At 50.0% G+C, this 278,392-nt stretch overlaps 11 protein-coding genes and 4 long non-coding RNA genes across 36 annotated transcripts; 9 read left to right on the top strand and 6 right to left on the bottom strand.

The window, feature by feature from the left end:
• The first annotated feature begins 13,219 nt into the window (after positions 1–13,219).
• TMEM92 (transmembrane protein 92) lies at positions 13,220–19,131 on the top strand. 2 transcript variants are annotated; one of them, XM_084749002.1, is made up of 5 exons: positions 13,220–13,861; positions 17,078–17,100; positions 17,908–17,991; positions 18,220–18,334; positions 18,461–19,131. In XM_084749002.1, exons 1-5 carry the CDS (start codon positions 13,778–13,780, stop codon positions 18,563–18,565), a joined length of 411 nt encoding a protein of 136 aa, XP_084605128.1. In that variant the 5' UTR covers positions 13,220–13,777; the 3' UTR covers positions 18,566–19,131. The 2 variants fall into 2 exon arrangements, with proteins under 2 accessions (XP_084605128.1, XP_084605127.1); XM_084749001.1 differs by having other exon boundaries at positions 13,227–13,861; positions 18,139–18,334.
• A 7,864-nt stretch (positions 19,132–26,995) lies between these two features.
• LOC311578921 lies at positions 26,996–43,815 on the top strand. 2 transcript variants are annotated; one of them, XR_014773003.1, is made up of 2 exons: positions 26,996–27,084; positions 43,675–43,815. It is a non-coding gene; the product is annotated as an uncharacterized lncRNA (long non-coding RNA). The 2 variants fall into 2 exon arrangements; XR_014773004.1 differs by lacking the exon at positions 26,996–27,084 and adding an exon at positions 37,748–37,836.
• Positions 43,816–67,682: 23,867 nt separating this feature from the next.
• Positions 67,683–87,294, bottom strand: LOC311578918. 3 transcript variants are annotated; one of them, XR_014772998.1, is made up of 5 exons: positions 86,402–87,294; positions 71,596–71,759; positions 70,102–70,169; positions 69,336–69,411; positions 67,683–67,769 (listed from the first exon to the last, which is right to left on the bottom strand). It is a non-coding gene; the product is annotated as an uncharacterized lncRNA (long non-coding RNA). The 3 variants fall into 3 exon arrangements; XR_014772999.1 differs by lacking the exon at positions 67,683–67,769 and having other exon boundaries at positions 69,135–69,411; XR_014773000.1 differs by lacking the exon at positions 67,683–67,769 and having other exon boundaries at positions 69,135–69,411; positions 87,074–87,294.
• Positions 87,295–87,354: 60 nt separating this feature from the next.
• On the top strand, positions 87,355–100,986 carry XYLT2 (xylosyltransferase 2). The gene is made up of 11 exons (XM_084748977.1): positions 87,355–87,586; positions 93,874–94,366; positions 94,596–94,771; positions 95,036–95,238; positions 95,660–95,740; positions 95,926–96,142; positions 96,230–96,406; positions 96,620–96,882; positions 97,165–97,360; positions 97,912–98,245; positions 99,898–100,986. Exons 1-11 carry the CDS (start codon positions 87,452–87,454, stop codon positions 100,218–100,220), a joined length of 2,598 nt encoding a protein of 865 aa, XP_084605103.1. The 5' UTR covers positions 87,355–87,451; the 3' UTR covers positions 100,221–100,986.
• Positions 100,987–105,813: 4,827 nt separating this feature from the next.
• MRPL27 (mitochondrial ribosomal protein L27) lies at positions 105,814–112,104 on the bottom strand. The gene is made up of 4 exons (XM_084749003.1): positions 111,998–112,104; positions 108,923–109,048; positions 108,478–108,545; positions 105,814–106,290 (listed from the first exon to the last, which is right to left on the bottom strand). The coding sequence occupies exons 1-4, from the start codon at positions 112,035–112,037 to the stop codon at positions 106,084–106,086; spliced, it is 441 nt and encodes a 146-aa protein (XP_084605129.1). The 5' UTR covers positions 112,038–112,104; the 3' UTR covers positions 105,814–106,083.
• EME1 (essential meiotic structure-specific endonuclease 1) lies at positions 112,007–122,176 on the top strand. 2 transcript variants are annotated; one of them, XM_084748981.1, is made up of 9 exons: positions 112,007–112,141; positions 115,034–115,843; positions 115,929–116,059; positions 118,670–118,756; positions 118,855–118,973; positions 119,159–119,279; positions 119,509–119,624; positions 121,153–121,342; positions 121,554–122,176. In XM_084748981.1, exons 2-9 carry the CDS (start codon positions 115,063–115,065, stop codon positions 121,728–121,730), a joined length of 1,722 nt encoding a protein of 573 aa, XP_084605107.1. In that variant the 5' UTR covers positions 112,007–112,141; positions 115,034–115,062; the 3' UTR covers positions 121,731–122,176. The 2 variants fall into 2 exon arrangements, with proteins under 2 accessions (XP_084605107.1, XP_084605106.1); XM_084748980.1 differs by having other exon boundaries at positions 118,667–118,756.
• Positions 121,963–137,006, bottom strand: LRRC59 (leucine rich repeat containing 59). The gene is made up of 7 exons (XM_084749000.1): positions 136,628–137,006; positions 134,759–134,818; positions 132,109–132,267; positions 131,761–131,865; positions 128,610–128,682; positions 125,743–125,916; positions 121,963–123,879 (listed from the first exon to the last, which is right to left on the bottom strand). The coding sequence occupies exons 1-7, from the start codon at positions 136,730–136,732 to the stop codon at positions 123,632–123,634; spliced, it is 924 nt and encodes a 307-aa protein (XP_084605126.1). The 5' UTR covers positions 136,733–137,006; the 3' UTR covers positions 121,963–123,631.
• A 6,999-nt stretch (positions 137,007–144,005) lies between these two features.
• On the bottom strand, positions 144,006–150,779 carry LOC311578919. Its single transcript, XR_014773001.1, has 3 exons — positions 149,363–150,779; positions 149,035–149,142; positions 144,006–144,798 (listed from the first exon to the last, which is right to left on the bottom strand). It is a non-coding gene; the product is annotated as an uncharacterized lncRNA (long non-coding RNA).
• Positions 150,780–150,884: 105 nt separating this feature from the next.
• ACSF2 (acyl-CoA synthetase family member 2) lies at positions 150,885–191,216 on the top strand. The gene is made up of 16 exons (XM_084748979.1): positions 150,885–151,073; positions 175,396–175,591; positions 175,929–176,057; positions 176,296–176,349; positions 176,818–176,936; positions 177,047–177,212; positions 177,842–177,937; positions 178,104–178,261; positions 178,524–178,615; positions 179,162–179,238; positions 185,444–185,551; positions 186,707–186,858; positions 188,950–189,091; positions 189,589–189,699; positions 189,890–189,958; positions 190,222–191,216. Exons 1-16 carry the CDS (start codon positions 150,946–150,948, stop codon positions 190,270–190,272), a joined length of 1,848 nt encoding a protein of 615 aa, XP_084605105.1. The 5' UTR covers positions 150,885–150,945; the 3' UTR covers positions 190,273–191,216.
• On the bottom strand, positions 179,429–197,404 carry CHAD (chondroadherin). 3 transcript variants are annotated; one of them, XM_084748996.1, is made up of 6 exons: positions 197,380–197,404; positions 186,272–186,419; positions 182,506–184,497; positions 180,489–180,652; positions 180,094–180,239; positions 179,429–179,950 (listed from the first exon to the last, which is right to left on the bottom strand). In XM_084748996.1, the coding sequence occupies exons 3-5, from the start codon at positions 183,274–183,276 to the stop codon at positions 180,098–180,100; spliced, it is 1,077 nt and encodes a 358-aa protein (XP_084605122.1). In that variant the 5' UTR covers positions 183,277–184,497; positions 186,272–186,419; positions 197,380–197,404; the 3' UTR covers positions 179,429–179,950; positions 180,094–180,097. The 3 variants fall into 3 exon arrangements, with proteins under 3 accessions (XP_084605122.1, XP_084605121.1, XP_084605123.1); XM_084748995.1 differs by lacking the exon at positions 197,380–197,404 and adding an exon at positions 189,763–189,902; XM_084748997.1 differs by lacking the exon at positions 197,380–197,404 and adding an exon at positions 189,763–189,902 and having other exon boundaries at positions 182,506–183,992.
• RSAD1 (radical S-adenosyl methionine domain containing 1) lies at positions 197,385–207,249 on the top strand. 9 transcript variants are annotated; one of them, XR_014772996.1, is made up of 9 exons: positions 197,385–197,764; positions 198,223–198,356; positions 198,462–198,666; positions 201,726–202,091; positions 202,276–202,339; positions 202,778–202,899; positions 203,267–203,321; positions 204,751–204,854; positions 205,105–205,240. XR_014772996.1 is itself a non-coding variant. In XM_084748985.1 (9 exons), exons 1-9 carry the CDS (start codon positions 197,456–197,458, stop codon positions 205,220–205,222), a joined length of 1,503 nt encoding a protein of 500 aa, XP_084605111.1. In that variant the 5' UTR covers positions 197,385–197,455; the 3' UTR covers positions 205,223–207,249. The 9 variants fall into 9 exon arrangements, 7 of the variants coding, with proteins under 7 accessions (XP_084605111.1, XP_084605113.1, XP_084605112.1 ...); XM_084748985.1 differs by having other exon boundaries at positions 202,752–202,899; positions 205,105–207,249; XM_084748990.1 differs by having other exon boundaries at positions 197,386–197,764; positions 201,969–202,091; positions 202,752–202,899; positions 205,105–207,249.
• Positions 207,250–229,026: 21,777 nt separating this feature from the next.
• On the top strand, positions 229,027–250,248 carry MYCBPAP (MYCBP associated protein). Of its 4 annotated transcripts, XM_084749902.1 has the most exons (20): positions 229,211–229,354; positions 236,640–236,767; positions 237,361–237,520; positions 237,649–237,752; positions 238,344–238,530; positions 238,780–238,895; positions 239,391–239,541; positions 240,758–240,873; positions 240,961–241,079; positions 241,277–241,388; positions 242,338–242,527; positions 242,920–243,107; positions 244,851–244,997; positions 245,579–245,644; positions 245,714–245,989; positions 246,404–246,525; positions 247,360–247,475; positions 247,889–248,034; positions 248,260–248,430; positions 250,111–250,248. In XM_084749902.1, exons 1-20 carry the CDS (start codon positions 229,279–229,281, stop codon positions 250,210–250,212), a joined length of 2,793 nt encoding a protein of 930 aa, XP_084606028.1. In that variant the 5' UTR covers positions 229,211–229,278; the 3' UTR covers positions 250,213–250,248. The 4 variants fall into 4 exon arrangements, with proteins under 4 accessions (XP_084606027.1, XP_084606028.1, XP_084606026.1 ...); XM_084749901.1 differs by lacking the exon at positions 229,211–229,354 and adding an exon at positions 229,027–229,126 and having other exon boundaries at positions 245,579–245,989; XM_084749900.1 differs by having other exon boundaries at positions 245,579–245,989.
• On the bottom strand, positions 249,789–253,143 carry LOC311579389. Its single transcript, XR_014773133.1, has 2 exons — positions 252,127–253,143; positions 249,789–250,233 (listed from the first exon to the last, which is right to left on the bottom strand). It is a non-coding gene; the product is annotated as an uncharacterized lncRNA (long non-coding RNA).
• EPN3 (epsin 3) lies at positions 251,712–264,002 on the top strand. 3 transcript variants are annotated; one of them, XM_084749904.1, is made up of 10 exons: positions 251,714–252,004; positions 255,146–255,825; positions 256,770–256,888; positions 257,804–257,884; positions 258,051–258,179; positions 259,184–259,271; positions 259,720–259,989; positions 260,142–260,258; positions 260,364–260,597; positions 260,685–264,002. In XM_084749904.1, the coding sequence occupies exons 2-10, from the start codon at positions 255,285–255,287 to the stop codon at positions 261,014–261,016; spliced, it is 1,911 nt and encodes a 636-aa protein (XP_084606030.1). In that variant the 5' UTR covers positions 251,714–252,004; positions 255,146–255,284; the 3' UTR covers positions 261,017–264,002. The 3 variants fall into 3 exon arrangements, with proteins under 3 accessions (XP_084606032.1, XP_084606030.1, XP_084606031.1); XM_084749905.1 differs by lacking the exon at positions 251,714–252,004 and adding an exon at positions 253,414–253,564; XM_084749906.1 differs by lacking the exon at positions 260,142–260,258 and having other exon boundaries at positions 251,712–252,004.
• Positions 264,003–267,496: 3,494 nt separating this feature from the next.
• Positions 267,497–274,878, top strand: SPATA20 (spermatogenesis associated 20). 2 transcript variants are annotated; one of them, XM_084803089.1, is made up of 17 exons: positions 267,501–267,592; positions 268,282–268,400; positions 268,538–268,717; positions 268,826–268,890; positions 269,009–269,163; positions 269,248–269,391; positions 269,503–269,704; positions 269,953–270,083; positions 270,172–270,276; positions 270,478–270,552; positions 270,649–270,858; positions 270,951–271,143; positions 271,369–271,537; positions 271,780–271,991; positions 273,067–273,266; positions 274,253–274,333; positions 274,516–274,878. In XM_084803089.1, the coding sequence occupies exons 2-17, from the start codon at positions 268,324–268,326 to the stop codon at positions 274,681–274,683; spliced, it is 2,367 nt and encodes a 788-aa protein (XP_084659215.1). In that variant the 5' UTR covers positions 267,501–267,592; positions 268,282–268,323; the 3' UTR covers positions 274,684–274,878. The 2 variants fall into 2 exon arrangements, with proteins under 2 accessions (XP_084659216.1, XP_084659215.1); XM_084803090.1 differs by lacking the exon at positions 268,282–268,400 and having other exon boundaries at positions 267,497–267,592.
• The last annotated feature ends 3,514 nt before the right edge of the window (positions 274,879–278,392 follow it).

Below are 278,392 nucleotides of genomic sequence, written 5' to 3'. Positions count from 1 at the left end.
GCCAGCAGCATGAAAGGATCACAGCACACAGGCCCAGAGGCCACTGGAGGTGCCTTCTGGAGTTCTGCTGCAGTGTCTTGTCTTGCCCCCGGATCTGGTACTGCCTCTAAGTTCATTCAGGTAATCAGAAAGATCTCTGTTGGGTTTCTGTTCTGTGCCTGAGCAAGTGCTGAAGACTATGAGAGACAGACTAGAGTCCCAGAATACCAGGTGTAAGTTACAGTTGGGGGGCGGGAAGGGGCAGATCCTAAAGTTAAAAGCAAATAAAATCTAAAAACTAAAACGATAGGAGGCGGCCTGTGTCTATCTGTCCTATGAGGTGCAGGGAGAATCCCTAAAAACGGAGCCTGTGCCTTCTCCATCAGGCTTGCACAGGGCCTGTGCTTCCTCCATCAGGCTCACACAGGGCCTGTGCTTCCTCCATCAGGCTCACACAGGGCATGTGCTTCCTCCATCAGGCTCGCACAGGGCCTGTGCTTCCTCCATCAGGCTCACACAGGGCCTGTGCTTCCTCCACAAGGCTAACACAGGGCCTGTGCTTCCTCCATCAGGCTCACACAGGGCCTGTGCTTCCTCCATCAGGCTCACACAGGGCCTGTGCTTCCTCCATCAGGCTCACACAGGGCCTGTGCTTCCTCCATCAGGCTCACACAGGGCCTGTGCTTCCTCCATCAGGCTCACACAGGGCCTGTGCTTCCTCCATCAGGCTAACACAGGGCCTGTGCTTCCTCCATCAGGCTCACACAGGGCCTGTGCTTCCTCCATCAGGCTCACACAGGGCCTGTGCTTCCTCCATCAGGCTCACACAGGGCCTGTGCTTCCTCCACCAGGCTCACACAGGGCCTGTGACACCTGCTCCATCAGTTCCATCAGACTGAAGCATTGCTTGTGCTGTGCCTCTTCCTTCAGGCTGCGGCTGAACTTACACCTTCACCATCAGACTCTAGCAGAGCCTGTGCCTCCCCCACTAGGCTGGAAGCACCCGGTGACTCGGGAAGGACATGAAGGAACATCTGAACCAGGAGCCGAGACATCTCAGAACCTTCCAGAACATCCCGGATCACCTCTGGAGTGACTCCATAGCCTCCAGTGCTTCTCTCAGACCCTAGCTACTCCTGTCCCTGGTGGTGAGAAGAGGGCTGAGATGGGAGACCCAAATCCTCACACTTTGGGAAGGACTGCAGATAACTGCCCACTGCTAAGGAGGGGTGCTGGGGGAGGGGCAAGGGTGGGGAGAGGAGACCCTGGAGGTTGCAGAGGTCTTAGGAAGGAACTTCCATTGCCAACCAGCCTGAATGGGAGGGTTTCCCTCTCTTCCTTCCTCAATCCATTAAAACCCTTAAATTAACCTCAGCCCCACCCTGAGCTAGGAGAGAGTGCCCAAAATACATCCTAAATTATACGATGCTTGGGGACAACCACAATTCCTCCTTCCTCTCCAGCAGGCAGCCTACTCTACCCAATGCTGCAGGCCTCCCCCCCTCCCCAAAGGCGTATTTATATAGCTCCAGCTCCCCTTTTTGCTGCCTGGCCCTATTATGTTTGGGTGAGGCCCAAGCAGGCCCCACAGCTCTTCCCAGAGGCTAGGGAAATGGGGGGAGGGGGGTTATGACCTACCCGTCTGCTGGGCTGACGATAATTTATGGCCTAACCAGGCTACACTCTGGGGCACTGTTAATAGTACCATCAGGCCTTGGGATAGATCTGGATATTCCCAGACAGGCACACTGAACACGTGGTGGTCTTCCAGAGACGACGGGGCCAGGCTCCAGATTCCCCGAGTGCTGACATTTCTCACACACACACACACACACACACACACACACACACACACACACACAGACACACACAGAGTGATCTGACTTCAGCCACTGGTCACCAAGGTAGCAGATCTGACTGTATCCCTTCCCACACCATCCGGCAAGGTCAGCAGCATTCTGGCTCCAAGGACCCTAGATGCAGGGGAGCTCTGGGGAGACCTGAGCAAAGGAAAGGCCACGCCGGCAGATCTATTTTGAGATCGTGGATTCGGCCAAGGCCTCTCTGGACAGAGCTTCCTTCCATCCTGGAAACATGGCTCCAATGGTCCTTAGCTTGTAGGGCTGTTGCTCTAGCCAGCTGAGGGAGAGGCGAGAGGGGGAGAAACATGGGAGGGGGAAGATGTCTCCATGTGTGACCTGGGAGAACAGGGTATATAGAGAAAATGAAACCAGCAGGGTACTTCCAGAGGCCCAGTGGCAACAACTCCTCCCTACCCTCATGACACCTATGGGCCTGGATGTCTGTCCACTGCTACTGGTCACTCTCTCCTGCTGCCAGTCAGCCTCACTGGGCTTAGAAGGCCTCTACCTGCAGGCATCCTTAAAGGATGCCTCTCCCCTTAGTCACTTATTGTGTCTCTAGCCTTGGGCAAACTGGCTCAGTACCTGCTCCCATTCCTGGGGCCTGAGGAGTGGTGGAGTCCTTTTACTCTTCCTGAGTAGATCCTCCAGCCTCTGTTGCAGGCAGCCTGAGTCATGGTCCTCTCTCTCCCTGCCGCCCCTCGCAGGCCCGACTCCTCCAGATGCGGCCTTATCTACCCTGTTCTCCCTTAGGAAGATGGGGGTTGGCACACACTCTGGAGGGTAAAGGGGGACACGAGGGACCCCAAAGGCAAGGCAAGCTCAAGAAGCCTCTTCCAGCCCATGTCCCAGGAGAAGGGACAGAGACTGGGGACCGGTGGGAAGGGCTGGTGCCATCACAGGGATCTGGAGAAGCATGCACATACCTCGTAGGGGTGACTCAGGAGATGGGGCTCAACCTCTCTGGGCTTCACCCCCTCACTGGAAAAAGCAGGACCATGGCAGAACATAGCAATTGGCAGAATCTCAGCCACTGATGGGGAAGGATGCTCATAGCACAACTGTGCAATAGTGGAAAAGGAGCTGGGGGCTCAGTGTGTATAATGGTAAGTAGATGACTGTGTGAGAGTACATGGGAGTGTGGGCATTTATTTTATTTTATTTTTTTTTCAAGACAGGGTTTCTCTGTGTGGCCTTGGTTGTCCTGGACTCGCTTTGTAGACCAGGCTGGCCTTGAACTCACAGCGATCCACCGGCCTCTGCCTCCCAAGTGCTGGGATCAAAGGTGTGCGCCACCACCCCCCGGCGAATGGGCATTTATTAAGAGACTAGAGAATTTAACCATGACCTCTGTGAGGAGCCAGGACCCCAACATCAAGGGAGACAGTCACCACAAATCTACCCCTGAGAGGTGACATGTTTTCTTCTTATTCGACTTGATTATCCGTCTGCTTGACAGCCCCCATGCCTCCCCCTCTTAACCAGAAAACACAATGTATGGGCCTGGGGCATCAGACCTGTCATTTGATGAGAGGATGCAGCCCAGCCAGACTGGAGCAGAGCTCTGTATAAAGAATCAGTGCCCAGCCCGCCCGCCCGCCAGGCACCCGCCCAGCCCAGACACTTAGTGCCCTGTTTACCCTGGCCCGGGTGGTTGGCACAGGTGGACCTCTTCAGGGAGCAGCTGGCAACTCTGTCAGCCGACCCACCTGGAAGCCAAGGAGGAGAGCAGGACAGCAACTCTGCAGACGCAGGAGGGCAGGCAGAGCTGCAGCACACCGGCATTGCAGTACATAGTGTGCCAGTCTCAAACTTGGGGCCTCAAGCTACCTGACTGAACTGATTGTCCCACCCAGCACTGTGAACGACACTGCAGGTCTGGGAGGCTGGATGCTGCTTAGCTGCCGGGAGTCTGGGACTTTGGAGCCCTGGTCTAGGGTACCTGGCTACCTCTGTCTGCCTCTCACTCCCCAGGGGAAAGGTCCACCCTCAATGTCTGAAAGTAGAGTTTGGTCTAAGCATGCTTGTTGCAACCCCCCTGCCCATTAAAGCCAGTGACTATTGTCTTCATGTTTTTTTCTTCTGCTCCTCTCCCCTGCCATGCACAATACACACATCATCCCCAGAAGCACAAAGGCTCACAAACCCCCAGCGGACATAAGATGCTCATCCAATATGCTCCCTCCGCTGCAGCCATGAAGGTATTCATGCCCACATATACACACCCAAATATCTACCCATTTGTACCTTCCTCCTAATGCTACAGTTCTGAAACAGGCCCAAGAGAGGCCAACATTTTTCTCTGGGCTTCTCCCAGCCCCCTTCCCGTCTCAATCTTCCTTCCCACCTCCCCTACGGCCCCTTTCCAGTTCACCAGGCACCACCACCCCCTCTCCTCCTCCTCTGTCCCTTGGTGGTGATGTTTCTAGAGGTTTTCTTTTCCATCGCTGAACATGTAGTGGGATCTTCAGGCTGCAGGTAGCTCCGTCTGGACTGGTAGTGGAGTTGGGAGTTGCTCTAGGGGACAGGGAACAAGAGCTGGAAGTGACCTTGGGCCTCATTACCACCCTATCCCACACCCCGACATCGATTGCCCACCCCTCCCCCTCCAGGGTGAGTCATCCCCACATCTGGTGCTGCTGGTCCCATCTGGAGGCACTGCAGCCTAGTCAAGCAGCTCACAGAGGCACCCCTGCTCCCACCCTGTCCTCTACTGGCAGTGGGGTCTTGCCTCTTATGGGCTCCTCCACCCCTGCCAAGAGTGGGCTGGTCGTCCAGCATGCCGGCACCCGGCACCCGGTGCCAGACTGGAGTAAGGGTAAGACATCCAGGCCATGGGGTCTCTCCCCCGTAGCGGTACAGCGCTGATGCTCGGTATCCACAGCTGGGACAGGCTGTACAAGCAGCCTCGGAGGAGTCCAGACCCAGGGCTGAGAGAGGCAAGAGCCTGGCGGTAAGGAGGCAGTGGTTTGGCTCATAAGGCAGGGCCAGGCAGAGAGAGTTTATCCTGGCCCAAGGCCCCAAGCCAAACATCCTCCAGTAACCTAGCAGACACATCAAAGCCTGAAAGGAAGGCGCCCTTCGGTAGAGGAAACCTGCAGTCCTGGCCGCCTGACAACCTGGCTCCGGGCACAGGACCACCCTGTCCCACTCAGTATCAGGCGGCCAGATCAGACTGGAAGCAGCGATCTGGAGGGGACATTTCTAGCTACTCCCACCCTCCACACCCACGCGCGCCTTTAGGACTGTGATGGGGACAAAGACAGCAGCAGGTCCTAACTTTGATTCCTAGAACAGTTTCTTCTCAAATTCCATATGCCTCCCTGGGTTCCCTAGGGTCACTTTGCACCCTACTAGTTCATCCACAGCTTAGAAGAAAAGAACTATTAAACTGTGAGGGGACTGGTTTCACCCCCAGGCATCCTTGCTCTGCAAAGAATCTTTCTATATGGACAAGGCAAAGAATGAGAACGCGGGAGGCTTAGGGGCTGGAAGGAGAGCCCAGCGTCGAAAAATAAAAGCCGAGAGTACAATCAGAAGGCTAGAACTGGGCTGCAAGCCACGGGGCCTCTCTGGGGGCCCGCAGGGGCAGAGGGAGGGAGCCCGGCGGCGAGGCGCTAACACTGGAGCGGGAGGCGTTAACAGGGCCACTGGGGAGAAGAGGGGGGTGGGGGTGGGATCCTGGAGCCAACTTGGAGATAAAGAAGCTGGGCTGGGGTGAGGGGCGCGGCCACGTCAGCACAGACGCTGGCTGGATGCACACAGCACGTGCACACATATGTACTCGGACGCACGCGCCGTCACATGTGTGCGTGCTCTCGACTGGAGCCAAGTCTGTCCTCAACTGGGAGCCAGATGATGTGGCTGCTTTGCGAAGCCAGGATCGCAGGAAGAATGCGCTCTCCACCCACCTCTTTCCTCCGCCCCTTCTCCCCCCCCCCCTTTTTTTTTTTCCTTCCCGGCTTCCTTCCGGGATGTTCTCAGGCCAAACTTAATCCACCGCCCCAGATCATTAAGAGGCTCTCTCTTCAATGTGCCCTGCCCTTAGAGGGGCTACTTTCTTTGAAGGTGGGAGATTCCCGCAAATATAACGGCAAGCCCCAGTCACATCACGGATCCTTGTAAGACAGATGGCGCAGACAGGGTACAGTAGAAGCCTCTTCCAAAGGAGGTAAAAGTACAGCCTTTAATCCCAGCACTCGGGAGGCAGAGGCAGGTGGATCTCTGTGAGTTCGAGGCCAGCCTGGTCTACAAAGCGAGTCCAGGACAGCAAAGGCTACCCAGAGAAACCCTGTCTGGAAAAACCCAAAAAAGTGAGGAACCTAGGAATCACAAATTCCTTGCTTCTTTATGGCTCCAGGTGCCTATCTCAAGGCATAAACGTGGTGGGGCAGAGAAACTCTGTGGGCGGGGAGTGTGGGGGTAGATGGGGCCCCAGATAGAGGAGCCTGACGGGCCTCCAGCCCCCCAAGCCAGTTTTAGCTCAGCCTCTCCAGCCTGTATCTTGGTGGTTCTGTTTCATCTGCCACCCCAGACAGCCAAAGTCCATTAACTCAACAATCTCCTCTCTCCTGCCATCATCACCCCCACTTCCTGGACACCCACCTCAGGTCTAGGCCCCCCGGAAACCTGCACTTTGGGAGTATAATAGTTCCCAAATGCTGGGTTTTTTTTCTTTCTTTCTTTCTTTCTTTCTTTCTTTTTTTTTTTTTTTTTTTTTTTTTTTTTTTTGTCTCTGGTAAGCCTTGGGGAAGGTGAGCATTAGTAGGGGCCCTCCAACCCAGTCATTAGGGTAATAAGCTCCCTGCACCGTTAATTGTCAGGTGGTTCACTCTCCCTCGGTATCTTGGGAGCTCTGACTTGGGGTCAACCCCCATGTCTATCATTCAGGAAGAAGGGTTAGTGGACTTCCATAGTCAAAGGAATGTTGGGAAGAAAACTAAGACCCTGGTCCCACTGGCAGGACCCTGCAGGGTCCCTGCCCCTCCTAGAAGGTGGGCCAATGGCTGTGCCCCTCCCCAAGAGTGGCTCAATTCCTGGGGGTGTTGTCTTGCTAGGAGAAGGGTATATAAATTTCAGCATACTGTTATGGGGCAGGGAGAAGTAGATACCCCCAAACATATAGCAAGTAAGGTCAGCCTGGACACTCCCCCCCCAACCAACCAACCAAAGGCCCTTCACCAATGACTTTGGAAACCAAGTTCTCCTTCGAGAAACCCATCCCTGACCCTGGAGACCCCAACCAGCTTCCTCTCTGACAACACAGCCTCTGTTTACTTGGAACAAAGCACCACGGGGAATGGAGGCTGAATCAGAGCTGGCTGGTTCCCCTCAGCCTGGTGGGACCATGAGGATGGGGCCCACACATCTCTGAGAAGGGAGAGGCCCCTTAGAGGGAGTGGGAAAGGCACTGAAGGACCGCTTTGACCCGGAAGATCCAAGCCTAAGACTTGGCTTTCTGGAGGAGGTGGTAAAAATAAATGTATTGGGCTTGAGAGGGGTGCATGGGCAAGATCTACTCCAGGTGGGAAGTGACCCAGGAAAGAAACAGAGAGAGTGGGGTGAAGGTCTCTAGAGTGTGATGGAGGGTAGGGATAGCATGCTGGATGGTTATGGGGGACCCCTGAATGTCCTTATGCAAGTGGCAGTAGGAGCTCCTGAATATTAGGGAGCAAGAGAGAAACATGTCCCAATGGGGTTGACAAGGAGCCCAGGCTAAAGACCTCATAGAAGATGGCTGTGATGTCCCTAATGAGGAAGGCTGAGTTGCATCTCACAGGAGAGGTGGTAACTGTGGATCTCCAGTCCCTGAGAGATCTCCAAAGACCGATGAAGGAGTGTTGGAAAGGAGTAGCCTGGAAAGAATAGAAATCTCTCTGGCCAGATGTGGTGGCACACACCTTCAATCCCAGCACCCAGGAGGCAGAATTAAAGGAAACTCTACGAGCTCAAGGCTAACCTGGCTAACCTGGTGTGTATAGTGAGTTCCAGGACAGCCCGGACTCTGTAGAGAGACCCTGTCTGTCTGTCTGTCTGTCTGTCTGTCTGTCACACACACACACACACACACACACACACACACACACACACACACACACACACACACACACACACGTGCGGGACAGAAAGAACAGAAATCTCAGGACTCTGTCCCGGTGTCACATCCCACCACACATGGAAGTGGTCAGCACCAGACTACTTTACCTCATCTAATTTGACCTTAGGTGAGGTGCAGAACATGTACTGGACAGTAGAGGGGGCTAATGAGCCATACATTCAGGGGCAACAGTGCTTGTCTCCTGCAACCCAGGTTGCAGTGACATAGCGACAGCTGCTTTGGAAAGAGGCAAGATCCTTAATTCCTGGGTATTTCCTTCTGCCCCAAACAAAACCAGCTCATGTCTATTTGCTGTTGCTATATGCTGGACACTGGGCAACTGAAGTGGGGGAGGGCGACCTTCCTATGCCTGCCCAGCTGGGGAGGAAGAAGTAGGCTCTGTTCAGTTTTGTATAGGATCCCTCAGTATCACTGAACACTTCGTGTCATCCTCTCACAGTCTGTGTTATGTTATTGGTCTTCCTTTTGCAAATGCATCTGCAGAGCGCTAGGGACTGCCTGCCGACCTTAAAAAAGCACATCTGCTAAGATGACTCAATACCGCCCCTACAGACAGAATCCAGCTACAGCCAGGTATTCGGCCTCCTTGGAAGAGGCCATAGCCCCGTGCTACTAGGTGTCATAGGTAGGGAGTAGTTTTAGTAGAATGCGGAGAAGCAAGGTATAGTAGGATGAAATATCAGGGCATGAAAGAGAATACAGCTTTTCCCCTCACGGTCAGCGAGGCAGGTTTTCCGTATCTGTTCCTCCAAGAAAGCTGTTGCCGGCCTGGCTGAGGTGTAGCCACTTGAGCTGTGTGTGAGGTCTCAGAACCTGTATGGTTGTAATGGTGAGTGACTCAGCTCTCATGTCCTCTGTGGATTGGCCTTCCTGGTCTCCGAGCTCCAGCTGCCTTCTCTAAGAAAGCGTGGGTGGCCAGCTGACCTCCAGGACCTTACGGCCAGGCCCTAGGACGGCCCACAGACAATCAACTCATTCTTCAACAAATGGCCTGGAGAAGAGTAACTGCAAAGAAGGCATGGGGACTTCGCCTGCTGCTGGGAAAGCCCAGCTGGAATTTGCTGTGGAACCCCAGAGCATCGCCAGGATTTTCAGAAGGTCTTCTGGGTCTTCCTACCTCTGGTTTCCTGCATGCAAGCAGATATCTCTGCACACACGTGCCACCCTCTCACTGCTGGCTCACTGGGTGGGGGGTGAGGGAGCAGTTCTTGAATGGGACCCTTGTCTCCGTGAACAAGAACAGCTCTCCTGCTGGCCAGTGAAGGCCACACCTTTAATCCCAGCATTCAGGAGGCAGAGGCAGGTGGATCTCTGATCTCAAGGCCAGCCTGGTCTACAGAGTGAGTTCTGGGACAGCCAAGGCTACCCAGAGAAAGGACAGCCCTCCCACTGAGCTCTATCCTAACTTTGCCTGCATGAATGCTGAGCCTCAGTCTTTTTCTTTTTTTCTTTTTTCTTTTCTTTTCTTTCTTTCTTTCTTTTTTTTTTTTTTTTTTCCAAGACAGGGTCTCTCTGTGTTAGCCTTGGCTGTCCTGGACTCGCTTTGTGAACCAGACTGGCCTTGAACTCACAGAGATCCGCCTGCCTCTGCCTCCCGAGTGCTGGGATTAAAGGTGTGCACCACCACGCCTGGCAAGCCTCAGACTTAATGGATGTTGGCAAGGGTCTTGGGCTCTCATCCTGTGCAGGAATCTCCAACTTGCACTTTCATCCTTTCGCTGTCTGCAGAAATGGACACGGAGGGACAATTTGGTGTCGTGGAGGTCACCAAAACTGGGAGGCCAGAGGCAACCTCTAGGGATCCTTTGGATTCTACCTGATGAGTCAAGTCTAGGGACCCCATTTTCTCCTTTCAGAAGATGCAGGGCAAAAGGTAGAGCAGCTGTTCCCCAATGTCTATTCCTGTGGCATTTTAAATGCGAACACAGCCAAATTTACCAAGTAAAATATGAGATATAACATGAAATATGAATTTCACAAAGCAAATATATTTTAGCATTTATTTGTTATGTTAAATGTATTTATTTATCGGGGTGGTGGTGCCCTTTAATCCCAGTACTCAGGAGGCAGAAGCAGGGAGATCTCAGAGATTAAGGCCAGTCTGCTCTACTGAGTGAGATACAGGGCAGTCAGGGCTACACAGAGAAATCCTCCCCGCCTCCTTCTCTCTCACACACACACACACTGACTTTGAATTTCACAGAACAAATAAACTTTAGTATTATCTAAATGCAACTTTAACTTGTCCCCTCCCTTTCCCCCCTTTCTTCTGGCAACAATATATCTGTGTTAGGCGATGCCAGAGACCCGCTTCACTCTGCCCATCGGGGGCCACTGGTACTAAGCTACTTTCTTTCTACAAGTCTGGGCAGGGTGGCAGACAGCAAGGAATAAAGAGGCCTAGAAGCGTATCTCAGGATGCTGAGAGAGCCGGGTTTTGAGGAAAGGCAGGAGGGTCAAAAGTCCAAGATAGCAACAATTTCACTCAAGAGGCAGAAGTGTGAATGTTGTTGGGAAGTTTCAGCCCGGCCGCCCCAAGGAGGGGGCAGGGGGCGCTAGTTAGGCTCCTCTACTAACTACAGAGGGTTGGCAAGAGGCATTCTCCCTCCCTCTGCGGATAGAGAGGGGATTCTCTGGGGCCAGATCCCAATTGCGCTTGGCTTGGTACTGCAAGGTTCTGTTTTTAAGAGCTAGAAAGGGCCAAGGGATAATGAGAAACAGAGACAGAAAGGGGGGCGGGGATGGGGGAGAGACCAGAGGCTGGTTCCCTGGAGGAGAATGAGCCAGCTGGAGGGTCCCTGAGCGACAGAAGGAGTGCGGGACCAAAGCATTCAAGGAAATGCGGGCAAGAACAAAACCAAAACAGTCTCCCTGCACTGACCTACAGTGAGGGAGGAGGAACGGGCCCAAGTGGGTGCCTTTGAAGATGGAAAAAAGCTGAAATCTGTAAACAGAGACTGGGAGAAAAGTCGAGGCTTGGAGATGCAGAAAAAAAAAGGAACTAGAAGTCAGGGAAAGGCTCCAAAAATCCACCTATTTCCCAGCAGCCAATTCAGAGTGGGCAGGTAGCAAGAGATGAGCTAACACCAGAGCCTCCCAGGGCGACCTTCCTGCGTCCCAAGACCAGGCAGCGAACCAGCCACTACACATTGCGCCCCTTCCCCGGGCTTGGCTGCTACATGTCTCTCTTGCACCTTTGACAGTTATCCTGCACCTACCTGTCAGCGGGCTTCCTTGCAAAGCGCTCCAGGGCCTCTCAGGTCAAGTCCCGGGTACCTGAGCTCACCTCGGCGCTGGGCGATGCTGCCACCTGGCGGCCCTACTCTGACTACCTGAGTCCTTTCCTGAATCCCACTAGGCTTGCTTGTCCCTGCTCAGGGCTACTGGTTATTATGCCCCAGTGGACAGGTCCTTAGCTTTAATTTCCTTTTTAAGTCTTTTTGTTTTGTTGTTTTGTTTTTCGAGACAGAGTTTCTCTGTGTTACAGCTCTGGCTGTCTTGAAACTCGCTCTGTAGACCAGGCTGGCCTCGAACTCACAGATATGCGCCTGCCTCTGCATCCCAAGAGCTGGGATTAAAGGGGGTGTGCCACCACTGCCCGGCCCTTTTTAAAGTCTTTACCTGAATTATACTAACAGATTCTCACAAAGTTGCAAAATGGAGGGGACACTAATGACCCATTTCTGTGGAGAGGATGTGCCAGAATTTTCCCTCCCCAACCCAGTGACCTTTTCCTCCCTTCTTGGACAAAACACAAAGTAATGGCACCATTTATGTGCCCCCCCCCCACCATCACCCCATTATTTTCTTGTGTCTTGGCTTCCTTTTCACAAAGTCTGCCTCCCTCCCTTTACATGTCTTTCTCGTGTCTGGGCAGGTTTAGTACCCCTCCAGTCTTGAGCTGATCTCAATTTTTATTTATTTATTTTGATTTCTCGAGACAGAGTTTCTCTGTGTAGCCTTGGTTGTCCTGGAACTCACTCTATAGACAAGGCTGGCCTCAAATCCAGAGATCTGCCTGCCTCTGCCTCCCAAGTGCTGGGATTAAAGGCATGCTTCACCACTGCTCGCCTCAAATTATTTTATTTTAAAGATATTTTATGACAGGCAGTGGTGGCTCAAGGCTTTAATCCTAGCACCCTGGAGGCAGAGGCAGGTGGATCTCTTGAGTTGTAGGCCAGGCTGCTCTATAGAGCCAGTTCCAGGACAGCCAAGACTACACAGAGAACCCCTCTCTTGAAAAACAAAAACAGGAGGCAGAGGCAGGCGGATTGCTATGAGGCTAGCCTGGTCTACAATGTGACTCCAGGACAGCCAAGGCTACACAGAGAAACCCTGTCTTAAAAACCCAACAAAGAAAAAAGAAAAAGAAAAAGAAAATCAAAGCTGGCCGTGGTGGTGCACGCCTTTAATCCCAGCACTTGGGAGGCAGAGGCAGGTGGATGGATGTGAGTTGGAAGCCAATCTGGTCTACAAAGTAAGTCAAAGACGGCTAAGGCTACACAGAAAAAACTTATCTGGGGGGGGGGGGAGGATAATTTAATTGTATTTATTTATTTAGTGTGTGTGTGTGTGTGTGTGTGTGTGTGTGTGTGTGTTTTCAAGGGCAAGTAGACGGAGATCCAAAGACAGCTTTCAGGAATTGATTCTCTCCTTCTACTATGTGGATCCCAGAGATAAAATCCAGATTTTCAAAGCAGGGTGTGGTGGCACACGCCTTTAATTCCAGCACTCAGGAGGCAGAGGCAGGCAGATCTCTGTGAGTTAGAGGTCAGCCTGGTCTATGGAGTGAGTTCTAGGACAACCAGAGCTATGTAGAGAGAGACTCTGTCTAAACAAAAAAAAAAAAAAAAAAAAACCCAGATCCGGACAGTGATGACACACACCTTTAATCTCAGCACTTGGGAGAAAGGCAGATCTCCGTGAGTTCAAGGCCAGCCTGGTCTACAAAACAAATCTAGGACAGTTAAGGCTGTCTCAAAAAACAAAAAGGAAGAAAGAAAAGAAAATTCAGGTTTTCAGGCTTAACTGTTAGCACCTTTACCCACTGAATTATCTGGCTAGCCCTACTGATTTTTGTTTTGGTTTAAGTTTATTTATTTCATCTTTATGTATGTATTTTATTGCATATGCGTATGTGCATCGTGTGCATGCCTGGTGCCCTCGGAGTTCAGAAGAGGGTTATGAGCCCTATCTTGTTTGTAGATGCTGGAAACAGAACCTAGCTCCAAGGACACATAGCCCTGGCTGTCCTGGACTCACTTTGTAGACCAGGCTGGACTCGAACTCACAGTGATCCGCCTGCCTCTGCCTCCTGAGTGCTGGGATTAAAGGTGTGTGCCACCACGCCTTTCTTTCTTTCTTTCTTTCTTTCTTTCTTTCTTTCTTTCTTTCTTTCTTTCTTTCTTTCCCTCTCCCTGGCTGACCTGGATCTCACTGAGTGGATCAAACGGGCTTTGAACTCACAGAAATTTGCATTCTGGGTAATAGGATTAAAGGCTGGTGTCACCACGCCCTGCTCTGACCACTATTTAAGCGTAGTCCAGAGGAGGACTACCCAGAGTGCTCTGACAGAGTTGTTAAAATCTGACTCTTCTAACCACCCTATTCCTTAAACTCAAGCAAGCCTGGCCGGCTCTTCTCCACTTCTGTTCGCTGAGCTCCAGCTGGCTCGAAGCCCTAGTCCGGCCCAATTAAGGTGTTTTAAACTCCGCCCTCAACCCGGGGTTCGGCCCCACAGGTGGAGGGAAGTTGGAAAGGTCGTGCCCGGTCACTCCTTCCTTACACACACGGAAGCTCAAGTGGCCCCCTTGTCAGGATGCCGGATGCCTGGGTCTACAGCCTCGCCTTCACCTTGCTCCTTTGCCTGCAGTCCAGTCTCCAACGAGTAAACGCAAACCAGGTAAGCAAGGCTTCTGAGCCTTCTGGAGAGCCCTACCGAGCAGAGGCTTGCCTCTGAGCAGTCTCGCCTTACCTTGTCAGGAGTTCCGGTAACAATTGGCAACTTCGTTCTTGTTTTGGTTGGGGAAAATGGAGGTGGGGACCTCGGAAGGAGGCCCTGTGGAAACCCGGACCGGGCCCCTAGTCTTGGCAGGGTTGTGTTGGTAGGTTGCAAAGACCTGGCCCCACCCACAGTCCTGAATCGGATCTTTGACCCCCGTTTTAGTCTTGGCTTGTTTTATTAAGCTCTGAGTCAGGCAGAGGAACCTGAGGTCTTGCGTGTCTGGGCTAGGCGGCTCTCCTTCCCGGTTCCTCCGGGCCAGGTGACCTTGGGGTGTAGTAGATAGGCCCTCTGACATCGGTGAACCAGAAGTGGCAGAGTTTTAACACTGTCCCAAGCTCCTGATCTTCATTCATATCCAAACTCTGTCTTGGGTTGGCAGACTTTCCTGAGAGGTGATCAGAACAGGCCTTTTAAACATAACAAACTTTTTGTTTGTTTTGGGTGTTGGAGGCAGGATTCCTCTGTGTAGCCCTGGATATCGTGGAACTCTCTGTAGACCAGACTGGCCTTGGACCTCACAGAGGTCAGCCTGCCTCTGCCTCCTGAGTACTGGGATTGAATTTACAATCTTGATTGAGAATCTTGGTGTGCTGTGGGGAACGTGTGTGGAGTCCCAAAGCCTCTTCTCCAGAACAGTCCACTGGCTGTTTGGAACTTGAAGTTCTCAGTCCAAGGCCTTCTAAGCCAGGTTTAAAGCACTCTTCCCTCTTCCAATCTTGGATCCCAGCTTTTTTTTTTTTTTTTTTTTTTTTGAGACAGAGTTTCTCTGTGTAGCCTTGGCTGTCCTGGACTCACTTTGTAGACCAGGCTGGCCTCGAACTCACAGTGGTCCGCCTGCCTCTGCCTCTGCCTCTGCCTCTGCCTCTGCCTCTGCCTCTGCCTCTGCCTCTGCCTCCTGAGTGCTGAGATTAAAGGTGTGCGCCACCACCGCGCAGCTGATCCCAGCATTCTTTGTTGACCCCTTTCTGCAGCCCCAAACATAGGCTTTGTCAGTCCACCCAATCAGACCCAATAAACCTATGTTAGTTAATATCCTGCTCCATGTTTCCCAAACCTCAGGCTCCAGCCATCCCCAGGTCTGACGACCCCACCCCCACCCCACCCTTAAGATGGGAAGGAGGAAAACTCTGTCCAGTTCATTAGCCATTACTTTTATTTGTTTGTTTATTTATATGTAGAGTCTCACTATGTCTAATAGTCTGTCCTTGAACTCAACAGAAACCCTCCATTGCTGCCTCAGCACTGGAATTAAAGGCGGGTGGTTCAATGCCTAGCCTAGACACTGCTTAAATGTAATTGGTGTAGGAGCCCCTTGGTCGAAGGAACAGCACACACCTTTAATCCCAACAGAGGAGGTGGCGGCAGGGCAGGTAGATCTCTAGAGTTCAAGGCCAGGCCAGTCTGCAGAGTGAGTTCCAGAACAGCCAGGGCTACACGGAGAAACCCTGTCTTGAGAAGAAAAAAAAAAGTGCAGTCCAGGAAGCAGGGTGTGGTGGTGCACACCTTTTACCCCCCCACACTTGGGGGCAGAGGCAGGAGGATCTCTAAGTTTGAGGCCATACTGGTCTACAAAGAGTTCAGGATAACCAGGTCTACACAGAGAAACCCTGTCTTGAAAAACCAACGGCACGCCTTTAATCCCAGCACTGAGTAGGCAGAGGCAGGTGGATCCTGGACTCTCTTTGTATACCAGGCTGGCCTCGAACTCAGAGGTCCCTTTGCCTCCCAAGTGCTGGGTTTAAAGGTGGGCGCCACCACACCCAGCTTCCTGTCAACATTTTAAAAGTAAGGTGGCCAAAGAGGGAGATGCCTTGGCATTGGAAGAACAGAGCTCTAGTTAGGAGCTGGGACACAGCAGGATGGAGTTCTGTATGGAGGCCCTGGGTGCCCAGAGTGCTGAAGGATACAGGGCGGGGAATTGCCAGCAGGGACCTGAGGATGCATAGGCCTTGAGTATGTTTAGCAGAACTCCTGAGAGATGCCTCTACCTGGGACATGGGACCATGGTGGGTGGGTGTGGTGGTGGTGGGGACTTAGGTTGCTTTCTGGGGGTTCTGGATCTAAGAATCCACTCGTGTGTGTGGCAGGGGGAATTACTGGCAGTCTCTGGATTCCAGATTCTAGATCTCTGAATTCCAGTCTAGCCGAGGCTACATAGTGAGACCCTGATTGTCTCAATAAATTAAAAAGGGGGGGGGGGCGGGGAGTAAGGAAAGCTGAGCATGGTGGCTGTGCATGCCTTTAATCCTAGCACTTGGAAGGCAGAGGCAGGTGGATTGCTGAGTTTGAGGCCAGCCTGGTCTACAAAGCAAGTCTAGGACAGCCAAGGCTACAACAGAGAAACCCTGTCTAGAAGAGGGTGATGAAGCAGGCGTGGTGATGCAGGCCTTTAATCCCAGAACTTGAAGAGGCAGGGGTAGGCTCCAAGTATTGACGCTGGGCGTGATAACTGAGAGAGGGAGACTGACACCCACTGTCTGAGATCTCTGAGCAGAGAGCAGCCTCCAGTCCTTTTTGAGACAAGGTCTCTTGTTCCTAATCTGGCCTGAAACTAGCTCCTCAGACTTGAATACTTTCTTTTTCCCTCGAGACAGGGTTTCTCTGTGTAGCCTTGGCCATCCTGGACTCACTTTGTAGACCAGGCTGGCCTCGAACTCACAGTGATCCGCCTGCCTCTGCCTCCCTAGTGCTGGATTAAAGGCGTGCGCCACCACGCCCGGCTGCCAGACTTGAATACTTGATCTTTCTCTTGAGTTCTGAGATGATGAACATGTACCACTATTCCTGGTTTATACACTCCTGATTTTTTATTTATATTTTATTTTTTTATTGTATTTATTTGTTTTGGTTTTTCCAGACAGGGTTTCTCTTTGGCTTCGTCTTTCCTGCAGCTCACTTTGTAGACCAGGCTGGCCTCAAACTCAAGAGATCCACCTGCCTCTGCCTCCTGAGTGCTGAGATTAAAGGTGTGCGCCACCACCTTCCTGTGCTCCTGATCTATTACCATGCTGGAAACCGATCCCAGGCCTTGTGTGTGCTGGGCAAGCACTCTTCACAACCGAATCACAGCTCCAAGGTTTTTGAGCTCTGACCTCTGTTTTTTCTCTCCCACAGGTTCTATCCACATGTGAGTTCTTGTAAGTATGGGACTTTGGCAATTATTATCTATTAAGGAAGGAGGAAGGGCAGGCCAGGCAGGGGTGGCGCACACCTTTAATCCCAGCACTCAGGAGGCAGAGGCAGGGGGATATCTGAGAGTTTGAGGCCAGCCTGGTGTCTACAGAGCAGGCAAGGCTACACACAGAGAAACCTTGTCTTGAAAAAAACGAGAAGAAAAATAAAGAAAGCTGGGCATGGTGGTGCACACCTTTAATCCCAGCACTCTAGAGGCAGGGACAAAGCGAGTCCAGGACAGCCAAGGAAGGCTGACACAGAGAAACCCTGTCTCAAAGAGAAAAAAAGGGGGGGAGAGAAAGGAGCTGTGCTCAGAATCCCCCCCCCCTGGATAAAGTGACAGACACTTCACTCATGTCACTTTTGCTGAAACCATAGCCCCTCTCTTAACACCCAACTGTGGGATCTGCATGATTTGAGCAGGTCTGTAACTGCTATTAACCCCCAGCCTTTCCTAGCTGGGAGGTAAATCAAAGGAGCAATGCCATACCCACGCCTCCCCTGTAAGCTTAGCAGTGCTGATTATTCTAGCTGAGAAGCAATGGCGTTCAGCCACCATGAACCCTGAACTCAGGTCTCAAGTCCAGGCCCCAGTTCCTCCCAGTGAACCCCAGATGGTTCTGTACCTCACCCCCACTAAAGGTGGCTTGTTTGTAACACAACGCGGAGGGTTATAAGGGTCTGGGGAAGCAGGGGGCTCTTCCGGTCTGACACTCTGTGATGCTGGCAATGTCTCCCCTCTCCCCGCCATGCCTGTCTGTCCTGAACAGAAATTGCCCCAAAGGATTCAGATGCTGTGACAATGACTGCTGCCTGGAGAAGACAGTGTGGGATCCCTCGAGTGACCCCTTGAGGTAAGCCGAGGGTCACCGCTTCTTCTGGGCATCATTCATGGAGGACTGGGTCCTCCAAACGGAGTGGGGGTGGCGGTGTGTGTGTGGCAGATGGAGATTTGGCAAGGGAGTGGGGCCTAGGCACTTATGGGGGTATCATCTCCTCAGGATCCTGTTTATCATCTTCCTGGTCATGGTGCCCCTCCTGTGCATCTGTGGCCTGGTGTGGCGCTTCTGTCGCAAATGCAGAGAACCAGAGCAGGACCTCAGAAGGGACCGTCACATCCCTCCAGGACCACCCTCCAGTGCCTCCTTAGAGAGGATCTGGGTCACTTCCTTGGATCCCCCGCCACCCTACAGTCAGGTGGGTCTTTCTGTCCTGATCCTGTCCAACTTGTAGTAATGGATTGGGGAGGGCCCTCCTGAATTTGTCATTCCGTACCCCAAGCCCTAAGCAAAACAGTTAAACCCCCTTTTCCCCTCCCTGCAGGTTGTTCTGAAGCCAACTCCCACAGAACCACCTCCTCCTTACAGCCTCAGGCCTGAGGAGCCTGCTGATCATCAGATGCGAGGCACTGACAACCCAGCCTTTTGAGCTACCTCGCCCACACACCTCTCGGATCAAGCCCAGGATTTCGAAGACTCTGGAATTGCCTCCACCACCCATCCCGCCGGCTCTCTGATGCTTTGATTTAATTTATTGTCCTACCTCTGTCCCTCCTCAGCTGCCTGTGAGGGCTGCTGGGCTGGATCCACAGTCTCCCATGCTAAGGGGTCAGTGAGGAGATTTTTTTTCAAGAACTGGGGATGCCTCAAGTGGGATGAAGAAAGATCATTCGTTGCTGGATGAATGCAGCCCTTGACAGCTCCTCTGCCAGCCTATGGAAGTCCTTCTGTGATGGAGGAGATTGAAGACTGAACTATGGAACCCCGGGCCACCCTCCGACAACTCCCCGGGACTCTGGCTGGGAAGGGGTGACAAGCACTAGTTCAGAGGCTAAGGAAACACTTCCGGCTCCTTCTCTTGGTCACTGACTGCGCTGGCCACCTGTCTGAGAGGATTATACATCCAAGATGTGGATGGTGAATGCTTTGGCCTCCAGTTTCCCCAGGCTTGGGGATACTAAAGCAATGAACTGGAGAGCTATCTCTCCCAACCCTGTTCTAGTTTGTGATCTGCTTTTTTGGGAAACTAGACCCCCAACAAGCATGGGACTATTAGAAGTCTGGAGAGGCGGGTGTGGTTAGACATCTGTGGAGCCAAGCCTACAGACTTGCTTCCTTCCAGATTCCTCTCCAGGAATCCCCTAGAGGGAGAGGGTGGCAGACCCCACCCTGCTCTTCCTAGGGAAGCACTGTAGCTTAGCCCCACCCACAGTTTAACCCCTAAAGGGAAGAAGATTCTTGTAGGGCCTGCAGCAGCAGGTTGGAGTCTCCCATAGATGGGGCAGTGGGGCAGTGAAGACAGATCCTGGTGCCAATGCCTTGGTCTGGGCAGGAGGAGGGGGATACCTCCTTTCCTGTGTGTGCTGCACAGGGTTGAAGGCAAGCCTTTTCGGGTACAACACTCAAATACACCTGCCTAGGTGTGCATGCAGGGTGCTTCCTCCAGGGGCCTCAATACACATTCCCTAGGCTACCACTAAAGATGCCAGGATGAGTATTCCAGGGGGATTCGGGCCCTGAGGGAGAGTGGTGTTATTGAGACGATGGTTCTGGGGGTGACAGGGAAAGGAATGCAACCTTAATCGGGGGAGGGTGGACAGAAGGCTGTTAGCCTGGATGTGGCTGGTTTTCATTAGAACTGGGGTTTTCCCCATAGGAGGAGGTTTAGCAATGGGTCCCAGAAAACTGAAGGAGTTCACTTAAGTTCGCTTCTCACCTACCTGTCATTGAAGGCAGCGCAGGACTTTTAATTCAGCGGTATGGCCTGCAGAAGAGTGGTTTTCCTGAAGCTCAGGGGCTGAAATATTTTTTTTAATATTTTAAAATGGTGCCGGGCGTGGTGGCGCATGCCTTTCTTCCCAGCACTTGGGAGGCAGAGAGAGGCCTGCGATTGCTGTGAGTTCTGAGTTCAGCCTGGTCAACAAAGCATGTCCAGGACAGCCAAGGCTACATAGAGAAGCCCTGTCTTGAAAAACTTAATGTGCATTGGTGTTTTGTGAGGCTGTCAGGTGACCTTTCACTATCCATTCACACCACCAATGTTTATAAAGCCACTACACTACTATGCCTGTCCTGGGTATCCAGGATGACACCAGGTGCAATTCCACAAATAAGGATGAGCCTGCAGAGAGGCCCACACACTGAAGCTCAAGAAGATGTGCATCTTCTGGTGCACTGGACTGGGTGTGAAATGATGGTCCACATCCACTGACCTATGACAGCTTCTTCTGTAAGACTTGCACCCACACCGCACACCTGCCCATCCCCTATGTGCGAAGGATCTGCCATGTCTGTCTTTTGCTGTTGGGAGAAAAGGCAAGTTCAGGGCATCTTTGGTTTGTAAAAATAAACTCAGTTGTTACATTTTTATAAAAGTGTGTTTCCTCTACGTTATCTGTTAAGATCTGGAACAACCAGGTATCTGGATCTGAGGCAGGAGATCTGAGCCCAGCCTGAGTTACAGTGGGTTTAAAGCTGGCCAGAGTGACTTAGTTGAGGTTTTCTCTCAAAATTTAAACGTGGGGAAGACGGACTTTGGGTCATAGCTCAATGGCAGAGAATTTGCCTAGTGTGTACAAGACCCTTGAGTTGAGTGCCCAGTTCCTCCTCCAACAATTCTAGAAGGATCCAGGCTACACGGAAGAGCCCTGGCTGTCCTGGAACTCCCTCTGTAGACCAGGCTGGCTTGGAACTCAGAGATCTGCCTGCTTCTGTGTCCTTAGCTCTGGGATTAAAGGCTACACAGAGAAACCCTGCCTGGAAAAAAAAAGATTTATTTTTAATCTATATTAGTGTGTTGCCTGCATGTGTGTCTATGCACCAGTGTGAGTGCAGTACCCTGGAAGGCTGTATTTAAGGGGGCATCAGATCACCTGGTCCAGTTAAGAGCCACAGGGTGGCTGCTGGGAATTAAGTCCTGAGTCCCATGAAAGAGCGGCCAGTGCTCTGAATGCTGAACCATCTCTCTAGCCCAAACTTTAGATTTTTGAATGCCTTAGCACCACTTGAGGTTTTTTTCCCCCCAATGACCAAACCTTTTGTAGATGTGAGAGATGTTTTTACAGCAATTTCTCTATAGGCAGATGTAGTTTATGAGGGGCTGAGCTCAGGGGTAAAGTGTAACATATACAAGATTCTGAGTTCAGTTATTAGCACTAGAAAAAAAATACTAGGTGAAATTTGATCAATGACAATTTGTATAATTTTCAGCCCTGCCTGTTACGAAGACAGAGGCAGGTAAGACTGACAGGTGGCCCACATGGCATGTATATGGCCCTGAGGAATAGACGACCGGTATGAACGGAAAGGGCTGGGTATCTGTGGGCACAGGAAAAAAAAAACTTCTGACGTCCGTGTGCTCAGCCTCTGAGACCTCACGATGAGCTCTGGGTGGAGATGCTCTGGGAAGAGAAGCACTGAGCTGCAGTCTGGTGAGCTGGAGGCTGGGTGAGCTGTTTGCGGATCACTGAGAAATCACCCCTCATGGAGAATTAGCATCTCAAGCTCGTGAGAGAAGGAGGAAGTGTGCCTCCAAGTGTTGGCACAGAAACGTGCAGCTCGGTAAGCACCTCGAAGCAGTTCTTAGAGCTGGGAACTGGGCCTCCTTATTAGTTCTCTGAGGACGTGGGGAGACACAGAGAAGACCTAAGGGAGCATGCTCCCAGGACGGAGGGAGGACGAACGGCATAAGGGAGGGAGAGATGACAGCAGCAGGAGCGACCTCACCTGCAGCTGAGGACCAGGGCTCTAGTCTTTCACTTTCTGGCTCTAAACATCATCAGGTCTCAGTTTGCACAGGAAAAATCCCCTTCCTGGTAGATTATACCTTTCTTTGTTTCTTTTCTTTTTTTTTTTCTTCCTTCCTTTCTCTCTTTCTTTCTTTTTGTTCCTTTGTTGTTTGTTTTTCAAGACAGGGTCTGTCTGTGTAGCCCTGGCTGCCCTGGAACTCATTCTGTAGACCAGGCTGGCCTTGAACTCAGAGATCCTCCTGCCTCTGCTTCCCGAGTGCTGGGATTAGAGGTGTGCGCCACTGCACCCTGCTCATACTCTCCCTTTTATGTACAGTAAACTTCCTCCTCTACCATACGTAGGAGCAGTCATGTCCTTTTCTTTTTATTTCTTTTAATTTTTTTTTTTTCATTAAGAAAGGAAGGGGCTGGAGAGATGGCTCAGCGGTTGGGAGCACTGACTGTTCTTCCAGAGGACCCGGGTTCAATTCCCAGCACCACCATGGCAGCTCACAACTGTCTGTAACTCCAAAATCTGACACCCGTAGACATACAATGCTCATAAAATAAAAATCAATAAAATTTAAAAAATAAAAAGCCAGGCGGTGGTGGCGCACGCCTTTAATCCCAGCACTCGGGAGGCAGAGGCAGGCGGATCGCTGTCAGTTCAAGGCCAGCCTGGTCTACAAAGTGAGTCCAGGACAGCCAGGGATACACAGAGAAACCCTGCCTTAAAAAAAAAAAAAAGAAAAAGAAAAAAGAAAGAAAGGAAGGAAGGAAGGAAAAAAAAAAGCAGTCTGAGAAAGCCACAAGGAGCACACCAGTAAGCTGCACCCCTCACGGCCTCTGCATCACCTCCTGCCTCCAGGTTCATGCCCCGTTTGGGTCCATCCTTCAGGGATGGACTATGATGTGGAAAGGTAGATCAAATAAACCCCTCTCCTCCCCAGCTGGCCTTCGGTCATGGTGTTTTGTCACTGCAACAGCAGCCCTGACTAGGACGTCCTCCTAAGCCCCCACCTCCCATTCTGAACACTGGTTCACGTATGTGTCAATCCCCCCATACTGGCCGTTCTCCAAGCCCCCCCATACCCATCCCCCATCCCCAACCTTCACCCCGGCGCTCTCACTTGTGCCATTGCAATTATGAGCATCTTACATCTGACGTCTCCCTGACTCTTCATCCATCCTGCTCATCTAGGAAGACTCCAGACTCTGGTTAAATTGGTCTTTTGCCCAAGAGCCGGCACAGCGGTGTGAGTGGATCCACTTTCAGATCCTGTCCACATGTCTCTTGTGGCCCTCACTGGAGGAAACTCACCCTGACCTGCATTCTCAGACCTCTCTCCTATCCCAGCCTCAAGTCCTTATGCTTGAAAGGAAAACAATGGAAGCCATCTGGGCGTGATGGTGAATACCTTTAGTCCCAACACTTAGGAGGCAGAGGTAGGCAGTTCTGTGAGTTCAAGGCCAGCCTGGTCTACATAGAGAGTTCAAGGCCAGTTAGGGGGTCTATGTAAGAAGTCGCTGTCTCAAATAAACAAAAAAGGAAACTATCTCACCAGGGCCATCTAATTTCTGGCCTAGCCCTCCTGCCCTGGAACACAGCTGGAGCCTAGGTGGCCCCTTCTGCTCCCAACTCTACCTCAGGCCTCACTCCGGTGATTTAATTTTCTTATGGAGGCCTGGCCTGTTTATAACACGCCCTGCCACCAACCTCTCTAAAAACCGGAGTCCCCCGTCATCTGCAAGTCCTACTTCCTCTTCCAGTCCTCATTCCTCGCCTTTTGTTCCCGGTATTCCCTTCCATCCGGGTCGTCCGACCTCAGTTGTGCTGAAGCCAAAGTCTGGTTTCTGGTCTCATCCCTCAGCATCAGGTCCACATGGCCAGTGTCCTCGCTCCAACAGTTTCCCCAAGCCTGCCTGACTCCACTCTGCCCAGCTTTCCTCCACGGCACTGGCTGCGTCTTCCCCACCTCTGTCACCTCTGAGTAACAGTGGGCCTGAGGCTCTATCTTTGTCCTTCTCTGTACACACTCCCACCACACTGCTTGTCATGCCGCCTGTGACTGTGATTGTCATAGAACCAATACACAGCTGTAATCCCAGCACTCGGGAGGCAGAGGCAGGCGGATTGCTGTGAGTCCGAGGCCAGCCTGGCCTACAAAGCGAGTCCAGGACAGCCAAGGCTAACACAGACCTTGTCTTGAAAAACAAAAAACAAGCAAACAAACAAAAGAACCAATACACTTTCCTGGTGAGAAGCCACTGAGGGCGCTTAGAGATTAATCAAGGGAAACTATAATAATAGCAGGTGAAGCCGGGTGTGGTGGCGCACGCCTGTAATCCCAGCACTCGGGAGGCAGAGGCAGGTGGATCACTGTGAGTTCGAGGCCAGCTTGGTCTACAATGTGAGTCTAGGACAGCCAAGGCTAACACAGAGAGACCTTGTCTCAAAAAGCAAAAACAAAAACAAAACAAACAAACAAACAAACAAAAAAGCAGGTGACTAGATCTGGCTAATACACAAAAGGGAACCAGCCCTGAACAGAAATTGTGGGTTAATAGCTTTAGGTCATAAGGAATTGAGTCAGGCTGGCCTGGGCAACAGCCATAAAGAATTCCTTGGCCACCGGGCGTGGTGGCCCACGCCTTTAATCCCAGCACTTGGGAGGCAGAGGCAGGTGGATTGCCGTGAGTTCGAGGCCAGCCTGGTCTACAAAGCGAGACCAGGACAGCCAAGGCTAGCACAGAGAGACCATGTCTTGAAAAACAAAAACAAACAAACAAAAAAGAATTCCTTGGCCGGAGTGTGCCCGGACCGCTTCCCCTGTGGAAACAATACCGTGGGGTGTCAGAACAACCCACCCCACCTCCCCACAGTCCTTGCCAGCCACAGTCATGTTTCTTTCTCAACTTTAAGTGTCCCTGGTCACAGCCTCCCTCGGGGCATTTGATCTTCTGCTGACACTTGAACTTACTCCCAATATTCACCTGTCGCTGTCATTATTCAGTGACAGCACCGTCCATGGGTAGGTGTCATACCTCGGTCACTCACTACTCATGGACCACAGCAGTCATCCTGGTTGGCTCAGGAAAAAAGCCAAAAATATCTTGTGGGGGAAATGGCCCTGTAGAAACCTGGTACCATCTGTAGCTTAGCTTTGGTCCCCAGGCAAAAAGAGGGGCTCTGGGTTAGGTTGGGATTGATAAAAAGAAAGGGGAGACAGGCTTCCTCCTTTTTGTTTTGTTTTTCAAGACAGGGTCTCTCTGTGTTAGCCTTGGCTGTCCTGGACTCGCTTTGTAGACCAGGCTGGCCTCGAACTCACAGCAATCTGCCTGCCTCTGCCTCCCGAGTGCTGGGATTAAAGGTGTGCGCCACCACTCCTGGCTTTTTTTTTTTTTTCAAGACAGGGTTTCTCTGTGTAGCCTTGGCTGTCCTGGACTGGTTTTGTAGACCAGGCTGGCCTCTGCCTCTCAAGTGCTGGGATTAAAGGCGTGCACCACCACCGCCCCGGCTCTTGCCTCAGATGTTCTTAACACTATGTTGATATTCTTGTCAGTCAGGGGTGTGTCCAAGGTGAGCCTCTCCAAGCTGAGTCCCTGGGTTTCTGGCTAGCCTGAGGCTTTTTGTTTTAGGTCATCAACCTTTTACTCTGTGTACATACTTTCTCTTTCTTTTTCCTTCCTCGTTTCTTTCCTCAGTCAGAGCTCAGTGGGCTACTCCCAAACACGTGGAGACACTCACCATAGGGAAGCTGTGTGGCTGGAGGGTAGGAGGTACTGCAAACACCGTCCCTGTGTCCAAGGAAAAGACACATAACCCAACGAGGGAGTTCTGTGCTTGTATTGCATGCTGGCTGCTGGGACAAAAAGACCAAACACAGGTGACACTAGAGAACCATGGGGTTGGGGTTGGGGGTGGGGGTGGAGACTGTTCAGATAAGGTGACCGGGCATGTTCTCTCTTGAGGAAGTAACAATGAGCTAATTGTAGAAGAGAAGTAGAACGTGACGTGCGAAGGTCATGGGTCACAAGGCCACCGTGTGCAAAGACCCTGAGGAGACCTGCTTCAGAATCCCAGGATTCGGGCTGGGCGTGGTGGCGCATGCCTTTAATCCCAGCACTCGGGAGGCAGAGGCAGGCGGATCACTGTGAGTTCGAGGCCAGCCTGGTCTACAAAGAGAGTCCAGAACAGCCAAGGCTATACAGAGAAACTCTGTCTCTCAAAGCCAAAAAATAAAAAAAACAAAAAACAAAACAAAACAAACCCAACCCAGAATCCCAGGACTCGTATGGAAGGGCACGTTCATTTCCGGCACTGTTGTAACTAATGGCACCATTTGGGTAGCTTACCCAACAAAAAGCTTGATTCTCTACTCCCAGATGGTGGCTCACAACCCTCTAACTCCCGTTCCAAGGGATCTGATGCCCTCTCCTGCTCTCTAAGGGCACTGCACGTGCAGGCAAAACACCCAACCACATAAAATAAAAATAAGCTAACCTTTACAAAGAAGGGAAGAAGGACCTAAAAGAACACCCAGAACAGCACATCTCAATGTGTATTCTCATCTCACCTCATGCCATTCCCGTAGTACAATGGCAATTCTTGGTTGTCAACTTGACTATATCTGGGATTAACTAAAAAATCCAAGTGACTAGCCGCACCTGGAGGGTTTTGTTTTGCTTTGTTTTTTCCTTGAGTCATTTGAAGTGCTAAGACTCACCTTGAGGTGGGAAAATCCACCTTAAATCTGGGCAAGTTCAGCTGGGCGGTGGGTGGGGCACAACTTTAAGCCCAGCACTCAGGAGGCAGAGGCAGGTGGATCCCTGTGAGTTGGAAGCCAGCCTGGTCTACAATGTGAGTCCAGAACAACCAAGGCTACACAGAGAAACCCTGTCTCGAAAAACAGAAAAAACAAAAAATATGGGCAAGATCATTCCTTCATTGGCATGAGATTCTGCTTGTTTGGGATTTTGGTGTTTACTGAAGACCAGTGGAGACATCCAGCTCTCTCTGGCATGAACCCCACCTTGTCCCTGGGGAATGCTTTCTCATCATGTCACAGAACCGGGAGTGGGTTGGGGGGGAAGGAATGTTGATCTGGTCCAGCCTTGCCTCATTATCATATCAATGAAAAACTGAAGGCTGAAAGACCACACAGCTGGGAGAGCTGGACTTCAGACTCTGCAAGTGATGGAGACGGAGACACATTACTAGGTGAAGACGTGTGGGAGTGGGTGCTACTGGGCGGGGTGCGTGCCAGAGAGAGCTGTGAGGAAATGCAACAGGTTTGCATCTTTTATGAATTTTTTATGCCAGGCAGGTGGCAAATGCCTCTAATCCCAGTATTCTGGGAGGCAGAGGCAGGTGGATCTTTGTGAGTTCAAGGCCTGGTGAACAAAGTGAGTTCAGGACAGCCAAGGCTACACAAAGAAGCCCTGTCTCAAAAAAAAAAAAATCATCATCATCATCATCATCATCATCATCATCATCATCGTCATCGTAGTAGTAGTAGTAATAGTAATAATAATTCAAATAAAAATTCATTGGCCTTTGTTTTTTGTTGGTTTTTTTGTTTTTTTTGTAGGATAAAGTGGAGTTTATCAGGGAAGCATGAGAGCCATTGGTACCCCAAGTGACAGAGAAAAAACTCAGGGCCTGGCTTTGACCTCCCAGAGCAAGAAACTGGTGGGTTAGCAGCAACATTTTATGGCAAGCACACTGCAGGACGCATCAGCCAGGGCGGCCCCACCTCCACACAGGTGCAGAGAAAGACTGTAGACAGAGCCAGTGCAGAGTCCACAGGAGCTGCAGGGAAAGCCTGAGAGAAAGTGATTGAGAGGTGGGGAGGATGCCGGGCATAGTAGCACACGCCTTTAATCCCAGCACTCGGGAGGCGGAGACAGGCGGATCTCTGCGAGTTCAAGGCCAGCCTGGTCTACAAAGTGAGTCCGGGACAGCCAAGGCTACACAGAGAAACCCTGTGTTGAAAAACCAAAAGAAAGGGCGCTAGAGAGATGGCTCAGCAGTTAAGAGCACCAACTGCTCTTCCAGAGGTCCTGAGTTCAATTCCCAGCAACCACATGGTGCCTCACAGCCATCTATAATATGATCTGATGTGCACTGTAGACATAATAAATGAACAAAAAAAAGTTTTAAAAAGAGAGAGGGGGGAGAGGCGGGGGAGGGGGTGGCGAGGACTGTAAAGAGTCTTAACCGTTGCCTCTTAATACCTCAAACCCACTGAAGAGTAGTTCCAAACAATGTTACTGAAAGGGGGAGATGCCTAGTGCTGTTTCCAAGAGGTCCCCTGGACTTCTCCCCTCAAGCCACATCACATCTCAGGTGCACACAGGAGAGCCCAAAGGTCACTTTGGAACAAAGAAAAACAAGAAAAAGCCCCCTTGTTCTATAAGGAAAGAAGGAAGAGCAGGAGGCTGCTGAGCCTGTCCCACGTGGCCAGTGTTCTGTACAGAGACTTCCCAGCAAGGAGCGTGGCTCAGCTCTAGGTGAGTCTCGCCCTTTGTCACCCTGGCCTCAGTGTAGTCTATTCTCCGTTCAGGGGCTGTCAATTTCCCACTTAGCGTTGCGAGTCTTGACCGATGAGACATATCGAAAGAGCTGGGGAAGTCCGAGGTTTTCTTTGCTGCTGGTGATGATCTCAACGTACTCCCAGTTCACCCAGTCCTGGTAAATCTCTCGCTGCACCCGATCCTCTTATCCCACCCACCAGGGCAGCTGCCTGAGGAAGAGTGACACAGTTCTCTTGACTAGCATCCTGAGGGCTGAGATCACAGGGATTTGCCACTATACCCAGCTTTGTGGTGTGTGTGTGTGTGTGTGTGTGTGTGTGTGTGTGTGTGTGTGTGTAGGTCTAAAACTTCAGGTGTGGTTTCTCAGGCACTGCCCATCTTTCTGAGACACTATATGTCCCTGGCCTGGGGCTCTGGACAAATAGATTAGGCAGGCTGGCCAATAAGCTCCAGGGGCCCTGGGATTACAAGTGTATATGCTACTATGCCAGGCCTTTCTTTCTTTCTTTCTTTCTTTCTTTCTTTCTTTCTTTCTTTCTTTCTTTTTCTTTTTGAGACAGGGTTTCTCTGTGTAGCCTTACCTATCCTGGACTTGATTTGTAGACCAGGCTGGCCCTGAACTCACAATGATCCACCTGCCTCTGCCTCCCAAGTGCTGGGATTAATGGCGTGAGCCACCATGTCCGGCCCTATGCCTTGCCTTTTAAGGTGTGTTCTGAGGACTGAACTCAAGTCTACACACTTGAAGGCAAGCCCTTACCAACTGAGAAATCTCCCCAGCCCTGCCACTTAAAAAAAAAAAAAAGAGGGCTGGAGAGATGGCTCAGTGGTTAAGAGCCCAGTCTGCTCTTCCAAAGGTCCTGAGTTCAATTCCCAGGAACCACATGGTGGCTCACAACCAGCTATACTAAGACTGGTGTCCCCTTCTGGCGTGCAAGCTAACATGCAGGCAAAACACTGTATAAATAATAAATAAACCTTTAAAAAAAAGATTTACTTATTTATGTATTATATGTATATGTGTGATGTGCATGTAGCTAGGGACATCAGAAGAGGGCATGAGATCCCCGGAGACTACAGATACAGATGGTTGTGAGTCGGCCATGTGGGTGCTGGGAATTGAACTCAGGACCTCTAGGAAAATCAACCAATGCTCTTAATCTCCGAGTCATCGCTCCAGCCCCAACTTACTCTTTATTAAAGTTGGGGGCGGGGCGTCTCCCAGTGTTGCCCGTGTTAGGGACTTGGGCTCATGTGATCCTCCTGCCTCTACCTCCTGGGTGCTAGGATGACAGGCATGCACTACTTTTCTCCAATGGGATTATATCTTAATCTTTTTCATTTAAGAAAACTCATGTGCTAGCTGGTTTGGGTGAATGCTTGACTCCAAATGCAATTGGTTTCCTGCCATCCTCACAGCGAGAGGCTGTCGAGAGCTTCCTTGGAGACTGGACCCAGCAGCAGCAGAACCCTGCCTTGGCAAGCCAGTCTGGAATTGCTACATGGGCACGTGGTCTTCTCTGGCTTCCACTGCTTCCCTTTGGAATCATGCTCCAGCCTCCTTACGTCATCACTGTGAGACCAAGGGCAGCCACCATTGCAGTGTGGCTCTGCATCTCTGGCCACGGTGGACTGGTTCAGAGTAGGCACTGAGCCCACCTGGGCCACTTATGAACCTTTCTACGCCAGCTCGGGCAGGGTCTGAGGACAATCGATCTCTAGACTGCCTCCGGGAGTAAATCTATCAGATGGAAAATCTAGAGCTGGAGGCAGTGGCTTTATTAGCCTGGATGAGTGAGAAGGAGAAACTTCAGAGGCAAGCGAACATAGGTCAAAATTCAATGGCATTCCTCCATCTGGCTCAGTTCTTTTCCTGGGGCCTAGCTGCCTAACCATAGCCTGGCTACTCTACCTTTCTTTGCTAAGCAGAATAACAGGCCTCCCTTTTGCTTAGGCTAGTTTTGAGTTGGTTTATTGTCATTTGCAACCCAGAGAGTTCAGGCTGGTCAAGTAGACCAGCTCCTTCACTGTGCAGCTGAAGAGCCAGATGCTGAGGAAGCCCCGGCCTCCTTAGGGCTCAGCTCAGTGACGTTAGGCTACACTCCAGTCAGACAGTTCCCAGCACAGCTGCTGCTCCTGTGAGGCTTCATGGTGGTTTTTGTTTTTGTTTTTGTTTTGTTTGTTTTTTGTTTTGTTGCCAAGACAGGGTTTTTCTGTGTAACAGGCCTGGCTGTCCTGGACTCGCTCTGTAGACCAGGCTGGCCTTAAATCCGGAGTACTGGGATTAAAGGTGTGTGCCAGCACTGCCTAGCCTTGCTTTACGGCATTTAAAAAATATGTATATTTATTTGTGTGTGTATACACACACACACACACACACACACACACACACACACACACACACACAGACACACACACACATGTTTTCCTTTTTTCTTTTTTTTCCAGAGCTGAGGACCAAACTCAGGGCCTTGCGCTTGCTAGGCAAGCGCTCTACCACTGAGCTAAATCCTCAACCCGCCCCCCCCCCCACACATTTTTTCAAGACAGGGTTTCTCTATGTAGCCCTGGCTGTCCTGGACTTGCTTTGTAGAGCAGGCTGGCCTCAAACTCATAGTAATCCACCTGCCTCTGCATCCCCAGTACTGAGATTAAAGGTGCACACCACCACGCCCAGCCCTATATTTTTTGTCTGCATGTATATCTGTGTGAGTGCCAGATCCCCAGGAACTGGAGTTACAGACAGTGGCAAGCCACCGTGTCAGTGCTAGGAAATGAACCCAGGTCCTCTAGAAGAGCAGCCAGTCTTCTTTTTTGTTTGTTTTGTTTTTGTTTTTTGGAAACAGGGTTTCTCTGTAGCCTTGGCTATCCTGGAACTCTCTTAGTAGACCAGGCTGGCCTCAAATTCGCAGAGATCTGCCTGCATCTATCTCCCTAAGTCCTGGGATTACAGGTGTGTACCAGTGTGCCTGGCACAGCAAGTGTTCTTAACCATCTCTCCAGCCCAGGTTCATAACATTGTGTTGTTGTTGTTGTTTGTTTTTCGAGACAAGGTTTCTCTGTGTAGCCTTGGCAATCTTGGACTCACTTTGTAGACCAGGCTGGCCTCGAACTCACAGTGATCCACCTGCCTCTGCCTCCCGAGTGCTGGGATTAAAGGCGTGCGCCACCGCACCAGGCCCGATTCATAGCATTTTTAAACCTAAGGGAGATCTCCAAAATTATCAGTTAGAGGGAAATGTGTGGTGGGGTATCCACCATAGAAAACTGCTCAGACATGGGTTTAAGCCAATAGACAGTCTCTATTAGCAGGCCAGCGACTAAACTGGGTGTTTGGGATCCCAGTGTCACAATGAGCCTTTCTCAGGGTAAACTTTTAAGCCACAAAAACCAGGTTCTGGGTTGACGTACTTCAGTTAACAAGAACAGTTAGCTAGAAGTAGAGCCACAGAAGCTAAAAATGCAAGGTTAGTACATTCTGTTGCTTTTCTAGAAGTATATAGACTTCAATAGATGAGGCCTTTGTTTTAGTTTTGGCAGGTGATGCTGTCTAGGTGCTGAGTTATACAGCCTGACTGGTACTTCCATCATGGAGTCTGTTGAGCTAAAGCCCGAGGGCTCTGTGGCAAAGGGAACGGCACTTCCTCCTAGCCACAAAACAAAAGAGAAAAACAAAGCAAAACAAAAAAGGTAACTATGGGAATATAACTGGAGACCCGGGACCTGAAAGTTGGCAATAGAAAATTGAGGATGGAAGACAGCATCCACCTGGTGAGAGGCCGGCGGGGACAGCGCCACACGGCACTCTCAGCCCTGCTCTCACACCGGGAAGACAGCTGGAAAGTCTGTCTTTTATCTCTTTTTGCAAAACAGTCACGCAGGATTCACAGGAAATGGAGCCAGTCAGCGCCTTCCTAAAGACAGCTAAAAAGAGATCAGAGAGCCACGCAGGTGCTGGCTGCCTGTGGCTCCCCAGGCCTAGCTGACCTCAGAGTTCACCACTTCTTTAAACAGAAAGCAGATGGTATATGGAAGAGGCCAGTTGCCCTCTCTGCAGAACGGTGCAGTTCCCTGCATGTGCCCTTAGCTCCCGCACCTGATGTCACCTTTGCATCCAGCTCCTTCACTTGCTAGACTCAGCCCTCCTTCCTGTCCCCACAGTGCCCCAGCACGCCCACAGGACTGCAGAGTGGCTAGTCAACCTGAAAACCCCAGGGCAACAGACAGGTGCAATAGGTCCCTCAGGCACCGGCCAGATGTCACAGCTACTTTTACAGTTAATGATAAAATGTTCTGACAAAAGCAACTCAAAGAAGATTTTTTTTTCCCTCACAGTTTGAGGTTTAGTCCATCAAAGTGGTAGTCAAGGTAGCAGGGGCTTGAAGCTACACTGTATCTGGGTTTAAAACAACAATAAAGGCAGAAACTCCTCTCTCCTCTCTCCTCCTCCTCCTCCTCCTCCTCCTCCTCCTCCTCCTTCTTTTGGTTTTTTGAGACAGGCTTTCTCTGTGTAGCCTTGGTTGTCCTGGACCAGGCTGGCCTCAAACTCACAGCAATCCGCCTGACTCTGCCTCCTGAGTGCTGGGATTACAAGTGTGCGCCACCATGCCTGGCTCTTTTGTGCTTCTTAGACAGCCGAGATCCCAGCCAAGGAGTGGTCCCACCTACCATGGCTGGCCTTCCCACCTCCACAGCCATGGAATGGTGGTCCCCAAGACTTAACTCACTACAGGCAACTTTTGCAACCCCATGAGGAGGAAGTGGCTGAGGGATACACAGGTAGGTGAGCCTCCTCCTCTCAAGGGCCAAATGTTCACCCAGGCCAGGCAGATTCTCATGGCCGCCACCCAGGAATGCAGGGGAACCAGAGGCTCAAGTCCTGGCACTTCCTAGCCAGCCATCAGTGACCAGGATGCAGGGAGCCTGGGGAGGAAGTCTCAAAGCCCGGCCCCAGGAGTATTCAGTCTCATCTCAGAGCATTTGGAGAGGCCCTGGTACCCATCTGCATCTGGGTTCCTCCTCTGTTCCTGTGGGTCCCAGAGCATCCAGTTATCTAGCCTGTAGCCCACTCTGAAGATCCCCTTAACTCAAAATCCCGATTCTGACCAACAAAAGCATGCCATAACCCCTTTTTGTTTTCTTTCTTTTTCTTTTTGATCATGTTCTCACTATGTAGTGCTAGCTGTCTTGGGACTCCCTGTGTAGACCAGGCTGGCCTCAAACTGACAGAGATCCACCTGCCTCTGCCTCCCAAGGGTGATGGGATTAAAGCCATGCCCCAATACAGTGGAACCATTTTGCTGCTGCTGCTGCTGCTGTTGGTTGTTTTTGTTTTTCTGAGATGGGGCTTCTCTGTGTACCCCTTGAATTAAAAATAAATAAATAAATAAATAAATAAATAAATAAATAAATAAATAAATAAAAAGCTGGGCTTGGTGGTGCACGCCTGTAATCCCAGCACTCAGAGTTAGAGCCAGGCAGATCACTGTGAGTTCAAAGACAGCCTGGTCTACAAAGCAAGTTCAGGACAGCCAGGACTACACAGAGAAACCCTGTCCTAAAAAACAAACAGAAGAAGTAGAAGAAGAAGAAGGAGAAAAGGAAAGGATATGACTGTTCCTATGTATACAGGAGAACATTTCTTTTTAAAAAATATTTATTTATTTATTATTTATACGGTATTCTGCCTACATAGATGCCTGCACACCAGAAGAAGGCACTAGATCTCATTACAGATGGTTATAAGCCACCATGTGGTAGCTGGGAATTGAACTAAGGCCCTTCTGAAGAGCAGGCAGTGCTCTTAACCTCTGAGCCATCTCTCCAGCCCCCAAGAACATTTCTTACAGATATCTGGAAGAACACAGGCAGAGGCAGATGCATAAGTGCAGAGTGGTCACAATCTTGAACCATGTAGGGAGATGGGGAGGAGAGGGAAGGGGAGAAAAGAAACCCAAGTACAGCAGCCAGGATGTTAAAGGTACAAAGAGGGTAGTAGGGTAACCAAAATATATGGATTATTTGGGGAAGGGCAGTGTAGCCTCTAGGCTGGAGAGTTCAGGGTAGAGGGTGGGTATGCCAGCCTAACCCTGTAATAGGGACTGAGGGGTGCTGGGAGAGACTGGAGCTCAGGTCCACTTTGATATATTAAATAGGCACCTCAGCCATTTGTCCTGGGCTTAAAAGTTAACAGCCCTCAAACTCAGAGATCTGCCTGCCTCTGCCTCCCAAGTGCTGCCACCACTGCTTACCCATTTTTTCTTTTTTATGACACAGGGTTTCTCTGTGTAGCCTTGGCTGTCCTGGACTCACTTTATAGACCAGGCTGGCCTGGAACTCACAGAGATCTGCCTGCCTCTGCCTCCTGAGTGCTGGGATTAAAGGTGTGCGCCACCACTGCCTGCCTCTCACTGTTTGTTTTTGAGACAGGGTCTTGCTCTGTCAATCAGGCTGCCTTGGAACCCACAGAGATCCACCTGCCACGGTCTCCCAAGTGTTGGGATTAAATGTGTGCATCAGTGTCTTAGTCAGGGTTTCCACTGCTGTGAAGAGATGCCATGGCCACAGCAACCCTTATAAAGAAAGCATGTGACTGGGGCTGCCTTACAGTTTCAGAGGCTCAGACCATTATCATGGCGGGAGGCATGGCAGCGGGCCGGCAGACACGGTGCTGTTCTACATCTTGATCCAAGGGCAGCGAGGAAAGACTGTGTGTCCACTGGGTGTAGCTTGAGCATATATGAGACCTTAAAGCCTGCCTCCACAGTGACTCATTTTCTCTAACAAGGCCACACCTACGCCGACAACGCCATACCTCCTAATAGCCTCACTCCCTATGAGCCAAGCAGTCAAACTCATGGGTCTATGGGAGCCACATCTATTCAAAGCACCATGGTCCCCAGGTGCAGTGGTGGCGCACACCTTTAATCTCAGCACTGGGGAGGCAGAGGCAGGTGGATCCCTGTGGGTTCAAGGCCAGCGTGGCCTACAAAGTGAGTCCAGGACAGCCAAGGCTACACAGAGAAACCCTGTCTGGAAAAACCAAAAGTGCACCATGGTCACCATGCCCAGTTTATTGCCCTTTTTAGACAGGATCTGTATAAAAGCTAAGTGAACTCCCAGGCTCCATGTGCTTGCTAGCCTGGGTTTGGTCACGCAGTACCCTTTTCAGAAAAAGAAATTGCCTTGCTGAGTTACTGCCACTTTGTTCCTGTGTTTCTTTTTGTGATACCAAGAATATTTGCTTTCAACAGACATTCAACATTGTGGTGCCTCACAATGACCTATTTTCAGTTTTGAGCTCAGCCTGTGGCTGGCATCAAGAGCCTAATCAACTTTTTAAAAAAAGTTCTTTTTTGTTTTTCAAGACAGGGTTTCTCTGTGTAGCCCTGGTTGTCGTCTGCCTCCCAAGTGCTGGGATTAAAGGCTTGTGCCACCACCACCCGACGAGAAAACAGCTTCTTTTTTGTATTGTTTTATTTTTCGAGACAAGGTTTCTCTGTGTAGCCTTAGCTGTCCTGGACTCGCTTTGTAGACCAGGCTGGCCTCGAACTCACAGAGATTCACCTGTCTCTGCCTCCCGAGGGCTGTAATTAAAGGCGCGAACCACCATGCCCGGCTTGTAACAGACTGTCTTATTGCCTGGAGTATACAAAGACAAAAGGAGATTCTGATTAAGAAGTTATTCAAGACAGAGTCAGAGTGTCCATTGGAAAGAAAGCAGAGCTGACACTTTTAGGAACAGAAATGGACTGTGTTGAGTACAAACTATCCAGCCAGTTTGTTTTCAGTAACCCCAACATCAAAGGAATGTGCGTCTGTGTTAAGAGCTTAATTTGAAACTTCAGGACTCCAAGCTCCAGGAGAGCCGGGCTCTACCTTGGAGTTTACTGAAGAAATGATGTGACTATCACATGCTCAGCGTTTATAATATGTGGTTGCCTTGTGGGGAAGAATTAAGAGATGCATTTGGAAGTCAAGCCAGCCTATGAAAAATCCCGAAAGCACGGTCCCTGTACTCTCTGTAAGGCACAGAACCTGAGGAGCCATTGGCTTCTTTGAGTCTCTCTTCTGTGCTGTACGGGAAACTCCTACCCTGCTCTTAACGCTGCAGTTGCTTGTGCTGGAACCAGCTCCGTGGCCATTGCTCTGCTGGGGTGGCAGGTGTGCACCCATAGACCATATCGCTTGAGAGTGTGTCTCCTGGGCTTTCTCAGACTTTTGCCAGCTCCCAGCGTTGAGCAGAACACCTGTGGGTAACAGTGTAGTCTCCCACCCCTTTCCCCTCACCTCTGCCGTGGCCTTTTATCCAAAAATGTGATCATCGGGGGCCTCATTTGCCGACCCTTCCAAGTTTGAGTTCTGGCTTATGGCATCAGGAGTGGGAACCACGGGCCTGGCTGGGTTCAGTCTCCCCCGCCCCCCCAGGGCGTGCTTCCCTTCCCCACAGTTTGCTTAGACTTCTCGGTTGGAAGCTCTTGTGACAAGCGGCCAGCTAGCTCACTTAGCCCGGATGTATGGAGACTATGTGTCAGAGCTTTTGTGTCCACTTCTGTGTACACGTTAGAGGAGGAGCTAGGACAGTCTCCAGCTCTCTCTCCCCCGCAGCTTACACCAGCACTGTGTGATGGGCAGTGGCCTGGCCTCCTCGCCTGGTCAGCATTTTGATAAGAGTTTCTTCTTAATTTATGGAGGTTGCGCTATTTATTTATTTATTTATTTATTTATGGTTCTCGGAGACAGGGTTTCTCTGTGTTGCCTTGGCTGTCCCAGACTCACTTTGTAGACCAGGCTGGCCTTGAACTCACAGCGATTCTCCTGCCTCTGCCTCCCGAGTACTGGGATTAAAGGCATGTGCCACCAGGCCTGGCTAGTTTTGTTTTGAACGGAAAAGTCTTATTTAAACCCTTTTGTATGAGTCGCCATCTTGTTTGCTTACAACTTGGAAACAACAGTTTGTTCTTACAGAGAAGATCCTGCCGCAGTGGGATCACTGTCGGAGCGCAGGGCTGTGGAGCAAAGCATGGAGGTTCTTACAGTACAGTTCCCAGTGTGCATAAGCTTTCTGGTTCCTAATGAAACTTCTAAGTTTTTTTTAATGTTTTTATTGCCAGTTTCTTTCTTTTTTTCTTTTTTTTCCTTTTTTTGTTTTTGTTTGTTTTGTTTTGTTTTCAAGATAAGTTTTCTCTGTGTAACAGTCCTGCCTGTCCTGGTCTCACTCTGTAGACCAGGCTGGCCTCAAATTCACATAGATCCACCTGCCTCTGCCTCCTGAGTGCTGGGATTAAAGGCGTGCACCACCACACCTGGCCACTGCCAGTTTCTTGAGCCGTGGTTTTGCTGTATGGTGCAGGCCAGCCTTGAACCCCCAACCCTTCTGCTGCAGCTTCCTGAGCCGTGTGCTGCCATAGCTGATTGACTTGCGTTGGCATCTTAGGTAAGTTGTGAGTTCTTTTGCGGAAGACTGAGTCCTCATGGAGCCGAATTTAACGTTCCCTTACTAAACTATCTACCACCAAAATGCACCAACTAATAGTTTCATATGAATGTTGATGCTTTTGTATCGTAAGTTGAATTGTTGGTCCATCCATCCGTCCTAAATTTGTGCAGTTTTGTATGTAGAGATTGAGTTAGCAATTAAAAACACATATCTTTGTGATCCTTTAAAAAAAAAAAGAAAAGAAAAAAATGAAGCCGGGCTTGGTGGCACACGCCTTTAATCCCAGCACTCCAGAGGCAGAGGCAGAGGCAGGTGGACCTCTGAGTTTGAGGTCAGCCTGGTCTACAAAGCGAGTCCAGGACAGCCAAGGCTACACAGAGAGACCCTGTCTCGAAAAACAAAAACAACAAGGAAAAAATGTGAATTTGGGATGGTGCAATTTGTCTCGTAACCTGTTAAATGAGAACTTACAATGTTTGCAAGTAGCTAGCTATACGTAGTTCATGCGTGGGACCAAGAGCTTGAGAACAGTGTGGACTGCACAGTGAGCCTGTCCCAGGATGAATGTCCCGGGCCTATTGGTACACACACATTCCAGCTTCTAATGAGCCTGAAGCAGAAAATCACAAGTTCAAAACCTGCTGGGGCTACAAAAGTAAGCTCAAGGCCACTCTCAGCAACATAGCGGACTCTGTTTCAAAATTAAAATATTTCTAAAGGATTGGGAAATTGGGAATGTAGTTCAATGATAGAGGTTTTGTCTACCTGTAAGAGACCTTCTTTCTTTCTTTCTTTCTTTTTTCTTTTCTTTTCTTTCTTTCTTTCTTTCTTTCTTTTTCTTTTTCTTTTCTTTTCTTTTCTTTTCTTTTTTTTTTTGAGACAGGGTTTCTCTGTGTAGCCTTGACTGTCCTGGACTCACTTTGTAGACCAGGATGGCCTTGAACTCACAGCAATCCACCTGCCTCTGCCTCCCAAGTGCTGGGGTTAAAAGTGTGCGCCACCACGCCCAGCAAGAGCCTTTATTATCAATCCCTGGTACAAATACACACCACACATACACACACACACACACACACACACACACACACACACACACACACACACTTTGCAAATACTCCCTTGTTGGATTCAGCTTCATCTTCTGGCCTCTGAAGATGGCCTCTACACACACACAAGATGCACAGACCATTCATGCAGGCAAAAACACTCACAAAATAAATGATAACCATAAAATAAGTAACAAATAACCCAGGGAGACTAAGGAATCCATTAGAAGCCTCCCTGTGGGATGCTCCTTGTCCTCTGCTGCCACCTGCTGGTAGTAATAGGAACGACAGAGACACAGCAGAGGAGTGCTGTAAAAACTCAACAGGGGGATAACTCAGGAGAGGTGAGTGTGAGCCTCTGGGGAAGAGCCGTCTAAAGGGCCTTTTTGGCTCAGGGACCAAGGGGATAATTACATATTTTATCCATCCATCTATCTATCTATTTATCTATCTATCTATCATTTGTTGGTTTTTGCAGCCAAGGTTTCTCTGTGTAGCTCTGGCTGTCCTGAAATTTGCTCTGTAGATGAACTCAGACATCTGCCTGTTTCTGCCTCCCGAGTACTGGGATTAAAAGCATGCACAATCACCATCCATATTTATTTTGTTTTTTCAAGACACGATCTCACTATGATAGATCTGGCTGTCCTGAAACTTGCTCTATAGTCCAGGCTGTCCTTAAACACCCGAGTGCTGGGATTAAAAGAGTTCACCACCACATCAGACTTTTATTCTATTTTTAAATGTTGGTTATCTTTCTTTTTTAATTTGTTATTATTTTTAACTTTTTTTTTTTCCGAGACAAGGTTTCTCTGTGTAGCCTTGGCTGTCCTGGACTCACTTTGTAGACCAGGTTGGCCTTGAACTCACAGCGATCTGCCTGCCTCTACCTCCCTGAATGCTGGGATTAAAGGCGTGTGCCACCACTGGCCAGCATTAAAATTTGTTTTTATTTGTAAGTATTATTATTTTATGTGTATAAGTGTTTCTGCCTGCGTGTATGTCTGTGCACCATGTGCATGAAGTGGACAGAAGAGGGCGTGGGATCCCCGAGAACTAGAGTTGAAACTGGAGAGCCATCAGGGGCTGGGAATCCAACTTGGGCCCTTTGGGAAAGCAGCCAGTGCTCTTGACCCGTGAGCCCTCTCTCCATCCCCTAGGGGTCATGACCCTAGGTGTTGGGGACGATAGGCCATATGACCAATGTTCAGCCAACTTGTCCAAGTCTGCACCTTTAAGTCTCCGTATTTCCCAGAGCTTACCTTTCACCAGAAACTAGCTGACCCTGTTGTGAGTCAGCAGCTAAACACAGATAGGGATGGAGCGGCCCTGTTGTGAGTCAGCAGCTAAAGACAGACAGGGATGAAGAGACCCTGTTGTGAGTCAGCAGCTAAAGAGAGATAGGGATGGAGCGACCCTGTCGTGAGTCAGCAGTTAGACTAAAGCTAGATGAAGACAAAGCAAGATACCCTGCGTAGCAGGACGTCATGACCCTGCCTGGAACTCCCTATGTTTTGAGAAAAACCCGCAACTGCGTTGCTATAGCGATATGCTTCCCTGCCTTCTGAATTATAAAAGCTGCTGCCTAACTAATAAAGTTGAGAGCTTGATCAGTCAGACTTGCTCTCCTTCCTTGTGTCTTGCATTTCTCAACAGGTGACCTCCCTCCCGCGTTTTAGTCGAACCCTGCAGGTCAGGAGCGCCTAGGGGTCATCCTAATAGCTCTAGCTCTGTCTCCACACTCTCCAGCCAGCCAGCCAAAATCAAGGTAGATCAGTGTATTTCCCAAGGCTGAGCTGAGCCTTACCTTAGGGACAAAGTCAGAATTCTCTCCCAGAACCCTGAGGTCTAAGTCCAGGCCTGATTTGGACCTTGATCCCAGTGATGCCTCTGGACTAGCAGCCCTTTGGAGCACCTGGAGACTTGGTAGGATTTCAGGGTTTAGGGTCTTGTGGTAGAGTGCCTACCTAGCAGGGGCAAGGCCGTGGCTATGACGCCCTGCATGGCAAAACAATAAAACCATGATGATGATGATGACAAAGAATAAATAAATCACAAGAAAGACAGGGGGCTCAGAATGCACCGGAAATGCACTGAGCCAGCATGTTCTAAGGCCCCAGGCAAAGAATGTAAGAGATTCCTTTTGAATATCTTGCATACAGCTCTCCTCAGAGGCCTGTTGTGATTTTAGAGCAGGTGTGCTGGAGCGGCGTTATAAAGCTGCTACACACTGACTGGCTGGCAATCCAGACAGTGTAGGACAATTTCAAGAAGAAATTGTTTCTGTAGACCAGGCTGGCCTTGCACTCAGAGAACCACCTGCCTCTGCATCCTGAGCTCTGAGATTAAAGGGGTGTGCCACTGTGCCCAGCTTTGTTCTGTTTTTAATTGTTGGGAATCGAACTCAGGGCCTCTTTTAGTTTTTGTTGTTGTTCGGCTTTTTGGGTTTTTGTTTGTTTGTTTGTTTGTTTGTTTGACATAAAGTCTCACATATCCTTATCCTTGGAGGCTGACCTCAAACTTGCTAGGTAGCCCAAGGTGGCTTTTGAACTTCTTTTTTTTTTTTTTTTTTTTTTGGTTTTTTGAGACAAGGTTTCTCTGTGTCGCCTTGACTGTCCTAGACTCGCTTTGTAGACCAGGCTGGCCTCGAACTCACAGCGATCCGCCTGCCTCTGCCTCCCGAGTGCTGGGATTAAAGGCGTGCGCCACCACGCCCGGGCTTTTGAACTTCTGATCTTCCTGCCCCTACCGTGTTGTGGGGTCCACTTAAACCCAACAGAACTCAAATGCCAGCTCAATTTATTGTAATCAAGTCGCTACCGGTGGGTCAGGTCCACAGAACAGACTCGGGAGCTTAACTGTGACCCTGAAGGGACATGCTACAGATTATTTAACGGATGAAACCATAAAGCAAGGAGGAGTGGGGTGGGCTGTTGCATTGTCCAATCACATCTTAACATAAAGGGTTAATCATGGGAGTTTCCACCAATTAAGATAGGAGTAGGGCTGGGGCGTGGTGGTGCACGCCTTTAATCCCAGCACTCCACTCCAGATGCAGAGGCAGGCAGATCGCTGGGAGTTCGAGGCCAGCCTGGTCTACAAAGTGAGTCCAGGACAGCCAAGGCTACACAGAGAAACCCAGTCTCGAAAAACAAAACAAAACAAAGAAAGGAGTAGGCTCCTGGGCCTGAGAATTTGAACTCAGTTTGGCCCTGTCAGCAGCAAGAAAAAGAAGTTGTCCTTGAAATGGCTGGACTCAGACAACTGTGTCCTTACAAGTTGTCCCTGAGACCTCGGGTCTCAGACAACTGTCTCCTTATAACAGAAGCTGTTCAGCTATTGGGAAGTCCCCAGCTGCCCTAGGGCCGGGGATCTTGAACTTAGTTTCTCCCTGTGATTAACTGGAGTCTGAAAAGGAAATGGTAGCATTTAGAATAAATGTCTTCTACTTGTTCCCAACAACATGAGTGCTGAGATTACAGGCATTTGACATCATGTGTGATGCTGGGGGCTGAACCCAGGGCTTCTACATGCTAGGCAAGTATTCCCTTAAGAATCATTTGTAAGGGCTGGAGAGATGGCTCAGCAGTTAAGACCACACTGTCTGCTCTTCCAGAGGTCCTGAGTTCAATTCCCAGCAACTACATTGTGGCTCACAGCCATCTATAATGTGATCTAATGCCCTCTGCTGGCAGACACTGTATACACATAATAAATAAATCAATCTTAAAAAAGAATCATTTGTAGGGGGTTGGAGAGATGGCTCAGCAGTTTAGAGCACTTGTTGCTCTTGCTGAGGTCCCAGGTTCAGTTGTCAGCACCTACATGGTGGCTCACAGCCATCTGTAACTCCAGTTCCAAATGATCTGACAACCTCTTCTGACCTCTGTGGTCACCAGGTACGCACATGGTGCACATTAGCCCCTACAGGCAAAAGCACTCATACATAAAAGATGAAATAGGTCTAAAAAAAAAAAAAAGAATAAAATTTAAATTGTAAATTCCAAAGTGGGGAAATGTATAGGATATAAATTGATTTTTCTTTCTTTCTTTCTCCCCCCCCCCCACCCCGCTCTGTTTTTTTTTTTTTTTTTTTTAACACAGGGTTTCTCTGTGTAGCCTTGGCTGTCCTGGACTCACTTTGTAGACCAGGCTGGACTTGAACTCACAGTGATCCACCTGCCTCTGCCTCCCGAGTGCTGGGATTAAAGGCGTGATTTTTCTTTTACCTTTATTTTATGTGTATGAGTGTTCTGCGTGCACGTATGTCTGTGCAACACATAACCGCTAAGTGTGACATTCCACATGGGTGCTGGGACTCAAACCCCAGATCCTCTGAAAGAGCAGCCAGTGCTCTAATTTCTTCAGCCCCTTATACAGCTTTTGAGACAAGGCCTTACAGTGTAGCCTGGAACTCTCTCTTTCTCTCTGTAGACCAGGCTGCCCTGGAACTCGTAGCGATCCTCCTGCCTCTGTCTTCCAAGTGCTGGGATAAAAGACAAACACCACAACGCCCAGCGGGTATAAAGTGATGTCGTGATTATCGACGTGTGGCAGTTTGAGTAAGAATGGCCGTCGTAGGCTCAGGTATTTGAATGCTTAGTCATTAGGGAGTGCCACCACTTGACGGGGCCTGGAGGTGTGGCTTTGTTGGAGAAAGTGTGTTATTGGGGGCGGGGGGTTCAAATGTTCAAGTAAGGCCAAGAGTCTCTCTTTGCCTGCCTGTCCTTGCCTTGCTAACACATCGACTCCTTCACCGGCCTTACAGCCTACTTCTTTGGGATTCTAGCACATTCTGAAGACCAGCTGAGACGTCCACCCTTGTGGACTGAGCAGCTATTGTATTCGTGGACTTTCCAGCCACAGTCAGCCATTGTTGGACCTGCTGGACAATAGCTTGTAAGCCATCCTAATAAACTCTGTGTATATAGATTCATTCTATCAGCTCTGTTACTCTGGCGAGCCCTGACTAGTACACAATGATTAAATCAGTCTAGTTAATATATCTTAGGAATTTTAAACACAGATCAAAAGTTGGGAGCCGAGATGTCACTCGGTCGCTACGCTGCTTGCGTCATACTCTGGAACCTGTGAGTTTGAGCCCCAGCACCACGCAAACCCAGCAGGATGGTACATAGCCATAATGCCAGCGTTTAGGAAGTAGGTGCGAGTGAGTCAGCAGTTCAATGTCGTAACAGGGATTTTTGAGTCCAGCCTAGACTACGTTAAAATCTTAGCTGTGACTTCTCTTTGGTGGCAGTAGCTGTTCACTTGTTAACTGAAGAACTTAAATTAGGAGATACTTGTAGCTGTATTATCTGTCACTGTGCTACAAGTTGCTACAGAGTTTGGCAATTTAAAGAGAATTATTTATTATTGTGTGTAGTGTTCTGCCTGCATGTACACCTGCTCACCAGAAGAGGGCACCAGATCTCATTATAGATGGTTGTGAGCCTCCATATGGTTGCTGGGAATTGAACTCAGGACCTTTGGAAGAGCAGCCAGTGCTCTTAACTGCTGGGCCACCTCTCCAGCCCAAGTTTGGCAATTTAAAACAAATGTTTGTCATCATGGTTCTGAGGTTGGCATCCTGGCATGGCTTAAGCTGATTGTGCGAGGCTGATTGTGTGACTGAGAATCTCCTAGGATGTCATGGTCTGGCCAACAGGGGAGCCTGCTGCATTAGAAGGCTGGAGGACTCAGTCTAAACTCTGTCATGGCTGCTGGATAGAGAGCTCTGTTTCTTACCATGAGCCTTTCTGGAAGATGCCCAGGTGTCCTGATAGCAGGCTGGCACCCCAGTGGTATGTGATTCAAGAGAAGCAAAAATGGAAGTCCTTCATGACCTTTCATATTGTGAAATATGACTATTTATTACCATATTTTATTGTTATCACAGACGAATCTTGTGCGGAAAGGTTGGGAGTGGTCTTCCCTGTGGGTAACAGCACCAGGCAGTAAGGATTGGTGGGTGCCATCTTGGGGGCTCCATCAATGGACAACTACTCTGAGAAACTGTGGGACTCAAAGGGGGCACTCAAGGAGTAAGCAAACGATGAGTGGTCAGACAGACACTTTGGGAACATATAAAAACGAGCAGGGCTTCCGTGGCCTTTTCAATAAAGAACAAGACCATAATATAATCTCCAATGCCCTGTACAATCTGAGCCCAACCTCAGCTCCCTGTGGGTCTCCCAGCCTCCGTGGGCCTCCCAGTCTCAGCTCTCTGTGAGCCTCCTAACCTCTGAGCCTCCCAGCCTCAGCTCCTGGCCTGACCCCTTACCTCACTCAGCTCAGTGACTCGAGGCACCGAGGCACCGAGGCACTCTCAGAGCTTCTCCCAAGTCCTCTGCCTTCCCAGCATGCTCTTCTGCTTCCACACACCACCCTCCCACTCAGTGACTCCCATTGGCCAGCCATTGGGCTCAGCCTGAAACATTCATCCCCAGGAAGACCCTCCCTGATTACAACCTAGATTAGAGGCTCCCTTGGTATTTCTCTTCCTCCAGTTCCCCGGGGGTCCCCGCTTTGGGTCACATTTAGCACAGTGCACTCGGTTTCCGTTTGAATAAGCATTTGTGCGTGTTCTTCTCATCCATCAAACTCAGCGGTCCACGGAAGTGGGACACAGGCGTCCCTTGGGTCGAGAACTCATTTAAGAGTAGTGCTGAGCGCAAGGGCCCAGCATGTAGCGCACGGTCAATCAATGCTTGCTGACTGAACGGAAGGGATGGGGGATGTTGGGGGTCCTCAAATGCGCACTGGGCAAGGATTTCTCCTCTGTTGTACGGGAAGGTTCTGATTCAGAGCCGCTGAGAAGGTGAAGCTCTCTCTGGGGGCATTGGCAACACTGCTCTGCAGGAAGCTTTTCCAGCAAGGGTGCCAGGGCCAGTTTATTCTGAGCGCTGGCACCCAGTGAGCCCTCAGCCTTATCAGTGACATGGCTGACGTGCAGGACTCTCTCCTGCCCACTCAAGCTGCTAGCACCACAAGTCTTCCTGTGTCTTCTCTTGAGAGAGGCCACATGGAATAGAATTTACCCAGATACAGCCCGGAAGATGATGTTTCAGGGTGATGCAATCATTTTCTTTTCTTTTCTTTCTTTCTTTCAGATTTATTTATTTATTAAATATACAATGTTTTGTCTGCATTTACACCAGAAGAGGGCACCAGATCTCATTATAGATGGTTGTGAGCCACCATGTGGGTGCTGGGAATTGAACTCAGGACCTCTGGAAGGGCAGCCAGTGCTCTTAACCTGTGAGCCATCTCTCCAGCCCCAATGCAGTCATTTTCTAACTCTGGACTTGAGCTAGGTGTGTTGGTGCACACCCATAATCTCAGCACTTGGGAGGCTGAGGTAGGAGGCGGTCACAAGCTTAAGGCCTGCCTGGGCTGCAAGGTGAGGTCCTGTCTCAAAACAAAACCACAAGGTAACTGATGAATGAACGAGCAAACAAAACACAGACTAAGGACTACCAGTGTGCACGGTACTGCGCTCACAGAGGGTCCTCTGAAATAGTGAGGACAGAATGGCTGCCACAAATAGCTCACAGCCTGGAAGAAAGGCGATGAACTGTAAGTTGGTACCAGGAGCTGGGGACCACAGAGACAGTGAGAAAGGACTAATTGTCCCCAAATTAAGAAATGCTGAATGGGACTGGAGAGATGGCTCAGAGGTTAAGAGCACTGACTGCTCTTCCAAAGGTCCTGAGTTCAATTCCCAGTATCTACATGGTGGCTCACAGCCATCTATAATGAGATCTGGTGCCTTCTTCTGGTGTGCAGGCACACATGCAAGCAAAACACAGTATACTTAATAATAAATAAATCTTTAAAAAAAATGCTGAATGCAGACCAGGCAATTCCATCATGTCTAGATCAATACAAAAAAAAAGAAAAAGAAAAAGAAAAAAGAATTAAAAGCAGGTGCTTCCGCCAGGCAGGCGGTTAGGCTTAGGGTTAGGGTGCACACCTTTAATCTGAGTACTCGCAGGTGGATCTCTATAAATTCAAGGCCAGCCTGGTCTACAAAGAGAGTTCCAGGTGCTGGGCTTGGTACAATAGTTAAAATACCTACTTGGAGCTGGACATGTAGCTCCACTGGCAGAGCACTTGCCTAGCATGCACAGAAGCCTGGGTCCCAGCCCTAGCATGGCATAAGGCAGGTGTGGTGGCCCATGTCAGTATTCCCAGCATTCAGGAGCTGAAGACAGGAAGATCAGAAATTCAATGACATCCTCCACTACACAGGAGGTTAAACCCTTCTAAACGTGCTGCTAATGCATCAGAATATAGGACAAAATCAGAATCTTTTTTTAAAGAAATATTTTCTCCCTTCTGTCTCCAAACAAAAAGTTAAAAAAAAAAAAAAAGAGGTCTAGTGTGATGGTTAATTTTATTAATTTGGCAGGAGTTAGAATCACTTTTTTGTTTGTTTTTTGTTTTTCTTTTTTGTTTTTCTTTTTTCTTTTTTCTTTTTTTTTTTTTTTTGAGACAGGGTTTCTCTGTGTAGCCTTGGCTGTCCTGAACTCACTTTGTAGACCAGGCTGGCCTCGAACTCACAGCGATCCGCCCGCCTCTGCCTCCCGAGTGCTGGGATTAAAGGCTTGTTTTTTGTTTTTCAAGACAGGGTTTCTGTGTGGCCTTGGCTATCTTGGACTCTCTCTCTGTAGACCAGGCCGGCCTCAAACTCACAGCTATCCACCTGCCTCTGCCTCCCGAGTGCTGGGATTAAGGGTGTGTGCCACCACCACCCGGCTTAGACTCACTTTAGAAAGACATCTCCGTGGTGCTGGAGAGACTGAGGTTAAGAGCACTGGCCGCTCTTCCAGAGGTCCTGAGTTCAATTCCCAGCACCCACATGGTGCCTCACAACCATCTATAATGAGATCTGGTGCCCTCTTCTGGTGTGCAGGCACACATGGAGGCAGGACACTGTATACATAATAAACAAATCTAAAACTAAGAAAAGAAAGAAAGAAAACACGTCTCTGGCCATGACTGTGCATTTTGTAGATTGGGTTAACTGAGGTAAGAAATTTCACCCTACATTTGGATTTCTCCACGCCATGGGTAAGGGTCCGGGACTGAAGACAAATGAGACCGGCATGCCCGGCTTTCCGCTCCCCTGCAGATGCCATGTGGCCAGCTGCCTCAAGCTCCTGCGAAGCTTAGCCCACCATGATGCACTGTACCCTTGACCTATGACCCACATAAACCCTTCCTTCCTTGGGTTGTTTTTGTTAGATATGTTGTCCCACAAGACAAGTGACTAATACAGCTGGGACACGGTTCAGGGGTCGAGTGGTTGCCCTAGCTGCGACAGTCTAGGCATGCGTCTCAGCCTTCTGAGGTACACAGATGAACAGAGGACCAGCTCAAGCCGCCCTGTTCTCTAGTCCTGCGAGGCACTACGTAGCTCCTGCTAACTTCCTGAGAACCAAAAAGGATATACTGCAATACTGTTTGCCAGGGGTTCACATTGAAACAGGGGCCGTGCCTTGTACGGAGCAAGCATTTTCTTGTGTACAGCCTGCAGTGACAGGTGTGACTCTGGTGACCGCTTTGCCATGAGAATTTGGAGGCCCAGACCTCTGGCCCCAGGTGTCCTGCTTCCAGCACTCAGGGCAGGATGGAATGCCTTGTGGTCTCCCAGACTGTGGTGAAGGGAAAGTGCCCTTGATTGCGCAGTGAGCACAAACGGACAAGGTCAGATCTCCAAGCCTAGCACTTCGGGGGGGGGGGGGGGGGAGAGGAAGAAGGTATCTGGGCCTCAGTTTCCAAACTGGAAGTGACTCTTGGGAATTCAGGATGGGATGTGACTGTGTGATGGGTTCCAACTGCTCGGGCCATTCATCCAGTTTCCTCAGCCCACAGCGTTTCTGGAAGAAGACTGTTGTGTGGCCAGGATAAAAAGCAGGATTAATGCCTAGAGACAGAGCATCAAGACAGCTCCGTGACTGTTAAAGACAAAAGGTCACAGAGAAATAGCTCAGCTATTAAGAGTGCTTACTGCTCTTTATGAGGACCCAAATCCGGCTCTTAGCATGATGTCCGGTGGCTCTCGCAATGTGTCCAACTTCCTCTCTGGTTTCCTTGGACACTGTGTGCACACGCATATACATAAATTTAAAAATCATGAAAACAAATCTTTAAAAAACAAAAAAAACCATGTCACACAGGAGAGAAGCTGATGAGCTTTGGGCCTGTGTGGCAGCCTGCAGCAGAGAAGTGATCTACGGAGGGCACAGGACAAGGTGCCAGGCCAGGCTACAAACGGCACGCCCACCCATCATGGCAAAGCTACAAGAGGGGCTACCTCCCTTTGCCTCAAGCTCCCTGCTGCCAGCTGGTGGAGAGGGCCCTGGAATGTGACCTGGAGAAAGAGGGCCAAGAGAAGGAACTTGAACTGAGATCTGAGGACAGTAGGGGTGGGGGGAGGGGAGATCTGAGGACAGTAGGGGTGGGGGGAGGGGAGATCTGAGGACAGTAGGGGTGGGGGAGGGGAGATCTGAGGACAGTAGGGGTGGGGGGAGGGGAGATCTGAGGACAGTAGGGGTGGGGGGAGGGGAGATCTGAGGACAGTAGGGGTGGGGGGAGGGGAGATCTGAGGACAGTAGGGGTGGGGGAGGGGAGATCTGAGGACAGTAGGGGTGGGGGGAGGGGAGATCTGAGGACAGTAGGGGTGGGGGGAGGGGAGATCTGAGGACAGTAGGGGTGGGGGAGGGGAGATCTGAGGACAGTAGGGGTGGGGGGAGGGGAGATCTGAGGACAGTAGGGGTGGGGGAGGGGAGATCTGAGGACAGTAGGGGTGGGGGGAGGGGAGATCTGAGGACAGTAGGGGTGGGGGGAGGGGAGATCTGAGGACAGTAGGGGTGGGGGGAGGGGAGATCTGAGGACAGTAGGGGTGGGGGAGGGAAGATCTGAGGACAGTAGGGGTGGGGGGAGGGGAGATCTGAGGACAGTAGGGGTGGGGGGAGGGGAGATCTGAGGACAGTAGGGGTGGGGGGAGGGGAGATCTGAGGACAGTAGGGGTGGGGGGAGGGGAGATCTGAGGACAGTAGGGGTGGGGGGAGGGGAGATCTGAGGACAGTAGGGGTGGGGGGAGGGGAGATCTGAGGACAGTAGGGGTGGGGGGAGGGGAGATCTGAGGACAGTAGGGGTGGGGGGAGGGGAGATCTGAGGACAGTAGGGGTGGGGGGAGGGGAGATCTGAGGACAGTAGGGGTGGGGGAGGGGAGATCTGAGGACAGTAGGGGTGGGGGGAGGGGAGATCTGAGGACAGTAGGGGTGGGGGGAGGGGAGATCTGAGGACAGTAGGGGTGGGGGGAGGGGAGATCTGAGGACAGTAGGGGTGGGGGGAGGGGATGGCACACTCTCCTGTCTGTGTGTGAGTTGAATCAAGACTTATTTGGAGAAGAATGTCATCCTCCCTGGGGAAGGAGGCAAGCCAGAGATGGGAACCCTTAAGGAAAGCTGCTCCTCCATATGGCTCTGGCATTTCCCTAAAGTAAATAATTGAATTGTTGGCGCTGTGAAAATGAGGGGAGCATAAACTCTGGAGGATTCTCAGTGTGTGGGACCTGGCTGCGGGTCAGCCAAAGCTTGTGCCTATACAACTATTTCAACAGTGGTGGAAATGTGACTTATATCGTTTGTGCTAAATAGTGAATGGTTTTCTTTGTAGAAAAATATACTTACAGGGCTAGAGAACTGGTTCCTTTCCTTCAAAGGAAAGAAGTGTTCATACACATGCTATGACATGTTTGTGTGTGAACACACAAATAATATTAAATATTAAGAAAGAATAGTATGGGGGCTGGAGAGATGGCTCAGTGGTTAAGAGCACTGCCTGCTCTTCCAGAGGTCCTGAGTTCAATTCCCTGCAACTACATGGTGGTTCACAATCATCTATAATGTAATCTGATACCCTCTTCTGCAATAAAGCACTCATATGCAATAAATAAAATAAATAAATCTTAAAAAAAAAAAGAAATAATACTATGGAGGAGACTAGGAAGACATCTTTGCATGAATAGATTTGTTTTAAATCACTCCACTGACTATATTTAGAGTTGTGTATAAATTACTAGACAGGTTATTTTTAGAGTAGGGTTTAGGTTCACAGAAATATTTAGTGGCAAGAAAAGATAATTCTCCCTACAGCTTAACCTTCACACACATATTCCTCTTTTCATTAACATTTCACTTTTAAAATATATATATGTGTGTATATATACCCATATATTTAGATAGATAGGTAGACAGACAGACAGACAAATAGACACTTCACTGCTGGGAATTGAAGCCAGGGCCTCACACATCCTAGGCAAGGGGTTTCCCAATGTGCTGTGTGTGCAGCCTTTGTTATAGTTGAGCCTGCGTTGATACATTGTTATACCCAAAGGTCAACAGTTTATTCAAAATTCATTCTTCTCACTGTATAGGCTACTGATTTTGACAACAGGCAGGAGTTTACCATTATAGATCAGAATAGTTCACCCTAAAATCCCCTTCATTCCATTATACTTTTTTTTTTCAAGACAAGGTTTCTCTGTGTAGCCCTGGCTGTCCTGGACTCACTTTGTAGACCATGCTGGCCTTGAACTCACAGAGATCAACCTACCTCTGCCTCCTGAGTGTTGGGATTAAAGGTGTGTGCTACCATGCCCCGCAATATACTTTTTTTTTTTTTTTTTTTTTTGCTGTTGTTGTTTTGAAACAGGATTTCTCTGTGTAGCCCTGGTTGTCCTAGAATTCTCTTTGAAGACCAGGCTGGCCTCAAACTCACAGCAATCTGCTTGCCTCCCGAGTGCTGGGATTAAAGGTATGTGCCACCATGCCCAGCATAATACACCTTTTTTTTTTTGGTTTTTCGAGACAGGGTTTCTCTGTGTAGCCTTGGCTGTCCTGGACTCACTTTGTAGACCAGGCTGGCCTCGAACTCACAGCGATCTTCCTGCCTCTGCCTCCCGAGTGCTGGGATTAAAGGCGTGCGCCACCACGCCTGGCTTATAATACACTTTTAAAAGGAAGATTTTAGATTTAAGAGATCTGTCTCAGAATGCTGATGTTATGTGTCCTTCCTGATGACAGGGACAATTTCACTCCCATGTTCAAAGTTTAGGAAGCCACCAAAAGTGATCTCAAACTGACAACTGGAGAGAAGATCAGGGCAAGCACAGTAGCCAATGCCTGTAATCTCAGCACTCAGGATGCAGAGGCAGGAGGATGGACACAACTTCAAGGCTATACTGGTCTACATTACAAGTTCTGGACCAGCCAGGGTTACATAGAGAGATTGTATCTTACAAAAAGGGTGTGTGGGCTGGGGTTGGAGAGATGGTTAAGAGCAATTGTTCTTCCAGAGGACCTGGATTCAAATTTTAACACCCTCATGGCAGCTCACACTAGCTCATAACTAGTTCTGGGAGATCTAACACCCTCTTCCACTGGCACTAAGCATCCATGCGGTGCACAGACACATATGCAGACAAAACACTCATACACATAAAATAAAATAAATAAATCTTAAAGCACATGTAGACAGGGAAAACTAGAGATGACTCAATGGTTAAGAGCAGAGGACCAGCTGGGCGTGGTGGCGCACACCTTTAATCCCAGCACTCGGGAGGCAGAGGCAGGCAGATGGATGGATGTGAGTTCGAGGCCAGCCTGGTCTACAAAGCGAGTCCAGGACAGCCAAGGCTACACAGAGAAACCCTGTCTCAAAAAACCAAAAAATAAAAAATAAGATAAAAAAGAGCAGAGGACCTGAGTTCAGTTCCCAACACTCTGGAGAGGCTGGCAACGGCCTGTAACTCCAGCTCCAGGAGACTTGGTACTTCAGGCCTCTGCCTGCACATGTGCTCAGATGCATACACTCACATGCAGACACATACACACAGTTTAAAATAACAAAAAATAAACCTAGCTGGGCTTGGTGATGGTAGCACACACCTTTAATCCCAACACTCGGGAGGCAAAGGCAGGCAGATTGCTGTGAGTTCGAGGCCAGCCTGGTCTACAAAGTGAGTCCAGGACAGCCAAGGCTACACAGAGAAATCCTGTCTCGAAAAACGGAAGAAAAAAAAAAAAGAGCAAAAAAAAAAAAAAACCAAAAAAATCTTAAATATAAATAGGATGCACTCAGGGAGATGGTTTAGTCCGTAGTGTTTGCTGTGTCCCCAGATCCTACAGAAAAAGCCAAGTACAGCAGACTGTGCCTAGAACACTAGCACTAGAGAGTCAGAGACAGAACCCTAAGGCTCACTGGCCAGCCTCCCTAGCCAACCTGGTTAGCTCCAGTTCAGTGAGAGTTCTTGGCTCAAAAAATAAGGCAGAGAAAAATAGAGAAAAACAGCCAGGAATGGTGGCACAAGCCTTTTATCCCAGCACTCGGGAGACAGGGGCAGGCGGATCTCTGTGAGTTCAAGGCCAGCCTGGTCTACAAAGTGAGTCCAGGACAGCCAGGGCTACACAGAGAAACCCTGCTCGAAAAACCAAAATACTACTACTACTACTACTACTACTAATAATAATAATAATAATAATAATAATAATAATAAATTTTTTTAAAGGATAAAAACATAAATAGTCAACCTGGGGGCCCCCACGTGTTCTGCTGTATACATGTGCAGGCACATATATGAATGCACACACAGAGCGGGGAGGAGAAGGTCATAAAGCTTGGAACTGTGCACATATGCAGTGCCAGTGTGTGATACGCTACTCCTCTGGTGTCTTAGGAGACTGTGGGTGACCACCCCAACACCACACAGGAAGTGGTTTGGTTTCACTATCCTAGCTCAGGGCATTCTGGGTAGATTCCATCCAGCTGGTTCGTACCCAGGTGTTGACCTTGATTATGCATCAACAAAATCCCAAATCACATGTACTAAGCAGCAGAAGATATCTAAACACTCTAAGGGGGACTGTGACTGCCAGAACCATCCCACACAGTGACCTCTTATGTGGCTGGAGGGGGGTGAGGGTGGGGTGGAGTAGGGGGGCCTTGACCCTGTACAGATGAGGAGGAGCCTTCTCCTGCACTGTTGGGGTTTTTGCGCTGGTGCCTTCCATTCTTCCTTGTGTGTGGCGTTTGCCTTCATCTCAGAGCAGCTGTCTTTATCTCTAGGTACACATACAGAAAGGCAGGTTCCCACCTTGCTGCCCTTCCTCTTATACCTTTTCCTGTCGAAGGCATAGTTCCTTTATCAAACCTCTGTTAAGTTGTCCAGTAGGACAGTTGATCTGTCTCATAGGGAGGGTCTGTTCCACTCCGTTATCACCGTGGGCCAAGTAGGTTTTGATCCAATGGCATCACACGTGTTATAGATATAACTGCCTCTCAATCTACCAGGCCAGTTCTCCCAGATCTTGGATGAAAACCCAGGCACACGCTGGTTACTTTTCACTGTCCCTTCAGGTCATAGAATAAGACTAAGGCAGTTGTGAAACAGTTACATTCTGTAAGAAAAGAAGGACCAACTCTCCATCCCGGTGATGGAAGAAGCCTGATGATGCTGCCCATATAGTACACCTTCCCTCGCCACGCCCACTCCCACGCCCAAGCCGAGGGCAAGCCCTCTACCATGGAACTAAAGCCTACCCCTGTAGTATGCCTCTTTGGCCTAAGAGTTATTTTGAGCTGGAGATAATTGAGAGGAAACAAATTCAGACATGCTCAGGAGATATGTGAGTCTATTCCAAGTCACCATTAAAGCAAATAGCAAAATGAGCCACATGAACTTTTTGTTTGTTTGTTTCCTAAACAAAAATTCCTGTTTATGCCATGCTACTGTCAACTAAGTGTGAAATAGCATTTTGTCTATGAAAAACGAACACCAAAGTTCCATGAAAAAAAAATGTTACAGGGATGTTGGCATTTGTGCTGGTTCACTTTTATTTTATTTTATTTATTTATTTTTGGGTTTTCAAGACAGGGTTTCTCTGTGTAGCCTTGGCTGTCCTGGACTCACTTTGCAGACCAGGCTGGCCTCGAACTCACTTCGATCCGCCTGCCTCTGCCTCCCGAGTGCTGGGATTAAAGGCGTGCGCCACCATGCCAGGCTGGAACAAAATATTTTAAGGAACTGCGTGCACACCTGTAATCCTAGTCCTTGAGCAGGTGAATCAGGATGATTCCAAATTTGAGACAAGCCTGTGTTACGTACTGAGCCGCTGCCTCAAAGATTTTTAAATTATCTTAATGTCATTTGAGCATACTCCCAAGCTTCCGGGGTGTGGCAGGGCCGCTGCACGCATGCTCCTAGCTGAAACCTCCCAGCAGCTTCTCCACTGGCTTCCTGCCTCGCCTCACACAGTTCCGTTTGAAGACAGTTTCTTTGTGCTTCAGCCTCACGGAGCGGCTTTTTCGTCTGCAGCTTCCTGACCTCTCCCAGCCATCAGAGGAACCGATGAGAGGAAGGGCTTTGATCTGGAGCAGGCTTGAACACTGAGGGAATGTTCTGGCACGCTTAATCTCCCACCCTGACCACTAAAGCTTTCACCCATCAGCAAGAAGGCTGTCACACTTTCTTATCATCGCCACGTTTACCGGGAAAGCATTCTTAATTTTCCTCAAAACTCTTCCTTTGTGCCCATAACTAGGCTGTTTGCATAAGAGGCCTGGCTTTCGGTGTATCTGAACTGTCAGCGTGCTTTCCTCGCTAAGCCTAATCGCTCCCAGCTTTATATTTGAAGTGACAGACGCGTGGCTTTTCCTTTCCCTTGAGCATTTGGAGGCCACCGTAGGGTTATTAATCGACCTCATTTCAACTTTGTTGTGTCTGGCATAGGGGTTGGGGTGGGGGTGGGGACGGGGAGGCAGCCAGTAGATGGCGCCATCAGAGCCCACACACAGCCATTAGCCATTAACTCCTCCGCCCGATGTGGGCACAGTCCGTAGCACCCCAAAGCAACTATTGTAGCTTCAAATGTCACTGATTACAGATCAGCGGGACAAATATAGCAATAAGGACAAATGTAGCAATAACGGAAAGCTCTGAAACTCTGTGAGAGTCACCAAGACCTGAAGAGAACACCTGGGGTTGGAAAGACGGCATCAGCAGACACCCGTCCAGGGTACTGTTAACCTTCTAATTTGGGGGGGGGCGGAGAAGGGGACAAGACGAAACAGGAAACCACCATAGAACCTGAGAGGTACAATAAGATGAGATGTGCCGGTCCAAGAACTGCTTCCTGCGCCCCTGCGCAGGTTCTCCCCCCCCCCCCCCCCCCCCCCCCCCCCCCCGCCTCCCCACCCCACTCCCTGCCTCCTACCTGGAAAATGGAAGCTGATCATCAGGCATAACTCCAGACCCTTCCAGGCCAGAGGATCTATGCAGAAAGTGTCCCTAAATTCCTTCTCTGCCATCTACTTGCCTTCCCATGAGTTTTGACTCCTTGAGACTCCTGCATTTTTTTTTTCTCTCTCTCTCTTCTGTCCTATCATGTCTCCAAAACTATATGAGCAAGGACCCATCCCAGTTCCTATGAGGGAACTGTCATCTCCTTGAGGGAGCTGTCTCAGCCCAGACCATCTCTCATTTCATGGGGCAAATATCCAAGGACAGAAGGAAGGGTTCTTTTGCAGAGGCGGGGCGGGGGCGGGGGTGGGGGTGGGGGTGGGGGTGGGGGTGGAGGAATGGAGATTGAAGAACTAGACATTTTAGATGTTAAAAAAAAAAAAGCTACTTGGCTGGGCATGGTGGAGCACGCCTTTAATCCCAGCACTCTACTCGGGAGGCAGAGCCAGGTGGATTGCTGTGAGTTCAAGGCTAGCCTGGTCTACAAAGGGAGTCCAGGACAGCCAAGGCTACACAGAGAAACCCTGTCTCGAAAACAAAAAAAAAAAGCCACTTGGAGGAGCGTGTAGCTGCAACACTTACAATGTGTTAGATTCCTACGTCAGCAGACAGAAACTCAATGCAATACAAATGTAAATTTGGCCCATCAGGACACGCCAACTAACTTGTAACTAAGGGATTTTCCACTTAAATCAATCAAATATCTGCTTTGTCTTGTTTCCATAAATCCCTTTTAAAACCTTCCCCTAAAACCCATCTGCTCCAGGGAGCTGTCTGGTGTTGCTTGATTCCTAAGCACTGAATGCTCAAATAAAACCACTGGATTTCAGGTATGTCAAAGTCTACCACATAACGAGACCTGCTCAGAGGCATCCCTCATCACCCTGCCACACGGGAGACCACTCCCCCTGTCTTAGTAAAGTGTTGTGTCAGTTCCCATGGCCCACTCTACCTCGGCACCTTCTTACAAAGGAGTCAACCCTAGATATACACCCAGGCCCTTCACCCAGATGTTCCTGTATAGTCAAGGACAGAGACAGAAGACAGAAAGTATGAAGGCTCTAGAGTGGTGCTCCCTGTCTCTATGCCCCGGTGACTTGGAACACATTTGAAGTTGATTTCATCCCTTGGCACAGGAAATGTTCTGTCTCAGGACCATCCATTCAGCCTTCCAATAAGACGAAGCTCACTGTATTGCCTCCTGCCACCCCCACTTTGCACAACCCGGTAGTATCTCAGAGAGGAAAGCTCAGGATGATAAAAAGAAGGAAGATTGGCTTAGAGCAGGGCGAGGGGGAGCAGAGAAAGCTGGCTGGCTTAAGGCCCTGTAAGGCTCATGATGTAACCATTGAAACTAGTGTGAAAGGTCTCAGGTTCCACCATCAGTAAGGGAGAGAGAGGAGGGAGAGAAGAGACGGGAGGGAGGGAGGGAGGAAGGATGGGAAAGTCTCTACTGCAGCCTATAGAACTAGGGGGGCATGCCTCAAACCCCAAAAGACTAGAACTGAAGAGGGAGACTGAGGACATTTCTCTGCAAACACTGGCGGTGGCCAGGAGCTAGCTCACGTCCACACAAGTCTGTTACAGGGCGGGCAACCCTCTTTATAAGGGCACATTCAAACAAAAGACTCACCTAACAGGACACGTGTCTAGCAATGGCTTAGTTCTCTTCCTGTGACGAGACACCATGACCAAGGTAACCTCATCTTGAACTGGGGACTTGCTTGCAGTTTTCCAGGGCTAGTTCATCATCTTTGTGGCAGGAAGCAGACAGGCACGATGCTGGAGCCATAGCAAAGGTTGTTACATCCTGTCTGCAGGCAGCAGGCAGCCTGGGCCTGGCGTGGGCTTTTGAAACCTTGAAGCCCACCCCTAGTTGCTTTAACAAGGCCACACCTACTCCAACAAGACCATGGCTCCCGAATCCTTCCCGATCCCACAAACTGGGGACCAAGCATTCAAATATATGAGCCTATGGAAGCCGTTATTCACACGAGCACGGTGGGGAGGGGGAGGTTCCTGGGAATAAAGTACACAGATAAAAGAGAATAATTACCCATCTGAGCGAGATCTGGGCAGGCTATGGAAGTTACAATACAGTTAACTAAGGCACATAATGAACTCAGATTGCTCATCTGAGTGGAGTACATGGGGGGATGAAAAGAAATGGTGGGAAAGAAGGGACGAATGCCCCTCCCCTTGCTCTGGAAATGAGAAAAGTGGGTGTGAACAGGAGCCATCCAGGAGTGCCCTGTCTGCTCCACAGATACACAGCCCCAGAGGGAGGGGTGGGGGTGGGGGTGGGGGCTCATCCTGGGGACTTCTCAAGTTGCTTCGTATTTTTAGGGAACTGTAAAGCATGTCAGAGGTGGAAAGGGGCAAAGTGTCATGTTCACTTCCCAAAAAACGAGGCTAAGCTGTTGAGGCCACCAGGCTTGTCGGACAAAGCTCATGACACCTTTGATTTCAGAATGATCTCGAATCCAAAGACCCAAATGGAGCCCGACTTTGTATCCAGCAGGGTGTGAGTCATCCGGCAGATGGTGGGGTGCGTTTAGAGAGACCGGGAGGGAGCAGGAGCGGCCCCTCAGATGGCCCTGTGGGGCCAAGCTGTTCTTCACCCAGAGCTGGCTAGGCAGGGGAGGGGGGAGCTTTGTGGGGTCTGCTGCTTTTTCTGGCTTCAAAAGCAGCTTCAACTTAGCAAATTCAAGTAATGGAGAGAGAGAGAGAGACAGAGACAGAGACAGAGAGATAGAGAGAGACAGAGACAAGGACAGAGACAGAGACAGACAGAGAGACAGAGACACAGAAACAGAGACACAGACAGACAGAGACAGAGAGACAGAGAGAGTCACATGTCATGTTGATTCTGGAACAGAAGCGGGGCAGCAACTGACAGCACCCCCTGGTCGTGGGTAAGCTTGCTCCAAGGGAAAGGGAACTGCTACCAAGAAAGGGCACAGGAAGCCTGGGCTTACCCCTGCCTCAGGAGTCCGTGGACTGGCCATGGGATGCAGGGAAGGAAGAATGCTCTTTCTTACTTTGTAACTAAACAGACATTGTTTGGGTATTTCGATGCCCGCTGCCTTCTATGCTACATTCTCTCGCTTGCAATCAAATAAACCCTGAGTGTTCTCAGAGGAGTGGCAGAGGAAAGCAGGGCTATTTTGCCTTTAACTTTAGCATCCACCCCGTGTGCTTTAGCATGGTATTTTGGTAGAACTTTCAAGTATTTTATTTATTTGTGTGTTTGTTGTTGTTGTTGTTGTGAGACAGGGTTTCTCTGTGTAGCCTTGGCTGTCCTGGACTCACTTTGTAGACCAGGCTGGCCTTGAACTCACAGTGATCCACCTGCCTCTGTTTCCCGAGTGCTGAGATTACAGGCGTGCACCACCGCGCCTGGCCTACTTTAAAGTATTTTAAAAGGTGGTGCTTTATAGCCAGGCATGGTGTCCCAGGCTGGTAACCCCAGCACTCGGGTGGGGGTGGGGGGATGCCAGGGGCAGAGGCAGGTGGATCACTGTGAGTTTGAGGACAGCCTGGTTTACAAAGCGAGTCCAGGACAACTGAGGATACACACAGAAACCATGTCTCGAAAAATCAAACCAAACAAAAAACTAAATCAAAGACAAACCCAAAAGGTGGTGCTTTTGTTCTGTTCTGTTGTTTGTTTGTTTGTTTGTTTTGGTCAAAACTCTGATGTTCTAACTTAAAATGGACCTGGAAAGGTAGGCTCTTGGCAACTAATCATATTTTCTCTTTCTCATATATAAAGCCTTTTAAAAAGTGAATGGCTGCTGGGCATGGTGGTGCACGCCTATAATCCCAGCACGCGGGGAGGCAGAGGCAGGTGGATCTCTGTGAGTTCGAGGCCAGCCTGGTCTACAACACAGAGAAACCCTTTCTCAAAAAAATCACACACACACAAAAAGTTAGCTGGTCTACAGCAGGACAGCCAGGGCTACACAAAGAAACCCTTTCTCAAAAATAAATAAATAAATAAATAAATAAATAAATAAATGGTTAGCCTGGGCTATACAGTAAGATCCTATCTCAAATATAAAATAACATAGCAAAAAACAAAAGGTAAAACTTTTGAATTACTTATTGGTAAATGCCACTTGTTTAAAGAGTCATTTGTGTGTTTTCAGGCGACAAATGAAGTCTGACAATGTGACACCAGAAACATCATCACGGGAAGAACTGGGGTCTTTGCCACTCCGACAAACACAGCCTGCCCTGGTTCCCTCAGGGGAACGTGCCGTTTCATCTGATGAACTTTCTGCTGTGGTTTTATTATAGCCTCAAGCTCTCGTCTGAGCAAGCCTGTTTTGTCATGGGTGGTTGAAACACTTTATGGAATGTTCTACCTCACAAGAGGTGCTGTGTCAAAACCCAAGACATAGCTATAATTAAAATCACACTGTATTTCCTGGTGGTTGCTGAAGCCAATCACAAAAGCCCATCTCTGATAAATAGTACATTTAGGATTTCCTGTCATAGAAAATTCTCTTTAAATGATAGCTCAGAAAAGAGATATGAAAAGCTCTCATGCTATATATTATTAATATGATTTATATCATGCCCCTTGGTAGGATGTTGAAAATATGCCAATAAATTAGTTCAAAAAATTAAATATTAATTTAGCTGATGAAAAATTAAATATTAATGAAGTGCTCAAACACCAATTATTCTGCAGTATGAGCTTGTAAATATTTTCATAAGTAATTCCTGCTCCATATTTATGTAGTGGTATAGGCCAACAAAAGAATCATTAATTTATATGGAAACATTTTTTTCCACCAATAAATTTTTCCAACTTACAGACTGAACTTCTGATTTTTAAAAAGGTCATAAAACTGTTGATGTTATTACTTGGGTTTATAGGTGGTTGGTCCTGATGTTGGAATTGATAGAAATCCCAGCACACAACTTGAACAAGAACTTGCCTATGGGCTTAGCTGTGCATCATAGCTGAGATGCGGCTTCAGGAAAGGTTTCATCCAGCAGCTTGAAGGAGAGCACCAAGAACCTGGTATCTGTCCCTCCTCTGCCTTCTGCTGGGCCAGTCTCTGCCTCTTGTCCATGGTCACTGGTATGCACTACCCACCTCTCTCCCTCCCCTTCTGGACCCTGGTATCCATTCTCAGAGCTACAAGCTTTGAGCTGATAGCTTCTATCTGTAAGGTGAAAGCTCCAGCTCAGCTTGGCTTAGCTGCCAGGGGCTCATAGCTGAGTCTCCTAAACATCATTTCATTTTCATCAATGACTAGGCCTAATTTGTCATTATTGAAATACTCAGGTTGTATGCCTCTCTTAAGACTGGTCATGGTCAGATGTGGTGTGAATTTGTAGCCAACCTGGCCTTATAGCAAGAGCTTGTCTATCACACACACACACACACACACACACACACACACACACACACAGAGAGAGAGAGAGAGAGAGAGAGAGAGAGAGAGAGAGAGAGAGACCTTTGTGCCTCACTGTGTTCCTGAGGGCTGAAGTTGTTTTTAAAGATTTATTTATTTATTACTTATACAGTAGTCTACCTGCATGTGTGCCTGCCCACCGGAAGAGGACACTGGATCTCATTATAGATGGCTGTGAGCCACCATACTGTTTCTGGGAATTGAACTCAGGACCTTTGGAAGAACAGCCAGTGTTCTTATGCTCTGAGCCATCTCTCCAGCCCCAAGGGCTGAAATTTAAATCAGGGATAAAGTGCATGTTTAACAAGCATGAGGGCCTAGGTTTTTTGTCTGTTTGTTTTTGTTGTTGTTGTTTTGGTTTTTCAAGACAGGGTTTCTCTTTGTAGCCTTGGTTGGCCTGGATTTGCTTTGTAGAGCAGGCTGGCATCAAACTCAGATGCTCTGCTTGCCTCTGCCTCCTGAGTGCTGGGATTACAGGGGTGCACCACCGCGCCCGGCCGATGACCTAGGTTTGATATCTACTGTTGCATGTCAAATGGACAAGTTAAGGTTGCTTTAGCTCTTCCATACAGACTTAATGATTACTGGGAAATTAGGCACAAGCCAGTGAATTGTTGGCTTTCTTATAGTTTCAGAGGGTTAGTCAGTAACCGTCATGATGGCACTCAAGGCACTTAAACAGTAGCTGAGAGCTACATCCTGATCTGAAAGTAGAGAGAACACTGGGCTTAGTGCGAGCTTTTGAAACCTCAATGCCCCCAGTCCATGACATACTTCGCCCAACAAGACCAAACCTTGTAATCCTTTTCCAACAGTGCCACTCCCTGATGACTAGGCAGTCAAATAAATTTTAAAAAGTGCCCCCCCCCTTTTTTTTTTGAGACAGGTTTTCTCTGTGTAACAGCTCTAGCTGTCCTGGAACTCACTCTGTAGACCAGGCTGGCCTTGAACGCACATTGATCTGCCTGTCTCTGCCTCCCAAGTGCTGGGATTAAAGGTATGTGCCACCACTGCCCATCTGACCCATTCTTTATTTTTCCCTCCCAGAGCTGAAGATTGAACCCAGGGCCTTGCACTTGCTAGGCAAGTGCTCTACCACTGAGTTAAATCCCCAACCCACCCACCCCCCTGCCTCCCCCCACCATTCTTTTTCTAAACACCACAGTACTCAGCCTTCTGAGAACGTTGGGACTCAGAGCATAAGTTTGTTTGTTGAGGCAGGAGTTCTCTGTGTAACAGCCCTGGCTGACCTGGAACTCGATTTGTAGACCAGGCTGGCTTCAAGTTCACAGAGATCTGCTGGCCTCTGCCTCCTGAGTGCTGGAATTAAAGATGTGAGCCACCACATACAGTTTCTAGGGTCAAGCCTGATGTCTTAGTTCATGACGGCTTGACAATGAGTCTGCTAGGTCCATAGCTCCTCCACCTGGCAGTCGGTTGAACCCTCCCATTGGTCCTTTGACCTTTGGAGTAACAGCCAAGAGAGTAAGCGATAGGAATCACTTGCCACCTCAGCTGGTCCAAATCCATACTGCATAGGATGGGGAGTACAGCACCCTCAGAAACCTAGGGTGGTGATTTCCATCACTGCCCCCTTTTCCTTCCAGCCTGAGAGGATGACAGTCAACTCCCACACCCTGAGTCCTGCCCTGGCCTCAATCCTCACTGCTGTGTTGGGTATTATCTTTGTCAGAGTAGATTAATACTGGCTCAGACACAGAGTGCCCCCACTCAGCTGACAGTGCAGCCTTCCCCGTCCCCATCAGGAAAGAGGACCATGCTGGCTAGTTTTATGCTAACTTGACACCAACATGGGTCATTTGGGAAGGGGAAACCTCAATTGAGAAAATGCCCCCACCAGATTGGGCAAGCCTGGGGTGCTTTTTAAAAAAAAAAAAATTGGATAATGTGGGAGGACCCAGCCCACTGTGGGCATTGCCGACCCTGGGTTGGTCACCCTGGGTGCTGACTCTGGTGATGCTCACTTCTCTGTTATAAGGAAGCACAAAGGGACCGCAGCCCTCTGCACAGTGCTGTGGGTGCAGCGTTATGCTGATGGCGTCCTGCTGATCAAGCCAGAGGAGGACTAAGTGGCGCACTGGGTAAAACTCCAGAGGGCTGGAGAGAAACCTTTCCAAGACGTAGAGAAACCATGATGATAGGGAAGTTCTTGGGGCCCAAGCAGGATGGGGGTGAGAGGGTGGGGTGATGAGGTAAGTGGGGGAGGGCAGGGGGTAGTCTTCACTCTAAAGCTGTGGAGCTGGGGCTGAGAGGGGCTGCCAGTGGAAGGGCCTAAACACAGGAAGCACCAAGAACCAGATTTTTGTTTCTTTGGGTTTTTTTTTGGGGGGGGGGTGTTGGTTTTTTGAGACAGGGTTTCTCTATGTAGCCTTGGCTGTCCTGGACTCACTTTGTAGACCAGGCTGGCTTCGAACTCACAGAGATCCAGCTGCCTCTGCCTCCTGAGTGCTGGGATTACAGGTGTGGGCCACCACACCCGGCCCTTGTTTTGTTTTTTTGATACAGGGTTTCTCTTGTAGTCCTGGCTTTCCAAGGACTGACTTTGTAGACCAGGCTGGCCTTGAACTCACAGAGATCCACCTGCCTCTTGTCTCCCGAGTGCTGTGATAAAAGGCATGTGCCGCCACGCCCAGCTAAGAACCAGATTTTTTTTAAAATTATGACTTTATTATTTACTTATTTATTTGTGGGGTGAAGGGCCATACACGTATAGGTCAGAGAGCAACTTGCAGGAGCCAGTTGTCTCCTTACCATGCAGGTCCTGGAAATTTGACTCAGGCCACCAGGCTCGGCAGCAAATCTCTTTACCTAGTAGGCCACCCTGCCGTCCTAGAAGAAAGATTTTAGTGTCCACAGGCAGGAACTGGATATCCCAGCTCAAGAGAAGAGAGAATTCACTCTTGTGGTACCTTTTTCCTGTTTGGCCCTTGACGTACAGACAGCGACCACCACACTGATGGAGGTGGGCGTTTTGCACTTGGTATTCAAGTGTTCTCTTCCCAAAACATCCTCATGGTCACGCCACAAAACCATCACCAGCTTCCAGGTCTTCCTCAGCTGAGTCGGATTAACACATAAAATCAGTCCTCACAGCCTCACACCACAGGACTTTGAGTGGCCATGTGACCAGAGATGCTCTCAAGAGATACACAGATGTACCAGATGCCCATACCATGAAAATCAGCCAGGCCTAACAGCAACCCAAGATTCATGACAGCGGTGTGCCCAGGTGTCTCAGGGTTTCTATTGCTGTGAAGAGACACCATGGCCACGGCGACTCTTCTGAAGGAAAGCATTTTAACTGGGGCTGGCTTACAGTTCAAAGGTTTAGTCCGTGGTCATCACGGTGGGAAGTGTGGCTCCACACAGGCAGACATGGTACTGGAGAGGTAGCTGAGAGTTCTACATCAGCATCAGCAGACAGCAGGAAGAGAGTGAGGCACTAGGCCTGGCTTGAGCATCTGAGAGACCCCCAAAGCCCACCCCCACCCCCACCCCCACCCCAAGTGACACACTTCCTCCAACAAAGCTACATGTCCTAATAGTGCCACTCCCTATGGGCCTATGTGGGCTATTTTCTTATTATTTTTAATTTTTTTTATTTTTGGTTTTTCGAGACAAGGTCTCTCTGTGTTAGCCTTGGCTTTCTGGACTCACTTTGTAGACCAGGCTGGCCTCGAACTCACAGCGATCCGCCTGCCTCTGCCTCCCGAGTGCTGGGATTACAGGCATGCGCCACCACGCCCGGCTTTATGTGGGCTATTTTCATTCAAACCACCACACCGGGATTGGCTTGGGTGGGGCCACAGGGTTAAGAAAACTGCATGAGCAGGAGTCCTAAGCCTCTGTCACCCCCCCAGGTGCGACCCAACTGCGACTTCCCCTTCATGCCACATCCATCTGTAACCACTTTAGGGTGAGAGGTCAGGGCTCCTGCATGAGTCCGGGAACCCATGTGGGTACAAAGCACTGAAGGACTTGTGCTGCTGTTAATTTAAAGGCAGGGTCTAATCATGTTGATTATTAGCCCTATAATTATTTACGGCAGTGTTTTCTAACCTGCTATCCATCAATAAAAACACAGACACCGGGGCTGGAGAGATGGCTCAGAGGTTAAGAGCACTGGCTGTTCTTCCTAAAGGTCCTGAGTTCAATTCCCAGCAACCACATGGTGGCTCACAAACCATCTATAATGAGATCTGGTGCCCTCTTCTGGCATGCAGAAACACATGTGGGCAGAATCCTGTATAAATAATGAATAAATAAATCTTAAAACAAAACAAAACAAAACACAAACACCTGTTATATTTTAAAATAGCCTCACTTCACCTGGGGCAGAGCAGATATTATTTCCCTAAACTACCTTCCATATCTCCCTGCTCTCATCCCATGCCATCTGCTTCTAATAATTTCTATCAAGCTACCTCCCATCCATAATCCCAGTTTCTTTTTTTCTCCCCCCCCCCCCACAAGACAGGGTTTCTTTGTGTAGCCTTGATTGTTCTGTTCTGGACTCGCTTTGCAGACCAGGCTGGCCTCAAACTCACAGTGATCTGCCTGCCTCTGCCTCCCAAGTGCTGGGATTAAAGGCGTGCGCCACCACCGCCCACCCCCAAATTCTTGCTAATCTGGGCCAAATCCTCCATCCATACTGGCCATGTGCTTCTTTCTCCACCTAACCCAAGGTGGCGGCCTCCTTCCTTCTCTTTCCCCATTACCTCACTCTTTCCTTCCCAAGATCCTTTTCTCCCCATTCCCATGAACCTTTGCCATGCCTACCTTCTTCCACTGGCCCAGATATCAGCTTTTTATTGGTCAAACAGGAAGGCAAGGTTATACAGGGTCAAGGTAACAAGCAGACCTTGGGAGTCGGTAATTAGCATCAAAATACAACAGACCAATTTCTAACAGACTGGAGCTTCTGTCCCGCACTGGGGCTGGCTCTGGAAAGGCAGGAGGAGAGCTCGCTGTGAGCTGAGCTTCAAGTGGTCCCTGGGCCATACCCTTCATGTGCAGAGGCAAGAAGTGGCCTGAATTCATAGAATGTTCATAGACTGAGGGGGTCACGTGGCCCTGGACACATTAGACACACTGGACACAGGGACCTTGGGACACATTAGAAGGTTGAGGAGAAGTGGGGTACAGGAAGAGGCATGCGGATGGGACATATCTGTGCTTCGTGTTAATGTGATCGATGGGGACCACCCAGAAGCTGGGGTGAAGCCAATCCCACCAAGGCCAGAAGGAGAAAGCCTGCTGGGAGGTAGAAACAACAGATGTCTAAGACAGTGATAAATCCAATAAGGAGCCAAGAAAAGTGTCCCCAGGTCCGATCTCATCTGTGAAGTCACTCATTAGGCTTGGACACTTTCAAAACAGGGTACGCCTTACCTTCAAGATGCCCCACAACTTTTAGGACACTGGCACTATCTTGAAATGTGCCTTGTGTGTCAGTTTTCTCTTCCCTACCCTGTAGAAAAGGGCTCTTGCTCTGCCCCAGCCCCCACCCCCTCACCCTCCAGCCCCATTTCAGGCTCCCAGTCAAGAAGAACGTGTTTTGATGAGACAAGACAGGTGAAAGTTGTCCGATAGTGGATTCCTTTGAAGAAGTTACACAGAAAGAAACAAACCATGTCGGGAAGCTAGAACACCTAGGCTAGCCCCTCCCCCATGACAGGCCAACTACGTCCACTGCTACAGAAAGAAAGAAAGAAAGAAAGAAAGAAAGAAAGAAAGAAAGAAAGAAAGAAAGATGTAGAAGGAACCACTCAGTTGAGGACCCGGAAGAGGGAAGTAGATGACAAAATGACCCACAGACTGAAGCAGAGCTGGGCTGAAAAGGTAACGCAGACAACCAAAGAGAAGACGGCATTACCCCAATGCCGGCGGAGACAGACAGGCAGACGCCGTGGAAACAGGGATACGTTCAAACTTACCGACACCTGCCTGCCTCTGCCTCCTGATGAAACAGGTGTGCTCCACAGAGCAGGCTGCGGTGGCATCGGCCTATAATTCCAGCACTTGGGAGCCTGAGGAAGGAGGAGAGCCGTGAGTTTGAGGCCACCCTGGGCTCCACAGCAAGTGCCCAGCCAGCCAGTGGGGTGCGGAGCATGAGCCTGTCTAAACGGATAAACAAACAAACAAACAAAAAGAAAACCCAAATAGACAAATCTAAAAGCATGCTCTGCCATGCCCAGCAAAATTTAATTTGGGGTGTGTGTGTGTGTGTGTGTGTGTGTGTGTGTGTGTGTGTGTGTGCGCGTGCGCGCGCGCCCTATTGCTGTGACGAGACACCGAGACAAAAGCAATTCTTTATTTTTTGGTTTTTCGAGACACGGTTGCCCTAGAGGTGATCCAGTGGTGATGCCCTCAGGTGAAAATTTAAAAACATGTCTTGCTGGCCCCAAAGGGCTTCTGTTGAATGTTTTCACAGGAGACCTGGGAATCAGGGGGCAGCTGTGAGCGCGTGGCACCAGCAGGAGCCTCACCTCAGTGCGGGTGTGTGCCTCAAGTCAGCAGCTGCAGCCAGCCTAAATGATGAAACCAAAGCACACAGGGAAGGACTGTTCTCCCAGAAGGAGAAATTTATTTTGTTGTCTAATATTTAAACAGTTTAACATGCCTTCCGATGAATTGTCTGGCTTAGAAAAGGGCACGTAACAAGTCTGCGTGATAAATCCCTCATTTTTAACCTCAGGGAATATGCAGACAGGTTTTTATTAACGGAACATCTGTTTTTCACCATCTCCCCTTGATGAGTGTTTAAAGAAGCTTGAGAGAAAGGGGTCCCACATCTCTCAGGCCCTTTAGCCTTGGCCCCAACAATGTGTGGTCCAAACGAGACGTGTGATCATAAATAGCCAAGCCGCAAAGCCCCACAGTACTTCAGGCACCCAGTTATCACTTCCTCAGCCTCTGCACCTGGCTGCCTGTGCTCCAGGACAGGTTACCCACCAGGGCTTCCTCTGCCAGCAGCTGCCTCCCATCTGCTCCTCAGAGAGAACACCCCGCCCTCACCCCGGCCCAAGCACTGCTGTTGCTCCTGCAGCTGGGCAGCATGCGATGCCCTGGCCAACTGGTCCCTGTGGGTGGCACTAGAGCCCACAGGCCACCAAAATAGCTGTGGTCCATTGAGACCCGGAGGGATGCAAACCGAGGAAGAGGAATTCCCTGGGTAGCTCCGCCCACACCAGCACTTGAACTCATGGGGTAAGGCACTGTGCAGAGTTTGCGCAATGCCCATCAGTGTTCATTCACAGCTGTCTCCACGAAGCGTCTGCACTTTCTCCTCAGACTTTTCTGGGAAGCATCATTACCACCCCCCTATTCTCTGTCTCTCTCATGTCCTTCTCCTGGATTCCCTCTGACTGTGTGCGTGTATGTGTGTTTCCTCAGAGTGTCAGCAGCCATGACTTGTGACTGTGTGAGCAAACCATGCACACACATATGGGGCTGGGGAGATGGCTCAACAATTAAGAACACACATATGTACACATCCATGCATTTTGAGAAACTGTTAAGCCTGTGAACCACAGTCCAGTTCACAAAGCAAACCATCTCACCTGGGGACTCCCAAAGGCCAGTGATGTCAGGTGATAGGGGACAGACAAGGACGCTTTTATATTCTGGACTGTACAAACACATTTGAACTTTATATTATAGCAAGGAATCACGGCGTATACACACCACTAATGGTCTTCTCTGAGTTTTAATCCAGGTGGCTCTTCAGGTGGAGTCCGGGGGCTTCTGAAGTATTTGAAGTCTGATGGACAGACAGATGACAATGAGAGAAAAGCGCAGGAGGTGGCAAGGAGAGAGTCACCAGCTCTACAAGTCCCAGGCCAGGGTGCCTGCCTGACCACAGGGGGAAGTCTGGGCTCTGGGATGACTGGCTGGTCTTTGGTCCCATTCCCTAGGAAACGTGGTGACAGGCCACATGTGGTCTAGGATTCTGGTGACAAAGGGACCTCTCTAGGAAAGAGGAGGGGAGGACTTGTTTGACATTCGTGTCACTTGCTCTTGCTCTAAGCCATGTGCAGTGACACAAGACTATAATGCTGGATTCGGGGCGACACCGTGAGTGGGCTTGTATAAAAACAAACAAAACCCCACTCAGAACAGATCAAAAGTGGAACACGTACCCCAAAGTCAGGTGAGTACTTCAATAGACACAGGGCACCAGGAGTGAGGGCCCACATGTGGCCAGCTCTGCTATGAAGATAAAAACCAGGGGACCTTAAGATGCATTTAAAAGATGAGTTCCTTCTACATGTGGCGATGCACACCCACAACACCATACATTCAGAGGTAGAGGCAGAAGGGTCAGGAACCCAAGCCTTAGCTACATAGAAAGTTCAAGGCCAGGGGCTAGAAAGATGGCTCAGGGGTTAAGAGCATAGGCTGTTCTTCCAGAGGACCTGGTTTGATTCCCAGAACTCACGGGGTGGCTCACCGTAATCCGGAACTCCACTCGCAGGCGATTTGATGTCCTCCGGGCTCCGTTGACACTGCATGCATGTGCTGCGTTGACACACACACAGATAAAATTAAAATAAATAAATCGTAAATAAATAAAAAGAAAAAAGAAATGGCATTTGGGGTCTGGAAAGATGGCCCAGCAGTTAAGAGCACTGGCTGCTTTCCCAGAGGAGTTGAGTTCAATTCCCAGGATCTACATGGCAGCTCACAACCCTCTGTAACTTCTCTAACTTCAGTTCTAGGGAATCTGATGCCCCCTCCTGGTCTCTGTGGTACTGCATCCATGTGGTACACACACCCACAGGCAAAGCACCAATACACATAAAATAAAATAAAAAGAAAATTCAGGTGGCGCACGACTTTAATCCCAGCACTCGGGAGGCAGAGGCTGGTGGATCACTGTGAGTTCGAGGCCAGCCTGGTCTACAAAGTGAGTCCAGGACAGCCAAGGCTACACAGAGAGACCCTGTCTCGAAAAACCAGAAAAAAATAAATAAAAGATGGGGCTGGAGAGATGGCTCAGTGGTTAAGAGCACTGTCTGCTCTTCCAGAGGTCCTGAGTCAATTCCCAGCAACCACATGGTGGCTCACAACCATCTATACTGGCATCTGATGCCCTCTTCTGTAATGCAGATAGAGCACACATATACATAAAATAAATAAATATTTAAAAAAGAAGAAGAAAGAAAGAAAAGAAAAGAAAATTCAGAACCAAGCTGGGCTACGAGAGGCTCTGCCTCCAAACCTAAATTTAAGTAATAAAATAAGATAAACTAAATGAAAGTTCCTGTTTTCATATGTGTCAGAGACTGAACAGGAGCCCGGGAGGCTGCGCCTGTAAAGTGCTCTCTTACCCCAGCTACTTGCATGAAGAAGCCACTGAAACCAGAGCCTTTGATCACTGGAACATGGTCACGTGGTAACTACAAATCAGGATCCCAAGCATGGAAGGCAAAAGGATGGGTAACAAGGGCTTGGGATGTAGCTCAGTTGGGAGAGTGCTTGCCTGGCGCACACGTGGCCGTATTATGTTCAGCCCGCAGCACCAAATAAACGAGAGGAGGTAGGGCATGCCTGTAGTCCCAGCCCAAGTAGAGGCTGGGAAGGTGATCACAGTCATCAGCTCCCTTCTCCTAAGGGAGAGGGCTGGCAAGATCCAGCATCTGAGCTGGGGGGGTGGGGTGGGTGCAGGCCTTTAATCCCAGGACTCAGGAAGCAGAGGCAGGTGGATTGCTGTGAGTTCGAGGCCAGCCTGGTCTACAACGTGAGTCCAGGACAGCCAATGCTACACAGAGAAACCCTATCTCAGAAAGAAAGGAAAAAAAAAAAATCCAGCATCTGGCATCAGACTCCTCTGCTAGAAGAGGTACATTTCTGCAAAATGGGGGTGGGGGGTGGGTGGGAGGTTGGGAGTGACAACACAAAGATTTCCTGCAGTACAAGGATTTTTTATTTTTTATTTTTGTACCTGAATATCCGATTCAAATTCACAAAAGCCTCCACGGGGCGCTGTAAAGATCTAGAGGGGCTGCGGTGGTGAGACACTCGCACCTGAGAGCCGGAAGCACAGCAGAAACCACAATTGCCGGGTCACGAGGCCAGGATGTAGGCTGTAAATAGCATCCAAGATACCTGAGAAAATTGTCACAGTCAAGTGAGAAACGACCCAAAGAGAAAAAGAAAAGGCATGGGATCAGACGCAGGGTGTGCAAACTGGAGGAGAAGGGAGTTGGCAGGGGTGGGGTGGGGTGGGGTGGGGTGGGGAGTCGGGGCAGAGCAGATATGGGGAAAGAGCACTCAAAGGATGGAAGAGGCTGGCTTTCCGCTCTGGCTTCCAAGCAAAGCTGATAGAAAGGGCCCCCACACTGACGCATACTGTGATGAATTCTCAAAGGCAACCGGTTGAGCAGTTGGGCATCGGGACACTTGCCTGTAACCCCAGCACTTGAGAAGCTGAGGCAGGAGGATTATCTTGTGACTGCAACCAGCCTTGACAATCTAGTGAGTGACATGACAGCCTGGGTTACATACATACAGAGTGAACCCTTGTCTCAAAAGCACAAACCAGCTGGGCGGTGGTGGTGCACGCCTTTAATCCCAGCACTCGGGAGGCAGAGGCAGGTGGATCGCTGTGAGTTCAAGGCTAGCCTGGTCTACTAAGCGAGTCCAGAACAGCCAAGGCTACAGAAAGAAACCTCATCTCCAGAAAAACAAACAAAAAACAAAACAAACAACAACAACAACACACACACACACACACAAACCAGTCTGAGGGGCCAGAGAAATGGCTCAGCAGTTAAGAGAGGACCCGTGTTCTACCCACAGCACCTACACAGCAGCGCCCCACAATATTTGCAATTCCAGCTCTAGGGGATCTAGTGCCCTCTTCTGGCCACTACAGGGACTGCAAGCATGAGGTGCACAGACATACATGCAGAGAAAATACCCATAAGCATTAAAACAAAAACGGAAATCAAAACAAACAAGCAAACAAACAAAGCCACTCTAACCAAGGGGCTAATGAGATAACTTGTTGCCAAGCCTAACCACATGAGTTCAACCCCCAGGACCCACATAATAGAAGAAAAGAACCAACTATGGAAAGTTGTCTTCTGACAACCACTTGTGTGCTGGAACACATGAAATGTTAAAACAAACAATTAAGAAAGACACAGGTGCTGGGTGGTGGTGGCGGTGAACACTTTTAATCCCGGCACTCAGGAGCCAGAGGCAGAAGGATATCTGAATTCTAGGCCAGTCTGTCTACAGAGTGAGTTCCAAAATAGCCAAAGCTACACAGAGAAACCCTGTCTCAAAAGCACAAAACAAACAAGTAAAAAACAAACAACAACAACAACAAAAAGATAAAGCCTTGGTTTCAATTCCCATATACACACACACACATATAAACAGACACATAAACACACACATGCATAGACACACACACACTTAGAACAAGACATTAAAGGAAGGAGATTTTTTTTTTTAAGATTTATTTATTTATTATTGTGTATGCAGTGCTCTGCCTGCATGTACACCTGCAGGCCAAAAGAGGGCATCAGATCACATTATAGATGGTTGTGAGTCACCATGTGGTTACTGGGAATTGAACTCAGGACCTCTGGAAGAACACTCAGTGCTCTTAACCTCTGAGCCATCTCTCCAGCCTGAGGAAAGAGATTTTACTCCTTTTATATATCTTTTTTTCTTTGAGTATTTAAAAAAAAATATTTCTTTTATGTCCTTTTCTTTTTTTCTGAGATAGGGTTTCTCTGTGTAGCCCTGGCTGTCCTGGACTCACTTTGTAGACCAGGCTGGCCTCGAACTCACAGCGATCCATGTGCCTCTGCCTCCCGAGTGCTGGGATTAAAGGCGTGCGCCACCACACCCGGCTATTTGTGTGTTTTCTGAGACAGGATGGAGGATATAAAAAAGCAACTTGAACTCTGCTTTGCTCTTCAGACACCCCTGATGCAATTCGAGGTCTTACTACGCTCAGTGCTCGCTGGCATTTCCTGTTCTTGCCTTGGCCTTTCTGTATGTTAAAATGCAGTCACACCTTGGAGGCAGCGGCTGGCGGATTACTGTGAGTTCGGGGCCAGCCTGCTCTACAAAGCGAGTTCAGGACAGCCAGGATAACACAGAGAAACCCTGTCCCAAAACAAACACACAAATAAATAAATAAATAAATAAATAACAAAACAAACAAACAAAAAATGCAATCACAAGCTATGAAATCAAGGAAGCAGATATCTGTTAATTTGACATATGTGGGGGTCTAGAAAAACCAAAGGAAAAATAAGTTTGTAGTTTGTGTATGGAGGCCCAGGGGCAGAGCTGTTTAACCCCTTCAGAGTACTCATGAATAAATCACCTGAAGATGTGCTGTGACACCGAAGGAGGAATTAGACGCAGACACGGAGCCAGGCAAGGTGGTATCAACTACAATTCCAGCATTCAGGGTACTGAGGCAGGAGGATTGCCACAGGTCTGAGGCCAGCCTGAGCTACATAAATAATGTCCAGGCCAGTGTGGGCTACAAATGAGACTTTGTCTCAAAACAAAACCAAATCAGGAAATAGCTAGAGAATTTCTGCATAGTCCTGCACCTTCAAAAATACAAACTGGCTATGGCGGCCCAAGCTTTAATCCCAGCGCTAGGGAGACAGAGGCAGTCAGAGCTTTATGAATGAGGTCAGCCTGGTGTACACAAAAAGCTCCAGGACAGCCAAGGCTACATAGTGAGTCTTTATCACAATCAATCAGTCAATCAATCAATAAATAAACAGATCCAGGCGTGATGGTGAACACCTGTAATCCCATCACCCGGAGGCAGAGGCAGGTAGATCTCTGTGAGTTCGAGGCCAGCCTGGTCTACAAATCCAGAGTCCAGGACAGCCAGGGCTATCCAGAGAAGGACTGTCTCAAAAAACCAAAAAAACCAAACCAAAACCCAACCCAAACCAACCAACCAACCAACCAACCAAAGCTAACTAAAATACAGGTAGAACACTGACTAGAGGGTTTACATTTGTATGCGTATGCATATATGCATGTTTACATGTATACGCAGGTACGTGTGGAGGCTGGAAGTCAACCTTGGCTGTTGGTTATCAGGCGCCATCCGCCTTAGTTTTTTGAGACAGGTGCCTCGTTGGCCTAGAAGTTGAGTGTGTGGGGAGCGCAGAGGTCCTTGTGTTCACAGATAAGCCCCAAGGGACCCAGGAATGCTAAACACGCAGTGTTATCCCTTCAAACGGTGGGATGTGTATAGCCTGCTTTCTGCCTAGAGGGCCGGGAACATATGTGGTAAATAGTACGGTGGCCTTTTCACTCTCTACGCGCCTCAGGCCTAGGCCGTTATCATGAGCTTGTCAGTCTATAGAGCCTGTCTTCATGGGAGATGTCACATGTGCTTTACAAGGAGTTTCGATGCAGCCATGCCTTAAGTTTTACTGTACACACAGGACTGAGTTAATTATCACCAGGAAAAAAAATTTTCACCAAATTGTGCCATGCCTAAATATGTCTAAATAAATTCCTCAGGGTCAGACCCTCCAGGTTTGAACCAACACCAGCTACTGAGTCGCCGTCTATTGCAATGGGGAGTTGTGCTGGCTATGGCAGCCTGGGCTACCATTTGTGGTCTCTCAGAGTTTGTAGTGCGGCTGTTCAGGTCCTTTGGGCTTTGCCGTCTTCTTGAAAAGTCGGTGTTATTCTAATAGGCCTTTATATTTTACTTGGGTTTTTCCCCCCCTTGCAGCTTTTACTATTCTTCCTTTCTTCGATATGTTTAGTGTTTGATTTTTTCTTTTTCTTTTTTCTTTCTTTCTTTTTTTCTTTTTGTTTTTGTTTTTGAGACAGGGTCTCTCTATGTAGCCTTGGCTGTCTGGGACTCACTTTGTAGACCAGGCTGGCCTTTTAACTCACAGCAATCCACCTGCCTCTGCCTCCCGACTGTTGGGATTAAAGGCATATGCCACCACCACCTGGCCTTGATTGTTTATTTTTTTAAGATTTATTATTTATACAGTGTTCTGCCTTCATATGAGCCAATAGGCCAGAAGAAGGCACCAGATCTCATTTTTTAGATGGTGATGAGCTGCCATGTGGTTGCTGGGAATTGAACTCAGGACCTCTGGAAGAACAGTCAGTGCTCTTAACCTCTGAGCCATCTCTCCAGCCTGCGTTTGATTATTTTGTGCCTATGGGAATTTCTTTTCTGGCTCAGTCTATTTGGTGTTCTGTATACCTCTTATACCTTGATAGGCATCTCTTTCTTTAGATTAGGAAACTTTTCTTCTATGATTTTATTGAAAATATTTTTTGTGGGTGCTGGAGAGATTGCTCAGAGGTTAACAGCCCTGACTGCTCTTCCAAAGGTCATGAGTTCAATTCCCAGCAACCACATGGTGCCTCACAACCATCTGCAATGTGATCTGATACCTTCTTCTGGCCTGCAGGTGTACATGTAGGCAGAGCACTGTATACATAATAATGAATAAATAAATTTAAAAAAAAAGAAAATATTTTTTGTGCTTTTGACCTGGGATTCTTTTCCTTCCTCTATTCCTATTACTCTTAGACTTGGCCTTTCTTGGTGTCCCAAATTTCTTGGATGTTTTATGCCAGAACTTTTTAAAAAATATTTTATTTGACTAAGGTAATTATTTCTTCTACCATGTCTTCAGTGCATGAGATACTCTCTTCAATCTCATGTATTCTGTTGGTGTGGCTTACCTCTGAGATTCCTGTTCAAGTGCCTACATTTTTTGGTTCCAGATTTCCCTCAGTTTGGGTTTTCTTCCTTTTTTGTTTTTATTTTTGTTTGTTGTTGTTGTTTGTCTGTTTTTCAAGACTGGGTTTCTCTGTGTAGCCTTGGCTGTCCTGGACTTGCTATATAGACCAGGCTGGCCTCGAACTCACAGAGATCCACCTGCCTCTGCCTCGCAAGTGCTGGGATTACAGGCATGCGCTACTACTCCCAGCTCATATTTTCTTTTTTGATTCATTTTCAAGTCTTGAGTGCTTTACTTATTTCCTTCCACTTTGTGTATTTTCATACATTTCCTTAAAAGTTGTATTCATTTCCTCTTTAAGGACTTCTACCATACTCATGAAGGCTATTTTAAGGTCTTTGTCTTGTGATTCAACTATGTTGCAATTCTCTGTAATAGTGTTGCTAGGCTGTAGGGGAGACATACTGCCCTGGAGTCTTATGTATCTGGGTTTGGGATGATTGTAATTCTAGGTGTCGATATCTGGTCTTGTCTTTGTTGGGCAGGTGTTTTGTTCCTTGGTTTCTGCTGTCTTCTCTGGTTCTTAGGCAAGTGTGGAGGCTGTGTGTTGCCTGATGGGGAATTCTTCTGGGATCCTGTCATGTGTGGTCACTGGGGGTTCTGGGTAAAATACGTTTCTAGGTATTAGGTACTGACACTTAGGAATGGCCATGGGCTAGGAGAGTGTGTGTGTGGGTCCCCAGGAGGGAGGAAAGCAGGGTGTCCTCCCAGGACCTGCCTAGTGCCCTGGGGTTAAGAGCAGAGAGTGAGGAGAGGCCACAACAGAGAGTTTGCTTCAGAACTGGGCATGAGACTTGGGGAGTAGATTTGGAGGAGAGGAGGGAGAGGTGAGGACCGGCAGTTAGACTGCCTGCTGTCCCGGCTGCAGTGGCCTGTGGGCTCCATGCTATCTTCCAACTTGCAGGTTTTTCTTTAACTAGCTCCACTATACATTGATCAAATCTTTTAACATCTTTTTTTTTTTTTTTCGAAACAGGGTTTCTCTGTGTAGCCTTGGCTGTCCTGGACTCACTTTGTAGACCAGGCTGGCCTCGAACTCACAGAGATCCACCTGCCTCTGCCTCCCGAGTGCTGGGATTAAAGGCGTGCGCCACCACGCCCGGCTCTTTTAACATCTTTAAATATTTATTTATCAGCTATTTATATATTTACTTATTCAGTGCATGTGTATGTATGCAGCAGTGGGCTTTGTCCTGTCACTATGGGGGTTTGGGCATAAAATTCAGGTTGTCAGCCTTGGTAGCAAGCGCCTTTACACTGAGCCATCTTGCTGACATACAACATACATACATACACACACATATATACACATATACATATACATACATACATACATGCTCCCCCCATGAGACTTACAACTTTATATTTCACATCTCTATGTTCATGCCATTTTTATCATTTCTTTGGGGATGGAGCTGTAGCTAAGTGATACAGCATTTGTTTTATTTGCACAAACACCTGGATCCTATCCCCAGCACCACAAAACAGAACAAAAATCAAATAGAAAAAAAAAAACACCCATAGTTTGTTGTTTGATAAATTATTTCTTCATTTATCTCTAAAGATTCTTAATTTCAAGTCTTTGGCAGACAAGTCCACAACTATTAATAGGTTGGCTGTATGTGTTTGTTTTTAAACTTTTTAGTATTCATTTTCTTCAGACGTCTTGGGCTCTGGGTTCTCAGGCTCGTTTGGGATGGGCATTTTGGGCTTTGCACTGTGCTGTTTTCTCTTTCCCTCCTTTTTTGTCTGGCGGGTTTAGTTTCCTGCTTCTGCGGCTGTACTAGCACAGAACTAGCCATGTGCTCTTTCCTGACACTGGAGGACTGCACACCTGGTGTCACAGCTAAAGAGATGCTTGGGCCATTCTTGGTTAGTGTCATAGTTACTTTCCTAGTGCTTTGAAGAAACACCATGACAAGGCTACTTGGAGAAGAAAATGTTTATAGAGTTAGAGTCTATGACCATCTGGGAGGGAGCGTAGCAGTAGGGCATGGTGCTGGGGCTGTTAGGAGAGAGAGAGAGAGAGAGAGAGAGAGAGAGAGAGAGAGAGAGGACGGACTGGGAATGGGTCTGCATTTGAAACCTCAAAGTCCACTCCCAGTGACACACTTCCTGCAATGAGGCCACATCTCCTAATCCTTCCCAAACAGTTCTCGAACTCGTGACCAAGTATTCAAACATGTGAGGCCATGGGAGTCATTGTCTTTCAAAGCACCGGTTAGGAAGCCGACTCTGTCCTCTCACATCCCTCAGCCCACAGCTTCGGCCATAGCTACAAGTCTGCTCAGCTTCCAGGCCTTTCCCTTCGGTTCTGTGTTTAGCTTTCCCCACAGTGAGTGACCGACCACACTACCAGCCCCTTCACCCCATTCCCCGGGTGACATTTTAGCTCCCATCAGCCCACAGGGTTTGGCTTTGCTCATCACTTTGCTTTCGAGTTCTTTATGTCTACCAGCTATGTATCCAGTGACTCGACTGGTTTTTATTTTCTGTTGGCATCCATACTTTGGAAACTTTATCTCCCATTATTATGCGCTGGCAGCATGAAGAGAGTTAATCTTCCTTGTCGGTGTGATATGATTTAGAATCATCAGGTGAACACAGCTTGCGTGTGCCCGTGGAGGCAGGAAAGATCCACCCTGGGTGTGGGTGGCACTGTCCCAGAGGCTGGGGTTCTGGACCAAATGAAAAGGGGTTCTGGGGCTGGAGAGATGGCTCAGAGGTTAAGAGCACCAACTGCTCTTCCAGAGGTCCTGAGTTCAATTCCCGGCAACCACATGGTGGCTCACAACCATCTATAATGCCCTCTTCTGGCCTGCAGGTATAAAACACTCATATACATTAAATAAATAAATAAATCCTTTAAAAAAAAAAAAAGAAAGAAAAAAGGAAAGAAGAAAAGAAAAGGGGTTCTGGACCGAATGAAAAGGCAAAGTAGAGCAGAGTACCAGCGTTACCCACTCCCTCTCTGCTTCCTGACTGGATGTGATGGCACCAGCTGTCTCCAGTCCTCTGACCGTCTCTCTCTCTCTCTGCCAAGTCAGAAAGAAACCCTTCCTCACTGAGGCTGCTTCTTGTCGGGAGCTTATCACAGGGACAGGTAAAGTAGCTGATGCCAAGGGAGGGTATTAGCAATCTCCCAACCTTTCTCTCATTAACGGTTAAGTCATTTTGAGACCAAGTGTCTGTCTGTCACAGTGGAAACAGACTAGCCAGAGGAGACCCCAACGCTGCCAGTCCCAGTAACAGACCCGGATGGGCTTTGCAGGCTGCCCACTGATGGGAATGACACTCAGGGGACTTTTATTTAGGGACCAGCTTCTTGTAGTGACTCAATGGCAGTAAACTGGCACACAGGCATAGAATATTCCACTCCAGTGTTCTGTTTACAACCTTTTGTTAACTGCATCTACCTACCAGTGGCTTGTTTATTTATTTTTAGGGGGGTTCTCACTCTGTATATAGTGCAGGCTGGTCACAGAACTCACTATATAGCCCAAGCTAGCCTTAAACTCACGACAATCCTTCTGCCTCAGTTTCTGAGTGATGGCATTACAAGCATGAGCCACTATATCTGGTTAGACAATGCAGAGACGGGTGGAGAGATGGAAGGAGGGAAAGATACATACATAGAGAAAGAGAGAGACAGAGACAGACAGAGAGAGAGAGACACAGGGACACAGAATGAGAGACAGAGACAGAGCAACAGAGAGACACACAGAGGACCAAAATGAAGGCTAATATATCCATGTAGGTTCTCAGCTAAATGACAGAACGGAAGAACTGCCATCCTTTCATTTTTAGAACAGCACACACAAAAATAACAGCAGAATAAAAACCAGAGATGCAAGCCAGGCGGTGGTGGCCCACACCTTTAATCCCAGCACTCAGGGGGGGGGGCAGGGGGGGTGCGGCCAGAGGCAGGCGGATCGCTGTGTGTTCGAGGCCAGCTTGGTCTACAAAGCAAGTCCAGGACAGCCAAGGCTACACTGAGCAACCCTGTCTCAAAAAAACAAACAAAAAAACCCCACAAACAAAAAACCAAACCAGAACAAAACAAAACAAAACAAAAAACCAAACAACAACAAAAACAGAGATACAGCAGAGTATTTGGATCTTCTACAGAAAAATGCTCCTCAGTTCCAATGTCAACCCCAAAAAGAAGCAGAGACTTCTGAGCAGACAACAACGAGGACAGGGAGGGAGAGAAGGCGGGAAGGTTAGATCCCTACAAGGTGCCTGGATTAGGTGCTTTTCCTGGCAAGGCTTTCCTTACAGATAGCCTAGTTAAGATATTCACAAACCAGTGCTGGAGGGAAGGCACTTCCCCGGCTGATGGCCTGAGTTTGAGGAGGTAAAGGAGAAAACCCATGCCCGCAGGTTGGTATCTGACCTTCATGTTGCACACACTGAATTAATAAATGTAAGAAATGAAATCAAAATGCTTAAAAGAAATGAATGCTCAAATCCAGTTCAACTTATACTGCAATAGAAAGGGACAGGGGCGCATGCCTGTAATCCCAGCGCCCAGCAGGGAAACTGAGGCAGCAGGGGACGTGTGAGTGACAGGCCAGATAGCCAGGCCCTGTTAGGAAAAGAAATCAGGCCTGGGAAACCAGCTTTATGGCAGACCATGTGCTTAGCATGTTTGACTTCAATCCCCAGCACCACAAATAATGATTTTCCATTATTATTTAGAAAACAAAAGTAATAAGCTTCAATATGGCATCTTTACATACGTTGTTATGTGTTGTTCCCCTCTCCGCTACCTAGTGCATAGCAAGGGGCAGAGTCCTGGGCAGCTAGAAGCATGTTCCCTGCAGTCTTTGCGTTGGGCTTGAAAAATCAGAGCGCCATGGTTGATTTAAGAGAAAATAAAATTTAAATGGTCTCTCTCTCTCTCTCTCTCTCTCTCTCTCTTTTTCTCTCCCTCTCTCTCTCTCTCTCTCTTATTATATATACAGTGTTTTGCATGCATGTACCCCCTGATGCCAGGAGAGGGCAGCTGATTGCACTGTTGATGGTTGTGAGCCACCATGTGGCTGCTGGGAATTGAACTCAGGACCTTGGGAAGAGCAGCCAGTGCTCTTAAGCTCTGAGTCATCTCTCCAACCCCAGTGGCCAATCTCAGTGGGCAGAATACTTGCCCAGCATGTACAAAGCCCTGGACTCCATCCCAGTACTGAAACAAACCGGACATGGTGAGGCACACCTTCAACCCCAGCACCTGAGAGACAGAGGTAGGGAAATCAGAACTTCAAGGTCATCTCCCACATAGAGTGGGTTTGAGGTCAACCTGGGACACATGACACCCTGTCTCAAAAAAATTAATAGGAAAAGAGACAAAGAATACAATAGGAATGAAGCAATTCTAAAAATAACCAGTTCTAAGAGGGGCAGGACCAATTAAATACAGTGTCCAGAAGATAACTGTAAATTAAAAGCAATGAGGTCACTTCTCACCTATCAGATAAGCTAAAATTAAAAACAGAATAACCCCTGCTGCTGGAGGGGAGGCAGGAAAATAATGCTCTCAGACACTGTTAAATGTGTCATTTAATTTTAGGCAAGCAATCTGGCAATATGTATCAAAATGTAAAATCTCTTTCCCTAAAAAAGCCATGATAGGGGCTGGAGAGATGGCTCAGTGGTTAAGAGAACTGACTGCTCTTCCAGAGGTCCTGAGTTCAATTCCCAGCAACCACATGATGGCTCACAACCATCTATAATGTGATCTGATGCGCACTGTATACATAATAAATAAATCTTTAAAAAAAAAAGCCATGATAGATGCAATATAGAGGTACCCATCTATTCCCCAGACACAAGCAAGCACATGCCTTGCCATCTAGCACCAAATGTAATGATATCATCATCATCATCTAGAATAATAAACTAATAGGTTTCAACATGCATCTTCACATATGTTAATATGCTGTTCCACTCCCCCACTACCTAGTACACTGCAGGGGGGCAGAAAGCTAGGCAGCCAGCCTAGATGCCATTTAGATGAGGTTCAAAGTAGACAAAGCTCACATCCTTTAGTGGTTTGGAGGAGAATGGTACCCAAACAGTCACACCTTTGAATGCTTGGTCACTAGTTAGTGTAACTGTTTGGGAAGGATTAAGAGACGTGTCCTTGGGCCTGGAGAGATGGCTCAGAGGTTAAGAGCACTGACTGCTCTTCCAAAGGTACTGAGTTCAATTCCCAGCAACCACATGGTGGCTCACAACCATCTATAATATGATCTGATGCCCTCTTCTGGCCTGCAGGTGTACATGCAGGCAGAGCACTGCATACACAATAAATAAACAAACAAACAAACAAACAAACAAATCTTTAAAGAGATGTGGTCTTGGGCCTGGAGAGATGGCTCAGAGGTTAAGAACACTGACTGTTCTTCCAGAGGTCCTGAGTTCAATTTCCAGGAACCACATGGTGGCTCACAACCATCTACAATGTGATATGATGCCCTCTTCTGGCCTGCAGGTATACATGCAGGCAGAGCACTGTATACATAATAAATAAATAAATAAATCTTTAAAAAAAGAAAAAAAAGAGACGTGTCCTTGTTGGAGGAGGTGTGTAGCTGGGGGTGGGCTTGGCGGTTTCAAAAGCCCATGACGGGCCCAGGTTCATTCTCATTCTGTCTCTGTCTGTCTGTCTGTCTGTCTGTCTCTCTGTCTGTCTCTCTCTCTCTCCTTCCTGCTGATCAGGATGTAAAGCTCTCAGCTACTGCTCCAGCACCACGTCTATTTCTTGCCATAACACTCTTGAATTCTGAGCCCAAATTAAATGCTTTCATTCGTAAGAACTGCCTTGGTCATAGTGTGTCTCTTCACTGAAATGGAACATATATGACATATTTGTGACACACACATATGCATATGTTGTCCCAAATCACTCACTTTTCACCTACTTTCTCCTTTTCCCAAAGTAAGTGACTCTCACAGCTTGATTTTTGTCCTTAGCCAGGCCTGTCTGGTTTTGAGCTTCATATAAGTGGATCCATACTTTATGCTTTTTTTCTCAGGCTTCTTTAGCTTTGGATGAGACTAGGAGGGGCCTCTATAGTGCTGGTAATGTTCCGTTTTATAACCTAAACGCTGTTACATGGATGCGTTCATTTTATAATATATACTTATCAAGCTGTATGCTCATGATTTGCTTAAAGTTCTATATGTACAACTATAGTACATATAGTATGGTAGCGTTTTTAATGTCCTTTGCGGATTATTTTTTGTTTTTTATTTTTTGTTTTTTGTTTTGTTTTTTATATATTTGAGTGCTTTGCCTGTATGTAAGTTTACCACATGTGTGCAGTGCCCAAGGAGGCCGGAAGAAGGGATCAGATCTCCTGGAGCAGGAGTTACAGGTGGACATTAGCCATCCTGTCGGTTCTAGAAACTGAACACTGGCCGTCTGCAAGGGTATTTTGATTCATATCGCCCTCTTAACTGCTAAACCATCTATCCAGCCCCTCAAAATATAAATGCCATTTTTTTTTAAGTCCTGGGGGATGGAACCTAGGGCCTTAAATGTGCTAGGCCTAGTACCATACCATTAAACTACATCCCAAACCTGGTAATAGAAATATTTAGTTATCTGGGCACAATGGCACACCCCTTTAATCCCAGCATTTGGGAGGCAGGGGGGCAGGCGGATCTTTTAGTTCAATGCCAGTCTGGTCTACGGAGTGAGTTCCAGGACAGCCAGGCTTACACTGAGAAACCCTATATAATTTTTTTTCCCTGTTCCTCTAGTAATCTCATTCCCAGGAAATGAAAGCATAGAAATAAATGCATAAGTCATAGGGACAGACCTGGAAACACACTTATTACACTTATTACAGCCTTGTGGCACTAGAAAGACCTGGGAACCTACATAATGCTCCAGGGACTAGACTATTTTGAGGTCATTTAAAAAAAAAAAAGCATGAAGTAGGGACAGCTCTAGCTTGGTGGTACACCCCCCTTCCCTAGCATGTGTGAATGTGTGGGGCACAAGGCCCTGAATTAGATTCTCAGAACTGTAAGAATTAAAAATAAAAATAAAAAAGAATTAGTTAATCTGTTCTACACAACTAAGAAGAGAATCTCTATGTATTTACTTTAAGGAAAGAAAGCAAAAGTAGCCTTAAAAAATAACACCTCTCTTCAAATAAAAATAATGACTCCTTCAAACAATAAAAACGAAATCTGTCTGGGATATGACATATTTGTAATTCTGGCACTTGGGAGGTGGAGGCAGAAGAATCAAAAGTGCCAGGTTATCCTGGGCTACGTAGGGTGTTTGAGGCCAGCCTGGGCTTCGGGAAACCTTGTCTCAGGAAAGATACAATAAAAACAAAGCCAGGTGTGCAGGCTCTCGGAGTCAGGATGGCCTAATTTGAATGGTAATTACTTTGGGGATTGCAAGTGATTTTTACTTTTGACAGTAAAAGGTCCTGTGACTATATACTGTTTCTATAACCAAGGGAAAGAAAAAGCTGCTTTCCTCCTAGGGGAAAAATATCGGCAGGTAGCAGTCTCTAGGATCTGGTTTAATGAACATACAGGTCGATATTTAATTAACTTATCAACTGTTGGCTTGTCAACTGATGTTTTCTCAGTCCTTGAGGCCTTAAATCTCCTAAGTAGCCAAAGTGTCATCTGAAACACTGTTTACAATTTGTTTATTTATTTATTTGGTTTTTCGAGACAGGGTTTCTCTGTGTAGACTTGACTGTCCTGGACTCACTTTGTAGACCCCGCTGGCCTTGAACTCACAGTGATCCACCTGCCTCTGCCTCCCGAGTGCTGGGATTAAAGGTGTGCGTCACCCCCCACCCCACCCCGGCACAATTTCCCCTTTTAATAATGTCCAAACTGGGAAAGGATTAAAGGAAGTTTACTGGGGTGCATCAAATGACTGAGCTATTACACCCCCCACTTCTGGCAATCCCTGGTACCACTCTGCCTTTTGTTTTAATTTGTTTGTTATTATTGTTTCTTTTTTTTTTTTGAGACAAGGTTTCTCTGTGTAGTCCTGGCTGTCTTGAAACTCACTATGCAGACCAGGCTGGCCTGGGACTCAGAGAGCCCTCTGCCTTTATGCTTCCTGAGTGCTGGGATTAAAGGCTTTTTTTTTTTTTTTTTTTTGTTAAACTATGCCTATCTCTACATTTTTTTTTGACTTTCTTTTTCTTTTGAAATAAACTCTTTTTCCAGGCCTATTGATTGTGTTTTTAAAAATTAATTTAATTTATATGATTATTTTTAATGTATGTGTGTGTGTGTGTGTAGAGGTGGGGTCATATGTGCAGCTATGTATGCAGATCAAAAGTCAACATTAGTCTCAGGGGCCTGCCACTTTCTGATTTTAGGATGAACTCCAGGTTGGCTGGCCATCCCATCAAGCCCGAGATCCACCTGTCTCCCTCCCGAGTGCTGGGTTTACAATGAAATATCACTACTTCAGGCTTTTTGTGTGGGTGCTGGGGATTGGACTGGCGTCCTCAGGGAGCCATCTCTTACAATGGTTCTGAAAATCTTCCTTATAACCCAATCATCCTTCCATCCCATGATTGTATAAATCCCTTATGATGCCTTGGGCCTGTAATCCTAGCACTCTGGAAGTGGAGGCCGACAGATCAAAAATTCAAAGTCATCCTCAGCTATATTTTGAGTCCAAGGCTAGCCTGGGGTACATGAGACGCTATCTCAAACAAACAAACAATAAAACCCAACTTCTGTTTTGCACTTAGGAGGAAAAAAAAGTAGGAGAGCCAAGAATCAAAGACTGTTGTAGATAATAAACATTTTACAAGCAGGTTATGGCCCCTAGTGTAAATAAAGCAGGGGACCAGGCTGGGGAGCACAGAAAAACAGCTGGATCAAACATCTCGCTTATGTGTTTACTTAAAATGTGAAGCATTTCCTCTGTGGGTTTTGCTACCTCCAGTCACCTTGCTCTGGCGGGCAGCGCTTTACCTTCTCTTGCGCGGCATGTGCCCGGGTTACCTTCTCTTCTGGCTTCAGGTGAGGCCTCGAGTGTTTAGTTCTTATTGAGCACTGCTTTTGGAACATGCCAGAAAGAAGCATGGTCAAGTGGTGGGCTTTCTCAGCCTCCTCCTTAACACTTCCTGAGCTTTAAAGCTGGGGACCAAGGCTTCAAAGGCGAATAAGACAGAATCGCGGAGAAATCACTGCCAGATGCTTAACTTAAACGGAGCTAGGGGAAGCACAAGCGAAGATGCCATTGATGGGGGTGGGGTGGAGAAAGGCATGGCTGCCAGGAGAGAGAACAGCATATGCTAAGGATTGGTGGGTCTCCAAGCGTGGTCCCGGAACAGCGACGGCGGTGGCGGCGGCGGCGGCGGCAGCGGCAGCAGCTGCAGCAGCAGGGGAACTTGTTGAAAATTTTAATTCTCAGGTGTTCTAAACTCCAGGAGTGGCAATTAGCGCTCTGTTTTTTAAAAATCATTTTCCAGGAGATTCTGACAAAAACTAGAAGTTGAGAATCACGACTCCAGCAGAGGTCTTGAGGATGCTTTGGATGAGAAGGGCAGAGTGGCAAGACAATTTCGGAGCCAGTCAAAGGGTTATGCTTTGTCCTCACGGGCCGCCTTCAGGTTTTAGACAGGGCGGCTGGTACTTACACACCTGGCATGCCAGCGTTTCCCAGGGATCGGGGCCCGCAGAGCGTCTTCCCGCCTCCCATGACCTGCGACACTAGAGTTGTCAGGCTGCAGATCCTCCGCATCCCAGGACAATGCTTTTGCGGCCTTGAGGTGATTCTCCCACACTCAGACGTGCATTGAGACGTGGAAAGGACCGGGAGCACCAAGACCCTTCCTATGAGACAAGAGCGGAAGGCCGGCCCACTGCCCCACGCCCAGCCCGCGAGAGGGTGGAGCCTCTGGTCCCGCCCCGGCCCGCCTCTCTGGGCGGAGTGTGGAGGGGTTTTCGTCTCCGCGCCGGTGCGCAAGCCCGCGGCCGGTTTGCAGGGCCGGACGCGCGCCCCGCGTCCGGGGCAGGAAGATGGTGGCGAGCGCGCGGGTGCAGAAGCTGGTGCGGCGCTACAAGCTGGCGATCGCCACCGCGCTGGCCATCCTGCTGCTGCAGGGCCTGGTGGTGTGGAGCTTCAGCGGCCTGGAGGAAGACGAGCCGGGCGAGGTGCTCCGACGGCCGTGCGGGCGGGCAGGCCGGGCGCGGGGGCGCGCGGGGTCCTGGCGGGGCTGCGGGCGGCCCCGGCCAGGCAAGTGGGGCACGGGCCGCGTGCATGCAGGGTGCAGGCAGCCTACTGGAGCCCGGCCTCCGGCCCCCAGTGCTCCCTTCCCAGAAAGAAGGGCCTGGCTGGCTGCGTGCAGGAGCGGTGCGTGACCCGGAGGCCGGGGCGGCTGGCGGACTGGGGGCCACGGAGGGAAGAGCGGGTCATGGTGGGGTGGTCTCCGTCCCAGGAAGCGATGAAGGTCAGGCACGGGGATCGGGGTTGGGAGGAGCGGCTGGGCCCCAGTCTGCTCGGAGGTGGGGAGCCTCAGGCCAAACTTTCTGAAGTTGGGAGGGGGCGGGGGTGTACGCGCCGTGGGCGGAGGAGTGGGGGCAGAGGGGACCCCGGGCACCCGTGTTCGGCTGCGCCTGAGAAGCAGCGACTGGTGGTGAAGTGGAGCTCGGGGGATGGAATTATGGCCTGTGACAAAGTGTATACCCGGAGTAGAGTGAACAGGAGTGACCCCAAGGGAAAAACACTGAAGTGTCCTCTAGGCGTGGCTTTCTCAGCTAGGGAAGAACCCGGTAGATCTTTAGGAGGGGATAGAATAGAAGGTGATCTGTTGAGTTGGCCTTAGGCCATCAGAGGAGGAGGGAGCCATCTCTGGCTAATGGAACAGCAGCTGTGAGCCCCAGACCCTGACCCCAGGCGTTTTCTTAATCTTAACTGGTGCCTTTAGTTACAGGCTCAGGTACACCTTCCTGGTAGTGTGGTTTGGAGGGGTCCAGTGGGGTCTAGGTCCGTTCTGGAAAGGTGGAGAGGATTAGCCAAATCAAAGCCTTAAGCAACGGCCAGAGGTCAGGGACTCTTGCTTCTGTCCCCTTGTCCGGTGTTTCCAAGGCTTTGGGGCTTTAGCTTAGCAGGGTGAAGGCGTGAAGCCTGGGAGCCTTTCTGCCCTGCACCTGGTGAACGCCAAAGACCTGGTGGGGAGACTGGGAGAATTGATCGGCTGGGAAAAGAGAGGAGAGAGTTTCAGTCAGATGTTTGGGCAACTAGGACATCTCAGATGGAGTGGGCCGGCAGAGGCGGGTGGGTGGCCCTCTGACCCTGGTCTTTGTGAGGGGGCAGGCTGCTGACGACTGGGGGAGGAGCGTGCCAGAGAATCTGAGTCTTCTCAGAAGTAGATGGCCCAGTGGCTGGTGGTTTGAATCTTTAAATGGGCTGAGCCCCCTGCTGCTCTGCCCACAGCCAGGGCTGGAAAACTGGTGAGGTGAGAGAATTTGGGGTCTCCTCCACCCAGCACACACACACACACACACACACACACACACACACACACACACACACACACCTGGCTAAAGCTGAGAAAGGAATTCTAGATGAGAGTGGAGAAAGATCCCCGGTGTCCTAAATATTGTGGCGTTCTGGCAGCCACCTCCTCAGACTGGAGTTGTGAAAGAGCACAGTATAATGCTTTAGGAAGTTAGCAGGCAAGTGAGACCTTGTCCTGGTTCTGCTATCAAGTAGACCACCTCCAGTCACCACTTCTGTTGGGGTAGTAGCCGCACCGATTTTGGGGGGTGGGGCTGGTGGTGGTGACGATGAAAACAGTGAAGTGGAACAGCACCTGTGAATACGTGCAGGAATTCTCCACACCTGCTAAGCTGTCAGAACATGATACATTGTCTCAGCATTGCATCATGGGACATACATTCATTCATTCACCCAGTCCAGTCAGTCAGTCAGTCAGGACCAGCTGAGTCCTCACCTATGAGGAGGCACTGAGCTCATACTGGGAACACAGAAATAAAGAATAGATGAGGTCCTGGCCTACAGGGGCAGGCAGTCTGTCAGGAGAGGCAGCCAAGGGAAGCTAGAACAAGGGGTCTGGCTCAGTTCAGGAGGCTGGGGAAGGGCTTCCTTCAGGAAGAGGTGGGCAGGGGTGTCTGAGCAGACGGTTCTCTGGAGAGTGGGCCGAACTGGGGAATCCTTAGGGAATGGATAGAGGGGGGGGGCACTTTCCCCAAAGATGGTTCCATCCCTTATGGCCAGAGAGACCACAGGCAGGGACTTGAGTGCGTTTTACTGTAAGTGCAGTGGGAAAGCTCTGCAACAGAGGGCAGTGAGCAGTTAAGGAAAGCACTCTGCTGCCTGTGGAGGGGTGAGAGTGGACACCTGGGATGATCACTAACCCCCAAAGGGCTACTTGATTGTATTCAAAGCTTTCACAAATATCCTTTCACCGCTTGTTTTAAATGCAGTCCAAGAAGTCTTGAGGGGGCGGGGCGGTGTGGGCAGGGCCTGGGAGGGGTGGAGCATTTCTGTGTTCGCTGTCTTTGTGGCTCAGGGAGGATTCAAGGAGTTAGGAAGTGGCAGAGAACTTTCTTTGTCTCCTTGCCAAGGAGGAGGGGGCCTCTGAGACCAGAGGGGCATCCAGCCAGAGAACCGCCCTGATCTCAGAGGCTATTGAGGGCAGCCTGTCAGGAGACATAGCTTTAGGCTCTGGGACCTAGCTGAGAGGAGCTGGCTACCCAGCGGGGCCTGTTTCCTTATTGCTGTCTTCTGGTCCCTAGACTCCTTTGGGATTTATCCTTCTCAGGGTCAGCCAGCTCCCTGCTGCAGTGCGGGCCACCAACGTGCCTGGTTCCTCCCACATCCTGTCCCCGACCACAGCCAGCCTGGCTCTGTGCCCTCTTGCCCTACACTTCTGACCAGCTTCCTGATGCACTGGTACAGGCATTGAACCCTAGGACTCATACCTCTTTGCCATCACTACCCACCTAATATTGGGGGGGGGGCGTCTTCTTGAGTGTACAGTGTGGCTGGTCAGGTGCCACTATTCTGTAGGTTGGTCAGCCCGGGCTGCCCTCCCCAACATGGGTGTGGCAGAGAGTCTCCTGACCACTCTCCAGTGTCTCAGAAAAAGAGGGACACCCCTACTCTTACTGGGTACCTCTGAAGGCACCAGAAAGCCATCTGGGTGCTAAACACGAGACCTGGGTACTGTGGGGTACGGATAGAACTGTTGCTTGAAGGTGGCGCCCAGATTCCTCCTGTGTTCCTATGGAAAAAGGGCAGGGGGAGCCTAACACTGGACTCCACCTGGAGTCCGCCATGCTTGACAGCCTGACTCTGGGCCTCATGCTGATGATTTCTATCTCAGTCCCCAGTAATAACGGAAAGATGGCAACCTTTGTGAAGACCATACCTACACAAGACCTTTACAGTCATTCATTTGAGCATTAGTCAACTGCTTATCATAGTGACACACTCTTCTGGACTCTGGGAAGATGCCCATGAACAAACAAGCTAAACACCCGCTAGCGGTGTTGACAGCCATGTGCAGGGCAGACCGAAGGGCATGAAATAAATTCTGGTTAGGATGGCGGAAGAGAGTATCACACTTCTTAAGAAAATATGTTACTGTATTATGTATGGATATGTGAATTTGGTGGGTACACTTGGGCCTTGGCATGCATATGGAGGCCAGAGGGCAGTTCGTGGGAGTCATTTCTCTCCTTTCACCACCTGAGCCGCACAGATCCAACTCAGGTGGTCAGACTTGGCAGTAAGTGCCTTTACCTGCTGAGCCTTCTTCTTGGCCCAAGATCATCATATCTGGGGAAAGTAGAACAGAGGCTGAGGAAGGCTAGAGTCTGCACGGCAGGCCTGGCTGAGAAACACCACCTGAGCAAAGAGTTGAAGAGGCAAGGGATGAGCTATGGGATGTCCAGAGAGCGCCCCCGGACTGAGGGCATAGCCAACACAGAACCAGGCATGCCAGGAGGAGTAGAAAGACACTGCATAGGCCGTGGGGTCAGGGGCAGGGTGGTGGGAGGGATAGCTAAGAGGAGAGGCCACTGGCCATCTGGTCGTGGGGATGTAAGTTCTAAAAGGAGGGGCTGGAGAGATTGCTCAGCAGTTAAGAGCACCTGGCTGCTTTTCCAGAAAACTGGGGTTTCAATTCCCAGCACCCACATAGCTATCTGTATCTCATAACTGTCTATCTCCAATCCCAAGGGAATCTGATACCCTCTTCTGGCCTCTGCTGTGCATTGCACATCTGTGGTGCACAGACATATATGCAGATAAAAACATCCATACACAAAATAATAATAAATAAATAAAATGTTTAAAGAAAAGTTCTACAAGGGAGCCGGGTGTGGTGGCGCATGCCCTTAATCCCAGCACTCATGAGGCAGAGGCAGTTAGATCTCTATGAGTTCGAGGCCAGCCTGGTCTACAAAGCGAGTCCAGGACAGTCAGGGCTACACAGAGAAACTTTGTCTCAAAAATCCAAAAAGTTCTAACAGGAACACTGGTGGCTGTGATGAGAAGAGACTACAAGGGACACAAGTATAAGCCAGGGCATCACGGGATCCAGGCTGAGGGAAGTGGGGAGACAGCGAGATTCTGTGTGTTTTCATGCATTTACAACAGGTTGTATTTGGAGTATAAGGGAAAGAAAGAGAGGAATCAGAGCTGAGTCCAGGGCGTGGGGCTGGAGCCCAGGGCTAGAGCTCTTGCTTAGCATCCTGAGGCTCTTTACCTCATCATCAGTGCCACCCATCCCCTCCAAAGGGAAAATCGGAATTTGCACTGCAAAAGATTGCCCTCTCACAGAGATGTGAAGGCTGAAGGAGGGGGAGGGGAGGGGAGGATTGTAGCCATTTGCACTTGGAGTTCTGAGGTCGTTAAGTTCCCAAAGAAGGTGGCAAGGAGGCTATTTGTTTCAAGGGAACTTCCCAGACCAGAGACATAAATCTGGGATATGGATGGTATAAGGCTGGCCCACAGTGAGTGAGAGACTGAATGGGCTCACCAGGAAACAAAGGCTGGAGCCTAAAGACAGGCCCCAGCATCTGCCTTGGGAGCCAGGAGACTGACGTGGAGTGGCAGCAGGTGGGAGGACCCAAGTACCTCCCGCAAGCCATGCAGGAAGGGTGATTATAGAGAGATAGCACTTGAGCAAGCGTGAAGAACAAGAGCGCAGAGTGCAAGAGGCAGGGCACTGACAGGATGAAGGAAGGAAAGGGACGACCAGGAGAGATGGCCTCTCCCACTACAGTGTCAGCGTTGATGTCTCATTTGATCCTCACTCTCAGAGCTGAGGGACCATGGTCAGAGAGGGTCAGTGGCTGCTGGCGAGGTAGCAGAGCTGGCCAGAGGACTCAGGGAGCACCCCTTGCGTCTTCTGTCCCTCGTGTGCCAGCTCTTCCATCCATCAGCCATAGTTTCTAGAGGCTCGGAGCTCAGTGCACCCCAATGGTTGTCCACGTGGGGACTTGAGCTGATCTTAAAGGATAGGTGGGCTAAGTGAAGAAGAGAAGTGGGGAACATGGAGGAGGGTAAGTTGAGCTAGACAGGGAGTTTGGGGCATCAGGCAGCATGGAGGGCTTCTGAGTCCCCTTGAGAGATCCTGTCACAAGTGCAGAGGTTGGCAGCCTCCAGCTGTGGACCTAGCCCTGGACCTCAGGTTTCTAGCCAGGGACTGATTGCTGTTGTGATTGCTGGCCCACAGGCGGTCCTGGGGTAGGAGAGCCCATTAAGCTGACCACACCTCAGGGCTGCTTTGGAGGGGGGCTATGGAGCTTCCTGCCCCTCTTTGGGCTTGCTTGTCACGTGTACTTTGTACCTGAAGCCTTCTTCTGCCAGCGCCTGCCTGGGTCCTCTTATTCACGGGATGCCTTCAGCACAGCACCTTGCCTCAGCTTCCTGGGAGTCCCAGCCAACATTAGCGTCTCAGGCTTCGTTTCTCCTCCTCTCTCCTGAGCTACTGCCCTGTTGTAGCCTCAGTTTTCCCACATGAAAAGCTTTAGTGCAACCGATGCAGGTGGAGGTTAACGCCACGCCCTCCCAGCCAGTCCCTGGTAGGAAGCGTAGGTCTCATCAGGGGCACTCCTGCGTCCTCTGTAGGGTCCAGACACTCTTCTCTTAGAGAAGGCATGGATGGAGATGTATGTTGAAAGAGAAAGCGGTACGAGCCGTGAGCAGGAAAAGGAAGTCCAGTGTCATGTGATCTGAGATCTGGAGGGGGCATGTGAGGTGCGATGGAGTGAGATGGAAAGGATAGAAGCTACTACCTCAGCCAGCTGGCCCTGGCACGTCACTGTTTGTATAGAACTATTTAGCGAGTAGGACTTTTCTAGCTAGAGGGTTGAAAGGAGCTTCTAGACTTCAAGGTAACCTTGGCCAAGGTGGAACTTGCGGAAGGGAAGGAGGTGACTAACCAAGATCTGCTTGCCTTTTACAGAAAGGAAGGCAGAGGAAGCCACGACCACTAGACCCTGGCGAGGGCTCCAAAGACACGGACAGCTCCGCAGGGCGTAGGGGCAGCGCTGGTAGAAGGCATGGGCGCTGGCGGGGCCGTGCTGAGAGCCCAGGTGTGCCTGTGGCCAAGGTGGTGCGGGCAGTAACCAGCCGGCAAAGAGCCAGCCGACGGGTGCCCCCTGCCCCACCTCCAGAGGCCCCAGGCCGACAGAACCTGAGCGGAGCAGCAGCCGGAGAAGCACTGATAGGGGCCGGTGGCTTCCCGCAACATGGAGACACAGGGAGTGTGGAAGGTGCCCCTCAGCCCACGGACAACAACTTCACTCCGAAGTGTGAGATTCTGGGCAAGGATGCGCTGTCAGCACTGGCCCGGGCCAGCACCAAGCAGTGCCAACAGGAGATCGCCAATGTGGTGTGCCTGCACCAAGCTGGGAGTCTCATGCCCAAGACTGTGCCCCGGCACTGCCAGTTGGCTGGTAAGGGATTAGGGTACTCTGGTCCTTCCCAGAAATGGGCGGGAGGTGATATGGCCCAGATTTTCATGCTACTTTCCCAGTTGGCCCTCCTTGTCCAAAGTTGTGTTAAATGTACCAGTTGGCAGAGGGGGGAGCCGGGACTAGGGCTCCACATCTAGGCTTCTTCTGTTAGGAGACAAGCAGGCAGCCTTTTCCCCATCTCACTAATGTCCCTGTCCACCCCACTCAGGCAAGATAAGCCCTGGCATCCAATGGGAAGAGATTCGGGCCCAGCCGCCTGTTGGTGGGCCTCCAGTCCGCATCGCCTACATGCTGGTGGTTCATGGCCGTGCTATCCGCCAGCTGAAGCGTCTTCTCAAGGCTGTCTACCATGAACAGCACTTCTTCTATATCCATGTGGACAAGGTACTGTGAGCCCGGAAGCCCTCAGAGAATCTGGCTGAACAAATCAGAGGCTGAAGGTTGTAAACAGGTAGCCTAGAAGGTTGGCTAGATACCCGGAGAAGGCAAGCTGAGGTCCAGAATGGCCACGTATAAGGTGGCCTTTTAGGAGCCGGAGTCCTGCCATGTGCTCTCTCCTGTCTGTGTCTCTTGTGCTGTGTCCTCACGTGGGTGGGGGCTACAACCACAGTGCCCACCTCCATCTACTGAGCATCCCTTCTCCCTCAGCGTTCCAACTACCTGTACCGGGAGGTGGTGGAGCTGGCCCAGCACTATGGTAATGTGCGGGTGACGCCTTGGCGAATGGTCACCATCTGGGGCGGGGCCAGCCTTCTGAGGATGTACCTGCGGAGCATGAAGGACCTGCTGGAAATTCCTGGGTGGACCTGGGACTTCTTCATCAACCTGAGTGCCACCGACTATCCAACCAGGTGTGGGGATGGGTGGGAATGGAGGTCCCACCTGTGACGTCAGGGCCGGTGGGTCCATTTTGTCTGCCACGTCTCAGTCTAAGGTCTCCAATGGCCTAGATATGGCCCATTGGCCCCAGGCATGGGTTGGGGTATGAAGCTGGTAAAAGGTGGTTCTGATGACTGGGAATGATAAGAAATGGAGAAGAAAAGCCAGATGCTTTTGCCTGCAGTGCTAGGTCAGATAGAAAAAGTAGAGGAAGGATGGGGTCTTCTTTGGGTCCTTCAGGTACCATTGCCCCAGAGCATCAGACAACGGTCAGCACATGTCTAATAGCGTCTAATAGGAACGTCCAAGAAATGAAGGTCATTCATGCTAGAGGGCATCTGCTCTGGGACAGAGACGGAGCAACCTGCTGCACACGTTCCCTTCCCTCACCAGGACCAACGAGGAGCTGGTAGCATTCTTATCCAAGAACCGGGACAAGAATTTCCTCAAGTCACATGGGCGAGACAATTCCAGGTGAGAAGGGTAAGGAAGGAAGTCTCACACGGCGATGCCTCCCACACAAGGGCACCTGATGGCCCCTGCTGGGCTGTACAGCCCTTAAACCAGTCACAGGTGAAGGCACACTGGTCGCCAGGTGGAAAGAAGGCTTGGGCTCCACTCTGTGGCATCTTCAGTCGTGGCCTTTCTGCCTCCTTCAGGTTCATCAAGAAGCAAGGCCTGGACCGGCTTTTCCATGAGTGTGATTCCCACATGTGGCGCCTGGGTGAACGGCAGATCCCCGGAGGCATCGTGGTGGATGGCGGCTCTGACTGGTTCGTGCTGACACGCAGCTTTGTGGAATACGTGGTGTATACAGATGACCCCCTTGTGGCTCAGCTTCGCCAGTTCTATACCTATACATTGCTTCCAGCCGAGGTGGGTGACTGGATAGGCACAAAGTCCAGGGAGGGCAATGGTTGAGTGGCCCATGGTTCACCCTTCACCCTCTTCCGCCATCTGCAGTCATTCTTCCACACAGTGCTGGAGAACAGCCCGGCCTGTGAGAGCCTTGTGGACAACAACTTGCGGGTCACCAACTGGAACCGTAAGCTGGGCTGCAAATGCCAGTACAAGCACATCGTGGACTGGTGTGGCTGCTCCCCCAACGACTTCAAGCCACAGGACTTCCTGCGGCTTCAGGTGCTCTCCCTTGGCCCCAAGAAGCCTGCACTCCATAAGCTTTCTGTGTCTGAAAGGCAGGGTGGGTTTCCACCTGGAGCAGCCCCCTTGGGTCTGGGCAGCAGCAGCAGGTGAAGTCAAGGAGCCCAACGTAGACAGTGTTGAGAGGGGAAGCCCCTGCTGTGTTCTGGGGTTTGCAGGTGCCCTTCATCTTCTTTGTCTCTTCCTCCCCAGCAAGTCTCCAGACCCACCTTCTTTGCCCGGAAGTTTGAGTCAACTGTGAACCAGGAAGTCCTGGAAATTTTGGACTTCCACCTGTATGGCAGCTACCCACCCAGCACACCAGCCCTCAAAGCCTACTGGGAGAACACCTATGACGTGGCTGATGGCCCTACTGGACTCAGTGATGTCCTACTCACCGCTTATACAGCCTTTGCCCGTCTCAGCCTTCATCACGCCGTCACTGCTGTACCCCCACCGGCCACTGCACTCTGTAGGTGAGACTCTCTCTTCTGACATAGAGCAGGCTTTTAGCATATGGTGCCTTAGGTGGAGGAGATCAGAGACAACCCATGCCCAGAGTCCCCAGTCTTAGGCAGGAGAGAAAAAAAAAAATTAAAAGAGGTAAAGAAGGCAAGAGCCAGCCAGGACCATGTGGGGCGTGTGAGATTTGGGGCTGAAGAAATGCCTGGGGCTCCCCAGCGCCCCTTCCCTGGGACTCCAGGTGGTATCAGGTGTGCTGATGGCATCTCCCTTTCTCCCTGCCGAAACCTTCCTAGGTTTGAGCCCAGGGGGTTGCCATCCAGCGTGCACCTGTATTTCTATGACGACCATTTCCAGGGCTACCTGGTGACGCAGGCGGTGCAGCCCTCAGCCCAGGGGCCAGCAGAGACACTTGAGATGTGGCTGATGCCCCAGAGGTCGCTGAAGCTGTTGGGGCACAGTGACCAGGCCAGCCGGCTCCAGAGTCTGGAGGTGGGACAGGTCCTCCCCCTTGCTTTCTCCTGACCCCCAGCAAGACGCGGGGAGTGGGAAGAGAGGGACAGACACCAAGGGAGGGGTAAGGACTCCATCAGACCTTTATGGGCGGGGCTCTCTGGGCTCTGCTTTCCAAATAATGGCAACCTCGGTAATGCCACACACATACGTCTACGTCACCCTCACAGGCATACACTGAGGGGCCCTCTCAGATGACGTAGGGAGCAGGGACGGAGCTGTCGGTTCTAATCTCCTAAAGTGCAAAGATAGTCCAGATGAGCTTTGGGTGTCCTTTCCTGTAGGCTCTGGCTTTGTGGGGGCGGGGGGGGGTGTCTGCCTTTATGGGCCCCACGATCACAGAACAGTTTGGCAGCCTAGAATAAACCTCAGAGCTGGGAGAGATATTTCAATTCTAGACTCACCCCTTCAGTTTGGGGATGGGGAAACTGAGGCCCTGAAAGAAGCAGTGACTAGCCTGAGGTCGTGGCATGAGAGCAGATGAAAAGACCTTCTTCCAGGCTTCTACCCAGCTGCCTCCCTCCCTACAGGTTGGCACTGAGTGGGACCCGAAAGAACGTCTCTTCCGGAACTTTGGGGGCTTGCTGGGACCACTGGATGAGCCTGTAGCCATGCAGCGCTGGGCCCGGGGCCCCAACCTTACAGCCACAGTGGTCTGGATTGACCCAACCTATGTCGTGGCCACATCATATGACATCACGGTAGATGCGGACACTGAAGTCACGCAGTACAAGCCTCCACTGAGCCGGCCACTGAGGCCAGGAGCCTGGACTGTTCGATTGCTTCAGTTCTGGGAACCCATGGGTGAGACCCGCTTCCTCGTGCTGCCATTGACCTTCAACCGCAAACTACCTCTCAGGAAAGGTAAGGATGCATGTAGTACCCGAACGATGCCCATTTAACTCGGATGGAGCAGGATTTTCCAGGGTTCTGACCCAGGGCTGAGTGGACAAGCGAGGTAAGCAGGGCTCTGGTTTTCCATCCCTGCAATGTGGTAGCGGGAAAAGGGAAGCCTGGGAGTCACGCAGACCGCAGTCTGGAATGTGGCTCTGCCTTTATAACTGGGCCCTGAGCTTTGAGAATAATTACTCAGCTTTTTCATTTGTTAGGTAAGGACAGCATCACTGTGGGAGACTCCTAGGTGGCTGGGACAAAAGTCACTCAAGTTAGATTCAGCAAAATCAGAAAATACTGCCTCAGGTCTCACCGGGGACCAGGGGTGCTGTATTCTTCTAAGGGTATCTTGTCCCTTGCCATGTCCTGCCCCTGATGCTCCTCCACATAGGCTCTAGTGCAGCACAGCCAGATTAGGGCCTTGAGACCCTCAAGCCCCACATAGCTTGGGATGGCCAGATTCATGTGGCCCTCTGGTGACTCGGCTGAGGCTAAGGGGACAGGCTGTGGGCATCTGGAAGCTGAAGTCTCCTCCTGCAGCATCATCACTGAGATGAGTGCTGGCTAAGAGTGGTGATGGTTGGTGTCCCATGGGTAGCTGTCTCCTTTCCGCACTGCACCTTACCACAAGAAGGCGGGGAAGAGCAGGCATAACCTACAGAGATAAGTATGAGGGGCTGGGGCAGATGTGGCGCAGGCAAACCACTTCCCCATCGGCTGAAGGAGGCAGCAGCAGGCTCAGCAGGCAGACCTGAGACTAGACCTCAAAAGACAAAAGGTAGAACATGTTCTGCGCCAGCTGACGATGTGGCGTGAGAGGACAGAGTGGAGGGGAGTAAGGTACAGGAGGTGGTGGGAAGGAAGCTGGCAAGGCAAGCCAGCCCAATGGAGAGAACAGGCTGCCAAGAGGTCTGGGGGCTACTGTGGTAGTCAAGAAGGGGCGTGGATGATACAGCCAGAGCGCTGTCTTACTTCCTAAGGTGCCTTGTTCAACATAATTCTAAAGTGAGGGAAGGGGGTTGGGGGATTGAGCTTAGTAAAGCCCTGGGTTCTGACCTCAGCTTTAAAAAAAAAAAATGGAGCTGGGCAGTGGTGGCCCATGCTTTAGTCCCAGCATTCAGGGAGGCAGAGGCAGATGGATCACTGTGAGATCGAGGCCAGCGTGGTCTACAAAGTGAGTCCAGGACAGCCAAGGCTACACAGAGAAACCCTGTCTCCAAACTCTGCCCCCTTCCCCTCCCCCCCCCCCAAAAATCCTAACATTGGGAATTTAGAATTACACTTTCTAATTTTGCTAATTTCTTTACTGAGACACTGTTACAATGGAGCCCAGGCTACCTGGAACTCACTGTATAGCCCGTTCTGGCTTTGAACTCTTGCAGTCCCCTTGCCTCCCATTTGTTAAGAGTTACAAGTGTGAGTCACCGCGACAGTTACCACTAGGGTTTATACAGCTGATGATTTTATAGGCACAGAAAATCCCTTGGATTAGCCCCAGTCCGCTCTGTAAATGAGACCCCATGGTAAGGTGAGGGTGGGAACTGCTGTGTTCAGCCCTGACTCCTGAGGTCTGGCCTCCATGGGACAAGGGGCATGCTTAACTGCTTGTTCTCTGTCCCCAGATGATGCCAGCTGGCTGCATGCGGGACCACCCCACAACGAATACATGGAACAGAGTTTTCAGGGCCTAAGTGGCATCCTGAACCTGCCTCAGCCAGAGGCCCTGGAGGAGGCTGCCCGGAGGCACACAGAGCTCACGGGACCTGCCCTTGAGGCCTGGACGGATGGGGAGTTGAGCAGTTTCTGGTCTGTCGCAGGATTGTGTGCCATAGGCCCTTCTGCTTGTCCTTCCCTGGAGCTCTGCAGACTGACCAGCTGGAGCTCTCTGTCTCCTGACCCCAAATCAGAGCTGGGGCCTGTCAAAGCTGATGGGCGACTCAGGTAGCAGGGCCCCAGCTGGCACAACCCGGTGGAACCGGGGGAATTGCACCTTACAGACAGCGGAGGGACACCTCTCCCACAGGCAAGAACCGGAGGCCCAGGCAGTGTGCCTGTTTGAGCCATCAGGAACGTGCACTGAGGGCAAGGAAAGTGGTGCAGTGTTCACTACTGCTAATGGCTCTGCAAGGGACCAGAGGTCCACCGCAACCACAAGGAGTCTCTTCCTCTGCCCTTCTCTAGTTTGTACTTTTTTTAAAAAAAAATGTAAAGCGAGTGGCAGAGGGAGGAAGATGTGCAATAGGGCTCAGAGCAGGCCCAGGAAGTGGGCCATAGCCATGGGGAGCATCACAGAGCACATCTGCTGCTGCACCCTCCAGAGCCTCCATCCCCAGCCTGGGCCTGTGCAGCTCACAGCTGAGGCTCTTAGGTGCCTGCCCCGCTGCTCCAGGCCTGGAGACCAAGTGACCTGGGAAGGGGGGGGGGGGCTACTGTGAAGCCATGAGATGGCCTCTCCCTCTGGTAGCCAGGGGACCCTAGAGCAGGGGTGGGGCTGGCTCTCAGGCTTTCCAGCACACCCTGCCCTAGAAAATGCAGGGCACCAGGGCCTGCTGAAATCCATGCAGGGTCCCAGGTGTGCCCTGGAGGAGGAGGCAGCCCCGCTGGCATCGCAGGGAGACTGTCAGAGTGCTCAGAGGAGTCGCGCATCGTGCCTGAAGCTCAGTGTGAAGTCTGAAATATGCAACAGAGGAAATATATCTCTATCTCTCCAAGCTGAATGTCCTCATTTGCTTTCTACTGCTATGATAAAGACCGTGACTGACACATGGGGAGGGAAGGGTTTATTTCACCTTACAGCTTACAGTCCTTCATAAAGGGAAGCCAGGTCAGGAATTTGGAAGCAGGCACTAAACACAGGCCACGGGAAGATGTTTATGGGCTTCTTCCCTAGGTTCATGATCTTTCTTATGCCCCCCCCCCCAGGACCACCTGCCCAGGACTTAACGACCCACAGTGGTGGGACCTTCCCACATCAGTCATTAATGGAGGCATTCTCTGCTGAGGTGCCTACTTCCCAGATGATCCTGGCTTGGGTCAAACTGACAAATTAGCCAGCACACTGAAGCTCCACGTTTTCTCCTGCATATGAGGAAATTGTGGCTGATCCCTGGGCTTTCTAGAAGTCTTGGCTGGTTCTTGGATAGCCTTGAAATAGTAACAGTCCCTGCAGCGGGAGCAGTTGAAAATCCACCCAGAAGCCAGACAGCTTTCAGGTGTAGCCTTCTTTCTTCGAGAAAATGGGCCCTGGGAGGCTTAGATTCCTATTCGCTACCCAGCAGGCCAGCGCCAGCATCGGTGGCATTTAGCTCTAAACCACCCCACCTGGCACTCTACCGCCACCACTGGGCCAGGATGCCTTAGGGGCCTTTAGCATAACAAGCCAGAGCTTCATCTTTCTTCCTACACAAGCCCTGCCTTTGTAGCCTGCTCAGTAACAGTTATTGTTGTTATAGCCTACTGTTTGGTTCTGTAGTTTGTCCCTTTATGGCCAGGGGCAGGGACTGAACCACTGCCATAGGACCCGAGGGAATGGCCAAGTTACTTGCTTTACCTTTTTCGAACTCTATGCCTTCCCACGTGATTCTCCGCCGGTTGCCATTAAGGGCGCAGCATTAGTTCTTAATGCCTCACATAATGTGGGAGTCCGAATGGAGGTTTCTGGACCTCTAAAATCACTTCATCAGCAGCCACACTGGGCAAAGCTCAGCTTAGCTTAGCTGCCCAGGCTGCAGCATTTTCCTAGTTGCCAGAAGAGAGTGCAGCAGCAGGTGGGTAGTTGGCAGCTGGTACTTCCAACCTTCAGGTAGCAAGTTTGCAAAAAGACTGAGAGCCGAGGAAGTATGAGCTCAGAGACAAAGCTCCGGACTGTGGGGCGCTCTCCAGAGAGGGTGGAGGCCTCCAGCGCCACTGGGCTATTCTCACAGGGTGTGGCTGGCCAGTCAGGAAGTGCTAAGGGCAGAAGCACATAGAGAATGGTTTGTCTGACTCCCACTTGAATGAATATTTGATGCTATATTCTAACTTTATTATTTTGGTTTTTCTTTCTTTTCTTCTTCTTCTTCGTTTTTTGTTTGTTTTGTTTTGTTTTGTTTTTTGAGACAGGGTTTCTCTGTGTAGCCTTGGCTGGCTGTCCTAGACTCACTGTAGACCAGGCTGGCCTCGAACTCACAAAGATCACCTGCCTCTGCCTCCCAAGTGCTGGGATTAAAGGCATGTGCCATCACACCCGGCATTTAATTTGATCTTTCAAGATAGCCCTGGCCTCAAACTCAAGAGATCTGCCTGCGTCTACCTCCCAAGTATTGGGATTAAAGGTGTGCATCAACACCACCTGGAGGGCTTTTTAAAATATGAGTGCTTTGTTTGCATGTTTGTCTGCCCACCAGAAAAGGGCATCAGATCCCATTACAGATGGTTATGAGCCACCATGTGGTTGCTGGCAATTGAACTCAGGACCTTTGGAAAAGTAGGCAGTGCCTTTTAATCACTAAGCCATCTCTCCACCTCTCCCTGGCATTTTGTTTTAATATCAACTCTGTCCAGTACAGAAAATTACCAATTGGATTCAGCCTGAGGCCCAGGCAGTAAATCAAGCTTTCAAGGTGCTCTGCATCCTAGAGCCCACAGCTAGGACCAATTAACCAACACAGTAGTCCTCAAGAGCATTGGGCTTTTTAAAAGATACGTGTGTATATATGTGTTGGGGGGCTCCATACACCAATGTGCACACATGTGTAGGTCAGAGGACAATGCCCGATATCCCTATCAGTTTCTGCCCTGTCCTTTGAGACAAGATCTCTTACTGAACCTAGAGCTTGGAGTTTTTTCAGCTGGGCTGGCCAGCCCACAAGCCTCAGAGATCCTTCTGTCTGGCTGACCAAATTGGGGTTACAGGTGCACAAAGCTGCTTTAGGCTTGCTGGCCAAAGGGCCCTGTTGTTGTTGTTTTGCTTTTTTTTTTTTTTTGCTTAACAGGCAAATATTCCTTAGGGAAGGGGCCTTTGAGATCTGCTGAGCAATGCATCCCCTAGCCCAGGTTCCCTCCAGCTCAGAGCAGCAGTAGGAAGAGATTACAACATCCTGGCCAGGCCCCTCCCCGACCACTGGTAAGCAATGAAGACAGAGGTCCCTTCCTAGCTCCAGGGAGGAAAGCAGGAGCAGGTTTTTTCCTGTGGGCAGGAGGAGGCAACTCCAGCACTTCCAGGCCCCTACTTAGGGACAGGACACCACACAGCAGCTATGGAGGGAGCAAAATGCATTTGAGCTGTAGTCCTAAGCTCTCAACTCCCAACTCGGCACCAGATCCAGGATGGAGGGGTGACAACAGATCGTACTGTTCAGATTGACCTTCCGAAGGCCATCAGAGCTGACAGAGGGGCAGAAGGAGCCAGGGGCCAGAGAGGAATGGACTGTCTTCCTCACCTAAGTGTTTCCCAGACATGCTGAGGGCCTGGACTTAGCAGAACAGGAATGGCCAGGTGTATACTAGGACAGTGTTAGGACTCTGCTCTCTTGCAGGCTAACCTTGTATCCCAGGCTTGCCTTGGATCCTGAGCCTTAGCTCCTCCCTAACTCTGTACCGTGGGCCACCTGCAGAGGTCCAGCCAGAGAAATGAGTAGACGTGCAGGTGAGGTTCCTTGTACTTGTCTGATGTGGCTGGAACGCAGTGGAGGGAAAGGTGTCAGAGGCTTGTAGAGGCAGGAACACTGTGCCCTGGGCCATAGCCTCATCAGCCAGACAGCAAGGGAAGCTGGGTAACAGTGGTGCGTGACTCCCTTGCTCCCAGTGTTTTTCTTGGCCATAATGGTGTCCCCAGACAGAGCCTGCATGAGGCTGCCCAGGATCCATCTAAACCCTGTGGCAGTCAGTCTGTGTGCCCAACGGTTTGACAAAACAACCAGGGCACATTTCCTCAGCTGACTGCACAATACTTGGGGTCCTGAACCATCCAGCCCTCTAAGCCATGGGTGCCCTGTAGAACTCAGCTTTTCCCATATTACCCTTACACGGTGTCTGCTTAGTCCCCATTGGGCAGGACAAGGAAAAGGCTACAAAGTCCCCGGTACTTAAAAGCCCCACTTTGCATCTGTGGACAGACCCCCGGCCAGGAAGGCCTAGAAGGGACAGGCAACGGGTGTCTAGAAGGGGTGGCACTGAAGCAACAGTGTAAAAGGTGTGTACATACATGGGGGAAGACAAAGAGATGGCTAAAACCTTTGCCCTCTTAATTCTTTCAACTGCCGCCAGGCTATGAGAGGCCTCAGGACACTGCCTGCACTCCCACTCCACCATGGCTTGCTTATCACTCAGGAAGTGGCCACCCATCCTGCCCCTTTCCATCTCTTAAGGGACCTGGAAAGGACAGCTTTGATTCTCTTGAGCCAGGCCTAACTGTCCTCCGACCCCTACCCCTGTAGGCCCTGGACTTTACACTTCCTTCTCTGGGGCTGCAGCCACTAGCACCCGTCTCTAGCTGTCAAAGTGACCATCCTACCTGCTGTGATTTCCTTCCTGGCCCTCTTCTGGAGGCCAGACCTCTGAAGTTTAGGCTGGGCTGATAGAGGCCTGCCAGGGCCCTCCCTGAGTACCCCAAAACCAGACTCTTTGCTGCTGTTTCTAGTTTGAAATACATCAAGAACCAGAAGATAATGTGGGCCCAGTGTATCTGGTGGGCTAGAAGAAGCTGACTGCAATCTAACTTGCCTCACCATTGGAAGGAATCTTCTCTTCCAGGGCAGGAGGGACATGGCTGAGCCTACTGTCCCACAAGCTTCTGCTTTGACCCTGCAGAGGCACTGTATGAGGACAGCTGCCACGTTGCCATCTCTTAGGTTGTTGCTGGCTCCCTCTATCTGTGGCAGCAGGTGAACCACAGGGTTAGCTGCTCCTGCTAACCCCACCCCACAAACACACACACCTCCAGGGCCAGGCCCCTGGACTTTTCAGAGACATGGCCAAGGAGGAAGCACCGACGACACTCTAGAGCAGTGGTTCTCAACCTTCCTAACGCTGTTACCCTTTAATATAGTTCCTCATGTTGTGGTAACCCCCAACCATAAAATTATTTTGTTGCTACTTCGTAACTATGTAAAAGGTGTGTAATCATACCTTTTGGGGTATGATTCATAATATACAAATCTGTTCTGAATCATAATATACAAATCTGATATGCAGGATGGTCTTGGGTGACCCCCGTGAAAGTCATTCAACCCCTGAAGGGTTGAGAACCACCGCTCTAGAGCGTACGCCGTCTTTACTCCCTCTGAGGGATAGTGCTAATGAAATCTTAACACCGGGCCCTTCCTCAGCTCCTCGCTCTGGTCGGTGTCTTCTCTCCTTTCCTGCAGTGTCCATGCACAAGCATGGCTGGAACCAGGGCAGAAGCAGCCCCATTCGGAGTTTGTCTCCAAATGGCAGATGCAGGGCTCCAGCTAGCTTTATTTATTTATTTATTTATTTATTTATTTATTTATTTATTTATTTATAGTTTTTCAAGACAGGGTTTCTCTGTGTAGCCTTGGCTGTCCTGGCCAGCTAGCTTTATTTATTTATTTATTTATTTATTTATTTATTTATAGTTTTTCAAGACAGGGTTTCTCTGTGCAGCCTTGGCTGTCCTGGCCAGCTAGCTTTATTGTTGCTCGTGCCACACAGAGTTTCCAGCAGTCACAGCACAAAGACTCCTGCAGAGTCACCATCCAGCAGGCCTCTTCTGTGGAGACCTTGTCCTCACCCTGACCCTTGACCTCCGCTCTCACTTGCTCCTGTGACCTGGGCTCCATCCTCCATCCAGTAGTCTCTGCAGGCCTTCAAAGCATGGCCACCAGTTTGAAGGTGCCCTCAGGCTTGGCAGGAACCACGTGGACAAAAGTCTTGTAGAGCACAGCACCCTTGGGAAGACTGGTGACCAGATCCACAGCCTCCGAGTTTTTGGGATTGGGCACGTAGACCTCTTTGGTGTAGCGGACTATCCCTTCTTCCAGGGCGTAGAGACACTTGTTCTTCCCAAGCCCCACCTGCAACACAGACCAGGTCAGCTTTAAGGAGACAGGAGGTCCACCCCGAGGCCTCAGGCCACAGGCCAGGTTTCTTGTCAGAGTGAAGCCTGGAGCAGAAGGGCGGGCTCTGAGAGGTCTCTCCCAGGTTTCTCTTTTCCACTGCTTGGCAGTTCTTTGCCTCTGCTCCTTCACCAACTCCATAAGAGGAGGGAAAAGCAAAGAATCCCAGATACCGGCAACAGCAGTAATGTCAACACAGCTCATCAGAAGCTACAGCTGACAGGTCCTCAAGCCGGGATCACCAAGGGGCCACAGATCATTGCTCCTGACAGCATGCTCTGTTTACACTTTAAAGTTTAGGCTCCATGGAGCATAAGGATCAAGGTAGTATGGGCACTGCATAGGCTAGTAAAATAACAGTGACACAGAGTGCTTCCACAGTGAGCAGTCACAGCGGAGTCCTGAGGTGAAGTGCTGCTTCACACCTTTACACAAATAACTCATTTCTTACCTGGTGCATTAGATAGATGTATTTCCAGGCCCATATTTCTTCTTTCCTTCCTTCCTTTCCTTTCTCTCTTTCTCTCTTTCTTTCTTTCTGTTTTAGACAGGGTTTCTCTGTGTACCCTTGGCTGTCCTAGACTCACTTTGTAGACCAGGCTGGTCTACAAACTCACAGAGATCCACCTGCCTCTGCCTCCCAAGTGCTGGGATTAAAGGTGTGTGCTACCACACCCTGGGCCAAGCCCCATTTTTTCAGATGATAATACAAAGTGTTTTAGTAAGTAGTATATTTAATATAGATTTTAAATTTGCTTTTTTTTTTTAAACAACTTCAAAATAGATATACAGCAAAATTCAAGGGGCTGGAGAGATGAGTCAGTGGCTAGAAACACTTTCTGTTCTTCGAGAGAATCCAAGTTGGGTTCCAGCACCAACATGGCAGCTCACAATTACTAAAACTCCAGCTCCTGACAATCCAACACTCATTTCTGGCCTCTTGGGACAGCCACAGCCACAGGAATACAGATCTCTCTCTCTCTCCATTTATTTATTTATTATGTATACAGTGCTCTATCTGCATGTACACCCACAGGCAAGAGGGCACCAGATCTCATTATAGATGGTTATGAGCCACCATGTGGTTGCTGGGAATTGAACTCAGGACCTTTGGAAGAGCAGCCAGTGCTTCTACTGTTATTATTTTAGTAAGGAATTCAATGTCTTTTTTTGGTAGGAGGTAGGGTGAGAGTTGGGTGGGAGACAGTGTCTCACTACATAGTCCTGGCTGGACTCCATCTCAGTATGTTGACTGGGCTGGCCTTGATCTCAAAGATCTGCCTGCCTCTGACTTCTGAGTGCTGGGTTGAAGGTATGCATTACCATGCTTGCCTTTGACGTTTACAGTTTTTATTGTATGTATATAGATGTTTTGCCTGGATGCACGTCTGTGTACCACTTGCATGCCTGCTACCACCAAGAACAGAAGAGGATGTCAGATCCCGTAGAACTGGAGTGATGTATTTGTGAACTATCATGTGTGCTAGGAACTGAACCCAGGTGCTCACTGCTGAGCCTTCTCCTAACCCTTTTGATTTTGGGGTGGGTTGGGGGTGTTGGTCTAGACAGGGTTTCTCTGTATAGCCCGGACTCTCCTGGAACTTGCTCTGTAGACCAGGCTGGCCTCGAACTTACAGTGATCCACCTGCCCTTGCCTACCAAGTACTAGGGTTAAAGGCATGTGCCACCACACCCAGCTGGAAAAGTATTTATTGAATCTGATTCTAGTAGAATAAAAGTATTTCTTCCTTTTGAGTCATAAAAAGGGAAGATGTCTATTAAAATTATAAATTGATAAAAATACTGCAAAACCTGTATCAGTAAGAAGTACACCACTTTTAGAAGATAAGTGTACTTTAAGCATATTATTTCTAGGTCCTCAGGCAGCTGCAGATGCCTCATATGCCATTTTATAGAACCCACGTTCATTTTCTATAGAAGAGAAAAATGAGACCCAGGGTGTACTATGATCTAACCCTAACAAATTTCACTTTAACTAGGATTCCACTCCTCTTTGAGCCTCTGGCATTTCAGCCATAGAGTAGAGATGACACCCACCTCACAGGGATGGGCTAAGGGCACAAGCCATGGGCATGAAAAGGCTGCCCCAGGAAAGAAAAGGGCAGAGGACAGAGAGCAACTCACATGGGCACCTGGGTGCCATCTAAACTGACGCTGAGTCCCAAGGATGTTGCCAGCGTGAACGTAGTGACCTAAAAGAGAAGTCCACAGGTGAGCCGACTCTGCCCCAGTGTTCACAGAAGCACAGCAAGATGCTAAGAAATCGTGACAGCCCAAGGGTCGCCACCATCACCCAAGCCTGCTTCTGGAAAACACCTCCAAGATGGTCTTAGATAAACAGTGTCTCACCCCTACCCAGCAGCCTCTTCTTTGGTTACACAGCTAAAACTAGAATTCACTGGGGCCCCCTACACCTCCCTAGATCTCACCTACCCCCTTGATGTGGAGCCAAGTGCTATGGTAAACTGTGGAGAGTACAGGGCAAGGCAGTTGAGTGACAGCTCCCCTAAGAAAGGGCAGGGCAGCACCTTAGGATGCAGCTGGAATAGAAATGAAGGCACACCCTCACCTTCCATTTTCTTGATGCCATAGTGTTTGCCTCGTGATTTGCCACCAAGGTTCTTAGAGCTGCCGCCTGTCTTCTTGGATGCGTATCTGACAGCAAGAGCTGCAGGTGCCGTGGGGCTCAGGAGGGCTGTCAGTACAGAGAAAGCAAAAGCACTGTTCAGAGAGGCTCCCAACTAAGATGCACTTTCTTTGCCTCTGTGGACCATTTGCTAAGCTGAGAAGTAGCAAGGGAAATGAGAAAAATGAAAGATGCATGAAGGGAACAGAAATGCTAAGTGTGTGGTGTTTAGAGAATGCGTGGGCAGGGAGCAATTCATCCCTGGTATTGGCTCAGAGGTAAGCGTGTGTGTGTGTGTGTGTGTGTGTGTGTGTGTGTGTGTGTGTGTGTGTGTGTGTGTGTGTGTGTGTGTGTGTGTCAGTCAGTCAGGGAGAGCAGGTAGTGGGCATAAATAGGGAAATAAAATAAACATGTGTTTTGGCTCCTGACACATTTAGTCCAGCTGAGCAGAAACAGACAGCATGGAAACAGATAAAGTGGACACCAGAGAGCTGCCTGCTTCAAAGACTCACAGTCTCATGCCCACGGGAAGGGACAGGCCATGGGCATGCAAGGAGGCCTCTTACGGCTTTCTTAGCTATTCATTCACCCACTGAACGCCAGTCAGGGCAGCCCGTCAGAGGGTGGCTCCCACGGGCAGCTGGCTATTTCAGAACAGTCCTTTCTTCCCAGAGCCCATAAGCAGATGTCCAACCAAGATCAGCATTAATCTGACCTCTCTACTCATCCCGAAGTGCTCCAAAACGGTTACTTTAAATGGGAAAATGATGTGGGAGGAGGAGTTGAAGGGGGTAGAGATGGTCAAACTACACTGTATATATCAATAAGGTTCTTAAGAAACAAATGAAAATACATTTAAAGAAGAACATTATCTAAAATGCACTCTAACGGGGCTAGAGAGATGGCTCAGGGGCTAACAGCACTGGCTGTGCTTGCAGAGGGGTCAATTCAACTTCTAGCCCTCGTGTAATGGTTCACAGGCATCTGTGACTCCAGTTCCAGGGGATCCAATGGCCTTTTCTGATCTCTGTTGGTACCAAGTAAATGGAGTGGTGCACATACATACACACAGGCCAACATTCATATGTATAAAATAAAGTCAGGCTATCATGGGCAGTTAGGGTCTGTTTTTAGGTCTCTAGACAAAGGTATAGGATCATGGCAGCATATTTAGAGACACTTTATGGGTGTTTGGAGCATAAGCTCATAGCACCGGCTTCTTAAATTCTTAGGAAAACAGTAGCTGGGGTACAAGACTAGAGATGAGAGAACTTGCAGAGCAGGCTGGACACGGTGGCCCAGGGACATCTGTGATCCCAGAACTTAAGACACAGAGGCAGAGGCAGAGACAGAGGCGGGAGTGGTGGCGCACACCTTTAATCCCAGCACTCGGGAGGCAGAGGCAGGTGGATCGCTGTGAGTTCAGGGCCAGCCTGGTCTACAAAGTGAGTCTGGGACAGCCAAGGATACACAGAGAAAACCTGTCTCAAAACAAAAACAAAAAGCAGAGGCAGGGATACATAGTGAGAACCCGTCTCAAACACACACACATACACACACACACACACACACACACACCATGCAAAAGCACAAACAAAAGCCACAAAGAACTTACATAGACATGTTAAAGTCCAGCAACGGAATCTTCTAACTTTGTTTTTTGTCTTTTTATTGAATTTACCTTGAATTTACCAATCCTCAGGCCTCTACCTTCCAAATAAACTGAGGTTACAGGCATGCACTGCCTGGCTTCATTCACTGACTTACGAGCGACCGAGGTTTTGCCTCATCTACACGATTTCATTCATAACTCTTTGCTCTTGTGAGAGACAAGGAGAGCTTGCAAGTTAACTTCTCTTCCTTTGTTTTTTTTTTTAATAAATATTTATTTATTACATACACAGTGTTCTGCCTCCATATATACCTGTACATCAGAAGAGGGCACTAGATCTCATTATAGATGGTTGTGAGCCACCATGAGGTTGCCAGGAATTGAACTCAGGACCCCTGGAAGTACAGACAGTGTTCTTAACCGCTGAGCCATCTCTCCAGCCCCTCTTCCTTCGTCTTACAGACCAGTAAGACCTGTGGAATCCTCTTCAGAGCAGATGTCGTATTCATCCACAACCCTCCAAGTCCACTGCCCTCACCACTAATAGGGCTACTATTCCAGTTTTCCAGCTGGTTTGCTGTACTGGTTATTTTAGTTATGGTTTTTGAGACGGTGACCCAGGCTGGCCTTGGACCCGAGGCAACCATCCTGCGTCGGCTTCCAAGTGCAGGGCTTCCAGGCACCAGCCAGCATTCCTGGTTCCACCTGGGTTTACTCTCACTATCGTTTATTAATTTGCATCCAGCCTGCTTCCTCTTAATTCGCTCCTCAAAAGTATAAAACTGGATCAAGTCACCTTCTTGCCTTCTCTCTATACAGGCTTAGGTCTGTCTTTTTTTTTTTTTTTTTTTTTTTGATCTTGATTGTTACGTCTTCGGGAGACTTCCTTGACCCCCTAAACTAAGCCTCTTCACAGCACTACTCACAATTACAACTAAGTTACTCACCTGTTCACTGGCTTAACTTACAGGGGGTTAGAAATGATATTTATGCTGATACTCATAACTGTCTCAGCAGACCTAAGCGTGGGTCACGGTCATATAAGCCTGGTATTCCAGAACTAAGACAGCAAAATACACAGAGAACCTACCTCAAAAGTGAGGAAGGGGAAAACGCTAAGTCCTGAAAATCTGCTGAATGGCTCCAGTAACTTTTTAAAATTTAAGTCTTCCCCATATACGAAGGGATCCACTTAACCCCAGAGGGGACAAGGCATGCTCTCAGCCTACACTCCCACCTTCCTTGCAGCGCCGCCCACCACGTGTCACGTGACCGCAGACACTCGTCCTACAAAGGTCGCGAGTCCGACACTTTTGCCCCAGCAGCCAGGGTTTACTTTGGGATCCGGTTTCCATCTCCCAGCCTCCCTGCTAGTTCACCCCGCAACAGCCACAGCGCTGAGCTACCTGCTGCCCGCGTACTCAGCGAAAGGACGGCCGACGCCATGTTTGCTTCGCATTCGCTTCCTGGCTGGGAAATCTGCTTCCGCTACCGGGAGATCTACTTCCGGGTCCGGCGTACAAGTCAAAGAGTGGCGGGAGCTGCAGTAGGTGAGCGCGGATCTGCAGAGGGTTGTGGCTGGGACCTCTGATGGATCACGGGCCTCAGAGTGGGGGAGCGTGGTCGGTACGGACATTTGTCCCTCTGCAGGAGTCACCAGAAGCCTAGAAAGGGACCAGGATGAGGCTCAGCTAGATTCTGGGCTAAACTGGTTCTAGATGCACTCTTTCATTAATTCCGACAGACCTAAATTATTGGTATTATGGTAAAGAAACTGAGATCCAGGAAGGTTGCAAGGATTATCCTGTGGAAAGAATGACTCTTGCTGGGCGCTGTGGCACACGCCGTTAATCCTAGCACTCAGGCCGAGACAGAAGGGCCCGGTCTACAAAGCGAGTCTAGGACAGCCCAGGCTACACAGAAACCTTGTCTCGAAAAACAAAAACAAAAAGAAAGAATGACTCTTGCCTGTAACCCAGCAATTCCAGGCAGGCTTCAGTGTACATAGAAGAGATATGTGAAAACATACCCATTCAAAACATTTGTTCGTAAATGTAGCAGGATTATTCATAATAGCCAAGAAAGGGAAGCCAGCTAACTATCCATCAAGCAATAAACGCCTAAACAAAATGTGGCGTGGCCACACAGTGGAATATTAATCAGCTCTAAAAAGGGAGGCAGTACTGGTGCATAGCACTGCTACAGAGGAACCTTCAAAGCATGAACGGGAAAGACCAGTCACTAGAGGCACATGCCGTGTGCTTATATGAAATATACAGAATACAGAGGTCCATAGAGAACAGATTTTATTTCGGTTGTTAGGTTCTGGGAGAGGGAAAGAATGGACAATGGAGCCGGGTGTGGTGGCGCACGCCTTTAATCCCAGCACTCGGGAGGCAGAGGCAGGCGGATCCCTGTGAGTTCGAGGCCAGCCTGGTCTACAAAGCGAGTCTAGGACAGCCAAGGCTACACAGAGAGACCCTGTCTTGAAAAACCAAAAAAAAAAAAAGAATGGACAATGGCTGGGTTTTTTTGTTTTGTTTTGTTGTTGTTTGGTTGTTTTCTTGGGATTTTGTTGTTGTTTTTTTGGTTTTTGTTTCAGTTTTTCGAGACAAGGTCTCTCTCTGTTATGACTTTTTTTTTTTAATGGTTATAGAGTTTCTCCTGCTTTTGAGACAGTCTCGCTATGTCATGTTGACTGGTTCTTGAACTCAAAATATCCTTATATGCCTCCCCAGAGGTAGGATTGCAGCTGTGCACCAGCATGCCCAGTTTATAAAGGATTTCTTTTTGTGGCAATGGGACATTCTATAATTAGATGATGGTTCTGGTTACACAACACAAATATACTAAACCTCATTCATCTGTATGTGAGTGGTTTATTTCTTTACCTATTAATTGTAATGCTGGGGATTCAATCCATTCGTGGCTCTGTACATCCTAAGCAAGCCCTCTACCACTGAACTACTATTCCAACTTCTAAACTGTATTTTTAAATAGTATACACTATTTGTGTGAATTATAAGGATTTTTTTCCCCACTGTGTATGTACGTGCACACTCGAATGTGCTCGTGTGCACAGGCACGCATGTGGAGGTTAAGAGGACAACTTTTGGAGGCCAGTTCTCCTTCCACCATGTAGGTTCTGGGAACTGAACTCAGCTTATCACGCTAGGAGACATGCATCTTTGCTTGCTCAGCCATCTTATTTAGCCTGTGTTTTAATTTGTTTATTTTTATTATATGTGTATGTGGAAGAGGGCATTGGATCTCCAGGAGCTGGAATTACGGGTGCTTGTGAGAGCTGTCCAACGTGGGTATTGGCAACTGGGCATGGTCCTCCATAGGAGCAGTATAAACTCCTAACTGCTGAGCTGTCTCCAGCACCAGCATGGTTTTTTTGTTTTGTTTTTGAAAGATCTCCGTGTTAGGAGCCAATGAGATGATTCAAAGGATAAAGGTGTTTGCTGCCAGGCCTGAGGACCTGGGTTCAATCTTCAGGCCTACATTGTGGAAGGAAAGAACCAACTCTCTGAAAGTAATCCTTTGATTACCACATATAGCTTGGGTGTGTATATGCCCACACACATACACAAATATTTTTAAATTTAAAAAAAAATTGATCACTAAATGATAAAAATTATTTTAAATGTCTTTGGGTTCTTATGGTTTTGTTTTGTTTTGTTTTCGAGACAAGGTTTCTCTGTGTAGCCTTGGCTGTTCTGGACTTGCTTTGTAGACCAGGCTGGCCTCAAACTCACAGAGATCTGCCTACCTCTGCCTCCCTAAATGCTGGGATTACAGGCATGGTCCACCACGCCCAGCGCTGTTAAATGTCAAATCTGGAATCACTGAGCACACTTGTAATCCCAGCATGTGTGAGTGTGAGGCAGAGGGATCAGGAGTTCACAGTCATTCTCAGCTAAATGAATTCAAGGCCAGCCTGAGCTACATGAGGCTGTCTCAAAAAGACAAAACAGAAAACTATGCCGGGTGTGGTGGCACATACCTTTAGTCCCAGCACTCAGGAGGCAGAGGCAGGTGGATCGCTGTGAGTTCGAGGCCAGCCTGGTCTATAGGTGAGTGAAGAACAGCCAAGGCTACACAGAGAAACTCTGTCTCAAAAAAAAAAAAAACAAACAAACAGAAAACTATATCAAATGCAGAGATAAGCAAGAGGTTAATATTGAGTTTTGTAATTATTCTATTAAAGCTTTCTAATAGAAACTGTATTTTGAAGATAGCCCACCATGACCTAGAAAGGTTTTGAAGCAGGAATTCTGTTAGTGTACCAGTGTGGCCATTGTGGGTTCCAGACTCACTGTGTCGCAGCATGTCCCATCTTTCTGATTCTCTTAACATGTTTATCTTCAGAAGGCCTCATGAACACCTCTAGTGGGCCAGCTTGAATGGTCTCATGTGTGTCTCATCTCTCCGTTTAGGTAACTAATTTGATAGCTCTACTGTGTGGATGGCTCTGAGAAACTTATCCCTCTCTCTGCTTTCCACGGAGAGCGATTCTGAGGAATTGCCCACCTTTGCCTTTCTGAAGAAGGAGCCGTCTTCAGCTGGCAGCAATCAGCCTCGGAAGGAGAAGAACGTAGTGGTTGTCACCTCAGATTCCGAGGCCTCCTGCCCTCCATCACCAGCCTTGAGAGATCCACCGTCTGGCCCAGATGCAGCTGACGACGCCCCCACAGGAGCAGGGCCAGGGCCAGTCAGAGTGCTAAGCAGTGACAGTGAGGATGAAGACCTACTTGCCCCCCTGGCTGAGAGAATCACATGGAAGTTTTTGACGAACAAGCAGCTGAGCCCTGAGCGCTCCAGCTCCCCGCTTAAAACTCTTTTCAATCATCAAAATAATGCAGGCGTGCCGTGTGAGTGGAAAAAGCAACCGTCGCCGAGGATCCCTGATGCTCCTCTTCGTGATGCCTTAGAGAACAGTCCAGCCAATGATGAGGGCTCTACCTTAGACCGTCAGTGCCCCCAGCTTCCAGCCTACGGGTCGACCTGCGGTGAGTCGGCGGTAACCAAAACAAATCGCGACGTCCCTCTACCCAAGAAGAGAACCAAGCAGAGTCAGAAAGTCCAGAGAAGAGGCTCTCAGGGATGCCGGCAGCTGAGACAAACAGCCAGGAAGGAAAACACCCCAAAACAACACGAAAGGAACAAAGAGGCACCCGTGGTCAACGAGCTGAAAGCCCAGAGGCCGGAGGAATGCATGAAACACATGGTCGTGGTGCTGGACCCAGGTCCTTCCAGCTTCCAGCTTCCCCCTGAGCCCGGATGTCTGTGTCCTGGACTCCTCCGTGACCAGCCCTTTCCAATCTATTGCAGTGCTTTTACAGATGGAAGGTGGGGGCCAGCTCCTGGGAGCATTGCAGTCCATGGAGTGCAGGTGTGTGATTGAAGCCCAGGCCGTACCTCAAAGTATCACTTGGAGGAGGAGGAGGACAGAGCTGGTAGAGGTAAGAGCTTCTGGCCGGAGGCTCTCCTTCCCCTCCCTCCACCCCTTAGCATTGCAGGATAAAGTGCTGCGTTGCCCCTGGTTGAGATTCGGTGGCATAGCTGTTACTGTCCCCAAGTGTGGAGGGATGAGGACAGGAAGCGGTTAGCAGAATCCAGAAGAATAGAGAAGAGGGACTTCAGAGAAGCGTGGTCTGTCATAGAAGGGTGCAGGTATAGTGGACACCTGGTGACACTATAATGGGCAGTCCTGGGAATTAGTCACTCTGAGCCAGGGTCACCAGTGTACTACTCAGGTTCCTAGCTGGGAGCCCAAGGGCCTGGGGGAATCAAGCGATATCTAGGCAGAGTGGGACAGGGAAGAGATTTTTCCCCCCAAGACAGTTAGTTTCTCTGTGTAGCCTTGGCTGTCCTGGACTCGCTTTGTAGACCAGGCTGGCCTTGAACTCACAGAGATCCACCTGCTTCTGCCTCCCAAGTGCTGGGATTACAGGTGTGCGCCACCGAGCCCAACTAGGAGAAGAGAATTTGTGTGAAATTCCTAGGGTTTTTCTTTTTTTCTTTTCTTTTCTTTTTTTTTTTTTTTTTTGGTTTTTTGAGATAGGGTCTCTCTGTGCTAGTCTTGGCTGTCCTGGACTCACTTTGTAGACCAGGCTGGCCTCGAACTCACAATGATCTGTCAGCCTCTGCCTCCCAAGTCCTGGGATTACAGGGGTGCGCCACCGAGCCCAGCTAGGGGAAGAGAATTTGTGTGAAATTCCTAGTTCTTTTAACTGGGCTCTGGGATGGAGCAGCCGTGTTTGAGTCCTGGCCCCATGGCTTGAGTGCTGGGCTCTGCAGGTCACAGGGCGCCTTTGTGCTGTAGAGCGAGGACATAGGTAACATCATCTCTCTCCCCTGTTGGGAGGGTCTAAATGAGGTAATCTGGCACTAGCATCTAGTAGGCCCACGGCACAGATCCATCCTTCAGCCTGGGCTCCCCGCATTACTATACTAACTGTCCCCACCGTTCCTTCTGTCTGTGAATCCAGACACTCCACCCTTCATGAGTTTGGAAACGAAACATTGAGATATTTGTTTTCCTCTCTTTTGGACCTCGTAACTTTCTCAATAACTTAGGACAGTCACCTACACAGTTAACTTGTGTTATGAGCAAAGCTATATTCATGGCTGGGCACGCTTTTAATCCCAGCAGGTGGGAGGCAGAAGCAGGTGCATCTCTGTGAGTTTGGAACCAGCCTGGCTTATTATAAAGAGATAGACCATAATGAGAGCCCGTCTCAAACAGCGAAACCCCTTACATCCTTAGAGCGGCTTATTTTTGAAGGCACTGCACGTTCTCTCGTGTTCCTGCCACAGCCGCCCTGAAGAGTGATCCTCCACACTTCACAGGTCCAGGAGAGGATCAGAGAAGGTGAATGCTTAGTTCAGGGTCACAGCTGGAACTTGACCCTGGAGCTCCTCCACCTGCACCCTTGTGGTAGGAGTTGTAGTGACCAGGGAAAATGGCACAAATGTCACTCCAAGTCACTCTTCACAACTCCATTGTTTTGGGTGGTTGGCCCTGAAGCCACCATCGCTTGACCGAGCCCTCGCTCTGATGATTTTCTTCTCTTTTTCCCCTTGTGGTGCTGGGATCGGATCCCAGGGCCTCACGCATGCTAGACAAACACTGTTGAGCTACATCTCTAGCACCAGCGATTTCTTTTTCTTTCTTTTCTTTCTTTCTTTCTTTTCCCCTGAGACAGGGTCTCTCTATATAGCCCTGTTCTCAAGCTCAGATCCACCTGCCTCTGCCTCCCAAGTGCTGAGATTCAAGGTGTTCACCACGAGCTGGGCAGTGGGGGTGCGTGCCTTTAATCCCAGCACTCAGGAGGCAGAGGCAGGTGGATTGCTGTGAGTTAAAGGCCAGCCTGGTCGACAAAGGGAGTCCAGGACAGCCAAGGCTACACAGGGAAATCCTGTCTTGAAAAACAAAAGAAAACAAACAAAAAAAGGTGTTCACCACCATGCCTTTCTTAATTGTCTTTTCTATTTATGGAAGCTATCCATCCATCCATTCATCCACCCATCCATCCAGGAGTCTCAATGTAGCCCTGGTTGCCCTGGAATGCTCTGTGTCATCCAGGCTGGCCTTGAATGTAGAGATCTGCCTAGCTCTGCCTCCTGAGAGCTTGGATTAAAGGTGTGTGCCACCACCTCCTAGTTTAAAAAAAAAAATATGTATCATTATTGTGTATATGTGTATGTGTGTGTGTGTGTGTGTGTGTGGAAGTCAGAGGACAACTTTACGCATTTTCCTCCTTCCACCTTTACATCAGACTCAGGCATCAAACTCTGGACAGCGGGCTTGTGTGGCAAGTACTTTTAGCCACTGAAGCATCTTACCCATCCTGTTTATATTCTGTCTCTGAGATGCAGTGGGCCGGCACTGGACCATCAGTTGAGGGGGCAGGGACAGGATCACAGGTGGGGTTTTTGGTTTTTTTTTTTGCCACCATGACTTCATTCAAGAAGGAAAGGCTATTACATAGGGCCGTTCACCCAGAAGATCCAGCCCACCCCCACCCCCCGCTGACCTTCCCTGTGCTGTGTTCTGGGGTCTTTAGCAGGATGGAGAAGAGTGGGTGGACGAGCCGACGATCCTAGTGTTGCTCCTGGCAGAAGCCTTCACGTCCATGGTCTACAACTTAAAGCAGGTGTGCGGCGGGGCCAGGCGGTAGGACTGAGGCATGGGCCAGTGCCAGCCGCTCCCTGAGGAGCCAGTGTTAATGCCCCTTTCTACCACTTCATGCAGGGAAGTCCTGGCAGCACTGAGAAAGGGAAGGAGACACTTCAGGGCTTTGTAACCGATGTCACAGCAAGGACAGGGAAAGCACTGTCACTGGTGATTGTGGACCAGGAGAAATGCTTCAGGTATGGATACGTCCCCCTTAAAGGGGCAGCTCATGGGTTTTTAAGGGGAGCTTGTTCACCCTGGCCACAAGGCATTCTCCAAGATGGTGTCCCTGACAAGCCGAGGGCTATGCTGGCCGACTGCCCTGCAACACTTCTGCCTGGGCTCAGTGTGGGGCTGGCTGTTCTAATTTCCTCTGCTCCAGAGCTCAGAATCCATCGAGGAGAAGGAAATCAGGAACGGCAAGTAAACGGGCCAAAGAGAAGCAGCAGCAGAGCCAAGAGTCTAGCACAAGGCCCATGGTGTCCAGGGTAGACATGGAAGAGGTAAGGACCTCCTGTTGCGCGGGCCAGGTGAGCGCCCACTGGGTATCCAGCCAGGTTTCCAACTGAGACCGAATAAAAGGCACACTCGCACTGCTTTCAGCCATGGACTGAGTAAGATAGAGGGGTAAATGGGGCCAAGAGGTTGAGTGTGGCTTCGGTGAGCATTGAGAAGACGACTTCCAACCAGTCTCTCCACTCTTCAAGTCTGCTGTTGCCTTTGGGTTTCTAGGCATTGGTGGAGCTGCAGCTGTATACAGAAGCCCAGGCTCGGATCGTGCAAGGCTGGAAAGAGCTGGCTGACTTCGCCTGTGCGTTCACAAAGGCTGTGGCTGAAGCGCCCTTCAAGTGAGTGACCTGACAAATGGTCCCTCCACACCAGGTCTAGCTTTTCCCTTGGTTCTTGCAGCCCAAGAAAATGTGCTTTTCGCTGGGTGGTGGCGCACGCCTTTAATCCCAGCACTCGGGAGGCAGAGGCAAGTGGATCGCTGTGAGTTCAAGGCCAGCCTGGTCTATAAAGCAAGTCCAGGACAGTCAAGGCTACACAGAGAAACCCTGTCTCGAAAAACCAAAAAGAAAATGTGTTTTTCTCCTAACTTCTGTCACCAGCCCAGGATATGTCATGAGGCAGAAGCCAATTTTACGCTAGAGATTCTTGGCAAGAGCCTCAAATCTGGGGGGCTGGAGAGATGGCCCAGTGGTTAAGAACACTTGCTGCCCTTGCACAGGTCCCAGACTGTTCCCAGCACCCACGTGGCAGCTCACAACTGTCTGTGACTCCAGTTCCAAGGTATAGAAACACTCTCTTCTGGCCTGCAAGGGTACTAGGCAGTAAGCGATGCACATATAAACATGAAGGCAAACACCCATAAACATAAAATAAAAATACATCTAAAAAAGAGGAAGGACCTCAATTCCAGCCCTTTATAAAAATATTCTAACTTAGATGAAGTGTACTCTCTAGGTTGATACTGGATTACCACGGCTCATTCAGGCCAAATCTTGAGTGATCCTAGAAAGAACTGAAAACTAAGAGACCCTGTCCCAGTGCTTTACTTTATATTGTGAGAACTGAGACCTGGGATTGATTTGTTTAAACAACTCATTTGCTCTAAGCAAGTGAGAACCTGAAATAGACTCCAAATTGCCCCAAACCCAGTCCCCCGTGCCTGCCTACTCCTGGACAGCACAACCCCATCTCAACAGAAGGAAACAAAGCAAAACACCCGATGCCTTCTTTCCTAAAAAGGGCAAGATGCAAGGGCTGTCTTTTTAATCATGTGTGTATATGTGTGTATGCACGAGGCAGTGACCTGAGGCACAGGTTCTTATGGAAGGATTCAAGAACTCCTTTGCCACTGCGTAGGAAGGGATAGCAGCCTGTGATTGCAGAGACTGTCTCCGTATCCCATCTCCCTGTAGGCTGGGGTTACAGATGTAGCAAGCACTTTACCCACTCATTTATTCCCCCAGGACCCAGATGCAGTTTTTTCTTTTTGTGTGTATGGGTGTTTAGCCTGCATGTGTGTGTGTACACTATGTGTGTGGTGCCCAAGGAGGGCAGGAAAGGACACTGGATCCTCTGGAACTGTAGTCACATGGTAGTGAGCTGCCATGTGAGCACCAGGAATCAAATCTGGTACTCTGGAAGAGTAGTCAGGGGTCCTAACTGCGGAGTCATCACCTCTCCAGCCCCACTAAATGCAATTTTTAAGGGAACTCGTCCCCAACACTATGCTGGAGAACAAAGAGAGACTTAAACTGGCCCAATGTGACACATGAGTCTACCTCCAGGTCACTGGAGAACTTTTTAGTCCACAGTTATGGGGACAAGTAAGTAGGAGAGGAACTCAGGTCCTCAATGGTATCCGTGCAGGAAGCTCCGGGATCAAACCAGCTTTTCCTTCTACCTGGAGAAAGACTGGGCTGGAGGGCAGAAAGTGGACCGAGCTGGTAGGGGACTTGCATTCATCTGGAGGCGGCAGATTCAGCAGCTCAACAGAGTCAGCTTGGAAATGGCCAGCGCTATCGTGGGCGCCTATCCCTCACCATGGCTCCTGGTGCAGGTATGCTGCTAAGGGTGACTTTGCTCTCCAAACATCCTTGAGGGAAGTTTTAGTGAGGAGCCAGGAATGTAGGTCAGCAGTGTGGCTGGCCTGAGAAAGCACAGGTTCTCCTGCCTCCACCTGACCTTACTACCCTCCTATCCTGGCTCCTGAACCAAGGGATGGCCATGAACGGGTGGTATGGTATTAAGGCATGATTTATGACTTCCAGGCTTATCAACGCTGTTTGTCCGAGCAAGAATGCCAGAATTTGCTGGCTGACATACAGGTACGCCGTGGGGAAGGTGTAACATCCACCTCTCGCCGTGTTGGGCCGGAACTATCCAGGCGGATCTACCTTCAGATGACCACAATGCAACCAGATCTCATCTTAGACAGTGTTGACTGACACCTCACAGCTCCAGGAGGAAAGCTTTCCCAACCCTGGCACCTGACAGCAGAGATGCTGGAACTGTACCTCCTAGGTACGGTTGGGTGTGAATCTCCATCTTTGGAAACAGAGAAAGCTGAAACACTTGGCTCTACTGCCACCTTACTGTTCCATTCTCAGCACACCAGATGCCAGAGTCAGTCATCCCACACTGCCCCAGTTGACCCTCACAACACAAAAGAGAAAGGCAGACCACTCAGACACGGATTTAATAATTGTAGAAATCAAAAGAATAAGCATCAAATCTCGAAGTCAGAGTGAACTCTTGCCTGTGGACTAGGCTCAGCCACTGAGCTGCCTCAACCAGCCAGGGGACTATGACTTGGCTGACTTCTGTTTTCATGATGTCACCATATGTAGTATGTATTTTGTCTCAATAAAGCATTTGTACCAATGGCTCTGGAGCTTGGAGGAAGACTATAGGAATGTGTAGTGATTCTGAGTAAGGTGTGGACCTACATGGCAGAACTATGGGCGGGGGCTGGGAGGGGAGGAGAAAACAAAGGTCTTTCTTCCAGTGTCAGGACAGTTTTGAGTGGCAGAGCTATCCAGATGGGCCACTAGGGCTACACTGTCTAAACTATGACAAGTCCTTGCTCCCTTAGGGAAGAAGCTTGCAGTTGGGAGTTTTGAGCGAATAAGCACCGAGGCAGTTGTTTCTAATCCCTTCATCCAGCTGTTATGAACAAAGAAAGGGGGCAAGAATGTTTTCTGGAGCAGCAGAAAGGCAGGCAGTGCTGCCCTGTTTGTGCTAATGTTCAGTTAGGTACCACTCTGCAGTGCCATCATGTGACTGTTTGCTTTGGCTGCCAGTGTTCCTTTCCTTCCTTCCCTTCTGTCACAGGTCCAGAATCAACGCTAAGCTGTTTGACAAATCATTTCCAGGCTGCCTTTGAGGGGTTCATCACACCCAGTACTAGTGGAGCTGTCCAGATGCAGCTCTGCAGAGACCTGCCTCTGGGCTTCCGGGCCATGGGGGCGTTATGCTCTAAACTGAGGCAAGGAACCCAGCCAGCCTGCTGCCGTTGTATAGAAGCCATTTCGGTTGAGGCCAAGTACCACAGGCGCTTCCCAGGCCCCCGATGGTCTGAGATCTATTGATGTGTGTGGCAAGACTGTCTATTACAACAGACACAATTTGGCTGAGACAGGTCTGGTGTGAGTTTGTCCTTTTGGCTATTACAAAGAAGGCCAAATGACATCAAGAAAAGGAAGAAAACTGGAGTGAGAGCTGGGTTCTGCCTTAGACTAGCCAGAACTCTGTAGACAAGTCAAGGACAGCTTCCTGCCTCAAAGCATCACACTGGACCAATGGCAGAGAAGTTATGTTCATAGCCAGACATTCTGTACACTGCATAAGCGCTCGAATGTCTGAGATCTTTAAGGATGCGTATTACTCTACCCTCCCCACCTTAGGCTGGATTTACCCAAGTACTCCTCCTCCCCTAACCCCCCGTGTCACACTGCCCTCCAGTCTGTCCTGGTTACCCGGGGAGGAATGAAAGAAAGGGTTCATGACACACAAAAGTATAAATGTAGTGACAGCTGACCAGTTAGTAGAAAGGAACTTGTCTTGCCCAGCTTTGTGTAACTAGAAAGCCTGTGTCTTCTCTCTCCCCGCCCCTAAGCCTATTCCTTTAGGCATGCAGGTAACTCTCCCCCCTCTCCATTTCTCCTCATTCCACCAGGGAGCCCCAAGGAACAGAGAAGTCCTACAAAGGGGAGATCTCAGGTGCCAGTCAGCAGCCATTGGATGGTGGCAGGTAGGTCTGACGCTAAAAAAAGGTTGTGTCCAGCAGAACCCAATTCCATAGGAATCCAAGCTCCAAGGCTGGGAGGCAGCGGTGCTGAGGACGGGCTCACTGCTGGGAGTCGGTCTGGAGGACCCACTGGAGGATCTCATGGTGACGCAGGCCCTGGACGGCGTTGTCGTAGATGGTGTTCACGCTGGTGCAGAGGGGCTGCTGCTGCAGCCCTGTCAGCCGGCATGCAACCAGCCCTCCTGCTACACAGAGCAGCAGCAGCAGCAGCAGCACCTTCAGCACAGCCCAGGAGCGAGTGTGTTTTCGGGGTGGTGGCTTGCGAGGGCGAGAGCCAGACTTAGATTCTGGAGAGACAAAAGAAGTCAATTTGTGGACAGCAGCTCTACAATCCATACAGATCTATGCCCCTCTTCTCAAGTCCTGAGTAGACATTTTAGGAACATCTAAATTAGAGCTAAATCCCCTGCTACTCAGAGGCGGAAATGCAGTGCTCCCCAGGTCTCTAAGGACAGTTCTTAGACTGGCCACACTGACGTATTCTGGGAGTGTGTTAGGAATAGAGTCTTGGACCTACTGACTCACTCACTGCATTTCGACAGGATGCTCGGAGAAGTCTAATACATACTAAAGTTTATGAGCACATACTGAAAACATCCTCCACTAAGTCCGCACTGTCACGGCCCGAGGCACAGTTGTGATCAGAGGCCTAGTCAGCACACCCCTGTAGGTCTTAGATGGATGGGGTTCCACTGATCAAGAAATAAAGCCACAGCCAGGCCTGGTGGCTCAAGCATTTAGTTCCAGTGCTTGAAGGCAGAGGCAGGCAGGAGTTTGAGGCCAGCCTGGCCTACAGTAGAGTGAGTTCCAGGCCAGGTAAGGCTACATAGAGAAGCCCTGTCTTAAGGGGAAAAAGAAAGAAAATAGGATTCACTCTGCTTGTCTTCTGTAGCTCAGTCCTCAGGGCCTTCTATTCTCTTTGGTACCAGGGAGAAGACTGGGGCCCTCAGAGACACAGGAAGTGCTATCAGGGGTATCCAAAAGGGATAGATTGCCACCCACTTAAGGAGATGGGTCCAAACCACTAACATCACAGATGTCACTATTATATAAAGGTATAAACTAGGTGTGATGGCACAGGGCTGTAATCCAAGCACTCAGGAGCCTGAAGCATCACAAGAAGTCTAAGGGTAGTCTGGGCTCTAGTGCAAAGAAAAAAATGTACAAAGTCTGTGGCAAAATAATGTCAGTCTCTAAAGAAAGAAAAATACCTGCCAGGTGTGGTAGTTCATGCCTGTAATCCCAACACTTTGGAGGCAGGAGGATCACAAACTCTAAGCTAGCCTAGGCTTTACTTCAAGACCTTTTCTCAAAAAACAAACTCAGCAGCTAAAGGCACACCACACCATACATGCAACTACTACTAGGAACAAGGACGCGCATAGGTGGCTGCTGTGTCGAAGACCACCCCCCACCCCTCCCCCACCCCCTCCCCCTCCCCCCCACCCCCACATATCCCCATCCCCCACCCTCCACATACCCTCAAACCCCCCCCCCACGATGAACGCACTCTAACTTCCCCCTCCTCTCTTCTTTTTTGAGACAGGTTCTCACTGCAGCCCAGCCTGGCCTCAAACCTATAACCTTCCTGCCTCTACTTCAAAGTTAGGACCATGCCAACACGCCCAGCTTTCCACACTGCATTTAATTTTATGTGTTTTTTGGTTTTTCAGATAGGGTTTCTCTGTGTAGCCCTAGCTGTCCTAGAAATCTCTCTGTAGACCAGGCTGGCCTTGCACTCACTGAGATCTGCCTGCCTCTACCTCCTCAGTGCTAGGATTAAAGATGTGCCCCACTACCACCCAGTGTCCCCCACATGGCACAAACCTTTGAGAGTTTTAGGCAGAAAACTACAGTGAGAATTGATTTTTGCTTGCTTCGGAAACAATGTCTTACTTGTCTCTCCAGCTGTCCTGGAACTTATTATGAAGACCAAGCTGGCCTTGGATGCGTTGATCTTCCTGTCTCTACCTCCCAGGCACCACCAGGCCCAGTTTAGACAAAAACTATCTAAGTGTTCCCCACCTTCTCTTCACCTGCTGGTAAGTGTGACCCCATCTTCAACGACAGGCCCTGGTGACATTAAGGGCACAGAGACACAGACCACCATTCCAGCCCTGCGGCACCCTGAAAACGGAAAGCAAACCTACTTGGGGCCTGATTTGTCTCCTTCTTGGGCTTCTTCTCCTGCTCCTTCTTGGAAGCTTTCTGGGCGTCGTACTCCTTTCGCCGACGCTCCTTCTCCTCCGCCTTCTCCCGCTTCCGCAGCTCGCGCTCCTTCGCTTCCTTAGCTTGCTGCTTGGCCTCTCGCTTCTTCTCTGCCTCTGTAGCACAGTATGCAAAACATGACTCCTCTCACACAGCCCCCCGCAGCTCGGCTGCCTGCCTGGCTAAGGTGTGGAGCCACCTGCTTTCTCCCTCATGCCTCAGGCCACACAGGAACTGAAGAAGATCCAGGTAGCACGGAGGGTGCAGGAGTGGTTAAGGGGTGTGTAGGATTATGAGTTTGAGGCTAGACTGGGCTACATAGGGAGAATCTGTATAAAAAGTGTACTCCCAACACTCAGGAAGCTGAAGCAAAGGATCGCATGCTCCAGGCTTCCCTCAGCTACACAGTGAGGGGATGGGCAGCCTGGACCAAGTAAGTTTCCCTTAAAAAAAAAAAAGTTTCTCGGCAGGGCCTGGTGACATACACCTTTAATCCCAGCACTTGGGAAGGAGGCAGATCTCAGTGAGTTCGAGGCCAGCCTGGTCTACAAAGTGAGTCCAGGAGCACCAAGGCTACACAGAGAAACCCTGTCAAAAAACATCCCCTCAGAAAAAGGTTTCTCTTGGGGGTTTATTCTTTTTTTTTCTTTCTTTTTAGTTTTTTGAGACAGGGTTTCTCTGTGTAGTCTTGGCTGTCCTGAACTCACTTTGTTGGCCAGGCTGGCCTCGAACTCACAGTGATCCACCTGCCTCTGCCTCTCAAGTGCTGGAATTAATTCTTATTAAGAGATTAAGTGCTGTAATCACAGCACTTGGGAGGCAGAGGCAGACAGATCTTTGTGAATTCGAGGCTAGCCTGGTCTACAAGAGTCCAGGGCCAAGGCTACACAGAGAAACAAAGAGAGAGAGGGGGGGGGGCAGGGAGAGAGATATTTATTTCTGGATATGGGTATAATACAAAGAGAACCCAAGAAAGAGAGAGGGGGGGGCAGGGAGAGAGATATTTATTTCTAGATATGGGTATAATACAAAGTGAGCCCAAGAAAGGTATGGTGGTCTGGCAAGATGGTTCATTGGGGAAAGGTGCCTGCCACCAAGCCTGATGACCTGAGTTTTATCATTAGGTCCCATATAGGAGAGACAGATACCCACAGACTGTTCTCTTACCTCCACATGTGTACTATGGGCACACACAGTAAATAATTAAATAGGAGGCTGAGTGTGGGAGACCATAAGCCTAGGAGTTTGAAACCAGCCTGGGAAACATCACACACACACACACACACACACACACACACACACACACACACACACACACACGCGCGCGCGAACAAAAGCACACAGAAGGCAGAACCTCCTAGAACTCAGTTATAAAGGGAAGAGACAGTGGAGGGGCCAATTCTATGGGATGAACTCGGAACAGGGAGGGAGGGGACGAGCTCATGTCCAGGTTACAGTCAGGGCAATGCTTTTCTACAAAGTCACACCACCTTAACTGAGGAAGAAGCTACTCAGCACAGGGTCTGCTCAGGTTGGCCTACAGCTCATTCATGTTTACACGAAGCATCCAACTTTCAAATTATTGGGTTCTAAAAATGTATTTTCAAAAAAAAATAAAAGAAAAGAAAAAAAGAAAAAAAAATGTATTTTCCAGGCTGCAGAGATGGCTCAGAGGTTAAGGGCACTGACTGCTCCTCCAGAGGTCCTGAGTTCAATTCCCAGAAACCACATGGTGGCTCACAACCATCTATAATGTGAGCTGATCCCTTCTTCTGGCCTGCATGTACACCTGCACTGTATACACAATAAATAAATAAATAAATAAATAAATAAATAAATAAATAAATATCAAAAATATTTTTTTTTAAATGTATTTTCCATTTACAAGTCTGACAACATGTTTCCACAGTCAGAACACCACACAATGGTGGTTAAATGCCCTTTTGGGGCGTAAGAGCCTACGGTGATCTATAACTGAGCTGAACAGTTGCACCATCAAGACAGTGGCTTCCCACTGCTCCTTTCCCAGCAAACATCAGTGTTCCAGCAGGGCAGAGACTGCCAAAAACAGGCCACACCCACCCTCTAGGGACCTGGTGCTGGCAAGGAGTAGACAAAAGCAGCAAAGTCAGTTGTCTTGGCAGCCATGACATAGCAAGACCCCGAGCAGAGGGGTAGAAGCAGCTGTGGAGATAGTACAACTGTGAAGACAAGCCAGCAGGTGCTGTGGCTCCACAGGATGGTGAAGAGTCCCACAGAGGACTAGCTAACAGACAGAGAACAGCAAAAGAACCACAGCCAGCTGGCCTACCTCAGGCTTGAAAACTCCAAGGACGGTGGTTTCCTAAGGGGGGGTAGGGGAACTTGAAAGGGGGGATGGGTCTGCTCCAGTCATCTGTTTTGTTTTTGGGGTTTACTTGGGTTTTTGTTTTATTTTAGTTTTTGTGTTCTGAGATAAGGGTCTTGTTGTGTAGCCCAGTTATCCTTGAATTCACAGTGATACTAGTGACACGCAGTGATACTCGGTAGGAGTATGCACCCACATATCTGGCTCCAGCTATGCTGAAGGTGCCTTTTTACCAGCAGAGGATGGCCACCTCAGAGAGAGACGTGAGAAGCAGTTGCTTGTTGGCTGTGTAGCCCTGTGGAGAAGCCTGGATGGAGAAAGGCATCAGATAACAGGGATGCCACTGTGCTGCCTGTGACCCAGCTCTCTGCTCCTCAGCACCTGCCTAGAGGTCCTTCTCCTGAAGCCTAGCACTGCTGACTGATGAAGGAAGCGCAGATGACTACAAGGATGGCCACCCACCTCGCTCCACTTCCAGTCGGCGCTGCCGCTCCCGTTCCTGATCTGCCTGCACGGCCTTCATGTGCTGTAACACCTGCAAGGGAAAAGGGAGGCTCTAAGCTACTCAGGTAGCAGTCTTCACAGCCCATGTTTGCTCAGGAGACCGTTCACTTCAGGAGCCTGGACTACCAGGGGCCCTGAAGGTGGGACTGAGCCAAGAGCGATTACCCTATCTTTGTATCTTAAATTAGACCCTTCACTGTAGAAGAGACACCAGAGTCTATTCATTAACAGTCAGAAATAAAGCTTCCTGTAAAACACAACACCAACTGGAATCTTTGAAAAGTTCTGTCGCTCACATCACCCTTATAGCGATGATTTCACATAATCCACCCAGTGGCTCCCTGTTCCCCTGGGGAGACAGCAATCCTTCCAGCATGCCCTCCTGACCCCTCTCCCTTGGCTAGCATAGGCCTTCTCCTTCCGCTCCTGTTCACACACTGTAAATTCCCCTCTGGTTTGTGTCTCTTGAGATAAAATCGTGATCGGTATCCAAGGGTGGCCTTGCATTTGTGGCAGTCCCGACAGGCATGAGCCAGCACACCAGCTAAGCCCCCGCCACTGCAGGTTCCTTCAGAAGCAGGAACTGTCTAGTTCATAGGTAAGTGGCAAGGTGTGACTGGTCGCAGGCACCGAGCACACAACTAACTGGCTGGATTTCTATTACAAAAGGACGAAGTCAAGACAGAGTGGTGTGCCCAGGGCACGACTGGGACCTGAGCAAAGGCCCTCTGAGCAGAAGAGAGCTCAAAGAGAAAGGCCCAAACTCTACCCACTTGTAATCAGCACCCAGCACCCCAAAGTCTCAGGCCTCTGCACTAAATACAAATGACTTCTGTAGCCATAAGCTATGAAATATCAGTGGGTGTCAATGGAGGCCACGCTGGATTCAAACACACTATGTAGCCAAGAAGTGCCGGGATTGTGGCCTTGTACCATGGAACTTGGTTTTATGCTGTCCAAGAAATCGCAAACCTAGAGCTCCATGCACATTAGGCAAGCACTCTACCACATTCTCCTCTCCACAGGTCACTTCCATACAGTCCAACATTATCTGCTCAATGGAGAGAGAAATGGCACGTGTGTACTGAGACTCCACAGGTTGGCAAAAAGGAAAACACCTACTTCCCAGGATCATAAAGACAACAAGATACCCCTAAAAGCATGTATGGCAGAGGAAGTAGTGGCCACCATGTGAGTCTTTAGAATTGAGACTGCTCATTAATGCCAGGTTTTGAGCAATAGGATTTCATGGACCATGTGAGCCTTGGCTCCTATGTTGCCTTCCCTGGTTGGCCATGCTACCTTTAGCTTGGTTTCTTGTAACCAAGAGCACTACTGATAGTGAGATTATATAAGCTCTGAGTAGATGGGGGGAGGGCATTGCTTTTGAGGTTCACGGAGACCTCTCACCCATATTTAGCCTACAGTAAAACTAAGTCTATCTTGTTCACAAAACCCCCAGACATAGTCCAGTAAGCCACTCCAGCTTGGCTAAAGCAGCAGCAATATATTCCAGTGCTGGGGTGGGAGTTATTGGGGGAACAATGCTACTCTTAATAAGCAAGGTGTGTGTGTGTGTGTGTGTGTGTGTCGGCGTGCGCGCGTGCCTGAGGGGGCCAAAGTTGTCAGATCCCCCTTGAGCAGCTTCTGTGGGTTCTGAAAAATCAAACTTGGGTGTTCTGAGAGAACAGCATGTGCTCATAACTGCTCAGTTCTCTCAGTCACTTTTCTAGCCTCTTAACCCTTTTTTAAAGGGGTTATTTATTCTGTGAGGGAGGAAAGGAGTCATGAATGTGCCAAAGTGGTATGCATGTAGTCAGTTCTTTCCCTGGGGATGGGATCCGGGTCATCAAGCCTGACGGTAAGTGCCTTTACCAAGATTGTTGGTTTTCAATCTTAACATTTTTACTGGCCAAACTGCTGCCTAGAAAGGTCATAGCTTTAACTCCTGTCCTGGTAAAACAACTGTTGGGGGCTAAGGGATAGTTTAGCTGAAAAAAGAGCTTGCCTGCAAGCAGGAGGACCTGAGTTCAAGCCCCAGCACCCATGTACAATCACTGGGCAACGCACACACTTGTAATGCCAGGGCTCCTGAGGTGGGAACAGGAGGATCTCTGGGTCTCACTGGCCAGCCAATCTAGCCTGATTAGTCAACGATGGATCCTGTCTCAAAAGATGTGAAGCGTATTCCTCAGGAAGCAATTGCTTTCCTCTGGCCGCCACGTTGGAGAGATGGCTTAGCAGTTAAGAGCACTTGCTGCTCTTGCAGAGGAGCTAGGCTCACTTCCCAGCATCCATCAGGCAGCTTACAGCTGGCTTTAAATCTAATTCTAGGGGATCCAACATTTTCTGGCTTTTCAGGCACCAGGCCTGCATATGGTGCACATACATGCAGGTAAAAATATGTACACATAAAACAAAAATAAACAAATCCTTTAACAAATAAACTAATAAATAAAACTGTTAACATAATGCCAGATTGGAGCGTGAGTGGTTTCTGAAGGAAGAATGCAGTAAAGAAGACAGCCGCGCTACTTGTAAAATAAATGCACCAGGGCTGACTCAGTGGTTAAGAGCACTTGTGGCTTTTTTTTTTAAGATTTATTTATTTATTATTATATGTACAGTGCTCTGTCTGCATGTACATCAGGCCAGATCACATTATAGACGGTTTTGAGCTACTATGTGGTTGCTGGGAATTGAACTCAGGACCTCCAGAAGAGCAGTCAGTGTGCTTAACCTCTGAGCCATCTCTCCAGCCCACACTTGTGGCTCTTGGCGAGGAGGTGGGTTCAATTCCCAGCACCCGTATCAGGCAGCTCACAAGAGCTAATAATTCTAGGTCCCGGGAACCCAGTGCTCTCCTATGACCTAGGTGAGCACCTGCATGTATATGGTACACACAAATGCATGCAAGCACACATACATGAATCTTCTTAAGTAACAATAAAGACTAAGTAAGCAAAGCAACGCAGACCTCTCCCTGTCAGGCTCATCTGGGCGCTTTAATAACATGGAGCTGTTGGCACCCTGGGAGAATAAACAAGAAGAGGGAGAGGCAAGTCCCAGGGGAGAATGTGAGCGAGACCCCTGGGAGCCTCACGCTTACCTTGTTTGCACACTGCTTGCATTGCTTCTCATCCAAGCAGTCACCGGCCACCTTGGCCAGCACAGGGTCCAGGGGATTGTCCTTCAGATCCAGCCACTTCAGATTCTATAGAGATGAAAAAAGAGGCCGGCTAAGCCTGGGTTTACACACAGTCCCTCAAGATAGAACAAAAGGAGCCAGTAGGAAATTGTGTTCCTCCTAAGAGAACAGCCAGCTGAGACAGGGCCATTGAGGTGGCATTTCTGGTCCCGCTTCACCACCCCCGCCCCTCACTCCTGCCCAGGGTTATGCCCCCATAGTCCCTACGCCCTTGGCCACACTTGGTTGTGCTACCCTAGTGAGCATTACCTTGAGCTGGGCAAAGCTGACAGGCAAGGTGACCAGCCTGTTGTTGAGGAGATCCAAATGCTGAAGGTTGACCAGGCGGCCAAAGTCTGCAGGCAGCTGCTGCAGCTTGTTCTTACTGAGGTCCAGCTTCACCAGGTGTGTGAGGCCACAGAAATCCGACTAGGACCGAGAGAAAAGAAACCTTAGGCCCAGGGCTCACGCACTGTGGTATAAAGGTGCAGGGAACCCCACGGCAAGAGCACCTGTGTGTAAATCCCAGCGCCACCTTTGCTAGCTACTTCCCCTCAAATAACAATGGAGAGAACACTTGCCGTTCCTGGCGGTATTAACCAAGACAAGCTTGCAAGGCAGCTTAGCACAAAATCAGTGTTAGAAATGCACACAATCCCCTTGGGAGGCAGAGGCAGGAGGATCTTTGTGAGTTCGAGGTCAGTCTGGTCTATAACCTAAGTTCCAGGGCAGTCAGGGAGGTTACACAGAAAAAACATCTCAAAAAATCAGGAGGGAAAAAGTGTCCAACCTTCCTCTTATTCTCACTCACCCTCCACACCGCTCCTGGTGTGACACGGGGCCTTTCCCGCCCTCCCAGTGTCCTGCCTCCATCCTTCAGGAGATTTCACATTGGCTATGGTGAGACACACTTGTACTCCTAGCTACTAGGGAGGCTGGTGCAGTCAGAGGCTAGCCTGGGCAGAATCACGAAACCTCATCTCAAACAACAACAAATGGGAATGTGGGGGTAGCCCAGCGGTGGAGTGCTTGGCCAGCACGCACAAAGGCCAAAGGTCAATTCCTAGCCCCATACACACAGAAGCTGTGTGTATTCCTGAGGTCCTAGGTTCAATTCCCGCCCCCAACATCCATTCAAAAGGAAAGAAAAATACATATACTGCTTTTATAAAAAGGACCAGTACATGAGCACTAAATTTAAGTCTCTGTTTTTTGTGGCACCTACACAGTACTTTGTGCAGGTGCTCAGTGAGAGCTAGGATAAGTAACTAAATGCCTAGGGCCTATGCTACTCAAGCCAGGCTCCTTTTTGTTTTGTTTTGTTTTTTTGTTTTTGTTTTTCAAGACAGGGTTTCTCTGTGTAGCCCGGCTGTCCTGGACTCACTGTAGACCAGACTGGCCTCAAACTCACATCAATCCTCCTGCCTCTGCAACCAGGCTCATTCTTACCACAGAGCAAAACTTCCCTGAGACTAACCTTTGCTAAGCAGCCACCTGACAGTGACAATACAACTCAGCTAATGAGGCACTGTCCATAAACACCGGTGGGTCTGTGCTACACAGTAAAGGAGAGAAGTTAGGACAGAGACCAGAACAGTCTCAGATCGGAAAGTGCACTTAAGAGGTGCTGAGTGACTACTGGGCACTGTGGACAGCAGGTGTGAAGCTGCAAGGAGCTGCTGCCCTTCCTTAATTAGACATAGAATACCTCCTGAAACCATTTTTAATGAGCTGCTGTTGACAAGAAGAGAAGCCCAGGAGAACACCAAGAGGGATAGACTAATGAGCCAATGAAGAAACTGCCCCAATGAACTCCGCCCCAAGACTGAGCCCAAAGGAGGCTATCCTGGAATCCAGCAAGGCCTGGCTGGCCACAGTACAGGATGCAAGAGGCAACACTGACAACAGGGAAGGGCTTGCCGATGAGGGAGCACGGCTACTGAGGAGGAGTCTCGAGGCTGACGAAAGCCAATGCATACACAGGTGAACTAACAGCTGGGTGCTATTACACCTGTAATCGCAGCACTCAGGACTCTGAGGCCAGCCTGGGATGCACAGTGAGACCCTGTCTCCAGAGAAAAGTTCTCTGAGAGGAAGGATGGAGAGGCATGCACATGAACAAGATACAATTATAAATATACAAAAATGTTATAATGACATTATTTTTTATACTTAAAAAAAGAAAAAAGAACAGAAGATTCCAAAATCCAAATTATATCAAAAGGACTTGATATACATTGGGTATGCCCCATAACGAGCAAATCTCAAGTAATTCTGAGTCCTTGTTTAGGGAGATAAAGACAGGATAGGCCCATCAAACCACAGTCTTTCTTGTTCCTCATTTAAAGAGGTGTAGGACCCAGCGTGGTGACTCAGGCCTGAGTCGCAGCTCTTGGGAAGCTAACACAAGAGGTTTGAAGCCACAGGTTTGAAGCCAGCCTGGTCCACACCGTTTATAAAATCTCAAAGCAAAAACACACCACAAAAGCAGCCAGGTGTGGTGGTACAAACCAATAGTCCCAACACTCAGGGTATGGAAGCAGCAAGATCAGGAGTTTTGAGACCAGCCTGGGCTACCTAAGACCTCGTCACAAAACAAAACAAGATGCTAGGGATGAATGCAGAGCAAACTGACACAATGGCTTCTATCTCCCTTATGCAAGAGAGGCAAACCACTTTTGTCAAAAGACTAAAATAAGGCAGAAAAGAGAGAGCCCAGCAAATGATTCAGCCAGCACCCTGCTGACTTCACTTCTCAGTGGCCTGACTCCATCTTCCACCGTCCCCACCAACATCTTCAGATTTAGCTGGGCCCTGTCTATAGACCTACGCTGAAATTACACTTTATGTCACCTCTCGCCCCGGCAACAGGAAGAGCAACTCAGGGGCTCCAGGACTCAGTGCTGTTTGCCAGTCTTACCGGTAGAGTACTCAGTTTATTGCAGGACAGATCCAATACGGTGGCCTTTGGGAGTGCAGCCTACAAAGAGAGGTGAGAAAATCGTGTCAAGCCAACACCTGGAATGATTTGGTGACATCTGCCAATGAAGCATTTTCCAGAGAAATATTCCCACAACTAGCAAAAACCTTTAAAAATACACACACACACACACACACACACACACACACACACACGGCATGCCTATAATCCCAGTATTCAGAACACAAGAGGATATCAAGTTAGAGACTAGCCTTGACTTCATAGTTAAGATCCTGAGGAGGGGAGAAAAAAAAGAATGAAAGCAAATGTTCTTGGGGATAAGAAGAAAAAAGCCAGTCAACTAATATCTAGGGAAGGCTGGCAAAGGAGAGGCCTGACCATAGCGTGTCCAACAGAAAACTGATCCCTCAAAAACCCCCAGGGGCACTTGAAAAATTTTCTCTACTGGCCCGTCATTAGGTTTCAGGGCAGGAACTGAGTCAAGTAAGGCTCTACTTAGTGGGTCATCCATCCACCAATATGTATAGGCACTGAGTGCCTTCTGTGGGGGGAGGGCAGGGGTTGGGCCAGGGAACAGCAACTTGAAAACAAGGCCCTCATAGCCTGTCACTACTTCGCAGTGGTGCCCAAGACTACAGGGGCTCTGCAGAACTGACCCCCGCCCCCCACCCCGCAAAGGCAATGCTGTAATGATCACATGCCTGGAGGAACCGGGTTTCAGGTAGCTGGCCACCTTCCTGGGAGTGAGAAAGGTGGGGAACATTCAGTTAAGGGATCCTAGGCCCACCTGAACTGTCCAAATCTCAGAAGGTCCTAAGAGTGAAGTCAAGGCCACCTAAGAAACTTCTGTATCACGAAGATGGGAGAAGACTAGCCACACCTATTGGCATGTTCACTACCTCCCCAAGTATCTGACATTATGATTTTAAATACTCAGGGGTATATGAGGATGGGGACCACGAACGCCATGTTACAAATGAGGCAATCTAGACACAAAGGTTAGCTAGTTAACTTGCCAAGGGCATTCGGCTGTTGAGCAATGGAGCCAAGATATGAACTGGGCACGCCACGCAAACCACCATACTGCATGGCCACAGCGGAGGGAAGATTAGGCCAGATGCCAAGGGCAAATTCCCTTAACGGTTAATAAGGAAAGCATAGGTCATCCAAAGCGAAGCTAACAGGAGATGTTAGCGCTAGGGAGCTGGGAGTTGGAAAAACACAGATAGAGGATACAGCTCCATGTTGGCAACAAACGTGGCACGTGATGTCCCCAAGGGCCTCGGGCTTCCGAATGGGTTTAGAGTGGATGGGGGGGAAAGAGGGTAGGGCGAGATTCCCGACAGTTTCGGAGCAGCTGGGTTGAGAGACCTTGCCAGGCCTGCAAAGTGATTTCACTTTCTTCTTCAAGGAGGGCCGCCTCCGAGCTGCTGCTGCGAGAGCCAACTGTGATTGCAGGGTTCTTAGAAAAGCTGGGTTCGGCACCACACCCAGGACTATCTGGAGGCCTACTTCCCGGGGGGACCAGGTCATTCATTCATTCTTGTGGGTTCCCACTTTAAGGCCCAGCACGAAGCTGGACACCGAAAGAGCTTCCAAAACAAGAGTAAATTCACTCCTGGCTCCTAAAAAAAGCCCAGGGTCGGGTAGGTAGACCTTTCCTATCTTCTGGAACTGTGCCAAAGTGACACGTGTACATCTCAGTAAGAACACTGGGGTCGACCGCAGCCCCCTCCCCAGACCTAGTTTTTAAAGATCCGGAAAACTGAAGCTTGGGAGAGAGGTCTGCCCTCGTGGGGCCGGCGGCAGGAGTATTTGGGCTCCCGGGGAGCGAGGGGGTTTACTGACCAGCTCCTTGACGGGGACCTCATTCAGGTCGCTGAGGCTCAAGTCCAGCTCATTGCCGTCCAGCTTGTCGCGGAGGTTCCCGCCCTTGCTACCGGCCTTGGTCATGATGACGCCGGCTAAGCGGGTCCCTGATCCCGGGCTCCGACGGGCAGGGGAGAGAGGGCTGAGAGGCCGCTCGTGGGCACAGCGGATTCGCACCCAAAGGACCACGCCTACGCCTTAAGCTGCCGCCGCCGCCGCCGCTACCGCCGCCGCCGCTGCGAGGCCTCCGCCACCCGTCCGCTTGCCCGCCGCACTCTCAGCCCAGGGCCCCGCTCCCACCGGTGCCGCCGCTGAGACGACGACCACTTCCGTGTCCACGTCACCTTCCGTGGCCACTGAGACCGGGCGGGCCAGAGGGGCCCGAGCGTGTGTCGGCGCGCCCTCTGCCGTCCAGGCTGGTATACTGCAGCTGTAGGGCGCCACCTCCTCCTAGAGGAGTTGTTAAGACGTGGCAGTCCAGAAGCGGCTGGAGCAGAAAGAACTGAGACTGGACGTATGCATCCCTCATGAGATCATCCCCGTTCTCTGGATTAGGAGCCAAATCTGAGGGTGTCCTCTGAAATTTCTCCTAGTACTCTTCTAAATCCGGTTACTGTAAACTTCTCTGTTGGCTGCTTCAGCCTTCAACCCTCCTCTCTCTACCTTAACACTGGAGAGGAAGAAGGATTCCTCCCACCCCGCCCCCCTACCCACCCCCGTTAGGAGCCAGCCTGGTCTACATCACAAGTCCACGGGGCTGTGAAGTCAAGTCCTTCCAAAGGTCCCGAGTTAATTCCCCGCAAGGCTCTCTTCTGGCCTACAGGCACACATGCAGGCAGAATACCGTATAAGAAATAAATCTTTAAAAGTGTGAGGTCATCTAGGGCTACATAGCAAGACCCTGGCTTTTTGTTTTGTTTCTGTTTTTGTTTGTTTGTTTGTTTGTTTGTTTTTCAAGACAGGGTTTCTCTGTGTAGCCTTGGCTGTCCTGGAGTCGCTTTGTAGACCAGGCTGGCCTCGAACTCACAGCAATAGGCCAGCCAGAAAAAGGAGGAGCAGCAAGATGGCTCAGCGAGTAAAGGGCCTGCCACCAAGACTGCAGATCTTAGGTCAATCCCTCGGACATACACAGTAGGAGCAAACTGACTCTCTCAAGTTGTCCTCAACCCCTCCATTCCTGTGCCGTGGCATGCAATGTGTATGCCCACACAATAAATACATTAATTAACTAAAAAAAACAAAAGCAAGTTTCTGCTGAATGAATGAATGCATAAAGCACTTTTACCACTACAAACCTCATTTGTTTATTTGGGGGGGGGGGGTGGAATTCTCTGTAGATGTGTGTGGTTTCTGTGCATGTATGCATGCTCGTGTGTGTGTGTGTGTGTGTGTTGTGTGTGTGTGTGTGTGTGTGTGTGTGTGTGTGTGTGTGTGTGTGTGAGACATGTATGAAGGCCAGGGCTGACACTGGTTGTCTTCCTTGATCACTTACCTGATACACTGAAGGAGGGTCTCTCACAGAACCCAGAGTTCTTAGCCGGGCGTGGTGGCACACACCTTTAATCCCAGCACTTGGGAGGCAGAGGCAGGTGGATCACTGTGAGTTCAAGGCCAGCCTGGTTTCTAGAATGAGTCTGGGACAGCCAAGGCTACACAGAGAAAACCTTGTCTCAAAAAATCCAAAAACAAACAAACAAAACAAAACAACAAAAAGAACCCAGAGTTCCCTGGCCAGCAAGTCAGGCTAGGCAGCTTACTCCAGAGATTTCCTGTCTCTCCTTCCCAGACCCTGGCATTAGAGGCTGGAAGTACATCCACCTGACTTTTATGTTGATTTCTGTGGGACCCAAGCTTTGGTCCTCATGCTTGATTGGCAAGTCATCGCCCCAGCCCAATCCTGCCCCAATTGCATGAGGCTCTGGGGCTGATTGCCAGCACCACGTAAGCCAAACGTGTGTCACATGCTTTGTAACCCCAGCCCTTGGAAAGTAGAAGCAGGAGGAGCCAAAGTTCAAGACTGCCCTCCTCAGCATGGGGAATTTAAGGTCAGCCTGGAACACATGAGGACCAGTGAGGTGCCTCAGTGGGTAGGTGTGCCCCCCAACCCAATGACCTGAACCCAAAGACTTGAGTTTTACCCCTGGATCCCACAGGGTAGAGAGAAAGAAGTGACTCTCCCAAGCTATCTTCTGGCCTTCACATACTTGCCATGGCATAGCTCAGCATGCACACGTGAACATACACACACACACTAAACAAATACATGTAATAACTCCTTAACATATGTTATAATAAAAATAAAACTTCCCTTGATTTGAAAACAGAAAATAAATAATAAATAAAATATCAAGATGGCAATATATGTACATTAGTGAAAAAAAATCACTTGGGGAATCTAAAGATTAACTCAAGCCTGCACAACTCTATATTCCTTTAACTGAACCTTGATGGTGCACACCTTCCCTCCCCGAGCAAGATGGTGAGCTGGGCGCCTGGGAAGGCGTACACCTTTGATCCCGGCACTCGGGAGGCAGAGGCAGGTGGATTGCTGTGAGTTTGAGGCCAGCCTGGTCTACAAAGGGAGCCTAGGACAGCCAAGGTTACACAAAGAAATCCTGTCTCAAAAAACAAAAAAACAAAAGCAACAACAACAAAAAGAGTTGCTATGGGCCAGGCATGTTGATGCACACCTTTAATCCCAGCACTCAGGAGGCAAAGGTAGATGGAACTCTGTGAGTTTGAGGCCAGCCTGGTCTACATAGAGAAACTGTGTCTTGAAACTGGTCCCCTGAAAAGAAAAGAGTTGCCATGGTCATGGTGTCTCTTCATAGCAACAAAACCTTAACTAGGACATGTCCTTTCTCATGATGCAGCTGGTTTCAGTCATATGCACACCTAGTTATGGACAAGTATAAAATGGTAAATAGAGGACCATCCCCAAATTTGAAGAGGCAGTATGCCTCACTATAAATGCACTCAAAACCAGTCTAGGCTGGGTTGGCCTGTTTCTCTTAGAATGTGCTTGGCCACACAGACACACACACAGAGAGAGAGAGAGAGAGAGAGAGAGAGAGACAGACAGACAGACAGACAGACAGACAGACAGACAGACACTGACACACACACACAGAGACACACACGGACGGAGGACAGACAGATAGACAGACAGACAGACAGACAGACACAGAGTTTAGGTATTGTCTTAGTTAGGGTTTTATTGCTGTGAAAAGACATCTTGCCCAAGGCAACACTTACAAAGACAAACATTATATATCATCATGGCGGGAAGCATGGTGGCAGGCAGCATGCTGGCAGACACGGTCCTGGAGGAGCTGAGAGTTCTACATCTTGGTCCAAAGGGAGCCAAGAGGAGACTGGATGTGATTCACACTGGGCAGAGCTTGAGCATATATATGACCTCAAAGCCCCGCCCACACAATGATACACTTCCTCTTACAAGGCCACGCCTCCTCCAACAAGGCCACACCTCCTCCAACAAGGCCACACCTCCTCCAACAAGGCCACACCTCCTAATGATGCCATTCCGCATGGGCCAAGCATTCAAACACATCAATCTATGGGGCCCAAACCTATTCAAACCACCACAGGTATGGAAGCCCGGTACTTTCTCGGCAAGTCCTACACCACAGAACTGCACCCCTGCTCTTCTATTGTTTACTTTTTTCGGGGGTGGGGGGGGGCGTTTCGACACAGTTTCTCTGTGTAGCCTTGGCTGTCCTGAACTCGCTTTGCAGACCAGGCTGGCCTCGAACTCACAGTGATCCAACTGCCTCTGCCTCCGGAGTGCTGGGATTAAACGCGTGCGCCACCACTGCCCGGCTCTATTGTTTCTTTTTTAACTCACTCTTCCCAGTATTATCTGTTAGGGGGAGAGGGACTTGAGACTTGGAGGTTTCAACCATTTAAATTCATGGGAAGAAAATGCATCTTAAGATCAGGGGCTCACACCAGCCTGGGAAGGAGGAAGAGCGTGGGAGAGAGATGAAATCAGGACAGGCTCCTCGGAGGATGTGGCAGGGTGGTGTGTATAAGTGCGGCTTGGGGGGGCTGTGTATGATTGAAACCCTCAGAGATTCAAGCCAGGGAATTGGGTAAGCGGAGAAGGGGTGACACAGGTGTTCCCTTCAAAGACAGCTGTTTTAAATCCTGTAAGTCTGGAACAGGCAGCGTGGGAGGCAGTAAGTGTTGACAGCATTTCCCTTGGGGACAAAAGACTGGCCCCGAGTTGAACTCTCTGCCACAGCCAAACGTCATCTTGTACACTCCTGTGTGTTCCAGGTTGTTTGGGGACCTGCCAGGAGAACACTGATCCCAGCAGCCCTTGAGAAGCTGTGGGGTAGCAGTTTCCCCATTACGACCTTCCAGATCCCAGGAAAGCCTAGGATTACAGGATGTTCCTAAGGGAGGAGGAGTATCCCACCCTGCAGGGAAGCCTCTTATGTTCAGAAAGCAAACAAGTCCATGGCTTTAGGAGGTTCCCCCCAAACTGACCAGATTCAAGTAGGTCCTTCCCTCCCCAAGGGAATAGAAGCAGTAATGGTGGCTGGGAGGTGTTCTCAGACAAACTGAGCAGAAGGAAAGAAGTGAAGACCAGACCAGCAGCTGGATAGTAGCTCAGACCAATTGAACTACCCGAAACAAACTCTAGTAGAGAGAACACTGTTAGCTGAAATAAATCAGACACAAAACAAGCTGCAGAATTGTATGTCCTGTCTTAATACTGGAAGCTAAAACAAAACTTGACCTGAATATTGAATACTAGTTAATAGACATCAAGATGTATGTGTGTAGAGAAAAAAAAAAACAACAGACATTTCTTTTTTTTTCTTTTTTCTTTTCTTTTCTTTCTTTCTTTCTTTTTTTTTTTTTTAAGATTTATTTAATGGGTAGACACTCCAAGGCCTGTCCTGACACAGAAACACAGAGAAACCTTGTCTCGAAAAACAAAACAAACAAATAACAACAACAGAAAGATTTATTTTATGAATATGAGCACTTTGTCTTCATGCACATCAGAAGAGAGATTCAGATCCTATTAAAGATGATTGTGAGCCACCATGTGATTGCTGGGAATTGAACTCAGGACCTCTGGAAGAGCAGCCAGTGCTCTTAACTGCTGAGCCATCTCTCCGGCCCCAGACATTTCTTTTTTGTTTGGTTGGTTTTGGTTTTTCGAGATAGCATTTCTCTGTGTTAGCCTTGGCTGTCCTACACCCACTTTGTAGACCAGGCTGGACTCAAACTCACCATCAGCCTGCCTTTGCCTCCTAAGTGCTAGGATTAAAGGCCTGTGCCACCACACCCAGCCATCAGACATCTTTCTTACTTGTTGAGCTGCCCACAGGCTATGTATGCAGTGTGCTCCAGGTTTTCAGCTTTTGTGAGCTGTCAGCCATGCTGGGGTGGGCCCTTGAGATGTACCTGTCTGCGAGTCATTTCAGTTTCTGTAACCAACCCTTCACCCATGATGCTATAAGTAACCCCAATAAAACTCATAGCTCATCAAATTGTAGTTCAGTGTTATCCATATTTTGGTTTGTTACTGGTTCCCTATCTGGAGCAAAAAGATGTTTGTTCATGGCTCCCCAGAAATAGTGTCACATGTAAAAGAAAGTTTTATTCTCCTGGCTCAGCTGTTGTCTGAGAGGCTTACTGCCTCCTTCTGCTAACTTAGGCCTAGTCCTGGAAGCTTCTAGCCTCCATATAATCTAACCTAGGCCTAGAATGTTTTCAGCCTCTGACATTTACTGCTTAATAAGCTCACCCTTTCTTGTTCTTTCTGAGCTCTGGCCTGGCTGGTTCAACTCAGCTGTTCTGGCTCAAACTGTTCTCCCAACTGACTTACTTAATTGCTCTGCTTGGCCTCAAACTAACTCAGCAATCTGCTTTTATTTTATTTTATTTTTTGTCTTTTTTCAAAACAGAGTTTCTCTGTGTAGCCTTGGCTGTCCTGGACTCACTTTGCAGATCAGGCTGGCCTCGAACTCACAGTGATCCATCTGCTGTGATTAAAGGCATGCACCACCATGCCCAGCCAACAACCTGCTCTTATCTCCTGCCTCTTCTCATTTTCTAGCTAGTTCTATCTTCACCTGAGTGTTCTCTCTCTCTCTCTCTGTCCTGGTAAAACTGCCTCTTAAGCAGCTTCCCTTTTCTTTCTCTTCCCATGAGAGTTTGGTGTATCCTATTCTGTCAAATCTTCTCTGACTCATCCCCTTTTCTGCCACTCAATTAGATGTCATTTCTAAACATGGGTGTTTTCCTTCTATAAACTAACTTTACCTTTGTTTAGGATTAATGGCATGTATCACCACACCTGGATCTAAGCTGTTCTTCACCTGATAACTTGCTCTTTTCCAGGCTGGCCTTGAACTCAGATCTCTTTGCCTCTGTCTCCTGGATAAAGGTATGTTTGTATTCCGGCCGGCTCACACAGACCTAGAAGATCTTTGGATGTGATCTCTTGCCAGAACAGCCATGTTCTGAATTAACCTGCTTCTACAGTCACACATTACAAGCCAAAGATCAGCACGGGACAGGAAGCTGGGACTGCAAGCCAGCACTAAGCTCTAAGATCACCTTCATATGTCTGTCACTACACTTCTCCAAGCCCCCCCATTTATTTATTTATTTATTTATTTATTTATTTATTCATATAGTTAGTTAATAAGTGTGTGTGCATGTGTGCATCCGAGCATGCACTCACATGAGCATGTGTTGAGGTAGGGTCTCCCAATTATCCCAGGGTCCTCTAACTTACAGTGTAGCCCAGTTGATCCCAAACATCAAACTCGCAATCCTCCTGCCTCAGACAGTCCAGTTCTGGAGTTACAGATGTGTGTGCCAACCCCAGTTCAAGGCATTAAACGTGTGTCATTTGCTACAGCAGCAACAGGGGATAAGTATACTGCTTACTCCTCAGAATTCAGCCCAGATCTCCAAGAGATCTTCTGCAATCTGCCTAGGTTGGTCACTGATGCCTGGGCTCCCTTGCTCAGCACTTGCTGCACCAGAGCCCCCGCCCCAACATAAACACACACACACACACACACACACACACACACACCTGCTAACTTCTACAGTGAGCTCCTTGAAAGTAAGCACCCTGTCTTCTTACCTCCACAGCCACGACCCAGCAACAGGCATATTACCATGGATTGCCTGCTGAGTGTCTGATGGACCAGTGGATGGATTTTTGCCCTAGTCAGTCTTTACTCAAGACCTCACAGTTGCCCTTAGCTCTTGGCCCAAGGAAAGATAAGAGTTACATCATTCAAACAAAGAGGATTAGATTTTCTGCTTTACAAAACCGAGGCTTTCACAACACTTGGCCTGTGTGAGGGTTGAGTTTATTTCACTTTTCTTTTTCTTTTCCTTATTTTATTTCACATGCATTGGTATTTTGCCTGCATGTGTGTCTGTGTGAAGGTGTCAGATCCCCTCGAACTGAAATTACAACTGTTTTTGTTTGTTTTTGTTTTTTGGGACAGGGTTTCTCTGTGTAGCCTTGGCTGTCCTGGACTCACTTTGTAGACCAGGCTGGCCTTGAACTCTGAACCTGAGTCTTCTGGAAGAGTAGCCAGGGGGTTTTTTTTGGTTGTTCTTTTGTTTTTGTTTTTGTTTTTGTAGACAGTGTTTCTTTGTGTAACAGCTCTGGCTATCCTGGACTCACTTTATAGACCAGGCTAGCCTCGAACTCACAGCGATCCACCTGCCTCTGCCTCCTGAGTGCTGGGATTAAAGGTGTACGCCACCATAACCGGCTCAGTCGATGATTTCTTAATAAGGAAACTTAATGAACAGAGTCTCTTTCCTGAGGTCAGGGGTCAGACAGCTGTAGGTCTTGGGAGATGGCATCAAAGGTGGCCTTGGTGAAGTTGTCCAGGGAAGCTGTGCAGCCCTGGCTGATGTGTAGCCGTCATTGATAATAGATGGTAGCTGCAGCTTCTTGGTTTCTTGGTTAAGGTTTCTATTGCTGTGAAGAGACCCCAACTCTCCTAAAGGAAAACATTTAATTGGGGCTGGCTTACAGTTCAGAGGTATTAGTCTATTCTCGTCCTGGAGGGAGGCACAGAGGCATGCAGACACACATGGTGCTGGAGAGGCAGCTGAGAGCTCTACATCAGGATCTGCAGGAAGTAGGAAGTAACTGAGACACACTTCCTTCAACAAAACCACACCCACTCCAGCAAGGGCACACCTCCTAAAAGCACCACTTCGTGATCCTGGGGTGGGGATGGGGCATTGTCTTTCAAACCAGGACAGCCGGGCACAAGGCCAATGGCAATGCCTTACCTCTGGGAGCAAGCAGGAGGCCTGTCACCTTTACGTGGGACAGCATGGAGTCTGCCAATCTTGCTCCTTAAATTGCCTCTCTACAATGGAAAGCTCGGCCAATGAGTGGGCCCTAGGATGGCAATGGCGACCTCCTTGGAGCACTTAATACCCGGAACGGCATGACTTTTGTAGACCACAGTGGTGTCAAAAGCCTCAAACCTGGTCTTCTGGGCCAATCCAAGTCCATTTCTGCAGTGATATGATCTTTAGAAGCTCATTTTTCTTTTTCCCCAGACAGGGTTTCTCTGTGTAGCTTTGGCTGTCCTGGACTCACTTTGTAGACCAGGCTGGCCTCGAGCTCACAGCGATCCACCTGCCTCTGCCTCCCGAGTGCTGGGATTAAAGGCGTGTGCCACCGCGCCCCACATTAGAAGATCATTCTTAAGGAATGAAACCAGGCTTTAATCCCAGCACTCAGGCCTGTATCAAAACCAAACCCTGTATCAAAAAACCAAAAAAAAAAAAAAAAAAAAACCCAAAAAATAAACAACAACAACAAAAAGGAATGAAACTAGGAAAAAGCCTATGATCCTATGACTTCAGAGTCCCTGATGGGCTTCAGGCATTTGATCTTCATGTCTACACCAGGCAACCCCAGCTGGTGATGGGGGTCCATTCCTCGTCTTCAACTTTTCATACACTATTTCTCCTTTTACGTCAGCTTTATTTCAGCCAGCATCGTCACCATTTTCCTGTACTTTGGAATATGTCAGAATGTCCTTTTTTCTTTTTCTTTCTTTCTTTTTTTGTTTGTTTTGTTTTGAGGCAGGTTCTCCCTACTGAGCCCCTGGCTGTCCTAGAACTCACTATGTAGACCAAGCTGGCCTCGACCTCACAGCAATCTAAAGGAGGGCACCACCACACCCGGCTTATTTTCATTTATTTATTTATGTGTTATGTATATAGTGTTCTGTCTGCACATACACCTACGGGTCAGAAGAGGGCATCTGATCACCTTATAGATGGTTATGAGCCACCATGTGGTTTCTGGGAATTGAACTCAGAACCTCAAGAAGAGCAGTCAGTGTCCTTAACCTCTGAGCCGTCTCTCTAGTCCTTTTTTCCCCCCTTTTGGTTTTCTGAAACACAAGTTTCTCTGTGTCACCCTGGCTGTCCTGGACTCACTTTGTAGAGCAGGCTGTCCTTGAACTCACAGAGATCCACTTGCCTCTGCCTCCCGAGTGCTGGGAGTAAAGGCGTGCGCCACCACACCTGGCACTTTTTATTCTATTTCTTAGTGGGATTTTTGTTACATATAGGCTTGTCCCTAGGGAAGTATAAATGTCTACCCTCTCCTTTGAAGGTTTCCATGATAAATCCAAGTAGGATTCCTTTAAAGTTCACCCTGGTGGGCCAATAAGTTTACCAAGCTGTCTCACAGGCACGGCTGAGGGGTTGCTTGCTGAAGCATGAGTGATGCCCCCAAAAGTGCCAGACTTGAAAGTCTCACTCAACTTGGACAGAGTTCCCACTAGCTAACCTTCCCCAGACCTATACGGTCTAGTACCTCAGGCTCATGCATGCAGTTAGGGCAAAAGCCACATAAATGTTGGGAGGGGAGTGGCGGAAGTCTAAATGAGCATCTTATGACTCCCCCTACCCATTCCTTTTCTCTGGGACAGTCCAGCGTCAACAGTCCCGCTGGGGATGGCCTCCTGGAAGCAGGCACTGGGTGGCTCTTTACCCGGAAGGCTGCATCCTGCAACACCTGCTAATAATAGCTTCATTGTTTTTCTTTTCCTTTCTTTTTCTTTTTCTTTTTCTTTTTTTTCTCTTATTTTGGTTTTTCGAGACAGGGTCTCTCTGTGTAGCCTTGGCTGTCCTGGACTCACTTTGTAGACCAGGCTGGCCTTGAATTCACAGGGATCCACCTGCCTCTGCCTTCCGAGTGCTCTTTTCTTTTTTTTAAAAAGAGTTACTTATTTACTATGTATACAATGTCCTGCCTGCATGTTGCCCACTTGCCAGAAGAGGGCACCAGATCTCATTATAGATGGCTATGAGCCACCATGTGGTTGCTGGCAACTGAACTCAGGACTTTTGGAAGAGCAGCCAGTGCTCTTAACCTCTGAGCCATCTCTCCAGTCCCATTGTTTGTTTGTTTGTTTGTTTGTTTTTTCAAACAATGTTCCAGTCTGGTGGTGGTGGCACTCACCTTTCATCCCAACATTTGGAAGGCAAAGGCAGGCAGATTTCTGTGAGTTCAAGACCAGGCTGGTTTACAAAGCAGGTTCCAGAATAGCCAGGGCTACACAGAGAAATGCTGCCTCAACAACCACAAAACAAAACACCCCATGTCGTCTTTTCCCCTTATGCACCAGCACCTGAAGATAGGATCCCTCAACACATTTATTTAAATATTATTCATTTTATTTATTTTTTGTTTTGGTTTTTGGTTTTTCAAGACAGGGTTTCTCTGTGTAGCCTTGGCTGTCCTAGGCTCACTTTGTAGACCAGGCTGGCCTCGAACTTACAGCGATCCACCTGCCTCTGCCTCCTGAGTGCTGGGATTAAAGGTGTGCGCCACCACACCTGGCCTTAAATATTATTCATTTAGAGACATGGTCTCATTATGTAGCCCTGGCTGGCCTGAGACTCACTATATAGACCAGGTTGGCCTGGAACTCACAGAGATCTGCATGCCTCTGCTTCTAAGTGGTGAGATTATAGATGGGTGCCACCACACTCAGCCTTATTTATTTACTGAAACAAAGTCTTGGTATGTAGACCAGGTTGGCCTGGCATAGAAGCAGATTCTGCCTGTATGTGCAGCTGACACTTGGGTTTATTGTATTTTATTTATTGTTGTTGTTGTTGTTGTTGTTGTTGTTATTATTATTATTATTATTATTATTATGTTTTTGTTTTGTTTTGGCAAGGTTTCTCTGTGTAGCCTTGGCTCTCCTGGACTCCCTTTGTAGACCAGGCTGACCTGGAACTCACAGCAATCTGCCTGCCTCTGCCTCCCGAGCGCTGGGATTAAAGGCGTGTACCACTCTGCCCGGCTTGTTTTGTTTTGAGACAGAGTTTCGCTGTGTAGCCTTGGCTGTCCTGGACTCACTTTGTAGACCAGGCTGGCCTCGAACTCACAGAGATCCGCCTAACTCTCCGTCCCCCTCCAGGTCTGGATTACAGGCACCACCATGCCCAGCTACTTATTGTTATTGCTGTTATTTTTTATTATTATCATTATTGTTGCTGGTGTGTATGTGTGGTGTGTGTGTTGCTGGGGATTGAACACAGGGCTTTCAACATGCCAGAAGAATACTCCATTATTTTCACTTTTATTTTTTTTATTTTTCAAGATATGGTTTCTCTATGTAGACCAAACTGGCCTTGAACTCAGAGACCTGCCTGTCACCTAAAGATGTGTGCTACTACGACAACCTTTCTTTTTATTTTGAGATAGGATCTTTCTAAATTGCCCAGGCAGGCCTTGACCTTTTAATCTTTCTGCTTCAGTCTTTCTACAGTAGCTGGTATTATATCTACATCACCAGGCTTGCAACACACAATTTATAATGTACCTCCTTCCTTCTCTCCTTGAGCATTTCAACTAGAATAATTTCCAAGGCCAGTAGCATTAATTTCTGTTCTCTGTGATTAAAATTTTTGGACAGAGGAGAGTGTGTTGGCGGATCTATACTTCCTGCACTTTGCATAGGAGGCAGAAGGCTCAGGAGTTCACCACCAACATCGGTTACTTAGTAAATTGGAAGCCGGCCTGGGTTACATGATACCTTGTCTCAAAAACAACAACAACAACAACAACAAAAGCAACAGGCTTGGCGACCCACACCTTTAATGCCAGCACTCGGGAGGCAGAGGCTGGTGGATCGCTGTGAATTCAAGGCCAGCCTGGTCTACAAAGTGAGTTCAGGACAGCCAAAGCTACACAGAGAAACACAGTCTCAAAAAACAAAAACAAAACAAACAAACAAAACAATAGTAAGAACCCAGGAGATGCCTCAGTGGGTAAAGGTGAGCCATCCAGCCTAAATGACTGGAGTTTAATCCCCTGGACCCACCTAGTGGAAGGAGAGAACCAACTTCAGCAACTTGTTTTCTGATTCCCATTGTATGCAAGTACGTTGCGCTTGCACAAATCACATAAAACTGGCTGTGGTGGTGCAGGTCTGTAAGACAAAAAGCAGGCAAGTGGATCGAAGTTCAAGATCATCTGAGAATATGTACAGTATGAGGCCAGCCTGAGCTATATGAGCCCCTATCTCAAAAAAAAAAAATTGCTACTTGATGTTGACATTATTGTCTCTTTCTTCCTTTTCTTTGTTTCTTTGTTTCTTTGTCTGTCTTTCCCCCTCTCCAGGCTGGCCACAGACTCCCTGATCCTCCTACCTTTATCTCCCTGGTGGAATCAGAAGTGATTGACACCATGCCTGTCTCTGAGTCCATTTCTGAAGCAGAGAAGGAAGGGACCAGAGCAAAGGCTTCCCCAGGCAGAATGACTCATCTCCTTCCTCCCCTTTCCCCAAGACTCACCCAGAGACTAGTGAGGAAAAAAGGGGGGGGGCGTGGAGGGGGGGATCCTGAGGACCAGAATGTACCCTTCACTTTGCCAGGGCAATTGTTTATCCAGCAGGGGTCAATAATTTGCTCAGGGTCATCCACCAAACCTTCCAGGCCTAGCTTGGATCCTGAAACTTGGGATGCCAGTCAGCAGTCCTCATTCCGTGGGCGTGGCCTTCCGAAGCCACTGTATAACCCGAATTTGGAGGGTACGCCCTTCCGAGCCTCCAAAGTCTCTCCTCTTGACCTGTTCTCCACGGATTCCTCCCAAAAGCTGCCAGAGAGCTCTGTGGTCACTCTGGAGAGATCAAAGAGGGAGTAACTGGATTACTCCACACCACAGCTGAACCAGGATTCCAGATAAGGACAAAGGTTCACTAGGTCAACCTCTGCCCTCAGCCCGCTGTTCCTCCCGGCCTAGCTAGCTTTCTTCATTTCCAAGTCAGGAGAGACTAAGCCACCCTGCCAGGACCTTTCTTATCTTCTTGGTCTGGAGACCAGATCATTGCCAGGACAACGTGGGACTGGAGGGTGCAGAAGTTGTGTGCCCGGTCCCAGAAATGAGCAGTCACTCCTTTAGATCTTATCGCCCATCCTTCTTGGATTACATGTTAGAATACATGTCAAAGGGCACTAGGAAGCAGCTGAGGAAATTGTGTTTCTGGTCCCAAGCTAGGGCACAAACTCGTCGCTGACGTCGCCGCCACCGGTTCTGTCTACCCGGTACTCTTCTCGGAATGACGTGGTCCAGAGAAGGGGAGGATGCCGCGGGTCGAACTAAAAAGCTAACTCCCGGCCTCGGGGTCGGGGGTGGGGGGCGGCGACTAGCCCCTGGGCCCCACCGAGTACAGAGGGGCTCACCCATCAGACCTGTTGGTCCCTCCCGACTGCCATTTCGCTTCCCAGAGGTCCTCTGCTCCAGCTGGCAGGCCCCAGGGGCGCTCGGGGCAGGTTCCTTTGGCCCGTAGCTCACCACCGGGGAAATTCCCACGTGACCCACGCGCTACCGGGCACGTGGGACCGACCAGCCTTGGTATTGCCATCTGGCCCTATATAGATAGGCTCCTGATTGGCTTTCCGTTTAGGAAACTCCTCAGCCCTTCAAACTTATCGTTGGAAGGTCCTGTGTTGTGCGGCAGAGTGGGTCTTGGGATCCCCGAAGAACAAACAAAAACCAGGGGCGGTTCTTCAGAGGGCTGTTAGTTCCCACGCGAAGGTGGCCCGGGACTCCTATTCTCCACTTCCCTGCCTCTCCTCTCCTTGCCCCGCCCCGCCCCGCCCCGCGGGGGACCCAATCCTCCTCACCCCATAGGCAGAGCGACCCTCCCGCCTCCCCGCCCGCTCCTTCTTCTCCCCCGCCCTGTTCGCTTTCAAAGTTTACTCCGGGTTGGGACCGGCGGCGGAAGCAAACCATGGCTGTCTACCTCGGGATGCTGCGCCTCGGAAGGCTGTGTATCGCGAGCCTGGGGGCGCAGGGGCCCCGGGCGCTGCTCTCTCGGCCTTGGCAGAACTCGAAGTTGCAGGGTGTCCGCGCTCTCAGGTACCCCGAGCTGCTACCCGAAAAGAGAGGGGGCTGGGTAATCCCGAGAAGAAGGGAACTTGGGAGTTCTGCAGAGTTTTGCAGGGGCTGACCCCACTCTGGGTGGCCCTCGCACACACTTACCCTACCACCTAGGCAAAGGGAAGAGTGGGCCTGCCTGGGCTCTGCGGGTCCCAGATAGCTGCAGGAGTCCCAGATTGAGTCCAAATTCTAGTTCAGAATTCTGTATGCGTCCCGTGTGACACACAGCACCAGGAGTGTAGACTTTTTACAGTACATCCGAGGAACAGAGCCCAGTGCTGCCGGGGGTGGGGGGTGGGGTGGGGGGTGGGGACGACGACGACACTCTCTCAGCTGTACCTACTTCATTGAAAAACAAGGGGACCGTTTAGGGGTCTTCGGGGCACTGAGTATAACACACTCTTCCCTCTGTTTTCTCTCCCTCCCCTTGTTCCTTTTGTGTTTGTTTATTTTTCGAGACCGGGTTCTCTGTGTAGCCTTGGCTGTCCTGAAACTCGCTCTGTAAGACCAAGCTACCCAGATCCGCCTGCCTCTGCCCTCGGAGTGCTGGGGCTAAAGAAAGGCATGGGCCACCACCGCCCGGCTTTTCCCCTCTGTTTTCAATCATTGGCGCTTGCTTCTGGGCCTGTTTATCTGTCCTTCATGCAAGGGCTGGGAAGGGGGTTGGCAGGAGAGAGTTGATTGAATAAAGCTAATGTGGACAGACACTGAAGAGAATACAAGAGTTTGCCGTGGGAAAGGCCAGCACATAGCCCGACTTGCACTGCCACACACAGTCTGGCAAGATGTTAAACCCGTTGTCCATTTCATTCAAGCTACCGGCATGGACAGGAAAAGTGGAGACACAGCAGAAAAAAAAATATAGCCCTGCAAACTACACACTACTAAGGCTGGGCGGTGGCAGCACGTGCCTTTAAGGCGGAGGCAGGTGGATTTCTGAATTCGAGGCCAGTCTGGCCTACGGAGTGAGTTCCAGGACAGCCAGGGCTACACAGAGAAACCCTGCCTCAAACTCCCTGCACCCAATAAAGAGACACTTGGCAGACAAGTTGGAAGATGCCTTTTTGACTGGAACTCTCAGATTACAACCTTTTGAAAACTAGGAAGCAAGCGTGTGTGTGTGTGTGTGTGTGTGTGTGTGTGTGTGTATGTGTGTGTATGTATGTGTATGTATGTGCGCGCACGCGCTGAGTTGGCTTTCTACCACAGATGTACATGCTCAGCCCCTGTGAGGCACTGTAATATCCCTCTGCCTCATTACCTAAGGAGCCTTAGGGGATCATGGCTGGGGAGTGAATGGCGCTGTTTTTTGTTTTGTTTTGTTTTTGTTTTTGTTTTTGTTTTTCAAGACAGGGGTTTCTCTGTGTAGCCTTGACTGTCCTGGACTCGCTTTGTAGACCAGGCTGGCCTCGAACTCACAGCAATCTGCCTGCCTCTGCCTCTCAAGTACTGGGATTAAAGGCTAATCTGGGCACTTTTAAGGGGACTCTCTCACCTCTCTGTCTCCCTAGGCCGACCTGACCCTCCCCCATCCTTAGTTGCCTCATCTCACCTTTGAACTCCTGCATTTCCCCGAAGGCTTCGAGGACTCTGAGGAAAGTGACTCCCCCAAAAGTGCACCTATTTTAGAAACTGAATTGGATCCAGTGCTTCGATGTGTGTGTGTGTTTCACGTTTACAGATGAACAGGTGCACATGTGTGTCTATGCACTCGTGTTTTAGGTGAAGGTGAAGAAGGTAACGGGTCAATGTTGGGTGTTTTCCGTGCTCTGTGGCTACCTTACCGTTTCAAGGTAGGGTCTTTGACTGAGCCTGGGGCTCACTGATCTGCCAAGGCTGGCTAGCCAGTGAGTCCTAGGGGTCTTTCTTCTCTGTCCCCCTACTCCCTAGCACTGAGAAGTTACGGGCGGCTGAGCCTCCCCGCTTTTGTGGGCGTGCTGGGAATCTGAACCCAGTTCCTTAGGCCTGCACAGCAGTCGCTTTACGGTCTGAGCCATTTCCCCAACATTCCCGATCTTTTGACTTCTTTCCTGTGTACACAAAGCAGATCACTCACTTGCCTCAGGCCTGTGACCTCTAAGGGTTTCAGTGTCAGGACGAGACCCATTTTCCGAGCATCTGTCGCAATTTCTTCCCATTCCTCTCGTGTTTGCATCCTTCCTTGCTGACTGCAGGGGCCGTTTACCTGGTTTGTTTTTTTACTCTCCCCTGCATTAAGCCTCCCCCCCTCGGGCATCTCAAATATTCAGCGCGCACGTCTCTGAGGGCATTGGCTGTACCTAGGCCGGAGCACTCAGACCCGAATTACTGAGAGGATGGAAGGAATCAAGGGGAGCACTAGCTGCTGTCCCAGGCATGGTGGTGTAGGAAGCTGTGAGCCTCCACTTTCTCTAATTCCATCACAGGCAGGTGCCGCTGCCGCCCGGTACAGCAGGTCAGCCGTTCCAGCTATGTGTTTGGGTTTTCTTTCTGTTTTTGAGGCAGGGTCTTGGTGTGTAACCGATGCTGACTTGCAACTTGAAGCTTTTTAATCTCCCTGCCTCAGCCTCTGGAGCCACGAACTTACAGGCATGTGTCACCATGCCCGGCTCAGGTTGTTGGTTTTGTTGAACAGGAAAGAACAAGAATTTGAAGCTAGCCTGTCTTGAGATACAGCCCTCTTCTACGCAGCAGTTGAGCAAGGGGGCACGTTACCTAATCGCAGAGTGCGCTTAGTTTGTTGCTAATGAATTCTTACCTGCTTGCTGGCTTGCTGTGGGTGGGAGAGGCAAAAGCTGGCTTTTGTTTTCAGCCTTTCTTTTGAGGTGAGGCTGACCCGAGATTGCTAAGATTTAGGCTTGGGCTGGACCTTAACAATCAATCCATCAAAGGGCAAGTTGCCTGACTCCAACTGGGCTTCTGTACAATGGCCTGGAAGGGGGAAGCCCGCAGCGTGGGTGCCTTGAACCTAAGTGTGTCAGGATTTAGAAATGTCTCCAGTTACCGGATGGTGGTGGAGCTCACCTTTAATCCCAGCACTCAGGGAGGCAGAGGCAAGTGGATTGCTGTGAGTTCAAGGCCAGCCTCACTTGTTTTGTAGGAAGAATTTGTTACGGGCACAGAACTTCCCGTGTGCTTTCTCTCTGTAACCATAAATGCACATCTACCAGCCGTTCCATTCAGGATGCCGAAAGTGAGTCCTCTACCAATGGAATGCTGTGTTCAAAATCTTTATTGCGGTTCTCACCCCTAAGTAGACCTATGCAGTCTGATTCCTTCCTAGGCAGTGGGTTCCTTCAGGGAGGTCATATTGAGTAATCATAGGACTTTATTGGTATAATTACATATGGTAAATTGCATAGCTCTTAAATGTATCCCTCAGTGAATTTTAACGGTTTGTTTTCTATTGCCGTAACTGAATGCCAGAGAACAGAGCAATTTGTAAGCTTCCCTTCAGAGCTCACTTAGCTCAAAGTTCTGGAGGATAGGAGTCCAAGAGCACGGTGCCAGCATCTGCTTGGCACTGGTGAGGACCGTCCTGCTGGGTCATGCCATGGCCCAGTGCATCAGGTGGGGAGACCCAGAGACCATGCCAGGGAGAACCCTCTCGTGGCAAAGCTACTCCCTTTATAACCCATTAATCCACAAAGTCACTAATGGATTACTTCCATTATCAAACGCAGAAGCCCTCATGATCCAAAGGTTACATTCTAGGAACCGTTAATAGGTGAATTTAGAGAATCATTCAAGCAGTTGCATACTTAGACTGATTACTCAGCTTCCAGAGTCACAGGTCTTTCCCTGCCCCCCAACCTCCCCCCCTTTTCCTCTGCTGTTCCTTCCTTCCTTCCTTCCTTCCTTCCTGTTTTATTTATTTTATTTAGTCATTTTTTTAAAATGTAGTTTTATGGGCATGCGTGTCCTGCCTGTATGTAGGTCTGTCATCCCATGCTTGCCTGATGTCCTCAGAGGCCAGATGAGGGCATCGGATTCCCCTGGAACTAGACCCTTTAAGCTGGTTGGGAGCCACCCTGTGGGTGCTGGAAGCTGAACCTGAGTCCTTCGGAAGAGCAGCCAGCGCTTTTTTTTTTAATGTGGCTCTCTATGTATTTGTTATAAACAACAAATAGGTCACGCTGTCCCCAATGCAGTCATATGGCCTTGGGGACCTGACAGGGCAGGGTCACAGGCCTGACTGGTCCTTGGAGAGCTCCCACTTCTTTATATATTAGGAGGACCAGGCAGCACTGCCTTCTTCTCAGAGGCTGCCACAGGAGAGCTCTCAGCTGTCTTCCTGACAGCAGGGCCTTTTGTGAGGACGTGGCGATTGCACGAGGCACAGCCTTCCCCTCTGCCATCAAGAGTGCAGTAATCACTGTTGGACAGCTTGTGACTGGGGTCCACAAGGAGCTTAGGAGGTGGCTGGACCCGCTGGGCAATCTCTCTGGTAGCACAGCTGTAGGTAGCTTCGCTTGCAGGTCTTGCCCAGACACTCAGTTCTGCAGCTTCTTCTGGATAGTCTGAGAGTAGCGGACGCCATGTTTCTTCCACTCCGAAGCAATCGGCCAGTACTTTAAATCATTAAAACATCTCTTTAGCTCTTTGGGTTTTTTTTGTTGTTGTTGTTGTTTTGACACGGGATCGCATGTTGCCCACAGAGGCCTCAACCTCTCGGCAGTCCTCTGGTCTCAACCTCCCAATGCTGACTTTACAGGCGTGAGCTACCACACCCAGCTCTGCTTTTTATTTCTTCCTTCTCATTTATATGGGCTCCTTTTCTTTACTTAAATACTCGGTGAGAACAATTTCAGGAGGATTTATGTTGGCTCATGGGGTGAGGGTAAAGTCCATTATGGCAGGGGAATAATGGTGGCAAGAGTGACTAGCTCTGGTGGCAGCGGTGGGAGGCGGCTGGTTGTATTGTGTCAGCAGTCAGGAAACGGAGAAAAATGAATGTGGCCTCTCAGTGCTCTTTCTCCTCTCTGTAGTCTGAGACCTCAGCTTCAGGGATGGTGCCGCTCAAGTCTCTATGATTCCAATGTAGTCAAGTGCACCACGATTAACCACCACAGTGTGTGTGTGTGCATGTGTGCATGAGCGTGCGTGTGTGCATGAGCTCTGGGTTTCAGACCTAGGGCCTTGCACATGCTGCACAAATGCCCAGCCACCGAGTTGGTTTCAACACCCTCAGGACTAAGTTAGTTATATATTTTTTCTTTTTGTTTTCTTATTATTTACTTATGATCAACTTGGTCAAAGTTAGTTTTTCCCCCTGCTAAGGACATTTAAACCTTTTCAGAAAATATTTACTTGTGTGTGTGTGTTCAAGTCTCCTTCCACCATGTGGGGCCTAGGGATTGAACTTAGGTCTTCCTCAGGCTTGGCCAAAAGGACCTTAAAAGCTGCTGAATCATCTCATTGGCACTGTCACTGAGGACTATTTTTAGGGAGAAGGGGTTGTACTTTTTGTTCTTTTTTTTTTTTTTTTTTTTTAGTTTGGCCTGGAACTCACAGAGATCCACCTGCCTCTGCCTCCCAAGTGCTGGGATTAAAGGTGTGCGCCACCACGCCCAGCTCTTTTGTTCACTTTTTATTTAGACAAGGTCTTATTCTGTGGCCCAGGTTAGCCTCAAACTCATAACTCCTTTCCTGCCTCAGCCTCTCAAATGCTGATTTATAAACATGAATCACCACATCTGTTTCTTTTGGGGGGGGGGCGTGATATAGCTAGACTGGTCTGGAACTTTGTAGACCAGGCTGTCCTAACACTCATGGCCCTCATTCTGCCTCAGCCTCCTAAGTGGTAGGATATTATATGTCCACACTTGCTCTCTGAGGACCTTTTAAAAAGATCATGTTAGCCTGTGGTGGTGGTGGTAGTGGCGGCGGTGGCGGTGGCGGTGGCGGCGGGTGTGGCAGCAGTGGTGGTAGTGCATGCCTTTAATCCCAGCACTTGGAGGCAGAAGAGGGCAGATCTCTGCGAGTTTAATGCCAGCCTGGTCTACAGATTCAGTTCCAGGACAGCCAGGACTACCCAGTGACCACTGTTTAAATGGCTGTGGGTTAAGAAAACGACCGCTTATTGATGCTGTCATTTTAGATTTTATTTGTCACAAACACATGTTGATTTTCTGGACTAGTAGTTGCAGGTTGTAGCTGGTGTGTGTCACTATATGTGCAGTAGAGAACTATCAGAGTTCACGGCTGGAGATGCAGTGCTTATCAAGCATGCATGAATCCTGGATCTATCCCCAACCAATAATAGCAAAATTAAGATTGTAATCATATTTCAGAATAAGGCTCAAACATATACTCCCAATTCAATATGAGAAATAGCCACACAGGGCAGCACACCTGCCAGCTCAAAACACTCGAGGGCCAGGCGTGGTAGTGCACGCCTTTAATCCCAGCATTCAGGAGGCAGAGACAGGTGGATTGCTGTGAGTTTGAGGCCAGCCTGGTCTACAAAAGCAAGTCCAGGACAGCCAGGACTACACAGAGAAACCCTGTCTCGAAAAACCTAAAAACAAACAAATGAACAAAAACACTTGGCCGAGTCAGGAAGATTATGTAACCCTGGGTTTGCAGCTTCGAATGCAGCATCCAGGGTTAGTCCTTCCTGCCAACCAATGATGGTCAATCATTAGGTCTACTGTCTAAAATTTAGAGCAACAAGCCCCCTGGGGATGCCGATGACTGGTGGCAGATAGGCTGTTGGAGTGGTATCTTGGGACAATAAATCTCAGGGTGGTATGCAAGCGTGATGGGAGAAAAGAGCCTGACTTTGAGTTCCCTGACTATGCCAGCAAGTCACCTCATCTTTTGATGGCTTTAGGTAACCTAGTTAAGAGGGCGTCAAACTTCTAGACTTTTTTGTTTTGTTTTGTTTTTTGAGACAGGGTTCTTCTGTGTTAGCCTTGGCTAACTGGACTTTGTAGACCAGGCTGGCCTCGAACTCAAAGCGATCCCCCTGCCTCTGCCTCTCGAGTGCCAGGATTAAAGGTGTACGCCACCACGCCTGGCTAGACTTTTTTCTTTTTGAGTCAGGGTCTGACTACCCCAGGGTGACCTGAAACTATGTGGCCCAGGTTAGCCTCAAGCTCACAATGGTTTTTCTCCCACAGGCTGCTGACTACAGGAATCACAGGCAGAAGTGGCCATACTTTGCTTTAGTATTTTTAAAAAAGATTTTATAGCTGGGCGTGGTGGCACACCCCTTTAATCCCAGCACTCAGGGAAGCAGAGGTGGGTGGATCACTGTGAATTCTAGGCCAGCCTGGTCTACAAAGCGAGTCTAGGACAGCCAAGGCTACACAGAGAAACCCTATCTTGAAAAAACGGGGGGGGGGGGGGGGGAGTACAGGGGACCTGAAGAGATGGCTCAGAGGTTAAGAGCACTGGCTGCTCTTCCAATTCCCAGCAACCACATGATGGCTCATAACCAGCTATAGTGAGATCTGGTGTCCCCCCCCTTTTTTTTTTTTAAATGTGTACTTGTGTGTATTTATGTGAGTGTATGACACACGTGTGTGGGTCGCTGTAGAAACCAAAAGAAGGTGTTGGATCCCCTGGAGCTAGGGTGACAGTTGTGAGCCAATTGATGTGGGTGCTATGAACTGAACTGGGTCCTCTGGAAGGGTAGAAAATGTTCTCAACCACTAAGCCATCTTTTTAGCCCCTAGCATTTTTTTTTTAAGAGATGGGGTTTTTCTATATCGCCCAGATTGGTTCTATAGTCCTGGGCTTAAGTGATCCTCCTGCCTCAGCTTCCCAAATACTTGATAAGTGATATCACTGTGTATGACAAACGTCCTGCATTTTTCCTCTTAGTCATCTTAGAATAATAGCAAAGCTACACAGGATGGTACATACCTGTAATTTTAGCACTTGGAAAAAGGAGGGGAAAATATCTAATGCCAATTTCAGCTACATATTGGGTTTGAGCTAGCCTGGGCTACATAATACAGGACATTCTCTCTATATACATAAATTAGGGAGGATTGCTCAGTGGGGAAAGGCATCTGTTGCCAAGCCTGATGACCTTAGTTTGATCCCCAGAACCTACATGGTAGGAGAGAGAAAACTTCAAACAATTGTCCTTTGACCTCTACACATATGCCATGGCACGTTCATGCCACAGACATATGTAAGTTAAGTAAATTAATGTAATTTTTTTTTAAAATCAGAAGATGGTGCATGCCTTTAATCCCAGCACTCAGGAAGCAGAGGCAGGCGGATCGCTGTGAGTTCGAGGCCAGCCTGGTCTACAGAGTGAGTCCGGGATAGCCAAGGCTACACAGAGAGACCCTGTCTCAAAAAAAACAAAACAAAACAAACAAACAAACAAAAATCAGAAGAAAAGTAAAACAAAATTTCAAACAAGAACTATGCAAGACATAATCTACGATAGGATAACAAACATCCGTGTCCCTGTCACTCAGAAGCAAAACTTAGCCATACCTAATTTCAGAAAGATCTAAATGGCAGAAATCAACCAACACAGACAACACTGAAGTCCTCTTCCATTTCTAAAGTTTGTATTTTACGTGTATGTGTGTTCTGCCTGTGTATGTGTCTGTACAGCATGTGCATGCAGTGCCATGGAGTCAGCAGAGGGTGTCTGATCCCCTGAAGCTGGAGTTACTGAGGATTTGAGGGAAGGATTGTGAGTTTACCTTTTGGGCTGCTGGGAATCCAAGCCTGGTCCTCTAGAAGTGCAGCCAGGGCTCTCAGCTGCTGAGCCGACCCTTCAGCCCCTAAGTCTCCTTCTCATCTTCCCTGCCATAAATGAACTGTTCTGTCAGAGCGGCAGGTCTTATACTTTGTTTCTTTATTCTGGAATTGCATGCAAGAACCCTGTGCATCCTAAACCCTGACACTGAGCTCCACCCCAAGTTTGGTTGATACTTTTGACCCATGCCCTTAGCGACAGGTGATACAGTGTATCATTTGGTGTATAAAGTTGACATTTGTTAGACCTGTAAAGCACTGGCAGCCACACTGGTGGTGTTTTTATATCCCTACAGGCTGCATATATACTACATCCTGCTGTGAGGAAGGCTGGCACTTTAGTTCTCTCAGCAGCAGGCACCTGCTCACGCTGCCGCCCCGGGGATCGGATTCCCTGCTTTCTCTGCTGCACAGCAGTGCCTGGCATGCGTGCCATCTGCAACAGTAGGCTTGCTGCACTGGGGGGCTGACACTACAGCTCCTCAGGGCACTGCCCTGGAAAACCTGTGCTGTTGCGACCCCCAGCAGCATGCGGATGTTGCTGTTTGTCTATATTGCTGCCAATACTTGGAGTGGTCAGACTCTGAAGCACTCCCTGGACCATTTTGCTGGGGCACAAGGGCATCTCACTGTGGCTTTAAGTTTATAACCCATGGCTATCAGTGAGTTTGTTGGTCTTTGGAAATATTCGTTGTTCCTCTCTCCTGTGTGTTGCAGCATATTTGATCCCGTTGTGAACCCTAAGATTGTCAACTGTAAAAACCTGTTTCTTGTTTGTGTGGTTCAGCCCTAACACACAACTTTAATCCAAGAGCTTTCTGTACACAGAATTTTTGTTTGTTTGTTTTTGTTTTTTTGTTTGTTTTGTTTTGTTTTTGTTTTTGAGACAGAGTTTCTCTGTGTAGCCTTGGCTGTCCTGGACTCACTTTGTAGACCAGGCTGGCCTCGAACTCACAATGATCCAGCTGCCTCTGCCTAAGTGCTGGGATTAAAGGGGTGCACTACCACACCAGGTGGTGTTCTTTAGCTCTTTAGTTCTTTGGCTTTTTCCTCCTGGGTTATCAGGTGAGCTAGGAAGCTTTTGGCTTTGGGCTTTTTGGTCGCTCTGTGTAGCCCTGGCTGCCCCAGAATTCACTCTATAGACCAGGCTGGCCTCGAACTCACAGAGATCTACCTGCCTCTCCCTCCCAGGTGCTGGGGTTGAAGGGGCGTGCCTGCCACTGCCCAGAAATTTGTGATTTTTTTTTTTTTAAAGTAAGCTAGGGTTGAAAAGATGCCTCAGTGGTTAAGAATCCATACTGCTTTTGTAAAGGACCCAAGTTTACGTTTTTTGGGGGGGGGCATTTCGAGATGGTTTCTCTGTGTAGCCTTGGCTGTTCTGGACTCATTTTGTAGACCAGGCTGGCCTCGAACTCACAGAGATCCACCTGCCTCTGCCTCCCGAGTGCTGAGAATAAAGGCCTGTGCCACCACACCTGGCCCAAGTTTGCTTTCTAGCACCCACTTCAGGTGGTTCACAACTGCCTGTAATGCCAGCTTTGGAGGGATCTTGTGCCTTTGGTTCCTGATGGCACCTGCACTCGTATACACACACACACACACACACACACACACACACACACACACACACAAAATTAAAATAAAAACCTTTTTAAAGAAAGCAGGCTAGGGGGCTGGAGAGATGCTCAGTGTTTAGGAGCAGTTGCTGCTTTTACAGAGGACCCAGGCTTAGTTCCCAGCATCTGCTCACACCATATGTAACTCCAGTTGCAGGGGATCCAGTGCCTTCTTTTGGCCTCCGTGGACACCAGGCATTCACATGGTACACATGGGTATACTCAGGCAGTGCACACACTCTATTTATTTGTTTAGCTTTGCTTCCTTTGTTTTCTCCCTGTGATATTTTTATTACGTTAAAAACTAGAACACCAAATTTGTTATTTTAACACCTTTAGTGTTTTCTTAGTATTAATGATACATAATACTGAGTTTTCATAGATGTGAATAATGTATTTCAACTATATACATCCCATATTATCTCTTATCCCCCTCTCACTCCCAATGAGCTCCCCCACCCCCGTCCAGTTTCACGGTATGTGTGTATACGTGTACGGGGGGTGGATGTATTTTGTGTGTGTGTGCGCGCACACGCGCGCATGGGTGGGTGGATGTGTGCATGGGTGGATGTATTGTGTGTATGTGTGTATGAATGTGTGCGTGGGTGGGTGTATGCATGGGTAGATGTACATGTGTGGATGTGTGTGTGTGGATGAGTTACATTAAGGTGGTTTACAGGAACAGGTGTGACTTTCACAGGCGCATGGACACCTTACCAGTGGCTATGCCACTGAAGGAAATGCCCATCCACCCCCACCAACTGTTCTCTTGGTGTAAATCTCTGGGGGGGGGGGGGCGGGCGGTGCTTGCTCATGAGCCTCTTCTCCTCATATGACAAGATCTTGACAAGGCCAGTCTTTGCCCAGATCGTGAGCTGGTGCTCACAGGTACTATGAGGCAGGAAGTCAGCGTTCTGCACATCTCCCCTGTCCTCACTCAGCTCTTATGTTTTCTCCAGCGCTTCATCTGAGATGGTCCCTGAACCCTGGAATGGAGGATATAGATGCTCCGTCTGGGGACAGGCGTTCAACAGTCACTTATTCTCTGCACTTTGAGCAGTTATAAATCTCTGTGTTCCCTGCTGGTCATGGCAGGACGCAGCTTCTGGGACCAAAGTTGACAACACAGCAGCACTGTTGTGTGCTTGCTCAGAAGGCAATTTTATGGGCACACAATGATCTAGGTTTTGTTTCATCGAGACAGGCTCTCCGATAGCCCAGGCTGGCCTGAAATTCACTATGTAGTCAAGGATGGCCCCGAACACTTGACCCTCCTATCTTCACTTCCCAAGTGCTGAGTCTCCAGGCATGAGCCACCATGCCTGGCCCATTTGCTTGTCTTATTGATGATTTACTGTTTTCTTTTTCTTTCATTTCTCTTTTTGATGTTTTATTTTTAATTATGTGTAGGGGGAAGGTTTGTGCGTGTGTTGAATATAGGTTCCTACCACAGCCAGAAGGGGACATTGGATTCGATTGGAGCTGGAATTACAGGCAGTTATGAGCTGCTTGATATGGGTGCTGGGAGCCAAATTCTGTTAGAGCCATATTTGATCTTAACTGGTGGGCCATCTCCATCAACTAGGCCTATGTTTTTCTTATTTAAAAATAAAAGTCAGCCTATTGGTGATGGTGTCCATGTTTAATCCCAACACTCTGGAAAGGCAGAGGCAGGCAGATCTCTATGTAGTTCGAGGCCAGCCTGATCTACATAGAGAATTCCAGAATAGCCAGGGCTACGTGATGCGATTCTGTCTCAAAAAAATTAAATAAACAAAATAAATAGATAGATAGATTAATTAATTAATTAAATTACTAACTAAAAATAAGTAAATTATGTTAATGATGTATGTGCCATGCCATGAATGTGGAGGTCAAGAGGGCAACATGTGGGAGATGGTTTTATCTGTGGTTAGGGATCGATTTCAGGTGGTCAGGTCTGGAAGCTAGCACCTCTGCCAGAGCTAGTTAGTTCACTGACCTTGCATTAGATGCCAGAGAAGAGAAGGGACAAAGGTCAGTGTTAGTTCATGACTTGGGTCTAATTGGCAATGGCTGTCGGTTTCATTTCAGAAGCTTCGTTGGTGGCTCGCATGGCTCTTTTCTGTCGTTGACTTAGGTTTGGGGGATGCTTTTGCACTTCTTTGGTTCTGGGCATCTGGCATCAGCCCTGCTCATCTTTCCTCTCTAATGGTGTCTGAAAAGATCAAAAGGCCTTCTCAGGGCCTGAGGCATTTTAAGCTTTCCAGCAGGGTCCATCTGCTGACCTCTGGTTCAACTTCCAAGAACCACAGCAATAGATACGGTTTCAGGAGATGAAACAAATGGCTTCTCATCACGGGCCTGTTTGCTTAAGCATTATCAATAGCCCTGCCTCCATGGCTCCTTGGAGCCCAGCTCTGTGGGGTTGTGTCTGACGCAGACAAAATAGCAGGGTTGGGCTCCAAGGAGCCACATAGGCAGAGGTGCTGATAATGCTAAGCAAAGAGGCCCATGTGGGTTTTAGGACTCTAACTCAGGTCCTCAGGCTTAGCAGCAAGCACCACACACTTGCTGAGTCATCTCACTGTCCCCTAACACACACACACACACACACACACACACACACACACACACACACACTCCAGCATATATGTCTGCGTATCATGTACTTGCCTGGTACCCAGGAGTCCAGAAGAAAGCATAGATTTCCAGAGACTGGCGTTAAATATGGCTCACTATAAACCACCATGTGATCCATCTCTCCAACCTCCCCCCTGCCTGCCCCCCTCCCAATACTTTAATACAAACTTTCAGCCCAAGAATTAAGAGAAAGAGAGGAACTCAGAAGGAAAGCAAGAAACACCCCAGAGTACTGGAGTGGGCTTTTCAAGCAGTTACTTTGTTGTCATTTGAGACAGTATCTTAGCATAGGCTGACCTCCAACTAGCTGTGTAGTTGAGGGTAGTCTTGAACTCCTAATCTTGGTGTGTCCACTTCTCTTTTTATTCCCAAACAATGTTTCTTTGGTAGCCCAGGTGTGGTCTCACACTTCCTCTTCCCCCTGCCTCTGCCTTCTGGATGCTGGAATTACTGGCCTGCAACACCTCATGCAGCTCAATGCTTCTTGACTGCCAGGAGCTCTCATCACTGGAGCTGAGGAGAGCATCTTGGTGAGGGATGCTGAAGTGCACCTCACCGTCATTATGACTTCTATACCCACTGTTCTCTGGAAATCTAGCAATCGGCATGCTGCTCCATTTCTCTGCAACCCTGCCACTATTCCACACCATCTATCATTCTTGGGTTTTTTTGTTTGTTTGTTTGTTTTGTTTTTTTTGGGGGGGGTTGTTTTTTGAAGATAGGGTTTCTCTGTGACTCACTTTGTAGAGACCAGGCTGGCCTTGAACTCAGTGATCCACCAGCTTCTGCCTCCCAAGTGCAGGGATTTAAAGGCATGCGCCACTACGCCTGTTTTTTTTTTTTTTTTCCTGATACATCCATGCCCCTAGTACAGTCTGAGAGTTAGTTGAACCCAGAGCCTTAGCTATGGTAAACAGACACTCCACCACTGACATCTACCCTCCATTCTAAGGCTTATGCTTTTATTGTTGCTTTTTTGTTTTGTTTTGTTTTCTTTTGTTAGGTTGTTTTTTGGGTGTTGTTGTTTTTGTTTTGTTTTGTTTTGTTTTGTTTTTGTTTTTTTTTTTTTGTTTGTTTGCCTTTTTGTTTTTTCCCCAGAGCCCAGGCTTCTCTGTGTTAGCCTTGGCTGTCCTGGACTAGCTTTGTAGACCAGGCTGGCCTCGAACTCACAGAGATCTGCCTGCTTTTGCCTCCCGAGTGCTGGGATTTAATGAGTGCATCACCATGCCCGGCTCTTTTGTTTCATCTTTATTTTGTGATTGCTTCGCTTGCATGTATGTATGTGCAGCACATGCTTATGTGCCTGGGGAGGCCAGAAAAGGGCATCCAATCACCAAAAGGTGGAGCTGCAGGTGCTTGTCAGCTGCCACAGTGGGTGCCGAGAACTGAACCTGGGTCCTCTGTGCAGGGCAGCAAACGCCTTTAACAGCTGAACCATCCCTCTGTGCCTTGTTTTTATCTTTGTTGTGGGGTCTGCTTAAATCTAACTTAACTCAAATACCAGGTCAATGCAGACGACACAAATTGTTTGTAATCCAGGCATGCTACTGATAGATCAGGACCTCAGAACAGACTCAGGAGCTTAACTGTGGCCCTGAAGGGATGGCATACAGCTTATTTAAAGCATAAAGCAAGGGGGAGCAGGGGTGGGCTGTAGCATTGTCCAATCATGTTTAGACATAAGGGGTTGAGCAAGGCAGTTTCCACCAATCAGGAGAAGAGAGCGTTAGGGGGAAGGGGGCTGAGAACATGAATTTACTGGACCCTGCCAGCGAGATTGAGGGGTTGTCCTTGAGATGTGTGGACTCAGACATTTGTCTCCTTACATGTTGTCCCTGAGACATCTGGACTCAGACAACTGTTTCCTTAGAGCAGAAGCTGTTCAGCTGTAGGGAAGTCCCCGGCTCCCCTAGGGACTTTGAACTTAATTTCTCCCTGTGATTAAACAGAGTCTGAAAAACGAAATGGTAGTATTTAGAATAAGTTTCTTTGGCTTGTTCCCAACAATTTTATTTTATTTTTAATTAAAATTTATTAGCCTTCCAGTCCACAGGGTTTCTCTGTGTAGCTTTGACTGTTCTGGAACTCATTCTCTAGACCAAGATGGCTTCAAACTCAGAGATCCACTTGCCTCTGGCTCCCAAGTACCGTGATTAATGGTGATTTTTGTTTGTGTGTGTGGTTTTGTTTTAAGACAGAGTCTCAGTACTCCACCCCCAGTTGGTCTGGAACTCAGTATATAGTCAAGGATGGCCTTGAACTTCTGATCTTCCTGCCTCTACCTTCCAAGCGCTGGGGTTATAGCTGCACACCACGACACAACTAGTTTATGCAGCCCTGGGAATCAAACCCAGGGCTTCATGCATGCTGGCCAGGCACCCTACCAACTGAGCTACAGCCTCAGCCTCTCTAAGGCGATTTTGAATTCTGCCCTGCAGCCCAGTCTCTAGCCTATTTCAGGATGAACCATCTTACCGATTGCACACAGTCAGCAAGAACGCACCGATATAAGTCCCAGGACAACCCATTTGAGCTGCCGCCTGAACCGCTGCAGAGCACTCTTTCTCAAGAATGCTTTGACAAAAATTTCATTGTGTTTTATTTTTCCTTTATGCACATGTGTGTGAGTATATGCATGTGTATGGTTTCCTGCAGAGGCGAGAAGAGGCTGTCGGATCCCCAAGATTCGTACAGGCTGCCTGACGTGGATGCTGGGAACCTAACTCCTGTCCTTTGTGAGAGCAGCGGGTACTCTACCAGCGGAGTTACAACCCCCAGCCTCCTGCTTATTGTTTTTCATAAAGCAGAATCATTAAGTCCTTGAGTTGCCACTAAAGTCTCTCTATTGACTTCCCTAGAAACTGCATCCTGAAGCTGGTCGTCTGGGTGGATTTCTCGTTTCTCGCTGGAGTGTTGTTCTTGTCTTACTTTCTGGGTCCAAAGCTTGGTGTCCAGGAGACCTTATCCTGGCAGTGTGCCACCTGAAACGGGGAACTCTCAGCCCTGTTCCTGCCTAATACATATCCATGTCTGAGATGGGTCGAAGGGCGTGGTCACAGTGCACAATGAACTCTGCAGAGAGCATGCACACACTTCCAAACTTCCAGCCCATTTATTGGAACCTCCTGGAAGCAAAAGCCTAAAATGTTTAGAAAAGTACTTTTTTTTTTTTTTAGATATTTGAGGCAGGGTTTCTCTGTGTAGCCTTGGCTATCCTGGACTCACTTTGTAGACCAGGCTGGCCTGGAACTCACAGAGATCTACCTGCCTCTGCCTCCCAAGTGCTGGGATTAAGGGCATGCACCACTATGCCCAGTTGGTATCAAACTCTTTTTTTCTTTATCTTTATTTTATATGCATTGGTGTTTTGCCTGTATGTCTGTGTGAGGGTGTCAGATCTTTGAGTCACAGACAGTTGTGAGCTGCCATATGGGTGCTGGGATTTGAACCTGGGTCCTCTGGAGAAGCAGTCGGTGCCTCCAGCCACTGAGCCATCTCTCCAGCCTTGGCTTCAAACTCTTGATCCTGCCTTAGCCTTCAGAGTACCAGAACCTCCCCATGCCTGGGTGAAGATCTATCTGTGTGTCTGTCTGTCTATCTATCTTTGTGGTACTGAGGTTCAAACTTAGGGCTTTTCACTGCGTACTAGGCCAATGATTTAGCACTAAGTTAGTTAAATCCCCAGTCCTTGTTTTTGTTTCTTGAGTCTGAGTTGGACTATGAACCTCAGGCTATCCCTGAAATCTCTATGTAACCCAGGCTGGCCCAGAGTCTATCCAGGTAGTACGTGATATTAATTAAAGAGTCTTTGTGACAGAGTCTCTTGTATCCCAGGCCGGCCTCAAATTTGCTGTGGCGGAGGATGACCTTGAACTCCTGACTTCCACAGCCTTAGTGCAGGGATTACATGCAGGCACCGCCTTACCTGACTAGATTTTGGTGACTTCTGAATTACATTGTTTCTAAGGAACTCCCCTTTCCCCCCCTTAAACCTTTTTGGTAAATGAGGTCAAAGGATGGCTATACTAGATCACAAGAGAGTTAGACACATTTTTCCTGCTAACAACATAATAACCTTGTTTGTGAGAGCAATATACAGCTTAATAGCCAGGAAAGGGGTAAGGTTTAAACTCAAAGGTTGCACATGCCTGTTGCACGCACGAATATCCCAACCAGGCTTTGGAAATTACCTCATGGATGGATGTGAACTTGAGCTTGTCAGTCTTCAGAGTAGAGTTGGAAGCCTGGTCGTCTGCCATCACTTAGAGTCTCAGGGCGTCTGTCAAACTCAGATTTCTGTGTATGTTGAGGCCAACGGTTAAATCCAGTGAGTCACTAAGGCGACCTTAAGGAAACGTAGCATCCAGAGAAGGAAGTGCAAACTATGCTCTTAACCACAGCCTGAGTCTGTCACCCACATAGCAAATAACAGCAAATTAATTACTTATCAAATGCTCTCCCCTCCCTCCAGTTCTGGGGTGCTCCAGTGTTCATGAAGGTCAAGCGAGTGCGCTACAATGAGCCACACCTCAGCCCTCACGTAATTATTAGAATACTTACTATATCCCTTCTCCCCTCCACCCCCTCCTCGTCTTCCTCCTCTTCCTCCTCCTCCTCCTTCTTGAGACCTTACTTATTTTTACTTTACGTGCTTGGATATATATGTGTGCACCACCAGAGGCCAGAAGAGGGCATTAGGTGCTTGGGACTGGAGTTACAGACTTAACAGTTGTCAGCCACTGTGTTGGGGCTAGGAATTGAACCGGGGGACTCTGGAAGAGCAGTCAGTGCTCTCAGTCACCGAGCCATCTTTCCAGTCCATTGTTTTTGTGTTTTTGGAAGCGTCTGGAGTTGTCTTCAAAGGCTTCTTTTGAGGAGTTGGTTTTCTGTTTTGTTTGGTTGGTTGGGTCTCACTGTATAGGCCAGGCTGGCATTAAATTTACCTCCTAGTAGCAGGGTGTGGTGGCACACTCCTTTAATCCCAGCATGGGAGGCTGGCAGATTGCTGTGAGTTTGAGGCCAGCCTGGTCTACAAAAATGAGTCCAGGATAGCCAGGACTGTTACACAGAGAAACCCTGTCTTGAAAAACCAAAACCAAAAGAACCAAAACAAAGCAAAACAAAAAACCTTACCTCCTATCTCAGCCTCCTCCCCAGTGCTAGGATTCTGGGCTTGCCCCATCATTCCTAGACCTTTCCAAGTTTTTTTCTATCTGCAGTTGGTTGATTCTTCATTGAAGAAGCTGAGGACAGAAAGAGCTGACTGTAGCTGTCCTGTGTTAAGACCTCAGGCAGGTTGACCTACCTCTTGCCCAGATAGGACAGTTCTGTTAGGACCAAGCTCCAAGATCATTTCTCCAGTATCTCAGAGCAGAGAAATTCCTTCTAGGTCTTGGTACCCTCCTTCCCTCCCCCCTTCTCTCTCCTACTTCCTTCCTTCCTTTCTGTACTTGGGTTTGAACCTAGGGTCTTCCACTTGATAGGCAGGTGCTCTACCAGTGAGCTATAATAGCTCCATCCCTCTTGCCACGCTTTCTTCTTCCCTCCAGGAAGATTTCCCAGCCTCTGTTACATCCAGGTCCTCTGGAAGAGCGGCCAGTGCTATCAATTGCTGAGCCATCCTCTTTGTCATCTTCCTCCTTGGCCCTCCTTCTAATAGGATCTCAGGCTGGCTTCGAACTCACTATGTAGCTGAGGATTCTTCTGCGTCCACCTCCTTGGTTCATGTCCCTATGCCTGGATCATATGGTACTGGAGATGAAACTCAGGGTTTTGTGTGTACTGGGCAAGTACTCTATTGACTGAGCTATATCCCCAATTTTATAGTTCTTTCTTTTTATGGCCAAATAACATTCCAGTGTATAGACGGAGCACCACAGTTTGCTTGCCTGTTCCTCTGTTGCTGGGTACTTGGTAGAAACATTTTGGCTATTGTGAATAATGCTGCTATAAATTATTCATGTCCACATTTTGTTTTGTTTTGTTTTGATTTGTTTTTGTTTTTGTTTTTTTCTAGACAGGGGTTCTCTCTGTGTAGCCTTGCCTGCCTTGGACTCACTTTGTAGACCAGGCTGGCCTTGAACTCACATCCATCTGCCTGCCTCTGCCACCAGAGTGCTGGGATTAAAGGCGTGCGCCACCACGCCTGGCAATATCCAAGTTTTTGTTCTGTCAAAGAACCAAGTTAGGGACTGAAGATGGCTCAGAAGTTAAGAACACTTGCTGCTGTCGCAGAAGACCTGGGTTCAGTTCCCAGCACCCACATGGCAGCTCGCAACCTCCATGGGATCTGATACTCTCTTCTAATTTCCTTGGTCTGATACGGTGCACAGACATATATGTAGGTAAAACACTCATATACTTAAAGCTTAACAATATTTTTCAAAAATAGACAGGCTCTCACTAAGCCTAGGATGACCTTGACTTGTGATCCTCTACTTCTGTCTCCTCAGTGCTGGGATTACAGTCCTGGGCCACCAGGTCCTGTTTATGTGACTTCTGCTGATCAAACCCAGGCTTCGTGCGTGTTAGGCAAGGTCTCCACCCACAGAGCCACATCTTTAGCCCCATCTCAACCACCTGTTTTCATTCCTAGGACACCACATTCCATAAAACTGCGCAGAGTGGCAGGCTGCGTAAGAGGGGCCCGGCTGTGAAAACAGGGCCTAGCCAAAGGAAGAACAAAGAACAAAGCTGACTGAACACCTCAAAGTGGCTTTCCTTGTAAAGCTGGACCGAGACGGAGCTATAGAAAAACAACCCATTAGTTAAGGTTACTCCCCACCCCCACACTTCGGAGTCAACCCGAAACCTTATGCATGAAACTCTCTACTATGAGGCTCCGGGGCTGGCCCCAAGGGTCACCACTCTGTGTGTGTGTGTGTGTGTGTGTGTGTGTGTGTGTGTGTGTGTGTGTGTGTGTGTGTGTATTAAGATATCATTCAGATTGAAACTGACCTGTTCAGGAAATAAAGCTACTATGTAGTTTTTCTGGCTTTTTCAATTTTTCAGATAAACAGTTGGGTTTTATTTAATCATGGAGAGCTTTAGACAGAGTGACTTCGTTTTGATTTTCAGTTTTATCTGCCTGAGCCCAGAGCAAAGCAAGCACTTAGCTCCAAACCAGGATCTTCTGTAATTTCTTTTGGGGGCGGGGTAGGGTGAGGTGAGGTGGGGTGGGGTGGGGTGGGGTGGGGTGGGGTGAGGTGTGTGTGTGTGTGTGTTAGTGCAAATGCATATTGAGGGAGAGCAGAGGTCAATTTGATTGTCTTAAATTGCTTCTCACCTTATTTTTTTTCATGTATTTGTGTGTGTGTGTGTGTGTGTGTGTGTGTGTGTGTGTGTGAACACAGCTTATGGGAGCCATCTCCCCTTCAAGCTCAGGTCCTAGGGCTTGGCTGCAAGAGCCTTTACCTGCTGAGCCAGCGTCTCTCGTGGAGTCTGGAGCTCGAAGGTTCAGCCAGCCGGGCCGACTCCCTCTTCCCACTGCTGAGTTTTCAGGCATCTGCTGCGGGGCCCGCTTTTTCATGGGTGTGGAGGACCCAACTCCAGTTCCTCATTCTTACATGCAAGGTCTTCAGCGACAGCTGCCTCCACAATCCCAACCTCCTGTCATTTAAAAAAAAAATATTTTATTTAGTTTTAACCTATGTGCATTGGTGTGAAAGTGTCAGATCTTGGAGTTACATACAATTATGAGCTGCCGTGTGGGTGCTGGGAATTGAATCCGGGTCCTTTGGAAGAGCAGGTAGTGCTCCTAACCACTGAGCCATCTCTCCAGCCCCATCCTGTCATTTTTACTGAGCAGTTTGAGCACTTGTTTTCTGGGTATGGGGCAGGGGAGGGGGTTGCGGGGGTGGGGTGGGGCGAGTATATTCCTACAAGTGGAATCGAGCGGCTTAAGCGCTTGTTTTGAGGTTTTCTGTTTGGGGGTGGGGGTTGTTAGGTCATATAGTAAGTCTATGTTTCACGTTTGGAAGAACTACACCTAATTTTCCACAAAAGGGAACCTTTTTACACTCTGACCAGCAATGGACGAGGGTTCCAATTCCTGCACATCCTCATGACTCTTAGGATCACTTGTTCAGGTTTTGTTTTTGTTTTTGTTTTTTTTAATCTTCTACCTTCTCAATAAAAATGAATCAGTACTTCATAATAATTGTGTATGTGTGTGTGTGTGTACATAAGCAGGTGCATGTTTGTGCTGCAGGTGTGTGCATGAACATATGTACATGCATGTGGAGGCCAGATGATTCCCCTTAGCTCTGGCTACTCTGGTTTTAAACACAGAGCCTTTCATTGGCCTGCTGCTCTCTCGCTGGCAGTGAGCCGGGAATCCTGGTCTCTGCTTACCCCGGGCTAGGATTACAAGTATATACCAACTCTCCCACTTTCGTGGTTATTTTGTTTTTGTTGTTTTGCTTTGCTTTGTTTTTGGAGGCAAGATTTCTCTGTGTATCCTTGGCTGGTCTCGAGCTCACAGAGAGCCAGCCACCTGCCTCTGCATTCTGAGTGCTAGGATTAAAGATGTGCATCACCACCACCCTGCACATCCCAGTGGTTACATAGGTTCTAAGGAGCAAACTGGAGTCCTCATGCTTGTACCTTAAGCTGTTTCCTGATGGAGCCATCTCCCCACTGCCCATCAAGAGAGGGGGGGAGGAGGGAGAGAGAGAGAGAGAGAGAGAGAGAGAGAGAGAGAGAGAGAGAGAGAGAGAGGAGTATTTTTAGTTTTCATGTTATATGCCTGTTGGAAAGATATGTGTTCCATATCTAGGTCCACACATAGGTCAAGCAAAAGGTTTTCTACTAAGCTGCAGCCCGAGGCCCCGTTGTCCCTGTTCAGCTAACTGTTTGCTGGGGCATTTCCTATGTTCTGGACACTTAGGCTGCTTGTGAAGTGACAACATGTAAGTTGCCAGCATAGAGAAGTCAAGATAATCTTGTTTTTTCCTTAACTTCCTTGTTCTCCTCTTCTCTTATGAAAACAGACCTGGGCTCTCTGGGGCGCCTTGAGGTGAGGCTCTGCTTTGTCTCTCGTTTTCTCGCTGCTCCTACTTGTCTTCGGTCCCACCTGGCCAAAGAGAGCCTTGGGATTCGCACTCCCAACTGACGCTGCATAGTTAACTTTTCTTTAGTGATTTTGAGAGAGACTGGTGGGCTCGTCTCCTGCAACTCCGTCAGCTTCTCCCATCTGCACTAAGAAGTACGTTGTTTCTATTAGAAGTTTCCCAGTCCTTTTTTAAGAACGTAGGAAGAAAGAAGCAGCTACCCTTTGGGCCTGGTGTTCAGGGTGTGCTGGGAAATAAAACAACTCAGGCCTTTGATGTGACTAAATGACTCGGGTGGCTCCCCTGTTTATGAGCAAATTATACTGGCATGGGTTTCTAGAACTCTTTTTGAAAAACATTTTATTTATTTATTATTTTATGTCCTTGCTTTTTCTGTTTTCGTGTGAGTCGTTTTGAACCACATGCATGTAATGCTCACGGCTGCCAGAAGAGAGCGTTTTATCCCCTGGAACTGCAGATTCAGAGTTGTGACCTGCCTTGTAGGAGCTGGGAACTGAACACTAAGACAGTTTTTTTCTTTTCTTCGTTCTTTCTTTCTTTCTTCCATTTGTTTTTTCTTTTGCTTTGTTTTTTTTTTTTTTTTTTTTTTTTTTTTGTTTTTTGTTTTTTGAGGCAGAGTTTCTCTGTGTATGTAGCCTCGGCTCTCTCGGACTCACTTTGTAGACCAGGCTGGCCTTGAACACACAGAGATCCTCCTGCCTCTGCTTCTCCAGTGCTGGAATTACAGGCATGCACCACCATGCCCAGCTGAACCCCAAGAATTCTGAGAGGGCAGACAGGTGCTTTTAACTGCTGAGCCCTCTCGCCAACCCTTAGTTTGACTCGCTTTGTAGACCAGGCTGGCCTTGAACTCACAGAGATCCACCTGACTCTGCCTCCCAAGTGCTGGAATTAAAGACATGCGCCACCACACCTGCCTTAAAGGATTTGTTTGTTTGTTTTATATATGAGTGCTCTATATGTACACCCGCAGGCCAGAAGAGGGCATCAGATTCTAGTATAGATGGTTGTGAGCCACCGTGTGGTTGCTGGGAATTGAACTCAGGGCCTCAGGGCCTCGGGAAGAGCACTGGCTTCCTTTTCTGACTTGACTGTTCCCCATCCTTTCTGACCTCTGACCCTTGAATCTTTGCGCATCAGCCTCCTTACCTTGAGAATCAATGATCATAATTCTCACCTGTATTACAGAGTAGCTGGAGCTGGCTTAGTTCTCCCATGTAGCTCAGGCTGGCCTCCGCTCAGCAGCTTTCTAGGTGCTGAGGTTCCAGGTGTGTGCCAAAGAAACCTGTTCGCTGAGGGTGATGGAAAGGAGATGGAGGTCTTTTCCAGGCACAGTCTGTCTTGGCTGGTGCAGGGCATCCTTACCGGGGTACCAGCTCCGCTTCTCCTGTTGCCCTGTGATGCTGGAGGTCACCACGTGGTCCAAGCACTGCCATCCTTTTCCGGATGCAATAACCTATGCTTTGCCGCACCGCCTTGAAGGGGAGCCTGAGGGCGCTGCCAGTGGAGCGAGGGCCACACAGCCTTTTACTCAGACCTTTCAGCAGTCTTTCTTACTGCCACCATCCTGTCCCTAAACCCCTTGCCTTTTCTGTCTTTGGTCTTCTGACCCAGAAGAGAGAAACTGGCCCACTGAGGAGCCAAGAAACTGAAGGCCCTGGATGCCAGCTCTGGGAAGCCAACCATGGGCTTCATTGATTCCCCGGGAGGAACCACAGTGACTGTTACCCTCCAGGAGACACGGGCTAGGGTGTAGGCACGGTGCGATCTGTCTGTCTCTATATCAGCTTCACCAGGCACCCCTGGGACTTCATCATCTCCAGGAAGGTGTAGGAGGGCCCTTGGTCCTAGTTTAGGATGGCCTGGTCCCCATCTTGCTGCTCAGAGGTTAGGAAAGGAGCACAGGTGATAACGTTTACAAGATCTGGAGAGGTACTGAGGATGTAGTTCAGCCCCCAGCAGAGAATGAAACTGGGTGTGGCAGTTTCACACCAGTCATCCCAATACTCAATAGACACACTAGACCTTGTCTCTCTCTCTCTCTCTCTCTCTCTCTCTCTCTCTCTCTCTCACACACACACACACACACACACACACACACACACACACACATCCCCCACAACAAAACAAAACAAAAAATGATATAGAGAAAAATCTATCAGTCCTCAACATACAAACATAATTGTGAACAGCTGGACTGCTAACTAGCAGAGTGTGCCAGAGTGTTGGTGCCAGGGAGGCCCAGCCTGGTACCAATCCAGTCCACGGCTCCCCTCTCTACAGTTCTGTAACGGTGAATTGCACCAACCCCTTGCCCATCGGAGGCCTCAGCTACATCCAAGGCCACACCAACACGCATCTTGTCAACACAACTGTGGGTGAGTGCCTGGATGCCACAGCACAGAGGTTCCCCAACCGAGAGGCTTTGGTTATTCTCCATGAAGACATCAGGCTGAACTTTGCACAGCTCAAAGAGGAGGTAAGGCCTGACCTTGAGCCTTCCAAGAGCAGCTGCTGGTCCCTGGCAGCTATAGTTGCGTGTGGCTAGAGAATGGGCGCATGCCCCTGGGGGCGGTGTGATAGGGACCCCCGAGGACCCCACTGTTGGATTAGGACACAGAGGCAGAAGTGACCTGCCATTCCAGTGGCTCCTGGAATAACTGTTTCCTATGTCGGCTTCCCACCTTCACTGTACCAAGTCCACTGAGGCCTGGTGAGCCCTTTGCTCCTAGTGACCCCTGGCCTAAGACAGAGAGTAGGAGTCAGGGGTCTCTCCTGCTTGCCCCCATCTAACCTGCTGTTCCCCTTCTGTCCAGGTGGACAAAACTGCTTCTGGTCTTCTGAGCATTGGCCTCCGCAAGGGTGACCGGCTGGGCATGTGGGGACCCAACTCCTATGCATGGGTGCTCATTCAGCTGGCCACTGCCCAGGCAGGCATCATCTTGGTAAGAAGAGGTTTACCTGGCACAAATGGGTATGCAGAGGGTTGTCCTTCAAGGGGAGCCTCTTAGATACAGAACCAAACCGTTGTCTGTCTGGCTTCAGGCTTGCTAGTGCTTTCACCCAAGGCTCTCCAAAGAGCCCTGGCAGAGTGTAAGGTGCTGCCTTGCCCCTTCTGAGGGGAGCGGTGAGAGCATGGAACATCTGTCCAGGACACTGACACACCCTCTCTGTTCCCCGCAGGTGTCTGTGAACCCAGCCTATCAGTCCACAGAACTGGAATATGTCCTCAGAAAGGTACCACTTGCTCCTGGTGAGGAAGGGGCGTTTCTGATGATGTTGTATTGAGGCTCCTGGACTGAGAAAGGGCATGCTCACTAGCGTTACAGTGTCTCTCCTTAGGCCTTGTATGGCTGGAAGGAGGTCTTAGCTCCACAGACAGGGTATGGGTCAGTCATAAGGCTGATGTGGGTATAGGGTGTAGAGTATGTGTCAGGGTAGTGTGTGTGTGTTTATATGTGTCTAGGGATGTGGTGTGTATGTCTTAGGACTGGTGTGTGTGGATGTAATTACGTGTGCTTAGGGATGTTGTGTGTCTTAGGACTGGTGTGTGTGTGTGTGTGTTTGAGTGAGGTACACGGGAGTACATTGGTGTGTGTGTGCGTATGTTGCTACATAGGTGTGTCGGGAGAGCAACTGATTAGTGAGCGCTTCTAAGTCTGGGGCTTCCTGCTGACCACAAGGAGGGGACTTCTCCTCCCACAGGTAGCCTGCAAAGCCATTGTGTTCCCTAAACAATTCAAGACCCAGCAATACTACAACATTCTGAAGCAGATCTGTCCCGAGCTGGAAAAGGCCCAGCCCGGGGCCTTGAAGAGTAAGAGGTGGGTGTGTCCTGGGTTTAGAGAGGGACTCTTACCTCCTACCCAAGGTGGAGCTGGTGTCTTCCTGGGCTGTCTCTTAGCCATCTGTCACCATCTTTTCTGTTTCCCAGGCTCCCAGACCTGACCACGGTCATCTCAGTGGATGCCCCTTTGCCGGGGACCCTGCTGCTGGATGACGTGGTGGCAGCCGGGAGCAAGGAACAGAATCTGGCCCAGCTGCGGTACAACCAGCAGTTCTTGTCCTGTTACGACCCCATCAACATCCAGTTTACCTCGGTAGGACAGTGGGCTCCAGTCCCAAGCCTAGATGAAACCCGTGCCCTGCCATGTGGCCTCTCCCTGGTATGGGGAGGTGGCAGAGAAAGTTAGGAGAGCAGCACTCTTTTACTCTGGCCTCCAGCCCTCCTCTCTACCTCAGAAAATTTAACAACTTTTCTTTTCTTTCTTTCCTTTTTCTTTTTTTCTTTTCTTTCTTTCTTTCTTTCTTTCTTTTTTTTTGTCACATGCTCTTTCTGGGCCCTGTTGCTTCCAGCACAGAGCAGAGTCACAGTCACCAGGGCTCTGAGAGGCAGAACTCAAAGAGCTCACAAAAGGGAAATCAAGCCCAGGCAGGGAATTTTTCCAAACTCATGAGGCCAGCTAGTGGTAGAGTCCTTTGAGCCACCTTAGATGACATGTAAACGGGACAAAGACAGAGGGGTTGTGTTCTCTCTTGCATTTCTGGGTCCTAACGGCTGCCCCTGCACAGCTCACTGTGGAGAGAGAGGCGGGGGGGGGGGGGGGGGACGACTCAGGACAACTATATCCTACTGCCTGGCCCTGCCCCCAGCTTCTCTGAACAGTGGCCAAGGACGGGAAGGAAACCCTGAGAAAAAGGTCGAACTGTCACTTGCCTATCTTCTTAGGGGACAACCGGCAGCCCCAAGGGAGCCACTCTTTCCCATCACAACATTGTCAACAACTCCAACCTGTTAGGCCAGCGTCTGAAGATGCCCACAAAGGTGAGATTGGTACAGGGCTTGGTGACAGTTGATACAGGCTGCCTGAGGGTAGGGGCTTGGGGGGGGGCGGTGACTGAGCAAGGAGTGAGACAGCTTGCACGGCTCCCCCTGCTGGCTGAAGGAACGGGCTCCGTGATAGACCCGGCCTCCTGTCTCTTATCTCCAGACCGCAGAGGAATTGCGCTTGGTCCTGCCCAGTCCCCTGTACCACTGCCTGGGCTCCGTGGGGGGCACGATGGTGTCTGTGGTGCACGGTGCCACCCTTCTCCTGTCTTCCCCAAGCTTCAATGGCAAGAAGGCGCTGGAAGCCATCAGCAGAGAGAAGTGGGCACTGGTGGACAAGCCACCTGTGGGCAGATAAGACCCTCCAAACCCTCACTCCTGTACCCACCCACCCACCCACCCCCTTTTCTCAGCCACTTCCTTCCTCCAACCAGGAGAGCTGGGATGGGGGACAGTGGGGACTGGAGGGCCAGGTCCCACCTGTTCTCGACTTTGGTACTTGCTGAGAGTTCATGGTGGATGGGGGAAGGGGGGGGGTTCCCTCTCACTTCTAAACCTAATGTCGAAGCCTTCCTTTGTGCAGAGGCACCTTCCTGTATGGCACACCCACGATGTTTGTGGATATTCTGAATCAGCCAGACTTCTCCAGCTATGATTTCTCATCCATACGTGGAGGTGAGGCACTGTCAAAGGCAGCAAGCAAGGCTTGGGGGCAGAGCAAGCGTCCCTGGCCCTGGTGAAGCAGATTTTTTGTTTTTTTGTTTTGTTTTGTTTTTTAATGGAGGAGGCAGGAAAGACACTGTAGAAATGTGGGGGGTGTGTGTGTGTGGGGGGGGGAACGACAACTCTGAAGTATCCCTGAATGCTGGGCCAATGTCAGCTTTCATGTGTTGCACCCAAGGCTCAAGGTCTCTCCCCTTTATTTGAGTAAGTAAAAGGGGTTTGCCAGGCCTAACGAATGGGAAGATGTTTGAGTTTCTTGTATATTTCTCTGTGGTACTGAGGATTGAACCAGGACCTCCTACATGCCAGGCAAGTGTTCTAGAACACAACTGTGTCCCCAGCCCTCCAGGCACTGTTTTTGGAATCTCACTACGCTACTCAGACTGGCCTAGACTTTGAACTTGCATTCCTCCTGCCTCAGGCTCCCAAGTAGCTGCCATTAAAGCCTCTCCCATCAATTCCATCGCCCCCCCCCCCCCCCGCCTCTTTCTGATCCAGGTGTGATTGCTGGGTCCCCAGCGCCCCCGGAGTTGATCCGAGCCATCATCAGCAAGATGAACATGAAGGAGCTAGTGGTGAGTGGATTTAGAGTCACAGCGTGGCTGGCACAGGCCAGACCTGGAGCGGGTAGGACTGAGAAGCCACACCAGAAGCCCCGAGGTGAACATCCTGCTTATTCTCTGCTCCGGGAGGCAGGGGTGAGGCAAAACTGGGTGCGCTTATTAACTAAAACCTGGTAAGGTGCAGGGCTAGGTGAGAGGGAAGTGAATGTTATACACACGTAAATTTATGTTTATAGAAATCCGGGGCAGACACGCAGCGTGGAAGGATATGCAGCCAAGCACTGGTATCCTGTTAGCACATCCTGACAGGCAGGGACTGGCAGGGTTGGGCCAAGGGCCTTATGTTTGTTACCAAATGGCGGGGAAGGCGGGTAATAGAGGAATGTGGCCATGCCAGTGACCACTGCGTTTTGGCTCTGATGGACACAGGGTGGTGGTGGTGGTGGCCTGCAATAGCTTCTCTGAGAGGAGCCATGGCGGGGCCTAGGCACAGTGACGGGGGGGGGGGGGGGCAGGGGAGGGGAGGTGCTCCGTGCCCTCCTTAGTATCCCATTGGGTGGAGCTGGAGTGATAATGGAGAGCCCAGCGCCCCCCTGCCAGGATATTTGTAGGTGTGGGCAGCTCTGTGCATCAGCAGAGGCTGTGGGAGAAGGTGTACGTGGTGGGGGGAAAGTCAGTAGTCTCTCCAGCAGAAGGCAGTCACCAGGACTGGCTGGGTCAGGACCTGCAGTGAGGGAAGGGTAGGTAAGACAGAGGATCTGATTGTCCCTCGAGAGGCGGTGTCATGGGAGATAGCAGCACCCTGGCTGGAATCTCTAAAGGCAGACAGACAAGGGATGGCCTCCCTTCCTGGCCCCGCCCCCCCACCTGTTCAATGGCGGCCGGCTTTCTTGGACCTCTTGGTGGGGGATTTGCAGCTGCGGAGGGCATCTGTCTCACGAATACGCTGACCCTTGAACTTGGCTGGTGAGGAGCAGGTGGCATCCGGTCGGGATGTCTTGGCTTCCAACCACCTGCAAAGATAAAGGGTTGCTGGGCTTGGGGGAAGCTGAGTGGGACTGCTTTGGGGAAGGGACAGCGATCAGGATGAACTGTGTGGCCTTAGGGGGGGGGGAAACATCTGGAGCTGTCATTTTCATTTGACAAATGAGAAAATGGAGCCACTCAGTCCCATGCTGACTAGGGTATGTATCTGGGCTGTCCTACCGCGGGACCATTGTGTGAAGGCGAGACTGGGGGGTTATGGGGAGGAATATTCTCACCGCCGAAGGCCACGGAGCTGGCAGGTGCATTTCCACGGGTTGTTGGTGAGCGTGAGGGTCTCCAGGTTGTCAAAGGGGAAGGAGGAGGGCAATTGGTTCAGCCGATTGTTCTCCAGGTGGATGTGTTTCAGTGTGGTCACACCCGTGAAGGCACCATCTGAGAACTGGAGGTAAGGAAGGCGGAAGTGAGCACCTCCATTCCAGGCTCCAGACTCTCCTGGCTCTTTCCTCAGAGGACCAGGGTTTTTCCCCTGGATGCACGCACTGGTCTGTTGAGGAGCTGCAATTTTCCAACCAGAATGACCAAGTGGTCTGGATGACGTAACCCGTAACACCTTTTTTTTAGATGGAAGGTATCCTTTCCAATATGTAGATGGAAAATGGAAAAAGTCCAGTCCTTTGGCCAGGGTCACCTAGCCAGTAAACAGTAGCTGCAGGGACCACACCCTGCCCACTCCACACCTCCTGGGCAGCACACTTCCTATACAAACACTGGGTCTGGGGAGCAACCAGACTTGGCTCTGAGAGCCCAGGCGGGCACACAGTGAACCTGGTCAGTGTTTGGTGGGATGGGCAGTGGGCCCAGGCTCCCCACATCCCCAGGGTTCTGGGATTCCTGCCCCCCCACCCCCGACCTTCCCTTGCACTGTCCTTGTTACTCCTCTGGTCTCTGCCAGATGCTATTTGTGGAGGCACCTTGTTGGGGACTTTGGCCAGGATGAACAGCTCCAGAGGAAATGTTGTATTGGCGCCCTCATGCCAGCTCCCTCACAGTTCTTCTCTGGCCTCCTCATGCCCAGCTAGCCCCTCCCCCTCCCCAGTGCTGTTCTAATGCCCACCGTTCTGGCATGTTCTGGCATGCCCAGCCAGGGCCCCCCTGTGCTGTTCTACCATCCACTGTTCTGGCATTAGGTTGGTCTTCCTTCAGCTGGGGGGCGAGACCAGGCTGAAGAAGACCCACCCAGAAGGCTCCATCTACCCAGACAAAGGTTGCCCTCTGCCCAGATTAGCTTCTGCCCTCAGCTCCCTGCTTGTGACCTCTCTCACAGCTCAGGTTGTGATGTGGCGTTCACTAGAAACAAAACTGTCCTCTGTCTTGTTCTGGTCCCTCCTCAAACCTCCTGGCCAAGACTGTACCGGCGTGCCTTTCTAGTTTAGCCCCACTTGGCCACACTGAGCATCCCGCAGGAGGAAGGACTAAGAAGGATGCAGGAGTTTGGGGACCAGGGAAGGCAAAAGTCAACAAGCTGTCTCAGGTACAGTGAGACAGTCAGTCTGTTCTGTGAGGAGACCCTTGGGGGCTTGTGCCAAGGATAGCATATGTTTGTTCACGCAGGGGCTGCATGAGCGCTAAGCCTGTACTTTGGTGAGCCTTCGTGGTCTTGGTGCCTCGGTTTCCCTGCTCAGTTGAAATGGATCTGAGATGGCAATAAAAAATTAAGTGTGTCTGGGCCCACGGAGGGGATGGGGCATCCATCCATCAGGGTCTCTGAGGGTGTGGAAGACGTCTCCACTCCCCCACTCATCCTCGAGCCCTTCGTTTTACCTTAGCCATCACGGGCCAGCCCCCACAGGGAACAGGGTTTCTTTGTGTTCTCTCGGCTTCTCTGGAAGGCGCCTCAATAGACAAACCTTCCTTTATGGGATGGTAGACTTACAAGGAGACTGGGAAAACGGCAGAGGAGGGGTGGAAAGCCAACGGGAAGAGGTGTCTGCTGCTCTCACTGTGGGGTTTGGGGCAGATGCCTCCCAGGGAGGCCATTTGTGGGACCCGAACAGCCCCATCTCTTGTAAGGAGGAGTCCTGAGGGAGCACTGCAGAGAAGCAGGATGACCAGGTGAGGGAGAGATGGAGAGAGAGAGAGAGAGAGAGAGAGAGAGAGAGAGAGAGAGAGAGAGAGAGAGAGGGGGGAGAGGTGGTAAGGCTCCTTGCTTTGGTGATAATCTGAGGGGTTAGGACTCCAGGAGGAGGGCGTGCTGCCCCACGTGGTGCTAGACTGACATCTGGGAGCACTCACCTTCTCCAGGTTGGTGCTGTCCAGCCAGAGGCTCTCCAGGTATCTGCCGAAGGACTGGAAGGCGTTGTCGGGGATGCTCTTGAGAGGGTTGTGGGATAGCTTCAGCTCCTCCACCACCCGGAGTTTGCTCAGGGCAGCCGAGGGGTAGCTAGACAGCTGGTTCTTGTCCAGGTGGAACTTGGCGAGGTTCTCCACATCATCCAGGGAACCGGGCTGCAGGGAACTGAGGGCGTTGTCTGACAGGTAGAGCCAGCGCAGGTCCTTGGCACCCTGGAAGGCTCCGGCACGCAGTTCTCGGATTTTGTTGTTGTTGAGCTGCAAGATGAAGAGGTTGACCAGAGGGGAGAGCAGCCCCCGGGGCAGCTCCGACACCTTGTTGTGGTCTAGATAGAGGTAAGTGAGTTCAGTCAGATCATCGAAGGCTCCAGCTCGCAGCACCCGGATGTCATTGTGGGACAGGTACAGATAGATGAGCTGCTTCAGGCCCCGGAAGGCACCAGCGGCCACCTCGCGGATGTTGCAGTGCTGCAGGTGCAGTGAGACCAGGTTCGGCATGGTCCGAAAGGAGTTGGCAGCCAGCACTGGGAAGTTGTTGCGCTGGAGGTTGAGCAGTTTGGTCGACTCTGATACCTTGGGGATCTTCTGCAGCCCCACCTTGTCGCAGATGACATGCTGCAGGTCGCCATGGCAGTGGCAGTTTTGGGGGCAGGCGGCCAGCGCCGGCAGGAGCATGGCGAGGAAGCCCAGACTGATTAAGAGCACGCGGGCCATGGTCGGGACGCCTGGAGCCGGGGACTAGGGGCTAAGGCGGCAACAAGTCCTCGACTCTCTCGGGTCTCAGGCCCATTTATAGGGCCGCCCTGACCGCAATTGGCGGTGGGGCCAGCTACTACGTGGACCCGTCGAAGCCACTGATTTAACCCTCTCCCGCCCAGAGATGCGCCCCTGTCCCCTCAATGGCTAGGGGGTACTTTCCACAACAGGCCACCATGTGTAGAGTTGAGGACCCTGCCCCTGAGCCCCAACCCCTTGCTTCCTGCTTACAGACGCTATGCTCCACCTCGCCCTGCCCTCCTGTACCTGGACCCCCACTCCGAGGGAGGGCAGCAATAGGTGTGTCGAGGGCCTCTGAGTTTCCACTGGGCAGAAGGAGGCGTTCCCAGAACTTATTTATTTGCTCAAGTTTGAGTCTCCACGTCCCCCTCCCCCATACACCCTTGGCAGACAGGTCACCCAGGACTCTCTCTGGGAGGGAGGAAGTGGGGCCCGACAGCCGGATGCGTCTCGCCGCGGTCGGCCAGCCAGCGGCGCTTTAATGGGGCTGTTGTGCCCTGCAGGCGGAGCGTGAGAGCCGCTGTGGGTCTGGCTCTTGCTTCTGGGTAAACCTTCCTCAGTTCACCCCCAAGGAGATGGGTGAGCTGCTTGATGATGCTAGTTGACAATGGTGCGCTTGCCTCTGCCTCTTCTCGGAGCCCGTGGCACCAGGCCTGTAGGAACCCCCCCCCAGTGGTGGGCTTCTCCACGACCCCCTCTCTCTTAGCTCTGGGCTTCTTATTCTGTCCTTTGCGCCCTCGTTCCCTTTTCTGGGGCTGAAGGCTAAACAGAAAAGTGGGAACTGGGGGGGGGGCGGGGGGGGAGAGTGAACCACAAGCCTGGCAACACACCTGGAGACCACAGGCCACTGAACAAGCTTCTTTACTCATCCTCCGTAATCGGCCCCCAAATATCTCATCTCCGGATCCCCAGTGGTGAGGACCCACCCCTAAGGGGGGGTGGGGTGGTCTCCGAGTGGCAGCCTAGTGGCGCCAATCTGTACTTGGCAGAAACCAGACCTGGGCAATGACCCCAGGACTGTATGAGCTAGTGGGAGGTGGGGTTCTGGCTGGAGGCGACCAACCCTGGCTACTTGGGCAGCCAGATGCTAGGTTGTGGGCGGGCCCCGCCCTAGTGGACCAGGCTTCTATTCACTTGCCAGCCACAGTGTCTGGAGTCCTGTGGAGGAGGGAGGGTGAGCAGGCAGGTTACAGCTTTGGCCCAGGGGGAGCTCTGGGTTGCCTGGCAAGAGAGGCTGTCTGTTTTGGGGGGAGGTAGTAGAGGAACCATACCCCCAACTGTGCCAGAACCACACCCCATGATGGTTTGGAGGAATGGAGGCCACCACAGAGACCTGATAGAGCACAGGGGATCTAGACCTACACATGGCACCCAATACATAGCTGTGAGACTTGGTCTCCAAGCCCTTCTTACTCCTCGCCTCTAGAATGGGGGTATGTGTGGGTCATACTTGGCCTAGAACAGTCTCTGATGGTATTTAGGCTGGCTGCTAGCTCTTCTGTTGCACAGGATGTTCTAACCACGGGAGGTTGCAGCGAGGTGCCATGAGCCTTTTAAATTCCTGCTCTGGCTATCATTATCATTATTATTGTTGTTGTTATTATTATATGAAAATAAACGCACAGAAAAGGTCTCCGGAGACCAGGCACTTGTCCCAGGTTGGAGAGGAGTTGGGTCTGTGTGTCCGTACCACTCTAGCTAGCTCAACCGAGGCAGGCTGGCTTTCTCATCAAGTTTATGAGGCCTCTGGCTAGGAAGAGGGGTGGGGTGGGGTGGGGACAGAGGATGTTGTGGCCTAAAATCAAGAAGGTAGGATCAAAGCAACCTGGGGACGGGAGAAAAGAAGTGTGGGTGCTGGCGATGCCAGAAGCCACGGGCGCCACAGGGCAATGCCAGAACCCTGGCCACGAGAGATTGGCCTCTATTCTCAGTTTTGTTTCAGACCAGGGAGGGGCTCTGCAGAGATCTGCACTTCTGGCTCCTGGCCTCTGGCTCTTCTCCCCTCACCTCACTTCTCACCACTCAGCCGCCTAGGTAGGGAAGGTCACGCCAGCCCTCTGCTGTCACTCAGTCCCCTCCAAAGCAGTCTTTTTGGCCCCTCTAGGTTGTTTACGGAACCACAGAGAACAGTCCCGTGACCTTCATGAACTTCCCCGAGGACACCCTGGAGCAGAAGGCTCAAAGTGTGGGCAGAGTGATGCCTCACACAGAGGTGAGCATCCCCCCCCCCCCCCCGCCCCCGACGGACTCCCTCAGAACCTACCTCCCACCACTTGAGGGCAGTTAGGGCTTCCCATCAGACATGCAGACAGCTCCCTCAAATAGAGAGGGCCTCCACATGGGGGCTCGCTGGCCCTGGCCCTGATCTGTGGCCTGAAGCAGGAAAGGGAAGAGCTGGGACAGCAGCCCTGAGCAGCCGCCAGCCGAACCTCTCCTCAGCCACCCTTCCTGTCTGAGGTGTGTTTTTGCCAAGCCCACTGTCTGTCTTGGGGCAGCTAGGCCAGTCTCAAAAATGAGCCAGAACACAGAGCTTTTTTTTTCCCCCTCATGCAGCTTTCTCCCCCCCCCCCCAGGGCCCCTGCCTCTCACTTTTCTTTTGTCTGAGCATAAACTTTACTTCCCCAAGCTGTCTGTCCCTTGAAGGTCCCTCACACTTCAAAGGCCCCAGAACACTCCTCAGACTCCTATCTGTGGTTCCTCTCTGGCTCCAACCACGTAGCTCTGTTCAGAGATTACTGAGTGGAGGATGCCCACTGGGTTCTCCACAGCTTCTCTCTCTGCCACCCTCTTCGGGATGCACCCTGGGGCTTGTCAGGGAGACATCCTTCTCTTCATCCCCGATGTGCAGACATGGAAGCGCCCAGACCCTCCTTCCCTTGGCACATTGGCCATGGCTCTTTGTCTCCTAGGATTTCAGTTCAGGGTCTCCTACCCTTGATCACGTGGCTTCAGCTTCTTTGCTGCCTTGTGGGAACAGAGGGGAGACAGTGGCCTTCCTTCCTTCCTTTCTTCTGCATCCGGCATGGCACTCTTCAGGCCTTCTTCAAGGCTGCTCACTGCCCAGGCCTGTCCTCAGTGCCCTGTGTAAAAATACAGCCAGAGCAGGAATTGAAAAAAATTTAAAAATGTGCCCCCCCCCCCACACACACATACCCTCCCCGTGGTAGTCCAAGCCCAGCCAGTCTCTGCATGGTGATGGGTCTATCCCAGCCTCTCTTTCCATTCCCTGGCCTGGGATGAGGAGAGCCAGCAGCTTCATTTTCTGGGAGGGTGAGGTGGGGGAAGAAAGCCAAGCATCCCCCTCCCCAGAGAGCCCATCCCCACACAAGAGAGCGGGAGGTTCAAGCTGGAAACTGACTTGTCCCAGGCCCAGATCGTGAACATGGAGACGGGGGAGCTGAGCAAACTGAACACGCCTGGGGAGCTGTACATCCGAGGGTACTGCGTCATGCAGGGCTACTGGGGCGAGCCGCAGAAGACCTTCGAAACGGTTGGACAGGACAAGTGGTATCGGACAGGGTGAGATGGCCGGCGAGATGGTGTGGACACCGTGGCTACCAAGTGGGGCTGGGGTTCTAAGGCTGAGCTAGGAAAACCAAAGCTGCACGGGGAGGATATGGGAGTTGACAGGATGCCTCTTGTCACAAAGACTTGGTTTCCAAAATTTGTGGGGGGTGTGTGTGTGTGTGTGTGTGTGTGTGTGTGTGTGTGTGTGTGAGTGTATAGCTTATTTGTAGAGCTCTTGGATGCCATGTGTGAAACCACAGATTCAATCCCCAGTGCTATAGGGTTGGGGGGGGGGGCCGAGTGGAGAAAAATCCCCTCCAAGGCTTGCTGGAGGCGTAGCTTAGCTTCTAGTGGCCCTCTCTAGGATGCATGAGGTCAGGGTTCACTTTCAGCGCCACATGGCCTACATGGTGGGCATGCCTGTAACCCCAGTACTTGGTAGGGAGGAGTAGTAAGATCAGGGGTTCAAGGTCATCTTTAGCTACATAGTGAGTTGAGAGCCAACCTGAGCCACAGGAGACCTTGTGCCCAGTAATGGAAAGAAATTGGATTGTAGATGCCGTTTGGCGGGTAGAGTGCTGCTTCTGTCCCTCGTGTCACACAGCCCCGGGTACGGTAGCGCCTATGTTTGTAATCCTAGTGTGTGGGTAGAAGCAAGCGTATTAAAAGTTCCTTGGGAGGCAGAGGCAGGTGGGTCTCTGAGTTCGAGGCCAGTCTGGTCTACAGAGCTAGTCTAGGACAGCCCAGGCTATACACGGAGGAACCCTGTCTCAAAAACAAAACAAAACAAAACAAACAAACAAAAAGTATTAAAAGTTCAGGGTCTTGAGAATAAGCAACAACAACAACAACAACAACAAATTTCCCTAGGTCAAAGTGGGTGTCAAGAGGGTGAGCCTGGGCTGGAGAGATGGCTCAGAGGTTATAAGAGCACTGACTGCTCTTCCAGAGGTCCTGAGTTCAGTTCCCTACATGGTGGCTCACAACCGTCTACAATGTGATCTGATGCCCTCTCCTGGCCTGCTGGTGTACACTCAGGCAGAACTCTGTATACATAATAAATAAATAAATCTTAAAAGAGAGAGAGAGATAGAGAGAGAGTGAACCCACTTCTCACAGAGATAAGACACCAGGACAGCACACTGCACTTGGAACCCTCAGAATCTGAGCCAGTTTTCAGTACATTGTTTATTAATCAAACACAGGAACCTCTGCAAGAGCAGCCAGAAAGAACTCTTAACCACTGAGCCATCTCCTCACCCCTAGATTTCTTTTCTTCCCTCTCCCCCCTCTTCCCCTACCCCCAGAGCTTGGGACTGAACCCAGGGCCTTGTGTTTGCCAGACAAGTGCTCTACCACTGAGCTAAACCCCCAACCCCTACGTATGTCATTTATCAGCCTTGCACATACCCAGAACACACCTGCTATGCGCTGGTGACTGCACATAGCAACCTGAGGGGCCAGCAGGAAACAAGATGAGGAGGGGCCTGCTTCTCCTTCCTGCTGCTGTGCCTGCTTGAAGGAGGCGGATAATTTCAGACATCAAAAGAATCAAATGGGGCCACGGGAGAGGAAGTGGCTGTGGTGGAAAGAGCGTTTCTTAGAGCAGGGTCAGAGAAGGCCCTTGGAGACATTTGAGCTGAGATCTAAATGATTTAAAAAGAAACCAGCTATAAAGGTAAAACAACCTATAAATAGGGACCCTGAGAGAAGGTGACAGGCAGGCGCCGTGCTGATCTTTTCTTCCTTCTTCCAGACTAGCCTGTAGGCTCCATAGGTGGCTTCCCCCCCCCCCCCTTGCTGGGACTCCTAGAGTCTAGAGCAGTGGGGGACACATAGCAGATGCTCAATGTTTTTATTTGTTTTTCTTTTATTTATTTATTTTGTTGTTGTTGTTGTTTGAGACAGGGTCTCTTGTGTTAGCCTTGGCCATCCTGGACTCGCTTTGTAGACTAGGCTGGCCTCGAACTCACAGCGATCCGCCTGCCTCTGCCTCCCGAGTGCTTCAATAAATGTTTGTTTTGTGATGGAGTCAACAAGTGAGCTAGTGGGCTAGCCCAGTAAAGCCGAGGCGAGAGGCCGCTCTTGGGTTTTTTGTCACAGGGACATCGCCTCGATGGACGAGCAGGGTTTCTGCAAGATCGTAGGCCGCTCTAAGGACATGATCATCCGGGGAGGCGAGAACATCTACCCCGCGGAGCTAGAGGACTTCTTCCACAAACACCCCCAGGTGCAGGAAGTGCAGGTGAGGCCCTGGGAACCCACTGAGGCCCCGGATTGGCTGATGGACAGCAAGGGGTGTGGCTTAGGTTTCTATCGCTGTGATAAAGCGCGGTGACTAAAAGCAACTTGGGGGTGGGGTTATTTCATCTCACACAACCATATCACAGTCCATCAGCAAAGAGAAGTTGGGTCTGGGATTCAAGGCAGGAACCCGGAAGCAGGAACTGAAGGAGTGCTGTTTACTGGCTTGCTCCGCCCTCTTTTTTTTTTTTTTTTTTTAATTACAAGCAGGGCTACAAAGGCCAGCTCCCAGAGGTGGGTGGCACCACCCACAATGAGCCATCGCCTCTCACACCCATTAGCAATCAAGAAAACGCAGCATAAGCCAAACTGGAGGGGGCATTTTCGTTTAGTTGAGGTGCTTTCCTTCCGAATGACCCTAGCCTGTGTCAGGTTGACATTACAAAAACCTAGCCAGCCCAGGTTTGACGCGCGGTGTTTGCCTCTGACCTTTGACAGGTGGTGGGAGTGAAGGACGAGCGGATGGGAGAGGAAATCTGCGCTTGCATCCGGCTGAAGAGTGGGGAGACCACCACAGCGGAGGAGATCAAAGCTTTCTGCAAAGGGAAGGTGGGAGCCCCAGTCACCCTCCCTGCCCCCCTTCCCTCCTCCCTCCCTCCCTCCATTACTCACCTCTCCCTGCCAGGCATCCTGGGTGGGGGTGGGGTGGTGCTGCTCCCGTGATGGACACAACTCCCAGCCAAGGGGGCGCTCTGACCCCTGCCCGGCCTCACGCTTGCTTTTCCTCTCTGGTCTGTAGATCTCCCACTTTAAGATTCCCAGATACATCGTGTTTGTTGAAGACTACCCTCTCACCATCTCAGGAAAGGTCGGTACAGTGGAGGGGATTGGAGGGGGCGGGGCAGCGTGGGGTGAAGGCCAGGTGCTCCTCATTTGTTTTTTCTCCTTCAATAATGAGCTCGGCTGGCCATAGGGGGGGACCAAGAAATCAATTCGCCCTGGTTTGGCTTGGGCTTTTTTTTTGGGTTTAGCTCTTGTCTACCTCCCCCACTGCCCTTCCCAGGCAAACCTGGGATGGTTGGTTACCATAGCGCCACTGCGCAGACTCTCACTCTCGTTTCTCTCTTCTAGATACAGAAATTCAAACTCCGAGCGCAGATGGAACAACATCTAAAACTGTGAAGCAAAGGAGGGTCCTCCCAGCCCCTCCCAGAGCCCCTCAGTCCTCCCACACAAAGGAGGGTCCTCCCAGTCCCTCTCAGCCCTCCCAGCCCCTCTGCAATCCTCCCACACAAGGGGGGCTCCTCCCAGCCCTCTACAGAGCCCTCCTCATGCCTCTTGTCATCTTTGTGACTTAGCATACAGAGCTCACTGTTTGGCCAGTGTCTGTCTAGCTGGTCCGCTCTCTCTGCAGCTCCTATGGAAGGGAGAGAGGAAGAGGGAAGCCAGCTCCTTCAGACCTAATCCTCCAGGCACTACGCAGCACATAATCTACTTAATCTAAGCCTCACCCTGCACCTTTGAAATTACAAGTGCTCCCCCCTCTTTTTTCTCCTTTCCATTTGAGACAGAATCTTGTACTGCTGGTATTCACTATGTAGATCAGGCTGGTTTTGAACTCACAGAGATCTCATTGCCTCTGCCCCTGGAGTGCTGGGATCAAAGTTTTCTGTGTTACCATGCCTGGCTCCATTTTTGTTTTTGTTTTTTTGTAAGCTTTACTCATTTAATCATTTTTTTCTTTTCAAAGTGTTGCCATGAGTTAGTCCAGAAATAACTTTGGTTTTGTTCGTTTGTTTCCCAATGCTGGGAATCTTAAAGCTCCCCCGCCCCCACATGCTAGATAAGGACTTTCCCACTGACCTACACTCCCACTTCAATAATTATTCATTTTATTTGAAATAATAGCTTTGGGGGCTGGAAAGAGGACTCAGTTGTTAAGAGGATTGGCTGCTCTTCCAGAAGATTCAAGTTTGATTCTTAGCGTCTACATTTGGCAGCTTATAACCACCTTTAACTCCAGCTCCAGAGAATCGCTGCCCTCTTCTGAGGGCACCCCACCCCCAACACCTGCTATATGCTTACATAGGCACATGCAAATAAAAAAATTAATCTGTAAAATAACAGCCTTATTGAGCTATAACTTATACCTTACCCAGCTCACCTATTTTAAAGAACGTTTTCCCCCGCCCCCAGGATTTTGTATTTGAATATATGTATAACCAGCACCAAAGCCAACTTTATACATCGCCATCGCCTCTGGGCGGGGTGGCGCACGCCTTTAATCCCAGCACACGGGAGGCAGGTGAATCTCCGAGTTCGAGGCCAGCAAGGTCTACAGAGTGAGTTCCAGGACAGCCAAAGCTACACAGAGAAACCCTGTCTTGGAAAACCAAAAACAACAGCAAAAACCAACCAACCAAACAAAAAATTGTCATCACCTCCTAAAAAGACTCTGAAGGGGCTGGAGAGATGGATCAGTGTTAAGAGCACTGGCTGCTCTAGTAGCAGACCGGGGTTTGTTTCCCAACACCCACATGGTGGTTGGTAACCATCCATAATTCCAATTTCAGGAGATTCTGCACCCTCTTCCAGTCTCTGTGGGCTACCTGGTGGGCACACAATGCTCACACATACATACAGGCAAAACACTGGTATACATTAAACTTTTGTTTTTGTTTTTTGTTGTTGTTGTTTTCCCCCAGAGATAGGGTTTCTCTGCGTAGCCTTGGCTGTCCTGGAACTCACTGTGTAGATCAGGATGGCCTCAAACTCAGACCTTCCTGCTTCTACTTCCTGATTGCTGGGATTAAAGATGGCTGAGAGGGGCTAGAGAGATGGCTCAGAGGTTAAGGGCACCGGCTGCTCTTCCAGAGGTCCTGAGTTCAATTCCCAGCAACCACATGGTGGCTCCCAACCATCTATAATGAGATCTGGTGCCCTCTTCTGGCATGCAGGTGTACATGCAGGCAGAACACTGTGTACATAATAAATAAATCTCTTTAAAAAAGAAAAGATGGCTGAGAGATGGCTCAGTGGTTAAGAGCACTGGCTGCTCTTCCAGAGGTCCTGAGTTCAATTCCTGGAAACCACATTGTGGTTCATGACCATCTATAATGAGGTCTGGTGCCCTATACTGATGTGGAGATAGAACACTGTATATGTAATAAATAAACAAATGTTTTAAAAAAAAAGATGTGGCACTACTGTTGGGGAAAAAGCAAAAGAAATTTATTCTAAGTATTAGCATTTTGTTTTCAGACTCCATTTGATCATAGAGAGAAACTACATTCAAGGTCCTTGGCCCTAGGGGAGCTGGGGACTTCCCGATAGCTGAACAGCGTCTCCTGCAAGGAAACAGTTGTCTGAGTCCACCATCTCAGGGACAACTTGCTGACAGGGTCAAACTAAGTTTATATTCCCAGGCCCAGGCACCTACTCCTACCCTGATTGGTGGAAACTCCCTTGCTGAACCCCTTATGATTGGCCAATGCCACAACCTACCCCTGCTTCCCCCCACTTTAGGGTTTCATCCTTTAAATATGCTGTACAACATCCCTTCAGGGTTGCAGTTCAGCTCCCAAGTCTGCGGCCCTGATCGATCAGTAGCGGCTTGATTACAATCAATTTTGTCATCTGCATTGACCTGGTGTTTGAGGTGCCAAGTCCAAAACCAAATAAACAAAAGAAACCTTATAATACTTCATCTTTTCCAACCAACCTACTTTTTATTTTATTCTACAATTTTTGATTAATGCACCTGGGATTTCTCTAATGAACAGATCCTGCCTCAAAAGCCCCAAAACAAGGGGCTGGAGAGATGGCTCAGAGGTTAAGAGCACTGGCTGTTCTTCCAAAGGTCCTGAGTTCAATTCTCAGCAACCACATAGTGGCTCACAACCGTCTGTAATGAGATCTGGTGCCCTCTTGTGGTGTGCAGGTGTACATGCAGGCAAAACGCTGTATATAATAAATCTTTAAAAAAACAAAACAAGCGGATTGCTGTGAGTTCAAGGCCAGCCTGGTCTACAAAGCGAGTCCAGGACAGCCAAGGCTAACACAGAGAGACCCTGTCTCGAAAAACCAAAAACCAAAACAAAACAAAACAAAAATCCCAAAACAATGACCTCAAAAAAAGCAGAATGATTTAAGACATGGGACAAGACTGGGTAAAGGTCAGTGGCCTACCAGTGAATAGCTAGTCTTCACGGTTATTGGCAGGTCACTTGTTTTTTGTTTGTTTGTTTGTTTGTTTTTTTAAAAAAATTTATTTAATTTATGTGCATTGGTGTGAGGGTGTCAGATCTTGGAGTTACAGACAGTTGTGAGCTGCCATGTGGGTGCTGGGATTGAACCTGGGACCTTTGGAAGAGCAGGCAGGCAGTGCTCTTAACCACTCAGCCAACTCTCCAGCCCCCTGTTTTGTTTTTTTTAAATGGTGGCATTAGCATAATCTCAGGGTACAGTGTTCTGTCCTCAGATGCCCAGAAGTCAGCCATTGGATACTTGGCTAGGCCAAAATAAAGAGTCAAGGGTTAGCCCAGAATGGGTGGCACACACCTTCCATCCCAGCACTCAGGGAGGCAGAGGCAGATGGATCACTGTGAGTTCGAGGCCAACCTGGTCTACAAAGTAAGTCCAGGACAGCCAGGACCACAAAGAGAAACCCTGTCTGCGGGTGCAGTGGGAGTCAAGGGTTTCGGTGAAGGTAAACTTCAGGACCCAGGAAAGTAACGTAGACAACAGTGATCACAATTCAAAGTGCCATCTACAGCAAAGCTATTGGGAAACAAATGGCTAATATTGCTCAGTCATGTGACCCCAAGGGTTAATGGGATTTTCTTCCTATTTTGGGGATGGGACCCAGGGTCTCAAGAGTGCTTGGGCAAGTATTCTATCACTTAGCTATGTCTTTAGTCTAATTGTTTTTTGTTTGTTTGAGGCTATGTCTCATTTAGTAAGCTAGTCTCAAATTTTTGTTTTTTAAAGATAGATAGATACCTTTTTTGTTTGTTTGTTTTGTTTTGTTTTTTGAGACAGGGTTTCTCTGTGTAGCCTTGATTGTCCTGGAGTCACTTTGTAGACCAGGCTGGCCTCGAACTCACATTGATCCACCTGCCTCTGCCTCCCAAGTGTTGGGATTAAAGGTGTGTACCACCACGGCCTGGCTAGTCTCAAACTCTTTGTGGAGCTGAGGATGGCTGCTTAAAATCTGCATCCTCCTGCCTCCACTTTCCAAGTGCTACAGTGGCTGGTGTGTGCCACTACACATGGCTCCCAATTGTTGACTTATTAGTTTTTAAATCCATCCTTAAGTATCTATTTAATGGATGTGGGGGTGTAGGCGAAGGTGGCACTGCGCACCTGTGGAGGTCAGAGGGCCACCACCTGGAGTCTGTTCTCCCCTGTATGTGAGTTCTGGGGCAGCAAGCATTTTTACCCTCTGAGCCATCTTGCTGGCCCATGGGTGATTGGCTTTAAAGTGGAGTAAATGCCAGCAACCAAAACCAGGTGAAGCTAGGCTGTGATTTGTTCGGCTCTCCCCTCAATGGCAGTTCCCACAGAAGTATTGTCCCCATCTGCAGCCCTGTCTGATGTCCTGAGCTCTGGAGTCTCGGCCAGCACCAGCATCTCCTTTCTGTGAAGAGGTGAGTGCTGGGGTTTAAGTTCCTCTTTGGGACCAGGTAGCATCCCGGATGCCTTCACGCGCATCTTCTCTTGAAAACTTCCCAGCAGCCCCATCACGAAAGCATCAGTCCACTTCACAGAGGTGACCTCGGCACACACCGGGGAGATTCGCTTTCCGGCACAAGGACATAAAGCCACCTGGTGGGTTAAGGACAAGCTTCCCTGCACAAATTCAATTCGCCCTGACTTGTATTTTATCTCTTTCCATTCCTTCCTCTCTTCCTCCCTTCTTCTGAGGTAGAAACCTCAGGCTGACCTCTAGTTCCTGATAATCCTCCCCCCTGTCGCAACCTTCTAAATGCTGGGATTATAGTTGTATGTCCCTATTGCTGGTAAGTTTTATGCACTTTTTTTTCTTGTTGTTGAGCCAACACCAACCAAGGTAATCTAGAGATCTTTGTGAGTCTGAGGACAGCCTTGCCTACGTAGTGAGTTCCGGAGCAGCCAGGGCTATGTAGTGAGACCCTGTCTTAAAAAAGTAACAACAAAACTCCCCAAAACAACAATAACAACAGTCAAACTTGGACGTGGATAAATCAAATCTGTGATCTTGTATGGTTGGTTTGAGGCTCACCTAGTTGGTGTGATCACTAACTTTGGCTAGTGCACTATAGTCCTGTGGTGATTTGCACCTCTTTCTGTTTTAAAAGATGCATAAAAGGGGGCCAATGTGAGTGTTTGATCGGTGGGTACAACACACCTGTCACCAAGCTTGATGCTTGGAGTTTGATCTCGAGGATGCACAGAGTGGAGGCAGGGAACCAACTCTCTTGGGTGATCCTCTGATCTTGAAAAAAAAAAAAAAGCAAGATGGCAACTAAGGGATTTTGACTGCCATGTCTCAAGTCAGCTTTCTTCTCCAAACACCGTCTGTCTCCTGAGCCATTTGTTTCATTGACAGGAGACGGGACGCTTTTAGAGCCAGCTGTCTGAAGCAGGTCGTCACCTTGCCTGTGCCCCATAGACAGAACATCCAGTCATGTCACATGAAGCATGTGTGTGTGTGTGTGTCTGTGTGTGTGTGTGTGTGTGTGTCTTATAGACAGCAAGTGAGGAAAGGAGTCCAGGACTTGTTGAAGCCAGTGTCCGCAGCTCAGAGGAGCCCTGGTGTGGATGCAGTCTCATCTGTGCGTGTGCCCCATTCCCCACTGCAGCGGAAGGACTGGAAAACAGCCCACCCTGAGTTGTATGTGCTAGGACCACATACTACTGGGCGAATGCACTGAAAGACAATCCTGTTTCTAGAGGGGACTAGAACCAAGAGCCTGGGCTGCTCTGTCCGGTTCCTCCCGATGTCGTGCTCCCAGCACAGAACTTTACGTTCTTGAGGAAGAGGGAGTAAGAACTACTTTTTGTGATGCATAACTCTTTTCATCCTGGGAGACAGTCCCTCCAAGCCTCTCCCATTGTCCTGCCACCACCTGGCTTTTCTTTCTTTTCTTTCTTTCTTTTTTGGTTTTTCGAGACAGGGTTTCTCTGTGTTGCCTTGGCTGTCCTAAACTCACTTTGTAGACCAGGCTGGTCTTGAACTCACAATGATTCACCTGCCTCTGCCTCCCGAGTGCTGAGATTCTTTTCTTTCTTTCTTCCTTTTTAAAAATACTTTATTTAATTTTAATTTATGTCCGTCGTGTGACAGTGTCAGATCTTGGAGTTACAGACGGTTGTGAGCTGCCATGTGGGTGCTGGGAATTGAACCTGGGTCCTTTGGAAGAGCAGGCAGTGCTCTTAACCACTGAGCCATCTCTCCAGCCCTTTTCTTTATTTTTTAAACAAAGTTTTTTTACTTAATTTTTAAAAAGATATCTATCTTTCTAATATATGAGTGCTCTGTCTATATGCACACTTGCATGCTAGAAGAGAGCGTAAGATCCCCTTATAGAGGGTTGTGAACCGCCACATGATTGCTGGGAATAGAGCACAGGACCTCAGGAAGAGCAGCCAGTTGCTGGGCCATCTCACCAGCCCTAGTTTTTACTTTTTAAAAAAAGTGAATAGGTATTTTGCCTGCATGTATGTCTGTGTACCACGGGCATGCCGTGACTATTTATTTGATTACTTGGTGTCTGTGCGTATTGTGTACACACATGAGTTTGCTAGGAGGCACCTGGCACTGTGTGGAGGGAGCGAGGTTCTCTCCTGTCACGTATTTGTGCATTTTAGGGATCACTCAGGTTTGCAGGGCAACTGTTCCTTGCTGAGCCATGATGTCTGCCCCCCTCTTTTTTGCTTCTTTGAGACAGCTGCTCACACTATAGCCCAGGCTGGTTTGGGACTCCTGAAATCCTCCTGTCGCAGCCTCTGAGGTCTGGTATTCCAGGTGTGAGCCACCACCCTTCGCTTCCAACGATTTTCTTTTTCTCCCTTATCCAGTCCACGAGCCCTCCTTCCCGCTGACTCCTGCGCTCCTGAGGGCCCACCTCCTCACAGCCAGGACCTGTCAGTTAGACCGTGACCTGATTTTAGGCACCTCACTCCCGGTGCTCACATCTGAACCAGGTACACAACATTCTAATCAACAGACTGAAGGAACTAAGAGTTCTTGCATGGGTCAAGAAAGTGCTCTGGCACACACAGGTTGCTAAGAAGCCCTCAGTTTACCCCAAGTCCTTGGCAAAGGACACCCAGGCTGCGTGCTTGCGAAGGAATAGACTGAGAGTACGCCAGTGTCCGGCAGATGGCGCCGCAGACCCGAAGCCCAGGGCTCTCTAGCCGCGCCGGGAGAGGCAATATGAGGTCACGCAGCCCCTCTGACTTCCGCTGGAGCGGCCCACGCGGCCCAGCCCGGGCACACGTTTACTGGACTCGCCATCGAGGTTTCGGATCTCTCCTTTCTGCTGCCTTGCGAGCCATGGTTCCCTCCCGGGTCCGGACCGGTACATGGGTGACAGCAGCCAGGGCGGCCCAGAGGCGCCCCCGTGTGGACAGCCTGGGTCAGCCTCGGAGTCCTGAGCCTGCGAGCACGCGCGCGGCGCTTTACGTGCACGTGAGTGGGTGGGGGAGGGCAGAAGGAGGTGGCAGCGGTGGCTGGCACTTGTCCCGCTGTTGGTTCACCTGCACTCTTTCCATGCCCCTACATCACTGCCCCTGGCATAGCATCTGTCCCCCACGTCCTACCCACCGGGAAAAGTCTTGGGCCAAAGATCTCAAGTCTGGTGCTCTCCAGCTGGATGACCCCTTGGAATCTTTTTTGTCAATACTGAAGTGAGCGCAGTAGTCTCATCGCCACCTGCTTAAGGGCGCAGAGTGCCTTTGTTGTCGCAACCACATTTAACCAACCTCAGAAAGGGAATGGGAATATGTGAGGTTAGCCCTGGAAGTGTCCTGGGCAGCCTAGAGCCCCTGCCTCAGCTCCTACACGCACCCCTGTCCCCAGTGGCCCCGGAAGTGTCCTGGGCAGCCTAGAGCCCCCGCCTCAGCTCCTACACGCACCCCTGTCCCCAGTGGCCCTATTGCGAGAAGCGTTGCAGCTACTGCAACTTCAATAAGTACATCCCCCGCGGCGTGGAGGAGGAGGCCGTGCGGAACTGCCTGGTGACTGAGGCGCGGACGCTGCTGCGGCTCAGCGGGGTGCGAAGGTCGGTACTGGGCACCATAGGCAAGGTCTAGGGGTGGGAGAGGACAGGACATGGGGGCATTCCCCGGGGGCTTTCCTCACTTATGTCTCCATCCTCTTCCTCCAGGGTGGAGTCTGTGTTCTTTGGTGGGGGAACCCCGAGTCTGGCCAGTCCCCACACCGTGGCTGCTGTCCTGGAGGCCGTGGCGCAGGAAGTCCACCTACCTGCAGATTCGGAAGTCACATTGGAGGCTAACCCCACTTCAGCCCCAGGTCCCAAGCTGGCAGCTTTTGGAGCAGCAGGAGTCAACAGGCTGTCCATTGGTTTACAGGTGACCTATCTCACTCACCTTCTCCAAGTGCACGCAGACCTTAGGGTGTCGGGTCAGTCATTGGAAAAACATTTCTGTGTACCAGTACCTTGTACACAGGCTGAGTAGCAGCACTTTGCTTACTGTTTTCTCTGTGGCTATACTGGCCCATGCGCTTCCTGAGGTAGCCTTGGCATTATTATTGTTGTTGCCTTTGTTGTTTTGAGACAGGGTGCCATGTAGCTCAGGCTAGCCTCAAGTTTGATTATGTAGCCAAGGACGACCCTGAGCTCCTGATTCTTCTGCCTCAATTGTTGTATTGGGATTACAGGCATGTGCCACCATGCCTAGTTTATGTGGCGACGGAGATCGAACCCTGGGCGGGCTAGGCAAACATTCTACAGACAGGTGTATCACCAGCCGCCATCATCACTTTGAGACGGAGACTCACACTGTAGCTCAGGTTGGCCTCATACTTGCAGCAATCTCCCTGCCTCAGCCTTCCAGCTCCTGGGAGTATAGGCACAGGCCCACCCAGCTTGACCTTTTATAATCCGGGCATTTATATTCCACATGGACGTGTTGCACAGTTGTGGAAGAGGAGGTGGCTCTCGATGGTTAAAGTGCTTATTGGGCACGTGTGGACGGAGGTTTGGATCCTCAACCCCCACACAAATGCTGGGTGGGTATGTCGGCCTGCCTGCAACCCCAGCACTTGGAGGCCTGGATAAACGTGTCCTCCCCTCCCCTGCCTTAGTGCTGGCTAGCCAGACTTAACCATATCAGCCAACTGTGGTTTTGAATCAGTGAATAAGGTAGTAAAAAATTAAGGAAGACCCCACCTTAGGTTTAACACACACACACACACACACACACACACACACACACACACTCACCCGGACTCACACACGTGTGAACACATGTACACACAGGCACACTTCACATGTACAGACATCAAAGAAAAGAAGGGGAAGAAAACATAGGGCGGGGCTTGTTCTGTGATTGAAGACTAGGAGGCAGGCGGCAGCCAGATCACGGTGAGGTAAATACTCCCTGTAGAGGGAGTCTGTGAAAGATTTAGAGCACAGCCTGAGGGCCACCCAGCCTGATGAAATCCTGGAAGTCTTCCTGGAGGAAATGATGCGTGAGTGAGACAGAGCAGGTGTTTACCAGGCAAGGGGGTGTGGGAGGAAAGGGCACAGGATGGGGAAGCACTTTGCACGTTTCGGGACAGCTGTGTCATTCCCTGTGACGAGAGAGGCTGGAGACCAGGCTGCCAAACAGGACCCAAAGCCTTCAGCTTCTGTAGGAGTTTGCGGTTTCTCCCATTGGGGAGCCTCTGAAGGTGTGGTGGTGTTTATGACTTAAGAGAAATCTCTCCTGGGGTTGACCTCTGTTGACCTCTGATGTTTCACCCCCATTGCTTGGAGTGGAACCACTTCGCCTAGAGTTTACGGGGGGCACACCGGGTCTGGATGTTCTTGCTCCAAATGCTTCCTTTCTTATTTTTTCTTTTTTCTCTTTTTAAGATTTATTTAATTTAGTGTGTATGAGTGGCCTATCTGCACGTACGCCTTGCAGGCCAGAAGAGGGCATCAGATCCCTCTATAGATGGCTGTGAGCCACCATGAGGTTGCTGGGAATTGAATCCAGGACCTCTGGAAGAGCAGACAGTGCTCTTAACCTCCGGCAGCCCTTCTCTCTCTTTAAAGGCAACATCTTACAACCCACTCTGGCCTTTAACTCGTTCTCTAGCTGTGAGCAGCTTTGAACTCTTGAACCCCTGCCTGCCTCCACCTCCCCAGGTACTGGGATGTGCACTATCATACCCGGCTCCTAGTTATGAGGAAAACACAGGTAAATCTAAACTAAGAGACCCTTGGGTCTCGGTGTGGTGGCACACAATTGTTATCTCACTACTTAGGAGGCTGAGGCAGGGGGATTGCCATGAGCTCAAAACCAGCCTGAGCTCTTTCATGAGACCCTCCCCCCCACCCCCCATCGCAAAAGGAAGCAAGCGAACTGGTCCTTTTGGAATGTGGTGGTTACATTTTGTTGTGGATAGAAAGGGGCTCTTACTGAGCTTTCAGGCTTGAGTTAATTCAAAATTTAAAAAGAAGGGCTAGGGAGGCAACTGGGCAGATAGGGGGACCTGCGGCCAAGCCTGATGACCTGAGTTCTAGTTCCCATTAGAGCCTACATGATGGAAGGACAGATCCTACTCCTCCGATGTAACCTTTGACCTCTCAGCCGGGTGTGGTGGCGCACGCTTTTAATCCCAGCACTCTGGAGGCAGAGGCAGGCGGATTGCTGTGAGTTCGAGGCCAGCCTGGTCTACAAAGTGAGTCCAGGACAGCCAGGGCTACACAGAGAGACCCTGTCTTGAAAAAAAAAAAAAAAAGAACAACAACAACAACAAAAAAAAGCAAAAAACAAACAAACCTTTGACCTCTCTATGGTCATTGTTGTGCACCCCCAAATAATTAATATAAACATGTTATAAGCATAGTAAATATTAGATATATTTGCTCTTATAATGAAATTGAAATATATCTGTTTCAGAATAAATATTATAAAATACTAATAATATCTTGTAATAAATATAGACAGTATTAGAGGGGAAAGCCTGTTGGAGTTAGAATCAGCCACTCCTAAATTCTTGGTCTGAAGTTGAAGTTACCTCTTAACTATCTCTGAACCTTAGCTTTGCCATCTGTCAAACAGAGCGAGTGGCTGAGCATTGTGGCACAGGTCTCTTCCTCCTGTCACTCAGCAGCCAGAGAGGCAGGCTACCCCACAGGCTTAAGGTCAACCTGGGCCACTTAGTGAGTTCCGGTCCAGCCAGTACCATAGTAAGACCTCATCTCAAAGGGAAATAAAAACACAAAACAGAAGAGAAGGCATTAAGGGTTAAATGCACCCTTCGTTGAGGAGCAGCTCTGGGCTCTGCCTTGACTGCTCCTTCACTCTCACTCCCTTCTGTCTGTTGCATGTCCCTCGCATCAGTGGCCCCCAAATAAGGCTGAGTGTTGCTGCCTCCCTCTGGGACAGCATTTATACACTGGACCCTCTCTCCCCAGTCCTTGGATGACACCGAGCTGCAGCTGCTGGGTCGGACTCACTCAGCCAGCGACGCTTTGCAGACTCTGGCAGAAGCCAGGCGCCTTTTCCCTGGCAGAGTATCCGTGGATTTGATGCTGGGCTTGCCGGCACAAAAGGTGGCGCCATGGCTTCGACAGCTTCAGAAACTGCTGCACCACTGCGACGACCACCTCTCCCTCTACCAGCTGACCCTGGAACGGGGCACCTCACTCTTTGCCCAGGTGCAGCAGGGCACCCTCCCAGCCCCTGACCAGGACCTGGCTGCTGAGATGTACCGGGAGGGGAGGACAGTCCTCCGAGACGCTGGCTTTCGCCAGTATGAGGTCTCCAACTTTGCACGGAACGTGAGTGCTGGGCTGATGACGACTCGGAGTACAGAATTAGTGGGTTGAGATATGACAGGGGTACCGAAGTCTTCTCTCAGACCTGAGGTGGTGAGAAATTCTAAATATGATGCACCCCCCTCCCCCACATAAATAAGCCCTCAGTACCTTCTTCTGGGCTGATGATCCCCTTTTCCTCCCACAGGGGGCGCTCAGCACTCACAACTGGACTTACTGGCAGTGCGGTCAGTACCTTGGCGTTGGGCCTGGTGAGTGGATTGCGAGCAACCGAAAGCATGATTCAGGAGAGGAACATTCTGGTTGTGTGAACCTGGACTGCTCACTTAGCCACTCAGAGCCTGCATTTCCTCATGCAGAGTACACAAAGCTTCTCCGTCGACCCGTGGAATGCGGAGCATCAGGCCTTTGCAGCCTGCTTGGTGCCATGGTTCTGAGTCTGGCAGAGCTACAGAAGCCCCTGGAGGCTGGTTGCCGCCCACAGTGCTGGGCCCTCCCTCCAGGACTCCTCACGGGCAGGGCTGCAGCAGGGCCTGAGGGTTTACAGTTGTCGTGGTTGCTTCAGAGACCACCCTTGGAAAACTCCCTGAGTTCAAAGCTGATAATTCACCATGTTAGCTTCTGGTAATGCGTGTGTGGCGGTTTGTTTATCCATGTCATCAGGAGCCCATGGACAATTTGTGCCCCAGGGAGCTGGAAGCCACACCCGGGAAGCACGGATCCAGACACTGGAGCCAGACAACTGGATGAAAGAGGTGATGCTGTTCGGTCATGGCACCCGGAAATGCGTCCCCCTGGGCAAACTGGAGCTGTGAGTACCCGAGTACACAGGGCTCTAACCCCTAGGGTTTCCTGTACCCCAGAAGCTTCTCCATCTTTCTACATTTTTTTTTCCTGAGATAGGGTTTCCTCTGTGTAATAGCCTTGGTTGTCCTGGACTCTCTTTGTAGACCACGCCGGCCTGAACTCAGAGCGGTCCGCCTGCCTCTGCCTCCCGAGTGCTGTGATTAAAGTCCTGCGCCACCGCGGCCCCAGCTGTTTCTACATCTTTATTGTTTGCTTTGGCTCTCCCGTTCTGCCTCCCACCACATGAGTTCTAAGCACACCACTGCATCCCAGCACTGGGTTTAAAGATTGTGAGTTCTCGTCTCTAAGGTCCCACGTTGATTGTCTTTCAGGCTAGAGGAGGTCTTGGCTATGGGGCTGCGCACCGATGTGGGGGTCACTCATCAGGTAAGGGACGGGGGGGGGGGTTTTGCGGGGAGGGGATTCTCAGATACTGTCAGCCCCTCCTAAGAGAGAATCCGTCACTTCCCAGAGCCTCTTCCCTCTCTCCCTCCCTCCCTCCTCTGGGTTGGCAGCTGGAGGTTGGCCCTGGCCAGCTGAAGCCTGGGAACAGAGGCAGAAGGCAGTGCCGTGTGATGGTTAGACCCATAAACTAGGGCTGCAGCGTCCTGGGTCTGGACCTTGTTCCATTGCAGCCCTGAGTGCAAATTCCTTCACCCCCTATGAACTTTGACCTTCGCAGCTATATGAAAGACTCAACTAGGTAAAGGGTTTCCTTTTTTTTTTTTTTAAATTTTGTAAACAATGCTAAAGATTGCACCTAGAGTGTTGTGATGCTCTGTGCTGGGCAGGTGCTCTACCACTGAGCTATTCACCATGAAATCCAAATATTTATGTGCGTGTGTGTTGTGTGTACGTATGCACATGTACACACGCGTGTACATACGTGTGAATGTACTCAAGTACATTCATTTGTGTGTATGCAGAGCCCGTAGAAGATTGTCAGGTGTCCTGCTCTATCACTGTTTGCCTACTTCTCTATAGACAAAGTCTCTCTCTGGACTTGGAGCCTGGCTGGCAGGCTCTTCTCATCCTACTGTCTCCACCTGGTAATGCTGCGGTGACAGGCGCACTCGGCCATCACTAGCTTTTAACATGGGTTTAGGGGACTTGAACTCGGGTCCCTCATGCTTTCACAGCAAGAGCCCTCATCCCAGTCCCATATACAGTCCTCCCATCCCCACCCCCTCTCTCTTGACCAGGCTGGCCTCAAACTCACAGAGCTATGTCTGCCTCTGCCTCCTAAGTACTACGATTAAAAGCATGTGCCAGCCGGGCGTGGTGGCGCACGCCTTTAATCCCAGCACTCGGGAGGCAGAGGCAGGCGGATCGCTGTGAGTTCGAGGTCAGCCTGGTCTACAAAGCTAGTCTAGGACAGCCAAGGCTACACAGAGAAACCCTGTCTTGAAAAACAAAAACAAACAAAAGTGTGTGCCACCACACATGGCATATATACAGTGTCCCCCGTATACTCCTCCGTGCACTGAAGCCTCAGAAGGGAAGTGTAATAGTGACTGATCAGATCCAGTCACTGTGGATGAAGCTGGGGCTGTGAATCCCTGATGCTGGCACTGCCCACGTGAAAGGACAGTGGGCGGGAGCAGAAGAGGAAGAGACTTGTCCTCACTAGAAGCTGGGTCTGGGCCTCCACATGCAGTAAGAATGAAGGTACCCACTTTGCCTCTGGCCCATCGACACGTCCGGTGCTGATGAGCATTGCCGCTGGGACACCGTGCCAGGCTCTCCCTGACCCCCTTTCTTTATCCAGCCACGAGCCCTTCGCCAGCTCACTAGCCTGATTCTTCTGGCTTCCTAGCACTGGCAGCAGTTTGAGCCCCAGATGACCCTGTGGGATGTGTTTGGAGCAGGCGGGGAGGTGAAGCAGCTGCTAGCGCGGGCTCTGTTGCTGCTGGACCACAGGTGTGTTGGGAATATTGTGCAGAGTGGGTTTAGCGGTTCCCGGGAGCCATGACTACAGATTTGGGTGTTGGACTTGGGGAGGGGGCTGCCATAATGTCTGTACCACGATTAGATGTGGCCCTCCTCTTCAAAGTGACAGAAACAGGACAGACCAGAAGAGAACGGTCTGTGAGGTCCCAGGGGTGCATGCGCTGGAGTGGGCCTTAGTGTGGTAAAATAAGAGTTACACCCAGGCCTCTCGGTTTTCCAGGGGTCTCCGGTGTTCCTGGGAGGGTCTAGCTGTGCTGGACTCGCTATTATTGACTCTCCTGCCTCAACTCCAAGAGGCCTGGCAGCACAGGACTCCGTCACCTGTGTCAGGAGGATGACCCGACGTTCCCGCATCGTAGGGCGACAACTGTCGGACTTGGAGGGCTGAGCCAACGTGGCGGGCATCTCTCCTTTGCCTGCGGGTGTCATCCCTGCTCTGAATGACTATGGTGAATTGGGTGGAAGGACATCTCTGGTCCAGGGATTGCTGTTCCACACAGCATCCCAGGAGTCACAGATCAGCATGCGTGCCCTGACTAGGATGCGCTCACCACACACTGGCATTGGTTGTGTACGTTGAACACCAAATAACAAGGAACAATCAGAAATCTTTCTCCAGGGAGCTGTGTCCCTCAGAGAAGCCTCCCTTACTCTAGAGCGAAGCCTTGAGTTAGCTTGTATGATTCAGTAGGACTAAGTCTCCTCCAGATATTGTAAACAAGAAGAAATAATAGGAGTGAGATATTTGCAAAGCCATTTGAGGGGCTGGAGAGACGGCTCAGTGGTCAGAGCATGGAGTGCGCTCTTCGAGAGGATCAGGGTTCAATTCCCAGCAGCCACCACATGGCCATGCATAGCCATCTGTAACTCCCATTGCAGGGGACCTGGCACCTTCTGACCTCTGCCGGAACCAGGCACATATGTGGCACATGGACATTTAAAGCAGGCAAAACATTCATATACATCAAGTGAAAATAAATTGATATTTAAAAAACATATTTGAGATTTTTAGTCAAACCCATTTGTTGGGCAGAAATTATCCTATCCCCTGGGTGTATTTAATTTTTTCCTAAGGGTTGAATGTAGGTTCAACTTTTTAAAAATATATTTTAATTTTTATTAACTTGTTTACTTATTTATTCATTCCAAGACAGAGTTTCTCAGCCAGGTGTGGTGGCGCACACCTTTAATCCCAGCACTCGGGAGGCAGAGGCAAGTGCATTGCTGTGACATTTCGAGGCCAGCCTGGTCTACAAAATGAGTCCAGGACAGACAGGGTGACACAGAGAAACCCTGTCTCAACAAAACAAAAAGGTTTGTCTATGTAACCCTAGCTGTCCTGGAACTTGCTCTGTAGACCAGGCTGGGCCCAAATCCACAGAGATCCACCTGCCTTTGCCTTCCCAGTGCTTGGATTAGAGACGTACACCAACACCTCTTGGCTTTTAGTTTTTTACACATGGATTTGCACGTGTGCACACACGCCCTTGGAGGCCAGAAGAGACGGTTGAATCCTCTAGCGCTGGAGTTACAGACTGATGTGAGCCACAGTACCTGGACACCACACTCTGGTCCAGTGGAAGAGCAGAAGGCAGTCTCAACTGCTGAGCCATCTCGCCAGCTCCTATTTTTAATTAAAATGTTAGTTGGGTCGGGCGTGGTGGCGCATGCCTGCAATCCCAGCACTCGGGAGGCAGAGGCAGGTGGATCGCTGTGAGTTAGAGGCCAGCCTGGTCTATAAAGTGAGTCCAGGACAGCCAAGGCTACACAGAGAAACCTTGTCTCAAAAAACAAAAAAACAAACAAAATGTTAGTTGGGACAGTGTCTTATGTGCCCCCGACTGCAAGCTCACTCGTACCTGAAGGCAATGCTTAACTTCTAATGCTCCTGCTTCCACCTCCCACGTGCTGAAGTTACAGGCATGAGCCACCACACCCATTTTTTTCTGTGGTTCTGGACTTCATGCTGTGAGGCGAACACTACCAACGACATCCCCAGCCCTGTCAGGTTCAGTTTTGTTTCATGTTTGTTTAGGTTTACCTAGTTTGCTATGTAAGTCTCTTGTGTGCCTGCTTGCCTGTCCACCATATGCGTACCTGTTGGATCCCCTGGAACTGGATCGTTGCAAGCCACGATGTGGGTGCTGGATATTAAACCCAGGTCGCTCAGACCTGTTGAGCCATCTCTCTAGCCCTGAACGTTGGTCACTCTACAGCTGCATCCCTTCTTGGAAGTTAAAGAGCTCATCATCCGTGGCGTGACACCGGGACACCAAGTGATGCCCCATCACCTGATCATCATTTGATCAATGATTTTGGCAATTGTTAGTGATCTTTTGCCAAATAAATGATTTTTTTAAATTTATGTATGTGTTTTATGTATATGAGTGTTCTGCCTGCATGTACACCTGCCCGCCAGAAGAGGGCATCAGATCTCATTATAGATGGTTGTGAGTCACCATGTGGTTGCTGGGAATTGAACTATGGACCTCTGGAGCCAGTGCTCTTAGCCACCGAGCCACCTCGCCAGTCCAGCCAAATTACTTCTTAAATTGGAGATTGCAAAGTATTGGTTTCTGATTCTATTATTCCTTCCAAATTCATTAATTGCCATTTCCCCATAAAAAAAGAACTTTCCTCTGTTACTGTTACAATGCTAGGAATCAGACCTATGGCCTTGCCCAAGCCGGATGGTTGTTTACCTGCTAAACTAAGCCCTGGCCTGAGTTTCTTTGTTTCTTCCTTCCTTCCTTCCTTCCTTTCCTTTCCTTTCTTTTCCTTTCCTTTCCTTTGTTTTGTTTTATTTTATTTCTTCAAGACAGGGTTTCTATGTGCAGCCTTGGCTATCCTGGACTTACTTTTGTAGATCAGAGATCCACCTGCCTCTGCCTCCCAAGTGCTGGGATTAAAGGCATGCACCACCACGCCTGGCTGTTTCTTTCTTTTCTCTTCTTTCTTTCCTTTTTTTGAGGCAGGGTTTCTCTGTGTAGCCCTGGCTGTCCTGCACTCACTTTGTAAACCAGGCTAGCCTCGAACTCACAGCGATCCACCTGCCTCTGCCTCCCGAGTGCTGGGATTAAAGGTGTGCACCACATTTCTTGGCTTTTAATAGGCTCATCCTCAGTGTTATAATGCACATCAGAATGCGGCTCAGGCCATGCCCACCACAGCAACCTCATCCTATGATCAGAATCACAAGTCTATGAATCCCTAACCCTGTAACAGGCTCCTCCCCACCCCATAGACCTCGGGTTGTCAGACTCCCTGGAGATGGGAGAGCTGCCATAAATGGGTATGTCTCAAATAGACATGCCCCCCAGTGCCTGCAGGGGAATCAGAGATAGCCTGGATACATGAAACCTCCTCCCCCTTCCTCTGAGACCTACAGGAAGGAACCCCCCACCCCTACTCTGCCTTGGGTAACTTCAGTTCTTGTCAGAGCCCCAGTCATGTTGTCTATATGCCTATGGCACTGGAGCCTGAATGAAATCTCTTATCCCAAAAGACAAATCTCCATGTATGTGTTGCCCTCCTGCCCTTGAGCCACTCCCAAGACTTTCGCTCTTGACTTGGAAATTGTATGCCATGCATGCATGTGTCTGTGGGATGTGTGTGTGTGTGTGATTTGTTTCATTGTACTGGGGCTGGATCTCAGGCCCTTCTGATGTTAAACAGTCCTCTGTCACAGAGCTACATCCTCCGCCTAAGGCTCCTTAACTAACTCCTTATCATGGCAAAAGGTACCACGGTGCCAGAAGTGATTTAGTTACCCTGCAGATGGCAGTACACTGGCCTCTAGTGGATGATGAAAGATGGCGCCCCACCCCCACCCCACCTCTTAGGGGTAAGCACGTGTATTTCCCATGTGCTGGTACGTGTGGATGCCAGTCCTTTTTTGACCCTGTGGTAACGTGGTAACTGTTACTTTATTCATGAATTGTTCATCTAGCACCAGTAGTGTGCCAGGCGCCGCCCTGGGCACGAACAGAGGAATAAGACCTGTCCGTGCTCTTAGGGAACTTTGATGCCATGTTGACAGATGCTCAGAGAGATAAAGCCCAGGGTTGTTGGTTAAGCTGTTACAGATAGCCTGGATGACACTGGGTTTTGAGGGGCTGAGAGGAAAAAAGTAGGGGAAAATGCACTTTTCTTACCAATTCTTATACCCCTAGCACCCTGGAGAGCCTAGGGTGGGTGGCCTGTGCTGCTCAAGGGGACCCCTGCCCCAGCCTTCCCCTGATCTTGATATTTAAGAAGCTAGCACAGGGCTGGAGGGGCAGGTGCTCCATCAGATAAACCAGGGCCACTCGGGTTTCTTCTAACTGCCAAGGCTTGTGCCACCAGAGCCGTCTGGGCCCTCTCGGCTGAGGCAACTCGGGGAGCCTGTGTAGGGCCTGGATCAGGGTGGCCCCAATCACCTTCCATGACTCAGCCTGGTCCCACCCTTTTCCAGATGAATCAGAGCCTCCTGGACATAGGGCCTAGGAATCTAGCTATCCAATGCTTCCTCAAGGCTCCAAAACCAGGCCCTGTTTGGAAAGCCCTGCCGACGGTCTTCTCCCACTTTCCGTCCTGGGGTGGGGACAAGAAGCCCATGGCTACTTCCCAACACTGCAGAGTGTGGGAGTGGGATCCTTCCGTGGCTTGTCCACCAAACGGGTAATCTTCCATTTTGGGACTCTGGTCGTTGCCTTCTTAGTATTGTTTTGTGTTTTTAGATAGGGTCCCATGTAATCTGGCCTAGACTACTGTGTGGCTGAAGGTGACTTTAAACTTCTAATTTCCTTCCCTCCACCTCCCAAATGCTAGGATTTACAGGCGTGTGCCACCATGCCTGGCCTCGGCCTCTGTAGCTAAATCTCTAGGTTCCATGCAATACGGAATAGAGCTGTGTAAATAGGGCTGTTGAGATGACTCAGTGGGTAAGGGCGCTTGCCATCAGGCCTGGTGACTCATTCTACTTTGAGTCCCCAGGTCCCACGTGGTAGGGAAGAGCTGCCCCTTGCAAGTTGTCCTCTGACCTGCACAGGCGAGCCATCGTGTGCACAGACACCCCCAGAGAGTGGCTAGAGCCGTGGCTCCTCAGTTAAGAACTGCTGCCTCGTTTGCAGGGCACTTGGATTCAGTTCCCAGCGTTCACTTCATGGCTTACTCCCCCCAAGTTCCAGGGGATCTCACATCGTCTTCTGGCCTCAGCAGGCACCAGGCCTGCTTGTGGTGCGCCTACAAGCAAGCGAACATTCATAGATGTAAACTTTCCTCAAAGATAACTTTTAATTAAAAATAAACATATGTAAATAGCAGACTCAATTGTTTAGGGCATAGTGACCAGGAAGAAAATATATAGGTGTTCAGTACAGAAGCCGTTTCCCACCCTGAAAATTCCCCATTGGGACTTTGTTAAATCTGCAGATTGTGAACCCACAGAGACAACACTCAAATATGCCCACCTTTGAGTAGCTCTAATGATGAGGGTCCGTTTTCCTCAGGCCCTGCTCTGTAGCACCATCCCTTCCCTGGGAAAGAAGTATGCTTTCCTTTGCTTGATTCAGCAAAGAAAGCCACAGAGTAAAATGACTGAACTTTCCAGCTGCCCAGTGTTAGCTCAGCCCCAGTTGTAAGAAGTGATGGCTGGCCCACTGTCTGTGTGTCCCTCTGGCACAGGGACCTGCACTGTTCAGATAGACGGTTGTGGCAGTCTACTCTCAGAGTGGAGCCAATGAAGAGGGCAGAGGAGCAGTGAGGCATGGGAGATGAACAGAAAGAAATTAATATTTTCTGTATAGCTAGTATATTTTCAGATAGCGCAGCAAAACTGAGGCTAAGCTGTCAGAGTCTGTAGCCCCAGCATTCAGAGATTAACCATTTCTAGACGGGGTGTGGCTGTGTGGCTCAGCAGTAGAGTGCTTACCCCAGCAGGCACCAGCCCTGAGTACCATATCCAGCACCGGGAGAAAGATTTACCACAGAATAAGCCTGGCAGGTGTCCAACACCTGCAGTCCTTGTACTCAGGAAATGAAGGCAGAAACCTCAGGAGTTCAAGGTCAGCTTCAGCATTTTGGAGGACAGCCTGGGCTATATGGGACCAAAACTCAAAACTAAAATAGAATTGACTTTGTGACAACATTGACCCTTCCTAAATTCTGGGCATCAGTCTCTCTATTGATTGAGCGCTCTGATTTCTTTAACCACTAAGCTTACAGTGTACCTCATAAATATTATATAAACACATATAATATTTATATTCTATATGTAATATAAATATATTTACACACAATATTATATATACTAATATGATATAAATACATGCACACATAATACTATACATTATATACTATATAAATATTATACATATAATGTATATATATGCTACTATATGTATCATATATACTACATATAACATAAATATTATACATATATGCATACATAATTAGTTACTACCTAGAACCTGGTAGAAGACTCCCAGATCTTCAGATCTCTTTTCTTTTCTTTTTGGTTTTTCGAAACAGGGTCTCTCTGTGTAGCCTTGACTGTCCTGGACTCACTTTGTAGGTAGACCAGGCTGGCCTTGAACTCACAACGATCCACCTGATTCAGCCTCCTAAGTGCTGGGATTAAAGGCATGCGCCACCAACGCCCAGCACTTGTCTTTTTTTTTTTTTTTTTTTTTTGGTTTTTCGAGGTAGAGTTTCTCTGTGTAGCCTTGCCTGTCCTGGATTCGCTTTGTAGACCAGGCTGGCCTCGAACTCACAGCGATCCACCTGCCTCTGCCTCCCGAGTGCTGGGATTAAAGGCAGGCGCCACCACGCCCGGCTTCCCAGGGTAGAATTGTAAAGCCAACTTTAAAACTGCTATAGACAAGCAACACAATGGAAACATTTGGCAGAATTGAAAATGAAAAAAAAACCAAACCAAAAACCACAGCAGCCCAGTAATGCTCACACTGTTTTTCTTTGCCCATCTTTCCATCCTGCGCTCGTCCAGCGCAAGCCGTAGTTTTGCTGAGTGTCCAGGCGCGGGTGGAATTTTGCACTGCGCCCCTTGCCGTCTCATTCTTCACAAGCAGTTCTCCAGTGTGCATCGCAGGCGCCACCGCTCTCAGCTGTTGCACAGCGTTCCAGTGAGCGGGTCGCTTAGTAGTCATTACCCTAATGGAAGTCACTCACATGGTTACTCAGCTTTTCCCAGGATGAAGAATGTTGCAGCGCGTGTTTTTATGGATATCATTGCTTCCTTCGTGTGGCGTATTTCCTCAGCTCAGTGGCCCAGAAGGAGGTGGCAGAGTTAAAGGGCACTGGGGGGCTCTCATCATTCTTGGCATGAATTACTATATTGTTTTCCAAAGGGTTTTTCTTTAAAAAAAAAAAAAATCTGCCTAAAAAAAACCACACACATCTCTTTTTCAACTACATAAAAGAAAAGCAAAAAAAAATTATACTACAGAAATCTCTTCCACATTCGGACAACCATCCTTCCAGACAGCTCATGATGCATAGATATATATGTAGATGGAGAGATAAAAATAAGTTTTCCACAAAAGGGTTCGTATTCCTATGCCAGTTTCTCAGCCTGGTGTTTTTCTTTCTTTAAAAAAAAAAAAAACGCAACATGTTCTGGGGTTTTCTAATTGGCTCTTTCACTAGCTGTGCCTGGGTGCTGGGATGACGTAGCGCAGGGTAACTGGTATAAGCCAGAAGCCACGCCAAGGATTTTTATCTGAGTTTAGTCTGTTGAGGCGCAACAAGACTCAGTGAAGACTGTGCCCCTTTCACAGACCAAGTCACAGACTCATAGAAATTGCTCAAGGTCACATGGCCAGTGAGCTATGAGGGCTGTCGCTCCAGCCAAATTCTTTGAATCTGCCAGGCGTGGTGGCCCACGCCTTTAATCCCAGCACTCGGGAAGCAGAGGCAGGTGGATCGCTGTGAGTTTGAGGCCAGCCTGGTCTACAAAGTCCAGGACAGCCAAGGCTAACACAGAGAAAATTTGTCTCGAAAAACCAAAAAAATTCTCTGAATCTTCAAAATAGATGCTTATACAAAGTAGTACAAGAACATATTTTAAGAATGTTTTTGTTTGTTTGGTTTTGGGTTTTTCGGTTTGGTCTGGTTTCAGTTTTCCGAGACAGGGTTTCTCTGTGTAATAGCCCTGGCTGTCCTGGACTTGCTTTGTAGACCAGGCTGGACTCGAACTCAGGGAACTGCCTGCCTCTGCCTCCTGAGTGCTGGGACTAAAGGCTTGCGCCACCACGCCCGACATGCTTGTTTGTTTTAAACTGTATTTGTATATGAGTGCTTTATCTGCAGAAGAGGGCATCAGATCACACTATAGATAGTTGTGAGCCACCATGTGGTTGCTGGGAATTGAACTCTGGATCTCTGGAAGAAATCACTGAACGTGTTGAGGAAACATTAGAGACAGACACACCAGTGGTCATGTTTCTGGAAGTGATAGGAAAAAAGAGCGACAGAAGACCCGGACTCTGCAGCTGCTACCGGGATTGGACTGTTGGGTTTTGGTTGATTTGGAGACAGGGTCGCGTGTAACCCAGTGCTGCATGTCATGTTACATGTTGCATGTCAAACTTGCTGTGTGTAATTGAGGATGGCCTTGGGTTTCTGATTCTTCCGTCTCCACCTCCCCAGTTTTGGGATGATAGGTGTGGCCCCGTGCCCAGTTTATGTGGTACTAAAGAGTGGCTTCGTATAGGCTGGGGAAGCATACATCTACTGAACTCCATCCTCAGCCCTAAAGCAACGTTTTCTTGATGAAGTCGAATAGGACGTCTCGCTGGAAAGACAAAAACAGACAGATAATCACACATATCTGCCTTACTTGTTAGAAGTATTGCTTCCAAAATGCTACCTGTAGACTCAATTTTCTTAACCAAAATATTTTATTAACAACTTACTGACTGAGCCTACGTCAATTAAAACCCGATTAACCAAAACAGTAGGAAATGAGGATTAATTGACACAACAACAAAATCTTAAGGATATCAGTCCTGAGGAATGATTCTCTGGTCGGGAGCCGTAGGATTTCTTCCACTGGAACCAGGGGTAACCAAACCCCAGAGCCTCAGCAGGAGCCAGAGCTCTGAAGCCTTCCCTCAAGAGGTTTCTCTAGGAGTGTCTTGAAGAGCAGCGATGAATAGCCAAATCTATCCCAAGTCTCCAATCTGCCCAGCTGCCAGTTCTGGGCTCATTTATATAGCTCCTCCCAGAGTCTGTTCATGGGATCTTTTTCATCTGGTAGCAATTAAGCTCCTGCACGAGGTGGTTGCTCTTCTAGTGAATTAACATCACCTGTTCTCTCACTAGACCGTTCCGATCCCACATTTGGGATCCTAAAGAACAGGTTTCTCTCCTTCAGCTACCAACACTGTTTTGTTTGTTGCTTCCACTGGAGGCAGAGTCTCACTCTGTTGCTTAGGCTGACATAAACTCAAGACCCCCCAGCCTCTGCCTCCCATGTGCTGGAATTATAGCCTTGCTTGTCTCAAGGCTACTCTTTTTATAACCTCATAATTTTTTTTTTAACTCTTTTGGAAGTGAGTTTTCTAGAAATTTCAACTATATTTATACCGCTGAGTCCATCTGTTGTTGCCTTGTGACTTTTTCTGCCAGGCTCAGGCTCATATGTCCGTTCTAACTCCAGGGGTATGGCGGTGTTTAAGTTGGCTCTGTCCTCCCGAGAGAGCCTACTGTTGACGGGTAGTTTTACCTGGGTCTGAACCCCTTCTGTTGACTCTTACCTGTGTGACAAGGGAGGGCTATTCAGTTTCTGAGTTCTGGCCTTTCTGGCTAGTGTAGACTTAGACCAACCCCAGGTCTTCTAGTTTATTGCTGCATCGGGAGTACCACGGGATGCACTTTCCTGCTTGCTCCATCAGGCCTCAAGAATCCAGATCACCAAATCTAGGAATGTGGTTCCTCACCTCCACCACCGCCATCCTCCCTACACCCACCACCCTACACTCACCCCCTGCAAGCTCCTGCTTCAGAGTCATAGGGAGCCAAGCTCTTCCGTAGCTTCCTGACCAGGCTAGGAGCAGTCAGTAAGAGCTGTCGGCAGCATGACGCGGGGCTCCAGGAGCTGGCGGCCCTGTTTCTTTCTCTTAGTCAGAGGCCCCTCCTCTGAACGCAGCCTGAGAAGCAGTCCTGGTCACTGTCCCCTTGGCCATCCTGGGGACTGCCACAGCCACGCACGCTCCTGGGAGGAGGCCAGTTACTTAGCAGCTGGGTCCTCTTAGCGATGCCACTCACCCTGTGACTCTGGGTGTGCTCACTGCTGAAAGGATGGACAGGGCCTTCCCACAAAGCAAGGGGGACGATGATGGATGGGTGTGTGTGTGGAAAGAGCCTAGAGCTGTTCCTTGTGCAAATGGGCATGGCTCACGCGTGGAGGACATCACCGTCGGTGTTTGCATTGTCATTTACAGCTGTAGGGACGAGAAAGATTTACCTCTGTTGTCTTGAGGTTTGTGGCCAGGGTCTGAGAATTAAACTCAAGAAGGCAGATTAATAGGAGAAGGCGTGCAAAGTAATTCCAGCTGAATGTGGCACAGGAGAATGCATAAAGACCCAGAGGCCCCAGGGCTACATGGGGGAACCCTGTCTCAGAAAATTAAAAAAGAAAGAAAGAAAGAAAGAAAGAAAGAAAGAAAGAAAGAAAGAAAAGACTGGAAGGCCCAAAGACTCATAACTGAATTGGACAAAAGTAGTAAATTAGGAAAATGTAGTAAGGCCAAGGGCCATGGGTTGGAAGAGTGAGCTGGGTGGGGTCAGGTGAGGGTGATTTGGGGGAGGGTTGTACAGGTTTCCTTGGGCCTCACAATTCATCCTAGATGACAGGAATGACACTGCCCTTTCTTAGACTGATGGGATATTTTTCTTTTCTTTCTTTCTCTTCTTCTTCTTTGGTTTTTTTTTGAGACAGGGTTTCTCTGTGTAGCCTTGGCTGTCCTGGACTCATTTTGTAGACCAGGCTGGCCTCAAGCTCACAGTGATCCACCTGCCTCTGCCTCTCGGATGCTGGGATTAAAGGTGTGTGCCACCACCTTTAAATTAAAGCCCAGCAGCTGCTGCGGCTTCTTCTTCTTCTTCTTCTTCTTCTTCTTCTTCTTCTTCTTCTTCTTCTTTCATTTTTCAAATATGATTATCCTTTAAAGACAAGGTAGTCTTAAATGAGTAATCCTCTCCTCAGTTGCTAGAGTGCTGGGATTACAGGTGTGTGTCACTATGCCTTGCTCTACCACTGAGCTATCTCCCCTAATCCCTCACTTTTAAGAACTAGGAAGGTCAAAGTGAGCTTCTTGCACCTGTTGTTTTTCAAAGGCTTTTACATGAAAATAGTCAAGAAGCCAAGAGTGGGAATTTGGGGGTGGCATGTTAATACCTCATTCACTGAACACAGGGTATGCTGGCCCTAGGGAATGCAAGTCTACAGCTGAAATTCCTGGCGTCTGACAACACTCAGATCTGTCATTTCCCTGTCACCAGGGAACACAGGACTCCTGGAAAAGTTTTCTTCCTGGCTCAGTGGAGAACTTGTTGTCTCCTGGGTAGCCGAGAAGGCGTGTGCCACCAGGTGACCTGCAACCTCCAGGCCTCGGGCACCTGCCTGTGTGACTCCTCACACATGTGTTCCTTCCCTTCCCCCAACAGGTCTGACAGGAATGGCCCCATTTCTCAGCTGGCAGATCCATCCAGGCAGGGATCACCCCTATCTGCCTCCCAGACCCCTGATACCTGAGGTGCCCAGGATATGCCTAATTGTTACCCGAACCTCTGGATTTTCTCTCTTCTGGGTCCGTTCTTGAGCTTTCAGGCCTCTCTAACTCAGCCTCCAACCTGACTGACGTACACAGGCCTCGAGTGTTTTGCTAAACTTTCTTGTAATTAAGACCCCAGGAGAATCCTGAGCCTTGGCAGCACTGATAAGGGCTTATATGCAGGTGGGCGGGGAGGGGGGGTTCTTAGCTTTTGGTCATTAAGGAAGTTGCCATGGAAACCCCCCTTCTTCCAGCCTCCTTCAGATTAATAATACTAAACAGTAGAGACCGGAGAGATGGGTCGTATGTTAAGAATACATACTAGTCAGGGACAGTGGGGGCAAACCTGTAATCCTAGCACTCAGGGAGGTAGAGGCAGATGGATCGCTGTGAGTTCGAAGCCAGCCTGTTCTATAGAGCAAGTTTAGGACAGCCAAAGCTACACAAAGAACCCCTGTCTTGGGGGGGAAAAAAAAAGTACATCTCTTCCAGAGGGGTTGAATGCTACTCACAGCACCCACACCACGTGACTCGCAGTTGCCTGTAGCTCCAGCTCCAGGTGAGTCTGACACCCTCCTCTGGCCTCTACAGGCACCTCCATTCACATGTCCACCCCCCAACACGTAACAAACAAACAAACAAACAAATAAGATAGGCAGCCAAAACAAGTAGGAGTTTGGGGCAGCCTAGACTACACAGAGAGTACCAGGCCAGCCAGGGCTGCACTGTGAGACCTTGTCTCTAAAGAGTCCAGACAAAAACAAATCAAGTGGAGGGGGCACACACCTGTCATCCCGGCACGTGACACGCTGAGGAAGTAAGAGCTTGAGGTCAGGACAAAGATGAAGCCACAGCAGCGGCAGCGGCCAAGGAGATGAGGAAACAACGAGAAGGGAGAAGGTATTTGCTAAACATGAGCCTAAAGAAGTGCCTAACTCATAACTAGCTCCCACAATGCGACATAAAGGCAGTCATTTAAAAAAAAAATGGGCAAAGGAATAAGAAAAAAAAATGGCCAGAGGATTTGAGGGAACTTTTCCCCAATTAAAAAAAAATGAAAATATACTCAGCATCATTGGGCAGAACTGAAAATCAAAACCACACTGAGATACTTACCACTGTATCCTCCGTACAATAGCTATCATCTACTTTATTTTATTTTAAATTTATTTATTTATTATTATGTATACAGTGCTCTGCCTGCACATACACCTGCAGGCCAGAAGAGGGCATTAGATCGCATTATAGATGGTTGTGAGCCACAATGTGGTTGCTGGGAATTGAACTCAGGACCCCTGGAAGAGCAGTCAGTGCCCTTAACGTCTGAGCCTTCTCTCCAGCCCATCTACTTTATTTTAATACAAAAAAAAATGTTGGGAGATGGTGGTGGCAGAGGCTGTGGCAGCTGCAGCACAGGCCTTTAATCCCAGCACTCAGGAGGCAGAGGCAGGTGGATCTCTGTGACTTTGAGGCTAGCTAGAAAAAGCAACTAACCAAGCAGCACCAACAAAGAAAAACAAAAACAAGGAAAATAAGGGCTGAGGATATAGTTTAGTAGTAGAACACAGCCACCTATGGAAAAAGAAAATAAAAGTTCGACGGTATGTGTAGAAACTGACACACTTCGTTGGAGAAGATATAGTGGAGTAGCTGCTGTGGGGAGCAGTCTTGTAGCTCCTCAGTATGGTAAGCTTAGGGCTGGGGATGTGGCTCAGTCCACAGAGCACATACCTATTGTGCTTAGGGTCATGGGTTCAAACCCCAGCACCTGTAATCCAAGCATTGGTTCAAGGTCATTCCTGGTCACATAATGAGGTCAAGGCCAGTCTATGTTAGATTTCAGATCCTATCTCAAAATGAATGAACGAGCCAGGCATGGTGGTGGTGGTGGTGGCGCATGCCTTTAATCCCAGCACTTGGGAGGCAGAGGCAGGTGGACCTCTGTGAGTTCGAGGCCAGCCTGGTCTACAAACAGCCTGGTCCAGGACAGCCAGGGCTACACAGAGAAACTTTGTCTAAAAAAAAAAAAAAAAAGAGTGGAGTTAAATTAGGAGTTACCATACTAACTAGCAGTTTTGTCTCGGGGTGTATACCCAAGAGAATGAAAGCATACAATCACCCAAAGACCTGTGCTCACATAGTTACAGCAGTATTATTTTACTAGCCACAAGCCATCAACCGAGGTGTGTTTAAACACTAAAATGTAATTTATTCACATAATGGAACACCATTCAGCATTAAGAAGAGACAAAAGCAGGCCACTGAGATGGCTCCGCCAGGAAAGGCACTTGCTACCAAGCCTGGTAGGAGGAGAGAACTAACTCCTGCAGGTTGCCCTTTGACCTTTGACCTCCACCTGTGGCTGTGGAATGTACACACACACACACACACACACAAACATGTACATTGCAATTTTTAAAAAAGATACATGAAGTACATACTTTGTGGAAGGACCTTATAAAGACATAAAGGTCACGAATTGTATGATTTCATATATATGAAGTGTCCAGAATAGGCATATTTGCAGAGACGAAAAGGATGAGTGACTGGCGGGGAGCAGGGTGGAAGAGCGAATAGGGAACACCTGATGGGGATAAGGTTTCTTTTGGAGGTGATAGGAGTGATCTAGAATTGGATAGTGGTGACGATGATGGTACAGCCTTGTGAATGAACTAAAAAACATCGAACTATACTTACAATGATGAGGTCTGTTGTTTTTTAAAAAAATATTTATTTATTTTTGGGGGGTTTTTCGAGACAGGGTTTCTCTATGTAACCTTGGCTGGCCTGGACTCATTTTGTAGACCAGGCTGGCCTTGAACTCCTGCCTCTGCCACCCAAGTGCTAGGATTAAAGGCGTTCGCCACCACGCCGGGCCTCTTTTTGTTTTTTTGGGGTAAGATTTATTTATTTATTATTTATACCGCATTCTGCCTGTATGTGTGCCTGCACACCAGAGGAGGGCACCAGATTTCATTATAGATGGTTGTGAGCCACCATGTAGTTTCTGAGAATTGAACTTAGTACCGTTGGAAGAGCAGACAGTGTTCTTAACCTCTGAGCCATCTCTCCAGCCCCATGATGAGTTCTACGTAATATAAAATGTTTGTAATTTAGCCAATAAAATAAAAGGGGGAGGGGACTGGGGAGATGGCTCAGAGGTTAAGAGCACTGTCTGCTCTTCCAGAGGTCCCGAGTTCAATTCCCAGCAACCACATGGTGGCTCACAACCATCTGTAATGTGATCTAATGTCCTCTTCTGGCCTGTAGGTGTACATGCAGGCAGAGCACTGTATACGTAATAAATAAATAAATAAATAAATAAACAAACAAACAGATCTTTTAAAAAAAAAGGAGTCAGAACACACAAAGTGCTTAAAAAGCTGTTGAGTCTACTGTAAGCCCTGGGAATTGTTAGTCATTCAGTTTAAACTTCTTTGCATTCATGGGCTGGTCTAGACAAAGAAAAAGGAAACATAATCCTAACAGGGTGTGGCCCTTAGTGATGATTTTATTATTTTGAAACTTTTCATTTGTATATCTTATGTGCATAAGTCTTTTGCCTGCATGTTTGTCTATGTGCCATGTGTGCCTGGTGTCCTTGGAGCCCAGAAGATGTTCTGGCACTAGACCTAAAGATGATTGGGAGCTGCTATGTGGTTGCTGGGACTTGAACCTGAGTCCCCTGGAAGAGCAGCCAGTGCTCTTAACCACTGACCCACCTCTCCAGCTTCTTAATATATTTTAAAATATGTGTTTACTTTTGATTTTTGTGCATGTATAGACATGCATGAACTGGTCTGTTACGTGTGTGCAAGAGCCAGCGGAAACCAGAAGAGGGAATCCCCCTGGAAGTGAAGGTAGTGCTGTAGTGAGCTGCCATGTGGATGCACCAGATCCTCGCAATGGACATACATTCTCTTAATGGTGAGCCGTCCATCCAGGCCTAAGATTATTTTGTCTTATATATTTTGAGACAGGGGACCGACCGTGTAGTCCAAGCTGGCCTCAAACTGGTCATATAGTTGAGAGTGACTTTGAAATCCTCATGTTTCCTTCTACCATCTCTCAAGTGCAGGGAATTAGAGGCCTGCAGCACCACCGTGTCTGGCTTCTTATGAGTTCTTGTCACTGCCATAACGAATGAATGGCCACACAATGCCTTATCTAATAACTAGAGGTCAGAGGTCTGGGATGGTTAACCCCGACAGAGCTGTCTAGGAAGAACCTCTGTTCTGGCTTGTTTCAACTTCAATCTATGGCTTTTCCTGGCTCTGGGCTACCACAAGGGTGCTGGCATCACTGCACCACTCTCTCCGACTCTGGCTCTTCCCCCTCCCTCTTTAATGAGTTTGTGATTAAAGGGGTCAATGGATAATCTAGGATAATCTTCAGATCTCCAGATTCTTAATCACATGCGACAAGTCCCTTTTGCCATATAAGGGAACACGTTTCACAGCTTCCTGCAATTACGATGGGCACATCTCTGGGAAATCTACGAAGCCGCTTAAAAGAGAAGTTATCTAAGGATTTGAGTGCTCCGGGCCTTAACTATAATCCCTTTCATCTGTACAGGGTTTAGAACCCTTCAGTACGACACTGTTTTTCCCTCCTTGAATTGATCCTGGAAAATCAATGAAGTAAGTACTGAGCCCACACTGTACAAGAGGGACCGGCACTCAGGGGACGCACTGAGCCAGCTCACACAGACACAAAGAGACTCAGATCCAGAGCATCTATTTGTTTGTTTGTTCATTTTTGTTTTTCAAGACAGGGTTTCCTCTGTGTAGCCTTGGCTTTCCTGGAACTCACTCTGTAGACCAGGCTGGCCTCGAACTCAGAGATCCACTTGCCTCTGCCTCCTGAGTGCTGGGATTAAAGGCATGTGCCACCACGCCAGGCTTATTATTTTGTTTGTTTGGTTTTTTTAATGTTCATTTATTTATTTTGAAACACCTTCCAAGAACTGGGATTAAAGGTGTATGGCACCATACCCAGCTAATGTTTTATTTCTAAAAAATATACATTTTATAAATTACATTCACTTATTATGTGTGCACATGCTTCCACACCAGGAGACCAGAGGGCAATCTGCAACAGCCAGTTTTCTCCTTTCGCCATGTGGACCCCCAGGGAATGAACTCAGGCCCTCGGCCTTGGCATATTGCCTTTGGGCATGGCTCTAAGACTTTTTTATTTATTCATTTTCCAGACAGGGTCTCACGTAGCTCAGGTTAGTCTCAAACTCACTATGTAGCTGAGAGTGACAATGCTGAGATTATAGGCACACCAGCTTTATGCGGTGTCGGGAATGGAAGGCAGGACTTCATGCATGCTGGACAAAGCACACCACCAACCGAGCCTCACCCTCAGCCTCCAAATTAATGATGCTCCTTTCCCTCAAACCACACCCCCCCCACACACACACACCCCAGTCGTGGAGATAGCACTTAGAGCCCGGTGCATGCCAGGCAAACACTCGTTCACTATGCGGTGCCCTGTAAAGGTTTCAGCTGTTTCCATTCAGTTCCTCCACTCACAGGTCCCAGCCACTTGCTTCCAGAACAATATGCTCTTGGTGCGTTAGGCTAACTCCTCAGATAGCTGACAATTTAGAGAGCCTGTTCCCACACAGGCCTGGATGTGTCCTGAGCAGGCAGTCCTGGGACTAGAACCAGGAGGGTGGGATGTAGGCAGAAAAGCTATATTTTTGTTTTGGCGGGGGGTTTAAAAAGCATCATCATCATCATCATCATCATCATCATCATCATCATCATCGTGGATATTCTTGGCATAGAGCCCCAGAACTCAGTGTCCGTTCGTCTAGGGCATGTCCTGCACAGCAGCTCCACTTGCTTGGAGCGCTCTTATTCTTAGAAAAGTCTTAGTGAGAATCTCATAATCACTCCAGTGTGGTTTATGGTTTTGCCTTGGGTGCTAATGCATGGAAGAAGAGCTCTCCCAGTCCCACAGGTGTTGGGGGGAAGCTGCCATGGCCACCCCTGATGCCTCTCTGAGCACCTCTCCCTCACCCCACCCACCATGATGGTCTTTGTGTGCCGTGCCATCCTATTCTAGGAACTGGGGTACACTGGATCTGAAAGCAGGGCCCTGTTCCCTGGTGCATCTACCTCAGAGGAAGGTGATGTAACTATGGAAGTGCACGTGATAAGGCAGGCATTAGAGCTGGGCTGTGGGGGTGGGATAGAAGGTGTCAGAAACTTTGTGGCAGACAACGTCCCTGCTCTAGAGATGGTAGCCCAGGCAGGGGTAGAAGTGAGACATAAGCACAAGCCTTGCTCCGGAGCATCCACGAGCCTCACTTTCTCTCTAGGTGGCCTCCGAAAAGACTTTCTTAGGTCCTTCCTGCTCATGCATGGAAACAGAATCCTGTTGTTGGGGCCCACAGCTGTCATCCTGGTCCTGAAGAAGCGAAGACGGAGTCACCTGTGGTCTGAGGCTAGCCTGGGCTATAAGGGAAGTTCAGGATCAGTCTGGAACATATAGCCAGACGTCTGAAGGAAGAGAGAGACAGACAGACAGACAGACAGACAGACAGACAGACACAGAGACAGACCGACAGACAGACAAAGAGTTTGAGTGAGTCCACTCTGGAAACGGTGTCTAGCTATCCTCAGGGCTGAGACTAGTGTAAAGTCCCCCATTGTTAGCTAAGCAAGGGTACAGTAAGGAGGCAGTGTCCTGATGTCAACTTTAAGGAGGGTGGCAACCAGATGTGAGGCCAGCTGTGGAGAACAAGTTAGCTCTGTGGTGTCGGTGGCCAGATGTAGGGAGGCACGGGGACAACCAGGGAGTAGGGCAGATGTCTTTACAGGAGTGAGAGAGGTGGGGAGACACAGGCGAGCCATCTGTGAAAGGCTTGATGAGGTCAGGCGACCCCTGGTCTATGGGCTTTGGGAGGTGACTGTCCTCGGGGAAATTAATGATACAGGTGGGTGGATTTCTATCCAGGGAGGCTGTTTAATCTCTGGAAAAGTAGCTGACAAAATACTTTGCTTTTGGCTGTGTAAGGATAAGCAGGGACACAAAGCAGGCCTTTACATCACAACTTCTGTAAACCCAGCCACCAGCTCCTCCTCCCTGGCCTGGGAGGAGGCTGAAGGAGCCTCTCTGGCCAAATGATGCTGCTGTGCCTTTAACTGGCACCTCCTCACTTCCTCCTCCCGGGCTTTAGTACTTGTGTGATTGTCTAGAGTGCCTGCCACCAACCCTGTCTACTGCACTCTTACCTGTGCCCTCTAAAGTTCTCAAGACACACTTGGTCATGTCTGCCCCTCTTCCCAGCATGCCTCTCTTCCCACCATGTACAATCTGTTCTTAGGACACCCAGTTCTAGCTCCAAGGCACATTGACCTTGTCCAAACCGCCCCCCTCCCCCACCCGCACCCAAGGGTACATGAATGAGCTTCAGGGAGTCCCTGTGGTTGAATGGGAAATCATGTGCAAAATTAAATATAGGGCCTGTGAGATTGCTCAGAGGGGAAAAAGACAATTGCCATAAAGTTGGATGGCCTGAGTTTTGATCCCCTAGGTCCCACATGGTGGAAGCAAAGAACTGGCTGGCGCCTGCAAGTTATCCTCAGATCTCCACATATGTGCTGTGGTACACATGCCCCCCCCCACACACTTACACACAAGAAATAAATGAGCTGGGTGACAGCAGCATATGCCTTTAATCTCAGCACACGGGAGGCAGATGCACTGGAATCTCTGAGTTCGAGGCCAGCCTGGTCTACAGAGCAAGTTCTAGAACAGCCAGGGTTGTTATTCTAGACAGAGAACCCTTGTCTTGAAAAAAGCATACAAATAAATAAAGAAAGAAGAAGAAGAAAAGAAAGATGATTAATAAATTAAAAACAAAGCCAGACAATACTGGTGCACACCTTTAATCCCAGCACTCAGGAGGCAGAAGCAGGTGGATCTCTGTGAGTTTGAGGCCAGCCTGGTCTACAGTGTGAGTTCTCAAACAACCGGGGCTACACAGAGAAACCCTGTCTTGAAAAACCAAAACAAACCAAAACTTAAAAATAAATGTAAAAGCTGGGTGTGGTGGCGTAGGCCTTTAATCCCAGCACTCAGGAGGCAGAGGCAAGCGAATTACTGTGAGTTCGAGGCCAGCCTGGTCTACAAAGTGAGTCCAGAACAACCATGGCTACACAGAGAAACCCTGTCTCAAAAAACAAAACAAAACAAAACAAAACAAAACAAAACAAAACAAAACAAAAAAAACAAAAAAAAAGTGAAGATGAATAGATAGTTAAAAAAAAAATTAATGAAATGGTTCCTGATGATGTTCCTAGCCCAAGTCTGTCATCAGAGAGGCTTTCTCTGGCAGATGGCACCCATTGCAGAGACTAAAGCTAAATGTTAGGTGTAGAGAGAGAGCCGGGGTTGGAGGTCACCATCAGCTTCCTTCCATCCTGTCTCTCCCTTCGAAGCTCAGGGAACCCCCTAGGAAGAGGGGGAAGAAGGAATTGTGGGAGTCAGAAAGACTGAGGAGACTGGAAAAGCATGACCCTCAGAATCAACTAAGGGGGTTCATGGGGCCTCACAGAGTCTGTAGCGGCAAGCACGGAGCCTGTGCTGGCCTGTGCTAGGTCCTCTGCACATATCTTCTGTTTGTTCGCTTGGTGTCTGGGAGGAGGGATTCCTGATAGTGGGAGCATCACTGACTCCTTTGCCTGGTCTTTGGGACCCTTTTCTTCCTATGGGTTGCCTCACAAAGCCTGGATATGAGGGTTTTGTTCCTGGTACTATTGTATCTTGTTGTACTGTGTTTGACTGATGTCCCTGAGAGTGAGGTGGTGTAGGGGAAGGGAGGGTAGTGGGAGGGGGGCTGGGAGGAATGGAGGGAGGGGAAGCTACAGTTGGGATGTATGGTATGAGTGAAGAATAAAAAAAATAAAAGATCATTCACAAAGTAAGTTCAGAAGCCGGGCATGGTGACACATGCCTTTAATCCCAGCACTCGGGGAGGCAGAGGCAGGCAGATCTCTGTAAGTTCGAGGCCAGCCTGATCTACAAAGCGAGTCCAGGAGAGCCAAGGCTACACAGAGAAACCCAGTCTTGAAAAACAAACAACAACAGCAAAAACAAAATAAGCTCAGAATAAACTTTAAAACTATTTAGCCTAAAAAAAAAAAAAAAAAAAAAAAGAGTGCAGATGAATGAGATGAATGAATTATCAAAATGTGGTATCTGATGGGACATTGTTCAGACATGAAAAGGAAGGACCTATAGGTTAATCAAAACAACAGCAAAGAGCATGTGGTTCCATATACACACACTATCCAAAACAGGCCAACCCTTTAGGCAGTCTGTGGTCGCTAGGGTCTAGAAGAGAAATAAACAGGTGATGGGTACCAGCCTAATGAATACAGGGTTTTCTTCTGGAGAGTGAAAATATCTTAGAACTAGATGTGGTGATGATTATTACACAATGCAGTCACGGCACTAGATGCACCAAACTGTGCAGGTTAAATGGCAAATTGTATTGTCACCCTCCTGTTCAGTCACATTAAAGAAAATCCAATACATATTTCTGAAGAGGAGATTTTTAACTTTAGTTAGATTCCAGAAAGTCAAGCAGCCCAGGTCTGGTCCCTCATTTTCATGAGAGGGATGGAGGCCCTGGAAGGGTCCCTGGGGCCTACCTGCCTGACCTTGCACCTTTCTTCTCTGGCCCTTTGATCCCACTGGCACATCCCAGTCAGGCTACCCATAAGCTGTGTGACTCCACAAGCTTAAAAGGCTTTCCGGAAGCTGCCTGAGGGTGAGAGGAGGCACTTCTCGCTTTCCCTCACACAGCACAGAACTCCTGAGATAACCTTGCGAGTGAATGGTCCTGTCTACCTTTAAGAAAGATCTTGCTGTTCTGCTTGGGAGGGAACTTAGCTGGCTGCCTCTGAGAATCATTCTTTATCCAGAGGACATGCTGCGCTGGCCTAGACTTTTAGATCTGCAACAGTTTGAGGCTTTCTTATATATATATATATATTTTATTCATTTTTTAAAAGTGTTATTCCCTCCCCCAGACAGGGTTTCTCTGTGTAGCCTTGGTTGTCCTGGGCTTGCTTTGTAGACCAGGCTGGCCTTGAACTCACAGCGATCCACCTGAAGGCATGTACCACCATTCTCAGCTATATTTTATTCTTTTTTGAGCTAGGGTCACACACAATGTTGCCTAGGCCGCCCTGGAACTCACTATATAGCCTGGGGTGCCCTCAAACTCAGTACTCTCGTGCCTCCCTCTCGCCAGTGTTCTTCCAGACACGCACCATCGCTCCTGCTAAAGTCTTATTTTTAATCGACAGGTAACAATTGTATAGGTTTATAGGGTACAGTGTGATGTTTTGATATCTTTCTTTTTTTTTTTAAGATTTATTTATTTATTATGTGTACAGTGTTCTGCCTGCATGTATACCTGCAGGCCAGAAGAGGATGCCAGATCACATTATAGATGGTTGTGAGCCACCATGTGGTTGCTGGGAATTGAACTCAGGGCCTTTGGAAGAGCAGCTGGCCCTCATGACCTCTGAGCCATATTGGCAGCCCTCCCCTTCATCTTTCATTAGCAAAGAAAATGCTTAAGAATTCCCCCAACACTGAGACCCATTCTCAGAAACGTATGTTGGTTCCTGTCTGATCTGTTTCTTACAGATTAACTGCACAGTAAAGGTAGTTAGATAGAATGCAAAAATCCTCTAGTCCAAAGCACTCCCTAGTCCTAAGTTATGGGGAAAGGACACACCTGGAAGTGTGCTCGCCAGAAATGCTGACCACAGCACAATTTGTGTACCTGTCACTTTAACCAACCCAGACACTTTGGTTGGTCTTGCCTCATTTCTTTCTCTCTCTCATTCTTTTGCTCTTAATTTTTTTTTTTCTTGAGAGGGTTTTATGTAGGCCAGGTTAGTCTAAAAATCCACTATGTAGCTCAGGATGACCTTGAACTTCGAATCCTCTTCCCAAGTGGGCGAGGTTACGTCTTCTTTAGATCCACTGGTCTGCAATTCTCACCACCGTGAGCAGAGCATGAGATAAGATGCAGAGCCAACCGCATTCCAGAAAGCCTTTTTTTTTTTTTAATTTAAACATTGCACAATTGAAATGACTAGTTGCCTGGTACCTACATACCTCCCCCCTTGATAAGCCATACGGGCTGGGGACTGGGTCAGGGACAGAACACTTTTCCCAGTGCGGGCAAGGCCCTAAGTTCAATTTCCAGTGTTGGAAAACAAAACCCATCCTTTACCCAAGCTTGGAGACGCAGTATCTATGTAGACTCAGTGTTTGGAAACTGGAGAGAGATGGACCAGGGTCAAGCCCAGCCCTGGCTATAGCAGTAAGTTTGAGGATAACAGGGGTTAAAAGAATCATGTCTTAAAAAGGTAAAAAAAAATAAAAAAAAGAAAAATCACGAGACTCCCTGAGGGAGGTTATATAGGTCACTGGCGAGCCTGCCATCTTACTGCTAGAAGCGCCTTTCTTCTCCATTACTCAGCCTTTCGTCTGTGGCTTCCACATTTTCTACAGAAGAGGAAAAATCTCACCAATGTACCTTGCCTAAACCCCGCGCCTCGTTGCCCCAAACCTTTGATTCTTAGCTGCATCCCAGCGCCTGCTCCCTGGAGGGCCCAGGTGACAGAGCATCTCTCTGGCGTGTCCTAAGCGCCCCCTGGAATGAACTGAACCAGAGAAGCTGTGGCAGTGAAGGGGAGCTGGTGCCTGTGTCGGAGCAGGAGGGGTCCCCCTGGAGCATGTGTCAATCACGGGGAGCGGGATCTAGAAGAGTCTGGGGTAAAGTCCTGGACCAACCTCAGAAACAAACCAGATAATTCCAGAATGCTTTAGAGCTCTGGGTAAAACAACAACAACAACAACAACAACAATAAAGCGGATACACTTAGAAATTTGAGATAACAGGAAAAGACATCTTCACTGGGAAACCAAAGGCAACATGTATATGCAAAGACCCCCAAAATGGGAAAAGTTTGCCTGGCCTAAGAAGTGAAGCTCAAGTGCCCGATGCATGGGCGGGGCTGATGGCAGGCGCTTGGGGCGGAGTCTAGGGGCGCCTAAGCTATGTCTAGTCACGGTCAGCTGTACGTGAGCTGGGGGTTCAGGGAAACCTAAAGGCTGGTCAGCAAGCTGTAGCCCAGGGCCAGAGCATCTGGGGAGACTGGGCAGGGAATCCTACGGGGCAGCCGAATTACTACTATCCTCATTCCAGCCACTCAGCCTGGGCCAGCTCCCGCACCTAACCTCTGCCCTTCCCAGCCCAGGTGATGACGCCTTGGCGCTCTCTAACCCCTCCTGTGACGTCAAGAGTCCGACCCTGGCATTCTCGGGGTCTGCGAGTGAGCCTAAGGAGTAGCTTGCGGCGCGCGGGGGCGCGCGTCATGATGAAGAAGGCTAATGACAAGCAGTCCCCGCCCAAGTTGTTCGGTGGGTGCGCGCCCCCCGCGCGGGGCGCTAGTTGCTAAGGACACTGCGTCGGCCGCTTAGGGGCGGAGTCGCGAGGGTGGGGGGGAGCGGTCTACGCAGTCACCTTGGAGGCTCAGGAGCGCACCGCCAAGCTGGGAACGTGGGGAGGCACCATGAAAGCCCTGAAGAAGGAATCCCGTGTCAAAATACCGACCGGCAGGTTCTTGGAGGCCGCAGAGAGCCTCAAAGGTTGGCGCTGGAGTCCTTGGGTGCTCAGGAAAGGCCGACAGGGGTGCTTGGGTTGGGGCTAGGACGCTATAGATTCGAGGGAGGGTCTCTGGGACCGTGGAGTACAGTACACAAGTAAAAGTCTTAAGGAGGCACAGCGCCCTGGACTTTGGTGGTAGTGATATGGCAAATGAGGGATTAACAGGGGGCTTTAGGGTTTAGTGGCAGGGACAGGCCTTGGACCGGAGGAGTAAGAGACCTCCAATGAGGCAGGGGTCACCTAAGAGTCATGCCAGGGGAAATCCCCAAGTAAAAATAACAAAACTCTATAGGTTTCAGGGTCCAATTTATTTCCTACCACTTGGCCTTTCTAGCCTCACGACAGACACCCAGTTTAACGTGACTACCGTGAATGCTATCTTTCGCAATCCACTCCCTTTAAAGAAATTTCCTGCTGGGGATGGAACCCAGGGGCCCAGTGTATGCTAAGCAAGCATTCTGGTACTGAGCTATCCCTTGCCCAGTTTTTATTCACTGAGGTCTGTCATGTGTGGACACATAAGTATCAATACCGTGACACCAATCCTCCAGAAACACAATCCAGTGAAGACACAGAGGTATAAATACCAAAAGACTTAAAAACAAAACAAAACAAAACAAAACCCATAAATATGGATGCCTGTGCCAGAGCTGTGGATGCTCAGAGCTTCTGCATTAGGCCTTGCTGTGTAGACTTTGAAGAGTTTTTCTGAAGTAGATGGCGTATGTGGCAGATGAAAGAAAAAGACAAATAAAAAGGAAAGGTTTGCTTCTCTGGGTTTGGAGAGCAGGCTCAATGAGCACAGAGGACTCTGTGCAGGTGGGCAGGGGCCAGAGCATGAAAGGACTTCCATGCAAAGTCAGAAAGTCTCTGTGCGTGACCTTGCAGACCCTGAGGGCACCCAGCCTCCTAGGCCTGGCGCCTCACGCTGTGAAGTGAGGGGCAGGCCAAGAGTCTGTAGAGTCCCTGGGAGGCTCAGAGAACGAAGAAGACCCAAGTGGGAATTTTTTTTTTTGCTTTCTTTTATGTTTCTTCATAGTATAAAAAAGCTGGTGCTGTTTTGTGACATACTTTTAATAGTTAAGAGAGGAGAGAGGAGAGAGAGAGAGAGAGAGAGAGGAAAATAAAATCAGTTCCCTTTCCCCAAGGGCAGCCAAGGGCTCTCTCTCTCTCCTAGCCTAGCCACAGCCTCGTGCTCACCTACTTTCAGGGCGATCTTAATCAGATTTGAACTTTCTGCTGTAAACAGATAAAGGAAGGATTTTTTTCCCCACTGCATATTTGTTTTTAATAAGGGAAGGATTTGGTTTGTTAAATAGTCTTTGCAGTTAAGAACCAGAGTGAGGAGAGGAGGAAAACAAAGTTTCTCATGCGAGGTCCCTTTCTTTTGGACTTTCTTAGAAGCTTCCAGCATAGTGGACCCACCTCCCCAGGGTCATGTGTCCGGTCTACAATTGTGATCTTGTAGCCTTGTGTGTTGTGTGTCTCTTGAGTCTCTGGTTCCAGATCTTTATAAAGGAGAGCAAACATGACTGGGAGCCTGTTTAGGGATCTATCTGAACCCCCCCTCTCCCCCATTGAGTCCTGTGACTCTCCTTGGTTCCTGTTGCTAAGCTACAAGTTGCACCAGCTGCCCTTCCTGCCTTGGTTCCCCACAGCTCAAACTCTGAGGTCAGTTTCCAATGACGTTTGCGTGAGAAGCAGGAGAACTTTGATCCCCTCGTCTTCTGTGCACCGCCTCCCCCCTCCCCCGCGGCTTCCCCCTCTTCCCTTCCCCCTTAGCTTCAACCAAGCTAAGCACGCCTGTCCCATTCAAAGGCATTCAAAGGCACTTGTGTCTGACCCCCTCAACTGTCAGGACAGAGAAATGCCAGCTCACCAACAGCCTCCACTCAGTTTGGACTTCCAGAACTAAGCGCGTGGGCCCCAGGTTCATTAGTGATACAGCTCTACCCTGTATGGTCCTCCGGGACACCGGGAACTGACCCCAGCCCTCAGTCCTTCCTACCTGGTCTGCCTCCAGTCTGTCTATCTCTGCCACTGGATAGGTCATTCTGAAATTGTCAGCGCTCCACTCTCCTCTACTAGGGCTCAGATGCTTCTCTAGATTCCATTTACTATCCATTACAAAGAATATTTATATATATAATTTATATATATATAAATTTCACGCCAGAAATACTTCACCAGGCACCATTTATTATTATTATTATTTTTTATTTATTTTTTGCTGTTGTAGTTTTGTTCTAAGATAACATGCCACCATGCTCTGTTTCCCCTTGTCCTGATCAGCAGCTCTACCTCCCCAGCAACCTTTTCCTGGCTGTCATGCGGCACACCTGGCACATTCAGCCTTGCTCCGCTGCAGCCTGGCCTGTGACGCCACCATTTGTAGGTCCATATATGCAAAGCATCCAGCTCCTCCCAGCTCCTCCAGGCTGGAAAGCTGTCGCCACAGCTATTCCTTACATTTCCTTTAGGGTCTTGTCTTTGTGACTGGCATGGTGGCTCTTTGAATGTCTGATGAGACCTGTGAGTGTGTTTTTGTTTTGTTTTTTCATGCAGGCATTCACATTATTGCCGTGTGTTTGTTTCCGTGCAGAGGAAACCTTTTGTACTAGCTCCTCTGCCCTTCACAGAGCATGCTTGGTAAGCCAGGCATAGTAGCTCACACCTGTGAAAACAGGACTGAGAAAGCTGAAGCAGGAGAATTGCCACGAGTGTGAGGCAAGCCTGGGCTAGATAGTGAGTTCCCAGGCAGCGTGGGCTAGAAGGAGACCCTGTCTCAAAGGAAAATAAAAGGGCAAAAGAAAGTACTTGGTGGATAACCTCTAGGATGGACTTCGCTTTAAAATGTTTAAGGACTATTTACTTAACCAGAGCACGTACCATTCCCCAGCGGTGCAGAGTGGCTTTTATGGTGATGCACTCAAGGCAGTTCAGACCTCAGGCCAGAGCTTGCGAGGGCGGCTTCAGCCTCAGCCAGTCGGGGTCTGTGGTGCTCGCCGGAGCGTGGTGGGAGCTTTGGCCCCAGGAATCTTCAGCAGTGTTGAATGTTTGTGTTTATATCTAACTCCCAGTAACTCTGTACTCATCAGTGAAAAGCACATCTGGAGCTGCTTAGTCCCTAGGGAAGATGTAGATGAACCAACGTGACAGGCAGAAGAAACAAATGGTCTGGAAAGTGTAAATTAGTTGGAAATATTTTTTCTTTCCTCCTCCTTTTTGGTTTACTGAAACAAGCTCGCTCCCACCCCCCCCCTCCTCTCTCTCTCTCTCTCTCGTTTTTTGAGACAGGGTTTCTCTGTGTAGCCCTGGCTGTCCAGAAACTCTCTTTGTAGACCAGGCTGTCCTCAAACTCTCAGAGATCGGCCTACCTCTGCTTCCGGAGTGTTAGGATTAAAGGCATGTGCCACCAGGTCTGGCTGAAACAGGGTTTCTCTGTGTAGCCCTGGCTATCCTGGAACTTGCTCTGTAGACCGGGCTAGCCTGAAAGTCACAGAGATCTGTCTGTCTCTGCCTCCTGAGCATTGGGATTAAAGGCATGCATACCACCACCCAGCATGGAAACATTTTTTGTTTGTTTGTTTTGTTTTTTTGAGACAGAGTCTCTCTGTATTAGCCTTGGCTGTCCTGGACTCGCTTTGTAGACCAGGCTGGCCTCGAATTCCTAGTGATCTGCCTGCCTCTGCCTCCTGAATGCTGGGATTGAAGGTGTGCTCCACCACCGCCCAGCTATGGAAACATTTCTAACAGCAGATCTGGGCTGCCGCCCGCTTTGCTCTGGCACATAGTACCCAAACACATCTAGTTGGGGGCCAGTAAGTAATCTTAGCACTCAAGAGGCTGAGGCAGAAAGATAGCAAATTCCAGGCCAACCTGGGCTTCAATAGGAGGAAGGAAAGCTAAATCAAAACCCATGGCCGCATCTCCAGGTGTGGTGGAAGAGCAGAGGGAAACCAGGTCAGACTGCTCGGCTCCGCGTGTATCTGTCTGTGAGTGCACACTTTGTGCAGAGCCGGGGCCTGAGCAGCATGCTCCTCCTGTGGAGGAGATAGAGTTATGTTTGGAATGATTTTTTTTTTCAAGCCACCTGCCATGTGGGCATTTCCTTTAAAAACAACACACACACACACACACACACACACACACACACACACACACACACAAACCCAAAACAGTTTGTGTAAACGAAAGCCCCTGCCTTGATGTTACCGTGTTGTGTCCCCTTAAAGATTAGAGTACTTTGAGAAGCATGGGATGAAGCCAACACGTTGTTCTAAACACCCTGGCAGCTGAGTTTAGGTTTTCCTTTGATTGTTTTGTATAGATGTAAACATCAAACCCTTCTCAACTGGAGGAGGGAAAGATGAAGTTACCTTACCAACTGGGAGAAGCAAGGTGTACATCTGAGAGTTAAACCACCTTTCCGGAGGCAGACAAAATGTGTCCTGGTCAAAAGCATCTCTGAAAAAAAAATTTTTTTTTTTTTTTTTGGCAGTGGCCTAGGCCATTTCCGTCATCTGAATCTCCAGCTGCAGTAGACCATTAAATAATCCTGTCCTCAATCTTGGTCCCCCTAGGCTGTCCCCGGGACCTGACACTGCCCTCGGGATAAGCTGAAATCTCTTGCAGGGATCGCTGAGCTCTGGGTGACAGGACTCCTGTTTCCTCCTACCTTTCTGCTTCACACCCCATGCCGCCTCCCTCCAGTCCAGTGACGTCACAGTGCGTGCTCTGAGTTCCAGGGTCCACCCTCCTCTCTGGCCTCTGGGCTTCTTCAGGCTGCTCCCTCTGGAAAGTTTGTTTCTAGTGTGGAGCTTCTCTTCCTCCTTCACTCTCAGTAGCTGTAGCACATCTTTAAGGAAGCTCCCACAACTGCCCCTTAGCCAGGGTTGAAGCCCCCCCCAACTCCAGGGGAGTGCCTGACTATTGTCCCAAGCTCAGTCTGTTTGACCATTTGGTCCCCTGTGGCTGTTTCCACGCCCAACTGAAACTGCTTTGTCTTCCCAGGACCTCACCATGGAGCTCTGGTTGGCCTGGTTTCACCATGGAGACCAGGCTGGCCCGAAAACGGAAATCCTCCCACCTTAACCTCCCACGTGCTGGGATTAAACCAGGTTCCTTTTTTTTTAGACGGGAGTGGTGGTGCATGCCTTTAATCCCAGCACTTGGGAGGCAGAGGCAAGTGGATTGCTGTGGGTTCGAGGTCAGCCTGGTCTACAAAGCAAGTCCAGGACAGCTAGGACTATTACAAAGAGAAACCCTGCCTCAAAAAACAAAACAAAACAAAAAGATTTAAGTATATGTTTTGCCTAAGGTACCACATGTATGTAATTATACTATGCGTATGCCTGATGCACACAGAGGTCAGAAGAAGGCATCACATCCCCTGGCGTAGGTGTTACAAATGGTTTCAAGCTGACATGCAGGTGTTAGAAATCAAAGCCTAAGTCCTCTGCGAGAACAACAAGCGGCAGAAATCAATCAGCTCTTAAGACTCTGCTTAAAACTGGCCCAGTGGCAGAGGCAGGTGGATTTCTGTGAGTTCGAGGCCATCCTGGCCTGTACAGTGAGTTTTAGGCTAACCAAGATGGCATAGTGAGACCCTGTCTCAAAAAGAGAAAAAGAAGCCCAGTGCTAAGGCACTGCATGTAGTGGCACATACCAGTAACCTCAACACTTGAGACACGGAGTTAGGAGGGTCATCAGGGTTATCCTAGCCTACATAGTGGATTTGAAGCCAGCCTGGGCTAAATGAAAACTATATTTAAAAAAAAATCAGAATTATTGGGTGGTGGTGGTGCATGACTTTAAATCCAGCACTTGGGAGGCAGAGGCAAACAGATCTCTGAGTTTGAGGCCAGTCTGGTTTGCAGAGCAAGTTCCAGGCCAGAGAAATCCTGTTTTGAAAAAACCAATAAATAAGTAAGTAAATAAATAAAATAAGAAGGGCCAGGTACAGTGGTATACAGCTTTTTCTTTGCTTGTTTGTTTCTTTTTCAAGACAGGGTTTCTCAGTGTAGCCTTGCCTGTCCTGGACTCACTTTGTAGACCAGGCTGGCCTCGAACTCACAACGATCCACCAGCTTCTGCCTCCCAATCGCTGGCATTAAAGATGTGCGCCGCCACCACCTGGCCCAGCGGTGTATAGCTTTAAGTCTAGCACATACAGGTAGGGAGATCTCTGAGTTCAAGACCAGCATAGCTTGCATCTGCACAGTGAGTTCCAGGCCAGCCAGGGCTACATGGGAGACCTTGTCTCAATTCCCTCAATGCGCCCCGCCCCCCTCCCCCGCAAAAAAAAAAAAAAAACCACCTAAAAGTAAAAAACAATTTAGATGAACGAAACCTGATGCTTTCACCCAGGAGGCTAAGGCAACATCTGGTCTAGTTGCCCCAACCCATCAGGCAACAGAATCTCAGGTCTTGGGCGGTTTCGTTTGTTCTGTTGTTGTTGCTTTTTGTTTGTTTGGTTAGTGTGTGCGTGTGTGTGTGTGTGTGTGTGTGTGTGTGTGAGAGAGAGAGAGAGAGAGAGAGAGAGAGAGAGACAGAGAGACAGAGAGAGACAGAGAGAGACAGAGAGAGAGAGAGAGAGAGAGAGAGAGAGAGAGAGAGAGAGAGAGGTGGGGTGGGGTGGGGGGAGGAGTTTTATAAATTTCTCAGTACAACACAGTGATCAAGATGTTGTATTTGAAAGACTATGCCCAGAAGATTGTAAGGATGACCAGCAATATTAGTTGAAAGGGATAAGTTTCTTTTGTAAGTGGAAGGCAGGTCCAGAGACATGAAGCAATGTTCCCAAGATCATCCAACTTGAAACTGCCATGGCTCTGACTATAGACGTTCAGCCACTGTGGCAGTCCAGAGAGAGGAGGTAGAAGTCCCATCACTTTGGACCACTGTGGCAGCCAGCCTCTGCTGTCCCGTCTTGTCCAGGTGGCTGTCTTGACCTCCTGCCGTGAAGTTTAATATAGATTTATTTACTTACATCAAGGTCTTACTTTGCAGCCATGGCTGGCTTCACACTTTGAATCTTTCTGCCTCGGCCTTCGAGAGCTGGGTTTACAAGCCCGCGCCACCTTTGCCAGCGTTCATCATCTATTGCGGTGTTAGAAACTGAACCCAGGGCCTCACTGACCTGCAACGTGCTTGCTAGGCAAAGCATTCCGAGCTGCGTCCTGAGCTCTCAATCTATCATCTTATTTATGTACTAAAGATTATTCAGAGAGCTCTCGGGACATATCTCTTTTGCAATCCCTCCAGAAAAAAAGCGGACAAAGGTAGCTGAGCTGCCCACTCCCCCAATTCAGGAAGAGCCTGAGCCTGTCAGCAATGTTTTACAAGGAGATGACATTCTTGCCTTGGCTATTAAGAAGGAAGACTTGAAGAAGGTAAGGGTGAAGGCCAGGGATCCCCCTGAGCACCCCGCCGTGCTCCCAGTTCATCTGCCCATTGGCTTCCTGATCCTAGGAAAAGTAAATAAATATAAATATAAATATAAATATAAATATAAATATAAATAAAATCCATCAAATGCAAATTCTTTTACTTCAGCGTCTGAAGGAACTTAGGGGAAGTTAGCTTTTCACATTTCTCAGATTCTGGTAGACCCACAGATTGATGAGGTACCGTGGGGCCATCCTGGCCATTCCACAGGTGGGCAAGTAAGTGCAAGCATCGAAGACAGACATGAGCACAAGGCTGCTGAACTCCAACCCATCCCCTTACCTGTCAGTTGCTGATACTTGATCTGTCTGGGCTTGCTGGGTGATATCATTTTCCCCACCCCCTCCAGGTTACTCCTAAATCTCAGGTCTGTCACGCAGCCATTTCCAGCACAGGATGTATGGATGGAGCTGGGAGAGATGACTAGTTAGCCCTCAGGAATTCCGTCAAGAACAGGGGTGTATGTTGGGGTGGGGGTGGGGCGGTGCGTTTCTTCCTCTTTCCAGGTAGCATTCTCCTCTGCTTTGTTTCTTTTCAGCAACATGCTCCTCGGTTTGCAGAAACAGGAGAAAAGCCTGTCGTTACGCAGAAATTTTTCATCCGTAAGATCAAACCAAAGGACTCCAGCAGAAAGGTCTACCACTTGGTAGCGCATCCTGCGACTCCAGATGCCACCACAAAACCTCTGGACTACTCTGGTACGGGTTCCATCGTAGGCTTTGCGGTCTTGGGTGGGTCTTGAAAGGAAGCCCGCTCTCCATCCAACAGTTGCCCTGCGTGTGGCTCACAGCTTCTGTCTCTCCATTTCTCTTCCCCTTTACCCCAGGTCCCGGTGACAGCTTTGTAAGCAGTGGCCAGATCCTGCCTCATCAGATCTTGGGGAGTCTCCAGGACTTTAAAAGAATTGCGATTGCCCGAGGGAATATCCAGGTTTGTTGTACAGAGCCATGTGGCTGGGAGAAGCTGTTAAAGCTCTCCTACAGAGTCCAAGGAGGGTTGTGTGCGCGTGGAGATGGGGGTACAGGGGTAGGGGTCTAAGAGATAGGTCCTTCTCTGGGCCTAGATGAGAAGTGACCCTTTTGGGAAGGAGTTGCAAGATTCGGAAGCCAGTTGCCAGTATGAGGCAGCTTTTGCTCAAGTGGGGATTTACTAAAGGGAACTCAGGGTCTTGTGGAATTCTGGGTAGACTGCACCCCCACAGTGCAGCAGAGCTCTGAGTCACATGCTGGAGGGAGATGTGCCCCCACTGTCTCCTGTGCTACCTTCCTGCCACACAGCTCTTCTGTCTCAGCTCCTTTGCTTCTACTGGGCAGGCTACTAGGGAAGTCATCAATTGTGGAGAAGACAGCTACCCTAAAGGATGCTGACCTTTCTGGGCAGAGGGGATGGTTAGCATTCCCCCAGGGTCCCTGGCATGTTTCCTGGTCCTGGCCTATGGTTTCACCCTATGGCTCCAAAGAGGAGGACAGAATGCAGAACCTCCTCTGCTTTGTGCTTCCTCGTCTGCTTTGTGCTTTCCAGCTGGCTAAGCTGATACGTACCCAGCCCTGTCTCATGACCCTCATCTCAGCTAAAGAAGAGCCAAAGCCAAAGGCCCCAAAGGAAGAAGAAAAGAGGCCGCTGTGGGCTCCACCTCTTCAGCACAACTTCCTGAAGAACTGGAGGCGGCACGTTGCCTTGTGGAAGAAGCAACAGGAAGCTCTCAGTGGTGAGCCGAGCTGACCAGGGACCTGCCAGGCTCCATCTGGCACAGAGGCTCTTCTGTGTCTTCTCCCTCACCCCCCGGTCCACAGCCTGGACTCCTACTGATATTTGTGCCATGGTTGTTGAGAGCTTCTTGGCTCTCGGGCCTCCGTTCTGAAATGAGCCTGAGAGTGGGCTACCCAGTTCATAGTGGCAAGAGCCCGTGTGTTCTGTTTTGGTGCAGCTGTCACAGTTCTCCTTCTTCGCCTCTTAGAGTACCTGAAGAAGCCAGCCAGTGAGCTGTTGATGCACTCTGGGGAGAGCTACAGAAAGATCCAGGAGGAGAGGGAACTCATTGACCGTGCACTTCCGACCCAGCATGACAGAAAAGTGAGGTCACTGTGGCCAAGTACAAAGAGAGGAAGAGAGGGGAGGAAGGGAAGGAGGGGGAGAGAGAGAAAGAGAGAGGAAGAGAGAGGGAGGGATGGGGAGGGAGGGAGGGAGGGAGAGAGAGAGAGAGAGAGAGAGAGAGAGAGAGAGAGAGAGAGAGAGAGAGGGAATATGCACATGGGAATTGGTGCCAGCTTGTCTCCAGTTACACAGCTGGGGAGAAAACAGCCTGTCCATTACCAAGCATTGTTAAGCCCCTGGGATAGTTATTGTATTATTTCATGTTCCGGGACAGCTCACTTTAATAATTCAGCCTGTGGTGGTCTATGGTGGTCAGTTTATCATAAGAGTTGTAATGCTTGCACCCCACCTTTCTGGAATCTTGAGAGAGCAAGATGTCCAACTCTTGTGCCATTGGGGGGTCCTAGTGGAATTCCCCACCAGTCTCTGACTGAGGCACGGAGATGACCTTACTGCTCTGTCCTTCCTCGTCAGGGTTTTAATGCAACCAACTGGTTCTGGAGTCCACTGGAATACCTGGGAGATGAGGTGACGGGTCTTCTCATAACCAAAACAAAAAGTCAGCGTGGCCTGGTGGACCCCATCACACACATCAGGAAGCCCCACGCCATCAAAGTGGAGACTGGTGAGAAGCAGGGCCCAAGCCCATTAGCTGCTTGTGCCTGGTGTTGGAGGCAGGGCAGTATGGTGGTACTCAGCGTGACTTGGGCAAGTCACAGACTCTACCTGGGACCCAGTGAAACTGATAAAAGTGGCAAGGGAAGCAGTAGCATCTTGGGCATCTGCTTTTACCAGCCCTATGCAGCTGTTGAGTCCCTGGACTGTGATTTAGTCTGTATAAAAATGAGTTGTCAGTGTCCACCAATTTGGAAAATAGTAGCGATTTTAATGCATTTATTTATTATGTATACAGTGCTCTGCCTGCATGTACGCCTGCACACCAGAAGAGGGCATCAGATCACATTATAGATGGTTGTGAGCCACCATGTGGTTGCTGGGAATTGAACTCAGGATCTCTGAAAGTGCTCTTAACCACTCCAGAGATCTGGAGTGCTCTCCAGGCCCTGTTTATTTTATTTTTCAAGACAGGGTTTCTCTGTGTAGCCTTGGCTATTCTGGACTCACTTTGTAGACCAGGCTGGCCTCGAACTCACAGCGATCCATCTGTCTCTGCTTCCCTGAGTGCTGGGATTAAAGGTGTGCCACTGCACCCGCTAGTAGCCATTTTTATATTGATTGCGTATCGGAATAACAGTCTTCATATTAAATAAATATGCCAGGAGTTAAGTAAACCATGCTAAAATGAATCTCATCTGGAGCCGCTTTACCTTTTCAACATGCAACTAGAAAATTTGAAACGACACACATGGCTTGCATTTGAAGTTTGTGTTATACCTCCATGTGGTAGCCGTAGTTTAGAGCCGGCCAGGCTGCATGGATTCTCACCCCAGCTGTGCTGCTGCTTTGAATTCCTGTGAGGAACTTGGCTCCCATTGTCCTTGATTTTATATCATAAGGGTCACGAGAGGGTTAAAGACAACATTCTATACACTAAGGGGTTCTGGCTCCTTGCTAAGACTCTCAACTCTGGGCTGCTATTGTAACCCAGAGATTCAGACGTCTGGGAGCTGATTTTGTGGGATTCCTGTATAGTGCTGTTGCTAAGTAGGCATAAGATAAGACCAGGGAACTGAGGCAGAGCTGCCCCCTCAGAAACTGTATTCGGTCCCTAGCGCCTCTCAGAAGTGCTGTTGGAATCCGTGTTCTCAGGACCCTTGGGCAAAGGGTGGGAAGGGGGCATGATGGCAGCCTGTGCCAAGGGTCTTCCAACTCCACTCTAGGATTACCAGCCCAGAAGGATGCTTGGTACCGCAACACCTGGGACCGGAGTCTGTTTCTGATCTACCGACGCAAGGAGCTACGGAGTATCATGGCAGAACTGGATTTCAGCCCGCAGGTGGCTAACACCTTAATATCAGATCCTTGAGGCACCTTAGGTGATACCTGCCAGTCAGCTCATATCCCCGCCCTCTGCTCCTCTTAGGATATCGATGGCCTGGAGGTGGTGGGCCGTGGGAAGCCCTTCTCATCTGTCACCGTGGAAGAGCATTCTTCGCCACTTGAAAAGAGCCAGAAGAGCTCTTCTGAAGACACCACGTTTCTGTGAGTCTGAGCCTGGGGGGTTGTGTGTGTGTGTGTGGGGGAATGTGCTTGCCCTTATACCCACTAGTGTCAGGGGGCGGGCCTTCCTCTCTGAAATCAAAATCAGGGTGGCTGAATCTCTATGTCCACGGTTCCAAGTGTTGTGACTGCTCAGCCTCTGGGAAAATAAATGTTTTTGTTTTGTTTTGTTTTTACAGGGACTCATTCACCAACCTCTCCGACACAGGCCCTATGCCTATTCTCGGTCCCTCGCTGCTGTTCTGCGGGAAGCCAGCCTGCTGGATCAGAGGCAGCAACCCAGATGACAAGGTAAACTGCCTTTTCAGCCTCACGCACTCGCAGGGAGGGCCTCCCTCATGGGTGCAGCTCCAAGGTGACCGTGACAGTCTCAAAGAGTCCACACAGTTTCTGATTTGTGTTATTATCTGATGGCACATTCTGCATGCCTGAAAATGGGAACAGCAGCGCCAACTCAAGCAAAAGTGAGGTCACAGGGCTCAAAAGAGAGCATCATTGGCTGGGCGGTGGTGGCACATACCTTAGATCCCAGCCCTAGGGGCCAGGGGCAGGAGGATCTTTGTGAGTTTGAAGGACTTCCTGGGACACACACACACACACACACACACACACACACACACACACACACCTATCTAGAAAAACCATATATGTGTTTGTAATATGTGTGCAGGCATACATAGGTGTATTCAAATATGTGTGAGCACATGTGTGGATGCCAGTGCACATGCACTTGTGTGAACATATGTGTCTAGGCCTGAGGCTGACATAGACTGTCATCCTCTCTTCCTTTCCACCTGAGTAGGGTCTTTCAACTGAACTTAGAGCTAATGTTTGGGGGAGTCTGGCTAGCAAGCTTGCTCTGAAAATTCTGTCTCTACCTCCTGTGTGCTGGGGTTACAGGCAGTCTGTCACACTCAACTGACTTCTGGAGATCAGATCTCCAGCCTTTTGGCTTGCAAATTAATGTCTGAGTCATCGCTCCAATACCAGTTCTAGAACATTCTTCAGATGCTAAGGAGCAGAAGTGAATACTGGATGTAAAATATTTCTCCTCTTAGTATTGGTGATAACCTCAGAGATGATTTCCAGGAGGGTCTGACACCACTCCAGGTGACCAAGCCCAGAGGACCAGTGTGCAGACAGTGGACTCTCAGAGACGTCATGGGCAATGGGGATGAGTTGGTCACCCTAGGGCAAGACCTCAAGCCAAGACACTTCTTATGCCCTCTTCTTCCTACAGAAAAATGTTGGAATTGGTGTCCGCCTGACATTTGAAACCCTTGAAGGGGAGAAGACATCTTCAGAACTGACCGTGGTCAATAACGGCACCGTGGCCATTTGGTATGACTGGCGACGGAGGCCCCAGCCGGATTCTTTCCAGGACCTGAAGAGAACTAGGACACAGCGGTTTTACTTTAACAACCGGGAAGGTACCCCGAAGAGGCACCCATTGGCCTCAGTGACAGGGACACCCTCCACCGCACCCCACCCCACCCGTGTTTAGTTAGTACCTACCAGCCCATCCCCTCCTTCTCCCATGAAGTGTGCAGTCTACTATTCTGTTGAGAAAACCAGGGGCCCCTTGAGAAGGCTGAGAGGGAGGAGCCATCAGGGACCGCAGACCTGAAGTGAGGATGACCAGCTCTCGCAGCCACACACATTCCTGGAAACGTTATGGTCCCAAGAAACCAGGATGGCTGGTCGCCAGAGGTGCTTTCTAGATTCAGACTGGCGGCTCAGCCAGCAACCCCCTCACAACAGTCTCTGCCTCTCTCTCTCTCTCTCTCTCTCTCTCCCCCACCCCCCCACCCCGCCCCCCCAGGTGTGATTCTGCCTGGGGAAACCAAACACTTTACCTTCTTCTTCAAGTCTCTGAATGCTGGCATCTTCAGGGAGTCTTGGGAGTTCGGGACCCATCCTATCCTCCTGGGAGGTGCTGTCCTTCAGGTTACTCTCCATGCCATCTCACTGACCCAGGATATTTTTATGGATGAGAGGAAGCTGCTGGAGGTAAGGACCTCAGCCATGCGGGGACAACACATGGGTCTTCATTATTGCTCTTGTCTTATATTTTTGGTTGTGAGCCTAACCTTTTAACAGCCGAGCCGTCTCTCCAGCCCTATTCTTCTTGCCTTGAGAGGAGACTTTCTCACTGCACAGACAAATGACTATTCTTGCTTAGCAAATACTACCCAGGCTCTTTATGATGTCAAAGATGGGAGGGCAGGCTAGGGCAGGACAGCAAATGACCCAAGTTGGGAGTGAGATGAAGCCAGAGATAAAGACTCCACAAGCGCTGGACGTGGTGGCGCACGCCTCTAATCCCAGCACTCGGGAGGCAGAGGTAGGTGGATCGCCGTGAGTTTGAGGCCAGCCTGGTTCTACGATGTGAGTCTAGGACAGCCAAGGCTACACAGAGAAACCCTGTCTCGAAAAACCAAAAGAGAAAGAAAGGAGGAAAAAAAAAAAGACTCCACAAGTATTTTCTGGGTCCCAAGTAGGAGCTTTCACACTGGGGCTGTGAGTCCCAGGTAGAAATGGGAGACTGTGTTTTGTCCACTGCTGTCTGCCACCGCACAGTGGAGAGTGACTGAACTGGCAAGACTTCAAAACCATAGACAATGGTTTAAATGACCAGCCTCAGTGTCCTTCTCCACAAGCAGCAGCCTCCCAGGAGAGTGCAAGGGGAGAGCTGGGGGGCTCTTTGTCTCCGGTCAGTTTCAGGGTGGGTCTCTTGTGCCTTGCTTTGTGGGATTCTGTCCCAAGCTGGGCTTTAAAATTTTTTTAAATTTTTTGATGTACACAGTGTACATGCTAGAAGTGGGCACCAGATCTCATTATAGATGGTTGTGAGCCATCATATGGTTGCTGGGAATTGAACTCAAGACCTTTGAAAGAGCAGCTAGTGCTCTTAACCTCTGAGCCATCACTCCAGCCCCAAAGCTGGGCTTTTATGTGGCTCCCTACACACAGCTGCCTGCCTCAAGGCTGGGGCTTGTCCAGTGCCGCCAATTAGATAGTAACTTTGATAAAGGTGAAGTCCACTGTATTTGCTGAGTCTAGGACCCATGTACAGAAAGGTGCCATCTGCTGGGTTTCTGTGACACTGTGTGGCCAGGACAGTACAAAGTGCACTACCATTCTTGTTTTGTTTTGTTGTTTTGTATTTTTTGTTTTTTCAAGACAGGGTTTATCTGTGTAGCCTTGGCTGTCCTGGACTCGCTTTGTAGACCAGGCTGGCCTCAAACTCACAGTGATCTGCCTGCCTCTGCTTCCCGAATGCTGGGATTAAAGGCGTGCGCCACCACCACCTGGCTTTCACTACCATCCTTTTTTAAAAAAAAATACACTTGTTTTATTACACAGGTATAAAACAAACTACATACAGCAGGGAGAACCATGTGACAATCATGAGTTCTATAAATGTCACTAGCATTCTTAATGGTGCTCAGACTATACACTGAGTCTCAACCCCTTCTTCCAGTAGGGGTATTGAAAGGCCCAAATCCTGTGCAGGAGTACTGTCTTCTGGGCCTGGCCTCCGCTGGATGCTTTCACCCTTTTGAGGGGAACACGGATATTTGGAGAGACCTGGTGATTTATGAGTCTTGAAGTAATAGGTGTCTATGTAAGCCAGAGAGACTAACATCGGGGCAGGAACCCATACCCTGCTCAGGAAGGTTCTCTCACCTTGAGGATACATGGGCAGCTGAGAGCCTAGGCTGCCATCTTGTGTCATCTTTCCTTTCCCAGAGTAAGCTGGCTGCCCACGAGGCGATCACCATTGCACAGAGCGTGCTTCAGGAGTTACTGAGGGGCATCTTGACTCCAGAGCGCGTACCATCCCCCGTGGATGCCTATCTTACTGAGGAGGACTTATTCCACTTCAGGAATCCTCGGGTACAGGCTGGCCCGGTGCACTCTGGGCCATTGTAGTAGCAAAACCCCTCCACGTGCTGGAGCCTGCGCTGAGCATCTTCCACCAGTACCTTCACCTCCTCACAGCAACCCTAAGGGATAATGAGTGGGATTTACATCCTTATGGGATGTAAATGCAGGAAATAAAGGCCCAGCGATGTTAAGGACCGCACCCAAGACAGTTCATAAGTGGGCGGGTGCTTAGTGAGGCCGGAGCAATCATATTCTTCTTCATTTAAACCTAGCTTTTCTGGAAGGCCCAAATGCATGCACAAGTATGTTGATGAGTGCATGTGCAGGCACACGCTCACACGCGCTCTCACACACACACACACACACACACACACACACACACACGCACGCACACACACACACAAAGTTGGAGATGCGGATGCAGGTCGAAGAGGAAGTAGGAGTTCCTCTGTCTTCAGGGGCTTCCTCTTCTCTTCCTACTCTTGGTCAGTGTCCTCAAGGCAATGGGAGGAGTCACCGTGACTGGGCGCGGGGCTGGGGTTCCCTTGGACAGGCTTCCTCTCACTTGCCCTCCTTCATCTTGGCTACAGTTGCATTACCAGCACCAAGTGGTACAAAACCTGCACCAGCTGTGGCAGCAGTACACAGAGGCCAAGGTGAGCCAGGAGGGTCCCCTCAGCTCCAGAGCTCGGTTCCCCCCAGTGCCATTGGTGTTTGTCGAGCAGGCCCCTGAAGACCTCCATCACCCGATGAGCAGCAAGAACGCCACCGTGTTGGAGTACCCACCCCCCCTGCAACCTCGTCAGGAGACCCGCAGGGATCCCGGAGACGCCTTCCTGATTCAGAAGGCTGGTGCAGGCACCAAGAGCGTGCCGCGGAAGAGCATCATGGAGGAGATCCTGGTGGAGGAGGGTCCCGACAGGGAGAGTGCCAGGAGCCCCTGGGAGCTGGAAAGCCTTCCCCCGCCTCAGTGGAACCTCTGCCTGGAGGACTTCAGAAAGGTGGCCCCTGAGACTCTGGAGGGGTTGGTAGAGCGTGTCCCCTGAGTGTGCCGCTCCTGCCTGGAGCCACGCGGGGAGGCTACGGCAACTTAACTTTACTCTCCTTGTCCCGTGGGCATATAGATGAACCCTGAGGGCCCGGAAAAACCAATCCGTTGAGTCAAAACTTTTTTTTAATTTAAAAAAAATTTTTTAACAAGGGGCTTCTTTTGTGAAAACCTTAAACCATAAAGAGCGAGATTCATGGGAATAGATTTCTGAGGGAGGCCACGGGCTCCCACAGAAGGCATCTTCTGCAGACTCCCATCGCTTCTGATTTCTGGCCATGTAACCAGGCCCATTGCTAGAGAACGACAGGGACCCTTGGAGTTCTTGTGCGGAATGGTTGCCCATGGTGTCTATGACCCTGACTAGGCGGTGATGACCTTCCCTGAGGAGCCCCTGAGAGAGGATGCCCTCATCCAGCTCAACAAGGCAGCTGTGGAGCTATGCCAGGAGCAGAAGCCGCTGCAGTCTGATCTCCTGCACCAGATGTGGTAGGTCCCCTCCAAGAGACCACCTCAGACCTCCTTTCCTTGGTAGCACCTGGCCAGGGAGGAGGCCCGGGAAGGCCGTTCCAGCGCCCATGAGGCTGTGTCCCCCTTTGAGCTCAAGGTGCTAAAAAAAAAAATGCTGCAAACATCTCATACTCTGGAACCCGTCACAGCAGCTCCCACAGCTGCCAGTTGCTTTTCTGGGGAGCGGCCACAGCAGAAAAATAGTTGGCCTTTCCCTCTCCTCCCCTTGTCACGTTCCTTCTCAATGATCAGATGAAGGAGGGGGTGGGGGGGATGAGATGGGGGGAGAAAGCAGAGAACACTTGAGGAGAGAGGGAGCTCCCCCCCCTCCCCCCCCCACCCCACACATACACACAAAAGCCTCAGATCTCTGTTGTCAGCCTGCCCACTGCCTGCTTGGGATTTGTGTGGATATACATTTTTCCACAAGGCCCAGAGCAGTCTCCGGAGCCTCATGCCGGGAATCTTGTACAAGGCTCAATTCTTTCCTCTGGAGCTGGACCCAAGGCTAACCACCACTCCAAGCTGGAACTTAAGACTCTGCAGCAAGACTGAGTTCATTAGGACCACTTTACCCTAGGCCTAGATCTTGTCTCTTGGTTGCTGCCGCAGGGAAGCCAGAATTCCAATGGGGGGGGGGGGAGGGAGGGGACACTTGCAGTGTGTCAGGGACCGGTTGGCTGCTTGGCCACATGGCATTTTTCATGGTAGTTCCTGGCACTAGAGTCTTCAAAGAGAGGAATCCGAGCCTCTGAAGGTTCAAAGACAAATGAGGCCTGATAGCTTTTCTCCAACCTGTGTCTTTCCCTCTAGTTTGCAGCTGTGGAGAGACCTGATTGACAGCCTGGTAAGCCAATCCCTGTGGCTGAGGACTCTCCTGGGCCTGCCTGAGAAGGAGACGGTTTATTTGGATGTTCCAGAAGAGCAAGGTCAGACATTGTGAGGTGTCACCTGTGTGTAGCCTTCCCCAGTCCTCCGCCCTGATGGAACAGTGCTTTGGCTGTCTGCCCCATTATGGTAGGTACCCAACTGGGCCCATGGTCAGGGGCCTCCTCCATCCTATGCTGACAAGATTTGATCAGATTTAACCTCGGTGCAGTCCTCTTGTTTAGCACGTCGAGACCCAAGAGACTTTAAATAGAGTGGAGCTGGGACTGAACTGTCTCATAGCCTTGTTACAGAAGGTCAAGGAAGGCGCCAAAAAAGTCCTCCTCCTCCTTCTCCCCTTTCTCGGCTCGATGCTTTCAGAGAACCAACCCCTGCAGCTGCTGAGCTGACCTTTGGCATAGGCCAGGCCATGGGAGGTCTTCTGTATGCTCCCACTTTCCCCACCTCCCCTTAGGTCAAAAATCCCCTCCAGTCACGGAAGTGAAGGTGGCAGTGGGGAAAGTTGGGAAGGAGGAGCGGAAAGGGGCCGCCCAGGAAAAGAAACAGCTGGGGGTCAGAGACAAAGAGGAAAAAAAGGGAGCCAAGACACCAGGGAAAGAGGTATATGGGGCGGCGGGTGTGTGGGCTGCACCCTGGATGGGACTGAGGAAAGCCCTGGAAGGGGCCATGGGAAGGGGGGGGCATGCGGTTGCTAATGGGGAGCTCTCTAGGAATGCTGCTGGGAGGAGCAAGTGACAGGGCTCCCACTCAGGGGCTATTGAGGTTCTGTGTGTGTGTGTGTGTGTGTGTGTGTGTGTGTGTGTGTGTGTCCATTTCTCCAAGCAGGACCGCCTGAATAGCAAGAAACAGAAGATAAAGGACGACAAGAAAGTGGTGAAGTCTGCAAGCCGGGACAGGCTCCTCTCAGAAGATCCTAACCCTGACAGCTCGGCCCCTTCACAGGAGCCCATAGACCCCCTGGTCATGGAGAAATATACCCAGAGGTTGCATGCTGAGGTGACGGGAAGAGGGCAAGCCATTCCTCTCAGCCCTCACACCTGTGTCACTCACCCCCCTATAGTCGGCTTGCTTCTACAGAGAAAGAGAAAAGCAAAAGAGGTGGGGTGGGCGGGGGCGGAGGGAGGGAGTGGAAACAGAGACACAGAGACACACAGACAGAATCACAGAGAGACAGAGAGACAGACAGACCGACAGAGACAGAGAAATGAGGCTGGCCAAGGAAGGGTTCCTTAAGCAGGAGCAGCAACTGGGGCAGAGGAGTGAGTGGGCCGGCAGAGCGGCAAGGATGGGCAGCAGACAGGTAATGCAAGACAGGTGGCTGTCAAGAGGGACCTTTCTGGCCCATGCGAGAGGCCTTTGGAGTTTTCACTGAGTGACCCCAGAAGTCATGTAGTGATTGAGAAGTCATTGAGAGTGATATGGCCTGACCTTGGCTCTTGAGGGTGCTCTAAGTTGAAAAAACAGACTCCTGGGAAGAGAAGAGGGGTGAAGCTGCTAGCACCTACCCGCCCCCCACCCCCCCACCCCCAGGTACACACTGGCAAATGTGTTTCTTGGGAGAATACCATGTCGGACTGTCTTGCTCCTCTTTCTGTTGCTAGAACAAAATACAACAGAGCAGGTGATTTATAAGAAAGGTTTCTATTGGCTCACAGCTCTGCAGGCCAGAAAGCCTGGGAGTAGCTCCCCCCCCCCCTGCCAGGAGAGCCTCATGTCGCTTCAGCTCATGGTGGGAAGATGCAGAAGAGCAACTGGGCATGTGCGGGAGGTGCGCAAAGGGGAAAGTCTTGATTTCTGACAGCCGCCAGCACTCAGGGCTGTCAAAGTATTGACCGCTCTGTGAAGGTGGGGCCTTGGTGACTCCAACACCCCTGAAAAGCCCTCAGACTTTCGCAACACTCACACTGGAAGCAGATTTTAAGAGTAGCTCTGGAAGGGGGGGGGGCAGTGTTCATTTAAAGGATAGTGTGTGTTTGTGTGTGTGTGTGTGTGTGTGTCTGCTGTGAAGACTTCTTCACAATCTGGTGGTCTTAAGCAGCAGGTCCTTTACAGACGCCCCCAGGTCATCTTGGTCTTTTGCTACTGTAGTCTTGTGAGGTGTGGGGGAGGTCAACAGAACCACGCTCAGTATGTCAGCGTATTTAGCAGGGCTGTCTCGTCTTTCACTGATAAGGCATTTGTAGATCTGGGCTTACCATGACTGTATGTTGTGGGACACACGCATAGCCTTCCCCTCCCCCAACCGCATTTGACCACAAGTTCTGTTTGCTGCTGCCAGTGAGATCATTGAGCTTTCTGATGGCTGATGGGATCTAGAAAGTAATTATGTGGCTCTTGGGACTCTGGGGTTTGACTCTATGACATGAAGAGTCAATTTTATTAGGCTGTGTGGTCCAGCTGCAGCAGAGTGCTCAGTCTTGGAAGCATCAGTATGTTGATCTGTTATCCTACAGGAAGGAGAGTTGCTTCTGGAAAAACCAACACAGAGCTGGAACTGAACCCAGGCCCACTCCAGAACTGGGGAGGGGGGGGGGGAGAACCCAATTACAAGCAGCAAGCAGTACACTGTACAACTTCGGTGCTCCCCTCCTTGTCTTTTCTCGTTTAGCAAGACCGATACGTCGGTGCCTGCTGCAGAGTGGACCTTGGCCTCTGATTTCTGTCCCATTCTTCCAGGTCTATGAGTTGCTGGACATCCTGGTGACCGACATGATGGTCCTGGCTGACGAGCTTGGCCCCATAAAGAATGCGAAAGACCCTTTTCACTTTTGCAGCTGATTCCTGGGCCCAAGCTGCCTCCTGGGAAAATGGTTAGGAAAAAAAAAAGTCAATAAAGAATCTTTAGGTTCATATCATTCCCGTTGTGCCTCTGGGAACGCTGGGTCTCAACTGTGTCAGGTGATGGCGTCGGGCCTTCCTGTGTCCCACCGGCCCACATGTATAGTTCTCAGAGCCGCCCACATGCAGGGCGGTGATGTCCAAATGACAAGCCGAAGAGCAAGTGGGTAGCAGGGCAAGGAATGCAGTCAGGTGACAGGGCAGATTGCCTTTGTAGCAGTCCCCTGCCTCAGGCCCACACTTTTCAGGGTCATGCTTCCTGAAGCCAACTCAGGGGAAGGGAAGCAGAAACTGGTGAGGACCTGGTTTTCTAAAATCTACTTCAGCTTTCCTCATCCTTCAGGACGGCACTTGCCAAGCCTTTTAAACACTGGAGGAATTGGAGCTGAGCCCACACCCACCCCAGGTCAGAAGAAAAACAAACGTACAACTATTTACAATAGCCCAAGAAACTCTCATAGGCGTAATTTACCTCTCCCCGTCCATTCCCTTTTAGCGCCCTTGTCCTAAGCCAGAGGTTAGTATTCGCAGCTAGTCTGCCTTAGCCCTTCCTCCAGTCAACTCTTCTGGCCCCGAGCCATTTTTCTGCTATGGTGAAAAAAATGCTTTTGGTCTCCAGTGGGACACTGAAGCGGTAAGGTTGTGAATTCAGAATCAACCTGAGCTACATAATGACTTTGAGGTCAGCCTGAGCTACATGGGGTAGAAAGTGTCTCAAGCAAAGCAAGAGCAACAACAACAACAACAACAAAACAAACAACAAAAACCAGCTTTGAGAATTCCCACTCCTTCCTGGAACAGAGGAATGTGGGGACTGTGAAAGTAACAAACAGCTGGAGAAAAGAGGCACCGCTTGCTCAGAACACCCTGGGGTTTCTATTGTTAACAAATGCAGACAGCTGGTAAGGCTGGGGTATCTCATTAGCAAGGGAGGATTAGAGGCAGCAGGTAGCTTGGGAGTAGCCAGAAGCCTCTGGAATTCATACTGAGCTCTCATGAGCCTTCAACGCTGTGCAGGTGAAGGTGTGGAAGGAGGTTCAGAGCAGCCACCGCCCTCCCAGATGTTGGGGAGGCAGAGTCCTCAGGTCCCTTGAGGTGGCTGGGGAAGCTAGAAGTGAGCCAGAAAAAGATCAGCCCCAGGGAAATGGTCTGTTTTCTGCTACAACATCGTTCTCCTGGCCAGGAGGGGTGGGACACAGTGTGTGTGTGGGGGCGCGCTACTGAAGTTGTCTCCATTCCCACCCACACCCCCTTCCAGCTGAGGAGGAAGTGGAAAGGTTAATTTACTGCTGGGTGGAAGTGGATCAGCTCCAGGTCTGTACCCCTGGGGTGTCACCGGCAGGCAAACAGGCCGGCCTCCTCCCCTTGAAGGCACCGCCCGGCAGACAGCAGGAAGGGGTTAAACACACACCCGCCCGCCCGCCCGTCCGTCATCCTGTGTCCTGTTACTGCTGAGGCAGACCTGCCTGGCCAGCTGAACAACTTTCCTCCCGAGAGTGCTAGCCGGCAGGAGTCGAGGAAGGAGGCAGCCGGAGGGAGGCTGAGCTGCAACCCCGCTGAGGGGGGGACCCTAAGGTCCTTCCGAGGGCTTTGTGCCCCTCGGTCGGTTGAGGGTGGGGCTCCCGCGACCAGGGTCTTATGGTGGATGGCTCTGGAGCTGAGCCACCCCCTACAAGTCAGAGGGTCACTGCAGAGGCTGCCGGGGGCTGGGGCGAGGGAGCCCACACTGGAGGTAAGGTCCCACGGTGGCGCCCTGCATGAAGGTGGGGGACTAGAGTGGGTTCAGGAGTTAGTTTCCCTCCCAGCCTCTAGAGAGGGCAAGGCAGGGCTGTGGAGAACCTGGAGGCTTCTTACCTGCAACCCTCTCTACCTCCCTGTTACCTCCAGAAAAGGGACGACGCAGGGCCATCTGGAGATTCTTGGTGATGGTCTCTCAGACCCTGGCCTATCCCTGTATTTGCACCTTTAACCTCATCAGGACCCCTTAGTCCACTCGAGTGCTCCCCGAGACACAGCCAGCTCAGGTTTGATGAAGCCAGCAAGCCTAGGGCTTAGCTAATATCCAATCCCCCAATCCCTCTAACAGCAGGAAGGACACTGCCACTTCCCCGTCGTCGCTCACTCTGGACCTGATGGGGACAGAAGATGGGGAGGGGTGCTGTCTAGGGTGGGGCTGCACACATACTTTGGCAAATTCATGCATGTGATTGGTTCTTTTCGTCTCTCTGAACCTCCACCCTGGGGATGCCATCTGCTTCCTCAGTGGCGAATTTTAGGAATCTCTCCATCTCTCCCCCCACCCCCCAACTCTGGCACCCTTCGGATTTGGGTCCTGAGGAATCCCACCTCTTCAATTCGCAAGAGTCTGTGTGCAGGAGGGAGTCTATACTCTGTGCCCCCCCCCCCCACTTCCAGACCAAGCCTGTGCACTCCTCGGCTAGTGCCCTCGTGCCTCCTTTCCGTCTCTGAAGTGGCTTTCCCCCTGGTCCTGGCTTCTCGGTGTCCTTCCCTCCACCTGGCAGGGTCTGGCTCAAGGTCACTGCAGTAATTCCATACCGGCCGCCCGGGGCTGCCGCTGCCGCACTGCCTTATCGGCAGCTGGGTTTGTGTTTCACTCCCTTTTATTCCTGGGCATACTGTGTTCAATAAAACCTTCTGCTTGTAACACCACTGGCAGGGCTCCCAGCTGCTCCTCCTGCCTTCCTCTCCTCTCAGCTCCAGCTCCATGAATGCTCTGGGACCTCACCCTGTCCCCCTTCCTCTTTACTGTGTCCCTACTGGGCTAAAAGCCATGAGAGTAGAGAAAAAGCCTAGGGTGGTGGTTCAGGCAGGCATCTCCTTGTGTTTCTGTTCCCTCCCCCTCCCCTCCCCCCCCACCCTGCCCCCACCTCCAGCAAAGGTGTGGAAGCAATGTCCACCTTGCTCCTAGGAGAAAACTCCAGGTAGGGCCACGGGGGGCCTACACAGAGGGTCCCTTTCCACGGAGGCTGTTGTATCCACCCTGGCAAAGTAGGAAGGCCTGGGAAGCCAGGCCCAGGTAGGGCTCTGGTGGAGTCAGGATGTCTGATCTGACTGGTTCTGCCAATTCCAGCAGCCAGCAGGGAGGAGCAAGTACACCAGGGCGGGCTTCATGCACAATTATTCCCCATCTTGACTCTGCCATTGCCAGCCCTGCCCTCCCACTAGGGGAGGTGAACACAGGCCTGAGTCACTAGTGAGGGGGAGGGCAAGAGTTTAACAAGTTGTAGCTGTGGCATTCCCACAGAAGGCCAGCTGGACAGAAAGACGGAAGGTAGGTAGCACTGTGGACCCGGGTTTGTGTGTGTGTGTGTGTGTGTGTGTGTGTGTGTGTGTGTGTGTGTGTGTGCGCGCGCGTGCGTGCGTGCGTGTCCAATTTCCACCAATCCCATCATTCGGCTCAAGATTGGGACCTGCCAAGACTTGTGGGTACTTTGAACTGCGGGTGCTGGAAGGACAAACTTCCTAATCCGCCCTCCTCTCCCCCTCAGGAAGCTGGAGGGGGATCTGGGGGGAAGGTATAATCTCTATGGCTGGCAGGAAGTGTGTGGGGAGGGGTCATGGAAAAAGTAGAGTCTTTGCTGATCCAGCTTCTGTGGTGTGTGTGTGTGTGTGTGTGTGTGTGTGTGTGTGTGTGTGTGTGTGTGTGTGTGTGTACATGCGTTCGTGTGCAAAACTATATTAGTGTCATGGTGATGGCAGAAGGTTCCCATGTTGGGTTTTTGGCAAGGTCCTGGGGGACTCTTTTCTGCTTCCTAAGGCCGTGGAAAGGCCTGTGGCTGATTCTTCCTCCAAGTCCGCCCTCTATATTAGGCTATCGGCCATCTTCTGTGTGCCTAAGGCCTTGGTAGTTTGCTTAGCCTGCCCCTGCCCTCAGGGAACTTCCATTCTGCCTGAAAAGGTGGTTCTGAGATGAGTAATTAGATTAATTAATTAATTAGCGAACTGGGTGACACTGACAATAAGTATTGAATTAGTCCCCAAGGAGACCTAGGTGTTGTCGGTCTCAGCCCTGCCACCTACATGCCCCATGACGTAGGTGGGTCACAGCAATCCTGTGTGTATGTGGCGGAGGCCAAGCGGGTGGTGGCTAGGGCTCTGGAGAAAAAGCAGCCTTCCCAGCATGCTCTTCCCCCTGGCTGGGGCTGGTCAGGCTCACAGATTCCTTTACTTTGCTGATTTGCTCTATCTCTCTGCCCTTGCCATCACGTCTCCAGCTCAGCGCCACCTCCTTTAGAGCGACGTCTCCCATTACTTCCCTTGCCTGTCCCTTCTATACCCCTGAGTGCCTGCGTCCTTTCAATTGATGTGGGCGTTCTACAAGCATACCGCAGGGCTCGGGATAGACAGACACCCCTACCTACCACCCTGCCCCCCAGGAAATAGGTGTTGAATGAATTAAATTGTGAAAAAAAAATGGCCATTTGAGAATGAAGGGCTAAACTGGGCAGGGCCGCAGCACAAATGGAGGAGACAGGCATGAGTGAGGCGGGAGAGTGGCATTCCTGGCGGTCAGTCACTTTATGATCCTTGAAGCCACACACTCAGGTGGAGGGAGGAATGCCCCCCCCCCCATTTCGCAGCTCTGTGATCTCAGAGGTCTGACTGACCGATTCTCTTGAGCCCCCCTGTCCCCCTGTGTGACTAGAGATAGGAATTTCGGCATCTTGGTCTGATGGTTGTATAGGCGAGCATGGCAAGCAAACAGTTGTCCACTGAATAGCGCAATGAGAAAAGTAGGTGTCGGCCAAAAGCTGTTCCTGGCAACAGGGACACTCTGGCTGTGACGTAGCTGGTGGGTGAATGAACAGCGAGGAAGCCTCAGGCCCTGAGTTCCAGATCCTCTTTTTCTCAGCCCCATGTGGAACCCAAGGACACAGCCGCCCTGCTGAAAGCAAGGCGGCCCATCCTTCGAGACCGTGACCTCGAGACGGTGGCCCTCGGCCCTCTACCTCCGGCGGGGGCGGGGGCCGCCCATCTCCAAGTCCCCAACCATGACAACCTCTGCGCTCCGACGCCAGGTGAAGAACATCGTTCACAACTACTCTGAGGCCGAGATCAAGGTGCGGGAGGCCACCAGCAATGACCCCTGGGGCCCGCCCAGTTCGCTCATGTCAGAGATCGCTGACCTGACCTTCAACACAGTGGCCTTTGCCGAGGTTATGGGGATGCTGTGGCGGAGGCTCAACGACAGTGGTAAGAACTGGCGGCACGTATACAAGGCTCTGACGCTCTTGGACTACCTGCTCAAGACGGGCTCGGAGCGCGTGGCCCACCAGTGCCGCGAGAACCTCTACACCATCCAGACTCTCAAGGACTTCCAGTATATTGACCGAGATGGCAAGGACCAAGGCGTCAACGTTCGTGAGAAGGTCAAACAGGTGATGGCCCTTCTCAAGGACGAGGAGCGCCTGCGCCAAGAGCGAACCCACGCCCTCAAAACCAAAGAGAGAATGGCTCTGGAGGGCATGGCCATTGGCAGTGGGCAGCGGGGCTTCAACTGCAGATTACGGAGCTCCCCTTCTTCCTACAACTGTGAGTAGGGCCCCCCTATTGGTATGGCTGGAGAGGGTGGGGGTGCGGGTAGGGCCAGACGTAGTCCTCCTGGCTCTGCAGCCAGGAGCCACAAATGAGAGGTAGTTCCTACCCCAAAAAGGAGGCTGGGAGGACCCACCCAGCTAACGAGTGTAATGTGACCATCATGATGCCTGAACATAGTAGGTGCTCAGCAGTTCAGACGAAATCGTGACGGTTATCAACTGCATGTCCTTGATATTAGCCAGCTGTTGAGAGGGTGGCATGCAGGCTCTGGACTTGCATACCATTCATTCTGCTCCTCCCAAGCCGAGGTGGCTTGGGCAGCCGGCTCTCTTGTAAAGCAGAGGCACACTTTAACCTCCCTCTATTGTTTGATGTGAGGACTGAGGCAGAGAAGGAAGGCCCGCGAATGCCCTTGATGACCCTTTTACCCAGACACCTGACAATTCTGCAAATCCCTGCCACTCAAGAGTACCGTCCTTGAAAATGAGGGTGGCTGATGATGAAATGTCCTTCCTGATGTGGAAGCCCTTTGTGACCTGAGGACAACAGAACGGGTCCCCACGATGGCCCTGCTTGGGGCTCCGAGGCTGTGATTTCGCTAGATTGGCAGATCCCTTCCTCCTAATCCCCATGGCCCCAAGCAGTCTAGGGTCCTATTGGACCAGTTCAAGAGCTGAAGTCAGGAACCCGTATTAACCGACCTAGGTCCGTGGCCAGGCACCCCCTGCACTGTCTACTCCCTGCCCTAGCAGTGCAGTGGAAAATCCACAAAGGGTTGTCTAGTGCGGTGCCCGGCTTGCTGGTGCCTGAAAAGCCAGTCTCCCTCTGCTTCCTCTCTGTGAGTCCCAGCTTCCTGGCAGGCAGAGGAGCGTGTGTGTGTGTGGGGGGGGGACATGGATATTGGCTGTGCTCGCTCACGGAAGCCGCACTTGTTGCAGCTGCATCTTCGTCTCCGCGCTATGCCTCAGACCTGGAACAGGCTCGGCCCCAGACATCTGGAGAAGAGGAGCTCCAGCTCCAGCTAGCCTTGGCCATGAGCCGCGAGGAGGCTGAGAAGGTGAGACCTGAGCCTGCACAGGGGCCGATGGAGGAAGGAAAGGGGGTCCGGTGCTCACCAGCCTCCACTCGGGCTCTCTACCCTGGACCTGGAGGACGCCCCCCCCACCCCCCAGCTCCTGAGATAGCACAGGGCCTGTCGGTATTCTTAGTCTGTTCCAGTCATGGACTCCAACTCTCGGGAGTTCTCAGGTAGAACCCAGAAAGTGTGGTGTGTAGTTGGGGGTCTGTTAGTGTATCTTAGGGGCCTGCTATCTCGCGGATAAGGGAGGGATGTGGGCCGATAACACATTCTGAGAAAACCCTGGGATTATCGCTCCCTCCCACCAGCTGGCCTTGGAAGGACAGGGACAAACGCTTCTGATATCATCTTTTCCCTTACCTCTGTGGATGCAGACAGACCAGGCCGAAAACACTTGTGCCTCTTACATGGGAGGGCTACGGAAGTTCAGGGTACCCAGAAGAAAAAGATAGCTGAGACTGGGGACTGCACAGGGTGCCTATGGAGGAAGGAAAGAGATCTGGTGTTCACTAGCCTCCACTTTGGAGGCTGATTCTTTTGTTGTTGTTGTTTTTCTTTTTTCCTTTTTTGGTTTTTTGAGACAAGGTTTCTCTGTGTAGCCTTGGCTGTCCTGGACTCGCTCTGTAGACCAGGTTGGCCTTGAACTCACAAGGATCCAACCTGCCTCTGCCTCCCAAGTGCTGGGATTAAAGGCGTGCGCCACCACCGCCCCCTGATTCTTAAGCTGCATCTCAGACCCAGGCAGAGACACAGGCACACTTGCAAAACCTGTCATCTCCTTGAGCAAAGGGCATGTCTGTCTCCATCACCATGCCCGGGCAGGACTGTGCTGGCCCCTCGAGCCCTCAGGTGGGAACGCTGGACCAAGCTCACTCCTCTCTTCCTCCCTCGCAGCCAGTGCCCCCAGCTTCCCACAGGGACGAGGACCTGCAGCTGCAGCTGGCTCTAAGCCTGAGCCGGCAGGAGCACAAGAAGGTAGAACAGAGGCAGAGGTGCCGACCGCGACTCCGTGCTGGTGAAGGCCATTTGGTGGCGGTTCAACGGGCACTAACCTGCTTCTCTGCTCGCTAACCTGGGTGCCTCCCACCTGCTCCGTGCTGACCCCAGTCACCTACTCATGCCCTTATCTGTCCTCCCGCAGGGGGTGAGATCCTGGAAAGGAGATGACTCTCCAGTGGCCAATGGCGCAGAACCTGCTGGCCGACGTCGACGCGACAGAGAGCCTGCGCGAGAAGAGAGAAAGGAGGAGGAGAAGCTGAAAACGAGTCAGGTAGAGAGTGGACTTGGGAGAGCGGGCTAACCAGGACTGAGCTTGGCGTCTGTGCAGTGCGCAGAGCCGAGCTCGCTGCAAGCACTAAATGGGAAATGAAGGTGGTAGAGCCCAGCAGGGGCTGGCGACTAAGCTGAAGTGAAGTGAAGTCACAACGGAGAGCCCTTGAGCCTCCTGCCACATACTGGCTTGGGGCATATTGCTGGCCTCAGTTTCCTTTTTCCCCACAGTGTGTGTTATGGACAGTTCCGGCTCTCACACTGTAGGATCATGTGGTACTGCGGGTTTAGCTTAGGAGCTGGTTCAAGTATGTGGTGCTGAAAATATTTCAAGTTCCCTGGGAAGGGGAACAGGTGGCCACTGAAAACAAGAGAACCTTCCACGCTGTCCATACTGGCCCTGGAGTCCCTCTCTCTCTCCATCCTCTCTGTGTCTGTGGTGGCCGGTTTTCTTGGGTGCTAAGCTAGGGAAGCAGAGTCACTGAAAAAAAAAATCCAGCTGGGCACGATGGCACCTGCCTTTAATCCCAGCACTCAGGATGCAGAGGCAGGCAGATCTCTGTGAGTTCGAGGTCAGCCTGATCTACGAAGCGAGTCCAAGACAGGCAGGGATGTTACACTGAGAAACCCTGTCTTGGAAAAAAAAAATCTGTCTTAACTACCCCTCCCTTTCTATTGGCCTGGGATCCATCCCTTCTCTGTCTCTCCCTGACTATGTAACTTCAGGCAAATCACCTCCCCTCTCTGGGCTTCAACTAGTTGGTTCACCTGTAAAATAGGCACATTACCTACCTCACAGGGATGTTATGAAATGGGGCGCTTAGTGGATGAGGAAACGTCTTATAAATGGGAAGTGCTGATCAGAGGTGAGGGGGTCATTACAAGATGCTTGTGGAATGAAGAAAGGAGGGGAATGAGCTGGCTTCTGGCTGCTGCAGGTCAGGCCCCTCCCCTCCCTCCCGGCCCCACCTACTTCTGAGCCATGGCTGCCTCTCCCCTCCACAGTCCTCCATCCTGGACTTGGCTGACATCTTCGCACCTGCCCCGGCCCTGCCTTCCACACACTGCTCTGCTGACCCATGGGACATCCCAGGTGGGCATGCAGGGCTTCAAGAGGCTCCCAGACTGGCCCCTAAGTGACCACTTCCTTCCGGCCACTTGCTGGCAAAACTCGCCTTTCCTCTCCATACCGGAGGAGGATCACTGTGCTGCCTGCCCGCTAGGATGGGGCTTTTGGATTAAGGGACAGCGAAGCACACCTGCAGATCTTAGCCCATAGGAGGCTTAGCGGAAGAAGGCCTGGTTGCCCTCACTGGCTAGCCAAGCCCTGACTAAACGGACACTCCCAGGTTTTGGGGGGAATCCAGGCTCCTGGGTTTGTTAAACATGGGCTCAAGCATGATGCTTGCTCCCAAGTTGGCCTCCCACTTGTGAAGTGGGTACCACACCACCCAACCTGGGCCGGGCAACTGGGAAGGAAGGTGGACAAAAGGTGGGGGAGCGTTGGCATAATACGTCTGCTATCTCTCTCTCCATTCCAGGTCTCAGGCCGAACACAGAGCCAAGTGGCTCCTCCTGGGGACCTTCTGCAGACCCCTGGTCTCCAATTCCCTCTGGAAATGCCCTGTCCCGAAGCCAGCCTTGGGATTTGCTTCCTACTCTTTCCTCCTCTGAGCCCTGGGGCAGGACCCCAGTGCTACCCTCCGGACCCCCCATCGCAGACCCCTGGGCACCAAGCTCCCCCAACCGCAAACTCCCAGGCACTGGAGTAGACCCTTGGGGAGCCTCAGTGGAAACCTCTGACAGCTCTGGTAAGTGGAGGGCATATGGGTGAGAAGCTGGGGGCCTCTGGGTCCCCTTTCTTCCAATACCAGCGACAGTCTATGGTGAGAAGACCCAATCTCCCAGGCCCGTTCTTATCCTTTCTTCCAGCTCACTGCATTTCCTCCTTCCTCCTGGCTAGCTCTAGGTGGTGCCTCGCCCTTCGACCCATTTGCCAAACCTCTAGAATCCACAGAACCCCAGGAGAGTGGGGACAGTGCCCAGGCCCTGCCCACGGGGAAGTCCAGCAGCCCAGTGGGTGAGCAAGAGGCCAGGGGATAGAGTTGCTTGGTCCAAGAGGAACTCCAGGGGCGCCTCTGCCCTCTTCCTCCTTCACCACTAAAATTGATCACCTCTCTTCCAGATTTAGATCCATTTGGAGACCCCAGTCCTAGTTACAAGCAAAACGGCACGAAGGAGCCTGAAACCCTTGACCTGGGTGTGCTTGGAGAGGCACTAACGCTGCAGCCAGGAAAGGAAGCGAGGCCCTGCCGGACTCCCGAGTCTTTCCTGGGCCCCTCTGCCTCTTCCTTGGTCAACCTGGACTCACTAGTCAAGGCACCACTAGCTGCCAGGACCCGGAACCCCTTCCTGACAGGTAGAGCATGCTGGTCTAGTGTCTGGGACCTTCCCATGGGGCCGCCCCTCTCCCGCCATTGCAAAGCCCCTATCCTCTCGTCCGCAGGTCTGGGTGCTCCGTCCCCCACTAACCCGTTTGGCTCGGGCGATCAGGGCAGGCCGACCCTGAACCAGATGCGTACCAGCTCGCCTGCGCCGGTCCTACCGCCAGGGGTACCCATGGGGGCGCCCTTGGGCTCCATGACCTACAGCGCCTCCCTGCCCCTCCCGCTTAGCAGTGTGCCGGTCGGCGCGACCCTCCCCGCCTCGGTCAGTGTCTTCCCGCAAGCGGGAGCCTCCTTCGCCCCGCCGCCCGCGAGCCTGCCTCAGCCGCTGCTGCCCACGTCCGGCCCTGTAGGGTCGCTGCCCCCGCAGGCTGGCACCAATCCCTTCCTGTGAGACGCTTCGGCGCCTGCGCGCGAGGCCCCGCCTCTTCGAGGGATGTTGTGCAGGTTGAGCATTGATCCAGCCCTCTGTGGACCACTGACAGATTCAGACCCGAGCCAGGGACTGACCACATCTTGGGGACGAAGACTGCACCCGCCTAATAAAGACTGGAATCTACGTCCTCAGCTTTAACCAAGTGGACTTTTTGAGGGGTGTCGGAGCTGGGTCTGAACCGCAGCACTGACTACCGGCTAAAGCAGAAACGACTTGACAGTCTGAATTCCCTCATATCCCCACCCCGTTCCTATCTCCTGTGGGCCTGGTGCCTTCCCTCCCTACGCTCTCACTCATTCGGGCTTTCATTCATCACACACGGGCTTACTCCCATAGTAAAGGGTAACAACATTTGGCCAGTCTTTGATGCGTTGTGCACCTCAGACAGGGAATTCAATCATATTTCAAGGACTCTTCAGCAGTTACTGTTATGCCGGACTTCAGAGTCTGTAGGGCCCTACCTAAGCTGAACATGCGCTGCTCCCTCTCCAAAACTGGGTTAAGAATTTCAAAACAGAGTCGATGGATATATGGTGACACATGCCTGTGATCTCCGCACTTAAGGAGGCGGAGGCAAGAGGGTCCTGAGTTCGAGGCCACCTTGGGCTCAACGTTTCTGGTTTTGTTTTTTTAAAGACAACGGCAAGAGAACAATAAAGGCCCAACCCTCCCAACTGAGGTGGTACAGGTCTTTCTTACTACTCCCATTTAACAGCCAGCAGAGGCTTTAAGAGGTACAGCGGCATGTTCAAAGTCACAAAGCTGGAGTAACACGGGACTAGGATTCCGAGTCAGACAGTCTGCCTCCCTGGGGCAGGTTCAGCAAACATTGACTGACTGACTGTCTTGGACAAAATGCTGCACACGCCCAGGAGAAACCCAGGATGTCTGAACTGGCATCTTCCAGGAACTAGGAGGGCAGCCAGGGAGACAAGCCCACTGTAGTAGCCCAGGATATAGCTGTACCATAGCGAGCCAGCCACAGGAGCCGGTTCTCTATGTCTGATTTGCTCATCTTAAATCCAGATCGGCCCCTGCCCCCTTTCACCAGACTGAAAGGAGCAAACTTGACGATCAGAAAGGTCTGGCCCTCGGGAGAGTTGTTGCAGCGCTTAGGAAAACAAATATAAGCAGCACCTGGCCTACTGACTGCCCTGGGGGTTACCATGGTTACCCACGTGCGCTCAAGACCCAGGGTCCGGCCTGGTGGTGGTGGGGTGTAGTCTGGTGCTAGCTCCGCTCTCTTTCCGGGTCACAGAGTGCTTGTGGACTTCCTCAGTCTGAAGTACCATAGTTGGGGGAGGTGGCACAATATCCCTGAGTACGTGGGCAGGACCTCTTCTGGGGGTGGGGGGAGGGGCAGAGGGGGCCAAAGCTGCTGCAGGTAGGAAGGGCGAGGGCAGTTACTTAGATGTCAGCTGGGCCTGCCAAACTCTGCTCCAGGGCCGAACTTAATGATAATCGCTTAGTAATAAGTGGTTGGTTAGTCCCTCTTGAGTAAGTGACTTCACCTCTGTGTCTATGCCTCTGCTTCCTTACTTGCAAGCGTTCCTTCCTTGTGGGGTTGCTATGCGGATGCTCCCAGGCCAGTGGCCATTCATCCCCGTCTGTCTTCTGCCCCACCCAAACCCAGAAGGTTCAAGGCTCCTTGGCCCCCTCCTTCCCCCAAGCCCCGAAGAACAGGTTGGTGGCCTTGCTTCCTGAAGCTATTAGGCTTACCTTCTTCCCCCAAGGCTGACACTCCACTCTGCCCTGTCTGGGGCAGCCACTCCCCATTCCCAGCATGTTTTCCTCATGGCTCAGTTCTCACCTGAGTTCCTTATTAACTCTCTGATCCCGGATATCTCATCTGTGCTGCTGCCATCACCCCAAATCTTTGGTTTTCACAGCAGGGCTCTCGTTCTCCCCTGGGAACTGCTGTCCTGGCACGGGGGCCAGATCTAACAGGGCACACCCCACCCTAAGGCTGTTGTCCTCATCCTCAGACTCAGTGTCAGGAACCCCCTGTCTCCCCTCTAGGCCTTCAAATCTCTTTTTTTCCCCACACAGATCCCGCCCACCAATATACAGCCTGTTTCATCCATTTTGAAGCCAAACCTGTCATTTTCCTATTTCCCCTTTTTAGCTGGTAGGCTTCCTGCTCTCAGCCTGATGCCACTAGGACAACACTCATCATCAGCTCCAGCCAAGTGTCGAGCTTGCTAAAGCCAGGGGATGTTTGTCTTCTCTGTAGGCACTTTATTCTGTTCTGGTGTGTGTGTATGTGTGTGTGTGTGTGTGTGTGTGTGTGTGTGTGTGTGTACAGTGGAGGTCAGAGGAAACTTCAGATGTTGCTCTTTAGATACCTTTGCCATTTTGAGACAGGGTTTCTTTCTTTCTTTTTGTTTTTGTTTGTTTGTTTTGTTTTGTCTTTTAAAGATTTATTTATTTATTTTTATTTTTGTACAGAAGGTTCTCATCTTTAGACAGGGAAAATACTACCTCCTGTGTCACCATTGCTGAGATCATGTCATTGTTTTGTTGTTGTTGTTGTTGTTTTTTAATAGATTGTGGGCATGGAGCTCCGGCCCTCACATCCATGAAGCAAGAACTTTTATTGACTGAGCCATCCTCCTGACCCCCACCCCCACCCGTTTTAGACAAGGTCTTTCTTTGTAGCTCAAGTTTGCCTTGAACTCATGTACTTTAGTCTCAGCTTCCAGCATCATCTTCTCCCTTAACTTCCTAAGCACTGAGGTTTATGTTGCCACGCATAGCTGCTCTTAAGATCCCCGTGGCTTCGAGTATGGTGGTGCATGCCCGTAATCTCAGCACTCAGGGAGTCCAGGATAGCTAGGGCTATCAAAAAGCCAAAAAACAAAAAACAAAACAAAACAAAGAAAAAAAAGAAACGGGAAAAAAAAACCCCAACCAATCAAATAAAATATCCCCGTGGCTCTGCTTCTACAGTCCTACCCTCTCTGAACTTATGCATGGGCCTGCATGTCCACGTTATCAAGATTCAAGGTGTATGGATCTGAGCTCTCTGCTCCCATATGCTATGGCCTCAATAGCTCTCTACGTAGAAACTCCTTCCCCCCCCTCCCCCCCCCTGCCACCCCTCCCACCCCAACAGCCTCCCTTCTGTTCCTCAGGCCTTGCTACCTCCATTCTACATGTGCATCTCAAAGGTATTCAGACCAATCGGTCCAAAATTGACCTCTTGACCTCCTGCAGCTCCATACTCTTCAGAGAACGACCTGGCCCTTCATGTTGACTCTGACACACACACACACACACACACACACACACACACACGTCTTCTCAAAGTCTGACCCTTCCTCGGCAGCTTCCCCACCACCCCCACCCCCATCCTGGCAAGCCTCTTGTCTCCCCTGGGTGCTGCCATGGCCCTCTCACTCCCTGCTGCTTCCACTTTTTCCCCCATTTCCAGTGTGCTCCCTACCAGAGAGAACTGAAGGAGCTTTGCGAAATGCAGACCCAAGGGCCTGCTCTCCAGATGAAAGTTCTTAAAGTGGTGGTGGTGGTGGTGGCAGCGGCAGCGGCGGCAGCGGCAGCGGCGGCAGTGGAGCACGCCTTTAATCTGAGCACGTGGGAAGCAGAGGCTGGCAGATCTCTGAGTTTGATGCCAGTCTGGTCTACAGAGCGAGTTCCAGGACAGCAAAGGGCTACACAGACAAAGCCTATCTTGGGGGGGGGGCGAGCCAAATAAATAAATAAATAAATAAAATAAGACTTTGAGCAGCTTTCTTTTTGTGTCGTCAGAACCCCCTTTCTCTACTGAAGATGTGACTCCTACTAGAGCACGTGTGTAGCATGTCCAAGGCCCTGGATTCCACTCCCCTACAACGCTCCCTTCTCAGAGTTCACCCTCTACCCCAGATCTAGTCCTGTCTGCTTCCCTAACCTCCCACGCTGGCTACTTTTATGTCAGCTTGACACAAGCTAGATGATTTTGAAAGCAGGAACCTGAGAAATCGTGTCCCCCACCAGATTGGCTTGTAGACAAGCCTGTGCGACATTCTCGACTGATGACTGATATTTGAGGGCCCAGATCCCTGTTGTGAGTAGTGCCACCTTTGGCTTGGTGGTCCTGGGTACTATAAGCATGAAGGCTGAGCAAGTCACGGAGAGCCGGGCAGTGAGCAGCATTCTTCTGTGGCTTCTGCTTCAGGCCCTGCCTCCAGATTCCTGCCTTGAATTCCAGCCAGCCCAGACTTTCCTTTGATGATGGACTGCGGTGTGGAAGCAGAAGATGAGCTTGGTTCGGTGGCACGCGCCTGTAATCCCAGCCCTAGGGAGGCAGAGGCAGGCAGATCTCTCGGTGAGTTCCAGTCCAGGCCAACCCAGGCTACACAGAGAAACCTTGTCTCGGAGGGGGAAAAATAAAGTATAAGATGAAATAAACCCTTTCCTCTCCAAGTTGCTTTTGGTCATGGTGTTTCATCAGAGCAATAGAAACCTAAGCCAGCACCTATCCACGTCCATTACCCATCTTTTTTTTCTTTTAATTTCCTTTCTTTTGTAAAAAATTCATTTATTATTATGTATACAGAGCTCTGCCTGTATGTACACCCCCACAGGCCAGAACAGGCATCAGATTACATTATAGATGGTTGTGAGCTACCATGTAGTTGCTGGGAATTGAACTCAGGACCTCTGGAAGAGCAGGTAATGAGTGCTCTTAACCGCTGAGCTGTCTCTCCAGCCCTACCCATCTTTTTATTCTCTGCCCTCCAGCCATGCTGGTCTTCTGCTGTTCCTCAGTCCCAAGCCCCGCCCCCCTCCCTCATACACACATGCCACAGGACCTTTACACATTCTGTTCATTCTTTCTGATACTTGTCTCACTCCCAGCAAGTTCTTGGTCACTCTTTTTTATTTAGTTAGTTTTGTTTTGTTTCGTTTTGTTTTTTGAGATAGAGTTTCTCTGTGTAGTCCTGGTTGTCCCGGACTCCTTCTCTCCTTTTGTAGACCAGACTGGCTTCGAACTCACAGAGATCCTCCTGCCTCTGCCTCCCTGAGTGCTGGGATTAAAGGTGTGAGCCACAGCACCTGGCTCCCTCCTCCTCCTCCTCCTCCTCCTCCTCCTCCTCTTCCTCCTCCTTCCTTCTTCTTCTTCCTTCTTCTTCTTGCTTTTAAAAAAGATTTATTTATTTATTTATTATTTATTTATATGGCATTCTGCTTGCATGTACACCTACACACCAGAAGAGGGCATCAGATCTCATTATGGATGGTTGTGAGCCACCATGTGGTTGCTGGGAGTTGAACTCAGGAACTCTGGAAGAGCAGAAGGTGCTCTTAAGCTCTGACCCATCTCTCCGGGCCCCTCTTATTCCTTTTAAGTTTATTTACTATGTATATAGTGCTCTGCCTGCACGACCTCCAGAAGAGCAGATGGTGCTCTTAACCTCTGAGCCATCTTCCCAGGCCTGGCTCTGTCATCCTTTGTAGCAACTGCACAAGTAGGATTTGCTTAGCAGAGCTTTCCCTCCTCCTCCTCCTCCGTCCTACTGGATCAAGTCTCTGGCTAGATTATAGCCACCCATGGTACTTGTCGCAGTGTGTGGTCGAATACTCCCTAGCTGCAGTCTATGAATAAAGGGTAGGGAGGACCACACTGGTGTCCAGTGCCTGGCGTACTAGACAGCAGTGGGCACTTGGCATTGGCTAAATAAAGCGAATGACTAGGGCAGTGCAGTAGGGCTCAGCGTCATCACTCAGGGAAGGCTTCCTGGAATGGGCAGGTTGCTTTATGTTTTGTTTTTGTTTTTGTTTTTTTTTGTTTATTCAAGATAGGGCTTCTCTGCATAGCTTTGGCCGGCCTGGACTCGATTTGTAAACCATGCTGGCCTCCAACTCATAGAGACCCACTTGCCTCTGCCTCCCAAGTGCTGGGATTATAGGAGTATGCCCCCGCGACTGGCCTTTTTAAAATTTCGTGTTCGTTTGTGGGTTTTGCCTGCATGTATTGTTTGTATGAAGGTGTCAGATTTCCCTGAAACTGGAGTTAAGAGATTTTGGTGAGCTGCCATGTGGGTGTTGGGAATTGAACCTGGGTCTTCTGGAAGAGCCGCCTCTTAACCTTTAGACCATCTCTCCAGCCCGAGAGAGTGGGTTCTAAGCAGGAGCTTGAAATGGGCAGGCTGAAACAGCAACTTTTGCTAGCCGAACAAATCATTCTGCTGGTGCCTCGTTTCTCGCTTACAAAACGGCCAAGATCTAGGCAAAAGGACCGAAAGCTCTAAGACCTTACGCTCTCGCCAAGGGCTTTAAATCATTTGACTCCAAAGTTAGGCTCGGAGCCGGTTGGATTTTCAAAAGCATCGCAGGTCTATATTTCTGTGCTCTACCGCCGGGCGGCGCTCGGAGACCAGCCACAAAGGCTGAGACTTGGCAATGAACCGGCTCTGGGTCCGCCCCTTGCAGCCTACGGCCTGGACTGGAGCAGCCATTCTGGGAGTGTGGGCCTGAATGGGCCCGATCTCCGGGGTCGCCCTACCCAGGGCTGGGCCTCACCGCTAGTGGCAGGTATGAGCAAGCCACTGCGATATGCCTTGTGCCCGCGGGGGCCCTCCATCCCTCTCAGGCACCGTTCTAGGATGTCTGCTCGGATCTCCCTGCATGCCTGGCCCTCCCCAATACTGGCTGCTGCTCCTTGGTTCTGGCAGGAAGGCTCCCTTTCTTCCTCTTTTGTGTTATCAGCTGCAGGGCTAGCTCAGGCTAGCTCTGTGACTACCTTAACACCACCTCCAGGAAGCCTTTCTAGAGTGCCGTGCTGTTCATAGGCCCTGTCATACATAGGCTTGTGTTGCTGCGCTGGCCTCTTATTATTTAGCTGTGTTCCCAGGGCTATTCTTTCAGGTTGAACTCCCTGAGAGAGGCCCATTTGATTCTCTGAGTGTCTGTGTGTGTGTGTGTGTGTGTGTGTGTGTGTGTGTGTGTGTGTGTGTGTCACAACCTCTGGTCCTACAGAGTGTTCTGTACTCTGTTTTGGGCTCTTGGCTAAACAGGCTCTGCCCTGGACCCAGTTCCTCTTGACCTATCTAGACACTGGCAGTAGCCCCTCCCTGCCCAGGTCACCCACATGCATGCTGGGAACTCCTGAAGAGCTCCTACCCCAGGGAGGGGCCCTCCATTGGGTGACAGAATGGAGCTGGAAGGACCATTCTATTCATTGTGACCCACCCTGACCTCACAGATATTCTTCGTACTGCCAGGTCCAAGAAGCTGGGGGAGACTAACCTGGCAGGGAGCCCCCAATGAGCCACCTTTCCTCACCACCCCCAAAACATAAGGGGGAGCACAAAGGACACGGTCTCCCCCGTGGTTCAGAAAGGTGGGCTGGGCTAGGAATGGGAGTCCTTGAGGCTGGATGGCTTTGAGCTGACTGGGGTGGGCGACGGGGGGGGGGGGGGGGGGGAGAGGCAGGGGGGGGAACGGTCTTCCTTTGTGTGACCCATCTGCATACATCAGGGGTAGCTCCTCCCGGGACAAGGACCGAAGCGCTACAGTTAGCAGTTCAGTGTCCATGCCTGCTGGGGGAAAGGCAAGCCGGACCAGCTGTCCTCCACCCACACCTCAGAAGGCCCCCAACCGCCTGATCAATGAGAAGTCACCGTACCTCTTGCAGCATGCCTACAACCCAGTGGATTGGTGAGTGATGCCCCAGGGGGTGTCCCTTGAAAGCAGCGGGGGCTCCCAAGCTCCTCTGAGATCCCCCCCCTAGGCTACTGAGTGATGTCTCTTCCTATTGGGATCTAGGTACCCCTGGGGACAGGAAGCCTTCGACAAGGCAAAGAAAGAAAACAAGCCAATTTTCCTCTCAGGTATATACCCAAGTTTCTAAGAGTGGAGTTCAATGACAGGCAGAGGATTGGGGGGGGGGGGGCAGTCCTTAGGGTCCCAGGGACCTCTTTCTGCCCTCGTGCACCTCTTCCTTCCTAGTGGGGTACTCGACCTGCCACTGGTGTCATATGATGGAGGAGGAATCCTTCCAGAATGAAGAGATAGCGCACCTGCTCAATGAGGACTTTGTGAGCGTGAAGGTGGACCGTGAGGAGCGGCCAGATGTGGACAAAGTGTACATGACTTTTGTGCAGGTGAGCCAGTCTCTTGCGGCGGGCAGTCTTGTCACACCCTGGGCATGGCAGCTCCCCTGACCCTGGTGCCCTGCCCTCTTTCAGGCCACCAGCAGCGGAGGGGGCTGGCCTATGAATGTGTGGCTGACCCCCAGCCTCCAGCCATTTGTTGGGGGCACCTACTTCCCACCAGAGGATGGTTTGACCCGCGTCGGCTTCCGCACAGTGTTGATGAGAATCCGTGAGCAGGTTGGTGGATATCAGGGAGGGAGATTGCCTGAGTCCCAGGTTGAGGGGTTGTGGGTCCCCCCCCCCAAGCGCATACTGACCTCCAGGTGTGTGCTCTCTCACCTCCTGTAGTGGAAACAGAACAAGAACACCCTTCTGGAAAACAGCCAGCGTGTCACCACAGCCCTACTGGCCCGATCTGAGATCAGCGTGGGTGACCGACAGCTGCCGCCCTCCGCTGCTACCATGAACAGCCGTTGCTTCCAGCAACTGGATGAAGGCTATGATGAGGAGTATGGTGGTTTTGCTGAAGCCCCCAAGTTTCCCACCCCTGGTCAGTGACCTTTGACTCTCATCTATATAATGACTGTCTGACTTAGTTAAGTGACCCCGGTGATGCTGGCCTTTCTTGTATAGCTGTGTACCTTTCTGGTCCGCTGTGGGCCAGTGATGTTCTGACCTCTGACTTGGGCAATGCCATGTCCTCTTGAGTGGATGGTAGATGATCTCATCTTCCACTCTGACAGAAACTGACTAGCCAGAGATGCCTGGCCCTCTCACCCTCTTCATCCTGCTCCACAGTGATCCTGAACTTCCTGTTCTCCTATTGGCTCAGTCACCGGCTCACCCAGGATGGCTCCCGGGCTCAGCAGATGGCCTTGCACACCCTGAAAATGATGGCCAATGGGGGCATCCGGGATCATGTGGGGCAGGTGAGGGCAGGCCAGGTTCCCGGGAGGGGGCAGCAGGATTGGTGACAGAGACTGAGATCGGTTTAGCACTACAACCTGCCTGCCACAGGGCTTTCACCGGTACTCCACGGACCGCCAGTGGCACATCCCCCACTTTGAGAAGATGCTGTATGACCAGGCTCAGTTATCGGTGGTCTATTCCCAGGCCTTCCAGGTGACTTTTGCCCCTAACCTCAACCCTGGCTGCTAACCCCAAGGTCTTCCGAGTCATTGTGGCTTCCTTTTAATTTCAACCCACGATTCCTTCTCACATCCTAGACACCTGGGCCTCTCCACGCCCACTTTCCTGGGAGAATATTCTCTATGAACCTGAGCTACCCCAGTGACCTCTATTAATAGCCTCCATCTCCTACAGATCTCTGGCGATGAATTCTACTCTGATGTTGCCAAAGGCATCCTACAGTATGTGACCCGGAGTCTGAGCCATCGGGTGTGTGTCCACTGAGGCAGGCGGACGTGGCTGCAGGAGGGCTTAATGATGGCTTGCCTTTTGGGTGGTGACCAGCCAACTCTCCTATCCCTACAGTCCGGAGGCTTCTACAGTGCAGAGGATGCAGATTCTCCGCCAGAAAGGGGCATGAAGCCCAAGGAGGGTGCTTTCTACGTGTGGACAGTCAAAGAGGTTCAACAGCTGCTCCCAGAGACTGTGGGGGGCGCCAGTGAGCCGCTGACCTCAGGCCAGCTCCTAATGAAGCATTACGGACTCACGGAAGCCGGCAACATCAGCTCCACTCAGGTGAGGACTTCTGGGGCCCACAAGAGGAGGACCCCCCCCCCAAGGCCCACCAAGTGCATGGACTCCTTCTTGATCAAGGTTGTTTTCCTCAGGAACCCAAGGCAGAGCTGCACGGCCAGAATGTTCTGACAGTGCGGTATTCGCTAGAGCTGACTGCAGCCCGCTTTGGCCTGGATGTGGAGGCTGTGAGCAAGCTGCTCAACACCGGGCTGGAGAAGCTCTTCCAGGCCCGGAAACATCGGCCAAAAGCACACCTGGATAGCAAGATGTTGGCTGCCTGGAATGGTGGGGTGACCCTCTCGGAACTCTGACCCTATTTGTCAGACCCCTTCTGCCTGCTCATTCTTTCTTCATAGGCTTCTTTATTTTGATTTAGAAATGAATACATGAACACCTAGCTACCTTAAATAATCTACCTGGGCTTGGGACTTGGAGCCTTGGGAGCAGGGTTGAGGGTCCCAGGAGAGCTCTGGTTGGCCTCTGACCATCCCTGCTCTCTCTTTCCTCCAGGATTGATGGTGTCTGGCTTTGCTGTGACCGGTGCTGTCCTGGGCATGGATAAGTTGGTCACTCAGGCCACCAACGGCGCCAAATTCCTCAAGCGGCACATGTTTGATGTGGCTAGCGGCCGCCTGAAGAGGACATGCTATGCTGGCAACGGGGGAACTGTGGAACACAGGTGGGGTGGGGCTGAGCAGACCGAAAGGCCATCTCTCTGTGTGACACTGGCCCTGTCTTCCCCTTCAATTGACTGACCAGTCACTTTGCCACATCCTGGGCCCATTGACTCTTGGGAAACGAGCTAGCCGCAGCCACAGGGAGAGGTGGCTGTTGAGAATTAACTGAAAGAAAGCGTGAGAAATTTCCTCTCTGTATTCCCAGGCCCTGTCCTCAGACTTCTTTCTCTCTTTGTACCCCTAGCACACCACCCTGCTGGGGCTTCCTGGAGGACTATGCCTTCGTAGTGCGGGGCCTGCTGGACCTGTACGAGGCCTCACAGGAGAGCTCCTGGCTTGAGTGGGCTCTGCGTCTGCAGGACACACAGGACAAGCTCTTCTGGGACTCCCGAGGTGGTGGCTACTTCTGCAGTGAGGCTGAGCTGGGGGTAGACCTGCCTCTGCGACTGAAGGACGGTCAGTGTGGCTGTGGGCTGGCCTTGGGGCCTGGGTCCAGTCAGGGCAGGCCATTCCCGAGGAAGACATTTGTGTAGTTTTGCGGTATAAAGCTGGCGCAGGGCTCTTGGCTTCAGGTCTTTGTTCTATGTGGCTTTGGTGGTGGTCTGATATTTCTGAACCCTCGTCTAACTATAGAGATGAGTGCTAGCAGCAGTATCTGCTCAGACGTGATGGAGGGGGCTGTCCCCCGCTTTCCTGTTGAACATGCAGCGGTCTCTGGAATCCACGGATTCATCTCTGTTAAAACAAGAGACTTGGGCTCTGCCTGCAGGACAGTTTGCAATGTGTGCTGGAGACAGTGCCAAATGTGGCACCCCCTCCCCCCAGAACACTGAGGTCACAGGAAACCAGTGACAGGGGTCAACCAACAAGGAACTGTGTGGTCATGGAGGCACTAGGGCGAGAGGAGTTTAGGCAGAGGAGACAGTTTGAGAGAGCCGTAGGGGGACAGGCTGGCTGCTGGAAGACAGAGAGACCGGGAGCGGGAGCGGTTTGAGAGGAAAAGCAGAGGCTGCGGTAAGGAAGTGAGTGCGCAGGCAAGTAAGCAAGTAAGACCTGCTCTGCCTTCAATGTAAAGAGGTCACTCTGACCATGGTAGAGACGAGTGGGAACAGGCAAATCAGGATGACTCATTAAGAGGACACTGGTGCTTGCTTGGAGGTACTGCTGAAAGCAGCCAGGGGGGTAGCACCCGGGATGGGGGACAGGGGAGGATAGGGCAGCCGTCCAGCAGGATGTGTAGATGGGTGAGAAGAAGTGAGGGAGTTGGATGACGTCTCTCTGGCCCCAGCAGTCTGTAGCTGGACAAAGGTATCAGCAGTCAGCAGCCTGGATATAGCCACGGCTCAACAGGATAGAAAGGTTTGTTTAAACAAATACAAAACCAAAACAAACAAACAACAACAAAACCCAGACCAGCAACGCGTGTACTTCCTCATCTCCCTGGACCCCACAACGCAGATTCAGTCTCAGGGCAGGGTCCTGAATCCCATTGACCACCCCCACCCCTTATACCACCTCCTATCCCTTGCAGACCAGGATGGCGCAGAGCCCAGCGCCAACTCTGTGTCGGCCCACAACCTGCTCCGGTTGCATGGCTTCACTGGTCACAAGGACTGGATGGACAAGTGTGTGCGCCTGTTGACAGCCTTCTCTGAGCGCATGCGCCGCGTCCCAGTGGCATTGCCTGAGATGGTCCGTGCCCTCTCAGCTCAACAGGAGACTCTCAAGCAGGTAGGGAGGTAGTAATATGTGGGCTGATGATGTAACGGAGTGCGGAGCCATGAGTGGGGTGCCAGGGCTGTCCCCAAAGCTCACGTACATGTGTGCAGGTGCTTGTGAGGTGAGGGATCTTCACTCTATGGAGTGGAGGTGTCTGTGGAGGGTGGTGTCGGACGGAGGAGGCAGCCTGTGAGGACTTGTCACTGGGATGACTGCAATATAAAGGCAAAATGAAGAGATTAAACACAGATCCCTCAGCACTGAGGAGGGAGAGGCAGTTGGATCTTTGTGAGTTCGAGGCCAGCTTGTTCTACAAAGTGAGTCAAGGACAGCCAGGGCTATTTCACAGAGAATACCTGTCTCGAAAAGCCAGTAAGAAAAATAATAATAATAAATAAAGTAAATAATAAAAAATATGGGTTTCTAGCGGTCGGGTGGCTGGTGAAATGTTTCTCTGTAAGGCTCTGTGTGTCAGTGTCATTATTTCGGCTCCTATGCACTTTATTGCAATGTTAACTCTTTTGTGTACACACACACACAAACACAGTTTTACTAGTTTGTGTGCTGGTGTGGGTAAGAGTGTTTGCCTGTGAACACTTGTGTGTGGCGTTTATATGTGTGGCATCTACTGTATGTGTATGTAACTACTCTATGTCTCTTTGTGTGTTGTGTGACATCCAGTGTGTCAAGTCTTCTGGACATCCCTGCCCTGTATTTGTATGTCATCTTCAATGTGTGGCATTGTCACTTGTGTGTGTGCGCGCGCCTGCACGTGTGTATATGTGTGTGCATGTGTGCGTGTGCGTGTGCGTGTGCATGTGCATGTGTGTGTTTCCACTTGTCAGGCATTAAGTCTGATGCATCCTCCTGGTGGCTGAGGTGAGTCCCTTCCCTTCTTAGGACTACTGAGTGGGTAGAGGGAGGATGGAGAAGGCCTGGCAGCTTTGGGACCTAGCTTCTCCCTTCCTGACTCTGGATGGTTTTTCTGTGCTGGCCAGATCGTGATCTGTGGAGACCCCCAGGCCAAGGACACCAAGGCCCTGGTGCAATGTGTCCACTCCATCTATATCCCTAACAAGGTGCACATCCCTGCAAACTCGATTCATCCTCCACCTTGCTGCTTGCCTTTCCTTACTCAGCTCCTGGCACCCTTCCTTTTGGAGGTTCGGGGGGGGGGGGAGAAGGCATCCCCCACTGGGCTCTGCAATGACCAGTAGGACCCTCTCTCAGGTGACACTTTCTGTTCTGACGCTATTTCCAGGTGCTGATTCTGGCTGATGGAGACCCATCGAGCTTCCTGTCCCGACAGCTTCCTTTCCTGAGCACCCTCCGACGAGTAGAGGACCGGGCCACAGCCTACGTATTTGAGAACCAAGCCTGCTCTATGCCTATCACTGAGCCCTGTGAACTCCGGAAGCTGCTACACTAATGACCACCCAGAACCCTTTGAGTTGGGCCAGAAGGCAGAATTTTCCAGCTGACCAGAGACTTCAGACCTTGTGAGGTTATGCTGAACCTATAGTCACCCCTAGGAACCGTGCCATCAGGTGATCACAGCCATCTTTGAGGCTCCCCCATGGGCATCTACTCACCATGAAATAAACCTAGCAGCATCCCGTGGTGACCTCGGGGCTTTAGTCTCTTTTGTGAGAGTGGGCCCCTCTGCGCCAGCCTGGGAACAAGCATCCTGGGGCCAGCCTTTCCTCTTAGAGTCCCCAGATGACTCCTTTGTCTTCTTTCATTGCCCTGTCGCCTTCCATGGGTCACTCAACTGTTCTTGCCTCTGTCCATGATTAGTAAGCTTGACTGAAACAGCTAGTGGACCAAAACCAAGAACGGGGAGCAGGGTGAGGACAAGGTGTGCACTGGCTCAGGAAGGGTCAACCCCTACTGGGAGGTGGTCTGCCATCTACCCCTTCCCCCTTCATCTAAAGCTAGGGAAGGGACAGGGGGCTCAGTATAGACTTTAGTATTTAACAGAAAGATGCCATTGCTATGCAACGTAGTGTCCTGTGAAAACTGCTAGTACCAGGACTAAGGCATTTCATTGGGGGTACCCATTCAACCCCAGTATCTCTGTAGGAGGCCATGTTCCTCATCTTTCTGGAGGATGGTCTGGGAAAGGGCTCTCTTGCATGTGGAGGATGCAAATCGGAAGCTCCCTAAATCCATCTGACCTTCGCCACAGAAGAATCTGGCACCTTCCTGGGACTCCCCCTTCTGCCTTCTCAGTGTTGGGAGATGCTCTTAAATCCCATCCTTAGCAAATGGATCTTCACAGAAGAGCCCATATAGCAGCTGCCCTCAGGGGAGGTGGCTGGGAGACATGCTTTGGATGGGCAAGTATAGAACAAGAGGCTTGTGAGGCTGTAGGCCAACTGAGCTTGAGCATCGTCCTAACGTTCAAGCCAAACAACACAGATACTTGGAAGAAGCTGCCAGAGAGACAAAGCAGGCATGGGGAGTAAGGATAGGGCACTGCTGGGGGAGACATCAGCAGCAGGGAAGAACCTCGAGATGCGGGACATGGTCACACATACACAGCTAGCCATAGTCACCGGGAGCAGAGCTGTCTCAGTCTGGGCAGTGGGCCCTTGGTACAAGCCACCAGCCCAACCTGCAGGGGATTAGCACTCTGGCCAATGAGGTCAGCTGGCCTCTTTCTTGCTGGGGAGCCCACTCAACCTTGCCAGCAAGTCAAAGACTGGACACACCCGTGGGGCCTGGCTTGAGGGCGGCAGGAAGGAAGAGTGCAACATGGTGAGACACAGGTGGCCTTTTTGGCAACCCCAGCCCTGGATTTGGAACAGTCTGGGCGGTTCACGTAGCCCTCTTGCCACTGTGGTCCCACCGACCCCGCATGAACGAGAGGGTGGAGCCAGGGACTTTTAGCCTTCTAGGGACAACTAACAGAGGGCCAGAGTTGGTAGGAGTCTATCCATGACACCTCCGAGCATACCTGGCTTCTCCCTGGGCTCTTTAGAATGTGGCTTCTTCCTGCCAGGAGGTGGAGGCACGGCTATGAAGGAGAGCACATTTGGTGTTTTCCCTCCACCCTGCCTGCCTTTTGCGGCTCTCATTTCCCTTCTCCTATCAGGCAGGCACAGAGCTATGGCATCTTGTAAAGAGATTCAGAGGAAGGAATTACTTCTCCTAGGAAGGCTGGCCTTTCTAGTGAACAGGCTGAGCATGACCCTCACTGGCTGTGGAGCTGATGTAAAATTCCCACAGCATTTCTTTCTCTTGGCAAGAGCCACTTACATTCCTCCTCCATGTCCCTTCTTCTGTGAGTTAGGACTATGCTGTGGGGGGCAGCTGTGACCTCGGGTCACAAGACACAGGGGCTCATGGTGTGGGAGTCATTTATCATTTCATTTCTCCGAGCCGTGGATCCTTTGAGAAATGGCGGTTCCACTCAGTTCCCAGAGAGGTGGAGGTGATCACAAATGGGATGCTTGCAGCATCCCTGAGTAAAGAGTACCACAGATGGTGATTTATTTAAGGGAACTAGTAGGCAGCAGGGGAGAGGCAAAGGCCAGAAGGCTGCAGGGGCCTTGGAGGGGCTTGCTAAGCAAGGCACATATGAAATACTATAGTAAACTCAGAAGGGAGTTTGGACCGTACAGGTCTAACTTGGTAAGGAGGACCACGACAACAACAACAATGACAACAACAACAACAACAACAGCAACAACAACAACTTTCTAAGTGTCCACTATGTATCAAACTCTAGGCTGGGACTTGGCTCAGGGAACACAGCCTGAGGGCAGAGAGAAGCCTACCCTCATTACCTCTGCCTAGATGTCCTCCGGTGAGGTTTCCCACCTTTGACTGGTTCAGTACTGTGTCTTGAGCACTTCAGTACCTGAAGGCCACTGCTAAAGATTTCTAGAAAGAAAGCCAGTAAGAAGGGATGGTGCCGGAGCTGAGACTGAGATCCCTGGAGAGAAGGCTTCCTATCTTCTCTTGCCTCCTTCCTCCCTTCCCCGACTCAGGTAGCACACAGGGTCCCCTGATGCCTTAGGCTGTCCTAGATGGCAGATCTTCCCCCAGGTTGCAAACCCAGGGGAAAAAAAAATAGGTCTCGATTTCTCCAGCTCTGGTGCCTGCTTGTCTCTTTTGCTGGCTATGTTCCATAACAGGGCAGCTCAGGGATGAAAATGTGGAGCCTCTGACCCCTGGAGAACCATGGGGCTGGGCAAGCCTCTGCCAGTCATACATCCATCTCTGCTTTCAGAGAGTGGGGTTGTGAGAATCCCCACCTCTGGCTGCCAAGCCTAGGCCTTCAAGGTAATGGTCAGAACGGGAAGACCACCTGCTAGACTGAGGACACACAGGAGGCAGGGAAGAGGTCAGATTCTAAAAGCAAGCCATAAATAGCTCCCCTCTCCCAGAAGAGGGCCCCGAATTCAAGATTGGCGCCTCATACTCAGAATGAGAGCAGAGACTCCCTCCAGGAGAAAACAGGCACTTAGGGGATCTGCTCATTAGCATGAAATGCAAATAGGCCTGGCCTCATTTGCACAACTCAATGCTGGAATTTGGCGAAAGGGCAACCAGGAAGGTGACAGGAGCAGCAGTGGCTCTGCCCTCTTCCAACCATCTTGACAACTGCCCGCTGCCCAGAGTGGGAACAGAGAACAGCCCAAACCCATGTCGTGGTGCCAGGAGGCCTCTGGAGGATCTGTGGATGGTGCAGCTTTGGCAGGGAACGGTGCCTGGGAACCAGGGGCTGCAGGAGGTGATCCGGTCCATTCCTTAGCTTTTCCGCAGTGGCTTGTGTGTCCCTGCGTCCACGGGGAACTCGGATGCTGTCGCTCCATCCTATACACCCTACGCAGATTGTGGAGACGTTTCCCCTGAGCCTAACATCAACGATTTCCCCCTCCCTTCCCCCCTCACGTTCAGGACTCCAGCGGCGCTTGGTTCTCTGGCACTCGCAGCCTTTTGGAGGCACCGGCGGTCTGAGGAAGCAGCTAGAACTGACTGAGCGCCTCAACACTGATGAGGCTGGGCAAAAGCCGGGGTCTCCGTTTGCGTGTACACGCCTGGGAAGCCCATAAGCACAAGCACCACTCCCAGTACGTTGGTGGAGGAGAGTAAGTCCGTGAAGCATTTATCTCTCGGACAGATACTTC

This window comes from Acomys minous (genome assembly GCF_964271855.1).
Source record: "Acomys minous genome assembly, chromosome: 12".
Taxonomy (NCBI): Eukaryota; Metazoa; Chordata; class Mammalia; order Rodentia; family Muridae; genus Acomys; species Acomys minous.
Note: the sequence above shows the minus strand (reverse complement) of the source record. Positions and strands in the feature narration are given on the sequence as shown.

Excerpts from the sequence above, each read along its gene's own strand:
- CHAD (XM_084748996.1), bottom strand. The coding sequence starts at position 183,276 with ATGGCCCGCGTGCTCTTAATCAGTCTGGGCTTCCTCGCCATGCTCCTG. Across the intron at positions 180,653-182,505 it reads ACAGCACCAACCTGGAGAAG|TTCTCAGATGGTGCCTTCAC; the intron begins GTGAGTGCTCCC and ends CCTTACCTCCAG. Across the intron at positions 180,240-180,488 it reads CAGCTCCGTGGCCTTCGGCG|GTGGTTGGAAGCCAAGACAT; the intron begins GTGAGAATATTC and ends TTATCTTTGCAG.
- MYCBPAP (XM_084749900.1), top strand. The coding sequence starts at position 229,279 with ATGAAAGCCCTGAAGAAGGAATCCCGTGTCAAAATACCGACCGGCAGG. Across the intron at positions 238,531-238,779 it reads GCAACAGGAAGCTCTCAGTG|AGTACCTGAAGAAGCCAGCC; the intron begins GTGAGCCGAGCT and ends TTCGCCTCTTAG. Across the intron at positions 246,526-247,359 it reads GATCTCCTGCACCAGATGTG|TTTGCAGCTGTGGAGAGACC; the intron begins GTAGGTCCCCTC and ends CTTTCCCTCTAG.
- EPN3 (XM_084749904.1), top strand. The coding sequence starts at position 255,285 with ATGACAACCTCTGCGCTCCGACGCCAGGTGAAGAACATCGTTCACAAC. Across the intron at positions 255,826-256,769 it reads CTCCCCTTCTTCCTACAACT|CTGCATCTTCGTCTCCGCGC; the intron begins GTGAGTAGGGCC and ends CACTTGTTGCAG. Across the intron at positions 258,180-259,183 it reads AGAAGCTGAAAACGAGTCAG|TCCTCCATCCTGGACTTGGC; the intron begins GTAGAGAGTGGA and ends TCCCCTCCACAG.
- SPATA20 (XM_084803089.1), top strand. The coding sequence starts at position 268,324 with ATGAGCCACCTTTCCTCACCACCCCCAAAACATAAGGGGGAGCACAAA. Across the intron at positions 268,891-269,008 it reads CAAGCCAATTTTCCTCTCAG|TGGGGTACTCGACCTGCCAC; the intron begins GTATATACCCAA and ends CTTCCTTCCTAG. Across the intron at positions 269,705-269,952 it reads CCCCAAGTTTCCCACCCCTG|TGATCCTGAACTTCCTGTTC; the intron begins GTCAGTGACCTT and ends CCTGCTCCACAG.
- LRRC59 (XM_084749000.1), bottom strand. The coding sequence starts at position 136,732 with ATGACCAAGGCCGGTAGCAAGGGCGGGAACCTCCGCGACAAGCTGGAC. Across the intron at positions 128,683-131,760 it reads GCAAGCAGTGTGCAAACAAG|GTGTTACAGCACATGAAGGC; the intron begins GTAAGCGTGAGG and ends TTTCCCTTGCAG. Across the intron at positions 123,880-125,742 it reads GGAGACAAATCAGGCCCCAA|AATCTAAGTCTGGCTCTCGC; the intron begins GTAGGTTTGCTT and ends TTGTCTCTCCAG.
- TMEM92 (XM_084749001.1), top strand. The coding sequence starts at position 13,778 with ATGCCGGATGCCTGGGTCTACAGCCTCGCCTTCACCTTGCTCCTTTGC. Across the intron at positions 13,862-17,077 it reads AACGAGTAAACGCAAACCAG|GTTCTATCCACATGTGAGTT; the intron begins GTAAGCAAGGCT and ends TCTCTCCCACAG. Across the intron at positions 17,992-18,138 it reads CCCTCGAGTGACCCCTTGAG|GATCCTGTTTATCATCTTCC; the intron begins GTAAGCCGAGGG and ends TCATCTCCTCAG.
- EME1 (XM_084748980.1), top strand. The coding sequence starts at position 115,063 with ATGGCTCTGAGAAACTTATCCCTCTCTCTGCTTTCCACGGAGAGCGAT. Across the intron at positions 118,757-118,854 it reads TGGTCTACAACTTAAAGCAG|GGAAGTCCTGGCAGCACTGA; the intron begins GTGTGCGGCGGG and ends CACTTCATGCAG. Across the intron at positions 119,625-121,152 it reads GTGGCTGAAGCGCCCTTCAA|GAAGCTCCGGGATCAAACCA; the intron begins GTGAGTGACCTG and ends GTATCCGTGCAG.
- ACSF2 (XM_084748979.1), top strand. The coding sequence starts at position 150,946 with ATGGCTGTCTACCTCGGGATGCTGCGCCTCGGAAGGCTGTGTATCGCG. Across the intron at positions 176,937-177,046 it reads GGGGCCTTGAAGAGTAAGAG|GCTCCCAGACCTGACCACGG; the intron begins GTGGGTGTGTCC and ends TCTGTTTCCCAG. Across the intron at positions 189,700-189,889 it reads AAGCTTTCTGCAAAGGGAAG|ATCTCCCACTTTAAGATTCC; the intron begins GTGGGAGCCCCA and ends TCTGGTCTGTAG.
- XYLT2 (XM_084748977.1), top strand. The coding sequence starts at position 87,452 with ATGGTGGCGAGCGCGCGGGTGCAGAAGCTGGTGCGGCGCTACAAGCTG. Across the intron at positions 87,587-93,873 it reads AGGAAGACGAGCCGGGCGAG|AAAGGAAGGCAGAGGAAGCC; the intron begins GTGCTCCGACGG and ends TGCCTTTTACAG. Across the intron at positions 96,883-97,164 it reads CCGGCCACTGCACTCTGTAG|GTTTGAGCCCAGGGGGTTGC; the intron begins GTGAGACTCTCT and ends AAACCTTCCTAG.
- RSAD1 (XM_084748985.1), top strand. The coding sequence starts at position 197,456 with ATGGCGCCGCAGACCCGAAGCCCAGGGCTCTCTAGCCGCGCCGGGAGA. Across the intron at positions 197,765-198,222 it reads GCGCGGCGCTTTACGTGCAC|TGGCCCTATTGCGAGAAGCG; the intron begins GTGAGTGGGTGG and ends CCCTGTCCCCAG. Across the intron at positions 202,900-203,266 it reads CCCCTGGGCAAACTGGAGCT|GCTAGAGGAGGTCTTGGCTA; the intron begins GTGAGTACCCGA and ends ATTGTCTTTCAG.
- MRPL27 (XM_084749003.1), bottom strand. The coding sequence starts at position 112,037 with ATGGCGTCGGCCGTCCTTTCGCTGAGTACGCGGGCAGCAG. Across the intron at positions 109,049-111,997 it reads GCTGAGTACGCGGGCAGCAG|CCCTCCTGAGCCCCACGGCA; the intron begins GTAGCTCAGCGC and ends CTGTACTGACAG. Across the intron at positions 106,291-108,477 it reads GATGGCACCCAGGTGCCCAT|GTGGGGCTTGGGAAGAACAA; the intron begins GTGAGTTGCTCT and ends TCTGTGTTGCAG.